Source organism: Watersipora subatra, chromosome 9, assembly GCF_963576615.1.
Source record: "Watersipora subatra chromosome 9, tzWatSuba1.1, whole genome shotgun sequence".
Lineage (NCBI taxonomy): Eukaryota > Metazoa > Bryozoa > Gymnolaemata > Cheilostomatida > Watersiporidae > Watersipora > Watersipora subatra.
Genome location: NC_088716.1, coordinates 50,670,973 through 50,948,189, shown reverse-complemented (window position 1 = coordinate 50,948,189; position 277,217 = coordinate 50,670,973). Strand labels below are relative to the sequence as shown.

General features: G+C 36.1%; 9 protein-coding genes and 1 pseudogene across 10 annotated transcripts; 4 read left to right on the top strand and 6 right to left on the bottom strand.

The window, feature by feature from the left end:
- The first annotated feature begins 22,733 nt into the window (after positions 1 to 22,733).
- Positions 22,734 to 27,608, top strand: LOC137404001 (cyclin-dependent kinase inhibitor 1B-like). Its single transcript, XM_068090157.1, has 3 exons — positions 22,734 to 23,223; positions 24,493 to 24,670; positions 26,990 to 27,608. Exons 1-2 carry the CDS (start codon positions 22,803 to 22,805, stop codon positions 24,642 to 24,644), a joined length of 573 nt encoding a protein of 190 aa, XP_067946258.1. The 5' UTR covers positions 22,734 to 22,802; the 3' UTR covers positions 24,645 to 24,670; positions 26,990 to 27,608.
- A 2,275-nt stretch (positions 27,609 to 29,883) lies between these two features.
- Positions 29,884 to 52,164, bottom strand: LOC137404074 (mitochondrial carrier homolog 2-like). Its single transcript, XM_068090231.1, has 11 exons — positions 51,954 to 52,164; positions 42,941 to 43,028; positions 42,496 to 42,602; positions 42,069 to 42,149; positions 41,787 to 41,844; positions 41,242 to 41,359; positions 39,748 to 39,856; positions 35,580 to 35,612; positions 34,002 to 34,069; positions 32,258 to 32,321; positions 29,884 to 30,367 (listed from the first exon to the last, which is right to left on the bottom strand). The coding sequence occupies exons 1-11, from the start codon at positions 52,098 to 52,100 to the stop codon at positions 30,305 to 30,307; spliced, it is 936 nt and encodes a 311-aa protein (XP_067946332.1). The 5' UTR covers positions 52,101 to 52,164; the 3' UTR covers positions 29,884 to 30,304.
- A 12,310-nt stretch (positions 52,165 to 64,474) lies between these two features.
- Positions 64,475 to 79,826, top strand: LOC137405446 (vigilin-like). The gene is made up of 21 exons (XM_068091711.1): positions 64,475 to 64,517; positions 65,236 to 65,305; positions 65,452 to 65,673; positions 68,477 to 68,701; positions 69,569 to 69,775; positions 70,405 to 70,638; positions 71,565 to 71,840; positions 71,976 to 72,143; positions 72,588 to 72,764; positions 73,787 to 74,005; positions 74,091 to 74,309; positions 74,457 to 74,603; positions 74,741 to 74,899; positions 74,992 to 75,126; positions 75,803 to 76,021; positions 76,220 to 76,381; positions 76,579 to 76,777; positions 76,893 to 77,062; positions 77,232 to 77,456; positions 77,660 to 77,878; positions 79,049 to 79,826. The coding sequence occupies exons 3-21, from the start codon at positions 65,482 to 65,484 to the stop codon at positions 79,259 to 79,261; spliced, it is 3,765 nt and encodes a 1,254-aa protein (XP_067947812.1). The 5' UTR covers positions 64,475 to 64,517; positions 65,236 to 65,305; positions 65,452 to 65,481; the 3' UTR covers positions 79,262 to 79,826.
- Positions 79,827 to 81,727: 1,901 nt separating this feature from the next.
- On the bottom strand, positions 81,728 to 90,179 carry LOC137404487 (renalase-like). The gene is made up of 7 exons (XM_068090710.1): positions 89,977 to 90,179; positions 87,209 to 87,323; positions 86,203 to 86,348; positions 85,110 to 85,271; positions 84,119 to 84,286; positions 83,223 to 83,398; positions 81,728 to 82,109 (listed from the first exon to the last, which is right to left on the bottom strand). The coding sequence occupies exons 1-7, from the start codon at positions 90,089 to 90,091 to the stop codon at positions 81,939 to 81,941; spliced, it is 1,053 nt and encodes a 350-aa protein (XP_067946811.1). The 5' UTR covers positions 90,092 to 90,179; the 3' UTR covers positions 81,728 to 81,938.
- Positions 90,180 to 93,377: 3,198 nt separating this feature from the next.
- On the bottom strand, positions 93,378 to 164,390 carry LOC137404705 (uncharacterized). Its single transcript, XM_068090939.1, has 23 exons — positions 164,271 to 164,390; positions 146,922 to 147,515; positions 146,098 to 146,346; positions 142,837 to 143,011; positions 138,438 to 138,665; positions 134,708 to 134,935; positions 131,600 to 131,737; positions 128,911 to 129,096; positions 126,352 to 126,633; positions 123,766 to 123,978; positions 119,993 to 120,216; positions 117,118 to 117,275; positions 115,285 to 115,406; positions 114,932 to 115,043; positions 112,053 to 112,274; positions 108,354 to 108,508; positions 104,332 to 104,447; positions 102,444 to 102,934; positions 101,868 to 101,992; positions 101,374 to 101,592; positions 97,841 to 98,075; positions 95,514 to 95,707; positions 93,378 to 94,313 (listed from the first exon to the last, which is right to left on the bottom strand). The coding sequence occupies exons 2-23, from the start codon at positions 147,501 to 147,503 to the stop codon at positions 94,222 to 94,224; spliced, it is 4,746 nt and encodes a 1,581-aa protein (XP_067947040.1). The 5' UTR covers positions 147,504 to 147,515; positions 164,271 to 164,390; the 3' UTR covers positions 93,378 to 94,221.
- Positions 164,391 to 170,511: 6,121 nt separating this feature from the next.
- Positions 170,512 to 223,296, top strand: LOC137403542 (2-oxoisovalerate dehydrogenase subunit beta, mitochondrial-like). Its single transcript, XM_068089485.1, has 9 exons — positions 170,512 to 170,682; positions 176,896 to 176,973; positions 178,072 to 178,274; positions 179,655 to 179,844; positions 183,665 to 183,802; positions 192,228 to 192,373; positions 200,383 to 200,469; positions 220,805 to 220,967; positions 222,800 to 223,296. The coding sequence occupies exons 1-8, from the start codon at positions 170,550 to 170,552 to the stop codon at positions 220,943 to 220,945; spliced, it is 1,116 nt and encodes a 371-aa protein (XP_067945586.1). The 5' UTR covers positions 170,512 to 170,549; the 3' UTR covers positions 220,946 to 220,967; positions 222,800 to 223,296.
- A 10,672-nt stretch (positions 223,297 to 233,968) lies between these two features.
- On the bottom strand, positions 233,969 to 236,014 carry LOC137403585 (terminal nucleotidyltransferase 5C-like). The gene is made up of 2 exons (XM_068089546.1): positions 235,805 to 236,014; positions 233,969 to 235,478 (listed from the first exon to the last, which is right to left on the bottom strand). Exons 1-2 carry the CDS (start codon positions 235,925 to 235,927, stop codon positions 234,420 to 234,422), a joined length of 1,182 nt encoding a protein of 393 aa, XP_067945647.1. The 5' UTR covers positions 235,928 to 236,014; the 3' UTR covers positions 233,969 to 234,419.
- A 395-nt stretch (positions 236,015 to 236,409) lies between these two features.
- On the top strand, positions 236,410 to 260,161 carry LOC137403584 (ubiquitin carboxyl-terminal hydrolase 45-like). Of its 2 annotated transcripts, none has more exons than XM_068089544.1 (17): positions 236,410 to 236,485; positions 236,768 to 236,983; positions 238,978 to 239,078; positions 239,850 to 239,939; positions 241,685 to 241,788; positions 243,322 to 243,529; positions 244,830 to 245,030; positions 245,714 to 245,941; positions 248,431 to 248,604; positions 249,086 to 249,262; positions 251,071 to 251,302; positions 253,095 to 253,141; positions 253,448 to 253,676; positions 256,219 to 256,400; positions 258,320 to 258,457; positions 259,609 to 259,700; positions 259,855 to 260,161. In XM_068089544.1, the coding sequence occupies exons 2-17, from the start codon at positions 236,863 to 236,865 to the stop codon at positions 260,009 to 260,011; spliced, it is 2,481 nt and encodes an 826-aa protein (XP_067945645.1). In that variant the 5' UTR covers positions 236,410 to 236,485; positions 236,768 to 236,862; the 3' UTR covers positions 260,012 to 260,161. The 2 variants fall into 2 exon arrangements, with proteins under 2 accessions (XP_067945645.1, XP_067945646.1); XM_068089545.1 differs by having other exon boundaries at positions 236,479 to 236,602.
- Positions 260,162 to 261,108: 947 nt separating this feature from the next.
- On the bottom strand, positions 261,109 to 269,817 carry LOC137404479 (nucleoporin Nup43-like). The gene is made up of 8 exons (XM_068090700.1): positions 269,686 to 269,817; positions 269,438 to 269,554; positions 268,272 to 268,401; positions 267,111 to 267,224; positions 265,362 to 265,497; positions 264,157 to 264,311; positions 263,598 to 263,702; positions 261,109 to 261,438 (listed from the first exon to the last, which is right to left on the bottom strand). The coding sequence occupies exons 1-8, from the start codon at positions 269,794 to 269,796 to the stop codon at positions 261,236 to 261,238; spliced, it is 1,071 nt and encodes a 356-aa protein (XP_067946801.1). The 5' UTR covers positions 269,797 to 269,817; the 3' UTR covers positions 261,109 to 261,235.
- Positions 269,818 to 275,586: 5,769 nt separating this feature from the next.
- The window catches only part of LOC137405181 (uncharacterized), a 2,455-nt pseudogene continuing 824 nt past the window's right edge, over positions 275,587 to 277,217 (bottom strand).

Sequence of the window (277,217 nt, the reverse complement as noted above, 5' to 3'; positions counted from 1 at the left end):
TTCATAAATCATCCATCAATTGCAATCAACAAGTGATTAATTTTCTGAATCCAATACAACCGGTGGTCTGCGGTTCTACACTCGAGTTCAAATTTCCCTCCACCAGTTGAAATGCGTTGAAGTAGCGTACTTGTGGGAAGTCACGGGCTGCCCCATCGATGTCACGCTATGTCACGCTATGTCACGAGGTGCTAAGGCTTTACAACGCTCTTATTTGTACTCTCAGTTTTATCACAAAATAACTATAACTGCCTCCATTGCGGCGGAATCCCTGGTCTCTCCTCCAATAGCGTCGTAAAGAAATGAGCTGCGTAAGCCATCTGCTCCCTGATTAGTATTGTTTTAGTTTGATTGGACGATGCAAGGGCAGCTGTCTTTTGTTAGTAACCGTTAGTAACCGTTACTCATTATTCTATCTCCTTGTTATGTGGCTCGTTGCTATGGATGTAGCCTTTCACACAAAGCAAACCTTTGTGTCAGATCAGAAAGTCTGATTTCGTCGATACCAACATTTTTCCGCGTTGACACAGATGATACAAAGATAAATAACAGTCAGATCTTAATATGGTTTGAGTTTTCGAACAAACTTACACGCCGTGATAGCTTCATGTATTTGAAGTCATGTGCTGCACACAAGCCAACAATCGTTAATTTGCTTTTGGCTGATGTCTTGTCCTTCACATGAATGAGCATATTGACTTATTGACGCTGCCGATAGCTACATGTACTACGCATGCAAATGTGTTTGTCAATCATTTGGTTATTAGCTCATGCTACATGTAGCTTGTTTTGTTTAGAAAAGGAAACCACATTTGATCTGATCAGTTGTTATATCCCGGCAGCTGTTTGTAAATTGAAAAAAATTAAAAAGCGCAGTTCAGTTGATTTTCTAAAATGTCTTTAGTCCAGCAGAATTAAGGGTTTTCTTAGAAAATAAATAACTAGCAAACAATAAATAACAAAATTTGTTGACTGACCTTGATTTGAGTGAAATCTGCTTGAGTATCTGCTAGTATACACATAGCCTCAGTTTATAAACAGGCATTGGGAGGGAGTAGGTATTGGCCTGACCTAAAGGAATGAGATGATATGAGATTCTCAAAAATGATAACATACATTTCTTACAAGCTATAAATTTTCGCCACTGAACTTAACAATAGGCTTATGTTTCTGTTCATTCCGAAGTTCTATGACACTAAGAAGCATATTTGTGAGCATTTTATAAGAGCTGTTTTAAGATGGATCCTTTATAACTAGCAACATGATCATTCACCACAGAAAAATTATCTGTTGAAACTGCTGGAAGAAATACCTAATAAATGTAAGAACAGGCATTACAGAAGATACATCCTTTGAAATAAAATTGAAACAATGTTTGTAGGACTTGAAAAGTCTCTACACGACTAGGTGTGATTCGATTAGTATGAGCTCCAAGTCAAGCATGCTCCGAGCTCCTCTTGATCATTAACATGCCATTGGGCAATTATATTAGTAATGAGTACAATTTTGCATTTAGGAAAGCTGTTAGTGCCAAAAAAGGTGATACTGGAGAGCCAATTATTTTTGCAACTGATAAAAATTCTAAAGATTGTTGAAAATAATCATAAACTCATTCGTTGACCAATATTCAGCCAGTGGAGACACTACTTACAAGCATCAACAGTTCACCGAGTTTTAAATTTTTTATTTAAAAAAAGAGGCTAGTGGCTGATTCTTTTTGTTTCAAGAACATGTACCGTAAGTCCTTATGCTCAAGCCGCGCGGCCTGTCGTTGGGCGCTGCTTCTGGTTCAAGGTCATAGGCCGCGGCTAAAGCCAAGTTTTTAAAACTTACGTGGAGCTCAGGGCGGCTTCTCGATAGATGCGGTCTCTGCTCAGTTCCGCGCTATAACCATAGAATCGCAGTCGTGAGACACTTTTATGTACGGGGTTTTGGCGACCTACTCGTTTATTTTCAAGGTCATGTTTATGGAATACTTTAGAATAAAGAAGAATTTATCACTCATGTTTAACTCACCACAGTCATAAGTAATTAACACCTTTTCATTCTTGACCGGCATCTTTCCATAAACGTGAAGCCCTCTAACAGTGCAATAAAAATCTAGCTGAGACATGGCAAATAAGTTATTGATGCAAGGGCTTAGGAATTTTAATCTGAACTTCGAGGTAGAAGAAAATTCTTTTCATGTGTACTGATGTAGCCTGGTTTCTTATTCAAGAGGACGGGGTATAGCGAAACCTGTCTTAACACTCTCGCTCTCGAAGGGGGTCAAGGACGACAAAACTTCAGTCGTTAGCCGCGGTCTGTGGGCATACGCGGCTTGTGGGAGGATTATTTTTTCTTTCGTGAGTCATCTGTTTTTGAGCACATGCCGCGCAGCTTGAGCATGAGGACTTACGGTAATTTTCATAAATAAGCTTCATTTTACTATTTTTACTTTCGATGAACACCATGATGGGTGATTGTCGTGTGTCCTAATACTGATGTAGTGACTATTGGTAAATAAAGGGCTTATAACTTTTATTTTAGTTTTACAAATTTTTATTGCACTTGGAACGAAAAAATATAAAGTGCTTTTAAATTTACTATTGAAAAGGTTGGCAGTTGCTCTATAGGGGCAGTTGTTTGACAGGGCAATTTTCTGGGGGTCAATTTTGCCAGGGCAGTTGCCCCAGAACCATGTAAAACAGAAAAAGAACGTTTTTGTACATAATCTTGACCTGAGGGGATTTGCAACTAGCCCACCCTTTAGGGCAGAGAACCTCTTCAATCCTATTTCTGTTTTTGATAACACTTAATGCAAACTATACACTGGATACAGCTGCTGAGAAGCTGCATGTAGTTATATGACTAAGTATCATGATACGAATTCATAGACAACTGCAAGCACTCCTCGCTGGGTGTTTTAGAGGCCCGGAAGTTATACCCTTCGATGAGACATCTACTTACTGTAAATCCTCTATTTGAATGCCATGGCGCTCTATTTCTTAACCCTTCTCCTTTAGTGACGGTCAAATAAAGGTGGCGTTCAAATAGAGGCTGGCGTTGTATTTTTCAAATAGCTCATCAGAATTTTGAGAAGATAGATATACCTAACCCTTTAATTGGCGAAGCGAATGCCACCTATATTATGCACTCTCCTTCGGGCTGAGCGGCATTAACCCTTTTAGATGTAATACGTCTGCTAACTTACCTCGAACTTGTCAAAGATCTCTAAATAAATAGCATTGAAAAGCCGAGAAATATCTCTACCAGTGTATATCTATTGCTTTCAATTAACCTGCGATGATATTATAGCCTGTGCCTTGCTTTGCAATTTGTTGAAGCTCTAAATTGTTGATTTCATTCTAAATTTGAAAGCATATTTTCATTTTATTACTATATTTAACAATGTTGTATAAAAGCTTATCGCACTCATTGATATGTTTGCTACAATTGATGGCAACTATTCATAGACAACTGCAAGCATTACTTGCCGGGTGTCTGAGAGGCCCCGAAGTTTATACCCCTCAATGAGAATCCTTCTTAGTTTGACCTATAATTGGCAACTTAAACTCTCCTTGGGCCGTTCAAATCGTAATAAGAAAGGTAAGAGCTTTGTTGGAAGTGTCACTTTTGATATGATGGCATTTTGATCCGTGGCATTAAACGTCTCCGGTTTGCAGAATAATTCCTCTAATATGACATCCATCAATGGGATTGGCACTCCCTGCATTATTGGAATAAATATGGAAGGCCTGTCAAAAGAAATATTCGAAACAGAGGCTTATAGCATCTGTTTCGAATAGTTAGTCTAGGAAATGATTACCTGTATGAATGAAAATATACCTTTGCCAGTATGCCACTTTTGTTAACACATGTAGACCTTCCTCTAACATAAGAAATGCAAGCTATAGAGATGTTTACAGTAGACGATCCTACTACGTAAATAGTCCATTCTGACAACGTTTACCATACAGCGATTTTACGTTATACAAAGAGTAACATACATGTAAATTTATGGTTTTATTTTTTAAATTCAAAAGTTTAAATAGATTTATTACCATTTCTGTAGCTACTAGCATTTTGGTTTCAACCACTGCTTAAAAATATGAACAAGATATCATTAGAATTCTTTCATTTCGTGTCAGGGGTATGTTTATGTTTCCAATTTAACCATATACAGTTTTTGAACCGTGTTACATATATTACTGTCACAAATAATTTTTTTCACATGTGATATTTTTTCGGAGACAAAATAATTTTAATATAGACTTGAATAGCCATAAAATTCCAAGTATTGAACACTTCTGCATTGAATTGGTAACATCGTAATCATTTTTAGCTTGGAAAATATAGTAGCCCTAATACAATGTTCATACGAAAAGTATTCGAATAGCACTTACACCTACATGATGTAAACGCCACACTATAAGTAGGGGTCAATGAATTTCCTTCGATGAAAAGACCTGAAGAAAATGTATGGAATCTGAAAGTGCCTTTACAAGACTTCTTTACCAATTTAAATATAAATAATTATACTTGCTGTGTTTGTAAACAAGGTGCATTCCGTAAATGATTGATTGACAGGATGCATCATGATTGGTGAGTTTGAGCAATATTAAGTTCTGGTTGGCTAGCTCAGTTCCAGTATTAAGCTACACAATCAAAAACAAATAGAAAGTGAGGGAGCCACCAGTTTCTCAGCATGTACCTTAATTCATATAATATTAATATTATTCAATTAGATGAATAACATCTGCTGATAGTTTAGGAATAAAGTGATTTTGGTTAACTAGTGAATAAACCTTGTTTTTTAATCCCACATTACCCAAACTGTAAAAATTAAGGTGGATGTTCAATGTTTCGCTTCATAATTTATAATATAAAAACCAAAAGTGCATTTTTATACTATTGTACTAGTTTTAGTTACGTGACATATATTGGCATATTTCCAGCTTGTCAGTTCTGGTGTGCTTAACACTAAACACTGGACGAGTATAACCGGAGTGACTCAAAACCTGGTCACGTGATTTCTTATATTTCTTAACAGTATTGGGTTATTAGTAATGGGTTATTGCAATATTGCTGTGATAGAATATAGCATTGTGGCCAGTGTCTAATACTAATCATGATACATGATTAAATGCAACTGGGCATGTGCAAGACATGTGACAAAAACAAAAAATTCCCCCGTCAAGTGACCAGGTTTTGAGCCACTCCAGTTATACTCGTCCCTAAACTTTAGACACTAAACAAAAATGGCTTCCATGTCACATGGCCAGCTGTGAACCAATCAAATTTTGTACTGCTGTGTAGACAACAAATTACTCTTTCTGGGCTAACTAAACGTTTTCTATCTAAATGCATATTTATGGTAAAGCAACTCTACAAACCTGTTGCTAGGTATTTTTCACATTAAGTACTGCGGGCTTGGAACTGTTTGAGTTTGATTGTCCGAGCTTCAAGGATGACTTTATTGATAGAGGACAGCGGCTAGATCTTTTGAGCTTGAAGCATTTCCCACAAAATGGTCTTATGACATCTCGTCAACAAATGAATGAGTCAATACCATACTTGCACCACAATTGATAATGCAATTATTTGTTTAGCCTTTGACATGCTTTATCTTTTGATAAAAAGGGTGTAACTTCCTTATTATATCGTACAGCTAAAAAGACAGACTGGACTCAATAACATAGTATTACAACAGATAAACCTTATATCCTGGTCCGTTGTTATTCTCCCTCCTTAGTTGGTAAAAGTACTAGTATATTCGTTCTTTGCTTGTTTCAAGGTTTTTGTTGATAAACTCTGGTAATGAAATTACGCAATTATGCATACTATTAACTACATATTTGCCTGCCACGCATCAACCAGTTACTCACTAAATGTGGTTTGTGGTCACTATTGATGAAATGAAATTTTCCGGTCGATTCACAGTATGCTTGCGGCTGAGTAAACTTCATTTGACCCCTAAATTGACTCAGCTAAACCATCAATAGCCATAGCCTATGTGGTAGAGCTCTATTAAATAGCATGATAAAACCAGATATGACTTCCCATGCTTAAGCAGATAACTCCTATAAATTATATAAAATAAAAACAACATAAATAAGGTAAATTGTCAAAAATTACGTTAAGTCCATAAATTAGAAGTGATCTAAAAATGTATTTGCAGTAGATGCTCCTACAACGTAAATAATCCATTCCAGGAATGTTTACGTTACAGGGGTTTTCTGTTAAACAAACCGTAAAATATGTCTAAATTGCCTAATCCGTTCCAAGATCTTCTCAAACTCCCCCTTTAGCTCTTTGAGGGAGGAAAGAGTTAGAGGTTGGATAAAAAATTGCTTTTAACGAGACTCCATCTCATGAAACTCAGTTTAGTAAGCCAACACTCTAACACCTGCACCAACCAACTGCCTTCTAATAATTGTGAATAAATTTGCAGTTAGTGATTCTCTGTATGTATTGACACACCTGACAATCTCTCGCAGCACCCTAGACTGCCAGGATACTAGTATATAATAGAGTTAACCCTATACTAGTAGGCCTATATAATAGAGTTAACCATATACTAGTATATATAATAGAGTTAACCATATACTAGTATATAATAGAGTTAACCCTATACTAGTATATAATAGAGTTAACCCTATACTAGTATATAATAGAGTTAACCATATACTAGTATATAATAGAGTTAACCATATACTAGTATATGATAGAGTTAACCATATACTAGTATATAGTAGAGTTAACCCTATACTAGTATATAATAGAGTTAACCATATACTAGTATATAATAGAGTTAACCATATACTAGTATATAATAGAGTTAACCATATATTAGTATATGATAGAGTTAACCATATACTAGTATATAATAGAGTTAACCCTATACTAGTATATAATAGAGTTAACCCTATACTAGTATATAATAGAGTTAACCATATACTAGTATATAGTAGAGTTAACCTTATACTAGTATATAATAGAGTTAACTATATACTAGTATATAATAGAGTTAACCATATACTAGTATATAATAGAGTTAACTATATACTAGTATATAATAGAGTTAACTATATACTAGTATATAATAGAGTTAACCCTATACTAGTATATAATAGAGTTAACTATATACTAGTATATAATAGAGTTAACCCTATACTAGTATATAATAGAGTTAACCCTATACTAGTATATAATAGAGTTAACCCTATACGTCATTATCTCTGAAGTGAGAAAGAAGGGAGAGGTGAGAAGAGATATTTTTAGCTTCAACTATGGGACCCTTGTTATTCAAATCAAATTTTAAAACTTGCACTGACTCGATGCCATACGTTGTTTAGCATTTCTTACGTAATATGAAGCAAAAATTTTACATAAATTCTTAAAATAGAATTTATGTAAAAGGATGTCCACATTATGGAGGTATCTACCGTACTTGTCTTTGTTACCTCACAAATCAATCAGGTTGCAAGAGGCAAAGTTAGCTGGGACTATCAATATTCTATAAACTGACAAGACCTAATTAACCAAGGCCTAATTAGACAAAGTCGGAAATACATGTAGATAAAACACCAAACCTTTTAGCACCGCTGACATGAGGTTATTTGCAGTGGCGATAATTTCTTATAAACTGACAGCATGAAATGCGTTTTTGGAAAGAAAAAGGATTGCTTGACTAGCTACAGGCTATAAAGACTCCGTCTGGTCATTTGTGCTGAGGAGGTTTGAACACACTTTATTATGGAGATCATTTTATTAGCCTGCTCTGTGGAAACTCTGTATAGAAACAGGCAGAAAGTCAGAAAATTATTACAAGAAACTTGAGATTTCATGTATTCATTGCTGTTTAAAAAAATCTTAGTCAAGAAAAAACCAACATGTGTAGATAAATTATGCAGAGAACCTACTCTCTTGACTATATCCCCTTGGTCTTATCGATTATTTAGCTAATAGTAAAGCTAGTCAAGGCCAATAGATTTTACTAGTCGTTCTACTACCATATTACTTGTGCAATCAGTCTGCGTTTATTCAAACCTGATTTGACCTAGTTTGCGTAACCTGGTATAACTGGTCTAGTTTAAATGCCTGAGGTTGACTAACCTATATTGAATTACATAGCTTGAGTGACCAAGTGCGGGATGACCTAATTTTAATGAGCTAGCTTATATGACATAGTTAAAAGAATTTACATGTAATATGATATTGTCAGATTCAATGACAAATGTTGAATGTCAGTTTGCCTAACTTAGTTCAGATGGCCTAGCCCTACGGCAACTGATACTAAGTATCTATATTAAGGAGGTGAAAGGTTGAAAACGGTGTCATAAACTAGTGTGAAAGCAAGCGTTATGTGAGTTTTTTGAATAAATAACGAAATTTAGCATCTACTAGTTGGACAACTACTAACAACCATTTCCCACTAGATGGAGTTACGGTATAAAACCAAAAAATATCCAAGTTGCCTAGCGTAAGGTTGATAAATAAATACTGTGTAGTCTAATAAAGAATGCTATAGTGAGTGTCTATTCAGTACAGTACAGTAGAAGTCCAAGATATGCTACAGTGAGTGTCTATTCAGTATGGTACGGTAGAAGTCCAAAATATGCTATAGTGAGTATCTATTCAGTAAAGTACAGTAGAAGCCCAATATATGCTATAGTGAGGGTCTATTCAGTACAGTACAGTAGAAGCCCAATATATGCTATAGTGAGTGTCTATTCAGTACAGTACAGTAGAAGTCCAAAATATGCTATAGTTCGTGTTTATTCAGTACAGTACAGTAGAAGCCCAATATATGCTATAGTGAGTGTCTATTCAGTACAGTACAGTAGAAGTCCAAAATATGCTATAGTGAGTGTTTATTCAGTACAGTACACTAGAAGCCCAATATATTCTATAGTGAGGCTCCGTTCAGTACAGTACAGTAGAAGCCCAAGATATGCTATAGTTCATGTCTATTCAGTATGGTACAGTAGAAGTCCAAGATATGCTATAGTGAGGCTCTATTCAGTACAGTACAGTAGAAGTCCAAGATATGCTATAGTTAGCGTCTATTCAGTACAGTACAGTAGAAGCCCAAGATATGCTATAGTTAGTGTCTATTCAGTACAGTACAGTAGAAGCCCAAGATATGCTATAGTGAGTGTCTATTCAGTACAGTACAGTAGAAGCCCAAGATATGCTATAGTTAGTGTCTATTCAGTATGGTACAGTAGGAGCCCAAGATATGGTGGTCTAAGACAGTGGTTTTTAACCATTTTGAGCCACGGAACACTTTTTACGTTTACAAAACCTTGAATAATATGACCATTCGGAGGTGTACCTCTACCTCCGTATAAAATGACACGGAAGGACACAGAATGACACATCTATACATATGGTTAATATGTCTTTTAATGTTTTGTGTGCTCACTTACTATGAAACCTGAGCCAGATTTAATGAATAAAACATCGATTCCTGTATGCTATCCATGCAGGAATGGTTAGGAAAACATGAGGCTCTTGGCAATCTTCTAAAGCAGTGGTTCTTAACCTTTTTCAGTGTATTTGCCACTTTGACAAACCACACTTCGAAATTTCACCCTCTCTAGCTGCCGAAAATTGTGTGTGGTATTTTTGCCACTCTCAGATTGCAGGAGGAGGCTTTTCAGATAGCATTTTGCCATACAGTCAAAATGAGTCAATTATTAATTGAACCGTGATAGAAATCATATTTTATGGATAGTTTGTCATGATATACTTTTTATTTATGGAAAAATAAAGTTCAAGATAAACACAACAATAGAGTAACTTAATTAGCAATAAGCTGCTTGATACATCATGAGGCTTGGTTTCCGTATTAATACAGTTGTACCCACGATAAAAGCATGTATCTGCACCATGCATTTGGTGAAAATACAGTGCAACAGCTATATCCTTGAAATGCGTGTAATCAATATTCTCAATCTGAAGCTAGAGAATTTCCCACCTCAAACCCTCAAATTTCCCACTGGTTTAGAGCCCCTGTTCTAAAGCATAACTTTGCCAATTTGAGAGAAAAAACCGCTTTGCGTGTGTCTTGAACTAACGACATTCGGAGTTGTGCACTGATGCTCAAACCGACTGCACTAAACAGCAACTTTCACGAGCTGCACAAACCGGTATTTCCTATGTTTTATGACAGAAAAAGTCAACTGATAGACAACAGTTAATATATATATATATATATATATATATATATATATATATATATATATATAAAAAATTGTTTCCTCACCCCGGATACCCCATATGGGTGGTAAATTCTGCTCTAACTCGGGTCTCCTACCAGAGACCTGGGAGTTTGAGCACTCGCCTCAAGATCTTAGCTGTTCCCAATAGCGCACTTTTCTGCAGCTCACCTGAGTTGATTGCTGTTGGTATTTGGGCAAGCCACATTTTATGCGCCGGTGTTATTGCGCCCAGTGCCCCAATGACTGCTGGGATTACAGTTGTTCTTACATTCCAGCATTTTTCAATTTCTTCTCCAAGAGGAAGATATTTCTCTACCTTTTCTTTTTCTTTGCTGGCTATATTGTAGTCATTGGGTACTGATATATCTATTATAGTAGCCCTCTTGTTCTCCTTGTCTACCACCACTATATCTGGTTGGTTTGCTAGGACATGCTTGTCAGTTCGGATTTTAGAAGTCCCAGAGGATCTTAGCCCGGTCATTTTCATTGACCTTACCAGGAGCTTCCCACCAGTGTTGTGGTTTATTAAGGCCATACTCATCACATAGACTTCTATACACAACACCTGCGACATGATTATGGCGCTCAGTGTATGCGTTCCATGCTAGCTGCTTGCATCCACTGATGATGTGTTGGATGGTCTCAGGTGCATCTTTGCACAGTCTGCATCTAGGATCATCTCTAGTGTGATAGATTTTCGTTTGGAGTTGCCTTGTTGGGAGCACTTGCTCCTGGGCTGCCATGATTAGCGACTCTGTATTGGCCGTTAGGTTTCCTTTGTTCAGCCACATATATGTCTGGTGAAGATCGCCAACCTTAGATATTTGTTGGTGGTAAGCACCATGAAGAGGTTTCGTGTGCCAGTCAATTTCCTCATCATCAGGGCGTAGGTCCGTTGTACGAGCAGCCGATTGAAATTCAGCTAGCAACTTATCTGAGATGGCCATGGAGGCTGCATATGCCTTGATGCTTTGCTCCTCCTCTTTCACTGTCTGCTGTACACTTTTGAGTCCCCTACCGCCATCTTTCCTATCAAGATACAATCTAGTAGTATCAGATTTTGGGTGGAGTGCTCCATGCATGGTCAGCAGTTTACGAGTTGCTATATCTGTTTCTTTGATGGCTTCCTCAGTCCACTTTATTATGCCTGCTGGATATCTTATTACTGGCAGTGCGTAGGTATTTATTGCCATGACTTGGTTCTTGGCATTGAGCTGGCTCCGTAAGACCTGCCGAAGGCGTTTCTTGTATTCGGTAATGGCTTTGTGACGTACCTCGGCTTCGTGGTTGATGTTGCTTTGCATAATCCCCAAGTACTTGTACCCTTCTTCTATATCTTTGATGGTATATATATATATATGTATATATACATATATGTATATATATATATATATATATATATATATATATATATATATATATATATATATATATATATATATATATATATAAATATCAGTGTTTGTTTGTCTGTCATTCGTGTGTTCAGTTATAGCAATAAAGTTTTAGGAATGACAAGACCTCTTTGTACTGGAATTGAATTCGAAAACCCAGTCCAGCAGACAGGCTTGCTACCCGCTACATGACAGGACCTACTTGCCATGCTAAAAAGTAATAATTGTGCACATACATATTATACCTGTTAATCTTTCATGGGGATTGGTTAAAATACCTACTCTTTATACTGCAGCTAGCATGTTTGAACTAATTTACTAAAAGAAAAATTTACAAAAAAAATGGTGTCCAGACTTCCTCAAAGTGCTATAAATATATGTATATATAACACAAACTTAATAGCACACACAGAAGTAAACAAACAACTTCATTTAAAAATTAGAATGGTGAATGTTGTAAATGTTGACTAAAAATAAAATTTCTGTACAAAAATGTCTTTATTACTCGTGAAATGACGAGCATTCAGCTAATTTTATACATGGATGAAGTTCGAAAGAAAAGTCAACCTTTGGTAGTCTTATTTAATTTTTGTAAAATTCTTATATTATGAATTTATTATTATTTATTCTATTTATTTAGCATTTGTTAATTGATCCCTCGTGGTACACGACTGTGCTGTGGCATACTGGTTGAAAATCCTTGACCTAGGATATGGTTTGTTCAGGTTGCGACGTGGAAGATGATGTTTTTCCAGTCTCTGCTGACGGTATTATTCTTGATTTATGTCGTATGTCATTAATTTTGATCTTAATCTACATGTATGACATATTATTTGACATGCTATTGGCCGAAATTCTTCCACAAGAAGGGAACTGAGAGATATCTGGGACGCTATTCGTTGTTTACAACTAGCTAGGTGAAAGATCAGCGGAGGGTTTGATATACCGTATGTTCTAAAAACCTCTATATTAGATCAAACGAAGTTTGATATAATCAAAATTTGTTAGCTATCAGTCTCAAAGTTACTAGTGATTGAAATGGTATAAAGAAAAAGATGGTTTCTATGAAAATGAAGCTGGAAACAATAAATAAACTTAAAAAGTGGGAAAACAGAACAAAACGCCATCAGCAGAAATAAGTAAAGACATCGGTTGTTTTGATAACCTTTATATATTTGTTGCACAAAAACACCCAGAAAAAATTTTCACAAGTAATCTTATGAACAGTGTTAATGAAATACAGGAATAATTTTATAAATATTTTGAGCAGTCGCCAGAAACCGGTTTGTTCGCATAGGTATTTCACCAACATAAAAGTTTCAGAAAGCATAGATGCTAAGAGACCCCGCCGTACAGCAATTTTACATTAGGATCCCAACCCTGGAGCAGATTATTGCCATATGTATGTGAAATAAAATGTGTATTTTCAATGACTACAATTTTACGGAATCTGTAGATCCACTAGAACCAGAAATATTAACTCTTTTAACTGTTCTGTGAATAAAAACTGATAAGAATAATAAAGATGTAAGAATTAGTTGTGGCATATTATCTTACATAAAAGTTTGGAGTTAGTGCAATGGAGAGTTTTCTTTCCTTGGCTGTCGCAATTGCCGCGGTAATAGTTGTATCGCAAGTCACATCTGTATACAGTCTTACTTGCCTCGACTGACTGCAAGAGAGAATATTCCTATAAGCCATTCTAAACTTGTGGTCTTTCAGTGTTTTTTTCAACAAGCCAAAAACGTAAGTTTTAGGGCACCCTGTTGTAGGACTGTTAACGTCAAGGGCAGCCATTCAATATATTGAGTCTCCAACTGATAGGACGAGAAACAGGCCCTGATATCAGATTATTATATTATTATATCTTTCTGACCAACTCAATGGTGGCATTTTGGAGTTAGTCTCTAATCTATATATTTACTAGATGAATGCCTGGCGTTGCTTGGGTATTAAAAACAGCTAATAATAAACAGTGGCAGGTATTGTTGTTGCCTGCCACTTGCCATTAGCCTGGCACATTGCCAATGACTACATTGAGTGAGCTGCTATTCATATCGCTAAACTTACTAACAAAAGCTGTGAGAGCAAGCTTTAGTGACGTTGCGTAACACAGAGCGCTATGCGTATTTTACCATATAAAAACTCATATCGCCTAATGAATCCATTGCGTTTAGCGTAGCTTAATTGGTTAGGTTATTGCCTGGTGAACAAGAGGTTTTGAGATCAAATCCAGCATGAGGCGGATGTTTCATTTCTAGATTTTAAAAGCTGCAACTGGACTGCCCGAATGATGGACTTTGAGATTTATATGTGTATAGATCTAGCTAAAGGTATAGAGAACATAGTAACAAGATATAAATTAAATTAACGTATTTCATCTTGGACTTATTTTCACGTTTACTTTTTAATCTTTACTATTACAATTATATTTAAAGCTTGAAAGCTTTATAACTTTTTAAAGGTTGGCTTGCAACAAAATTCACATTACAGTTATTTGGTATCAAAAGATTCACCATGTCTTACTCTGTTGTGTTGTAGGTGCCAAATATGTGGAAATGTGATTACAAGCTCTTAAAAGCTCAAAAACGAAAAGCCGCCGTAGATTGGAATCAGTTTATTTCTCCGACGTAGTCATTACAGTTTGGTTATTGTCTTGTCACGTGATGTTCTCACGTGAATAGAAAGGCCAATAAAAAGCTCAATATAAAACTTAACGTAGCACTAGTTTATGACAAACACTTCGGGTTTTACCAAAGACCCCGTATCACATATAGATGCTTGCTACTTTACAGTTTTGTTTCGGCTTGATCTAATCGTCCAGTCGTAATCTGATCATGTGACCCAAAACTTCGCAAATAATTTTTGCAACACTTTTTGATTATCACAGGTGACCAACAGGCTCATCTTGATTATCAAACAATGATATGTACTCCTTCGAGGTAAGGTTAAAAAATTAAATGAATTTTTACGGTAAGTTATAAAATATCACTGCTAAAAGGGACAGCATTACAATGACGGTAAAACAGACGCGTAAGAACAATAGACATAGTTTTATTGAATGCGTGAAGTATATTTGTGAAAATATTTCGACGAATAAGGTTGCATGAAAGTGTAAACAGAAACCATCTACTACAACTACGTCACATTTGAGCCATTTTGGAAAAAGAATCCAAACTACGGCAGTCTCGTGTGGCTGCAATTAACTGTTCGTTTTTTAGCTTTTAAGAGCTTGTAATCACATTCCCACATATTTGGCACCTACAATACAACAGAGTAAGACAAGGTGAATCTTTTGATATCAAATAACTGTAATGGGAATTTTGTTGCAAGTCAACCTTTAACGTTTTACTCACAACACTTTTGAGAAATTTCGGATGTAAGCTGGAAATTATGTCATAAGTTGAGACAAATATCTGTCAAAGATTCGCATGTCGAGGTTGAACTATACTTTGGTGTTAATCAACGCTTAGACTGATGCATCATGAATCTAACTGGAAAAGCTTGGCCTTCTGAAGTGCCATGGGCCAACAGGCAAATATAGCTATTTTACGTTTTAGCGAAATTGATAAGTAGAACATTGTTCAAGGACAATGGCTAATTGTTAACCACTCCCAGTTATTCCATCCATATTCCATACACCTCTAAGTCTCACAATCCAACTCGGAGCATGGAATCTTGTTTTGATAGGCCAAAATAGATGAGGAATAATTTTCTAGGCTAAGCAGTTCCATTCTCTCAGGTCACTCTTGTCATGCGGACTCATCGATGCCGACCTTAACCAGACAGGTCTCTCATTGGTCAGATTTGCCCAACTTCCTTCATTTCCATTTACACTAAGCTACCTATGAGTCAGGATAAATGTTTACGATACGTTTCCACATTTTTTTGAACGACTTTGTTCGAAACTGAAATATTTGGTTTCAAAACTCCATCTGGTTCGTGAAAACCAGCCTCGTAATCACCTATCTGCAGGCTATCAGATTGGAAATGACAGAAATCCCGGGCATTGCCAGGCTTACTGTAAACCCTAGTTCCTATATCGATTGCGAGACTCCGTCGGTAACTTGCGCAGCAAAACGCTTGTGACGCTAAGCTCGGCGGCATCTGTTCACATAGAAAGCTGCATCGCTAAACATAAACGCGTAATCAAATAAAATGTTCGCTCGCCATACCATTTCTATAATGGTGACCTTCACTTGTACAGTGCATTTCGGGAAGGTTTTGCCTGCGGTCTTTTGCGAAATTTAAGCAGCGCTAAACTATCCATCGTTTTTTGTATGTCATCAAGCCGTTTGCACATGCGCGCATTCACGAAAAAGCCGCCATACTTGTAGAAAACGATCGTTTTTCTTTTATTTAATAGTAATTTTTGTTGTTGTTTTGATACTATAATAAAAAATTGCAAACAAAAGCATCGGTTTCAAACATTTATTGCAAAACCTTTGTGTTTTTAACGATAAAATTGTCTATAAAGATGGCCGACAACGATGAAACGACGTCCCAAAAAACAAAGGATTTCGTTTCCGCTGGCAACTATCGACGGTCCTCGGCGGTACCCAGCGAGTAGGTTCCCATTTCACAGCTAATAGCCTGCGGTGCTGTCGCCGGTGCTTTGCGATGTATATGGGAACCAGGCTTTAGTCTTCACTAACTCAAGGCAGTGAAGAAGTTGCTTGAAATACAACATAATGATAAAAAATGGGCGGGCTCAGCAAAAGTGGGGGGCTCAGCAAAAGTGGGCGGGCTCAGCAAAAGTAAATTTGTTTTTCAACTTAGCTCAGCGCATCAAAAATAAATTATTTTTTTCAACAGTCAATAGAAATTTATTAAAATTGATTTTTATATAATATTAATGATTAAATGTGACAATTTTATGACGAGTCATTATGGAGATGCAATCGTATATGCAATGTCTTAACAGAAAAGGTTTGTTGCAAAACTGGTTTGACCTGCAAGGCTCTATGATTTACCTTACATCTGATTTACAAACTTTCTAGAAGCACTTCATATATGTGTGTTTGTTAAAAGTGACAAATTAAATCACGCAAGTGAGGAAATGAAATAGGAGCTCGATTAAAAACTCTTACTATAGTTTATCTTTAGTTGTGAAACTAATTAACAAGACTAGTTTATTGGGGCGGCTTTCACACCCACACAAATCATATCATGTTTGAGGGCACACTCACATTGCTCATAAGATCACAATCACAGTTGGTGCCAAGCTACAAAACAAAATAAAACAGACGCACATCTGTCTGATCAATTTTCCTACAGAGTAAAAAAGTAATTTTAAGCAGATGCAAAGCTAAATTAACCAACTAAGAAATCTGCAGAACAGATTTAGAGTAATCTGCAGAGGATATATGCTTTACAGGTCTTACTTGAATGGCAATAGAAGAAAAAGCTTGTGGTAAACCGATAGCCTGATTAGAATAGCCCAAGCACCCCTAACCAGTTCGTCGATAAGTTGCCACACCGCTCCCTATCAAGAGAACTGAAAAAATATACAGATTAAAAAAATTCATTACAACATGTGAGGTCATTTTAGTGGACATCATGGTTTGGTCCTCTGTATCATCTTTCCAAAATAGTTGATAGATTTAATTAAACTTTTGTTTGGTTGTTTTTATATGGAGAATTCTAATTCAAAGTTCTCCCTATTATTATCATCATCCTCATCATCATCATGTTCCGCCCGTATATTCGCTGTTGACCAAAGACCTCAGGATTTTCCTACCAATACAAGCTGTCTTCCGCTTCTCTTTTTTAGGTTGTTTTTTTCCAAAACTAGTTTACCTCTTTCCATACTTTGTTAGGCCTTCCACTTGTCCACTTTCCATATTTTGGTGTCCAATCTGTAATCTTGATGGTCCATCGGTTATCTTATCATTCTGCTATCATGCTCAAACCATACCCATTTCCTTTCTTTCACAGTATGAAGTGTGTCCTAAAGTGTCCTACATGTACGCTACCGTAGACACTCCTACAACGTAAACTTCCTATATCGTAAATTCCACAACATAAATAATTTGTGTAAAGTTTTTGCTTTGTATTACATAAGAAATTCCATATAACATAAAGAGTCAAGTCAATGTAAGTTCTCAAAATTGGTTTGAATAACAATAGTCCCATAGTTAGCATTAAAACTAGCCTTTTCTCTCTTGTCGCAGTTGGGAGAAAAACAATATACATGTACAATGTATAAGGTATATCTGTTATATATATCTGTTATGTTATATCTGTTATGTGCACCTTGCAGTGTAGTGGTCATGAGAGATCGTCATGTGTGTCGATAGAGCAAAGAGAATATGTAACAGCATGACTATTCAGAAACACCTAAACATTGACTTAAAATGACATTGACTGTGTGCGCTTCTTTTAACTTGAGGTAAAATTATTTTAATCATGAACTATTATAATAAAACAAGTGAAAATGATGAGAAAGAGAGAAAAGTTGTCGATACAAACCAGTAATACCACAGTTAGTGTACAATCATTAAATCAAAACACTAAGTTTAGTTTTTCCTATTGGAATGGTCAAAGGGAAGATCTTGGAACGAATTAGGCATGCTTGAATTACATGTACTTTACTCTTTGTATATAGTAAACTCCCTATAACGTAAACGTGCTCGAAAAGGAATATTTACAACGTAGGAGCGTCTACTGTATATTGTTCCTATATGTCCAATATATTTGCAAGAAGCAGCAGAGGTGATGTGATCACTTACATTACCTTTTCATGCGATCTTGCCTTTGGAGTGTTTACCATTGTTTCATGGCTCGCTGGGGAGGAGCCAGATCGGTACCAGCCACTGAATGCATCAGAGAAGCGAGTTTATTTGGAACACTCCTGGATTGAGCAACCACCTGGATCACACCCAATATAGGATAGCAATAGTGTGCAATTTCACATGAGAAAAGTAGTGTGTGCCTCTGCTCTTTAGTCGATTAGGTCGTGTTGTCGATGATCGTATGTCCGTATGTCCGCATGTCCGCTTGCAACCAATAATTGACACATCTAAAATATGATAGCTAATAGCGATACTACAAATATCAACTTCATGTTGTTATGATAGAAAGGAAGCTAAAAGTATCGAACTTGATTTTCACAATCAAAATGGCACTATGCCAGTCAGACAGTTAGCTTATGTTTTGTTAGTGACTCATGTCTTGTAACTAGAGTACGAAGTAATTGGGTTTCTAACAGTCCTTTATTATTTTGCCGTATGTTTCCTTGAGAAATTTGGTCTCTGTAGGTTTCAAAAAACAAAATACTGGTAATTATAAAAATGCAAAAATTTATCGCGTTTGCGCCTTTTGCCTCTGAGCACATGGCTAGGGTCAGTCATTACGAAAAATGTCAGCGCAAGCCTGTGATCTAAATACATATCACTTATGTTAATGTGGAGTAATCTAAACAGAATGTTTGCCCGGGAGCAGATGAACAGGTTAATAAAAGCATGAATTGATGTCAATATTGCGGATAGCCAACTATCCAATCGTCAACGTGTTATAACTGTTTCGTTCACTTGCACTGTAGCCATTTGTAAAAATTCTACTGGCAATACAATTAGGGTTCATAATTACTAGGTCTTACTTTTAATAATTTAATGAAAATAATAATAAATAAGAATTAATTAGAGTAACTTGAGCTAGTCTAAACTTTTTAGCTCTTTAGGCCTACTACAATAAAAGCAGCGACTGTCTCTCTGAAGTTACTGATAGGAAAAAATATTGTGTCATAATCTCTCACGCAATCATGATCTTCAAGCATGCTAGCTGAAGCGTGAAGCTTGCTACTTTAACCAATCAGCATTTAAGATTGTCAGGCACATAAGTATGTGCACAAGTATTTTATAGTAGTGCCAGTTAGACATTTAGGGCAGTGGATAGTACGCCTGTCTGCAGAACTGGAGATTCATAGTTCAATTCTAGAGCAAAGTGGATGTTTCGTTTCCATGACTTAATCGCTATGACTGGACACACAAACGGCGGACCAACAAACAACGAACACTGAGGTTTATAGATATGTAATATGGTGTAAGTTAGACATTGTATCGGTTTCGTTTTTTGCACATATGGATATTAATGCACAGTTCATGTGCAATTCACAATGAAGGTGAAAAAAATCATATTTTATCTTTTATCTATGTTTATAAATTTAAGTGTTTGTGTGTTTGTCTGTCTGTCTGTCGTATGCTCAGTTTATAGCGATTGGTTAAAATATGTACGCTTGAACTACTAGAAGCAAACCACTAGAAACAAAAACACGTGCCCAGACTTCTCCAAAAACGACGCTTGCAGACCGATGCACAGCGAGAGATCATCATGTGTAATAGTTATTTGCACACCTATTCTGAAAGGTAACAAGGTGGCTGCATAGTTTAATGGTAGTGAACTTTGCTTAACATCGGTGCACCCAAATGTATGGGTGTGATTCCCGTGGGGTGTGATGTTTTTTCTTAATGCCCAGAAGGATAGACGGACACAGCTTTTATTATAGTAAAGATTTAGACTAGCTTAAATTACTAAAATTCATCGAGCAAAGAAACTTAGCCAATGGCAACTACATTACCTGCCACTCTTTATAACTTATAAGCTATTCTAAATCCTGAGCAAATGGTTAGCGTAAGAAGTAAGAAATGTTTTTCAATAATCTGTTTTATCTGTGCCTTGAGCTTTCGAATATTGTAATTATGTATTGGCTGAACACTCACAAAAATAAACGAACACCATCCTTTAAAAGTTAGAATGGTAAGCGTTGTATATGTTGATTAAACATTAATTTTCTGTGCAAAAGGTTTTTATAACCCGTGTAGTGCCGAGCATTCATCCATTTTTAATAAAGAAGGGTTCAGTGAAGATCATGTGAAACTGATGGGGTTCAGTATGTCCAACAAGGTTAACAACTATTGCTCTCGAGTAAGCAGGTGCCTATATTAGCGTTTTTGAGTCAACTGCTTTGTGTTTTTTATCAGCTAATGATGTGACAAGGCGAGTTACAATTTACAAACAACCATTAGAATATTGTCAGACTTTCTCTTCCTAGACATCAAATATGGTCATGGCAGCTGTGTTTGAACAGTTCATAAATGCTTCATTATAGATTGTAGTTGATATGTGACGGTAAGAAAACGGAGGTATGGAGAGCTCATTGCTAAGGTATGGAGAGCTCATTGCTAAGGTATGAAGAGCTCATTGCTAAGGTATGGAGAGCTCATTGCTAAGGTATGAAGAGCTCATTGCTAAGGTATGGAGAGCTCATTGCTAAGGTATGAAGAGCTCATTGCTGAAATATGTACTATGGTCTCATTGTGCGGATGATGCCGATTTGGAGTTGTGCACACATTGAGTTACCGTGTATTAAGTATTTCAATAGACATTCACATGTTGTGGATTAACGTGAGCACTTTGCTAAAAGAGATAAGGATTTCTACGCCAGAGGTCATAACGGCACACTCCTGTCTCGCTTAGCAGCTCGCTTTCAAAGTAGTAACTACTGATATATGGAAAATGTTTAAAGCGGAATAGCTTGCACGGCATTCGCAAGTGACATTTCCATCTTTTGCAAGCATGAAACATTGATAAACATCTGTTGGTAACTTGCGGAGTGAAATTTGTCGAGTTTTTGCAATTTATACGATGCGGATGACGCAAACTTGTGAATAAACTGTGTATTAGAAACATAGTGATGAAAAACTCATAGATGAAGTGTGGGGAGCTCATTGCTGAGGTGTGAAGGGCTCAAGGCTGAAGTGTGGAAAGTTCAGAATTGAGGTATGGGAAAGCTAGAGCTAAGATATGGAGACAATCCAGATTAGAGTCCGTTATGTGCGAAGAAGTTTTTTTAAAAAACTGCTTTCTAATTAATATACAGACAGAGATGTTCTCTTTCGAATTTATGAATTCATTCAGTTAAATGTGCAGCCTACAAGTTATTCGCAATGATATAAATTTACTATAACAGCTGTTCCACCTACTGATGTTTCTAAAGATATAATGTTGGGTGTGATAAAGAAATAAAAAACATCCCAAATCTACTCATGTAACGAGGAAAATTGTATTTGTTTTTTGGAGTTTTCAGGCCTACTCAACATAATTTCAATTTTAAACTCAGTCAAAAGTTTTAATCAGTTTGGGTTGAGAGTAAAAATATTTGCATGTAAAACAAAAAGCTAGCAAACCCCTAAATATCTACTCATCTAACTGAATATTCACGGTTTTTTGATTAATACATCAACATTTGATGCACTTTTCAGTCAAAATGTTTTTACTGTCAAACTTGACACAAATATTGAAATATCATTTTGAGACTAGAGTATAAAAATTTGCATATATCACAGAAGCGTTTGGAAAGTCAGACAACGATTGAGCAACTAAAGGCAACCTACTGGTATAGCTAATAAAATTCTATTTTTTAAAAATAATAATTTAGGCTCATGTCCAAGTTTTACTAACCTTTCACTGGTAGCCACAATATAAAATGTTGAAGACCTTTGTTAGGGTTCACGGTTGTGTTATGTGGAAAAGACTGTAAAAGTAGCGACCCTACCCAAACCTTTACCTGCATACAGAACTCAGCCTAAGGCGCGGCGACAATCTAGGGCCTTCATGATATTAATAGTTTGCTTACTAATTGTATAGACAAATCCCGTCATTCACAATATTTTGCTAATTTAGTAAATCATCTCATATTTGGTGTGTAGGGTGGTGAATAACAGTGTAGTAAGTACCGGCACTATCAATATAAGATTGAAATTATCTAACTGACACCAGTTGCAACTTTCTGATTAGTTCAAAAACTTTTCTTGAATGTAAGAAAAGACGCTATCCTATTATTTCTGAGAGAGCCAGTTGGAAAGAGAGCTTAATGCATTGTTATTCTATTGTTTTCTGTCCAACAATATCAATGGCTGTATGGTTATACAACAAATCCAATAATCTAAACACATACTGTCGAAGAAATTGGATAGCGCGCTATCTTTGAAATGGGAGTGATAATGCCATCAGCGTCGAGTGAGAGACTCAAAAATAGACACGCCCCCAAACATTGATTGACCAATGAGATTAAATGTTCCTCATCTGTTATTAGGGCGCTTGGCCAAGAAATGCACTGGTTGCCAGCAGAAGAGGGCATAAGCTATTAGATCTCTTATCCGCATAGACGTAGCCGGTAGATTACTAGTTGTGAGGTACAATGCTGGATATACGAGCCATGGAAAACTGGAGACAAACAAATAAAATGGACATAAAACCGTCTGCTGGACTAAAAAAACGTCTGTTTGATGAAGAGCCAAAAACAGAAGATCATCTACAAAGTGACCTAAAAAAAGAAATGAAAGAAATACAGAAGGCTGATCGATTGCGTTGGAACTATGACTTCACACGCGACATCCCTTTGCCTGGTGGTAGATACAAGTGGGAACTTGGCGTAAACACTAGTACGCCAGAAAGCACTGGTTGTGAAGGTAGCGGATGTGAATCAATCGATAGAAGCAGCGAGTCAGAAAGCGACTGTTCTCTGAATTCACCAACATCATCCACCGCGAGTCCGCCTCTAAGAACCTATGTAACCAGCACAGTTTTTGATAGTCCAGCCACACAGAGACGCCTTCCAGGTTGGTATCTCATCGTATGTCATACAGCTTACTTCTGGATAGATGAACCGCGTTACATTGATCAGTTTTGCTTTCTTGGTGTGTTGGCATCAGTTTTTCTGAGAAATATTCTTATAAAGAAATTCTTCGTAAGAGATCGTTCGTTAGCTTTAACAAAAGCTTTGCTCGCTTACCTAATCACTGGTACTGTTTGCTAATGACTATGTAATTGACCACATTTAAATTTATTTGAATTTCCCACAAATCAGTATACTGTTTGCCAACTGTTATAACATTAGCAAAGGCTTGTTATCTTAGCAAATATTGTCACTTTTAACCGAGGCTATTGGCTCTGTGCCTACCCAAGCTACTCATTGTCACTCGAAACAATAGGGCCATATATGCCTTCGTGTGGGCGGCGAAACTCTTATTTGATGTTAAAAATTTTTGAAAATTCGGCTGCATTGTAATTAGCTTTTAAAAGTTGGAACCTTTAAAACCCATTTAAAACCTTAAATATTTTTTTCAATAAGCTTGTTACAAGTGATTTCATGTATTAAGATGAGTCTGAAGAGCATTACCTGTCAATCTAGCTATTTTGTTTGGTCTAGCAAGTTTTCTTTGCTTACCAATTTTTTAAGGCTTTCAATGCGTCTGTTCCATAGGCTCTCACATTGCAGTCAGCCAACTAGACTAATAGCTACACTCAAATATGTCTGTCTGGATGTTTCATTATGTAATTGACGAGCGACAGACTCGCGCAGGTGTCACTGACTGAGACCGACCATCAATATTACATAACCACATGTGCACAGTTGTAAATTCCTCTAGTTGCTGGCGACCAATTGGCATGGATGCGCTCAGATGTGGTGCATATATTTATGCAGTTTTACAATCCTTTTGGTATATTACCATTTTTTGTTTTGTGCACAAAAATATTAACGTTAGAACATTTCCTGTGGGCACTGTTGTTTTTCATAATATTGCAAAAAGCAGAAACCTGCTATGCTCATCTGCAAAAGTTGTTTTTGTAGGAATTACAGGAAGCGGATCCTTGCATCCGTTGTCACATTGATGGCTGTTTTCATTGTGGAAACCCTGACCGAAGCTTGGTATAGTTCAACTAACTGCTGCACTTACTAGGCTGTTATCAGATCAATATCAATATTGATTGCTGGCAGCTGGGATGGTTTTGAGCAGCTAGTGACACTCATAACTGCTAGCTGGTGCAGCTGCTTTATTACTTGTTCAGGTTTTCTATGTAGCTAATGGCAACTTTAATAATTTCAGAATTCTTCAGACAAATGAAACGGCGAGCTTCACCGTCAACCAGTATCAGTGGGTCCAAAACGAAGGAACCAAGGAAAAGTCAGGACCGAGATAACGACATTATTCCTCGATCTTTATTTAACTCAACTTCCCAACCCAATTGTGAGAAATGAAGGAATATCTGTGATAACAATGGAAGGTAATTTAATAGTCATGTTTCCTGTTTTAACCTTTCCGTTTTCATTAGAATAATTAGTTTTTGTTTCTAGGTTGCTTTTTGTACAGACAGCCATTCTGATGCAACGCTCTTTGAAATAGCTTTTAAAAAGGCAGTGAGTGATAACATAGCAAGAAAAATGTCCTGCATTTTATAGTCTACCTATATATATAAGCTGTATTTTATAATAGTTGATAAAAGGCGCCAAGTTAGCAAGGTGCGTTTACCGCTCACAACCAACCCTGCCGTTTGCTTGTCTCAATCTTCTATAAGCAGAACTCAGACAGGGAACACAATGTGTACCCATCCGAGCTCTGATATCTCTGACCCATATTACATACACTTGGATTCTATCACAAGTGGGCTGTCAGTTATAATTACGCTAACCCTAGATGAGACCTTGATAGTAGAATTGTTACCATAAAGCTATAGGACTGAACTAGTTGGTGAGATGCGTAGAGATAACGGCTTTCAGTGAAACCTTTCAGGCTATCAGTGAAACCTTGCGTTCTAATGCTAGAGTAGGTCAATGCTATGTGATCAGTGTATTCTCCTGTAGCCCTCTAAGGAACACCCCCCATTCGTATAGCTGCTACCGGTTAGCTAGTTGTACATACTTATGCTATACCCAGACCGGTTCAATCATTTTATCTGATTTAATTGCAAACAGCTAAATGTAACTGACTATTCATTTTCAGTGCCTTTGAAACTAATGGAAGAGCGGTTAGATTTTAATCTACCATACAACAGTGGCTGGTTGAGATACAATTCAACATCTGTCTGAATTTAAAAACTGAAAAGTAAAAACAGCATCTGCCTCTGTAGGCCTAATATAATTGTAGAGACCTTTGTGATGCACTGGATGGCACATATGTGCCAAATGCGGTGATTAGGGCTAATTCAAATAGCCCTCCCTCTCCATGGGAATCGAGCTCAAGCGTCTGTTTTGATTTGTGTTGCATCCTGACTCGTTGCACACGTTAGGCTAGCACTGGGTGCTTCCTCTACAAACAGAAGCCCCTAGACAAACTAGCCTTTTGTTTGAGTCCAACCGACTGGCTTCAATTATTTGAAATTGGAGGGGCCGTCTTTGTTAGATGCTTGTACATTTGAAATTGATGCGCGTTGGCTACACACAGAGGATATGCATACAGATCAATGTACGCTCACAGCCCGGCGTAATCCATTGAACTTCCTTTGTTCTAAGTTACCCAATTAGTTTGCGCTCTAAATAAATAATTTTGATTGGTTGATTTATTTTATTTGCTTTCAACCGATTCGACTAACAATGCTATATACGGCGTGTGTGATGCTGTCCAATCAGATAATTCCGCTTTCACTCATTGTGCCTTCAGCTGTAAATACCATGCTTGAACACGTTGAGGTAATATAGTACTGAAAATGATGCTTGGTTGCTGGCCAACAAGTACCTGTTCCAACATTTCTGTATTTGTAAATCAAAGCATACTTTCCCAGTAACTGACTTTCCACGATATGCGAATTATTTTGTAAAATTATTTCAAAACATTTTTTTTATAAAAACAAGCCACCGGATGACGTTTATTAGTATGATTTGAGCGAATATAATTCATACTATTTATTCATCGTATCTGACAAAAGAAATAATGGCCATATCCAATAAATTGACAAGCTGGTTTATGCTTCCATGCATTCCCAGGGTATAACATATTTATGTTCAAAAAGCAATCATCTTGATAGGCAATTGGCGTCATGCCAGTCATTCGTTGCCAAAAAGGCGGTCAAGCATTTAGTGGACCTTCATTTGTGAAAGATCAGACCACTTTACGCTCTGATGACCTGGCTTTGGCAGCCAGTGCTACTTGTCGTAGTGGGAGAATATTTAAGCTTCCATAACCAATCTTCTATCGTTTCTTTTTAAAATATTTGCTTTGAAATGTGTGGATAATTTAGGAGTGGTGGTTCCTGGAGTCATGCAATGTAAATATAACTGGTTTCTGACAGATGGCAAAGACTATTTATAAACTAGATGCGCAATTGAAGAATGTGTATGTATGTTAGCTGTGCCAGCAAATCATCTATTTAGCCTGCGAAGATTAGCCGTAATTCTAGGAGGATTAGGATAGAGTTTCCAGATAGGCATAAGAGTCATGTCAGAGTGATATAGATGAATTATCATGGTGGGAGTAGTCATCTGTTATAGCAGCTATCGCCGGCATAATTGTGATCAGAGCCGGGGAGTCATGAGAACCGTGCTGCGTTCATATTTAAGATAGGGTGTAAATATTATGATGATACGTTATAAAATGTTGTTTATTGCAGATGATGGCTGCGGGCAAAAAGTTAGCTGTGCACAGATAGATGTTGCCACCTTACTGCTGACAGTCTCAACAGCGAAATGACATAGATTCAGTCACTTTAGCTCAAAGCAAATATTTTGATGAGAGAAAGGCTTAGCTCTATGGCCGTGAGCTATGACCTAGTTAATGCTATATGATGCTCGCCTTTACAAAATTATTATTAATCTGAAATCTTATTTTGAGCAGTTCATAATACACAGAACTTGTCCAAGTCACTTTTGCTTGCCACCCTCCCCACCCACATCAACTATTTTTGATAAAATTGATCTCAGTAAAATTCTTTTGTCAAATTTTACCTAGTGAAACCGTAGAACTATTTATTGTAGATTTAATTTAAAGTTATTTAATACAAATACATGTATATCACTAATTCTTCTTGTACAAAAACTGCATGCTATTATTATAGGCTAGCTGAGCTACGCTGTTTTGCCTTTTTCTAAATGATGTTCTCATTATTGAGATCTTATCGTATGAAGTGTGATATTTTTTCCTCTGCTTGTATTTGCTTTTAAAGCACTCGGTTATAATTGTACTAGCTCTGCAGGAGCTTTAAAGAAAATATACATGTATGTGTCCCATTATACCCGTTCTTGAGTTTTCAGTTGTGTGTAAGTAAGTCTAATCTACCCGAATGTTTTTTTTGTTCAAAAGTTAATCTAACTAGCAAAGTAGAAATTGTCTTCTCATGATACAGGGTATGATAACAAGTTAACTCAGAGTTCCAGTCATTTGCAAAATTATGAAGCCGCCTCCAACATATTTACAATTTCAAGCTGTTGTTATTCAGCTTAGAATATAGCTACAGCCTACAGCAAATATATTAGTATCATTTTAATGCTGAGAATGTCCTCCATCTGATTATTTTACTTATTAACTTGCCAAAATAATAATTAAAACAATAGGCTGCCCTCTATTGTTTAATGCTTGCATTTATACAATCTACCAAATAATTATCAAAGGTGAAACACTCTTTGAACAAGTTGGTGGCCCTGAAAAAAGCTGTTGGCTGCATGAGTGTTCTTTATAGAAGACTTGAAGTGGTCTCTGTAGCTTGGTAGTCTCAGTACTACTTTTTATTCTCTATGACAAGACGTCAGCAGTTGGGTGTTGATGCAACCACTTTTTCAGGTTCTTTTCGCTCAATTACTCTGTGCCAAGCTCTCACAAGGCTTTCCATCAGCACTTTTTTAGTCTTGGGCTTAGTCTTGTTTAGTATAGCTGTTATGTGCTGTCACAGATTTCCAATGGGATTCAAATCTGGTCTCTGAGCTAACCATGGCAATGTGCTGACTCTCTCTTGCTGCATTCACTCTTTGACTTTCTTGGCACGGTGGCAGAGGGCATTGTAATCCTGGCACCACCAGTCAGTTGAACTGTCTGGTGGTTCAACTGACTGGTGGTTCCTTTACCAAACAATGCCCAACACTTGGTGACATCTTACTTTGCACGGTTTTGATATTTTCTCTGTTCATCATGCCAAGTACAAAGTCGAGCTGTCCAACCCCTAATGCTGTCATACAGCCCCAAACCATCACTGATACAAAATGCTTTACCGTGGAAGTAATACACTATGGCTTGAAAGCTTCCCCTGGTCTTCTTCCAGCATACTGCAAACCAGAGGGGTTAGTAAGACAAATGGTAGATTTATCGGAGAAAACCGCTCTCTTCTACTGGTCCACACTCCATGTCTTGTGCTGGCATGACCACTTTAATCGATTGCGCCGTTGTTTCTTTGTCACCAGTGGCTTCTTTTTTGCTTTGCATCCCTTCAACCTGGTAGCATTTAGGGGTCTTCTAACAGTAGATGGATGCATTTTAACATTGCTTGTGTCTTGCCAGTCTCTGATTAGTTCACTACTAGACTTTTTACGGTCTGTCAAGGAAAGCCGCACCAGAGTTCTGTCTTCTCTACAAATGCCCTTTTTGGACGACCAGAGCGTGGTTTATCTTCAGTACTGCCAATCTCGTTGAATCTCTGGATGACACCAGACAGTCCTTTTCTTGAACAACCAACTCTTTTGACAAATTCCCGCATAAAAATTTCTTCTTTATGAAGGAAGATAATGGTTGCTCACTGTTCTGCGGTAGTATTCATAGTGAGAATGTTACTAATAGAATATTCTGCAAAAAATGCACAGATTTTTAAAAATTCTTATTTTTATATCCTGATGTACACAAAAATTGCAAAACTTCAGATTCTGAAACAATAACTTTATGATATGGAATTATGATAATTACTTGTACTCATTTCCTATTATAATGGAATACAAAACTTATTTGAGTGAGAGTGTCATGTTCTTTGGGTTATAACACAAGTGGAGTAAAATTTGTAATTATGTTTCAAATGGCACCATCCTAAAGAGGAGACTGTGGATTAAAATGATACTTTTGCTTTGTTATATTTGAAATAATTCTTTTTATTCTATTTGGAATTGAACTTTGAGTTCATGTAAATTCACAGGGTGGCTCCATACTTTTGCACATGACTGTACTTATTCAAAGTTCATGAACCAAGCAAAGCTGCTTACATTGTGGTATAAATGCTACCTATATTTTATTCCAAAACATAGTGAGATTTTTTGTTACAATCACAGCACTACCAACAGCAATTAATTGAAGCTTTCTTACTTTTGATAACCTAAAAAACCTTAGAAAAGTAATGTTGAGTAACTTACAAAGAATGACTCATGCGTTTACACAAATTTAATTGATATGCATGTTATACTGTTTTGCTATAAAACATTTATCAATGAATAAACTGCTTCCTCGAATACTAGAAACCGACATCTTGAATAGCAAAATATAACGAATGAAACGTGCAAGACATCTTGCTCGTTAGAAGAAATGATGTAGCGATGCCAGGAGTAGGAGAGATTTATCAATTATCACTTCAAACTAAACAAAATAATATGAATTTTGACACATTTTCGAATTTGAAAATAACATGATTTGCATCTCTTTAGGTTTGCAGTCATGGCTAGAGTCTAAAACTAATGTTGAGCAAAGTGAATGCAAGAGGAAATAAATCCTATATATTTCTACACAATCGCAACACCATATCTTGCAAACAAATTATTTTGCTCTTCTTCATGCAGTGATACAGCTGGAAAAATGATGTCACCCAAATGACCAATGAGTACCTAATGTTATAACAGCGGATACGATGATCCATATGCGCAACAAGGGCTACATTTGTAGAGTTCGTAAAAATTGAGGCTATACTCAAATGAGGAATTGTAAGGATAGCTATGAATGACTAAGATTAGGAAAGAGTTGACTATTGATCTGGAACAGGGAGAAACTCTCTGTAAAATATGCTCTGCCCTCTCCTGAGCTGATTCTGTAATAGAAAAATAGAAACGTTTTAACTCAAACATTTAGCGATTAGTTTATATCGATGGTACCCACAAACGCACTACCAGAGTGTCAGCAAAAACATCAAAAGTGCAGCGCAACAACATTCAGCAGATATTTAGATTTCTTTTTTAAAATTGGCGTGACAAAAAATGAGACAAGTTAAGAATGATAATTAAGAACTTTAAAAGTTTGATTAAAACATTAAGAAAAATAATAGAACTTATGCAAAACAAACTGTTATTTTAAACCCAGGAGTTTAACAAATTGATTTGCTAAGAAAACTTGACTTCATATTCATTATACTTCTGTCCTAAGAATATATGAGAAAGGTAAATGAATTCAAACTAAATCTCGGCAGTTGCTGCGTTGATCTGCTCACCAATGCTATTGATGTGATTAGTTGAAAAACTTCCATCCCTCACATTTGCGAGCAATTCAAAGAACAAAAGGATAAATAAAGCAGTTTCAGAGGTAGCGAGCACTTTTCTTTGTTCCCTACCTGAGCAGGCGTTTAATCATCTTTTACTAGTAGAACCATTTCATACAAATGTGATTATTTTACTTTTGATTTTAAATTAGCAGTTTATCTGATAACATGCTCCGGTTTCAGCCATCGTCTGCGCTGGGTGGTACAAACATAGCCTTGATGCAGCACACCTTTTCTTTCCTATGCTGATATAGTGGGCGTGCAAACTTGAAACAGGTGTGCCTATGCATTAAGCCAACGATTATGGGACATGTGCACCATTGTTTCAATTAAGGCTAGTTTAACCGTAGAATAATTTTTTCATTAGCTGGTACTAACAGTCATCTGCTTATTTCTTTATGAAACCTTGTCTATGTGCATTATCGACAGGTCAAGCGATGAACTGTTAACACAGGTGTTCTGTGAATCAGTAATACGAGTTGCAATACTGATGAGATAGACTTTATAATACTTATACCAGCTGCGTCAGTTACCAAATATTGTAACTGTCTCTATTGTAATATTTTGCAAGTCAAAAAAGTTTATAGCTGCTCGTTGAGCATTAATTATATTAATTATATTATATTAATTATATGGCCACAGAAAGTAAAACACTAAAATAAATTTTTTATTCTACTTGAATATGAAAAGTCATGATTTTCAATGTTTGTTACTTAGGCTTATTGAGAACTATTGTGGACTATTATTGAGGACTATTGTGGACTATTATTGAGAACTATTGTGGACAATTATTGAGGACTATAGTGAACTATTATTGAGGGCTATTGTGGACTATTATTGAGGACTATTGTGGACTATTATTGAGAGCTATTGTGGACTATTATTGAGGACTATTATTGAGAACTATTGTGGACTATTATTGAGAACTATTGTGGACTATTATTGAGAACTATTGTGGACTATTATTGAGGACTATTGTGGACCATTATTGAGGACTATTGTGGACAATTATTGAGGACTATAGTGAACTATTATTGAGGGCTATTGTGGACTATTATTGAGGACTATTGTGGACTATTATTGAGAGCTATTGTGGACTATTATTGAGGACTATTATTGAGAACTATTGTGGACTACTATTGAGAACTATTGTGGACTATTATTGAGGACTATTGTGGACTATTATTGAGGACTATTGTGGACTATTATTGAGGACTATTGTGGACTATTATTGAGGACAATTGTGGACTAGTATTGAGGACTATTGTGGACTATTATTGAAAACTATTGTGGACTATTATTGAGGACTTTAGGGTAGACAGCTATAAAAACGTAACTTGCAAAATAAAAGCTGAAGAAGGCATAACTGAATTTATAGTCAATTATTTCTGTTGGCAAAAAATTAATAGAGAAACAGCAAACCAATTCTAAACAAACATTACTTACAGTTTTCTGCAGGTGAGTAAAACAGGAACTCCAGTTATCATACAGCGGAAGCCCGATATTCAGCCTGTTAGAAAGAATAGCACGACTCTAAATCATCACGTAGAGCAAGTAAAAACATATTAGCCCTTAGCAACACTTGGTAACCTTTTTCTGATACACATTTGTGAAGTTTATCAAATGTGTCCATGATCCACAATCTAACTAACGACATATTTATATTTGTTAGTAATGAGATTATTTCGAATACACTTGGTTTATCGTTGTATACCTTGACAGTATCAAAACATTATCTTACAGCCCGGCTTAAGAAACAAATTATTCAGAACCATCTATCTTGTAACTTGACACTCCAATTCACGACCTGTCCTATAGGGCTGTCAGGTAATATACCAAGATGATGAATAGAGCTCTAGGAATAAAAGGATAGGATGGTTAGAGTAATTGGAAGTCCTAAAGTAACAGAGATAATATCAGAACAGCTGAGACCTGACTATCCTTGTTTGATAAATTACTTTTCACCGAGGAGTTATTTTCAAGGAGTTATTTTCAAGGTGCCACGACCAGTTAGTTATGCAAAGCTTCATACATAAAAGATGTAATGCATTAATATATTAAAACTGTCATGAACAAGTTAACACACAGGTAGATCAATCTTGCTACCTAAAATCATGCTGCGAGTACCATGGACGTTTTAAAAATGAACTTACACAAACCTTTTGTACATTTTATCAGGAAGCATTAGTATTTTTTTATCATTTGCGATTGCTTTTGATGTTTGAGGTCTGACTGCAAGGATGTTTCAAGATTAAAATCGACAAAACTCAATCGACGTTAAAACGCTCAGAAGAAAAATGCGTGCGAAATGAAGTCAGTAGTTATTATCGTTGCTATAACTGATATCGGCTGTTGCGATCAAATTGCAGTGTTAATCATCTCTATTCTGACAGTCTCTTTACAACTATAGATGACATAATCGCACTTTTGATTGATCTGAGGGTTTTAATCACAATCAAGTTTTATCGATTTTAATCTTGAAACATCCTGGCAGTCAGATCACCTCAAACATCAAAAACTATCGCAAATGATAGAAAAATACCGATATTTTATGATAAAATCTACTAAACATTTGTGTAAGTTTATCTTTAACAGGTCTCTGATACAACAACTCCTGGAGTGATTTGTCAAAATATAATATTATCTATGAGGAATCATCATAACTCATTACAATGGCAACAATTTGCTGAGCGAGACTTAAGTTAATGAGTTGTTATTATGTCCCACGTTAACTAACATACAACCAGGTTTTAGAAGATACAAAAATTTTAAAAATAAAATTTAAAAGCGAAGATGTAACATCGCTGATTTTGTGTAAGAGGAGACAATCCCTGTGTTTCAGCATTTTGCAGGTATTGAGATGGATGGTGAAAGCTTCACTTAATTACATTGCGCTAATCGTGTAAGGTTTATACAGTAAACCTTAAACCAGAGATAAAATATATATATACAGCAGAGAACATTTTCTAGTGAAACAATATAAAAATGCTAATCACTTTGCCATACACTTTTAACAAGATGTTTAGACAGTATTCTGTTGCTTTTTTATTGAATATTTATGCTTTTGCTGCCAAATTAATTGAAAACGGAAAGACTATATGTATATGCTAAAAAAATTGACAGAGATTTTACATTTGTTTCTGAGTTTTGTAAGGAAACAACCAACAAAGTGATTGTAGTACTAACTCACCCTTTACACGAGGCGGCCATTACTGTGGAGGTGAGCTGGTATTTATACACTAGTCCGCAAACGTAAAACTACAAAAAAACACCAAAATGTCAAGTATAAAACATGATGTATATGATGCATAGAATATGGGAGTTGTTTGCTCACTGCAAGTAAAACCTAAACAACCAAAACTTTTGAATAAGTCATCACGAAATAATTGGAGAGGCCTAACATGATGGCGCCTTACAGTGCCTCGCGTTGCGTGTTCGCAACGCGGCAACTCGAGTTGTACAACTCGAGTTGCCGAGTTGTACAACTCGGCCTGGATTTTTGATGAACTCGAGTTGTGTTATACACAAAACTAACACGGGTTTGTAAAAAAAGCAAAGTGAGTAATTGGGGTGTCTCATTTACAGAACATTTACCGGAATTTAGTAATAATAATCTAAATATATAGACACATTTAAATTAAATATATTGGCGATATTTGTGCATATTTATTTCTATAAACATAAAAAGACAAAAAAATTTTTAGAATGTAAAAAGCAAACTAAAACACAATCTATGTGGGAGCCGGGCAACTTCTTTTTCAAATGAAAAAAAGAGTTATCTCTCTAGAACCTGACAAGAAACTGAATGAACACCGAAAATGAACATAGAAATTGTTTCAACGGCGTTTAATGATGCACCCAAATAAATTCCATATATAGAAAATATAGCTAGAAAAAATGAAATGATGAGATGTTCTCAAGCCGAGTTGTTGAACTCGAGTTGTGAACACGCAACGCGAGGCACTGTAAGGCGCCATACTCACATTCTACATTCTCCAAACACACATTTAGTCACTTGATGAACGACTTATAACTTTCACAAATCCCAAACATGTCATAAGATATCCGTGTCAAGTATCACCTCCGGTACCACACACTTTCCTCACCTCGCAGGCTTTCCATAAAGCAACAAAACAGAAAAGAACAAAAGATGAGAATCCAAATAACAAATATTGCAAGCGACTTACAGACATCGAAGGATTATTCTATGAACAAAACAACTGAATAAGAGATGGCAGCTTTTAATTGGTTGGAACAGAAAGCAACAGCCTGCTCTAGCAGCATAATTATGATGATGTAACTTGGTAATAAATAATGATTTTTGCTACTCCGATATAAATCTGTTGAGAACCAATGATTCATGTGATTTCTGCCCATGAGCAAAAATGGTGTTTTGAAAGCAGATAAGACATCAGCGGCAGCACTAAATTATATAATAATTAAAAAGCATAAATTGAATGTGACGAATGCTTAAGATAGTAAATATAGTATTGAAAGATCAAGTGATCAAATCATCAGTTTTAACTCATTTTTTATAACTATTTCATCCAATCGTTTCAGGAGTTGCAAGTTTATAAAGAATACCAACTGTTATACCAACTGCGGTAATTGTATTATATCGCAGCTGTAAAATGTAGAACATCTGGAAAAGAATAAAAGGATTAGAAAACCGTGTGTGATGAGTGAATATGCAAATATAAAATAAAGGAAAGTAATCTAGACAAAGCATGTGATTGTGGAGTAGAGAGGGAATAAATCCCACGCTTACCTGCACCATTGCATGGTAATTAGGACTGGCAATCTACAAAACAAGATCACGGTCATCATATTATCACAGTTCACTAAAATATTTTAATATACCATATATAGTAATATATTGTATATTGTAATGTATCGTATAATGTAATGTATTGTATATTGTAATATATTGTATATTGTAATGTATTGTATAATGTAATGTATTGTATATTGTAATATATTGTATATTGTAATGTATTGTAATGTATAATATATTGTATATTGTAATGTATTGTATATTGTAATATATTGTATATTGTAATATATTGTATATTGTAATGTATTGTATAATGTAATGTATTGTATATTGTAATGTATTGTATAATGTAATGTATTGTATATTGTAATGTATTGTATAATGTAATGTATTGTATAATGTAATATATTGTATATTGTAATGTATTGTATAATGTAATGTATTGTATATTGTAATGTATTGTATATTGTAATATATTGTAATATATTGTATATTGTAATGTATTGTATAATGTAATGTATTGTATATTGTAATATATTGTATATTGTAATGTATTGTATATTGTAATATATAGTATATTGTAATATATAGTATATTGTAATATATTGTATAATGTAATGTATTGTATAATGTAATGTATTGTATATTGTAATGTATTGTATATTGTAATATATAGTATATTGTAATATATAGTATATTGTAATATATTGTATAATGTAATGTATTGTATAATGTAATGTATTGTATATTGTAATGTATTGTATATTGTAATATATTGTATATTGTAATGTATTGTATAATGTAATGTATTGTATATTGTAATGTATTGTATATTGTAATGTATTGTATAATGTAATATATTGTATATTGTAATGTATTGTATAATGTAATGTATTGTATAATGTAATATATTGTATATTGTAATATATTGTATATTGTAATGTATTGTATAATGTAATGTATTGTATATTGTAATGTATTGTATAATGTAATTTATTGTATATTGTAATGTATTGTATATTGTAATGTATTGTATAATGTAATGTATTGTATATTGTAATGTATTGTATATTGTAATGTATTGTATAATGTAATGTATTGTATAATGTAATGTATTGTATAATGCAATGTATTGTATAATGTAATGTATTGTATAATGTAATATATTGTAATATATTGTATAATGTAATGTATTGTATAATGTAATGTATTGTATAATGTAATGTATTGTATATTGTATTTTAAAACTGATGTGATGAGAAAAACTGAGCCATGCTGTTCTAGCAGTTGGCCTCTTGCATATTCGGCTACCTAGCGGCCTATCGAGAACTGTCTATATGCTCGAACAGTGCGCCCTTGGGTTACAATGTCCCTATTATATGATTTTTTTCGCCTTACACAAAGTGCAACAGGATAGTTTTTTCGTCCTCGCCATATGAATCCTATTTCAACATACGAATTCAACAAACATTCCGCTTGAAATTCAAATTTGGCAGTCGGTGTGCTTATTATGTCAAAATAACAAAGAAGCCAATATGATGTTCGCTAAAAACCTTCTTACAACGCCTGAAAGAAATACGATGAATGATTTCTGGTAGTTTAGCATTCCTTGCATGACAAGTGGTAACATTTTCCCTTTGAGTTAGAGTTGCAATCCCTGCGAACCGAGGGTCACAGATTAGACAACTTCCCTTAGACTGCTAACAAAAACTCATTCCATTACGTATTAACTCATTCGCACCCGACGAATTTCTAGGCGATTAGCCCCAGATACCGCTAATTTTTCAGAAAATTGTCGTAATTCAAATTACCACTACAGGAGACAGACTTGAGATAATTTATTCAATTAAATTTTAAAAGAACCAGCCAAGTCTCCTCTTTCAAAATATATTACATTCATATAGACACCTTGTATCCCTTTTATGTAGATCCGTGCCTCAAAGAAGGTAGTTTCAAGAAATTTCCAATTTTGAAAAAACTGTCATTTGCTGAAACAAAGTTAGATTTGCACCATAAAAATTACAAAATATACAAAGTTTGACTGAAATTACTCATTTATTACAGACAATACATATTTATGATTATTATTTATACATATGCAGTTAGTCATGAACATGAAAATCATGAAACTCTAACTTCGAACTTTTCCACACGAGCATCATTCTTCAAAAAAAATCATAGCAAATCTATATGCCAATATAACTCAAATAAAACATCATGAAAATGTTTCAAATAATAAAAATATGTTTAATAACTCTGTTCTTGACTTTTCAGACTTCATAGACAGCTCTAAGAATCAATATGATCCTATCAAAACTGAAAGATAACGTTAGTCCGACTACGGCTGGCAGCGTGAAGAGTGCATTTTTATTCGAGCATAACGATTCAAATTGGCAAAATTAAAAGCTAATAAAACTTTGAAACACTAAAAATAATGTTTTGATTTGATTTATGCAGTCTTTCAATGTCTTACCACTTTTGAATCTGCATATTTAGTTCAGGAGTTGAAAAAAAATTATCACGAACGATAAAATTTCCAGTCGGCATGATGATTTCCGGTTTTGGTAGAAACTGTGATGGGTGTACTAATTTGGTTATAACTTTTGTCGGAGACGTCATAGAGGCATATTTTAAAGTTTGTCTGATTGGCCAGAAACTTTTCTTTCTAACTAATCAAAATTATTCTTTTATAATTAGAAAATAACGATGCAAAGAGTTGGCAAATTTCAGACGCGAGTTAACTCGCGTTGGGTGCATAGCAACGTTATGAATATGCGAGTTAACTCGCGCCTGGGTGCGAATGAGTTAAATTTATTTTCAAGTGTCGAGTAACATAAATAGCATCGATACGCTTTTGCCTCCTCTCTGTCCTACCCACTACATATACCAGCTCAAGTCATGTCACTCCAGAGGTTGCCTCCTCTCTGCCCTACCAACTACATATACCAGCTCAAGTCATGTCACTCCAGAGGTTGCCTCCTCTCTGCCCTACCCACTACATATACCAGCTCAAGTCATGTCACTCCAGAGGTTGCCTCCTCTCTGCCCTACCCACTACATATACCAGCTCAAGTCATGTCACTCCAGAGGTTGCCTCCTCTCTGCCCTACCAACTACATATACCAGCTCAAGTCATGTCACTCCAGAGGTTGCCTCCTCTCTGCCCTACCCACTACATATACCAGCTCAAGTCATGTCACTCCAGAGGTTGCCTCCTCTCTGTCCTACCCACTACATATACCAGCTCAAGTCATGTCACTCCAGAGGTTGCCTCCTCTCTGCCCTACCCACTACATATACCAGCTCAAGTCATGTCACTCTAGAGGTCCAGTAATAAAATTTTATTTTTCCTTTTGATAGCCATTAAAAGGCGAGAGGCTGCTTTTGAGAACATCATCGCTCGGCCTTTCTGGTCAAATTAGGTTGAAAAAGGTTTTAATGAGGTCGGCTAAGAATTATAGTAAAAACGAAGCGCGAAATCGATAAGTGATAAAATTTTAGTGATGAAAAAGTTGAACTTTAGTAAAATAGTAAAAGGTATGCACTAAAATAGAGTAAAAATATGCTTTAAAATAGATCTTCAAGTGTGTGTTTAGTAAGCTTATGCTTATTCAAAGTCATGTCTGTCTCGAAGGTAAAAACTCCCTATGGTACGTACTGCTGCTACTGCACATACAATTTGTACATTGTAATGTTACATTTTATTGCAGATCATAACCACTAAATACACTAAAGTTACTGTAGGTAACTATAGTTGACATACTAAGGTTAACATACTATTTTGTTACTAATTTTTAATATATACAGTACTTATATAAAATTTTGATGATTTTTCCCAAAGGATGTTTGCATTATAAATTTACAATGGTTTCTATACCGCTCTATATGACATTTTCATTATACTATGCCAACCCTGGAACGGATTAAAATCATATGGCTAGGGTGCACTGTATCTCAAATTTGTCTGGCATCTCAAGGGAAAAGTTTGCTGGGAATTTTGCTCATATCTCAAATTTCTCACATGTCGGGACACTCATGTTGAGGTATGACTGCACAGCCTTAAGGAACGACGTAATAACACTCACAAGGTCTTGACATGATAAAGTATTTCTGACCAACAGAACTGAGTCTATAGAGTGTATACATATCACAGACTACTCACCACAGTTTCATCCTCTATAGCATTTTCAACCAATCTGTAGACACCATAGACAATGGTTCCACTCATTGCAATGGTTCCGATCTCAGCAAACCATCTCGGAAGCAACCCTCTACATACCAACAACCGGATAACAATGGCTAGCCACATTTTTAACAGCCTCTTGGTACAAACATACGAGCAAAACATGGTTGTCATAGTTACATATTCGAGTATTTGAATATTGCTTTTCTAAATTAAAGTAAAACACTCTTATACTTTAGCCTTCCATTGTTTTCAAATCGAGCCATTGAATCAATTTTCCAACTTCTGCATAAGCCTATAAAACGCAATTCACAAGACTTCTAATTCACTATGTTACCACAATAATGTTAGCCCGCAATTTTGCGTCATCGTGGAAGATGACAGAAAATGAAAACAAGCAGGAATTCGCAAGTCAAGCGAATTTTGTTATTCATTTGTTATTCTTATCGAACGTTTCTTGCTTGCGAACGATGAAAACCATACTTGAGGGTGATGCGCAAGAAAATACCATGCAAGACATTTTCCACACGTTGTCATTCTTATATCAATTAGAGCAGTTCCAAATGCGCCGCCCTGGCCTCTACCATAGAAATCCTTCAATTGTTAACAAAGTGCCCGAGTTAATCTGCAGCATGCCAATGTCCTTTGAAACACTTATCGCAGAGTTAATCTGCAGCATGCCAATGTCCTTTGAAACACTGTCCTACCGCACTGTGACTCAATGTGTGCACAACTCCAAATGCGCATCATAGAAATGCATGATAAACGCTAGCCTGTCTTGACAAACTGTTGTTTTTGTGAAGTTGTCCCCCGTCGAGCGGAGCGAGCAAAACAACATCTTGTCACAATACGCACTGCGCCTGATGCATCAGCTGCACTGAAAGGGAGTTGTTCTCTTCCGTCTATGCGGCTTGGCTGCGATGTTATATCGGTCGCTCCATTGGTAATCATAACGGATTTAGCCCAAAAATTTATGTAGAAAAAAATAAGATAACAACGTTTAACCAGAGACCAGTCTTTGCGATAAACTTTAGTAGAACTTGAGAATAAAATAAACTAAAAATAAAATCAATAAGAACAAATAAAACTGACTGATACAAAAATAGAAATAAAATTGACTGAGCGCACAAATAACAAAATGTTTAGTTGCTGTTGTTGCCTAAGTTCTTAAGTTCTACGAAAGTTTATCGCAGAGACTGGTCTCTGGTTAAATATTTGTATCTTATTTTTTCTATATAAATTTTTGGGCTAAATCCGTAATGATTACCAATGGAGCAACCGACATAAAATCGCAGCCAAGCCACATAGACAGAAAAGAACAACTCCTTTTCAGAGCACCTGATGCATCAGGTGCAGTGGGTATTGTGACAAGCTGTTGTTTTGCTTGCTCCGCTCGACAACTTGGCAAAAACAACAGTTTGTCAAGACAGGCTAGATAAACGCATGAGTTGTGAAATAAAACTGCAGCCGTACCTGAAGAAACCAGATATGCCACCTTCGTTATATATTTCTTTGATGGTGCTGAAGAAACCATGGTAAGCAGTGTTTTTGTTAACGTCAGCGATAGAGCAAATCATCCTAACCATCACGACTGTAAAGACAATAGTAAATGAAGAAATGCTCTTATGCACATATGTAGAGCAGTAGACAGTGTCTCCATTGTCTTGTTATCAAAAAGAATCACAGCAGACTTTTACCAGCTGAGATGAGTAGAGAGTACAAACGAAGAAGCTCACAGCACTGTACGGCCATGAACAAATTATTTCCTAGACCTGAAAACCAATGCAAAAGCAATGTGTAAGGATATATTCGCCAGCAGTTTTTGCCGAAACATCTTTGAGCGCACGAATACGAATCAAAGAGATACCTTATTGTAAAAAATCAAGAAACGGTTATATGAACAGAGGACATAGAGATGAGCGATTCAAAAACAAGCAGTTGAGTTTTTTAACAAAAACAAAAATAATGTCATTTTGATAAGCGTTACCACTAGGGGGAATTGTGTGGGAATTCCTTACCATTTAGTGGCTGTGAGAGAACAACTCCGACTGATTTGTAGAGACAGTTAACAGCTATCTGAAATAGGAAAACAACATAACTGCTTGAGATTTTCTTAGCTCTCTGTATATAGTTGACATACTTTTAACACTGCAGCTATGCAATTATTCTCAGCACAACATCAATGAAGATATACAAGAACATAAAAAGCAATAACTTCAGAACTCAATTTTTCAATTGTTGAACATGACCACCGTTGTAAAACAGGAAAACAAATATGGAGATCATAAAGATATTGATACCTCATAAAATGTAGCCTTAATTCCTTTTCTGTGCATGGGCAGATCAGCGTCCACATCGTATGGAGCAATAGAACGTACAACCTGAAATATAATGCGACAAAATGGTGGAAACTTGAGCAATCTACAGCACTGGCAGAACAACAAAAAAATAACTTCAAGCAACTCTCATAAATAAATGAAAAAGATGGCAAAATAGATTGGTATGACTGACAAATTCCATTCCATGCTAAAAATTTTCTACAGCAAGTATACACTGTCAGTATACAAATGGATGTTTTAATATCTAGCGAAAACAAATCAAGCTTCAATTACCAAACTGTGAAACATACAGAGGGTACATTGATACAATGTTGAAGTGATTTCACTCATGAAGGAATAATGAAAAGTAATTTGAAATACGGTTTTAGGATTTATGATATCATCTCACCTTTTCTGCAGAGAATTCAGCTGACCGGCTAAGAACAACGTTTATTGCTTTGGCTGTGAAACCAGTGAACAGTGAAGTGATGCCATCTGAGCTACTCAAATTATACACTGCAAACAGCCAGAAGTGACATAGAGCAGACTTTTATACACAGAATATAAACAAATCAACAACTCTAACTGCTGCCAGTCTGTTGAACAATCTATAGGCTATACTCATCATGTACACACGCGGAGTTGATTCATGAACACTTATGCGAGTCAGTGAATGTACTGAGAATAATATATACAAACAGAAATTATGAGTATATACTTACGAGTATTTGTGTAAGTTTCTCGCAAGTATTAAAACTTACCTATAATTTAAAGTCTGTAAAAAGTGAGAAACTGATAAAATTCAACAATGAGAGGCCAAAAGTTGTGTTATATGGAAATAATGTAAAACTCACTATATCTGAATGTGTTTGGGTAATAAAGACAGCTTTTTCTCGTAATTAAGGAAATACCGAGTTCAGGCCCCACTGGCTCATAGCCAACCTGGAAAGATTCAAGGTCATATACAAATACCATAAAAAGGAAGACAGTGGTTATAATTGACACGAAACTCATGTTTATTTCATATTTTGCGGAAAATGTAGATAATTTTAACTGGAAACATTCTTCACGATTGATCTTGCATATGCATTGAGATCATGCACATTGGGATGTGTTGTGAGGAGTCGAAGGTTTCACTAAATAAAACGAAGCTGGATGCAATGCTACATGTGTGAAGTGTTGACCAAGTTACCTAACTAGCACTATAGCAGTAAAATTGCACTGACAGGTTTAGTGAGCAAATTACAGTATAATATTACAATTACGGTATATGCATCTTCGTGTAGAAATAAGTACAGTTTCTTCAATTGCAGAAGCTTAGTTATGCTAGATAACAAATTCTAATACCCAAAAACCATCTATTCTCTGACCAATGATATAATCACTGTACCATATGTAAGCATAGCCAGATAACCAAACGATTCCATATTTTAAGGGAGAAGAAGAGGATGTAGCAAAAAAAAACAATTCGAACTGTACCAGTTTTATCTAAAAGCCAGTATATCTAAAGCACAAAGTATGAATCTAGCAGTAACATGCTGTGCAAAAAACACTGCATTTTTGAATGACAAAAGCAAAAAAGGGGCTTCTATATACTGCGTTAAAATACAAAAAAGGGCCAAATCTAAACTACCTTCTACATAATTTATGGAGCTCTGTTTGCAGAGCTCAAACATTAAAGTTCTGAGTTATTGCAGTGGACCTAGATAAAAATTGTGTTTGAATACGGAGAATATCACAGTCGTAAAAGACTTGGGTAAATAAATAAAAATGAGAGGGTTAGTGAATCAGAAAGCAGCTCATAGATGGTCGTGATAAAAATTGATTATTGAGAGTTTCGTAAACTCGTGATACCTTGGAGCTTAACCACTTTAGAATTGAGATGGCTAACTTTTCTTTCAAGCTGAGGGTTTGTCCATAACACTAAGTTTCTGAGACTTATTTGGGTTCAATAGGTTGGCAGATCAAGCTTGTGACAAGCAAGGATGTTTGGTCAAACAAGGATCAATACCTCTGAAAGATGTCAGCAATAAGTTGATTGCAATACGAAATTTTCGATATATAGGACTACCCTTTTGAGACCACGCTTCCTGTTTACCTAAATGCCATTTTCTAGAGCAAGTAGGCTGAAGATTTTACATGATAGGCTTGGGACTATGATTATTTGAAATGAAGCTAGCAAAATAATAGCTATTTGGTAAAAGCTGGAGCGAAATAAATGCCTAAATAATTAATGTTCCATTTGACCATATGCAAGTATGATTAGTGTTTCCACTCAGGCAAAAAAAAAATTGCATAGAATGTTAAGTGACTATTCATAATAGTTTCTTCATGAGAATAGAAAGCAGGGAGATCAAAGGCACAATTTTTAGGATCAGATTTGCATGAAGTTGACTTAAGCGGTAAATGTTTGGATAGTAAGACACAACCTCTTCTGAAAATGGAATAATGTATAAATCTGATAATAAAGCTTCCAACATTTGCAATGTAGTTATTATATATATGTGATATATATATGATATATATGTGATAATATATAATATATATATAATATAGTTATTAGAGAACTCTGGTTGGGAATAAAATAAGACCGAGACTAATTGAAGGTGTACTTCATGTTTCATGAAACCGAAAATTCATCAAGAGGCAGAAAGAATAACAGAAACCTAGCTAATATTGAAAAAGTAACTAACACATGTGATAAAAATATAAAGGTGATTTAACAAAGAGCAACCAAAAGGAAAAAGGTAAAAGAAACCCTAGGATAGAATTCTTTTGCTACTGATAACACTTCGTAAAATTAGTGAAGCTAAAGGAGGAAGAGACAGAAGAAGCATGATGAATGGCTTAGATTGTTCACTGCATAGTGTGCGGCAGCAAACATGGTGCGATATAGCGATAGTAGCTTCGTACTGAAAAATCATGTAAACCAGACTAGCAAAATCTCTATATGTAAATAGTTCAGCGAGTTGGCATAAATAATAATTGAATGTCCTTTCAAAAAATTGTAATGGATCGCATTGGAGCGGCTAGAACTTCTAAAAGTAACTAAAAAGTTGCTTTGACAAGAAAAGCATTGACTCTTGATGAAAGGTTGCTTTGGAAAGTGGATGCAAAAAATATGGTGTTGACCTGTTGAGAAAGTTGCAGCAAAAAATCAAGTTGGTATTCATAATAAACATATGAAAACAAATTCATGGCCCGCACAGAATGTAAAAGCATTGAAAAAAATTAAAGTTGCTATATTGCAAAAGGGTGTGGAAACATAAGATCTAGTTGGTTTACTGTTAAAATTAAAAGGAAAACGGATATATAAATATATAAGATGAAAAGACTAGCGAGGTGAGAGGTGCTGGAACAGATGGTAGTATTAATCCTGCCGCCACATTGGTGCTTAGCGATACAAGTAAATTGGGTGGTGACCAGAACAGCCAGTGACAAATTCTTGCTATATCCTGTAGGCTAGCAGGTTGTAACAGCCAGTTGTAACGCAATTCCAGAAAGGAAATCCTATTTATATTCACGACATTACAAACTGAAGAGGTCGAGTACAAAAGGAGATATAGCCAGTTTTCCGTTTTGATGAGGAGTGCTTGGGAGAAGCTGGAGCAAATGCGACAATTAGATCTGGGACATCCCAAATCAGCACTTGCTTAAGACAAGCAACTTGCAGACTGATAATCAAGTAAGACCATACAGCCTCATATGGTGTCAGAATATACCGAACCTACAAGCATAATTGTGTAAAATGTTGCTGCTTGTGTAAGTTTTTCATAACACAGCATGTTCATAAAGCATAGATTCGCTGGAAGCGTTTGTGTTGAGGCATAAGGGTTGGAAACTTGGTGAGATATCGCAGGAAGAGTGTGAACTGATCTGTTTAAGCAATATTTAGCGGAATTTTGGCCACATTAACAGTTAGGGCTGAGAGTGAATTATTCTGTCATTTTTTTATATGTGGGTGTTGAGTAATTTGTTACCTGTTAATTACAATCCCTCGGATCTTCTTGATTGTGATTTTCTGTCAGTATAACATTTCAACGTGTTTGCTTGTGATGAAATCAAGCCTGAAAAGTTTGTCAAGCCCCTGGATTTTTTATCTGGCAACCTGGCCACTGCTTGTAAAGTTTTTAAAGAGCAATTTAATATATTTGTGATTGTGAAGAAATTAGGGCAACTCACTGTATACGAACAGATTAGTCACATGCTTATGCCCATGGGTAATGATACAATACCTGTATACAATCAGATCACCTTTGTGCCATCTGACGAGGACAAAAAAAATACCTTGGCCAGCTGCTTCAAATTTTTTGATGCCTACGTTAAGCATGCTAAAAATGTTATTTTTGAGTGCTCAGCATTTAATAAGATGGTGCAACAGCCTGGTCAATCTCTGCACCAGTTCATTGTAAAATTCCAGGTCCATAGTGAGAATTGCGACTACAGTGATATGCGAGATGACCTAGTAGAGGACAGAATTGTGGTAGGAATGCATTACATCGAGCTCCGCAAGTACCTGATTGACATGCCTGATCACACAAGGAAGTTACGCATTCAAAAAGCGAAGTAATATGCATCAAATCAAGGGCATGTAGCTGCGATAGCCCCTACTTATGGTGCGCTTGAACCCGGTAAAGAGGAGTATGCTCGAAGTGTGGATGCGGTACAACAGTATAATCCCAAATTTTCTAAACAAATGATGGACACATAGAGAAACAAGAGCAGTAATGCAAAGGACAAACCGTGCTTAAATTGTGGAAAATGGAAACATTTTGGTGGTCACTGCCCGGCGGAAAGTTCGAGCTGCAACAAATGCAAGAAGAAAGGCGACGGGCAAAAATCTGCAGAGAAGCAAAGCAAGTACTTGAATTGGAGGACTAGAAACTCCCCTGTCATACAGCCCACGAACAAAGTGATATTGGAAAAAAGAAAGGGTACTGATGGTTGAGAAATACAATATTAGCAGTCAAATGGCACTGCAGTGCAATAGGATAACAGCAATGGTAGCTGCAATGTACTGGGTGTTATTATGTACAACGAACAGCAATAATGAAAGGAAAAGATTATGTGTTTATATCTCTCCCCTGCAATAAGAGAAATGCAATATTAGAAGTAAAATGGCAAGCTGCTGTGTAATATACACATGCTGGGGGGGCTGTATATCATTGGTCATAGCAACCAATATATCAAGAAGTTGTGATATTTATTTAAACAGATTTTAGCTGGTTGTCATAGAAATAGATGTATATCTATAAGAAAATGTAGGCCTATTACTTAATTTTGCAAATATTAAAAATGGCTTGGCAGTACAGTGATATTGGGCACAGCCGCAGTATGATCAACAAAATCTTTAGAAAAATAATAACAGTGACATATTGCACACCATCGGTCAGTATATACTTCGATCTTTTAAATTCGAATGATTATTCTTATAACTAAATCTCATAATAATTTTATAAAATCAAATAATTATTCTTACAATTAAATATTGTAATAATCTTATAAGAATCATTAAAAAATATCATCAATCAAATAATCAAAAAATGTTCTCGTCATAAAGGGGCATTGTAGTTCGGCCCTAGCCTGTACATAAGTTGTAAAGAATTTCGGCTAACAATTTAAATAATTTAATGAAAGTTTCAGTGATTGGACAAAAAACATAAGCTGATAAACTGTGTACCACAATTTCGTACCTGTAAATCGGACTACACCTCAAACGGTCTATGTTTATTACAGAAACTTTCGGATAAATTCGATTACAAGTAAACAATGCCATAGACTGGTGAAATAAACATGGTGTTCTCGTGAAATGCGCACTGCTAAATAGTTCTACTATCTGTCGCGCGGCTTTATTGGCGTATCGTAGGCCGGTCTTAACTTTTATTAAACCAAGCTTTTCAAGCGTTTTGTGGCAACTTTCAGCCAAATTAATCTGTCTATTTGTGTATAATCCGATCAGATGGGCAAGTTTAAAGATACTGTCGACAATTTACAAAGACTTGGTAACATATTTAAATAGGCTTATATGTGTTTTGTATTGTTATTATACTTTAACGACTCCACAAAATGACGGTTAAATTTGTTGATGAGATCTCGAAACAAGGGTTTGCGACATTGTTGATGAATAATTTTCGTAAGTTGTGCGCACATGCATTTATCCTAAAAACTCTCAAACTTCGCTCCGCTAATTTGGTCGTGGAATAATGACGATGGAGTAGACAGTTTCTTCTTGAGGATTTCCTAATGACTAAGCCAGGTAAATCACGTTGACACCATCTCGGAGACCAAAAATGTCTAGTATGCAGAGTTACAGGTAAACTCTAAAGAAGAGAAATGTAAAATTGACTCTGGTGCTGCAGTCTCCGCCATACCAAATAGTGTCTCCGATGCCCTTGGTTTGAAACTGACATCTACGACTCGAGAGTCGCTCAGCGCTGGGAGCGCTAAGCTTACAGTAATTGGAGTGGCTATTGTAGAATTGTCTCATGAAGGACCATGTCTGTAAGAGATGGCATACGTTATGGAGGAGCTAGCCTAACCCCTGTTAGGCAAAGCAGCAATCAAACAGCTGGGCATTCTTAAAGGTTGACTTGCAACAAAATTCACATAACTGTTATTTCATATCAAAAGATTCACCATGTCTTACTCTGTTGTGTTGTAGGTGCAAAATATGTGGGAATGTGATTACAAGCTCTTAAAAGCTAAAAAACAAACAATTAATGGCAGCCACACGAGAACGCCGTAGTTGGGACTTTTTTCCAAAACGGCTCAAATGTGACGTAGTTGTGGGAGATGGTTTCTGTTTACACTTTCATGCAACTTTATTCATCAAAATATTTTTACAAATATACTTCACGCATTCAATAAAACCATGTTCTATTGTTCTTATGCGTCTGTTTTATCGTCATTGTAATGCTGTCACTTTTCGCACTGATATCTTATAACTTACCGTAATGATTAATTCAATTTTTTAACCTTACCTCAGAGGAGTACATATCATTGTCTGATAATCATGACGAGCCTGTTGGTCACCTTTGCGAAGTATTGGGTCACATGATCAGACTACGACTTGATGATTAGATCAAGCCGAAACAAAACTGTAAAGTAGCGAGCATCTATATTTGATACAGGGTCTTCGGTAAAACCCGAAGTGTTTGTCATAAACTAGTGCTACGATAAGTTACATTACGAGCTTTTTATTGGCCTTTCAATTCATGTGAGAACATCATGTGACAAGACAATAACCAAACTGTAATGACTACGTCAGAGAAATAAACTGATTCCAATCTAAGGCGGCTTTTCGTTTTTGGTTTTTATGAGCTTGTAATCACATTTCCACATATTTGGCACCTACAACACAACAGAGTAAGACATGGTGAATCTTTTGATATCAAATAACTATAATGTGAATTTTGTTGCAAGTCAACCTTTAAAGTATCTTAAGTCTCAGAGGTCTCCTCAACAGGTTGGAAAGAAGCTTCCGCCGTTGTTTTCAGGCTTAGGTACCATGAGATCCGAAGTTCATATTCAGCTGAAAGAACTCCTTTTGCTCAATCTACTCCCAGAAAAATAGCAGGTTCTGCTGGATATTCACAGTGGGCATCTGAGGGAGAACCGCTGCATTAGAAGAGCCAAGAGCGTGATTTGGTGGCCAGGGATGTTTCAGGACATCCGAGAAATGGTAAAGCGCTGCAACACATGCCCTTTCTTTAGAAAAGTACCCACTGAGCCATTGATTCCTACTCCCCTCCCAGAGACCATGGTGGCAGCTTGCAATGGATTTCGGCAATTTTGATGATAGAGGTGGTGAGCATCTAGTTATTAGTAACTATTATGGCCGGTTTATGGCCGCTAAAGAGTTCCTACGAGCCACCACTGCGAATCTGTGCAGAGCCATAGGTCATATGTACATTAGGTGTACCACACATCATTGTATCAAATAACGGTCCACAGTTCATTTCTGAAAACTTCGCACAACTCATGAAAAAATGGGATATTATTCATCGAATCAGTTCCCCTAGAAACCCTCAAGCAAATGGTCATGCAGAAAGAGGGGCGCAAACATCCAAAAAGCTTGTGGCGAGAAATGTTGAGATTGAATTTGATATCATGCGCTATAATAACAACCTTTTGCAGAATGGCTATACCCCTGCCCAGCTGCTCATGGGAAAAGGTATGAATTCAATGAGCTATCTCGTCAAAAGTCTGGTAGACGAAAAGAAGTTCCGCGCTTATGAAGTTGACTACAGAAGTAAGCAGACTCACCATTTCAATCAGTGGCACAGGGCAGTTGACCAGGGCCCAGTGCCTCCCGAAACTAGGCTAGTTCTCAATGACCCCTCAGCCAAATCTTTAAAGGCTGTTGTGATGGCGTCTTCAGGTAAAGAAATTGCATTGAAACAAACGCAGCTTCGATGACACTGATGATGGAGCCGTGCTGCACAGGAACAGAAAGCTAGTGCAGATCGATAATCCCGCTGAGCCGTCTTCATCTGAGCATGTGTCAAGAGAAGACTTCTCTCATCCCACACTGAACCTGAAGCAAGCGCCAGTTAGGTAACTACCATGCCTAGGAAAGAGAACTTCACAGAGACCGGACCTCAGCAGTCACTGGTGTCAGATACGCCTGCTTTTGCACCTCTACAGTTATAGACTCCCTGAGCGAGGAAGACTGTTAAGTGATCATCTCCCTCAGAAAGCGGTTGCTTTCCACCTGCACTGACTTTGGCACCCTCTCAAAAGTGCATGGAGGTCGGTGAATAAAGAGGTCTCAGCAGTCAGTCTCAGCCAACACTCGCCTCCCCTAGTACTCATCTTTAGAATGTACAAACCCAGGCTGGGAGAGTTGTAAAACTCCCAGAAAGGCTCGATCTATAATAAGTGTATTTGCTTGTTATGCCTTGTTTTGTAAATAATGTCCATGTGTCTACACTTACTGACTTTCGTGTTGTTAATATTATTATTCTACTAATTTAAAATTTCCGTCTCCTCTCCATGATGTGGGGACATCTATAAAGATTTGGATAAATCTTGGGAAGAAGGTGTAAGGGAATTCAGGACAAGAATTTCTATTTATATTCATGGCATCCTGGACTGAAGAGGTCAAAGACAAAAGGAGATATAACTAATTTTTCGGTTTAATGAGGAGTGCTTGGGAGAAGCTGGAGCAAATGCGACGATTAGATCTGGAACATCCTGAGTCGGCCCTTGCCTAAGACAAGCAACTTGCAGATTGATAACCATGTAAGACCATATAGCCTCATACCAGTGAAAAAAGAGGGGTCCCTGAAAAAAAAGGATGATGACATCAAATGATGGCTCACACGAAAGCGAACTAAAGCAAATTTATGTGCTAGAAAAAAGTGCCAAATGGCAATATAAATCGTTGAAGTGAAACAATTGGAAACTGCGGAAAAGTAAAGGTCCAGTATAGAACAACAAATCATTGAAATAATAATCTTTGGTTAAAAAGTGTTCTGACTGCTTAATTCATGCCGTACGTGAAGCTTGACGACGAGTAAAAATATGTAGTGATTTAAATGAGAATGAAAAAAAAAACAACGCAAAAGATGATAAAAATGTGATACAAATTTGAAAACCCTGCTGATCAATGTAGCCAAAGAAACACCCTGAGGCCTAGGAAGAAACCTCCCAGAAACGAAAGAAAACTTAAGCAAAAAGTCCATATAGTATGTTGCAGAAATGTATATTGTTGGTTGCGATAATAGTGCAACCGGCTGGTAGTTCATCTCGTGTTAAATATGTTTGGAGATTTTTACGATAGGCTTTGGCAGCACGAACACTATCTGTTTTAACGGCATTCAACAAATCCGGTAACAGTATTGAATATCAAGCGTTATACATTACCTGCATTAGCGTACGACTAACTGTAACCGGCTGCGCGACAAACGCAACAGCAACTGAGAAAAAACTTTTTGCTTCATTACCAGCAGCTGCTACATCTGAAGGAGACGGCCTACGACCAGTAACATCCTCGTTATCGGGAGACGCCATTTAATTTCAAAAGGTTGTCGGTCTTTGCAACCAATCCAAGGTCGTACAAAGTTCAAAACGACGGAGGTGGAAACTGTTCAAAGCATGAATAATAAAAGATATGACAATCAATCAGATTTAGTTCGTAACCTGTTATACTTCCGGTATAACAATAATTGTATTAGTCTCACTGTCAATGATATAGAAAAATATGATGTACAACAAAAATAATATAATGTTTATACAGTTTGTAAATATTGGTTTTATGTTTTAAACAAAAAATGAAACTGTTGAAGGGTTTTATCAACGAATATGCGGTACTCTCTCATCCCAGCTAATTGTTTTTTAAGAAACTTCACTATGTAATGTACGGGTATACATGTATGCGTAAATAGCGAGTTATGTGCTCTGAACCAATGCCGTGTAAGAGAAAGTTGCGCGACCAATAGAAATGTATATGGACTTTTAAAATTTCCAAACCAATAAGGTACACTCCTTATTTTTTATATAGTATGTAACGGAAAAATCCCAACATTAACAAATAGAAATAATTACTTTTTTACAGTAGCTCTAAAATTGATTGCTGGATTTTATACCCAGTGAAAGAAAGCAAATTCCCTACAAGACTGCTAATAATTTAAAAGGAAATGACTTTTTTAAAGCTCAAGTGAAAGCACAAGTTTTACCTAAACTAGCATATAGATTAAACCATATTAGGTTTTGTATTTTCACTCAGTTTCTGGTTTGCATTTTTAGAAAAATTATATGTTTTGATGCTTGTGTAAAAACCTTAGTGGCTGCTGCTAAACAGTAAACAGGTATAACAACATAGTAGCAGCAATACTAATTTAAATACTAGGTGTATGCCTTTCTGTAAACTATCTGACAAGCATGCAAGATACTATTTAGCTCAAGCAAGAGCGCAGTGGCAAGGGCAATAGCGTTGTCTCCAAAAATTTTTGAATGTAAATTGCAATGTGCTGCAATTACACAAAATACAAAAAATAGTGTCAGTTATCAGTTCTGGAAGAAAACAGGCGGACCTATTTTGCCAAAGAAACCAAACACTACTATGACCTATAATGACAACAATGTATGCAAAAAGGGAACTTAATGACCTATAATTCATCTTAGACACAACACACAGACCTGCCAAAAGATGTCAGATGCTTCCTGGACAGGAAAATCACTGTATCTCACCATAATGTATACATATATTTATATACTTATTCAGATTTAACACAACACATCCAAATATTGCATAAAAGTCGGAAGGAGAGACATGAGAGCGGAACAGCTATTCAATCATATAAAGACCTAAACTGAGTAGAAAAGAGCCTTCATGCGTACATCCCCGAGCTACAACGACAATATTGAGTATGTCACATAAAGAAGAATTGCATGGCTTGAGCTTACATTTTAATCCTTGTATTTTATGTTTTTTACTTTAGGTTGACTCTAAATTTTATGTTTTATGCTTTTTTATTTTATTGTACATTGGCAATGTCAAAGCAGTCCTCAGAAACTATCAAACTCATGAAAAACAGTCCTTTTAATTACGACTCCATGGGATTCCATTTAATCATGGAATTTCCCAAGGAGTTGGCTTCTAGCAGTATGCAGAGCCTTTAAAAAATAAGCTTTAATAATTTTTCACATCCAAAATAGTTTTTTATGAAATATGACATTTATAATAACAGAAAAAAAGGAGCAAAATACATACTACTTGATAATTTTTCTAGAATTTTAAAGCTAAAAACAAAAGAGATAGAGACGCTTTTATAAATTCCACACTCAAAAAATTGGTCAAGTTTTTCAAAATCATGGGCTTTCCCAAAAAGTGAGCTTATGCGCTCCACCACAGCTGATCTATTGCGATATGCCTAAAGAGCAATTGCACACAGTTTGCAAAATGCTGACAAGAAGCTAATTAAAAGTTGTTATTCTCAAATGGCGTGTATATAAGGAGCCTCTGAAAGTGATTAAATCAGAGCAGGCCAGAGAGGGTGGAGGGTGAAATTGTATAACTCTTTTACTGCTACTTTAACACAGGAGAAAAGGCTATTTGGTCGAGTACAACTATTATACTAATACGTTTATTAGGACAATATTTGATGGCTATCATTTTAGCGAAATATATATAATGTATGTAGTTAAATACTAGCTGTGCTACCCGGTGTTGTCCAGGTATTAACAATCAGCTTATAAACAATGAGAGTTGCCTGCCACTCGCTTATAGCCTGGCACATTGCCAATGGATAATTTAAGTAAGCTTACTAATAAGAGATACCGCTTCTCATGAAGTTACGCCATAATTTCGCGTCGTGACGGAGAACGGTAGCGTATTTACTCCCATATAGCAACATATACCGTCTAATGAATCCATTAAGCTTGTGTGGCTGACTTTGTAAGACATTGGTCTAGCCATACAGACCAATGCTTTACATACCGAAGGCTCCGAGATCAAATATTCCACGATACGGATTCTTTATTCCAAGATATTAATTATTAGCTATAGCTGGACAAACACACGGACTAACCAACGTTGAGAAATATATATATATATATGTATATATAGTTTATATTGCAAGCTAATTGGACAATTTTTCCTCATTCATTTTATGCCCAAATGAGGCTTATTATTGCTAAATATACATTATATCGAAGCCTGAAATAGGCCAGCCAATTGTTAATACGACAACGATGTTCGAGATTGCATATAAAATTTGAAATTGACGCCCAAGAGACGCTATATACCGGTAATAGAACAGTGTCTAACACTCATACTACAGAGGAACAAACTTTGGTGTACAAGCGAAGCAAGGCAACTACTGAACTGAGAGATTAGTATACAAACATTCAGGAGAAGACAACTCGTGTCAGAATTACAATTGGGGTATCTACCAGATCATACACAAATTCGCAAGACTGAAGTTGACAGTTGATCAACATAGAGAACATTTTATTTGCCGGGCAGGAAGAGCCACTTTTCCAGTTCGAAAAGTTTATTTTTACGTGAGAAATTCAGTCAGGAGTGCTACCTCACACAACATCACATGGAAAAATACAAAAACACGATTACATTTTTATAAATTCCATTTTATTAAATTTCAAACATTAATTTATAATTTAAACAAATCGTTATATAATTTATAAATACATTATAATATTTTATTTAAAAATATAATATTTAAAATTTTATTTATTTTTCTCACCTGACAAATATTGCTGCCAGCCACCATGTTACTAAATCAGGGTTGAGGCAATGATAAAACTGCAATTAAATTAATACTTGAATGGTAGTTGAAAATTGCATTAACTATTAAATTATTTAATTTCAGATTTGACAACTCGCATAAATAATTGAATTAACAAATTGTTTTCTTTTTAAATTTAATTAAACAATGAATTGACAAATTAATTTGTAAAATAATTGCATTAATAATTGAATTAAAAAAACAAATTCATATTCAAATTAAATGAACAAAGTAATTTTTAAAATAATTAAATTCATGATTAAATTAATTAATTAAATAACGATTAAACTTAATCATGCCCTAAATTATCAAATTCGCCTGTCAAATAAGCAGATTCATAATGGAATTAATGAGTCAACTTTTTTAAAGGCTGGATTACTCACTAAATCACTATTCACTAAACCTGTATTAATAAATGATTTAATAATTTATTTGCAGAAAAACTGCATTAATCATTAATTTTTGTGTTAACTTATCTAACAATATTGCATTAAATTAAATTGCTAATAAATAATTTGAAGATTAATTATTATTGCACTATGTATGAATTGACCACAACTCTAGTTGTTATATCTGTTGACTGTTCAGCAGCAGCGCCTAGGGTGTTTACACAGACATCAGAACATATAATTTTTTCAAAACCACAAACTAGAATTTATTGCTGACACAAAACCTATCAGAAATTGAGCTATAATTATATCCATTTAGGTAAGACTTGCACTTTGACTTGAGCTTTAGAAGGGTTATTTTCTCTCAAACTATAGAATAACATCATCTTGTAGAGAATTTTGTATACTTTCAAATGTTATATAATACAGCAATCAATTTTAAAACTACTAAAACTGGAAATTATTATTGTTTGGTAATGTTAGGGTTTCTCCATTAGAGATTGTATAAGATAGTGGACGGGCATGGTTGTTTGGAAACGAGCATATCTGTTTCCTGTTTTGTCGTGCAACTTTTTCCCACACGTCATTCAACTGAACCATTCATGCTTGTCGTTGAGGCATGCGTTGAATGTCATTATTGTTGGAATTCCATTGAGTCTATGCATTACTGTGCATATTTTATTCGTTTTAGCACTACATTAGCAACATTTCAGTGTATTTTGCTATTACAATAATTGATCTTGCTGAGAATAAAAAGTAAATTTTTTTGCCGATTTTTAAAATCCATGCCATTATCTAAATACATTGATCTTAGTATTTGTTCTTCGATTGTTGTTCGTGTGTCCAGTTATAGCGATAAGGTTTTTAGGAACAAAAGATCCAGTTCGCACTGGGTTTGAACTCAGAACCTTCATGTCTGCAAATAGACGAGCTAGGCTCCCAAGCCGAGCGGCTACATTGCAATACAAAGGAATTATTGTGGCCGTAGTCATTACATCGGTTAAAACACGCATGATTAAAGCGTTTCGGAAAATACTATTGTTAGTACTAGCACGGTTACTATATTACTAGAGATCATTCCGCGTAACATAACGATTATTAAGCTGGCTTCAGACACGGCTCTTATTTTAGTAAAAATTTAGACTAGCTAGAGTTATTAGCTGAAATTATTCAAAGACATTGGGTAATCATTTTATTACCCGTGCAATGCTGGGCATTCAGCTAGTATAGTCATATAGAATACATTTCTGTATTTGAATGCTGATTATGTTGATATGTCGCCATGTTTGTTTGGTTAGTACACCTGAATGATTTGTGTTAAATGGATACATGACAACAAAATACATAAACACTTGATAATGTCTTACTTTGTTGGAGTTGCCGATTTATACGGAAAACAATTGCTTTATATACTGTATACAATTTGATTATATGTTATTGCCCAGCACTCACAGGTCTAAAATTTGGCTGGGTATGTGCGGCGGCAGGCCTTGTCCTTCAATTCTTCCACCATCTAACCACCGTCATACCTTTTCACTAGTACGCAGTGGCCACACTGACATTTGTATTTAGTTTAGACAGAAAGACTAACTATTGGCTGTTGCTAGCTTCTTTTACTTTACTTGATGTGGTGCGTTATGTCATTACATTATGTCATCACACTAAGTGTTTGTTTCACCGTAGGTTCAAAAATATAAGAGTGTCTCTTGACACTCTTTGCTTTGAGTAGTCAGTAAGGGATCTATCAGGTTTTTCAATAGTGACAGCCTTAATGCTGCTGCCAAATATTTGTAGTAAATTGCAGGCAACACGATAATTTATCTAGATGGTCTTTTTCAGTGTTGAGCTTCGCTCCAAAGAGACTGTTCTTAATTTTAATTCTTAATTCCAAGTTTAATATGAAATTACTTTACAGATGTTATTCATTATACAGAAGACTGCATTACAACTTGTATGTAATTTACAAAAGATACCACCTTGTTTTATATCTTCTACCTTTTAGTTTATTTGTTTAGACAGTGGATATTCTCTCACTACCAGATATGTTAATCTTATGTTACTAACATTGTTGGATTTAAAGTACCAAATGGTTTAACTCCTTCATTCATCACTGACATGTTTCAATTCTCAAGTATCAATTATCTTTGATAGTCAGTGCAAACTATGTCCTCACTATATGCAAAAATATTATGAAAATCAACCGTGGCAGTGAAACATTCTGATCTGATAGTCATGAAAATACCAACAAAAGTACAGTATTCAGAACATGGATAAGCAAGCTCAGAGGTGTGACTGAGTTCAAATCATTTATACCACTGTTTCTGAATGAATCAGCTTTCTTGCCCTGTGAAGATCTATTTGAGGAGATCTAGGGTGATTACCAGCAACAAAAGACAGAGATGCCGACTGGATTTAGCATTGGTTGCTATACTATGTATGTACTATATACTATACTATGTATGGAGAGTTTTGTGAGTGTATTCAACAAATTGATGAAATGGTTGGCAGACGTTTACTTGTCTTACAAAGATTTATTGATACTGTTGGGCAGACTCACACCAATCCATCCACTGGGCAAATGTTCAGTCATTGACAGCGTACCAAGTACGAAAGTCCTTCTTATTTCACGAGCATTAAGTTCTAGACCCATCAACAAAATAAGAATTTCAGTGAAATAGCTACTAGATTTTCTTCAAGTGTGAGCCATAAATTTAACAATTCAGAACACTTTACCTGCTTTTTAAACCTTTGCAAATACTGCACATGCAAATACGTGTAAATGTCCTTCTACATGTGGCATCCTTTTATTGTACATGTGGAGATGCAATCCTGGAATCTGTGAGAGATGAACAAGAAATGAATGCAAAAAACTGACTGGGTGAGAATTAAAAAGCAAAGTTAAAACTTCTTAGTCCAATCAGTGTCAGGATAGCAAAATGATGGAAAACACTTATTAACAATTTTATATAAATAAATGATGATAAATGGTCAAATCTTATTTAATAGTTAGAGATTTGTTTAAAGATATTCTTCAGATACTCCATTTCTCTCGCTTAATTTAACCAGCTCATCTCAAGAGAAATTTATTATCAATATATTGTGTGCTCCCATTCAGACTCTAGTGATGAGACGGACAGTGTATTGCTACACAAATGCAGGCCACTGAAAACCGTGATCACTCTAGTGATGAGACGGACAGTGTATTGCTACCCAAATGCAGGCCACTGAAAACCGTGATCACTCTAGTGATGAGACGGACAGTGTATTGCTACACAAATGCAGGCCACTGAAAACCGTGATACAAGTGATACATATAGAGTAAGTGAACCTCTTACTCGAAGAAAGTTACTGGCTTCACTCAACCAACAATAAAATTGTTGCTCTTTGTGTTCCTTGCAGGTCATATTAGCAAGCATTGTCAAAACAAGAAAGTGAGAAATGCAACTGGGGTAATATTTATGTCTAACATTTGTCCTCAAACAACCTAGTAAGCGAGATGCTTCTGTTCTTACAGTACGTCTACATGAAATAAAGTCTAGTTGATAGTGGATGTCAGCGATCAGTAGTTACAAGTAATTTAGTACACAAGTTAGAATTGCCAATAATTGGTTGAACTATTGTTATATTTTTTGTAATTAGCATTTTTTCCGCAGTTATTTTAAGTTATACCATGAATCTTGTGTTAATTTGAACTTTCTGGCTCCTAGTAAACTCAGCAAGTTATGCTTAGCGCGCAACATTTTGAGTTTTTTGTAGTAAACGCTGGCTTTTCCAACCTGTTGAATTAATATTGGTAGATTTTCAGAATCAATACTGTTAAATGGTTCTGAAAGCATTGTTTTTATATGATTTCAAAGAACTAACTGTTTTGTCTTACAGCATCTTACATGTTTTGTTGGGTATAAATAGAGTACGTAATAAGTATTCAGTCAACATATGATCTGTGCATTCACTGGGTACAGAGCCTGTCAAGCAATGCAGTCGGCAGGTGTTATTGTGGCAGCTTTTATTTATCAACATTTGTAATGGTTTCACTGAGAAACCTTTCACACCGATTATAAAATACTTTTTGAAAGAATTACTTCTGACTTTTTGTTTAAATTGAGTGAAAGAATGATTACTTGTGATCAGATTTAAAGGCTAATCTCAAAACAGCTAAAGTGAGTTTCTGCTTTATTATCATTGTGAGAATGATACATGTCAGTTCTACGTGGTGCCTTGGTGAGGTGAATGTAAATGTAGTGAAGAAGCATTGTGAGAGTATGCAACTGCATTGCATGGTCGTGTCAGAGCTAGCACGTAACTGCAATATGATTCTTGAAAAAGATGAGCTTCTCCCTCTGGAGAATCTGCTATGACTATGTTGTTCTGGTACAACAGTTTACCAAAGACTCAACACAAATCTCAAACTCAACTACCGGTACATCCAATTCTAACAAAATGAGATGTATTGCTAAATCCTTACATGATTTGAGACCAAGAGTAAGTAAAATCAGGCAATCAAAAATGTACTATAGTTTGTTGAACAGGCAGGGTAACCGACTTACACTGTAGTTTCTCAGTTAGCGGTAAACATGGACAGCATGACTAGACACATGAGGATACCAAACTCTGTTGGCGACAGCAAGCAAAACACCAGCCAATAACAGTAGACTATAAGCTAAACTGTACTTCAAAAGTCGTCTATGTGCATAAAATTGAGGCAGACTAGAAATAAAAAGTAAAACTGATACTAATAGCCTCTCCCCGTCTCACAAAGTTGCAGTTTGTAAACTGTCTTGGCTAGTAAACTTTGTTTAGTAACTCTAGAGATTAGGGAGGGAAATATAGTTGAAAAAGAATCATTAAGCTGCTAAGCTAATCACTAAGCTAACTTCTTGTTTAAAAATACAAGTGTTATTGAGCAGTTGTCATTGATAGCCGTGCAATGTATGCAATGCAATGCATGCATTGTAATGCATGAAATGTAATGCATGCAATACAATGTAATGCGTGCAATACAATGTAATGCATGCAACACAATGTAATGCGTGCAATACAATGTAATGCATGCAATGTAATGCCATGCAAAGTTAGAGTTATCCAACAAACAAAAATTTACCCAAAACAAAATATAGTGCAGAGAAATTAATTTTGGCAGGAATAAAGTTTGTTGAGCAGTAACTTTCAAAAGCATTACCTTATTTTGCACATTCAGCTCTCTGTAATAGCAAACAGGTTATGAACCTAATCCTATGAAGAGAAGGCTTCTGTACAGACTATAACACATATTAAAAGGAGCTCAAAGAGACCTCTGCTTAGTGCCTGGAGGTTTTGCAGGTTAGTATGCACACGTAATTAGATTGAGAGTTCAATTTTAATGGCAATTGACCTCGAAGTAAATTTTTATCACAATTTGAAATTGCAGTAGAATATACAAAATCTCTACAGAATTTAATAAGTATTGATTGATGGAAACATAGAAATCAAGTGAGAAAAGTCATCCGTTATATAACAAAACTAAATGAATGCCCAACGTTGCACGAGCCATAAAAAAGTTTTGCTTAGAAAGTTTATTTTTATTCAACATATATGAAATTTACCACTTTAACTTTTAAATGAGGGTATTTGTTTATTTCCGTGTGTGTCCGGCCAATGAATAATTTAAATATTTGACAGCTCAAAGCATAACTAAAACAGATTGTTGAGAAAAAAAGAGTGCAACTCGCAGGGATCAAACCCATAAATCTGGCAGATGCACAGATGTGAAAACCGCACTACCAATAAACCATGCAGCCAACTTGTCACATCGTAAAATAATTGTACTTATAATTGTTATGCGTCATGATCTCTCACTTAATCATGATCTTCAAGTGTGCTAGCACTCACCAAACAGTTATGGCAAGTAGCCAACAGTATTGCGAGGTGGCTGCGTGACTTAATAGTTAGCATGACTGTATGCAACACCGAAGTTTCCGAATTCAAGGACGGTGTGAAGGTTTTTTGTTCAGTATTTCAAACACTATGACTGGACATAAGACAAACAAGCATCTTGATTCATATAACAAGATGTAATTCTCATCACACTATCACAACAGGAAATAATGGTTCTGTTAGTAAACACGAGTGTGTAAATGGTATGCTCAAGATTATGGTGCTTCTTGTATGCACTCTCATCTGTAATCCCTCTCAACTGTCTTGTACTGTCATTGTGTAGTGATCCCATGTTACTGCCTCTACAGGAAACCATGTGCGTTCAGAACCAGTGAGGAATTTTGTTATAGCTGTATATCTTGGCTGAACAAAATTTGGCTCTCCTCAGAAATATTCGCTTTTGAATATCTTCTGAGCTGAAATTAATCCCTTCTGTGGTAGTTGAATTTGAGCTATAGTGATTCACTTTTGAAAGCATATATCTTAGTTAGGAATTTTTCAATTTGACCTCTTATATTTCGCAATGGCCTTTTCACAGGTTTGATTGTCCAATATTAGTATTGATGTTATAGATTTTGAAAAAGCAAAATGTGACCGTAAATTGTTTTTGTTCTAGTTATAAATATATTTTTAACACAGATTTTAACGAGGCACTTCTAATCTATGCAAACCACAGAATTAGTAGTTTCAGGTAAGTAGTTGCTGCATGAGTCACCAAACTGGTTGAGCACTGCAATGTTTTAACATATGTTTAAGAAGCAAGTGTTTGCTGCTTTGAATAGTCAGTAGGGAATCTATCAGGTCTTTTAATAGCGACAACTTTCATCCTGCTGCCAAATATTTGTAGTAAATTGCAGGCAACACGATAATTTATCTAGATGGTCTTTTTCAGTGTTGAGCTTCGCTCCAAAGAGACTGTTCTTAATTTTAATTCTTAATTCCAAATTTAATATGAAATTACTTTACAGATGTTATTCATTTTACAGAAGACTGCATTACAACTTGTATGTAATTTACAAAAGATACCACCTTGTTTTATACGATCTACCTTTTAGTTTATTTGTTTAGACAGTGGATGCTTTTCTACTTCCAGATATGTTAAACTTATGTTACTAACATTGTTAGACTTAAAGTACTGAATGGTTTAACTCCTTCGTTCATCACTGACATGTTTCAATTCTCAAGTACCAGATATTCACTGAGTGATGATTTTATTTTGTACTTACTAAAAGATGCACTCAACAATTGTATTGCTGTCTTTTAATCTTTTGTCAAAAGAGATAAGATGCATAATTAAACCTACTAGTTTCATGTTATTCTAGTATTAATGTTTGACACCGCATGACAATACATTTCTTTTTATATTTTTGGCACCACATGTAAAACATCTTTTCTATGAAAATGATGGCTGATCAATGTTTATATTGCTCGGGCTAAAGTCTGTTCATATAGGCTGGAGTATACTGGCTGGAAAGTGTACTTATGTTAAAGCTTTTTCAACGTTTTGTTTGTCTTTTTGGATACAGCTGACAACTTGCGAGTAACGGCAGTAAAAATAATTACTCAAGAATTTATTACAGACTGCAGCAAGATGTTTCAGTTGTTGCATTTAGTCTTTGAATACGTGATTCTCAGTAGCATAATCTTTATAATGGACACCAGGATGCTTGCTGACGTTCATCATGCTTTGTAATATTCACGTTTTGCAAACACGAGCTTGATAAACAAAGCGATTGACTCACGAATGTTTTTAGAATGCTTGCAAAGACACAATTTTTTTGCATAGGTAGAAATTATCTTCTCCTAACTAAATCAAGCATTGTGTTCAACATTTATACCTAGCAAATACATAACTTCTATATGCATGTATGAGATGAGCTTTGACCATCTTAATTTAATTGACTGTGACAAGATTTCTAAACATGTTTCATTGTTGGTAAACTTGCCAAAAATATGATCCATTAATTTTACGCTTCAGCGGTTTTGAGTTGCTAATTGGTTTGTACCTAAGACGAGATGCAATGATGACTTGAAACAGCAAAAAGCATTGTACCACATTAGACGGAAATAATATCTTAAAATATTTTTGTAATCATGCTAAATAATACATATTTGCCATGGAAATAAATGAGTATTCTAATAATACTATACATTTAGTATCATTTACAGCGCAAGCTGATTGCAAAATCTTCAGATCCGGCAGTTGTAAAAAAAGAAGTGAATATTGTAAATATTTATTAGCTCAACAACAAAATATCTAATAGACTGTATTTATCATTCAATATTTGCGAACAAAATGGAGTTTGTTTCGAAGGCTTATAAACTCAACTAAACTTTCGCCACTGAATTAGGTATGTTGCGGTCTATTTATGTAAAAGTTGTCTTCTCCAGTCTTTCGCTGTAAAATTTTGGATTCGTGTGCCCTTGAGAAGTTTTAGCTCTGTATCGTTCCATAGAACCTTATCTTCGGTGACTAAATACCTTCGATTGCTAGTTTTGATTGAAATGCGAAAGGCTAGCTATCGACCCGAAATTATTTACTTTCGCCGTTTTAAGAGTTTTAAACTATTGTACCTTGTACATAGACTGATCTAAAACGTTCTAAAAAAGTGAAGGATAAGCTTCCGCATAAAAAGCTTTTACCTGAAATGATGACATTTAGGTAAATGTCTTTGTTTGCTAAATAATATTTAGAATATATTAATATTTACTATATTAATAAACAATTTAAGTTTATTTTGTTACATTATTTTGTTAACTAGTTGTCAGAAATCAAACATAATTTTTTTAATGGGCGTGTCGAAATGCTTGCCACGTTGGGCGGATTAACAAGTTTCAACGTACACATTTAACGCACATTAGTCGTCAACAAGATTCTTGTGAGTGGTCATCTATTTTACTACTTTATGACTCTTCCTAACTGAAAACTAAAGTGTTCAATTTACATATCATGCTTGTGACTAATTGGTTGCCTAATGTTTTATATTGTATATTTTGTTGATATATGACGTTGACGATTAGCTTAGAAGGAATTGTTAAGAATATCGCTTCATATCATTGAATGCCGAGCCAAAAGAATCCATTTGAACTTTTTTATAGACATCAACATAGCTCTATACATAACGGTTATTTGTTTTGTTGGATGCGCATTTTTTGATAAATTGTTGGTATGAGTGCAGTTTTAGGGTAGCTTACATGTAAGAGTTCTAACCATAGGATTACCCAAATATGGCCACAGTTTATTTTATTTTACCGCTAGTGTGATTGCCCGAAAAGTTAAAAATTGACAGATAATTCATGTTATCACTGTTATATACGTTAGAAGTTTCAATTCATCTTGCAGAACTGCTTCATTTTTTGTCTCGTATATGCTCTAAGGTAAACGTAGTCGTAGACTATTTATCGATGCAGCTTTTGAGGTTTGAACAAGAAAGAATGCACTTATTGTATCTAGATTTTAAGCAAAACGTTTTAAATAGGTGAAGATATATGTAAGTACAGTCTTAAGTTGTGTTGCAATTGTCAGTCATAAGATATGGTACCATACAAGTCAGATGGAGATTAGCTGTACACTTCATGGTTATTTATTTGTTACAGAAAGAATCACCACAGTGGCTTCCAAACAACATATCAAATCACCTTAGGACGGATTTCCGGACGCAGTTAAGTAAGTAGCATAAATTTTTTGGGCTAATCTAAGCCGAAAAATCATTACGATTGCAAAGTTATTGTAAAGTTTAGGCTAAACCTACTAATAACTAGAATAGCCATGCTTATGTGGCCTTACGTTAGTAACAAAATGGCTGTTTGCAGTTCTGTACGACTTGGAAACGTTAACCGACCATGAGTTCAGTATCAGATAACGGTACAATGGAGGGTTCGGAACAGTACGGCGATGCCTTTCCTACACTGCCCTCTCGCGGTAACCCAGTCAACACTCAAGTTAATGGACGGGCTGGTCCTGCGAGAAGCAAGAAGCCTGGGGCCAACCCCAGTCCTGCTGCTCCTCACATCAAAAGCTCTGTCGTGACTCAGGTAGAGCTTAACATTTCTAGTTTTTAGGATGTTTTAATAACATATGAATGTATATTCACATCAAAGGTTACCTGGCCCACAAGTTTTAATTGCACTTATAGCAGCTGATAACATAATAGATCGAGTTTTTGTGTACTTTTGACCAAATACCAGGTTTTATCAACATTTGCAGAATATTCACATAAACGGTTATGATGCTAGACAATTATATTTAAAACCAGTCACTTTTTGACAAAGATTATTGATCTGCAGTTTTTAATTATTCATGAAAGCAGATGAAGTGTTAATAGGTTTTAAACAATTGAATTCTGAGAATCACTAATTTGTACAGACAATTTTTTATATTTCCTAATTGTGTAAAGGAAGAATTTTTTAGCTATTGTACTCCCCAAGGTGTAAGCTCTTGCCGATTGGTGTAGATCAATAACTACCTCTCAAAAGCAAATGCCGGACATATAAAAGTGACACACGTTTATTTCAGTTGTTTGTATCGTATGCTCCGACCTCACTTTATAATTATCTATGAGGTTGGGCAACAATGACAACATGGTGACTAGACGGGAAAATGTGTAAGAATGGTGAAACAAGGGATTTTCCTCATTTTTGACCAATCATCGGCTTTTACATCATAATTCATAAGTTTGTGTTTTGCCGGAAAAATTACAGTTTCGTGTCACAGCTTTGCATTATGAGTTTATTTGTCTTTAGTACTGTTTTTAGTTCCAACATTAAAACAATTTCTGAATAGCGAATTATCATGATTATATTGGTAAATAGAGAATTTAAAATACTGCTAGTTAGCATTTAAACCATTTTCTTAACCCATTTGTTACCGAAGATGAGTGCATGTTTGTTACTGTTGTCTGCCGTCACGACTGCAGATTAATTAGATTTACTAGATTACACTTTAATAATATTTACTAAACACCGATTTGTTTGAAAGAATAAATGCTATATATCACTGCGCTAAATACTGGCTCTAATTTTAAGTGTCATAACTTGTTTATTCAGCGCCAATCGATATCATCATAGCAGAGAAGTCCTATTGTAAGTAGATGGCTAAACAGGTTTTTGGTTGAATGAAATTCTGGAATTTCTGTTGCATGAAATATTTTTCATACAAGTAATAACTGGGACTTGTTAAACATTTGTCTTAAAATCGCTCAGGGAGTTGTGACACACAACCGTTAGTGCTGTGAATGTTATTGCCAAATTGTTGTCCCAACCAAATGTGTAGAAATATTCTGGATGACAATGTTCGGTGTCGTATTTTTAATATACAGTGCAACCTCGGTTCTCGAACACAATCTGTTCCAGAAGGTTGGTCGAAAACCGAGTTGTTCGAGATCTGAAACAGGTTTTCTCATTAGAATTAATATGTATAAGTTTTAATCCGTTCCAAGTCGATTTAACAACCTCGGTAATTTATTTTTTAACATTTTACACCATAAACTGTACTTTATACTATAAATAAAAACAGGTAGATGTAGATCGTGTTTAACTTTAACAAAAGATTTTTTATCTATGAGGGTTAAAAAAGAAAACAAAAAGTAAACACTTTATATGTTTGCTCTTAGGACATCAAAAACATTAAAGGTTACGATACAATACAAAAAATCGCAGAAATTGATAATAAAACAGCAAAAAAATGCAACAGATCAGTTACATCAAAAATCGTGTGAAAGAAGAAAATAGAAACATCAATGGCCGGTTTACTTCAATCTTTGAAGATGAATCCTCCTCCAAAACAATTTAGAGTAATTCGACTGGAGGAGTTGTGTCCCTAGAAAATCTCTTCGGTAAAGGCGACGTCCTCCCAGATGGCTTCTTTTTGTAAAGAATTAATGTCGTGAAACTTCTCCCTTTTTTAGAACCTTCCGAAAGTGGCTCCTATCTACGTTAAACGTATAAACATGCTGTTTCCGGAACTGTTGCGAATGTTTAATTCAAATGCGCATGTTCCGGTTTGGTCAAGAACCGAATTTATGGTCGAAATCCGAGACAAACAAATCTCAAGTTTTTTGGTTGAAAACCGAGCTGGTCGAGAAGCGATGTGTTCGAGAACCGAGGTTGCACTGTAGCTTGAAAATTAAGCTTATGGCTCATTCCCGCAACTATAAAAATAATATGAATTCAAAAAATGAATGAATAAAAATTTTCAACTTGCTCCTTTATAAGGATATTGTAAACTGCAACGCTCCCATGGGTTACGTCATCCCTTGTTTTACAGATTTTTTGCCTTATGCTGTGGAACACGATGTTTTTCTGTCCTCTGGTTATGGCATTTTTCACTATACGATATCAACAAAAATGTCTCAAAATTCACATTTGGCGGTCGGTGTGCTGCAGACGTTAATATGTACAAAATGTACATGTATGTAAAATTTGGATGTTTTTACCAATAGTGTTTGCATTAAATAGTTACTATGGGTTTCTACACCCTCCTACACAACATTTTCACCCTACGAAGCCAACACTGGAACGAATTTATGTCGAATGGCGTGATCCGCTGTATTTAAAAAATTCAACAGTGCCGAAAACTTGTGTTGGGAACTGTAAGTTTGTTTGGGAGGCATTGACAAGTTGGTTTTTATGAGACACGAGTATAACCTGTGTTAAATGCTTCTACACCATTTTGGAAAGTTTGCATTTGTTTTTAACCGATATTCAGTGATTTTATATTTTCAAAGTATACGATTTTATCAACCGTTACTGATTAGCTGCACAGAAAAGTTGCAGAAAAGATTGTTGGTCAAGTCTTCGTTTTATTAAGTTTTATTAAGAGTTGTGCTATCTTTATTAGGTGTTCTACGTGCCACTGGAGGAGCGACGTTATAAGAACCTTGATCAACCCTTTAGTTCTGACAGGACTGCTCAGTCTCAGGCTTGCCAGCAGGTCTCTAAGCAGCACGGTGTTGATGTTGAGACAACCCTGGCCCGCGATCAATCCCTTACCGTTGTGTTGACAGGCAAAGCTGATGCAGTCATGAAGGCTAAGCGTGATGTCATAAATCGACTTCAAACTCAGGTTGGTGGCTCAACCGTTTTTTTTTCAATGGCTGAAGTAAAGGAATGCTGAACTGTCCGGCCTCTGAAGTTTATGGAATTTATCAAATTTGAAGATTTGCCTAATTTTGTTAATAACCGGTTATCATTTGTTCTTTCAGCCTAAACTCAATGTATGACATCTAAATCTTTCCAAATTCAATATATAATTTGATTAGTTTGATAATTGTAAACATTTGTTAGTGTTTACAGCATTTTTACCTTTTCTGGAAGCGATAAGTAAAATATTTGTTAATTGCGATGAAACATGGTTCATGTCATAGTATGGATCTGCATTAGCTATTTCGTAAATGACTTTTTAATAGCTTTAAAAAAATAACTGAAGAAAATATTACATATATCAAAATTATGTTGCCAACCTTCATACGACTTTGCATGAGTGCTAAAGTTATCACCTTGATGTTCATAAACGCACCGAATGACATTTTAGTTTTGATTCAAACGTGGTCTGGCACGCGTCCGGTAATCACTGCTATACATTTTATGAGGATTCATCTTATAAAAAAATTTTCTTTCATTCTCTGTGAATAACTCAACGACCGGTAAATTAGACGAGTTAATTCTTAGCGCATTCGGTCCTTTGAAATCCCTCAAAAATTCTCCTAAGTTGTCGGTGATGTCTTTGGTGTATCATTTCAGATGAACCCTTCAGTTGTTTTACTGTATGGCATGCTATATTGTCATCTATTTTTAGCGTATCAATCTATGCGTTCTCAGTGCTATAGTTACTATGCCTTTGAAAGATGTGTTGCCTACATCTGAACCTACATTTGCAATGATTGACTTGAATAACCTCTTGACACAGCATTCTCAACACAATGTTCTCTAGGCCCAAGTGACCATGAACATACCAAAGGAACACTACCGTTACATCCTCGGTGCCAAAGGTAAAAAATTGGCAGATCTGGAGTTGGAAACGGCTACTAAGATTCTCATTCCGAGGCAAGAGGATTCGAGTGAACAGATCAGGATAACTGGCAACAAAGAGGGTTTGGACAGAGCCATGCATGAAATCCAGCTTATTTCTGATGAGCAGGTTGGTGTATAGGTATTCTGCACGAGAGCTTCGCGATATGCCGATTTAATTGTTTGGTGTTGGTTTTTAAGGTGAGGATTTGAAAATCGTGACAATTGAAAGAGCTATCGCCACTATTGAAAGAGCTATTGCCAATCGTATAAACGATATAATCGGGCAATCGCAATTTATTTCACACCTGACAATTTTCAGAGAGCGATACTAGAACTAAAATGCACTAAACGTGTGCGTGGCCTTCCATGCACACGTTCATGAGATGTTTCAATTGTTTTATACACAAAACAGTTTCTCTTCAAATTGAAATCCACAAAAACCATTAACAAAAAGTTAAAGAGTATTTTTACATGAGAATAATATCACGATATATCGCGAATCGTTTATTTAAAATATCTAATTGTCTGGTGAGGTTTGGAAATTACAAAGTTCTACTCTGCGCATAAACATGGTCTTGTCAGTGTAGTCACTAAGCTGGACATTAGCGGGTCGTTCACCTTAACCTCCAGTGAACCTTCTCATCCAGCTTATCTTGTGTCCTCAGCTAATTCCTTATTATTCGCTTCATTCAACCTAAAATTATTTTGTTTTACAAGTTTTAATCACACTGTCTTCACCTCGAGTTCTCTTTTTAGGCCAAGTTGGCTTTTGAACGGCTGAGCATTCCCAAGATTTATCATCCATTTATTGCCGGCGCCAGCAACAGTCTGATGAAGCAGTTACAAGAGACTACGGGGGCCCGTATTAACATTCCTCCTCCGAGTGTGATGAAAGACGAGCTGACCGTTGCCGGTGAGAAGGAGGGTGTAAAAAAGGCTGTAGATGAGATCAACCGCATTTACAATGACAAGAGACAAAAGTGTCAGACGGTAAGTTTACCGTTTGTAGATATATGATTGTTGTGTTTGCTCTGTCTTCTCTTACTAAACTAATATCTTCAAAGTAGTTTCATGCAGTACGCATTACCAAAGTAATTACAGATGGTTTTATCGCAGCTATTTAAAGTTCATGTTTTGAATAGTGCGATGGTATCAGGTTGATATCAATACTTTAGAAGTTAAGATGTTGGTTGTAATCGTCTATCTGTAATCGTCTATCCACTGAGAGTTTTATTGTGCCAAGATAAGTACTTATCAGTATATATATTGCCAGAATTAAAATATGTGGGTTACCATGTTGCTGTATTTGAAACTTAGTCTAAAATGGCTGCCTGTTGAACTCGTAGAAGGGTAAGGGGCAATGTTGCAGTAGCGAGAGCCTGTGATTGGAATCATTCTTGTGAATGAACTTGACTCATCCAGATTTTGAGAAACAATAAATTAGTATAGTTGTTTGCTTTGTGAATCTAGTTTTCAATATAGGAGACTACCGGGGTTTGTATATGTTCAAATTGTTTTAATGTTCCCTCCCCTTTTCTCTCTGATTAAGTATAATACATGTGTACATGTGAGTTAAAATCTCGCATGATGGAGCGTATTGCAGTATAGCTGTATAGTATAGCTGATATAGCATCGATTTTAAACATACAATGTTCACTATAGAAAGATATGCTTGAAGAGTAGCTCGTTCAATATGAATTGGGCAAGTTTTTTGGTTTAACAAATTACTAGTTGAACGTGTCGCGCATATATTCTATCTTCCAGTCTCAATATACATTTATGGCTAGAATTGTATGATTAAATGGTCAAAATTGTCGGATAGTCTGAAGACCGATAGTTAAGCGGGCTACTAGCTGACTAGTTCCAATCGTGATTTTCTTTTCAGCTATGACTTTAGCTATGACATGTTATTGCAGGTGTCCGTTGAGGTAAACAAGAAACAGCATAAGTATGTGGTTGGCCCGAGGGGCCAGGGGCTGCATGAGATCCTCGGTGCGTACCAGACTAGTGTTGAAGTACCACCACTCGACTCCGACTCGTGTACAGTTACGTTGAGAGGAGAGCCAACCATGCTTGGTGCTGCCCTTAGCGCTGTTTATCAGAAGGCTAACAGCATCGTCTCTTTTGATGTAGATGCTCCTTCGTGGCTCCATCGTTTCATCATCGGCAAGCAGGGTGCCAATATTAAGAAGGTATTTGGACTGATTATTTCGCTGTTGCTAGTAAAAGAGCTGTGTCATGTGTGTAGTGCAGTAGTCCTCAGCTGTGTTATATTGGGAATTGTTTGTTTCCTTTTGGAGCAGCTCATTTGACTATGTCTCTTGCAGTTGATGTCAGAAGTGCCAAAGGTGCATATCGAGTTTGCTGATGGGGTGGACAAGATCTCTCTTGAGGGGCCTCCGGAGGAAGTGACTGTTGCGCAAAATGAGTTGGAAAAGATGGTTGCTGAACTGAAGAGAACTATGGACTTTGCAGAGATTACCATCAACAAAAAGGTCAGTAAACTTGTCAGGTATCAGCAGTTATCCTGACACCAGTTTTTGATTGACTTGCATCATTTATGCTTGGAGTAGCACAGGAAAGCAGTCTGTTGACAAGGAAGTGCCGTTTCATTTCAAGACAAGGAGTTGTCGACTCGCTTACGTAAATGCCTTGGTAATTGACTGCCTCTGCACTAGTCGAGACTAGCTGCACGGTGTGGTACCGCGCGGATGTTCCTCCATTTTCAACTTATTTCTGGTGTCTTGCACAGATTCCATCATGCATGTACAGCCTTTTGTTATAAGGCAATGTTTGGATTCCTTTTGGGTTGAATGAATTGCTAACAAAATTATCAGATTTGGTTACCTGGTAATCATAATCTGCTCTATCTTTCCATCTGGTTAGTGGTACTATTTGTTATATTACTATCACTGACCTTGTCTATTTGTCTTCTATAGTACTATCGGAATATCATTGGTAAGGCTGGCAGCAATCGACAGAGACTCATGCAGGAAACTAACACCAACATAAGAATCCCCGGTGAGGACGAGCCCAGTGATATTATCAGGATTGAAGGAGATCCGGCTGGTGTTAAGAAGGTCAAGGCTGAACTCTTGGAAATGGCTAAGAAAATGGTAAGCTAATCTGGTTGTTATTTAACATGTCAAACATTTACAGTAGATGGTCCTATAACGTATACCTTTTATAACGTAAGTTCCAGATAACAAAAGAATTTATGCGAAGTTTTTGCTTCCTACTACGTAAAAAATTCCATATAACGTAAAGTGCCAAGTCAGGCGAGATCTCAAATTCAATTTGAACATTAATTTATCTCGCCCCACCTGCAAAAGAAAAACTGACGTGCGTATAGCGTTATACTTATTATATACACTGTATATACAACTTTCGCAACCATCTAGTTCATCGTGATAGATCGCCAGATGCTTCGACAAAACAGAGAATAGGGTAGCTGCACATTGTTCATAAATACAAAGGAGATCGATTGGTGCAGGTGTTACAGCGTCGGTCCACCAATCCGAATGTCACGAAATGGAGTACCGTCGAAATTTCTCTTTTATTCTAACCTTGACCCCTGGTTGCAGATAGACGAAGAACAGATTGTACTGCTTTTTGTAAATATACAAAATATTTGTTAATAGTTTTGCTTTGCAGAGTACACTTTGCTAAAAATAAAATCTTTGTAAATAAACGTCAAAGATGTGCGTTCTCCATCAACTTATTGTAGATTTACCGCACACGTGGTCTATAAAACCAGTGAAATTGATCATAAAAAGGAAAAAAGTTGTCGATGCAAACAAATAATGCTGCAGTTATGGTACAGCCTACAAATTAAAAAAGTTAAGTCAAGTTTTCTTTTTGTAAGCCCAAAGGGTGAGTTTAAAAATATCTTGGAGCGGAATAAGCAATTTACATGTATTTTACTGTTCTTATAACGTAAAATCCCTATATCGTAAACGTTCCTGGAACGGATTATTTACGTTGTAGGAGCGCATCTGTACGGTTAAGGTGCAGTTTACGCCTGTACAGCCATTTTTATCATCGTCATGTCATTGTAAACCTTTGATTTCAACCATCCAGTATTGGGTTTGTTTATATCACTCACCTAATGTATTGAACGAGCATTATTTCTTTGCAGGACAATGAAAAGTCACGAGACATACTGATAGAGCAGCGCTTCCATAAGCAGCTCATTGGACAGCGAGGAGAGTCAATAAGGGAAGTGCGAGAGCGATTCAACCAGGTGCAGATTTCCTTCCCAGATTCAGGAACCAAGAGCGACATCGTGACACTCCGTGGACCGAAGAATGATGTGGATGAGTGCTTTCAGTACCTTTCGAAACTTTCTAAGGAAATGGTAGGTTTCTCATTTTTGTTTATTGATCTATGATTTTGATGACGTGAAATCGTGATTATAACTGTTCCTTCTTTTTCCTTATCAGTTGCTCAACAACCATGTGGGTGAGGTGAAGATATTCAAGGACTTCCACAAAAACATCATTGGTAAGGGAGGTGCAACGATAAAAAAGATCAGAGATGAGACAGACACGAAAATAGACCTGCCCAATCAGATGTCCAACTCGGACATGATCACTGTGACTGGTCGCAAGGAAAATGTTGCCAAGGCTGTTGCCATGATTGAGCAAATCCAGAAGGAATTGGTAATAATACGCGTTTTCATCCATTCTCATTTTTTAAACCGTGGCAACAGTCTGTTTGTTTCAAAACCTTTGCAACAATCTTTTCCGAACAAGTTGATTCCTAGACTCGTCTGCGCTTTCTTGTAATAAACTGATTTTAAATCGTAGGCGAACATTGCCGAAGAGTTTGTGACTATCCCGCACAAGCTTCATAATGCTGTCATTGGGGTGAAAGGCAAGTTCATCAAATCTATTATGGAGGAGTGCGGAGGGGTGCTCATTCGATTTCCCGCGGAGAATGTTGCAAGTGACAGGGTAAGCGTTCACACTAAATCTCATGTGTACAGCTTTATTTTTAGCAGTGATGTATTTGTTGTCCGCATCAGTCAGAGAACTAGTCATCTACTTCTGTCTAGTTTTTCTGTATAGCGGTTTATCATCCATAATCCCAGGTGGTTATACGGGGTCCAAAAGATGATGTTGAAAATGCTAAAAGGCAGTTGTTGGAGCTGGTGGAAGATCGTAAGATCAACAACTACACCGCTGAACTTAGAGCCAAGCCAGAGTTTCATAAGTTTCTCATTGGACGACACGGTGTCAATATTCGAAAGGTGAGGACAGGTGCTACATCCTTTTGAAATCAGTGTTGTCAGATTCCCTGCACTGTTGTTGATAGATACTGATTTACCTGGTCTGTTATTAGGTTAGAGACACTTATGGAGCGAGAGTTATCTTCCCAGCAGCTGCCGATGACCAACCTGACCTTATCGTGATTGTGGGAAAGCAAGAAAATGTGGAAAAAGCAAAAGCTCAACTTATGGACCAAATAAAAGAACTGGTGAGTGGCTGCAATACGTGAAACATGACGCTGTGTTTCCATGATTTGAGTAAGTTTGGAGTTGCCCGCTGCCCATCGACTCCCACCCTACCCCATTTCAATGATTTAGAGCTGCGCTATAGATCTTTCTAAGATTCGTGATATCCCTCAAACAAAACTTGTTCGAATAGACTCCTTTTGTGTCACAGTTCCTTTTTAATTTATGCGTAGTCAACTAGTTGTTCTAAAATCTGTTTAGTCAAAAAAATGTTTTGTCATCCTCGTACAAGCAACCCATCCTTGACGCGTTAATATAAAGGCACAAAGTCAAGCAGAAACAATAGTGAGTAGCAGTAGAACATTTTCATAGCAGAAACCCGCGTGGTTGCAAGTGGAAGTGTGCTGAAATTTTTTTACTTCCACTCGGAAGAGCCTTTATTCGTTCAAATCTATTAACAGAGAGTGTCTCATTTCTTTCCGTTTCGTTTATGTGTAAGTACACTCACAACGAATGCCGTCGCACCAATTTAGTAAAATAGAGTCGAATGCGTTGAGATTTTACTGTTTCTATGATGCGGAGTGGAAGCGACTTCAAAACCCATTTGAAGCATGGAAACAGTGTATGTTGAAGCAGTGAAAATTCGGTGCTTGTTTTTGTCAACTATCATAATTAATAATACTAAATGTCTCCTTGCAGGAAAAGATAGTGGAGGATACCGTGGATGTTCCTGTCAAGTGGCACAAGAACTTTGTGATGAGGCGTGGTGAGCTACTGACTCAGATAGCTGCCGACTATGGTGGAGTGAGCGTGAGTCTGCCTCGCAATGGTTCATCAAGTGAGACCGTGAAGCTGAGTGGTGCCAAAGACTGTGTTGCCGGAGCGAAACAGAGGATTCTTGATATCGTAGCCGATCTGGTAATATTGAATTAGCTTCAGTTTTTTGAAATCCTTGACTGATACGTGTAGAATCTTGACCCCTTGAATGTTGTTTAATGTTGTGTGGGGTTTACCTTGCAGAAAGCACAGGTGTCTGTGGAGTGTGTCATACCTCAGAACACCATAGGAGCATTATGGGGGCTAAAGGTGTTTAGTGTTGTGTGGTTTACCTTGCAGGAAGCACAGGTGTCTGTGGAGTGTGTCATACCTCAGAAACACCATAGGAGCATTATGGGGGCTAAAGGTGTTAACGTACAAGAGATCACGAAGCAGTTCAACGTTAACATCAAATTCCCTGAGAGAGCTAGGCAGGCGCCCACATCGCCCACAACCGAACAGGTTGGCTAAAATATCCTCGTCTGTTTGTGGCTATAATTATACAGCGCCTCTGAGTGTAACATAATTTTTAATTTTGATATTGAAATTTATGTTTGCATTTTTATTGCCTTTTACAGTTTGGTAAGTTGTATTTTAACCTCCGTATTTTAATACATGGTGCTTTGAGATGAGTTGTTTAGCTGCTGAAATTGCTATAGGCTGAAAATGGAGTCGGTGCAAAAGATGCGGGGGAAGAGGAGACAGCTGCCGAAGGTGCCGCTCCTCAAGACATCATCATGGTTAGCGGGAAAAAGGATGATGTTGAGGGGGCTTGTGAGGCTCTGCAGGCGTTGGTTCCCATCACCAAGGAGATGGACATCGCCTTCGAGTTTCACAGATTTATCATCGGTCAAAAAGGTTGGCTTTCACTCTGAGTCAGTCTCAATAGATGTAAATTCTACTGTGAGTCTTTTCTGGTTTTTTTTGCCGCTCATTGGGTTCTAACAGATAACGGATGGTGGGCTTCTTTTAGGCAAAGATATTCGGCAGATGATGGACCAATTTGATGTGAACATATCAATACCCCCATCAATGCAAGAGAGTAATACTGTTAAGGTGTCTGGAATCGAGGCTAAGGTTGATGAGGCCTTAGCAGCTTTGGAGGACAGAGTCGTTGAGCTCGAGAAAGAGAAGGAGGATAAGGTATGAGAGACATTAAATCTTTACAATATGCCCAGACCCATTAGAAGATTTGTTATCATTCATCAATTATTCAACATGGAATATTATTTGCGCTGCGTAGAGCAAACTCTACTTTAAATGTGACAAGTATTTGCAGGCTGTTGTATTTGCTGCAAACATTGTTTTACAGATGCTTAGGAGTTTCACTCTGGACGTGATGGTTGATGCCAAGTACCACCCTAAGATCATTGGGCGAGGAGGAGCTGTCATAAAGAAGCTCAGGAATGACTACCAGGATGTAAATATTCAGATGCCCAACAGGGACGCTGCTGAGCCAGAGAAAATAAGCATTACAGGATATGAGGCATCAGCTAATGCTGCCAAGGATGCTATTCTCAAAATCGTATCAGATCTGGTGAGCACTTTAAAAATTTGGGAATTCATTGGCTCATTCGTAATTGACTTAGATAGGAAATGATATCCACACTCTTTCAAGATTTATCCTTGTTGATCGATTTTATCTGTTTAAAGATGCGTTTTACTCTGCAACTAGTCTACTTGCTGTGTAGTAAAGTTTAAACAGTCTGAAATTACTTTTCTACTTGTGATATCTTGTAGGAGTCGCTGACAACTTTATGCATTGATATTGACCATCGCTGCCACAACCGCATTATTGGCTCCCGCGGATCTGCCATTCGCAAACTCATGGAGCAGTTTAAGGTGGATGTGCGCTTCCCGAGATCATCGGATGACAATAAAAATTTGGTGGAAATCACAGGTGCTGAGGATGATTGCTACGACTGCCAGGATGAGCTGCTAAACCTTGAGGAAGAATATGTAAGTTCACACACACACGTATATATATATACAGTATATATATATAAGTATGTATACACCTTGTTCATCTACATAGTGCAGTGATGATAATAGGGCAGACAATCTTATACCTACAGGATGACATTATTCGCGGAGTTAAATTTCCCGAGAATTGTCTTTTCATGCATATTCACGGACTAATTTATTCGCGGATAAAGACATTTGCGAACAAATTAATCTGTGAATGCGGCTAGCAATAGAGTAAAACCTTTACGCGCTTATACCGCGTGAATGGGTCTCTATTTAACTGGGAAGTTTATGTCGATCATGCTAAGCTTTAAATTTCTGGCTGCATCCAGAGGTTTTCATGAATATTCATTGATTTGGAGGCCTTTTGTGAACTAACAACTTATGAGTTATGAGTTTTTTCAACGTGAAGAACTGCAAAAGAGATTTTTGCGATGACGATGCCGTGCCAAATTCCGAATGACTTGTGACAGTCTTGAATAGTTTTGTAAAGAAGTGTGATACATTAGCAATGGGCTTCACTCAAAGCCCCGGCGATGATTTTAAGAGTTTGGAACTCAGCTATGTTCACTAACTCTGCCTAGCGGCTAGTTTTTAATTTAAGGTAGTAGCTATTCTCATGAGATACTGTCTTATTTATGTTTACCGTAAGATCTTATCTGTTGTGATTTACTGAAAAATATGTTGCCAAGCTGTAAACAAAGAGGTGAAAAGTTAGTGTTCAGGTTTTTATGTTGTTTAGCATGTTGCACTTTCCACTGACTGCGCTGTCCACCGCATATTGTGGATAAACGCAGGCTTTATTAAAAAATGAAGAGGTTTACACCAGACGTCATAGCGGCGCATTCTTATCTCGCTTAGAAGCTCGGTTTTTAAAAATAGGAATGACTTAAGTGTAGAAAATGTTAAGAATGGAATAGAGTGCGCGGCATTCCCTCTTGCATCATTCACAATTGCGGTTTCCATCTTCCGTAAAACATTTGATGGAAAATTTGTGAGAAAACTAATTTGACTTGAGGGTTTTTGCAGAGTCCATCGTGCAGATGACGCAAGCTTGCGAATTAACCGTGTCATGGATACATACCGCTTGTTTTACCTGTACATGTTCCAATGGGATTCTTAGGTGGCCTTTTCATACTGATAATTGCAAATATTTGGTGACAGATGCAGGATATTAATGAACGGGAGGAGATGAATCAGTTTGTGAAGCCATCCAGACAAGAAGAGAAAACGAAGAAGCCTGGTCCACAGAAAGGATTTGTAGTTTCGGGAGCGCCGTGGGACCCAAGCAGCAATGTAGATTTCCCAAGTATTGGTTCATCAGCAGCACCGGCAGCAAATGGTAGTAGATTTCCAGGAGCTTGGGGCAAGAAGTAAGGTGTATATAGGGAACGGAAGGTGTGTCTGCTTCTTTACTAAATTGTTCTCGTACATTGACAGTCATTACAATTTGATTACAAAAATTTCACTAAACAAATTGTTTTTGGTGCTTAGGCATATTATTGCCAAAATACCGACCAGTTTTTTCATTACATTCTGTTGGTAATAGCGTTGTGGGCCATGTTTGTTATTCTGATAACGGATTTGCTACGATACAGCTGTGTGTCAATTTCAACTATGCATTACTTTTTATTAAACTGTCGTTTGCATTCTTGCAACCACTTTTTACTTTTGAGTCTGCCAAAATCACTTGTATCATTGATTGTGTGAACAAGTTTTTCCATTTTTGTTTATGTGATGGTGAACCTCGTAAGTAAGCTTATTTATTATGTATAAAAACATATTTTGGTCTCAATATTTCTATGTGTCTGAATGTGCGTGGCATGAATATGCCCAATTTGCACTTTCGTAGTGTCACTATCTCAAGGCGGTGGTAATGTTCTCTACTTTTCTTTAATTTCTCAAGCGCATTTATTGGAATAAAAAATTACAATATTTAAAATTTGTCTTTGTGAGTTTACTTGGTAGCCTATGATTGCTCGTTGTTATTGTTTCACATGTTATTACTGTCCGGACAACATCTGTAATTGTGGCTTAACCTGTACAACCTTACAACTATCATAGCTAACAGAGCTGATTTTTTTTGCAAATTCCTGTGTATGCAGCCAAACCTTGAGCCATGATTGCTTTGAGATTTCCCAAATTTTTAAATCATTTGAAATTCCAGCCAATGTTTCATGCTACTTACGAAATATTAGGGGCAGTGTCAGCCGTTTCATAAGTGAAAGTAAATGGGTTCGTGAAAATTGAAACGGAAATTTAAGAACAAAAAAGTATTGGAGTAAAGTTGATTTAAATTTAGTTTAGTTGGTTTAAATTTTGACGTGTTGAAGGTAAATTAAGTTATGCCACATATCCATATCATCACTACCACTGATAAGTGTATGCTTCCATTTGTGCGTCTCTAATGTACATTAACGAAATCCTCTTCACCTAATTAATTCAACCTGTCAGTTATAACTTGGCTTTTTATGTCTCAATTCTCACACTGTTCTATATAATTCTTTTTGAGTGTGAAATTATTTTCAGTATTTCTTAAGTTATCGTACATTTTTGGGACTCTTGAATGAATTCCAGTGTATTCTTACAGGAATATTTTCTTTGCTTTATGCGTCTAATGGACGGTAATCTCCTTCAAGTATAGAGAAGGAATATATAATCTTCTAAGTACATCGCTTCAAAAATCATGCATTTATATCTTAACTGTACATCCTGTTAACTGGCTCACCTTATGTTGCTAATGAGTATTTACTACACAGCTATGTATCTATACATTGAAGTGTATATAACCATTGTCTGCGAGTTAACTGTTTTCATATTGATAAAGTTTATATATTACATGGTGTGTAACGTAAGACCGGAACACGATAACAGTGAACCTTGATCTTTGGTTCTGGTCTATTCGGAGATTGGCTTTACAGTTCATTTGTATAAGCATTGTGGTAATTTCTACTTAGATTTGTCAAGCTATATTGCCTGTGATCTGTATGAGCTTTTTGAGATTGCGATGTAAGTCGATTCAGCACGTGTGTTACTAGTCATACTCGTCTTGCATTTTTTGTGACAGGAAAGTCTGTCCCTGAAGTACATATATAAAGTTCAAACTTTTATGAATTAACTGACACGGAATAACAAAATCTGATGCATATATTATTAGGATCTCCATTATTAGGATTTAATATCTTTGGATATTAAAATATCCAAAAATCGGAACAGGATATCACCTCGCAAGTACACGATCAGATTTAGAAATTGCCATTTAAAATCCATACTCATGCAAATAATTCCTATTACATCCCCTATATTTATAAGAAGGCATATGCTGATGTGCATAAGAGAAGCTATTTGATAAATGCTAGCTGCTAGCCATCATGCATACACCAAGAAGCGGGCTAATCCTTACTCAGTTGACTAACACTGCTTAAACTCTAGCTGATAATCCCATAACAGACTTCAGTTGAATCTGTGTATTCACCTGCAACACAAGCGATAAGTTCGGTCTATGTAATTCATGTGTCCAATCGTTTTCCTTCATTTTTTACTGATACCAACATGATATTACATACATATACATGCTTTTGTTAAAACAAGAGCATTAAAGCCGCTTTAGAACGATTGGTGGCGGGAACTTACGACATCTTCAACCTTGTTGCAAATTTTTAAGCTTAGCCGCTTAGAAATGATGCATGGCTCATTGGAGTTTTCCATTTCAAAAACATGCAAAAACGGCTAATTTTGAATGTCAATTTTCATTAGAAGAATAAAAAAATTTTATTTACACGATATGCAAAGTTTATTAAATCTGTATTAAATTTTATCAGTTACTTTTAGCTATTGTTAAATCAACTGGACAAACTTGAACAACTTCCTGTAGTGTTTTGCTAATTGATAACGCTCTGACCCAGATAAAAACTTGTTTGGTTTAAAATCATGCAGAATTAACAACCTCAAAACATCCAATGGAGCCATGGCTGTTGGTATGGAAATCTTCACAGGCATGCAGAATGTATTTATTATTAAACTACAGAAAGTTTAAAAAGTCATCCTAAAAATATTATTGTCTCGTTGAACCCTGAAGCGAACTCTCAAGATAGGTCCAGGTTTTTAAAGCACTAGAAATACAACCATCAAGATTGGAGTGCGTAAAGCCATCACCACACAGCAATAGGTTAGAGGTACTTTTAGGGTTAAAGTAACCTGGCTCTCCGTGGATGGCATGATGTACCTAAAATATATATGAGCTGAATATTAGCTCTGTGGTGCATAAAAATGTCATAATCTGCATGTTGTCACAACATAACATACAGATAATACAGCAAATCAAAGTTTACAAATTAAGATTTGTCATTGAGCTCTACACAATGTCAACTGCATATAAATGTAATGTTGAAAAGTGATTTTAATCTAGGTAAGAGAAACGAGGAAAAAATTGCCATGAACTAAAATGTTTTTCTCTAAAACAATCACAGCCTAGTAAAACCAATACTTTCTCGTTTGCCGAAGCCAGCTCAAAATGCTTTTATGTAATGAAATTTAGTGAGTGCATTCGCACCACTTAACAAATACCTGTTGCACAGAGTTTATCTTCAGTATATCTTTACTATAGATATACTGAAGATATACTTTTCTGATAGATCTAGAAAAGTATATCTTTACTATAAAAAGAGCAATGATTGGCTGTCCATGCGTCTCTCTAAAGCCAGTTTTAGAAGTTAGGAAAAACATTGCTCCAACTCATGACATTCAAGTTGATAGACCAATACTCTAACACCTGCACCGATTGACCATGGTCGACTATGGTCATAGTCATAACAACATGTAGATGTATGAGTATGCTAACTGGCAGCAACTTATCTGAGCAGCCGATCATGTTATTGCCTAATAATAAATTGTAATTATTTTTGACAATCATTCTCGTAATAATAACAATGGTTGAACAATAGTTGCTAGCTATGATCAGGCAATGCATTTCTAGGAGCCATTAACTTTGCGAAAGACTAATGACAATCAATCGCATGACCTTTATGTTAGCCGGTTCCATGATTTTACTTAACGCATTAAAGTTCTGAATGTCGCTTGATATGACTGATTTGATGCTGACTTGCTGAATCAGCCACCAAATTTGAATAAAAAATACTAAAACTTCAAATGTTTCAACATGAATCACGGATGTATATATATATTTTGGCATTTGCAGACTGATGTGAAGTGATGCATGAAAACAATTAGCTATAGGTCCAATACCCTAGGCAATTTATGGCACAGAAAGGACAAATAAGAATACAGCTAAAAAATAACTAAACGTTATGAAATGAACATGAACAGCATTCACTCCAACCTGGGAATATCGCCACTTGTGACAGCGCAGCACCTTGCTTTCAGTTGGCAACCATGGTAACACCTGTTGGACATGGGTGAAGATATCTTCAATGAGCCCTGCATCTTCCTTATCTCTCTCCAAGTTTTTCAAGGCATATGGAACACCAGTGTGCACCAATAAAGTACTTGAAGTGGCTAAAACAGCAAGTGTGGCTTGACAATATTTAAAATATTTTCCAAGCACAAAAACTGTCAAACTGTCAAAGCTATCTGCATAGCAAGCTTTGAAGAATCTGTGAGCACCAAAACCATAGTAAGCATTTGAAAGTGAATATACCATTTCAATTGCGAACACCACCAAAGCTACGCAAGTCCAAGTAAAGTTAGCCTGACTTGACAAACTTGTTTTTGCGGAGTTGTCGCCTGTCAAGCGGAGCGAGCAACACAACAGCTTGTCACAATACGCACTGCACCTGATGCATCAGCTGCACTGAAAGGGAGTTGTTCTCTTCCGTCTATGCGGTTTGGCTGCGATGTTATGTCGGTCGCTCCATTGGTAATCTTAACGGATTTCGCCCAAAAATTTATGTAGAAAAAAATAAAAATATTTTGTCTTATTTTGTTCTACATAGATTTTTGGGCTAAATCCGCTATGATTAAAAGGAGTGACTGACATAACATCGCAGCCAAGCCGTATAGACGGAAGCGAACAACTCCCTTTCAGTGCAGCTGATGCATCGGGTGCAGTGCGTATTGTGACAAGCTGTTGTGTTGCTCGCTCCACTCGACGGGGGACAACTCCGTAAAGTAGTAAAGTTAACACATAGCTTAAAGAGTGGTACGAGCAGCAATAGTGGGAGATGAATGCGATCACAAGAACATGGAAGATAACGTGAAGACGAGCACTGCACTTACCCAGACCTCTCTTTTTGGAATCAATACAGATGAACCTGACACAAGGATTGTCAGTCACGTAGAGACCAGTCCAACTTACTGGGGGTGTGAAACCTGCAGGCAATTTGACGGCAAGAGCAAATCTGGAAGAGTAGGAGACGCCTTCTAGTAGAGATTTCTCAGTTGAATCTATTCAATAAACGCTCACGACCTTCAAAATTCACAGCTACAACTCAACTAGCTAGGTGAGTCTCCTTAACAACTGTTTTTACAGGGTTTTGTGGCAAGCTACATGAACCCATCAGATGAGGGTTGTCATGATAACCAGCTGAGATTCCCTGTGATAGCTTTATTAACGAGTTGCTTGATGATTTAGCCAGAATTTCTTTTAATATGAATAGATAACAATTTACATAAAAGTTGCCCATTCTTATATCGCTGCCTGCCTGTTTTAGCACTTATCTACAGGTGCCTATTGATTGTCGGGATGACTAGGTACTGATGAGTTTGATGTGAACACAACTACAATTTATTCTGTCAAACAAAGTTACTTAGACCATAGTAGCCAGTCTTGATAAGCACATTCATTGAAACCCTTAGCTATAACATCAGAGACCATGATACAAGTGCACTAACCTGCCCTAGTTATTTGCCCAATAAAAAAAAACTACCAAAAAAAACTTGGTAACAAGTTATCAGTGAACCAAGGAAGCCAAGGATTTTTCAATAAGTCAAATCGGCCTGCTGCTTTTGGATTTGCATTTCACCAAGTCTAAACCGCATCCTGTCAAAAGTATGAATAAAATATGAACTGTTATGAAGGGATTCCATGTAAACTGATTATGAGGCACTAGATCTCCTGCAAATAGCACAATTAACCTGATAGGAATTTAATAACTGTTTGGTGTCTAAATCAGGAGTTATCTAACCTTTCTATGAGACTTACACTCATGCATGACTTACAGCGGTGTGCATTTTTAACCACTGTTGTACTATTAAGTTATATGCATACCCAATAAGGAGTCGATACCAGATAGGGCGAGTATCTGTGGTGCAGGAATGGTTAGAATCACATAGTCAAAGAGGGCACTGTTACCAGTGTTAGCAGTAGCCATCAGCCCATTGCTGTCAAGTCTGATGCTGTCTAGCCTTGTCTTCACGCAGAGCTCTGCTCCTGTGGAATCACAATATACACCATCTAATATTCAATCACTTATTTGAATGTGCAGTATTGACCTAATGCACTGCGAGTTAAATGTAGGGTATCTCTACTAAAGATGTACTAAATATCAACTGCAGACCACTTCCAGAACCTTGCCTAATCCTTTTGGTCCTATTTGCGTCTCTCAGCCTAGCAGTAAGTACTACATAATCAAAAGCATAGCATATCCTAGTTTAGCCACAAAAACAGTCAATAAGAAACATACAACAATATCATATAAAATAAAGAGCATCATTGCACTATCCAAGCTCGTCTATCTATATATATATTTCTCAAAGTATGTCTGTGTGTATGTGTGTCCCTCCAGCTATAGCTATTATTAGAATAGCCTAGCTGGACAATGCTTACGCAGCGTAATGGCGTATGCCGTTAGAAGCCTAGCCTTACTGGAATTTTCCATCGGCAATGTGCCAGGCTAAGAGCTTGAAAGTTACAGTTGCTTGACAAAGTTTGTAAACCTTGACAGTTGTTTTTATTTTTCTCCTAATCTATTTCAACTACACAAAACACTTCTCTCCATAATATGTAGTTTGAAAGATAGAATGGCAAATGTTGTTATATGTTAAATACAAATCAATTTTCTGTCCAAAGACTTTTTTATTACCCGGGCAACGCCGGGTAGCGCAGCTAGTATACATATATGTATGAGATGCTACCAATTACATGGGCTCTACAGCATTATTATATCATTGAAGGATGTCATGAAATGATTAAGTAGAATACACTGCCTTATATCCCGTTCCACACACCCAACACAGGGCTATTAAAAACAAATCGTGCATCAAAATTATGTACCGAAACAATCTTCAATCCACAGTTTCACTCCAGCGATTCAACAACCTTCATAGAGGTAATTCAAGAATAGAAAGAGTTGTCTGCTTACCGGACTGTGCAACAAAATGTTTTGCTATGGCACTCAGTCCTTTGCTACTAATGTAGTGCTGAGTGGGTGAAGCATCAGGAAGGGCTCCCTCCACTTCTCCAGTCATTCTTGTAAGAACTGAAGACGACTTCAAGTCTTCATAAAAGCTTAAAACGAAAGCAGCGGAATGACTAGTTAAGTTGGAGTAATAAGTTTTCATCAGCACCAATGCACATCTCTATTTATAAAGTGTGTGTGTGTGTGTGTGTGTGTGTGTGGTGAGCGTTAGTCTGTATAAACACCATGCCTTCACATATTTCTGGCCGATTTCATCCAAAATTCACATGATATGCTCCGCGACTTCCGCGAGGTCACTAAAAATTAGTGGTGTTAAAACTCCATCTGGATCTCGAGAACTGGCTTCACACACACCCATTTGCGGGAGGAACTCATTGGAAATTAAATAAATCGTGGGCATGGCCGAGCGCACTGCTAGTATCACCTAATATAGCCAAAGAACCATATCAAGAGTTGGGAGATGTGCCAAGCACACATGGCATACAATAAGACACTGGTTCTTTTGGCAGAGCTTTATAAAGCATTGATGATGCAATGAACCTTAAAAACAGGACAGACTCATCCAAATTTATTAACTTAGCAGACACCCATCAGCTTACCATAACTCATGAGATATTCAGACAGCAAAGCGGATAAAATAAAAACAAAATTTCACTTCTTATCAATTCTTAAACTAGGCCTACTTTCTTTATAGTAGGCTGGAGTTATTCTGTAGATCAAAGTTTTAGCACTCTTCCACAGGTGCTTATCGAATGTCAGGATGACTATTTATTGATGTTTGATGTGAACACAGCTACAATTTATTCTCAGTCAAACAAAGTTACTACTGTGGAGATATAAGATTCAATAACACATAACTTGTATGTGTTGGTGTCTACATAATTGTATTGTCCTGTTACCCTTATTACAAAAAGTTTAAAAATAATCTCAGTGCATCGAACTCACGTACTCCGCATGAGCCTGCTGGTATTTTTCAACATTGCTGATATACTGAGCACCGATATCCAGAGAACAGGACTCGCCCAGGCTGTCAGCAGGAAACCTTGACGTAGCCATTCGCCCACCTACAATAAAGTGACCCTTAACAAATTAGTTTGGTTTTTTGAAATTTGTGTTTCAAATCGACTAACAAAACTCTGTTGTGAAAATACAATATAACAAGCATAAAACTTAATACATTTCAATTTGCATAGCATAACTTCAATTCTACTTATTATTTGTTGCAATAATTTCTCTTAGCTCGTATCTACATGCATAATAGTAATTTTCACACAGTCCCTGTTGAGATCTGGGCAAATATGAGCGCAGTGGATACTAGAATTTTTAATAATTCAATATTGTTAAAAACTAGGGCCTTCAGAGTACTAGACATTGGCTTAAAATTAAAAATTTGTTCATTGAGTAATATACCAACATCAGCCTACTTTCTTCTCCCTCTTTGACTAACTCTTTAACAGAAAATATTACCTTCTGTACTTCTGCCACAACTTGCTATTCTTACGGAATAACAAGTTATTACAGAAAAAATGTTTAGATCCCTTTTATTTAATTTATGTACAGCCTTTAATTTAGCACCTTTCCAATTTACATAATTAGCCTATAATACATATATACAATATAAATATTAGGCAAAAACCTATTATTAAGTCGAAGCTGTTGTGACACTTACCATCATTTATTTTTCCAATCTATAACTGTTGTACATTAAGACACCATAATACAGACATTCCTTCCTGCTTTTTATTGCTTTCTATGTATGTTGAACCTTTTTTTCTTGTGATAGTTCATAGAATTATGAGCTTGTTATGTGTTTTTAGAAGAATTTGGTTCCATACAGTTTTTCTGCATTCTTCTGAATTTGGTTTATTTTTAATAAGTTTTATTTTTAGTTAGTTTGAATCTTACTCTATTTTAGGCTATGTTCAGTTTGTGTGCTTTTTCTTAGGCAGTATCAACTAATTGATTATTATTGGTTGAGGTACTAGTAAAAGTGCTAAGTGATAATCAATTGACAATATTTGCCTCTAAAAATGCATGTTTATCTTTACAAGTACAGCACCTTAAATATGCAAACTAACAGCGTTCTGAAATGGTAATAATGGATGCAAAAGATCAAACATATCCAACGAATGTTACAACCATGGTAACCATGGTAACCATCGATGCTCTTTACCCAGTTTTATGTGAACCTGCCTGAGTAAGATGAACAAAAGGGAATGAGTAATATGAAACTTTTTATTTGTATAAATGTTTGGTATAGCATTTGGTATGTTGAAATATTTAGGCTATGATGTATTATTGGTGCAGAGCGAATTCGCTAGACAGGGCTCAGTTGTGAATATGCTGGGGATCTGAGAGGACAGTTTTATGTAGTTTTGTCTTGGTGGATGTGGAAAAATTATGTTATGCATAATTAATCTGTATTCACACACAACATCAATGTTGAATTTGCTTTGTCATTTCATTCTATTTTGACGATGTTCAGTTTATGTAATTTTGCTTCGTCATGGTAACTAATTTGATTATTATTGGTTCAAGTACTAGTGAAGGTGTTAAGCCATTAAAAGCAATACTGATATTTACCAGTAAAATGTACTTCTTTATTCTATAAGTACATCAATTAAAGTACACAACTAACAAAATTCTAAACAATAATATTAATGACAAAAAGTTAAAATAGCCAATAAAAGTTACACCCTTACTCAAACGGCCAACCATGTTTGCTTGCTCGGTTTGTACGGCTGCGAGTTTCAATAGTCAAACGAGAGTTATGGCAGTCCTTATGTATAGAGGTTCGGTAGTTGAGATAAGGAACTAGAAGTGAATCAGCTGATGATGGAGAAGGAGGCTCCATAGGTAGAGGGAAGAGATAGAGGCTCCAGAGGCAGAGGAAAGAGAGAGGGAGGCTCCAGAGGCAGAGGAACACGCCTCAGCAAGCAGAGAAGACCTTGAAAAGTAGAGATATATGGATCGACTTGGTAGATAAACAGACCCTGAGTCGTTGGAGCTGTTCTCTTTTATAGATGTCTCTGTTAGCTTGTGAGAAGGTGTTTAGGCGATCAGGTTCTGTTCTTTATGTTGCAGAGAGTTGGAAATTGAGTGAACTTGTCTTAAGTACGTTATGGGAGTGTAATGATTGAGAATGATGACTAACTCCAAGTGTCTTGGTCGATATATTTTAATGGTTTTCTGGCATGTCAATTGATGTCTCTTTCCTCATGGGCTACTTCCACAGGAGGTTTTTGAGCTGCTTGTTGATGTGACAAGTATAAGATGACTGTTTTTATTGCTCGCCCTCTAATGTATTAAGTGTCAATGTCATGTTCATTGGAATGCCGCATATGTCGCCGGTGTTTAGGGGGTGTTTAGTCGTTTATCCATTACGCTATCTGCTTTGGCTAATACTTCTATACATTAGTTTCCCAGCCAACTAGCGCAAAACGTTTTGGTTATGCAAATGTGTGTGTACATAATAAATGTATATAATTAATGGATTTTACATTAACAAACACGAGCGAAACAAAGAATGATGCAGTCGGAAAGGCTTTCAGAACTGCCCTTCATAACTGCACGTCCATTTCTCAGCCGTATTTTATAGTTTATGCTAAAAAGTATCACAACATCATGATGCAACTGTAAACAACAGTGCAATAAGCATAAGTGATACAGTACACAGTTAGCCTAATTACATGCATTTTGCGAATCTAAACAACTTACCACAACCGGCAGATTTCTCCCAAATAGTCAAAGCTATTTCACGAGAGCTGCATTTTTTGATAATGTGTGCAAGAGCAGACCCAGTACAACCTGCACCGATAATGAGAATTTTCATTTTAAAATGTTAGTTGTTTATCTTTTAATACGTTTATTGTGGCTTGAAAAATTATATAAAAACAGGCACTTTCGCTTCGATTGTAGCCTTCGTTAGAGCGTTATCGTAAAGATAAAATCCTCAGGCTGAAAGTTGTAAAACCATTCACATCGTATCTTACTCTGAGCACGTAGATTCTAAGCTATGACACCGTTTTCATGTGATTGGCCAATATATAAAAATGTAATTGTCTATTGGCTTACAACCCGAAGCACAAACTGTTGACAAAAGCAACAGATTAAGAGAAGTCAACTCCTCGCATAGATTTGTGTAAATGTGTGAGTAGAATTTACCTACCTATATAACAGCATACATGTAATTTTTTACAGGTTCTTTCTGCAATTACATCTAATGCCTATATAACTACTACACCTAAAAAGTTCAGTTTGCAGATAAAACTGATAAGATAACTAATAATATACAAATACCGCAGCAAAATGAAAAAATCAGTAACAACTTTCTATTTAATTTGATATTGTAAGAGTGGAAAACTGTAATTACACAGGTTATACTAGCTTTTTGAAATTAGTTTAAATCATGAGCGGCACTCACTGAATTAGCTATATATTCCTTGACATCCCGTATCTAAACCAACTTAAGGACCTTGAAAGGTTTGATAGAGTGTACAGGAATATACATGTAATTAGCACTTTCCATCTTGCGTTTTGCTCAGATTATATTGTCTTGCAAAAGGTTCATGCTTACCCACGGTACAACAAGTTTGAAGAAAGCCAATCGGCTTTTAGTAACCGTAGTGATTAATGAACCGGTATTGATCAGAGTGGTAGTATCACTACGAGCTCCTTAGATGCTTTACCTCTTTAGTTTCCTTTAAAAAGCCTGAAGTTAAACCTCGCAGAAAATACATTTTACAGCTACAATCTAGCAGTCTTGGCATGGAACACTCAGAAACTAATAATCCTTTTTTTAGGTAGATGTGAGATTGCTATGAAACCTCTAAGTGTTAGATGACCCAAGTGAGTAACTGCATTTAGTATAACCACTAAATAAAAACTACTTTTTATAAAACAAAATATTATTTCTACTGTTGAGTCCGTACAATACAATGATGAAACTTGGTGAATAAGCTACACTGTGTATGTCCATTACTCACTCAAGCACCAAACTCAGCCATTGTCGAGCAACCCTGGTTTTATGCGTTTTTTAAAGTAAAGCAACGATAAAAAATATTTTTCTTGATGATTACTTGAGTAATCTATTTCTATGTATAATTTCAATTTTTGCACTGGGTTTTTAAAATTTTAATGCTATATATGATCAGTCTAAGTATTTACTGCTTTGTTTGGGCTCTGAAAAAAAAGAAATAAAATACGATGCATTCTTTTCAAAATATTTGTTTCAAATAGGAGAATTCGGACACATGCAATGAATACTTTTACCAATTTATTTGGTAGAGTAAAGGTAGATATACAGGTTTTAACTTTATATAACTGTATTTAACAAATAAATTATATATCTAATGCAAAAAGTCAGCCTTGGATTGGCTAAATTCATAGCCACATCACATCTCAGTAACATTAACAGTACATTTCTTTTAAAGTAAAACTGCATTGAGTCTTGACAAAACGCCTAATAGCCAGCATATACAATAACAATGTTGGTCAAATGTGTGGAAGGATTAATATAAAAATCCTGCATAGGCTGCTCAGAATACGTATATTAATCCTTTCACACATCTGACAAACATCGTTTTCAATTTCGTGACTCTAACATACTACATCCACCATCATGTTTTAGTTTATGAACATCGTATTAATACAACCTTCAATTCACTATCTCAACTCCTTTGCAATATTATTAGATTATCAACTTTTAAAACACATTTGATCTGTTCAACTCCCTCAATCATTCCTGGTTTCGGTGTTTTCATTTTTTTCAGTAAGTAATGAAAAACATCCTTTTGTTGATTACTAAAGCCAATAAAAGTTATACAACACTCAGTTACAGAGAAAAACTGTAATATCTGGTGATTACAAAACTCCAATATACAATCTCTTTAATCCAAAACAAGCTTGGGATACAACTATTGACCTTTGATAAAATGGATAAAGGAATGGTACGGAGTAATCTACCTTCTATAGTTACAGAGATTCTACTGTGTTGAGGTCAGTCACAAAACTTATTCACAAGATATTACAATTTATTTAAACTTTTCACATGTAAACAAAAAGTCAACAGACGTTGACCATATCCACTACACTTTTCAATGTTTCTGTTTGTGTTGACAAAGACAACTTGGGATACACTGTACCGCACTTTCATTGCTGGAGAGCGTGTTTCTTTGTATCAATCAAGCCATTTAAAAACTACAAAGTGAGTTTCATGATTCATTATATTGGAATAACTTTGGAAATAGAACAGAAAAATACTAAAGCTTGCTCTGTAAAATCCAAACAAAATACATTAAAATACAGAAATCAGCAAAAGCAAACAACTTGAATCGTAACCTAAAATATGACTACATGTATTAGGATCATATATGATATCTAAATGTGTAACATAATCACTTCGGTTCATTTTTTTTTCTAATTCGATCAGTTTTAATTATTTCTAATTAACTGCCATAATAGTAAGAAATATAGCCAATATAATAGATGCAACAGACTCTATAAACAGCCTGCTGAGGAGATAATAACAGAAAGTTTTGATTATTTCTTACTAGCCAGAGACGGATATCTGAGCCAATCCCGTTCTACTTAAGTGAAATATAGCTTCAGCTATGTTCACCCTATCTTTTTGTAAATAAAACCTTCAAAGGCTAATTGGGTTTTCGACACGTCAAACACAACACGCCACATCAACAAATGATGAGCCTGTCACTTATGCTTTCATATACAGTACATGAATGACATGCCTAACCATTCAAATGTTTAGCCGTGTAAGCGTTATGAACGCCCAAGATAAGTGCAACAGACTGACAGATTTTACCAATCTGAGAGGTTTACAGCACATTTTGATTTTCAAAAGGACTCTACAAAAGAGACAACAGGAATGCTGTCCTGAACTGTGAAGATACCATGAAAGATAAGCACAGCTTTCAATAGTTTTGACAGCAATGAGGCATCATAAACAGCAACTGCTTAAATGAATGCTTGTCATTTCTACATTTCTTTGAATCAGCAGACTACTTGCTGCTGCATGAATGTAATTAATATGCATGACCTCAAAATTAAGAATACAATCAATCTCTTTGCGGATCTCATGCCAGACATGCCAACAAAAAACCCAAATGTGACATTATATAGTAGATGTCACTCCGGACATAACTAACAAAATCCAAAGATGACATTGTATAGCAGGTGTCACTCCAGACATAACCAACAAAACCCAAAGATGACATTGTATAGCAATTGAAAAATTAGTATTCTGAGGAAGTAGGAGCTATTTCTAAGCTCTATCAAAAACCTCACCAAATACTACCATAGCAACGCTAGATCACCAGAAACTCTTAGGACTCTAGAAGTTTAGGCCTTTTATATCTCTTAAAAAAAAACACAACTCCTATAAAAGACAACTCCCACGATTATGTGTTACATATTTAGTAACAAGTGTTTCGTAGCCTTAAGTTTTAGGTTGCCACTCATTTGCCCAACTGCCTATAAAGGTCTAGTTGAATTAGCAAGGAGGTTTAGGACAGTACACAAAACTGTATACATTATGCAGCAGAGGACATGTATGACTGCGGAGAAAATCAATTCTACAATAGTTCGAATCTGTCGTAGAAGTGACCACCACAGTAAAAGGCCTAGCGAACATGTTTAATATTTTTGTAAAGGCAGTTTTGAATTGCCAGAAACAGGCCACAGACATACAAGAGAGGACAACTACTCGTAGCCTCCACAGCAGGCAGACAACTTAATAGTTATTCAACCATTTTGGGCGACTAAAATGGTTTAATTGAAGTCCTCGGGATACCAGCATGATGCAATCTAATAAGACTTATTCAGTAATGACTAAACAATTAATAGTGAATGAGAAGACAATAACACTCATGACACACATCTCTGATGTGTATCATTGATATCCATCTATATCAATAATGGATATCAGGGGTTGGCAACAGTATACGCTTAAGATACGAGGTACTGAGAGCATCTTCTGAAGAACTCCTCGCTTTCCCTTTTGCTTTTAGAACAAACAGAGATCATCGAACAGCCAATCTCTACAAAAACGTAATTTAAACTTAGAGTGGGAAAAGGAGAGTTGAGTCTGTTACCTTATCTTATGTGATTTACTCTACCATTGAGGATGAACCTAAACAAGATTTGAGGAGATTTTTACCTGAAATTATCGGTATTTTTCTATTATTTGTAGTTGTCAGTGACGTTTGAGGTGATTTGACTGCCAGGATGTTACAAGATCGAAATCGACAAAGCTTGATCGCAGTTAAAGCGCTCTTAGTTGTTAATATTGTGACAGTTGATATCAGCTATTGAGTTCAAGTTCCAGCATTACATGTCTCTATTCTGTCAGTCTTTCTGCAACTACAGATGTGATAATTACACTTTCGTTTACACCTGAGTGTTTTAACCACGATCAAGTTTTATCAATTTTAATCTTGAAACATCCTGGTAATCAGATGACCTCAAACATCAAAAACAATCACAAATGATAGAAAAATACCGATATTTTCTGATAAAATCAACTTAAATTCAATGAAAGCTCATCTTCAAGGCTTCAATAGTAATGACCTGACAGCTTTGAGATTCCCTATGCATACTCTGCAAGGATACATGTGATAAAATATCTATTGTTAAATCAGAGTATACATATCGATAGCCGTGGAGTTATCTTCTACACGCCACTCTCAATGACATGTGATCAACATGATAATTACTTTAACCATTAGAAGATGACCAGCAAACGAATTGAATAATAACATTTTTACCATTAACCCAAAATGTTTGGTACATGTCAAGCGCTTCATTATCGTATTTTGCAAACATTAAATATTTAAAAAAATCTTGTGCAATGACTTAAAATGCTGCACCACCAGGCTATATTCATATCGACTGTCTATTAAGCCTGCTCAACTGGGTTTTCCCATAATAAAACATGTATGCCAAGCAAAGCAAAAACTCCCATAATACTTTTATGATTGTGAGATTTCCGTGAGTAAAATCTGAACACATCACGCGTACTGCACTTCTGGAATCTAAAAGCACCTTATTTCTCTAGACAGTTTTAATTTAACAAGAATGAATTTGGTTTAAAATAAATTTTTAATATCGCATAAAAATACTAAATGTTAACTTTTTAAAAGAACATTGTATACTTTTTCATATTGTTGACAAAGCCCAAAATTTGTGTACACACAAGTAAAGTCTTATATAGTAAAATGGTTATGAGGAATCTACCCCACCTGGCAGCTTGTTGTCCACAAACTCTACTCCATTCCCGTGTTTCTTGATCTCTGTAGTGAGAGTTCTGATTCTGAAGTCATTCGTCTCGCACAGATATACGGTATGCAGTCGTCTCTTCTCCTGCGATCTCGCAAAGTCAGACAGCGAATTCATGATAATGCTTGCTGACTCTTTGTCATTCACAAACTGCCTCCTGACAACAAAATATAAGTCTAAAGCAGTCTTGATAATATGAGTTTCATCTTGCAGCAAATATGCTGAAATATTCGCTGAGAAGACAACTCCAACATACCATGATAGTGTGAACCAGCCTAAGTCCTAATTACTGAATGACTAAAGAATATTTTTATTATCACATCTGGTATCGGCGGGGCTGGAGTGACTAATTTTAGTTGAATAGAATGACATAAAGCAGAGTATATGGATGCTTCCGTGCTACAGGGTACAGATGTTACAGGGTACAGATGTTACAGGGTACAGATGTTACAGGGTACAGATGTTACAGGGTACAGATGTTACAGGGTACATATGTTACAGGTCAGAAATACTTAGACAATGGTAGGGTAACAAGCTTTCACACCAGACAATAATATTCAACAGACCAAGCTCAGGTATACAACAAAGGATGATAATAACAATTGTACAGAGTTGATACCGTACGTAACATCCGCAGAGGTAAGTTGATACCGTACGTAACATCCGCAGAGGTAAGTTGATACCGTACGTAACATCCGCAGAGGTAAGTTGATACCGTACGTAACATCCGCAGAGGTAAGTTGATACCGTACGTAACATCCGCAGAGGTAAGTTGATACCGTACGTAACATCCGCAGAGGTAAGTTGATACCGTACGTAACATCCGCAGAGGTAAGTTGATACTGTACGTAACATCCGCAGAGGTAAGTTGATACCGTACGTAACATCCGCAGAGGTAAGTTGATACCGTACGTAACATCCGCAGAGGTAAGTTGATACCGTACGTAACATCCGCAGAGGTAAGTTGATACCGTACGTAACATCCGCAGAGGTAAGTTGATACCGTACGTAACACCAGCAGAAGTAAGTTGATACCGTACGTAACACCCGCAGAGGTAAGTTGATACCGTATGTAACACCCGCGGCCAAGAAATATAGAGTCAAACAGCTGCATGTACATATGAATCTAAGCCGTCTCAAAAAGTTCTTCATAGTTCAAAACATTCATATGTTAAAACAAATACATTCATAAGAATACACTGTATTTTAATTTATTCGTTCCATGGCTCAAAAACTTAACAATACATATTGCAAACAGGATTAAAACAAATGCATTGTGAGAATACTAAATGTGAAAAACTAAACTAAATCGTACATTAAGCCGATAGTAAGTTGAACTGATGGTATTGTCCAGAAGAGAAATAACAGAGTAGATTTAAACCGTTTTCGATATGCAATTTATTTTTAACTATAATAAGAGCCACGAGTAGGTTGAGATAAAAGATTGCTTCCGACGGGTTTCAAACTTATGACTTTCGCTCGGTGGACTGACGCTCTACCAACTGCACCAATCAAACGCTATCCAGCATTTCAGAATAATTATGTACATTGCTATTCTCTGTGCTTCATCATCACACCTGAGTATTTTTCACAGCATGCTAGACTGTCAGGGTACTACATGAGGTTTAAATTATTCATAATACCAGTTGAAATACTTTTTAACTTTTTGAACTCATTTGAATTTTGTAGTCATTGGGTGGAGCAGAATTTTAATGAAAAAAACATAAAAACAGGAGAGCTAGATTTTGATTGGCCAATCAAACATGAACAACAATAAAATGCTAGTCATGTACTTTTTGATGAACTTCTAAGTAAAAAAAAAAACAAATTCCGCAATAGATAAGAAGTCCAATACATATATGCGGCATGTAATATGAGAGCCATTGAGTAAATAAGGTGAATGTATTTACAATAATGTTTCTATTATAAGAAAAGCCTCATTTTTTTTAAAAATTCATGTAATTTCTATGGATGAATCATATAATTTTTCTTGGAAATTAAGGTGAGTCATGCAATATTTTTATAAATGGCCGACCAAAAAGCCGCTCCAGAATTGAACAGAGATCAGTTATCAAAGCTGAAAAGTTTGATAACTGTAGGACTTACAAGAGAATGGTAAATTTTCATTCAGAAGTTTTAGTCAAAAAATGTTTAAAAATGGGTAGAAATGTTTAGAGAAGGCAGGACAAGTTTTAATGATGAAGAAAGACCAGGTAGACCTGCTGATGTGAGAAGCTCTATTGAAGCAGTAAATGAGCTTGTAGATACATCGACCAGGCTTTAGACTTACATGTCACTCCCAAGCAGATTGGTCACAACTGAGCCAATACCGAGACTTTGGCAGCGTGTAAGAGCATTCCTGAAACCCCACCTCAAGGAGTCCTTATTAGAAGGGTCGATAACCACCACAAGGTAGTAGTGCCAGAGAATGGACTTAGTTTCAGAGCTCAATTCCTGACAAGTGCCTGGCATATCTAAGTGAGATGAATCATAGCGCTTGCGGAGCTTGTAAGATGCGTCTGAGTCTGTAAAAAAAAGAACACATTTGCGAGCTCTGAACAAAAAGGGTTTGGTTGTGTGTGGCTTCCAACCCTTACAGAGATGTTGCAGCAAATATTTGTGTGTGTCACAAGTAGGGTTTCATTTACACAATTTTACATACTTGTATTCTAAAATAGACAACATTGGGAGTAAATATTCAACTTTGATGAGCGACATTACTGTTTTAAAACAAGGTTTCCTTAAACATAATAGTAGTGCACAATTTGATTAAAATAGAAATTTAAAAAGTATAATAAGTTACAATTACGAGCAAGCCTCGGCATATGAATTTAATTTGTGTCCAGGTGAGATTCATATTATAAAATGTTAAATATTGGACTAAATATTCTCATAAGAATGCACTAATTCATTTCATTTGATCCTAGACCAAGAGCCTATGATGGCTCTTTAATAAATGGTTTGCACTAGCGTAAGTCTGGTTTCGCCCAAGATTTCTTCCATATTAAATCAGATAACACGCAGCGCGCGTGTAGATGTAGATGTTTAATGCAAATAACTACACTGCTTTTATGACAATAATAGATGAACCCACTCATTGAGGCCAATTGTCCATAATGCATGCGAAGGTGAATTCTTGAGTTTTTAATCTGATTGGTGTTTGATAGGCTGGTTCTCAGGAACAAGACTGAGTTTGAAAACCAAATATTTTTAGTAACCTGATGGAAGACATGAAGCATAGACATATGAGGTTTGGATTAAATCAACCAAAAATGTGAAAAATCACAGCGTACGCACATACACGCACACACAATGACAAAGCAAGATTTATTAGCTTATAAAAATAATTTAACTAGACAGCTATAAAACAAATGCATAATAGCAAGACGTAAAGAGAGATGTAAAAGACACATTAAAAAAGAGTAATCATTAAAAAGACATTTTATTGTTACTTTGCCTCAGAGATGGAAAAAAAGGCTTATGTTCGGGGGTAGGTTGGGGTGGTAGAGGGGTGATAATTAGAGATGCCCCGATTCTAATTTCACCAGCCGATTCAGATACCGATTCGATATACCGATTCTTATTGAAAAATAATCCGATTCAGATCTTTTGCGTTGCATTGATAATTGTTAATTTTATTATGCAAATACAAATATAATGCAAAGAAAATATAAATATTGATGTATTATTTGTTTGTATTTATGGAAAAAAGATATACATGTATATACATTCACATGCTGCCATACTGTGCTTCTAGTAACAAAACGGTGCTTGTTTCTTGAAAACTGCTATTAATAATGACAATTACTGTTTGTGGTACAGCTTTATCTGTGATATTGAAGTTTCTCTTCTACCGCTGAACGAACTGCTGCGCCTGTACCTGTTTAAAGCAAATAAATGTTTCGTTTAATTACCGTTAGTGATTCAATTATCTCAGTGAGGCGTTTTCATTTTGTATCGCTAACGATGTAGCCAGTCGTGTTGAAGAAAGACTCACTTGCCACAGATCATGGAGGACAGGCTAAATACCGATAAGCCACTCAGGTTATTTTATGCGATACAAACGATACATCATATCGTCAGGATCAAGAAAGAGATATATAACTTTACGCATCAACTGCTCAAATTACTTTCGTAATGCTAGTAAATAGAAACATTACACCGCATTCTGTATCTCTTCATTGTTCTTATGTTTGTGATTGGCTGCAATAAATCATATCACTGTAATTGGGAAATACCGCACTTTGTGATTACGTCCTGTCTAAAACCAAAAGATTCCTCAGCTGTGTGGATGTTTATTAGGCTATAGACATGAAATAAATTGTGTGATAGACTTGGAATTCATTAGGTAACAGTAAGGAACTTGCAGCTGATGATTTTTTATTAGTGTAGTAGGCTAAAATACGGTTTTCTGCTAAATAGCTGATCTGTAAAAAGTATCTGAAATTTCCGATTTTTTAAGAAAAGATTGGCCGATACCGATTCAGATACTTAACACCCATATCGGCACCGATACCGATATTAGAATCGGGGAAACTCTAGTGATAATGATATGCAGCATAAGCCATCCTACTAATTTAGTTTATACGTTTCACTACATTTAATCTTAAAATTTCACCTTCAGTCTCGCCAAATTTACCCATGCGATACTTTGCACAATGTATAGATGACAATGTGTAGATGACAATGTATAGATGAAAATGTATAGATGACAATGTGTAGATGACAATGTATAGATGACAATGTATAGATGACAATGTATAGATGACAATGTGTAGATGACAATGTATAGATGACAATGTATAGATGACAATGTATAGATGACAATGTATAAATGACAATGTGTAGATGACAATGTATAGATGACAATGTATAGATGACAATGTGTAGATGACAATGTATAGATGACAATGTATAGATGACAATGTGTAGATGACAATGTATGGATGACAATGTATAGATGACAATGTATAGATGACAATGTATAGATGACAATGTATAAATGACAATGTGTAGATGACAATGTATAGATGACAATGTATGGATGACAATGTGTAGATGACAATGGGTAGATGACAATGTATAGATTACAATGTATAGATGACAATGTATAGATAACAATGTGTAGATGACAATGCATAGATGACAATGTATAGATGACAATGTATAGATGACAATGTATAGATGACAATGTGTAGATGACAATGTATAGATGACAATGTATAGATGACAATGTATAGATAAAAATGTATAGATGACAATGTATGGATGACAATGTGTAGATGACAATGTGTAGATGACAATGTATAGATGACAATGTATAGATGACAATGTATAGATGACAATGTATAAATGACAATGTGTAGATGACAATGTATAGATGACAATGTATGGATGACAATGTGTAGATGACAATGTATAGATGACAATGTATAGATTACAATGTATAGATGACAATGTATAGATAACAATGTGTAGATGACAATGCATAGATGACAATGTATAGATGACAATGTATAGATGACAATGTATAGATGACAATGTATAGATGACAATGTATAGATGAAAATGTATAGATGACAATGTATGGATGACAATGTGTAGATGACAATGTGTAGATGACAATGTATAGATGACAATGTATAGATGACAATGTATAGATGACAATGTATAGATGACAATGTGTAGATGACAATGTATAGATGACAATGTATAGATGACAATGTATAGATGACAATGTATAGATGACAATGTATAGATGACAATGTATAGATGATAATGTATAGATAAAAATGTAGATGAGAAAAACGTAACAAAACAAACCCGCAGCTGCAAGCAAAGATCCGAGGTTAGACTGATTCATATAAAGGTCATTCTTGACAGCAATGATGATCGCGTCAGCCTTAATGCACTGTATGGTAGGTTTACACGCCTTCACACTTATACCGTGGACATTGTAGTCGAGTAATTCAACAGAGCTGTTCAACAGGAACCGTAGCTTTAGTTCCCTAGCAGCCTCGGTGAAATTTATCTCTGCAACTCCTGTCAAGTGGTTGAAAGTATTGAGCAAACTGGATTTCCAAGTTTTGTTACTTGGAAATGTAGCTTTTATGCCTTACCCATATCAAAGACAGACATAATGGAAATGAGCGATCACGCAACAGCTATTGAAATGATATTTTTATGACTGCAACAAGAGTATCAAACTACGATTCCAAAATCAAAATTTTGTTTACTAGGATTCTATAATTCATACAAACTCATAAAACGGCACATATGGGCTTATTTAATTAGAATACGCCGCCTTAACTAAGTACCTTGTCTAAATTGTCTAATCTGTTTGTCCAACTTCTTCATCTTTGCTAAAATGTCACTCTGTACTTTCTTAGCTTCCTCCTTTGTGTCAGCTTTGATTGTTATAGCTTTTGCTCTCTCATCCACGCTAAAAAAAGCATAACTTTGTACTTACTGTCATCCTCATAACTGTTTAGGATAGACACGGTTGTGCTGGTCTCATTACTCTTTAAAGGTTCTGCTGGGCCATGTTCAGGTGAGACAACTAAAATGATCTACTTTTTTAGACGCCGAAAAACTTATTGAACGAGTGATATGATTAGAAATGAACAAAAGAGATGCGAATAAAGGTAGTTGATTGCCGCGCCAAATCGCAGGTAGGTGCGCAGGTAGGTGCGCAAAACAATAAGTTCATAACCAATCTATCTATCTATATCTATCTATATCTATCTATACCTATCTATATCTATCTATATCTATCTATCTATCTATCTATATATATATATATATATATATATATATATATATATATATATATATAGATTGCACCTTCCAATTAACACTATTCAGAAAATTTCAGTTCAGTGTAAAAAACTTACTCAACGTAACAGTCCTTGATATCAGCCATATCTTCATAGAAATGACTGACATACTGAAAGACTATATACTGGTAGTTCTGCCCCAACTTGATCTCTTCTTCATATTGCTTCTCAGATCTGCGTCTGTTCCGACCATGGGCCTGACCTGGTAGATTGTGAGCCATGGCTCTGATGTTCATCAAAGGTTGAATTTCGGGTTGCGGTGCAAACCTCGGTGGATTTTTAGGCCTGGCTCCCAAATACTCACCAGCATCATCATCAGATTCTGATTCTGACTGAATGGTAAGGTTTCTCAATGGTTGAATTACTGCAGGAATCTCTGCAGCAGCCTTATCCTTCTTAGGTTTGCTTTTTTTTTTAGCTTTTGGTTTTTTTGGTGGTGCAGGTGCACCTTTTGAATCTCCTGCCTCTGGATTTTCTGAAGTACCTTTAGCCATGCTCAAAATCATGTCCAAGGTTTCCTCAGCTCCTTTCACAGTGACAATGGTGACCTAACAAATGTAATGGGTACCGCTCCAGCATAAGCTAACATTACTACATCTTAGAATCCATACCTCCTTTTAACCTTTCCACTGCCATAGTGATAAATACAGGGTTTCACCTGTTGCCTACTCATGCACATAAAAATAGTCATTTGTTGATGTGAAAATTTTATCGTGAAAATCTTTTCTACTTTAACAATCTTTGATTTGAAATGAGCAAAAATCAGAGCTTGGTGTGCATTTTTTACATTTATAAGGAACAAGAGTTAATGCAGCTGAATTACAAACAAATATTTGTCTAGTCTGCGGCGCACAGGCATTATTTCTGATGAAACATAAAAAATGTGCACCTGATTTAGAATTACTCTTCACTGTAATTCGAGTAAGAATCAACTGAAATACCAGCAAGAGTCTACTTGATGTATTCTACATTTTCTTCTTGGGTGGTCCTATGTTTAGGATGCCACATTCAGCTATGAGTCTTAGAAATACGAATTGTAAAAAATCATTTCCAGAAAACATTCAAAGCTTTCTAATTTATGTGGCTACAAGTGCTCAAAATCGTAACTTTTTTCAAGTATAAAGCTTCATAACGAACTAAACTAATACAGGTAAAACTATTTTAAACGTTTTCAAAAGCCTTTATTAATTTCGATGTTGAACTTCAACTATGACAAATTACTAAAAAATTTACTATATGTACGCACAGCAGCGAAAGAAGTAAGTTTACATACAAAGGTGATTTTACTTAGTAAAAAAGCTTTTGTAATGATTTCATTAAAAATCAGTACAAAAAACTTGCTATTTAAAACTTTATTTAAGTTGTTTAAAGCGATTCAAAATAAAACTAGATAAATTAACAGCTCCTAATATTATTTTACACCCAAGCCTGGTGTGTTACTTTTTGATCTCATATCAAAAGGAGACGTTGATCATATAAACAGTCCACTATTCTAGCTACAGTACACGGAAGGGTGACAATAACAAGGTACAGGAGTTGAGAATTATGCACTTGCCTCTCAAAATTAGCATGAACTTATACCGGTGACAGCGCAGTATACTTCCTGCAAAAAGATCTATAATGCTTTTTCTGCTACAGAAATGTCATACAATTAATTAAACACATAGTTCTAACATAAAAATAATCATACCAAACTAATATTACATTTAAAATTGCAACAGAAATAGCACCGACTCTACAAACTTTCATTTGGCCTTCAATGTTTAGTTTGACCAGGGAAATTATTACCGCTGTCACAGAGCTGTATCAATGGCAGCACAATTAAAATGCTCAGTAAATTTTTCCATCGGTCAGCAAGCATTATGGGCTTAATCGCCACACATATTCCTACGCAGCTACCAACAACCAATGTACATAAAACATCAAAAAATGGAGCAGGAATTACCTTTCCAGAGCCAGCAGGTGGCTCCGTTATAAGATAGGGCCAGCTTTTGATTTTGCTGTTTCTAAAGTGTCGCTCCACCATGGGCTTGGTGAACTGCGTCCACTCCTCGAGAGACTCTGCAGCAAGCATGAGCACATTTATTTAAAGCACAGGTGTCAAACACATGGCCCGCGGGCCACATGTGGCCCGCCACCTCATTTTATGTGGCCCGCGAGAGCTTAATTACTCATTCGCACGAGACTCATTCTCCTGTATTTAATAACGTTGCTAGGCACAACAACGCGAGTTATCTTGCCTCTGAAATTTATCTATTCCTTGTGTTGTTATTTTTACATTACATAAGAATAATTTTAATTAATCAGAAATTTTTTTCTGGCCAATCAAACAAACGTACATATATACCTCAATGATCTCTCTGGCAAAAGTTATAACTAAATTACTACGCCCATTGCGACATCTAACTGAACCGAAAATCGCTGTCACCTTAAAATTTATCGTTTGCGATCAATTTTTTTCAACTCCAGAAGTAAATGCAGATTCAGAAGGGGTAAGACAGTGAAAGACTGCATAAATCAAATTGAAACATTATTTTTAATGTTTCAAAGTTTTAACTAACTTTTAATTTTGTCAATTTGAATCGTTACACTCGAATAAAAATGCACTTTTTAGGCTGTCAACCGTAGTCAAACAAAAGTTATCATTCAATCTCGATAGGATCATATTCATTCTTAGAGCGGCCCCTGAAGTCTGAAAAGTCAAGAACAGAGTTACTCAACATAATGTTATTGTTTGAAACATGTTTATGACAGTTTATTTGAGTTATATTGGGATGTAGATTTGCTATGCTTTGAAGATAATACTCGCGAGGAAAAATTCGAAATTATAGTTTCGTGATTTTCATGTTCATGACTAACTGTACATGTATAAATAATATTCATAACTTTGTATTGTATGTATTAAATTACTAATTTTAGTCAAACACTGTATATTTTGTAATTTCTTTGGTACAAGTCTAACTTTGTTTCACCAAATAGCAAATAATTTTTTGATTTTTTGCTGCTTACATATTGATTTTGTGTTGCTGCTGTTGCAATTATTTAGTGTTTGCAGATTTAATGTGTGTATGCCAACAAATTCATGTTCTTAGCAGCTCACAATTTTTGATTTTACTGAAAGTATGCCCATGTTGATGGGTATTGTGTAACTTTTCTGATTTTTTTTTCGAAAACAAGTGTTCTGCATGTTTTGCTGTACAACTGTTCTGTTTGCAACTTTAAGTAATAAAGTCAGAGTTATTTAATATCAAAGACTAGTTTAAGTTATTTTATATTAATCGATTACATTTCATTACAATTATAAGTTACATCTGGCCCTTTGAGGATAGCCATTACGCTGATGTGGCCCTAGGTGAAAATGAGTTTGACACCCCTGATCTAAAGCATCAGGTCTGAAGGTGCAAGTGGTGTGTCATGAAGATGATAGTTTATGGTCAGCTATGTAAACTAGCAACTTGAGTGTAGAATAGCCAGAAACTATGATAATTCATAAATAAAACTAAAATCAACAGTGATGGGAAAGTTTTAAAAACTTTATCCTCACACCTAGGTTAGAATGACAGTATATGATATGGTGACATAAAGGTGAATAGATATATAGCTACATATAGCTACATGTGTAGCAGAGTATATAATCATATAGTTACATGTATGGCTGAGTTTATAGTCTGATAGTTACATGTACAACTAAGGATATACTAAGGAAAACAAGGGTACGAACATCTGCCAAGTCCATTACTTTATCATCTTTGTAACTTCATAAAATAACTGAGTTTATAGTTGTATAGCTACATGTATAACTGAGTTTATAGTCGTATAGCTACATGTATAACTGAGTTTATAGTCGTATAGCTACATGTATAACTAAGTTTATAGTTGTATAGTTAAATGTATAACTGAATTTATAGTTGTATAGCTACATGTATAACTGAGTTTATAGTCGTATAGCTACATGTATAACTGAGTTTATAGTCGTACAGCTACATGTATAACTGAATTTATAGTTGTATAGCTACATGTATCACTGAGTTTATAGTCGTATAGCTACATGTACAACTGAGTTTATAGTCGTATAGCTACATGTATCACCGAGTTTATAGTCGTATAGCTACATGTATAACTGAGTTTATAGTCGTACAGCTACATGTATAACTGAATTTATAGTTGTATAGCTACATGTATCACTGAGTTTATAGTCGTATAGCTACATGTATAACTGAGTTTATAGTCGTATAGCTACAGGTATAACTGAATTTATAGTTGTATAGCTACATGTATAACTGAGTTTATAGTCGTATAGCTACAAGGATAACTGAGTTTATAGTTGTATAGCTACAAGTACAACTGAGTTTATAGTTGTATAGCTACATGTATAACTGAGTTTATAGTTGTATAGCTACATGTATAACTGAGTTTATAGTCGTATAGCTACAAGGATAACTGAGTTTATAGTTGTATAGCTACAAGTACAACTGAGTTTATAGTTGTATAGCTACATGTATAACTGAGTTTATAGTTGTATAGCTACATGTATAACTGAGTTTATAGTTGTATAGCTACATGTATAACTGAGTTTATAGTCGTATAGCTACATGTATAACTGAGTTTATAGTCGTATAGCTACAAGTATAACTGAGTTTATAGTTGCATAGCTACATGTATAACTGAATTTATAGTTGTATAGCTACATGTATAACTGAGTTTATAGTTGTATAGCTACATGTATAACTGAGTTTATAGTCGTATAGCTACATGTATAACTGAGTTTATAGTTGTATAGCTACATGTATAACTGAGTTTATAGTTGTATAGCTACATGTGTAACTGAGTTTGTAGATTGAAAACGAGGGTACAAACATCTGCCAAGTCCATTACTTTATCTTCTTTGTAATTTCATAAAATAACCTTTTGACAGCTGCATTACTCTTTGCAATAAGTGTTTTGGTGCCACGTTTTTTCACTTAAAATGTGGCATTTTGTTTTGACTCTTGCTCTGTTATTACTTGTTCTATATAGCCTAAAGTAACAATATATAATTATAACCCTTTCAACGTATTAATATGACCAATAGTACCTGTCTTGGGTGACCTTATAGCAAACCAGTTAGCAAACCAAGCTCAGGTTCATAATGCAAACGTCCTAGCCGATTTATTTTGCTGTTAAAAATGCTAGAATAACATGAAAGCAGTTTGGAACAGCTAGAATAAATTAATGCAGAGTTATATAACAGAATATGAATGTAAAACAAACCGGAAGAGGAGCTCTGAAAAACATAAGGTCAACTAACAAATACATTTGCTGATACAAAATATAATTATCGATAACATAAACCTCCTAAATTTAATGACAATAAGTTCTCCAACAAAGAAAGGTTTTGAATTTAAACTAAAAGACACTGTAACAACATCAGACAGAAAACACCATTCAAAAGCGTAAGTCTTATTCGTAGAAGCGAATGGTTTTGAATCATTGACTTTTGCAAGACATAATTTGTTTTTATTGGTAGATCATCGATTACCAACAAATATAGCGTTTCATTTTAACATTTTATAGATGTATAGAGGTTGACAGTGTGATGGAGCTTGGGTTAAGGGAGTTGTCAAGTCATGATGAATATTTAAGAACCGTTTGCGGCATCGTGATGAAATACGTATTATTTTGCCATTATCTATTTCTTTTATCATTATAAATTAAATACTCGTCTTAACCGTTTAAAAGCGCTTCATAGACAGTCTAAATACATTTCTTATTTGAATATATAAGGTTTACAGGTATGTTGAAAATATACCACGCTCATTCACCATTAACAAATCATCTCATATATTCTGAATCGCTGCAGATTCGCGGAAATGCAAAAATGGCATTTTGATCATGTCGACGTTTGTGCAGAAATGCGAAAATGGCACCTACAGGGGTTAAATACGACTGAGAGAAATTTATGAGTGATACTGAGGTGTATGAACTGACCTATGCAAATATTCCTCACAATAATCTCCTTCCTAAGAACACTCTCTGCAAGATTGAGCTTCTCCTTGTAAGTAGACGTGAGAGCGACAAGTTTGTGGTTATCCTTGGTTACGCAAAAATATTGCACGTCCTCAAGTAGTTCCGTGTTCACATACCTGATAGGCAAAAGAAAAACTTATCATTCGTTCACGTATCTGATAGGTAGGAGAGAAGCCTTTATAAATTGTTCACAACCCAAATAGGTAAGAAAAAACCTGTATTGACTATCCCCGTACCTAGTAGATAAACGGAAACCTTTATAAACTGTTATAACACCTAACAGGTAGGAAAAACCTTTATCAATTGTGTACCTGATACACAGTCAAACCTCGCCTTACGGTAGCTTTTACCTACGTACAATATATCTTAAAACTTGAGCAAATATTTGTATCAATATTCAAAGTAACTTTTAACAGCCAACAGACATAATCTCTCAAAACATTATAGTGATGTAAAAGTAAAAAAGCAGATAAAAATTAAAAACGCAATGTGAATTGAGCTGAAATATGTAGATTAGGCAGTTTCAAACTACAACTAGAGTCACATAAAGTAGTCACACTGCACACTTCTACCAGCCAGTCTGCTCCCAAACCTACACAGTACCTAGTCTACCATATAAAAATCTATTTGAACGCCCCCTTAATTTGAAAACCACCATGTTTGACTGCCACTATAGGAGAAAGGTTGAAAAATAGAGCGGCACCCTTTAATTGAACACCAACTCTAATTGGCAGTCACTTTGACAATCTCTGATCTTTATGAACTCAAAATAATAAGTGATCAGTAGAAAAGTGTCCACATAAAAGTAGTAATAATGACTCACTTACATCAATAACAATTAATTCTTTCACTGTTTCTGTTTGTATCAAAGTCCATTTTCCAACTCGAAAGCTTTTCAACTTTTTCGTTAAAACTTTGAAGCGACACCATAGAAATAATTAATAACTGTATCATCCTAATAGTATTTCCTCGTTTAACGCGGTCTTGATACCTCGACGTATATGAAAAATGGTTGACAGTTGCGATGGAATCAGTACTACTAGTTTTAGGCTAAAAGTTGTGCATAGAGCGTATGTGGCTAAAGGTTTCTCACTATTTTCGCGAAAGGTTTTTTAAATACTAACGCGAAAAAGTTTTGCTCTACTAAAAAATTGTTTGAGAAGTAACATCGACTAGTTCAGCAGTGCAGAAGAACAGTCGAGGTCAGAAGACATTGTGGAAGGTATTGAACAGTCAGAATAACAACAAGCAACAATCAGAACGCAACTGGCCGAGCAAACACAGCAAATATTTTTGTTTCAAAAGTATTAATTTTCGTTTCTCCATGTATTATAATTATGGTTTGTTTAAGTCACTAGTTCTTGAATATACAGTGAAACATGGATAACTCGCCTCGGATATATCGAACACATGGTTAACTCGAATGGATTTGCTTGGTCTGTTCCCACGCAATGATAAATGGCTTTATATAACTCGACCTCGGCACCGTTAACTCGAATAGTTTTTTGCCGAATTCACAAATGTGGTTTCCGTTCAATTTATTTCGAAGGAGTTTCCACTAGTCGCGGAGCTGAGACTACTCTGCTTTCTTAACGAAAGCGCTTTTTATACGCGCAGTGTACATATAATTTCCCCCGTACCGTATAATGGAACCGAAAAATAAATCGTATAAAAATGATTAATAGGGTCGCTAAGACGTTCGCTTAGTTACGGCTAAGCTATAAATGTTAGAAAGTATTAGCGATAAAAATTTAATAAAGATAGACACAGCATGCAAAATACATATTGTAACAGTGCTTATATGCGGATACGTAAAGATAAAATGTCACAAATAGGCTCGTGGCTTGGCTTCCGCTACAACAGACACCCGCTTTACGATGGCATCACGCAAGCAAAGAAAAGCGTGGAAACCTTCTGACAAACTTAAAGTACTCGAGGAAATCGAAGCAGGACAAAAGCTATTAGCATTATCCAAAAGAGAAAATCTTCCAAAAAGTACAGTGTCAACATGGATTTAACAAAAAGAAAGAATAAGATCGTTATGTGACCAAAATTCATCAAGGCTAAGAGATCGTTCAACGTCGCACGATGATTTGGATGGTGTATTATCGACTTGGTTTAGACAAGTGCGTAGTGAAGGCATACCTATCGATGGGCCAATTTTGTTAGAAAAGGCTAACAAGTTTTTAAGGACTATAATAACTGTTTAAAATCTATTTCTACAATAAGTCACACTGTTGATCTTTGTCAAAAAATACCTTGTCACAGACTACACCCGATAAGTTTTTTAAATGAAACAACTGATCAGATGTAAAGCATGCTTTTTTGCATTGGTCATAAATGCTTACTTATGTCTAGTTTTAAAAATTATCAGAAAGAATTGATATTTTTTTATTGGGCTGAGATTTGTTTGCAGTTTTAGGTGATTTGACTGACAAGACGTTTTAAGATTAAAATTGGCACAATTGATCTCGAGTAAAACACTCAGAAGAAAAAATGTCTTCTGAGCGTTTTAACCGCGATTAGGTTTTGCCAATTTTAATCTGAAAAAGTTCTGGCAGTCACATCACCTAAAACAACACACAAATCTCAAGTGTATAAAAATATCTATACTTTCTGATAAATACTTTAAAACTCTACATCAGATGCCCTTTAACTTACAACAAACAACCTATACTTTAGTTTTATATATACAAGTAGTTTGTATATGTATCTACTGATAAATACATTCACTTGTGACTGTGCTCTGATAACTTGAACGCTCTGATAACTCAAACACTTTCACTCGGTCCCGTGAAGTTTGAGTTATCCATGTTTCACTGTATATACATTTGTAGCACTTGCTAGATTATTATTATTATATAACTTATAAATTTACAGATTTATAGCACATTATTTGATAGCACGATTGCCGTTATATGGATTGACACTCGTAACTCCTATTCTATTCCTAACAAAAAGCCAGTTTTGAAGCAAACTGTAGCAAACATATAAATGAGCTTTTATGCAACATTGTTAAATAAAATTATAAAATAAAAATATACCTTCAAATTTAGAATGAAATAAAAAATTGAAAGCTCAAACAAATTGTAAAGCAGGGCATAAGTTATAATATTACCGTAGGTTAATTGCAAACAATAGATATCAACTGGTAGCGATACTTCTAAGCTTCACAATGCATATTTATTTAGTGATCTTTGACAAATTAGAGGTAAGTTAACAGATTTCTTGCATCTAAAAGGGTTAATGCTAATCCATCTTAATGGGAGTGCTAAAAGTAGGAATCCTTCGCTTCACCCGTAAAAAAATTAAATTTATCTTCCTAAGATTCTGACGAGCTATTTGAAAAATACAACGCTAGCCTCTATTTAAACGTCACCTCAATTCGACCGCCCCTTTGGGGAAGGGTTGAAAAATAGAGCGCCATGGCTTTCAAATAGAGGTTTTCATAGAGGAATGTATTCTTGTACAATATTTGCTCCAACAGCTGACGGTTTTGACTAATTGGTCAATATTGAGGTATGACTACCCTGGTTAGTATTAGATCATGACCACCCAATAAAAAGGCAAAGTAATTTTACATGGAATTTCAACTACGCAACAAACATTGGTTTAAAAAGGTTGCTGTGATTGACCAATCATAGGCTGATATGAACATACGAGAAAGCTCGCGAAGTTCGGTTGTTGAGAAATTGCCATTGAGCCTCGGTTATAGTGATCCTTCGGTGCATCAGCTTATTCTTGTACTCTTTTACCAGAGCATTAAGTTGTTGCAGGTCATTGGTATCTCCCTTCATAGTCAAGGTAGCAAACTCCGAACCATTGTTAATGTTGAGTATTGAATTGGGAAACTCTTTCTGCAAGGTTGGGAGATAATTGTGCCTGCAGGAAAAAATTGACATTCACTCATCACTGGTATAGAGCCGAACTGCTCAAGTTGGAAAATAAACACAGAGAAACAGAGAACTTTTGGAAGATGCTGTCAAAAATGACAGTCGAGGCTGATGAAAAAAGCAGGCAGTGGCTGTAGCTGACAAGAAGTAGCACACTGTTGCCTTCACAACATTGAAAACTGGCCAATCCATCGCAACAGAGCGAAAAAACTATTGGTCAAAAGTGTAACGAAGTAACATATTTTAAAAACATGCATCATAAAGACGACAAGTGCTGACAGACAACATGCTTGGCAGACGACATGTGCGGGCAGACAACAAGTGCGGGCAGACAACAAGTGCGGGCAGATGACGTGTGTGGGCAGATGACGTGTGAGACCAGACGATGTATGTGGGTGAACGACATGTGCAAATGACAGGTGCGGGCAGATGACATGCATGCAGGCAGACGACAGGTGAAGGCGGGTGACATGCATGCAGGCAGACGACAGGTGCGGGCAGGTGACATGCATGCAGGCAGACGACAGGTGAAGGCGGGTGACATGCATGCAGGCAGACGACAGGTGCGGGCAGGTGACATGCATGCAGGCAGACGACAGGTGAAGGCGGGTGGCATGCATGCAGGCAGACAACAGGTGCGGGCAGGTGACATGCATGCAGGCAGACGACAGGTGAAGGCGGGTGACGTGTGATTCAGTTGGTTAAAGCATCAGTCTTTTAAGCCAAAAATAATAAAATAAATTTAAAACTGCCAACAGATGATTCAGGAACTGGTTGTGTGAAATAAATGAAAATCCCACTCCTCCCAACCACCTATGGTGCTGTAAAACTATTTAGACTCTGTCCAGTAGCCATTGTTGAGTCACATCGTCATCGGCAAATACACTTGATTAACAATTCAGCTCATGAAGATCACTGGAAAACTTATAAAAAACATTTGAAGAAAAGGCAAAATTTGTTACATAAAATCAAACTGAGTCTGAAAGCTGCAGTTAGAGAATCTGTTTGTGCTATTAAGTCACTCCATCTATGTTAAGTTGATGTTAGGATTCTGAGTTAGAATTAACATTATGCTTGATGTTAATCCTAACTCAGATGCAATTTCATCCCTCATCGGAAACTGTTACGCTACAAACTTCAGCTAAAAATCTTTTCTCATATTCGGCAACTTATGGTTGTCTCAGCTAAGCTATTTCCAGAACTGCTGCAAAATCTTTCTCATTCGGTACAGACAGGAACTATTGGCTTTTCTGTTTTTACACTATATGATATCTGTATGGGTTGGACTTCTTATACTTAAACCTTTGATCTGAAGACTCTGTAGTCAGTTAGGCTTGTCACTAGGTCAATTTGATTGACGTAGGTGTCAGTATGTGTCGCAATAAAGCCTCATGTTCAGTTAGAATTAATAACTGTGTTGCCAAAACGGTAATGGCTACATATTTCAAAAGAACTACGGTAATATCTATTTTGTCTTCCGAACCTGTTGCAAATCATGCTGTTAACAAATTTTTTGAGCTATGGCTCATATGAATTCATGATTTTTTTTGCAAAGATCCATTGCACCTTATATATGGCCTTCGGTTATGTTTGCTAACCTTGGACCAATTTCATGTGCTATGCCAGGCGAGTTATGCCACTTTCCGCTAATGGATTTTAGATGCCTGATCTAAGGTATCAGTCTTTCGTGCCATCCGAGCTTTTATGAAAGCGTAGTCATCACTGAAAAAGTTGATGACAGCGACGAGAATGGCTCTAATAATGATAAAAGGAACACGGGTCTACATGGTAAACTCATGGAAATATCTAACTCACTGAAGATTAACAGTTTATAAGAAATATGGACGAGGATCGAACTGAAAAATTTAGTCACTTTTCTGATTTTTTGTCTGTATTGTAATTGCAAAACGGTTTTGTTATTTTGTGTTAAAAGAGGGGTTCGAGTATGTCTCCGAAATTGGCCAACCGTAAACAAGGAATGAACTGAGAAAAAGTGAGTTTATCCTATATTGTATTTATGTATTCCAACTAAACAATGGTTTTGTATTTTGTTTGTTGGTCTACAGCTGATCAACATCGATAGTTTTTATCACTTACCTCAACCTAACTGGCACACATTTTGTTTTGCTTAACATAATAATAATGAATAATTATAATTAATAGAATTATTATAATATAATGCACCTCATAATCCAAAGCGCATTATATGTGGATAATGACAGGAATTGAAATAAAAATGGATAGTGTCTTGTAATCTGGTGCATCTTATAGCCGAAAAACTATGGTACATGTACGTCTATTCCAACACTTTAAAAGCTAACAGAAACCATTAATGCTAAGCATTACATCCTCCACATTGACGTTTCTTAAAACATTATGCAAGCAACTGGTACACTATTAATTGCAGCAAATCTAAAAATATGATAACTATACACTTTCAGCAACTTGCTATACCAGATTACATGAACTATAATGTGGTGAGCAGTTCGCAGGACTTGAGCATACCACTGTCCAAAAAGCAGGCCAAGGGAGACAACCAAAATAATCGTTTGGGGTCTGTACTAGTTAATGAAAGTAAGCATTTTGCTCAATTATCAAAGTAAATAATGGACAGTCATCTATTATTCACTAAAACACAATAAATACCTGAAAAATGATGCATCTTCGAGAGAAAAAGTGATACTCTCACTAGAAGTTTCTTTTTCAGGTGCCGAATTCGTTAACAGGTCTTCAAGTTTCTTCACATCTTCTGCTGAGCCTGTAAAGACCTCACAAATGCAACCAGCAATAAAAAATAAATGCAAAAACTTTTTATTAATACATCATTTCTAACTTCCCTTCTTAATGCAAAAAGTATTCTATTGTTGCAAAGTATCCATCGGTCAGCCCGTATTCAGCAGACGAGACGCGTGAAACCGTGGTCCTATTACGAATCCAGTAAGAATGCTCAATAATAAACCGTGCCTATGTAGGAAGATAAGTTCAAATTGTTCACTTACCGAGAGCACGAAGTCGCATGTTCTTTGGTCCTTCTGAGTTTTCTATAACAAACAGATTCGCCGGCTTCTGCTTTTTCATAGCAAACCAAGCAGACTTTCGAACAGTCGTTTCTTCCATGACTCTATGAAACACATGAATAACTGTAGTTCACATAATGCTTATATAACAACACTAGGCATTGTTTACTGGCACATTTGTACTTACACTACCGATACTTACACAATCTGATACTTACTAAAGCAAGACATGCAGAGAAACGTACACCACTAGAGATTTATCCAGCCTGATATGTTCACAGTCAGGTACGAAACATGGTATTTTAGCAGGTCAATAGTTTTGTAAGCAACCGACCAACATGTGTAGTCAAAGTAGCTGTGAGGTGGTGAACTTTAATTAAACTGATAGCATAGGTCAATCATTATATATTTGTACTAGCGGAATTCCCGGCGTTGCGCGAGTATTAAGACTGCTTATAAAACAGTAGCAGGTAATGTAGTGGCCTGCTACTTGCCATTAGCCTGGCACATTGCCAATGACTAATTTGAGTAAGCTAGTTATCTATAGCTCTTACTAGTAAAAACCGTGAGAGCAAGCATAGAATTATGTTGCGCTGTACTGGAGAGTGGTAGCGTATTTTCACCCATATAGTGACATATATCAACCAATGAATCCATCAACCTCGCGTGGCTTAATTGGTATGATATTTGCCTGGTGAACGGGAGGTTCCGATATCAAGTCTGCTGCGATACGAATTCTTTATTCCAATATTTTAATAGCAATAGTTGGACAAACCAAAGTACAGAATAACAGAATAACAGACACAAACTTTGAGATTTCTATATATAGATCCATAACCAAATACCAACTGAAATACAATTAGACTTCAACTCTGAGAATACTGAATATAATACATTTGATGGCGTGTGAAACTTTTACGAAATGAACGTTGCTACCCCACTGAGAGTCACTACTACACTGAGAGTCACTACTCCACTGAGAGTCACTACTCCACTGAGAGTCACTACTACACTGAGAGTCACTACTACACTGAGAGTCACTACTACACTGAGAGTCACTACTCCACTGAGAGTCACTACTCCACCGAGAGTCACTACTACAATGAGAGTCACTACTACACTGAGAGTCGCTACTACACTGAGATTCACTGCTACACTGAGAGTCACTGCTACACTGAGAGTCACTACTACACTGAGAGTCACTACTACACTGAGAGTCACTGCTACACTGAGAGTCACTGCTACACTGAGAGTCACTACTACACTGAGAGTCACTGCTACACTGAGAGTCACTACTACATTGAGAGCATCTAAACAAGAACATGCTCAAATAGCTTGGCAAGTCTAAAACCGTACCAAAAACCTTGCACTTGAGAGATCATCGCTGCCAATTTGACAGTCATCACCTGGCACAGACTCAGAAGCCGGATACGATTGATTAGAATGATAAGGCGAGTTTTGCTCCTACAGTTAAACCTCGGCTTCCGACCATAATCCAAAAAGATGGTTTTTCACAAGACCATAAAGATTGTGTGGAAAAAAAGCACTGCAGAAATATTTCTTGTCTTCTATTTTTACCAATTGTGACAAATATATACAGTATATATTTTATTACCCATATATATATTTATGTATATATATATTTATGTATATATATACTAAAACCTTCTCTTGGTCAAGAGTTGAATGTTTGTTCAAAATCTGAAGGGAAAATATATCAAATTTCTTGGTCAAAATCAGATTTGATTGAGACCAGAAACATGCAGAAACCGAGGTATGACCGTATTCACATCAGATTTTCATAAACTGTCTTACTTGAGTTCAGCAAGCAACTTGTGAAGAGAATCTTTCAAAGTTTTTGACCAGTTTTTCATGTGTGTTGCCACGTCGATAAGTGAAGAGTCCAGGCGTGACTTGTCATACCTGTATTCGTGTCGCACGTTGTGACAGAACACGCTGCAGCGGTCATAGAGCTGAAATACCAAACAATATCAATTCTAATGTAAATTACATTTAGTAAACACAAGCGCAGTAAAGTAAAGTGGCGGTATAAGCGGTAAAGTCTAGACTATACAATATATGAACGCATGTGAAACACGAGTATATCTGTGCAGAATGAGGGTGAGCAAGCCAAGGAACAGACAAAGATGCTAGCTAGTCAAATTAAAGAGCTAGAGTAGACTTAGGAGAGGTTGTATGTAAATAACAGCTAGTCATGATTGTGACTAATAATGTTAATAGCGATAACCTGTTGCTAGTTTCTCACATTAACCTTAACTCCCAAAGTTAACTGAACGTTAGCACTTAACTCTTAACAGTCTTACACTCTTCAGTAATGTAAACAATCTATGTATTTTGTTAACGTAAACTATCGGTTCACTTGCACTAAATACTAGTAAAGAATAGATCTGCGAACTTCTATCATTCTTAGTGGATAGTTATATTAGTACCTTACTAACGAGCAGACTCTTAAAACTTGGTGTAATCGACAACATTTCTTTTACCTCATTCTCAATATTTTTATTACTGGCCATTATTATTAAACTGTCTGTCATACTAACCATTCTCCTAGCTTATGAAATGCATTGTTAACAGCCTAGTTAAATGTGAAATGTATTGTTAACAGCCTAGTTAAATGTGAAATATATTGCTAACAGCCTAGTCAAATGTGAAATGTATTGCTAACCGCCTAGTTAAATGTGAAATGTATTGCTAACAGCCTAGTCAAATGTGAAATGTATTGCTAACAGCCTAGTTAAATGTGAAATGTATTGCTAACAGCCTAGTTAAATGTGAAATGTGTTGCTAACAGCCTAGTCAAATGTGAAATGTATTGTTAACAGCCTAGTTAAATGGTTGTAGTTCGGTTAAATGCTGAATCGATTAGAGCGCTAGGTGAAGGTAAATAGATACAGACAGCTCAAGTATTAATGTATATTACCTACTATTGACCAGACGCAGACCAGTCTAGTAGTAAATGCTACATGACATATTCAGCATAAACATATGCATAACTCATTACATGTACGTTCGCATAGGTTCGCAAGGGTAGTACAATATAATTACAGTATATAATCCAAAAATTAAAATAAATAACTAATCTAGATACACCAAGACTTCGGTTGAGCAAATTAATAAAAGGTTATAACTGCAGAGTACCATCTCCACTACTAGTATCAAAGGTTATAACTGCAGAGTACCATCTCCACTACTAGTATACAGTCATATAAATTTATATATAGTCAGCATATAAATTTGTTGACATAAAACTTGAGCAAATCTTTGTTTTGACGTATGAAGTTTTAGTATACGATTTCAAAAATTTATTAAAAATTAAAATTTTGTAAGCAATTGTAACAATCTGGCAAAATGAAAAGTAACATGTGAAAATAAAACATATATACTATATTAAGTTAATTTAGTATAAAAGTCATACCATGTGTTTTATCACTCCCTGTATTACTGAACCAAAGACTTGCTGAGCCTACACTTGCCCTCATGTGTCTCTATGGTGAAGTAACAATCAAAGCCACTTTTCACTGATTATTTCATCAATTTAAATGTCGTTCTCATTCCATAATTCAAGTTTTTCATTTATTTTTTTACATATTTTCATATCATGTACATGTTTTATTGCCTATGTAACTACCTAAAAGATTTATCACTGTTTTTTTTACTAAAACGAATAAAAAACAGTGTATTCTTACAAGAATATTTGCTCCACCATTAGACAGCAAATATCAGATCAAAGAATATCTAGTTGGGGTAAGCGACACTGCAGATTTCCACCACTCACCCTACTATCAAGCCTATACAGTCATACCTCAACATACGGGTCCCCAACGTACGAGAAAATGGTGATACGAGCAGAATTTCGAGCAAGTTTTTTCTTTGTTTCTTCGAGATAGTGATACATGATTGCATACAAGGAGATTCTCGATGGCCACTATATGGTCAAGTATGTGAGTGGCTTTTTTCACTCAGTCTTTCTCCTCGAATAAGTTTGAAAAAAGTTCTTAAAAGTTGGCTAAAAGTTGTAATGAAAGCGAGGCAAAAAGCGCAAAACCGGAAACAGATAATAAAAAATTAGGATGACAAAATGAAAGTGAGTTTAGTAAAAGATTAAGACCTAGCTTTACGCGTGTGTTTGAATGTTCGAGGTATGACTGTACATTGCACGGCCGATATTTCTGTTCATTTGCTTTTAAAGATGAACTTGCACAAAGTTTCAGTAGATTTTATCAGAAAGTATCAGTATTTTTCTATTATTTGCATTTGTTTTTGTTGAAAAGTTGAAACTCTTAAATGAAAAATACGTGCAAAACGACGTCAGTAGTTGTTATAGTTGTATAATTGATATCGGCTATTGTGTTCCAGTTGAAGCATTACGTGTCTCTATTCTGTCAGTCTCCTTGCAACTGTAGATGTTATAACCATACTTTTGCTTGATCTGAGCATTTTGACCAAGATCAACCGTTGTCGATTTCAATCTTGAAACATCCTAGTAGTCAAATCAGCTCAAACATTAAAAACAATCGCAGTTGGTAAAAAGCTACCAATACTTTCTAATAAAATCAACTGAAATGATGTGTATGTTCATATTAACATCGACACACGACGGATATACGCGTAGTTTGAACCAGCCTTTACTTTAATATGTACTCATAATTTATGCATTTTAATGATTTACCTTTAAAAGCTTTTTATGTTTTGAGAACTTCACAAACGCAACGTGATCCTCGCTAAAGCCCAGTGATTCAACAACTTCGCTGATGAGAAGACGATCTGGTTCTATGGCAGATAGCTTTTCGCTATACAAATGTGATGAAGCTAAAGCATCAACCACAGGTACTTCCATGCACATGCTACCAAAAGAGATGTCTTTGGGATTTCGGGCCAGAAACTCTACAGCGTCTGAAAGAAATGATACCAGTCACATATAACAGTTTTTAAACTAATTTAAAGATACTGCAAATTCTTAAATAATGCTACGGTATTTAAAAACAAATATATATATATATATATATAACACTTTACATCATATAGTGACCATAAATGGAGATTTATAGCGTCGGAAAAGAAAAAAAGGTAGTTATTAATTTTTTGGCACAAACAGCTTATTGTTAAGTTAGCTTGAAAAACAGTGGCAGGTAATGTAGTTGCCTTCCACTTGCCATTAGCCGGACAGATTGCTAATGACTAATTTGAGTAAGCTAGTATCCGTATTGCTAAACTTACTAATAAGAGCTGTGAGAGCAAGCTTTAGTGACATTGCATAACGCAGAGTGTTATGCGTATTTCAACCCTGATAACAACTACCCTAGGACACTTATATTTTGCTAGTATTTAGTTTCGTGAGTGCCATACAGAGTAAAATTTCGCTGCAACTTAATTTCGCAGCTCTGATGAGTGCGAAAATATAGTGATGTGAAAATAAATTCAGTGGAACAAACATAATTAAATTCATCAGGTCCAGTTCCCTGTTACGAAATTGTTTTCAATTTGCGACTAGTTTGTATTTGTAAACCGCAGGTAGAAATGTGTTGACGAGATCTATAATGCAATTTGATCGCTTGCTGCCATTTGTTTCTTGGACTATCAATGACGTCAAGGTCCCTCCCGCCGTGACTGATGCGATACCAATATGAGATCTCAAGTATTTATAGCACGCGGTGGCCATGGCTCCGGGTTGTTATTGTTTTTAGTTGGTAATAAAACTCATCACTACAATAATTATTATTCAATTTTATGACTTTCCCTACCGGACTTTCATCCTCATCAGTTACAAATTCAGTGACTAAACTAATATCATCATCTTCTTCATTTGTCTTGGCTTTTCCAAAAAAACCTGTTATTGTAATTTGCTTTGCCATGCTGCTCAATCGGTGTATTAGCTATAATGAGTTTAGCAGAAATTGCCCAATGAGCCAACCACACACGAAAAATGTCTGCATTTCTAATACGTATGACGATTTTATTGTGAATATTAATGACCAAAGCTATTTAATTTCGCGTTTTCGCTCGTTCGTTATGATAGTTTAGTTTCGCTCATGAAATTTTCGCGAAAGGATGACTCCGCGAAAACGCGAAAGTTAGATGAGGCGAATACATAAGTGTCCTAGGGTAACATCGCCCAATGTATCTATTGCATCTAGCGTAGCTTATTTGGTCAGGTAATTGCCTGGTGATTAGGAGGTTCCAAGATCAAATCCTCTGCGAAGCGGATTTCTCATTGCTAGATACCAATCGCTATAACTGGACAGAACAAATGACAGACGGTGACAAACTCTGAGATTTCTATATTTAGTGTACCCTTAGGATACGATTTTAATCCGTTCCAGAGTTGGCGTCATGTGGTGAACAAATAATGAAGTAATTATATAATGCGAACATCCCCTGGTAAAATCATCAAAATTTTGTGCAAGTACTGTCCGCATTAAAAATTAGTAGCTTACAGTAAGTTTGACAACCTATAGTAACTTTAGTATATTTAGGGTAGTTATTGGTTATGATCTGCATTAAAATGTAACGTTACAATGCGCTATGAGCAGTACTACGCATTGAAGAGAGTTCTTACCTTCAAGACAGACATACGCATAACATAAACTTTGAATTCACTTCAAATAGGTTTAGCTTAATAAACATGCAAAACTAAGTTTTTGTAGGAATTTTTAACTATTTTACTGGCTTTCAACTGTTTATCCCTAAAATCTACTGTAAATTTTAGTCGACCTGATTAAAAAATTTTTCAACCTAATTTGCTGAGAAAGCCTGAGAGATGCTATTCTCAAAAATGTTCTGTTTAATATGTAATGAAATAGATTGTTATTAGCAGGTTAAAAGAAGTTGTCTGACCACTGACTGACTTTTTGTTTGAGGGAGTTGCAACTCCAACATTTCTACTGGTTATAAATGGATAATATTACCATTTTCACATGAGAAATGCTGAAATGAGAGAAATCGGTCATCGTGTCTCTTTGATCCCAATCATCGTGTCTCTTTCAAACGTTGTGAGAATGTTTTCGGCAAACATCATTTCGGCGTTTATATTATTTTAATGTATGTAATAAGCACACTAACTTTGAACTTGGGTGAAATTTTTTTTAATTCGTATGGTGAAAAAAGATTTGTATGTCATAGTGAAAAATCATCGTGTTCCACTTTGTAAGGTGAAAAAGTCGTATATCAGGGTAATCGTATTCTGAGGGTGCACTATATAGATAACTACAGTATATAAAAAACCGCCATATATATATCGCCATGTCCTTATGGCATTCATCATCGACTTTATGCACAGTAAACCGATAGCATCGACGAAGCAACGCAGATAATACCAGTAAAGTGTTGACATACTGGTGAACATATTTATACTAACGGCGAATTATCAAGAAAGTTTGACAGCTGCAAACCATTCCGATAGTTTGCCAAGCATCAATGACAGTCTGTATAATCTGCATTGTTTTGGCGATGGTAATTCGCCGTCACAAATAGCGTAATCTATTTATTTCTGTTTATGATAGTTGCATTGGGACTAGTATTTAATTTGAGCACGTCGCAGCAGAGAGGTTCCTTCAAGAAAATTAAAAAGAAATGTGAGAACGCTACGTTGCGAAGTATTCGCTAATGCAAACACTAATAAGTTTGTGATAGTGTGAACTTTGCTATCACCGACGATCACCAAAGTATTGTGGTATCAACACGGAGATCCCATTTTTGTAATAGCTGTTACCAAAAGGGTGATAGGAAATCCTGATAGCAAACATGTAATAGCTATTACAAAAACAAGAATATGAACAGAATGCAATGGACTGTTGATTGAACAAGCTGTGTCTCTACAACCGTGATGGTGAGTGAATTTCCCAAAATATACTAACATTTGATGGTCATTTATGTTTCTGACGCAGAAAGACCAGAACGACAAGCAGTGGTTTTTAATAATGAATAAACTATAGTTAACTATTGTCTCTAAAGTGTCCAAAAGTCTAACAGGAGCTTTCGAACAACTTATATTCATAACCAAGTTACAAATAAAAAAAAGCTAAAAACAGTTATAAAAGTATTTTAAAACCTGAACCCTAAAATTGGGAAAAGTAAGGTGCATCAAAAAACAGAATATTAAATATTTACATTTCGTAGAAATGTAGCAGCAAAATCACTATAGCTAGAAGACAGACTAAAATTTGTTCTTGACACAATTCTTGAGAGTTGATATCTAGCATTTAACGAAATTATTAATACTGCGACTCACCTTTATTTACTGGCGACGATCACGCCACCATTGTGGCTGGTTCACACTAGATCAATGTGATATAGTGTGAGCCAGCCTTTATGTATCCCTTAAGATAACAACACCCAAAAAAGCTTAAAAAACCCTAAAAGATTGCGCTGGACATGAATAGAGCAGAAACATGCTAGACCAAAAGCATTTATTCAAGCACCCGACAAGAGCAGTTACTCACATACCTTTCTCACGAGTGAATTTCAAATTTAGGATTTTCTGATCAGTAAAGTCAATGCTGACATTTACATCACTGCTTTCCTTCCATTCATTTACTTTCTTCTGGTTAGTAACAGGAGAAATCTTTAAACGAGTGACAGGAGCAACCCGCCACGCCATCACACCATCTCCTATTTCCTTTCTTTTGAACCTCAGTGCTTCATATAGGTCAGCATAACCTGCAGCAAGCACCTGAATGCCAATGTCACTAAAATGGTGGGTTATCTGACATCTACAAAAGTCACTAAGAGTACCTCCCTTCCTTTTAATCTACCATAAAACCTCTATTTGAAAGAATAGCTCTCTATTTTTCAACCCTTCCCCTATAGTAGCATTTTATTAGAGGTGAGGTTCAAATATAGGGTGGCGCTGTATTTTTAGACTAGCTCCTCAAAATTTTGGGAAGATAAATTTAACCTTTTACGAGTGAAGCGATGCTAATGTTGCCTATATTTTGCACTCTCCTTCAAAAAATGACTGTCATTAATGCTGTCGGCCTAAGCGTTCTTTAATCATTTTTCACATACAGTGTACACTCAGGATAGGATTTTGATCCATTCCAGGGTTGGCATTGTAAGGTGAAAAAATCGTATGTGAGGGTATAGAAACCATAGTAATTATATGATGCAAACATTCCTGGTAAAAATCGTAAAAATTCTATATAAGTGGTGTACATATTAAAAACTAGTAACAAAATAGTATGTTAACCTTAGCAACTATAGTTACCTACAGTAACTTTCTTATATTTAGTGAATTTATAGGTTATGATCTGCATTAAAATGTAACATTATAATGTGCTATGAGTAGCACTACGTACCGTAGAAAGTTCTTACTTTCAAGATAGACGTACGTATAACAAAAACTTCAACATCACATCAAATAAGTTTAGCTTACTAAAAACACACACTTAAACTAAGTTCGAGTGGGGTATGTATTTTTAACTATTTTACTGAATTTCAACTTTTTATCACTAAAATTGTATCACTTATCAATTTCTGTCTTCACTTTCACTATAACTTTTAGCGGACCTGTTTAAAACATTTTTCAACCTAATTCAGCAAGAAAACCCGTACGACGCTGTTTTCGAAATGAACTTTTGTTAGCAGATTAATGAAAGTTGTCTGACCACTAAACCTTCTGAATGAAGAGATCGCAACTCAAACTTTGCTACTGGTTTTAAAAGGAAAATATTACCGTTTTACATGTAAACACGATAATTGCTGAATTGAGAGAAAGTGGTCATCGTGTCTCTTTTAGGCGTTGTGAAAATATTTTCAGCGAACAGCATTGTGGTGTCTTTGTTATTATGACATACATAATAAGCACAACGACTGCCAAATTTTAACTCAGATGAAAATTTTGTTGAATTCGTATGGTGAAAAAAGATTCATATGGTGAGGTAAAAAATCATCAAATTCTACTTCGTACGGTGAAACAAATCGTATATCAGGGTAATCGTACCCTGAGGGTGCACTGTACATCAAAGTATTAGTCCAAGTTAAACAAGGAACTACTTTGATAACAAAACATTAGTGGGATACAGTTATTAATTATTTTGATGGTATTACTTTCAAAGTTTTGAAGAAAAACCGTCAAAGCTTCGGAGTACGAAAACGGACATAATAATTTTTAGTGTTAAAGATGCTTTTAACGCTTTAAAGTTGGAATGTGCCATAACAAAGGCTGCTATTACGTCGCATGGCGTTCCTCAAGGTGATTCTTAACACGCATGCTGTTCCTGAGTCTTAACATTAATCGAAACACTTAAAGTCTCTAAGGTACGATTGTAAACCACATTATGGACGAATCTGAAGACACGGATCGGATTTCGGCCTTAGTGACTTGAAGACCTTACTGACTTTGAATCAGAGTGTTGTTATGATGATTGTAATGGTCGATCTTCTCAAATACACTGCAATTGAAATCATGGTGACCTATATTAATGCACTGGGTGTGAGCACTGATGCTACCTCTATTAAATTTGGAATGAAGTCTTCACCTCACTTCATTCAAGTACCGTAGAGGTCATAGTTAAACATGGACTTACACCAATTTTTTGAAATTTTCATCAACAGATTTTATCGGTATTTTCTATCGTTTGAGATTGTTTTTGATGTTTGAGGTGATCTGGTTGCCAGGATATTTTTAGATTAAAATCGATAAAACGTGATCACGTATAACGCTTAAAAGAAAAATATGTGTGAAATGATGTCCCTAGTTGCTATAGTTGCAATAGTTGATATCGGATATTGCGTTCCAGTTGAAGCGTTATGTATCTCTATTTTGTCTCTTTGCAACTATACATGTCATAGCCGCACCTTCGATTGATCTGAGCATTTTAATCGTGACCAAGTTTTATCGATTTTAATCTTAAAACATCCTGGCAATCTGATCACCTTCAACATCGAAACAATCTCAAACGATAGAAAATACTGATACTTTCTGATAAAATCTACAAAGATTTTGTGTAAGTTATACCTTTAATACTGAAGGCCAGCTATTATCTGATTGTGCTATGATAAAGCTCTATGGACTGAAGCTGTAGCAATCACCTGGTTCTCTTGTGTGGACCTCAGAAGCGAAAACAGCCAAAGCCTTTTGCTCATCCTTTGTGAAGTACAGTTGTTGAACGGTGTGTCTTGCATGGTTTGTGATGAAATATTGTAAGACGTCCTTGGAGAGGTTTTTGTTTCCCACTCCGGTAAGTAAAAGGAAATGCTTAGATACTTCGGTAAGAGGGGATATGGGTACATCAACCCGTATAGACGGGTAACCAACTACTCGATCATTCTTTGGCATCTTTATAGGAGAGAAATTCATCACCCTGTTGCACACTGTAAATTATAACAGAAAGTATATCGACCTCATAGATACATCAACATTAATAGATATTAATAAAATATTAAAATTACTAACGTCTCTTAATAAATCCTGTGTTGTGAGTCTGTCTGTTAGTCTGACACCTACCCTAGGACACTTTTATTTCGCTAGTATTTAGTTTCGTGGGTAGCACACAGAGTAAAATTTCGCTGCAACTTAATTTCGCGGCTCTGATGAGTGCGAAAATATAGTGATGTGAAAATAAATGCAGTGGAAAAAACAGATTACATTCCTCAGGTCCAGTTTGCTAATAAAAAAAAATTCAATTTGGGACTAGTTCGTATTTGTAAACCGCAGGTTGAAATGTGTGGGTGAGATCGATAATTCAATTTGATCACTTGCTGCCATTTGTTTCTTGGACTATCAACGACGTCTAGGTCCCTCCCGCCGTGACTTTCACACTCGAATCCCAAGAAGAAGAAAATAGATAGGTAACAACCAACTTCACAACCAAAACTGTATAACCCTTTCGCTGCCATAAACACATTTATGCGTTTTCTAGGGGCCACTGCCATAAACGCATATTTGGACTTTCTCAGCAATTGCGTGGTAACCTGATTTTATTATTCGTTGACAACATAACCCACGGTCTTTAAGAGTTTTATGAAATTGACTGTGTTGTCCGAAGATTTCTCTATAAAATCAGCCTAAAACAACGAAGCAATATCACACTTTTGTTTGAGAATTTCTAATCTAAAAACGAACATTTTTCTGTGAGTTCATTAACTACCGCGCGCGAGTCATAAAACAGGTAATTAGTTGTTGATGACATTATTGCTAATCAATATTTAGATTTTCGTGATTATACAGATAATTAAAGTAGCAGCACTGTCTTTAATGTGTCTGTTCACAACCAAAACTGTATAATGTGGTTGGACCTGGTGAGGGTTGATAATTTTTTTGGTTGGTAATAAAATTCATCATTACAATAATTATTCTTCAATTTTATGACTTCACCTACCAGACTTTTATCCTCATCAGTTACAAATTCAGTGACTAAACTGATATCATCTTAATTTGCTTTGCCATGCTGCTCAGTCGGTGTATTAGCTATGAGTTTACCAGAAGTTTCCCATTGAGCCCAACCACAGACGAAAATTGCCTGCATTTCTAATATGAAGATTTTATTGTGGATATCAATGAACAAAGCTATTTAATTTCGCGTTTTCGCTCGTTCGTTATGATAGTTTAGTTTCGCTCATGAAATTTTCGCGAGAGGATGACACCGCGAAAATGCGAAAGTTAGATGACGCGAATACATAAGTGTCCTAGGGTATCTCTGGCAAAACACATGCATGTGCAAACATTGTGAGTTCACTTTCCCATTATCTAATCTACAGATTCTGATACGAGGACACCTGCCACTGTTGTCATTGTTCTCTGACTGGTGATAGGAAACCCTGATAGCAAACATGTAATAACTACAAAAATGGGAATATGAACCGGATGCAATGGGCTGTTGATTGAACAACCTGTCTGTCTCTACAACCGTGATGGCGAGTGAATTTCCCAAAATATACTAACATTTGATGGCCATTTATGCTTCTGACGCAGAAAGACCAGAAAGATAAACTTATGGTGGTTTTTAATAATGAATATACAATAGTTAAACAACTCTAAAGTGTCCAAAACTCTAACAGAAGCTGTTGAACAATTTAGTTGGATTTATAACCAAGTTACAAATGAAAAAATTTAAAAACAGTTATAAAAGTATCTTGAAACCTGAAGCCTAAAATGAGGAAAAGTACGGTGCATCAAAAAAACAGAACATTAAATATTTACATGTACATATCGTAGAAATGTAGCAACAAAATCACTATAGCTAGAAGACAGACTAGAAGTTGTTCTTGAGATAACTCTTGAGAGTTGATATCTTGTTATCAACAACATTATTACTAGAAAACAACAACTACAAACTACAAACTATCAAACCCATACAAACATCACATAAAATAAGTAAGAATGGTCAAATTCCTTCCTATATATAAGAAAATCACACAAGTCCATGAATATTTAAGAGACCGATATGTGCTATCGTCACTTGTTTGCATGTCAACACACAGACTACAATGCTAAATGCTATTGGCTCTATTGTTTGTAGCTTGTCCATAGCAATGATTTATAGTAGAAGTCAAACAAGAGTGAGCAACTCCGAGTGTAATGTGGCTGACGCGGATCAACTGTGAGTGAAAAGCATACTTAGTAGAAAAGAATTTATGCGAAAACTTTACCTTCAGAGCTACTGTAGATCACAACTTTTTGAGAAGGAGAGTCCTCCTGACATTCAATGATTTTGGCAGAAGTGTCACCCCCACTGACATCTTTTAACTTGACAACTTGACGAAGCTCACGGTCACCTATGTTGCAGTCCACTTGTGTCAGCAATATCTTATAGCCATCCGGTACATTCAGGTCATCTACATGCAATATAAAAGCAAGTAATAAATATAACTAACTATGACTTTTGTTCTAGTAAGATGAGATAGTATATCTCTGGCATCACAGAAATGTTAAATGTGGCAGAGCAATAGCGCGGTTATGTAATCAACTATATTAAGCGGTATCAACAAATATATGTGATATAAAGTGGTGTGGAATGATACTTTGTCATAAAAAATGAGATGGGATATATTGTGCTAAATTGTTATTATAGAAATATAATAAGATGCATTGTAGCATAAAACTGTAAAATATGATATATAGTTTATATATAATATTTATATGTGACATGGGAAATTATATGAACAAATAAATGGGATATAAAGGAAAAGAAAAAGACATAACGTGAGATGTGAATTATTTTACAGTATTATCATCAAATCGTATGATGATCATAGGGTCATATAACATCATGTATATATATAATTTATATATAAATATATAATGTGATATATAAAGGGTAATAAACAAAAATCAGGTGACATGAGATGATTTATTTTGCAATAGATCTTGTATAGTATGATGCACAGTAATACACAGCCTCACATAATACTATACATACATATATACAATTTATATATAATATTAAAATTCAATATACAAAGTGATGTAAAAATTAGTGGTATAACATAACATGAACTTGTGAATTAAAAGGATTAGAGTGATTTAAAATGACAGTAAAAAGCACACAAAGCAATAGCAATTAACATTGAACAAAAGTAATATGTAAAAATGTATAAGAGTTGACATTAAGCATAAGCATAAATAAATTAATATAAGCATACAGTTGTAACTTATTTAAAATAACTGAATAGAGGTTTTTAAATCAAATCATAAATTTTTTTATACAATCTCATACTCATTACAACTGACAGTCATGTCATCTACTACTGACAGGTCATGAGTCATATATTACTACTGACAGGTCATGAGTCATATATTACTACTGACAGGTCATGAGTCATATATTACTACTGACAGGTCATGAGTCATATATTACTACTGACAGGTCATGAGTCATATATTACTACTGACAGGTCATGAGTCATATATTACTACTGACAGGTCATGAGTCATATATTACTACTGACAGGTCATGAGTCATATATTACTACTGACAGGTCATGAGTCATATATTACTACTGACAGGTCATGAGTCATATATTACTACTGACAGGTCATGAGTCATATATTACTACTGACAGGTCATGAGTCATATATTACTACTGACAGGTCATGAGTCATATATTACTACTGACAGGTCATGAGTCATATATTACTACTGACAGGTCATGAGTCATATATTACTACTGACAGGTCATGAGTCATATATTACTACTGACAGGTCATGAGTCATATATTACTACTGACAGGTCATGAGTCATATATTACCCGCATGCATTCCTTAAAGGTTGACTTGCAACAAAATTCACATAACAGTTATTTGGTATCAAAATATTCACCATGTCTTACTCTGTTGTGTTGTAGGTGCAAAATATGTGAAAATGTGATTACAAGCTCTTAAAAGCTCAAAAACGAACAGTTACCCTTTCCAAAACCCTTTCCAAAATGGCTCAAATGGGACGTAGTTGAACAGGATGGTTTCTGTTTACACTTTCATGCAACCGCATTCGTCAAATTTTTCACAAATATACTTCACGCATTCAATAAAACCATGTCTATTGTCCTTATGCGTCTGTTTCATCATCATTGTAATGCTGTCACTTTGAGCACTGATATCTCAAAACCAACTGTAAAAATTCGTTAAATTTTTTAACCTTAGCTCGAAGGAGTGCATATCATCCTCTGATAAACATGACGAGGCTGTTGGTCACCTGGGATAGTCGAAAAATGCTGCAGAAATTATTCGCGTTGTTGGCAGGAAGTATGGGTCACATGATCAGATTACAACTAAACGATTAGACCAAGCCGAAACAAAACCGTCAACTAGCGAGCATCTATATTTGATATGGGCTTTCCGGTAAAACCCTGAAGTGTTTGTCATAAACTAGCGCTACAAGACATTTTATATTGAGCCTTTTATTGGCCTTTTAATTCAGGTGAGAACATCACGTGTCAAAACAATAACCAAATCGTTTGAGTACGTCAGAGAAATAAATGGATTTCAATCTACAGCGGTTTGGTGATGGGGGCGATCAACTGTTCATTTTAGAGCTTTTAAAAGCTTGTAATCACACATCCACATATTTTGCACCTACAACACAGCAGAGTAAGACATGGTGAATCTTTTGATACCAAATAACTGTAATGTGAATTTTGTTGCAATTCAACCTTTAACAGCTTTCAACTATTGTAACACATCCTACATACTAGCATCTGAAAGCTATCGCAACCGACTGACACTTGTTCGAATTTGATTGTATTTAGAGAAAAAAGAGACGATAATAAATGGGCAAGAAAATGATACTTGAGGCTGTTGATGAAAAACAAAATCTGAGTGTAGATGTTCAACTCGCTTACCATTTGGTGGGTCATCGGACAGATCAAAGTCGATGAAGCTGTTTCTGATAACATGCATGCACTTGTTCTTAGGGTATGGATACAATGGGTAGATGGCAAGATTGTTCTCCCTCAGCGTTTCCATCCCCTCTAGCAAATCTGTAACAGTTTCGAGGTGAGTGTATATAGAGCCTTTAATTTCTTTGCTTTTGAGGATGACAATCTTTCCTATAATAAGACCTGTATCCAGCAATTCGTCCACATGTCTGGAGCCATGTTTAGATTTTAGGAAAAAATGCATTGCACGGGAATTACAGACTAAAAAGCTACCAGCTGCAACAATCAACCACCTTCCAAATAAACAATAAGAAGTACGTATAGCTAGTACACCTGACGATCTCTCACAGCGCAAGGCATTGCTAATATATTAGTAATAATAATAATAATAACAAAGTAAATCAGCAAGCCTTTGACGAAACAGTTGGTAAAAAAAAAAGAAGTGATCGTACTAACTTGTAGTGCAAGGCTGGAAATGGCATGAATTAACCAAGTTACATATATTGTGTTATATCATTTATGCATAGTAGCGTAGGATTGTATAATACTATATATAGGAATATATAGTTTATTTACATATATAATGTGATTTTATTTATATGTGACATAGGAAATTATATGAACAATTAAACTGTGGTACAAAGTTGAAAAAGTGATCTAATGTGCTATATTGTCACAAAATAGTATAATGTATAGTAGTACAAAATCACAAAACACGATAAATAGCAATATATATTTTTTAAATAAATATATATGTGATACATATAAAGATAAATAAACAAATCTTTATTATAATATGTGTGTTCGCCCAAAGCCCACAAATCAAACATTAAAAAAAATTGCTTTTATTGGGATTTGAACCCACAGCTTTCAGCTTGGAAGGCTGACACTCTCTTAACCTGCCTTGCCACATTTTGGAATAATTGTGCATATAGTTACTACACCTGATGATCTCTTACAGCGCATTAAACTGCTAGGGTACTAGTCACATATAAAATCAAGCGACATGAAGTGGCATATCTTTGCTATAGTACAGTAATACTTCAACTTAAGAGTGCTCCGACGTACGAGAAACTCGAGATACGAGCCAGCTTTTAAGCAAGTTTTAGCACTAACATACGAGCCATGTTTGAGATACGAGCACGTGAGTCAGTTGCCAAGTATGCCAGAGGTGTTTTATGAGAACAGCATCACTCTGTATTTTTCAACTGCTCAGGTTATACTTTAGTACCGGTTTTTTGTGCGCGATTTTCAGTGCAGAATTATGTGAATTAAAAGTACTGTGCGTAGACTGAAAGTTTGCCAGGAAAATGAAAGATGAAATGCAAAGAAAAAGCAAATGATAACAATTATTAAATGGAAAATTATTGAAAAATGTGCGAAGTGTGTATGCGTGATTGAGCTAGCTCAGCAATATAACAGAAATACATTCGCAATTATCAAACAGAAGGATTATATTCTGGGCATTTATTTAGTTCGCAAAAGGACTAACCATAGTTTCTAAACGGCGCAGCGATCTTCACGACCGCTGATGGGAGAGACTGCTCAGGCATTGGATAAAAGATCAACAATTGGCCGGTGACGGCATAACTGAACGATGATGCTATGTGAAAAGGCCGGTGCTATCTATCAAAACTATAAACATTCGGACAAGTTGGCTAGTGGTCGTACATTAACCGTTTGTGACGACACCTGTGTTCATCCTAATTGCAACACGTTGAAAGGGCGACAAAGGCAAACGTCCTTAGATAGGGTTATTTTAAAACGGCCGGCTAGTCGTGAAAGCGAAACAAACGAAAAATTAGCTAACCAGCGAGAAACTTCAAACTACCGTATGAACGCCGAAGAAATTTTAATTACGTCAAGTTAAAAATGAAAGTTTGCTTTTAGGTTTGCTTCTAAGTTTGTCTTTTAAGACTTTGATAAAATCCAAATTTATCAAAGTCAACTGTTGTAATGAAGGATAACTCTCTATAACTCCCTAGGATATCTCCCTCTCTGGCAAGTGCTAGCGTTAGCTGCTATTGTATGTATTTAATTTTACATTTTAATTAATCACATTTCCTTGCATTATATTTTATTTGTTGCTTTTTAAAAGCTTATGGTAAGTTAGGACAATAACCAACATGTTCTTTCTGTTACAATATCTTGTTTTGAGTGTTTTATTTGCATTTTTTAGAGTATGGAAACCAATCAATATATATTTAATTGTTCTATATATAAATTAATTGCACCAACATGCGAGTAAATTGACATACGAGCTCAGTCTCGGAACGCATTAAGCTCGTAAGTCGAAGTATGACTGTATTTTGTACGAAACATTAGTACACAGCCTCCCATAATATTATACATACATAGGGCCTATACAACTCATCACCTAAATTTTCAGTCATGAGCAATATTATGAATTTGCATCCTCAGGTTTAAAAAAAACTAAAACTAATTTATTTTAAATTGTATATTTGTATTCCATTTTACCATTAAACTCTTTGGATACTGTAGTTTCACAGATACAGTCATATCTCCACATACGAGCTTAATGCGCTCCAGAATTGATCTCGTATGTCAACATTCTCGCTTCTCAAATCAATATTTCCTATATAAAACAACTAACCAATTACAAATTAATCCGTTCTCCTCCTATAACCACGCTCATATTTAATTTTGTCTTGTATCTCAAGGCAAGAACTTGCCCAAAATTCTACTTGTATGTCGTGGTTCTTATATGTTTGGGCACTCGTATGTCGAGGTATGACTGCATCTCAACTACTAACAGTTAGCATTGTAGATGCTTAGAGTGACTCTTACCTTACTTCTGTCACCCATCAGGTAGAAAAGATGATGAACAATGATATCATACATTGAAGCAACAGGCTCGACTGTGAAATATGATTGGTCTAATGCCAACATTTTTATGAAAATGCCCAATCGCGTAGCTAAACAGCTAGTGATGCCAAGACACATAAAGAAAGACCTAAACAATACAAACATACGGACACCATGCAGATCAAGTAGCGAGTACACCGCCATATTCCAATAATGTATTAAAATAACAATTATCACTGAGCGTACCATTTTGGTCTAGATTCTCAAATGACATCACTATGACATCATCAGATTGCTTTGTGTCCTTGATATAGTCGCTTAGGTCAGGGTCGAACATTGTCTCAACAAGCTTCTCAGCTTCTTCATCGGAGAAGATAATGGCAGCGGAGAGCTCATCGATGTCTTCAAAGTCCAACTCGAGGTCGAGAAACTGGTTTTGAGGTTCAGCCACAAAAGCTTCCAGCTCATCGCAGTCTGGTCAGGAAGAAAATCACAAAACAGGCTTATTATTGAAAGAGACATGCTCTAGGCTCGCATCAAATGCGTGAGAGATAGAGTTGGTCTGCACGCTAGAGAGGACTCGCTTGATAATCTCAGCTTAGTTGTTTTCATCAAGTTTGCCTCCCGCTATGATTTTATTTCACAGATAGATGACTCTCAGTCTATTCAACACACTCCTCAGTTAATCATTTATTTTGCAACTTCTTTGGTTTTTTAAAGATAAACTTATACAGAATTTGGATAGTTTTTATCAGAAAGTACCAGTATTTTTCTATCATTTGCGATTGTTTTTAATGTTTGAGGTGATCTGATCGCTGTAATGTATTGATGCTTGTTTTTAATGGCGAAGCATCACTCGTTTGTCAGCACAATATGAATCAACCGTTTCGCAATCTTGTGCAGGAGTGTTTCTTTCTTACATCTCTAGTGTTGCAAAACTTGACATCTATTTCCAGATGTTTTGTTTTATGTGATTCATCTGATGAGTTTGTTGACAAGAGGTTCATGTGAAATGAAGCAGTATGGTTTAGCACAGCAAACAGTAAAGAGTAAATACTTTAAAATTGCCAAGATGTTGCAAGACAAAAAGCGACAAAACTTGATAGCGATTAAATCGAAAGTGCTATTATGACATCCATGATTGTGCAGAGACTGTCAGAATAGGAGTGTAATGCTGCACCTTGAACACAGCCAATATCAACTATCGGAGCAAAAACAACTAATGACTTCTCGCACAAATTTTACTTTGGAGCATTTTTATTGCGATCAAGTTTTATCAAGTTTAAACTAGAAACATCCTGGCAATCAGACCACCTCAAATATCAAAAGATAATTGCAAATGATAGAAACATACAAAGAATTTGTGATTAAATCTACAAAAAAAATTGTGTCAGTTCATCTTTAATGAAAAGATAAATTTCAAAGACACCCATTTTGGCGCAGCGCCGAACAGTACCCAAATGAATCAGTACACGTTTAACTTTGCTACTTGATCTACTTTGTACGGTGATATAAAAATACAAAAGTTAGAAATATCACTCACTAAAAGCTGAAATAGACTGCTGAGGCTCAATTGATGCCCAACACGAATGTCATGGCAACTCCACTGTTGTCTAGGAGACTATGTAATGAATTGGGCGTAAACCGAATTATGGCACAGAAATTAAAAATGCTAGAATCATAATTTTTTGTAATAGATGCAGGTGAATGCAATATGAACTGGCCTGCCAGTCCATGACCTAAGAAAAAAGGCTTTGTCTATAAAGACTGTTCTGTTCAATGTGTAGACTTCGTTTAATCCAGAGAATTCCAATTCATGTTCATCACCGAACCCCCATATGACTGATGAGGGCGACCTCACATCCCTGTACCCCCATATGACTGATGAGGGCGACCTCACCTCCCTGTATTCCCACATGACTGATGAGGGCGACCTCACCTCCCTGTACCCCCATATGACTGATGAGGGCGACCTCACCTCCCTGTACCCCCATATGACTGATGAGGGTGACCTCACCTTCCTGTACCCCCATATGACTGATGAGGGCGACCTCACCTCCCTGTACCCCCATATGACTGATGAGGGCGACCTCACCTCCCTGTACTCCCATATGACTGATAAGGGCGACCTCACCTTCCTGTACCCCCATATGACTGATGAGGGCGACCTCACCTCCCTATACCCCCATATAACTGATGAGGGCGACCTCACCTCCCTGTACCCCCATATGACTGATGAGGGTGACCTCACCTCCCTTGTTTTGAATTCAGTTTGAATTGAGCCTTTTTGTTTCAGAATACAGAAACAAAAAGGCTCAAAACATAAGAAAAAACAAACATATTCGAATTATATAAAAATAATATACACATTAAATTTTAAAGTCATTCTAAAAAGAGTGTAATGATGGCACACAACAACATAAAAAAACCAACTCACTTTATGATTTTTCACTTTTTTCCTGCCTCTTCTCTGCTATTATGATATTATTTCATAGAAATATGGCTCACTGTGGGCAAGTGAAATGCACTGATCTTTTCAGGATTTATGGCATTATGATATCTATTTTTAATTTATTGAAGATCTGAAAATCCCGATTCGCATCTATGGCAAGTTGTTGCGATGACAAATATACTTTCTTAGTCCTGGCGATTGATTCTTGCAGCCCGCGACCAACGGCTTGGACCCCTAACAGGGAAGCCCTGGCCTAATCCAACCGTAAGTTAGTCTAGGCCTATAGGCATCCCTTTGTCATAGAGAAGATTAAGAAGATGAATTTTCACCATTTCACTCACAACCAGAATAACTAATCGAAAGCTTCAATACACTTACAGTAGACGTAAAAGTGAGTAAACTTCTTGTTAACTGAATCCCCTAAATTTTAGGTTTTGATCTGAATTAATAGAACAAGAATTCTAATGAGTGCTCAATGGTGATTGCAAAAATATCATATCTGGGATCAGAACATTGGATTTATGCAAATATCATGAGTAAAACCATTGATCCCCTGAATAGGGTATAGCAAGGGTCCTACCACACAAAGACTGTGGCTGTGAGATGGTTGAACTCTACTGTTCAACCCTCTCACTGTCAAAGAGGAAACACATGCTTTAGCTTCTAGCTCGCTAGAAAACTCAGGTTGTTTTTAGTTCCTCTCAATGCCTCTCTCCTGAAGAGGCAGGGGCTGTCAGTTTGGTGGCTGACGGTTCGACCAATGGCACAAGTAGTACTATGTTAAATGTTACCAGAAGCAGATTGACTTCAATCCGACCTGACCCAGACATTCGGTGACATCCGGACATCATTCATTTGACACTCAGATGAATGATGACCTCCGATGTCGACGCTCCAATCGCCTGGGCAGAAATCCATGATAGGGCTACGGAGCGATCCAACGACACACTGATATGCAAGCAGACATCCTACTCTAATTACGGGGATTGCAGCGAGAGTGAGAGAAGACACATGCTAAAAATTGTTTTTCAAGTGAGAAATTTCATCATTAAATAATTAGCATAAAGCATAAGCCTGCGATACATAGTTCTGCTGCGCATACACTATCATCCTTCTCATTCATCTTCAGATGCAATAAAAAATGATTTTATATGCTCATGCCAAACCTAAAGTGTCTTCAAAGACTAGTATAAGCTTTTCAGACCAAAAAGTCATTCTATTTTGAGCTCCTTACATAGACAATTTAGTAGTTAATTTAGCAGTGATCAGTCATGGGTTTAAATTAAAACGTTAAAGCGTAAAATTAAAATCAAATCAAGATTTATGTTATATGAGCAGCCACAAGACCCAGTTTGGATGAAAAACTGGATATGGCTACCAGTAGTTGATATAGCTAAAAAAACAAACATCGTAAATACACTTCAGTTAAAGAAGGTTGAACCAAAGGAGCAAACTTCAAAGCGTGGAAAGGAAGCCATGAACTGAAGATAAGATAGTAAATCTAGTAACAAGTGTTCCACCTACCTATCTCGCTGTCAAAGATTGCTATGACTGATTGCTTGTCTGAGGCCACCACCATTCTAACAACTCGAGATTGACGACCAGCGCAGTATTCTAGAAAGTTCTTTAGAGCCAGTGGTTTATAATCAGAGTAACCATTTTTCACCTCGATGAGAATCGCTTTACTATCTGTCTCAGTTTCCGCGAACTCGAGCTCCTCAATCAGCTGCCTTTGAACTTCTACCGAGAGCTCTGAATCATGACAGCATCAAAAGTTAACAACTTATAACTAGAGTAAAGAAACATGATTAACAACTTATAACTAGAGTGAAATATTATTAACAACCGATAACTAGAGGGAAATATGATTAACAACCGATAACTAGAGGGAAATATAATTAACAAGTTATAGCTACAGTGAAATATAATTAAAAATTATAACTAGAGTGAAATATAATTAACAAGTTATAACTAGAGTAAAATATAATTAACAATTATAACTAGAGGGAAATATAATTAACAAGTTATAACTAGAGTGGAATATAATTAACAATTATATCTAGAGTGAAATATAATTAACAATTATAACTAGAGGGAAATATAATTAACAATTATAACTAGAGTGAAATATAATTAACAATTATAACTAGAGTGAAATATAATTAACAAGTTATAACTAGAGGGAAATATAATTAACAATTATAACTAGAGTGAAATATAATTAACAAGTTATAACTAGAGTGAAATATAATTAACAATTATAACTAGAGTGAAATATAATTAACAATTATAACTAGAGGGAAATATAATTAACAAGTTATAACTTGAGTGAAATATAATTAACAAGTTATAACTAGAGTGAAATATAATTAACAATTATAACTAGAGTGAAATATAATTAACAATTATAACTAGAGGGAAATATAATTAACAAGTTATAACTTGAGTAAAATATAATTAACAAGTTATAACTAGAGTGAAATATAATTAACAATTATAAATAGAGGGAAATATAATTAACAATTATAACTAGAGTGAAATATAATTAACAATTATAACTAGAGGGAAATATAATTAACAAGTTATAACTAGAGTGAAATATAATTAACAATTATAACTAGAGGGAAATATAATTAACAAGTTATAACTAGAGTGAAATATAATTAACAATTATAACTAGAGTGAAATATAATTAACAATTATAACTAGAGGGAAATATAATTGAATAATTATGAGAATGGATCAGCTACATGTATGTAATAAAGAACTTTAGGAAACTAGTTGGAAGGCAGGTTAGTCAGAAGCGTTACAAATGATGAATTTTCATGTAAGATAAAAGAGCTGCTTCACAATGAATTTTATGTTAAATTACACCATACTGAGTTACCCTGGTTGACAGCTTCAACATTTAGAGCCCAATTTACGTCGCCAGTTGACAACATTCTTCTTAAAAGATATTAAAAATAAATGCTGCATATCTAACTTGAAACCTATCCAATCAATTGTGAGAATGACGTTGTAATCTATTCAAGGGTAGAGTTGATGAATGATGGATAAACCAAACAGCTGAATGAACAATGAACTTCACGCTGTCCTATGACCTCTATAAAAAAACCCATTAAGGTAATAATAGTGTCTTGCGAGATTGTCAGATACAAACGGCTTCCTATGTATACATACATCTATATACATATACCAGTTGAATGCCCAGCGATGCCCGGGTAGTAAAAGTCTTTGCGTAGAAAATTTATTTATATTTAACATATAACAACAGTTTGCTATTTTAGCTTTCAAACTTCATATCATGAGAAAAGTGTTTTCTGCAGTTTAAATAAATTAAGAGAAAAAATAAAACAACAGTAAAGGTTTTCCAACTTTGTCAAACAATCGTAACTTTCAAACTTCCTATCATGAAGAAAATGTTTTGTGCAGGTCAAATAAATTAAGAAACAAAATAAAACAACTATAAAAGTGTTGAAATGTGAAATAATTATAACTATAGCTAATTACTAAACTATAATTATAGCTAAATTAAGTCTGTTTTGCTAGGATTACAATAAAAAATGATTTGGTAATGGTACAATACAAACTAAGAAAACAAATCAGAAATCCTGAATACGTTGAATTAATAATAACAATTTGTGCATAGAAGTGTATGTGTGTGTGTATAAAAAAGGTTACTGTTCCACCAGAAGCTATCCATGACAATTCTGTACATGACAATTCTCATTTTTACAAATGTAAAAATGAGATATCAGACTTTCTTTGTCTGACCAAACAGAGCGAGAATGTAGAGGAATATTAACATATTGTCAATATTAACAATATTAACAATATTAACATATTAACATATTCCTACTCGAGATAATACAATTGTCCACTTGAAAAGTATGAGCCTTGACGGCGATTTAGCAATTGAACCTTACGAAAAACCAGAAATAGAAGTTCACGGAAAAGCATCGTGTTACAATACTTATATGGTAAGAGCTATGATTGTAAGGGCCTTTGTAGACTCGTGGTTAGATAGCTATTAAAATCTTGGAATTAAAATACTGCATCCCGCTTGATGTGAACGCTGAATGTGAATGTACGATTATTGCGACCGCAAGTTTGCAATCCAAATGTCTAACCACCAGACAATGAAGGCCCTTACGATTCAAAGCCCTTACTATACACTTTATACACTCTTTTCCCAATTTCATACGCTAAATGACATAATACTTGAAACTCTATTAACTCTATGAAATACGATGAAGTTTCCAAGAGTTATTAATTGAAATTCTATTAGCTCTTTTAGCTCTATGAAACGCGATAATTTTTCGTGTTTTTGTGAACTTCTATTTCCAGTTTTGCGTAAGGTTCAATTGCTAAATCGCAGTCAAGGCCAATTCCAATCACGCCAACAACTAGGTTATCTCGAGTAAGAATAGCCTCTACATTCTCTCCGTTCGGTCAGACAAAGAAAGTCTGATATCTCATTTTTAGATTTGTACCAGTATCGAGAGGTACCAGTATTGTCGTATTCAAAGTTTTGATGGATAGCTTCTGCTGGATCAGTAACCTTTTTAATACACACTTTTATGCACGAGTTGTTATTATTAATTCAACATATTCAGGATTTTTATTTTGTTTTCTCAGTAAGTATTAATTGTATCATTACCAAATCATCTTTTATTGTAATTGTAACAAAACAGACTTACTTTAGCTATTACTTGCTAGTTATTTCACATATACATTTAAACACTTTTAGTTGTTTTTTTTTATTTGACCAGCACAAAACATTTTTCTCATGATATGAAGGTTAAAAGTTACAGTTGTTTGACAAAGTTTGAAAACCTTTACAGTTGCTTTTATGTTTTTCGCAATTTATTTAAACTGCACAACACTTTTCTCCTGATATGAAGTTTGAAAGTTAGAATGGTAACTGTTGTTATATGTTAAATAAAAATTTTTGGCAAAGACTTTAATTAACCGGGCAACTCCGAGCATTCATCTAGTATTATTATGATAATAAATTGCATTTAACCTAATTTGTTATACAGTTGAAAAAAATTTGAATATCAATACTTCAGCTTATTATATACAGAAGTAAAAGAAATACATCGTATAAAACCATCGAAAAACTAAATGTTAAATGTTAAAGCCTAAATATATGTCTAAACTAAAATAATAGAATGAAAACTAATAAATAGATGCTTTTGTTATTGTTTTTACCCCCGATACATGTGAAAGGAAAGATAGGCTCAGGAACACATAAGTTTGATGATAGGGTGAGGGACGGAGACACACGGCCTACCTTACTCTACTAAATATAGTCTCAATTAACTTAATTTCATAAAACTTCTATCAGCTTTTAATTTTTTAGACTTAAATTTTTACTCACAAAACTTTGATGATTCGAAAAATTTTCAACAACATGTATTGGAAATTACATTGTGGGTCAGAAGACTTGTATGTAGGGCTTATTGAAGTCGATGTTTGCGTGCATCATAGACAAAAACCAGAAAGCTTAACTTTCACAACGGAACAACTCACAAAGATCTCATATTGCGGTATGCAGTCTTCAATCTTTGGCAGGATAGTTAGCAGTAACATATTACCATGTTTTGACTGCAAGTTCGTATCTAAACTGTTACACAGATACTGTTACCATAGTACGCACAGGACAATAACAGCTACAAGGGTGCATCTAAACAGTTACACAGATGCTGTTGTGATAGTACGCACAGGACAATAACAGCTGCTAGTGTGCATCTAAACAGTTACACAGAAGCTGTTTTGGTAGTGCACACAGGACAATAACAATGGCCCTACTTAAACTTATAAAAAGGCTTGTTTGATGAATTTACAAAGATTTTGTAAATTATGCAAATATTTCACTAAGACATGATAAGAACTGCACGCATGCATGCTATGCACTGACCATCTTGTTCTAGGCCGATACTGCTTGTTGTGATCTCACTTCCCTGGTCAAGGTCAACTCTACTACGTTGTCGTCCCCTACTGCCTATCATAGAGTACTTTCCTCTAAGTTTACCTCGGCCACCTCTGAGGTTTCTGGAATAGTTGCCTCTACCACGCCGTCCCACTGTTGTACGCTAAAATAAAACGAAACCCTGACCACAGACAAACCTGTTACACTCGTTGAAGATTTCGTTTAAGGAAACGTGAGCGCATATCACTCATCTGTACTCGCGCTAGTTTCACCAAATGAATGCTGGCACGAAACTTACCAAGCATCGGGCTGGTTTATTAGTTAATCAATGGAAAAATTAGTCAGATGTACCCTGACTACAAAACAACCCAAGTTGAAAGGTTTATCAAAATTATGAGAAGCTCTGATCACAAAAATACTTCTGTAAAATTTAATATATAGAGAAAGTTTGTTGAAAAACTAAAGTTGGATGACAGCTGTAGGTCACTGTAATTTGCTCTTCTGCAATCCCAACAATTGATAAAATCTTTGTGATAATAAGAGCCCCGTCCGTCCTTTCATCTGTACGGAACCACGACTGAGGGCTGAGAAAAAGATGGTAGTGTAGATTCATAACCCTGACATCCGATGTGCCACCACCTATGCCAAACCTTCGCCTTAGAGTTTATGTGCACACATTGATGCTCTGCGGTTTATTGGCACAGCTGATGATCTTTCACAGCATACCGGATTGCCGAAATACTAAATAATATAAAACAACACAATCTATTTTATTCATTTGTAATTTTTTTGTTCATCTCATTGAGAGATAGGCGTGTTGAAATAGACTGACAACTGCACGATTGGTTACCAATAGAGAAGAGTCTATCAGGCTCACCTGCGACTTAGTAGTCGGTGAGTCTGAGTGACTGATCAAACCTACTAGCCGGCTACTTAGTAGCCGGCTAGTAGGTTTAAATTATTTTTCTTTTACATGATAAGATTACCTGTTCTGCCAAAAGGGCCAGTGAATATGATTATACCTTAAGAATAATTCTAGGGAACTCTTTGCACAAGCCATAGGTTCAGGACAACCAATCGTAAAGGGCTACATGATATTACAAGAGCTGAACAAGAGCTGAATACAGGTTTGCATGTACATGTTACTAGAAATAGTATATAAAAACCAAGATTTAAAAACTTGCAACTCGAAATACACATTTTCAATCATTCAAAATACCGTTATGTAACGGCGTGTTTTGTAATTTGTAAGCATCTAGCTGCAATTACCCACAAAAATTGTCAAGTCAAAAAATGTTGATTTCCAGGGAGCTGGCTTACCGCTAAATCAATTGACAAAGATTAAACACATATAAGTAATCGAATACCTTTTAAAGATTGTCAATGAGTTGATGTTATTCAATACTATAGCAAATATTTGTTTGCTATAGTATTGAATTTCACCAGCTGCCAGCCTTCAGATCTCCATGGCTTACGCTTGTCAAGCTTTTGTTTTACATGTAACTAGCAGTAAGTAAGCCCGCATATACCTGGTATTTTTTTAATTTTAAATCAGATGCCCATAAGTGGGTGTTTAAGATGCTAGTTTTCAGGAACCAGATGGAGTTTTGATACCAAATATTTTTGGCGACTTGGTGGAAGGGACGGAGCATATGCATGGGAAGTTTGGATAAAATCGGCAAACAGTTGTGGAAACGTGATAACGTGAACTTACAGACACACCCACACAGTGACAAGGTGGGATCTATTGATATAGACGTGAAAATGAATGAAATGTTATCAGGTACTGTGACACCATGGACTAAAGCTTAAACCCACCCTACAGTGCTTATCAGTTTGGTGTAATAACTGGTTGTCTAACTGGAGATCTTCTACACCCAGCCTTTACATGCATTGTTGAGTACAGATACACAAGCATGCCCAAATACATTCACACACGTTACTGCACACAGAGATCATACCCATGATTATGAAGTACCACTTTCGCTAAACAGCTTTGTATTGAATACTTGAAGGTTGACTTGCAACAAAATTCACATTACAGTTATATGATATCAAAAGATTCACCATGTCTTACTCTGCTGTGTTGTAGGTACAAAATGTGTGAAAATGTGATTACAAGCTCTTAAAAGCTCAAAAATGAACAGTTCATCGCAACCATCACAAAACCGCCGTAGATTAGAATCTCTTTCCAAAACGGGTCAAATGGGACGTAGTCGTACAAGATGGCTTCGGTTTACACTTTCACGCAACCTCATTCGTCGAAATATTTTCACAAATATACTTCACGCACTCAATAAAACCATGTCTATTGTTCTTACGCGTCTATTTTATCGCCATTGTAATGCTGTCACTTTCAGCACTGATATCTTATAACCTACAGTGAAAACTTTAACAAAAAGTTTAACATTAGCTCGAAGGAGAACATATCATTGTCTGATAAACATGACGAGCCTGTTGGTCACCTGTGATAATCGAAAAATGCTACAGAAATTAATCGGGAAGTATGGGTCACATGATCAGACTACGACTAGACGATTAAACCAAGCCGAAACAAAACTGTAAAGTAGCGAGCATCTATATTTGATATGGGGTCTTCGGTAAAACCCGAAGTGTTTGTCATAAACTAGTGTTACGAGAAGTTTTATATTGAGCCTTTTATTGGCCTTTCAATTTACGTGAGAACATCATGTGTCAAAACAATGACCAAATGTAATGACTACGTCAGAGAAATAAAATGATTCCGATCTATGGCGGTTTCGTGATGGCTGCGATCAACTGTTCGTTTTTGAGCTTTTATGAGCTTGTAATCACATTTCTACATATTTTGCACCTACAACACAGCAGAGTAAGACATGGTGAATCTTTTGATATCAAATAACTGTAATGTGAATTTTGTTGCAAGTCAACCTTTAACAAATGTGGAGAAATTCAGTAATAGAATTAACGAATAAAAAGAGGCATATATTTAGATACATAAAAATTGATATACGGAAGGTTTTTGCCATTCAAGCATGCCTACAGAAATCAAGTGTGATCACACAATTATTATCACAAGATCACATGATTATAATGATCATGTGATTCGTATAATTGTTGAACCAGTACCATTTATCTCAAATACTGATAGTTTTAGAAGTGAAAACTATATATAACACTACAAGCTGTCTGTTCAAAACATTGGCATCACCATAAAAACTCACTAGTTCACCAAATTTTTTAAAGTGAGACAAATTATTACTACTGTACCTCGGGTACCGCTCGCTCCTGTGGGCTTGGAGTCGACATGTTTCGATCAGTCTTTTCATTTTCTCTATCTTCTTCCACACTATGTGAATTTTGAGCCAAATATTCTTTAGCATTCCTGACATGATTTGTCATTTTAAGTGGTTTTGCTTTGGAGAACTTCGTAGAGGGTGCGCAGGCTTGATCATAGGTAGGAGGAGGTGAGTCCGTTTCTATATGTGTCTTTGGCTGCAATGCGTCACGTTTTCGAGCCTAAAAATATCCATCATTCAAAAGGTAGTCTCAACAAAACTAGAACCAGTTTACAGAAGAATAGACTGATGATTGCAAAGACTGAAAATAATTTATATATATATATATTTATGATATTTATATATATATATATTTATGATATATATATCTCAGTGTTTGTGTGTTGTTCAGCTGTCTAGTCACAGCGGTAAAGTTTTAGGAATGAAAAATCCTCTAGACACTAGATTTGAAATCAGAAACTCATGGTCTGCAAACCGGCGAACTAATCCATGACTCTGTCATTTCCATACTATGGAATAATAGGGCACATACTCACGCATTGCTTGCGAAAATACTAGCATGCTCGGAGTTCACGATTGTGTTATAAACCATTACGTGTTACGAAAATGCAAGCGTGCTTTAGACAAAGGGCACGGCTCTTATTATAGTAAGTTACTAGCTAAGTTACTCAAATTAATTGGACAATTATTTTATTACCTTATTTTATTACCATTCAGCTAATCATGCAAGTAAAGTGCAAACCTAAACAAAACAACATAAATGGTAACCTGTAGATATTCGTAAACAATGCTCACTCTAGGCTTGGATGTTGGTTTTGGATGGCGGGGTGACATGGGTGGAGTATGCTGCATCCCTTGGTTGAGGCCATGAGTCATGAGATTCGGAGGCATCATTTGGTGATTTGGAGGCATCATTTGGTGATTTAGAGGCATCATTTGGTGATTTTGAGGCATCATTTGGTGATTTTGAGGCATCATTTGCTGATTTTGAGGCATAATTTGCTGGTTTTGTGGCATCATTTGTTGATTTTGAGGCATTATTTGCTGGTTTTGAGGCATCATTTGCTGATTTTGTGGCATCATTTGTTGATTTTGAGGCATTATTTGCTGATTATGAGGCATCATTTGCTGATTTTGAGGCATCATTGGCGGATTTTGAGGCATCATTTGCGGATTTTGATGCATCATTTGCTGATTTTGAGGCATCATTTGCTGATTTTGAGGCATCGCTTGTTGAGCTGGAAACCCCATCCCTGGTGCATGTTGAAAATTAAGTGAAGGATAGGCTTGGGTTTGGTCATAGTATGGCTGTGAGGTATAACTAGGAGGAGGAGTCTGAGGTAAATCTCCTTGTCGATTGTTTCTTCTAGATGGCATGTTAGAACTTTACTAAAAATAATGAGAACTACAGCCAACTAAAACATGTTACTAATTGACATAAACTTGCATTAATGAGTAGTTTAAAAGAGTAGTTTAAAAGACATCTATCATACAAAATTACAAAAGTTGCATGCAATACCAATTGCCTCTAGGGTAAGGCCATTTTTGGCAGGGTTGTGACGCACGGGACATTTAAACGCTTCCTCGCATACTTCTCAGCTCAAACGCCAAATTCTGGTGTCATTCATACTGTTTTAGAAAACAATTGACATCAACTATCACTGAATGAGATTTCATCTTTGTCATGCAGTTCATTAACAAATTATGAACCATTAAAGGTGGTGTGACGCGCGGGACCATAATTTGGCATGAAAAACTACTCTTTGATCAATTGGACAAATCTTCTGAAATATTGGACTCATAACATTATTATTTGACGGGATCAAAACTCTATTGCCCTTCTATTAGGAATACATACCATTTTCTTTTCAGGCCAAAGTTTAATGATTCTGTAAGGTTTGAAAGAAGACTACCACCTGTGACGCGCGAGACTGTGAAGCGCGGAACAAAAATAACATTATGAAAAAAATTAAGCATTTTTCTGTTTTGTAGTTGTCATACCACAAATTTTTATGAGTTGCAGTTGTAACATTGAATATACTCGTGCTAAACCAACCAATAGTTTAAAATTGCTATATATTGTGTTTATTTTATTTAAATATAAAACACATATAACTTGAAGATTGTCAGACTTTCATGCAGTAAACTATTTTCTCTTAAAAACATGTTCTGCCATTATGATTGCCTCATTTGCTAGTACAAAGTGTCTCAGTGACCTGGTAGTTGATGTTTGAACAATAACTGGAAATACTTCAAGAAGAAAATTCCTGTGGGTGGTTCTTATGTCGTCGAAGTTTGGCCATGTGAACTGCTTGCTGCTTACGTGCATGGTGTATGCACTTTCTAGTGTAGCTACCTTCATTAGCTTCCCCTGTGAGAAATTCTCCAATGCTGACTTCGGAGGCATAGGCCACTGCGACCAGCGTTTGTGGTAAGAACTGAATCAATGTTTGTGAAGTATCTTCTGTGGTCACCTTTTGATGTGATGGCAAGATCGAATGCCATGAATTGGAGGCGCAGTGGACCAGCGTTCTTTGCAGATCCTTGCTGTTTTAGTGATCATATTTTTGAGATGTATAAAATCATCATTGGTTTCACTGATTTGAAGTTATTATTGTTGCAGCTTCTGCAAATTACTTTGCTGAGTTTACGACATACCATCCTCGATATACTGCCATTAGAACCTGTTGTTTGATGCTTTCCCCAACACCATCTACTCTACCTTTGCCATGCGATGTCTCAAAAAACTCCAGTCAGCTGGCATACCCATTTCTCCCTTATGGCCAATCAAATTTTGAACTGTGAACCGATTTTTGATTAGCGAAGCGGATCCATCACTTACATAATGAATGTTGCCAGTTACTAGTTTCTGCTTTCAGAAATTTCACAAGTTCTCTATTAAACGTGTAATCAGTATCCCTAGTGTGTTCTAGGCTATCACTAGCTATTGCACAGCATTTGTGGGCTAGGACTCCATCAGCTTATAATAAGTCATGACAGTGAATACTGTCACCCCTATTGGGGTGTAGTAGGTGCTTTGGATTTCGGTTGCTTGCTTACAGTTAAAGTTCTCACTGAAATCTTTGTGAATGATCACTTCCCCATTTTTTCAAATTCTGTTTGAGGTAACTGATTGATTTGTGTTGATGGTTGGAAGTGTACATATGAAGGTAAAGTGATGTCTGTTGGTATTTCAGCAGCACAAGCAAGTCAGACGATGGCATCAGATCTTCGAGCCTGTTAAGGAAGCCGTTTTCACCATCTCTCCACTGATAGAAATTCACATGTTCTTTAGTGCTAACAACCAAACTATCGATTGGATCGGCGCCACAAGAGTCACATTCCCTCTTTACACATGATTCATTTTCCATGTTACACACAGCTCTTTTCAGTAGCTCATGAACAGTAGTAGGAACTTCCAAAGAACAGACACTAGCCTGCCACAGTCCCAGTAGAGCTAATTCCGCATTTTCGCAGTATTTGCAAGCACAGACAATTTGATCATGTCTAGAAACTGGCTTGAAATTTACTGGGCCCAACTTTTTAAATTTACTAGGGCTCACCTTGACATCTAGATATTCCTTACTGAAAATCTCAAAGATGTCATTCAATGTGTAGTTAAGCAGGTGTTTCTGAAGCTTTCGTCGCTTGTGGACAGGAAGTGTGACATGATATTAACAGCAGTTTGGCCGTCATTAGAATACATGCCAGTTCAGAAAAAAGTCTTACCGTATCTAGAAGGGAAACCTACTTTTTTACTGACTGAAAATTCAATGCGTTGGTGAAAGAGAACTTTTGTGACCGTACTTTAAAAATACACATTTGGTTCAAAGATTACCTCATGATTTGCACACATGTTTTTGTGTGTATCAGAAGAGTAGGCTAATATTGACAAGCTCCAGATTCTGCGTTACAAAACATCGTAAAATAATTCTAATTCATTATTTTTCTCAAAGAAACTGGCTTTTAGACTTGGAATATCTAGCATTACTTTCACATGCCAGGGTACCAAAGAGAACTCCCAAACAAAGGCAAACATCACCATATTATTAAAAATGTCCCGCGCGTCACAAATACTTCCATGTACCTATAAAACAGAAACTTGCAGTATTTTCAGCAAATTGGCGAGTTTGGCTAAGCTATAGCAGCCCAAAATCGAATTTTAGATAAGAATTTTTCATCTCAGATAGCTTAGGAAGAACAGGCTGCAACTAAATGCACTAAAATTGTGACGCGCGGGACAAACTTATTTTTGCTCGCCTGAATTATAAGGAAAAATTTGCATTTGCTCGGAAAAAACACCTGGGCTAGAAAATCCACCCTTGTATTGATTATAAAATAGAAGCAAAATTTATTTCAGAATGAATTGCAAAGTTTGAGAGGATATGATCAGTTGTCCCGCGCATCACACACCTTAACAGTAAAAACCTACTTGCAGGCCCAATATCTTCATGAGAGATTTCATTATGAAAACTTTTGTGTTTCCACATGTCTGAACATGTTTACTCGCTAATTAACTAGAAATTATGGTTGCAAAAGGCAGAAAAAAAATTGCCTTTGTCTGTGAAACCATGCTTGGCCTTGCCCTCTAGTTAAACCACTTAGTCTCGAATGACGATAATGTGTCTGATGCGGAAATCAAATGCCTTCTTCTTTGTGACCTTTTCACTCAAAGAGGTAGGTGTATTATAGACAGTCAAAGAATTTCTAAGGCTTCATCATTAATTTGTGGATATTTGCTAGGTACAAAATGATTTGCATGCTACCCGCAATAGCGTAGAAGCAAAAAGAAATTGTAGCGATTAATATAGACAAGTTCAATTAGCAAAAGCAAAAAAAGACAGAAAATGACAATAGTCACTCCCGTAGGTGATGAAACCATTGCCTAGTCTGACGAATATTCGCCTAACAGTGCAGATATTTGCCAAAAGATAAAAAAGTACCCTGGCACAGAACTTTGACCATCTACTGTAAAAGAACTTTAATAAACAAAGGTTTCAGAAATGAAACTCAACAAATTCATTGCTAGCTGAAACGCACAGGAGAGTAATCAGCATTGAACTGGGCGGCAACAATTCAGAACTACTTTTAACAACAAAGTATATATATATAGCATTACATATCTATATATATATTTCTTAAAGTTGGTCGTATATATGTATGTGTGTATGTGTGTATGCGTGTGCACCTATGGCTATTAAAACCTTGAAAATGATATTCCACGTTCTGATGGCTTTGAACTCACTGAGACTGCTACCGCGATTTTTAGAATCCAAGCACTCTACCACTGAACCATACAAGACATAATGATCTAAGTGAAAGTGTTCGAGTTATCAGAGCATTCAAGGTATCAGAGCACTGTCACAAGTGCATGTATTTATCAATAGATACATGTACATATACAAACTACATGTATATATAAATCAAAAGCATAGATTGCTTGTTGCAAGTTAAAGGGTCCATCATGTGAAATTTAAAAAAAATTTATCAGAAACTATAGATTTTTTTCTATCACTCGAGATTTGTTTGTTGTTTTAGGTGATGTGACCGCCAAGACGTTCTCAGGTTAAAATTGGCAAAACTTGATCGCGGTTAAAACGCTCAGAAAAAGACATATTTTTCTCCTGAGCGTTTTAACCAAGATCAGTTTTGCTGATTTTACTTTAAGTTTATCCGAAGGTTACTACGCCTTTCCTTGCTTTCAAGGCCATCACAAAGCAGATGTTTGGTAAAATTTGATTTTTGCAAACCTTTAGAAGTCGTTAACAAAAATATTTGGCCAATGATGGTAATAATGACGCCTAAGAACTACTAAAAATTGATGTTTATCTCTATGATTTGAAATAAAGTGATATTCTAGAGTGACAGCAACCATCTCGGTAGCCGTTGGGCAAAAACCTGTTCAAGTTGATGATGTTAAATTCGAGTTATCTAAAGCAATTTATCATTGCGTGGGAACGGGTCTAACAAATTTGTTCAAGTTAACCATCTTTTCGAGCTATCCGAGGGCGACTTATCCGAGTTTGACTGTATATATATATACATAAATATATATATATGATATACATACATATATACATACATATACATATATATATACATATATATATATATATGATATACATACAAAGCAATAAACAGACTACAAATATCTTTGTAACCTGTGTTAAGTATATGCAATTAATTATGCACAGATGTGCAATGTATATTAATGACATCCTAACAAAAACATTGCAGGAAATTAAAAAAAATTACAATCTAATTTGTCACGGTTAGTACTATGCCACGGACATAACAATAGAGGTGCCATATCATACATATCTTGACAACATAGTACACAAGCAGCACAGGGAGAACCTAAAAATAGAGATTTGCTGACAGACTCAAGTCTGGCTGAATGCAGTTAATGATTGCGCAGTAAAGCACCTACAGTGCCTGGCATAATATCACACCAATCACATGATGTCAGATAACAGCCATTGTTCCAAAGCCAAATGAAGTGCTTGCAATTGTTCCAGAAGATAGAATAGTGGTAAATTATCACAGTGAGTGATCATACACGTGTAGATTGTATCAGATACGGAGCATTGCTGCTGAGTCATTATTAGCTGTGTTCATAAAATTTGTAAACAGTGTCAAGCTCTGAAGCATGGCTGGCATCATTGAGGACAGTGTGACAAATAGGCTCACGAACAAGCTGAATCTAGCCTCAAGCAATATAGTGGCTCTACTGTGAACAGTCAAATTCCAATTCTCCATTTATGAAGTGGCAAAGAATATTTCTAATATAGCATGCTATGAAAAGAAAATAGCAAACAATTTATTACTTAGAGGAAAAAGTATGTGCTGATATAATGACTCCTTTGTCTTTTGCTTTTATTTGAAAATGCTAGACAGTGTGATAAAATATTTCGATAGTCATTTTGAACCAATAAAATCTTATCACTGAGCATGTGAAATTTATTAATCCCATACCGGAAGTCAACCAGTCTATTCACCAGGTTATTGTGGCCACCCAAATAGATGCAAAAAGTTTCGACTACGGAAAACAGATCATTAGTGAGCTCATACAAATCTGCATTGCTGTTGGAGTGAGAAATAACAATATTTGGTATTAAATTGTCAATATAAATGACCTGAATCCCCATAAATGCATTCAGAGAGTAAAGCAAGTGTCATTCTATGAACAAACACGTCAAATGGTAGATTGAACTTGATGTTAGAGACTTGAACAAGCTCGGCAGTCTTAACGTAAGTAAACCCGCAAACAATGACAGCAAAACAAACATAAAGGATATTAAAATCTAAAACTAGACTGTAGATGCTCCTTCCAACACAGTGGGAAATGTTTTGCTAGTGAAGTAGAATGCTACACAAAAAATACATCCACATCAGCGGGATGTGGAAGTAAAGGCAGAAAGGTATGACAAGTATGAAGAAACTGAGGGCCTTACAGAGCAATGAGATGACCCTTTTTCAAAGACTCTATGACTAGATCAGGTTAATATGGCCAGTGAAGCATTGAAGGCATGGCGTATGAAACTAAAAACAGAAAAAAGTTATCAAGTTGATAGAGGTGTGTCAACTATGGCTACACTTGGGTCAGTTGCACGGTAGTCAAAGCTAAAAGTTTTACTTTAAAAACAAATGTGAAACGTGCAAGCAACTATATTTTGAAAAAACTTCAAAGACAAGGTTGGAACTGGGTGATAAATGATAACAAAACCTCTGTCTTAGTAAACTAATCACCAAGTGATTACAACTCCCGCAAGTTGTGATCAGGTTGAAAATGCGATTTCCGGATGGACTCTGGAAATTCTAAACCTTTTTCCAAGTGTGGATAGCATGCATAAGCAGATTATGCGAGACTGACTTCTAAGATTTACGTATTTGCTCAAGCAGTTTTTTGAGGACTTTCTGGATTGTGAAAAAAACCTCTGCTAGACAAGTTGCAGTAAACGAAAAAAGAACCTATTGATTATTGATCAGTAGTTTTGGTGGGGCCAAAAAAGAATAAAGCAATGAGAATATGAGTGAAATTTAACAAACTAGAGCAGAAAAGCATGAGTACCACCGACTCCCAATACACAACAAATCATCAGTAAATTAGGTAAAGTACAATTCTTTACAAAACTGCCAACACTGACTACTGACAGATGAGGTTACGTGATGAACCACAGAAGATAAACTTTCATTATTTCCGCAAATCGATAATACTTTGTAATATATGGCTATAATTTAGTATTAGTTCAGACTGAAAGTTTATCAGTATCTATGAGCTATACAAGTTTTTATATGGATAGGCGATTGGTATCTCAAACGGATAGAATTCCAGTCTATAGTGATAACGTTGAGATGCATAATGAGAAAGTTAGGAAAGTATTGGTGAAACGTGAAGCAACAGGGCTTACCATAAAAAAATTGAATTTGCATGTAGGCTTACTGAGGTGAGATTTGCAGATTATCTCATCAATATCACAGTAGTCAAACAAAAAAGATGAACAAAACATGACATTGCCATGACAACCAACCACAAACAGCAATGAAACTTTTTTTAACTCGTCAACTTCCTTGAAAGTTTTTTTTGATGAATTGGCTCAAACAATGGTGAAACCCGATGTCATTGGGAGACCCTGATTGGTATCGACCATCTCAACTCCAAAAAGAACTTAATTAGATGAAAGAGATGGTTAAGGTCTCTGACATCAGCATCCTTTGATTACAATACTGACACTATGATTCTTACTGATGCCTTGTTTTTTAATCAAGGAGTGGCCAAATTGATAAAGGATGAGAAACATTGGATGCCAATCGCATGTGCTTCAAAATGAATGTCTCCTACAAAGCAATGCTATGTTCATAGAAATACAGGCCATGCGATACACTGAGTGTGCAATTCTAACATTCTAAAGCTAGTTGGCTGGAAGACACTTTGTTGCAAATAGTGATCACTGGGTAACAACGAGTTAACCATCTTACCTCTGAAAACCCAGTGATTTAGATTAAAGATGCTGACCTTAACATGCATTGTTCAATGCACTTTTTATTTTTTGCATTTTCTATATATCAGGGATTACGTGTTTGTCACAATTTCCATTTCCATAACATTTCCATAATTCATTTTCATATTATTTCCATTTCCATAACATTTCCATAATCTATTTCCATATTATTTCCATTTCCATAACATTTCCATAATTCATTTCCATATGATTTCCATTTCCATAATTTATTTCTATATTATTTCCATTTCCATAACATTTCCATAATTTATTTCCATATTATTTCCATTTCCATAACATTTCCATAATTCATTTCCATAGTTTTTTCCATTTCCATAACATTTCCATAATTCATTTCCATTTCCATAACATTTCCATAATTTATTTCCATATTATTTCCATTTCCATAATATTTCCATAATTCCTTTCCATATTATTTCCATTTCCATAACATTTCCATAATTCATTTCCATATTTTTTCCATTTCCATAAAATTTCCATAATTCATTTCCATATTTTTTCCATTTCCATAACATTTCCATATTTCTAAAATGAAATTTCCATATCCATTTCCATAAAAATTATGGAAATATTTATGTTTATGGAAATGGAAAAGTAAACATTTCCATAATATGTTTAGCGATCCCTGGTGTGTACGTATGTGTGCGCGCTTGCGTGTCAAATGAGCGTGTGTGTGTGTGCAATCGTCAACTCTTCCCGAATATGTGATTAATTTATACATAATATGAATATGATATTTGCTTGCTAATATACTTTATTTAGGGTCCAGGCAACATCAAAACTGTATGCTACCATTGCCTATAACTAAGCCAGAGACGATTTGAGATGTTTTGAGAGTTTCTTTCAGACTCCCTTAATAGTTTCTGTAATACCACTGATGTTAGCTGGGTTTGTGTGTTACCATTGTCTGTACATGTAGCCAAGTCCAGAGACAATTTGAGTTAATTTCTTCCAGACCACTTTAATAGTTTCTGTAATACCACGGATGTTAGCTGGGTTTGTGTGTTACCATTGTCTATACATGTAGCCGAGCAAGAGACAATTTGAGTTAGTTTCTTCCAGACCCCTTTAATAGTTTCTGTAATACCACTGATGTTAGCTGTTTGTGTATTACCATTGTCTATTCATGTAGCCTAGTCTATACAATATAACTCCCCTCTGTTTATATCTTGGATTACGTGTATGTTACAATTTCCATAATTCAATTCTATATTATTTCCATTTCCATAAAATTTCCATAATTCATTTCCATAATTTTTATATTATTTCCATTTCCATACTCTTTCCATAATTTATTTCCATATTATTTCTATTTCCATAATATTTCCATAATTCATTTCCATTTCCATAATTCATTTCTATATTTTTTTCCATTTCCATAACATTTCCATAATTTATTTCCATATTATTTCCATTTTCATAACATTTCCATAATTCATTTCCATAGTTTTTTCCATTTCCATAACATTTCCATAATTTATTTCCATATTATTTCCATTTCCATAACATTTCCATAATTCATTTCCATATTTTTTCCATTTCCATAAAATTTCCATAATTCATTTCCATTTCCATAACATTTCCATATTTTTAAAATAAAATTTCCATATCCATTTCCATAAAATTATGGAAATATTTATGTTTATGGAAATGGATATGGAAAAGTAAACATTTCCATAATATGTTTAGCGATCCCTGCTATATATACAATTTAAACTCATATAACAAGATGCTACAGGCTGTAGGGCTGTAGTTTCAAATGTAACTAAGCTTGCTGTTGAGTGAAAAGATTAAAAAGGAAATTTTATTATGTCGACCATACCATGATGTTGACTATGTCATGAACATAATACTTGTGGTGACATTACCGACACGGCTCGGTGACTCAGTACATATTTTGAGCAATGAGAACTAGAGATTTAGGGATTGGCTGACAAACTTGAGCCTGGCTAAATGTGACAAATTACAGTATATCTGCATGCTGATACGTTGTCACAAGCGTATAAACCAAAATGGTATGTCTCTGAATTGGAAGCTGATGACTGTATGGTCATCTCCTCTGTGGCAATCATAGATTCAAAGCTTCTCCAGTTACATTGTGCAACTGCGGATGATGTCTGCAGAAAGGTGGAAAAGCTATGTCATGCTGAGTGGCCCAAGTCTGAGTCAATGGTTGATTCTCAAGTTCATCTATACTTCTCAGATGAGATTGTGTGTGATGGAGAGATAGTAGACAGAACTCGTCCTATCTTTCCCAAAAAACTTTAGGAACACTATTTGGAGTTGTTATACCAATGCCATCTTGCTATTGAACTAACCATAAGGAACGCCTGCAAGATCATATTTGAGCCAAACATGTCACTCGAAATTGAGTTGTATATTCAAAACAGTCAGTCTAGTCAAACAATAAAAACTATCATTCAAAACCACCCGTTAAGGTCTACATTGTGTCCAGTTAACCATCTGCAATCATTGCTACAGATTTGTTTCCATGGCGCAGCAAATTATATATGATCACTATGGACTCTTTCTGCCTGGATTGAAGTGGCTCTTTTTCCTAACATCGACTGCTGTAATCAACAAACTGAAGGCTCATTTTGGTATGTTTGACAATGACCCCAGTATTCATCTAAAGAGTTCAAACAGTTTACACTCAATTGGGACTTTGAACACATACAGGTGCTCCAAAACATGGTCAAGCTAATGGACTTGCTGAAAGAGCAGTTCATACCGTGAATATGGCAACAACCAAAAACTTATTTGAATGGAGATTTATACATGGTTTAACTCAACCCGTGGAACATGCCAAAGAATAAGTTTGGTTCTCCAACACGGAACAACTCAAGTAGGAGAGCTCAACTTCCTCTTCTGATACACAGACAGCTTTTGGCTTCAGCTGTTTTAGAGAATAAAAAGTACAGAACTCTCTACTTGAGCAGCGCACCAAAGCCCCAGCATACGCTAATAAGGAAAGAGAGACTCTTGTCTCGTTAGAGGCTAGAGATACTGTGAGAGTGTAGGCAGATAAAGGCGATGGCGTTCAAGCAAAGATAGCATCTTGAGGCAGAATGGATAGCTCATACATAATCCGGACACCTGACAGAAAATGTGTGAGAAGACCCCATGAACGACGCCTGCAGGCACCACAGGCAGAAATGCTCTTTTCAGTGCCAAAAACACACTCTGCAATGATACAACCTTTGACTAACCTGAAACCATCTGTATCACACCCACCTTGTATGATGGGACTTGCAGGTCCAGGCTACGTTGACATCTGAGGTCATGGCAGTTATGATAAGTTGATAAAGCTAAGGGATAGAGTAAAGAAGCTAGTATGTAAGCAAGTGAAAGAGAAGATACAATACTTCTTCATGATTGTAAATGTGGGTATGTCCATTTATACAACAACCACATCATCAGTTCACTTGCAACTGCTTTATCACAAACGTTTTAAAACCCCGATAACGTCCCCTTTTATTCCCTGTCGTAGGGATCTACCTACCCCAGCCAAGGCAGCTACAAACCCATTTGTCTCATGTGTTGAAGCATACTATAATTCTGTGATAAACGAATAGCTGAAAATTAAAGTTCAATCAAATCAATAACAATTAGCATAAACATCATTCAAATAGTGGTACCAAAATAAGATACAGACATATATAACGCTTAATAATAAATTCATTGCAGATAGCTGATATGATACTATAATTACATGTATATCTGATATCCCTTGTTGTATGGAGTATTTTAGCAAAATCAGCCACCTAAAGGGATCAACATAAACCACAGGAGATACACGCAATCCTGCAACGAACAAACTGCTGAGCGTCTCTATCTACAGATGCCATGACTCTGGTTTGACTGTCAAAACTAGTAGGCGTACGGGACTGAGCAAAAGAACATGGATGACCATTCACATGAAGGTGTAACAGTTATTAGCTAGTGTTAACCTTTTGTCATAAGAATTGTTTCCGAATTTTGTTAATTGTGTAATTTAATTGTTAGACATAGAAATAAGGATGTATCTGTTACTGATAAAAATTACACTTGCAGTCGTACGGTACCAAGCAACGATAAAAGACAACCATTCGAATAAGGGTGTAAACTTTACTGGCTATTTTAACCTTTTGTGATTAATATTATTGTTTAGAATTTTGTTACTTGTGTGTTTTAATTGCTTGACTTAGAGAATAAAGAAATATATTTCACTGGTAAATATCAGTATTGTTGTATTTTGTGTTAGTTGTTTTCTCCTGCATACATATTTTATTGTGTTAGTTGTCTGCTCATGCATAACCTAAGTTCTCAGCATTATGATATAACCTGGTTTCTTGAGGGTTTAATAAAGTTCCCTTCCAGTTGAACTTGCATCAGAATCTGACAGTAATAATTTGTCTGAAAAATAATCCTGGTATAATCCTAAATATTAATGGCTTTAATACTCACATCTGACAAATTAAACATGGTGGCAGCGGTGTGAATGAACATTTGTGTAAGATGGAGGGCATATCACCACCACAACAGCTGGATTTAAGGGCAAATGACCTTGCAGGAGAATGGCGTCGCTGGGTACGTTCTTTCAGTGACTATTTACTTGCTATCGATCTAGTAGGAACAAGTGGAGCTAATGAAAGGAGAAAATTAGCTCTATTTAGACATGTTGGTGGTGAAGATGTGAGAGAGCTGTATAGCCAAATGGAGTTCGTAGGCACTGACAATGAAGGAAATCCAGAAGAGATTGCTGAAGGTGCAACAGGCAGGAAAATAGATGATGTCCTGAAGCGGTTTCGAGAATATTGTAACCCAAGATCTGGTGTTATAGTAAGCCGGTATACTTTTCATAACTGCTCACAAAGTGGAGAACCCGTGGATGTGTACTTAATGAAACTCAGGCGCGCAGCTGAGAGCTGTGAGTTTGGCAATCAACGAGATTCTCTAATCAGAGATAAACTACTTTTTGGACTAGATGATCATAAACTCAGGGATAAAATGATGTGTGAACCAGATGAACGTTTAACTCTTGATTATGTTATAAAGGCTCTACGAATTGCCGAGGTTTCTAAGAATGCACAGAACTCCAGTGAAAAGCCCACAGAGGTGAGTTTTGTCACATCCCACAAGAATGGTTCCAAATTAGAAAATGATAAACCAAAGATTTCATGTAACAAATGTAGTCGACGGCATGTTCGAAATCGATGTCCTGCTTTCGGAACAACTTGTCGAAAATGTAAACGGAAAAATCACTGGGAGTCAGTATGTACCAATGAGGTTACTCAAGCCGTAAGCGAGTTACAGGTTGCTGATAATAATGAAGCTAATTCTGACGAAGTGTTTCTTGGCGAAATATTTGACATAGACAGCGTAGGTCTAGAGGCCGGTTCATGGTATTCCAACGTGAGGGTTGACACTGACATTAAAAAGAATCAATTGATGAGATTCAAATTGGACACTGGTGCGGCCCTGAGCGTTTGTGGTCCTCAACATTGCGTAGGAACTCAATACCCATCTACAAAGAAGCTGTATGGACCAGGTCGTACACTTCTCAATTGCATTGGCGTCATTTCTGGTAAACTTACTGCGGGTCGGGAGAAAATAACAGAAGACATATATGTCATAGAAAACCAAAACACCCCGTTATTGAGTAGAAAAGCATGTGAAAGCCTCAAGTTTGTCACCGTTGACAAAAGCAGGTGCGAAATCTGGTCTATACGCGTCAGTGATAGTTTGTTCAAAGGACTAGGTAAGCTTGATACAGAATATTCCATTACCTTGGATGAAAACGCAAAGCCGTTTGCATTGCATGTTCCACGCCCGATTCCATTCCCGCTTCGACAGAAAGCTAATATTGCACTTGAGAAAATGGTTGAAGACGGGGTAATTGTAGCCATAGAAGAACCAACGCAGTGGGTGGCACCAATGGTGGTAGTGCCGAAACCTGGGCAAGACAAGGTCAGGATTTGTACTGATTTCACAGAACTCAATAAATATGTACTCAGAGAAGTTCACCCTATGGCCACAGTAGAGGAAAGCCTGGCATCCATAAGAGGTGGCAAAGTGTTCTCAAAAATCGATGCCAATAGCGGTTTCTGGCAGATTCCGTTGTCAGATGAATCCAGTAAGTTGACTACTTTCCTTACGCATCGTGGCCGATATCGATATTTAAGACTCCCACAAGGACTAAACAGTGCCCCAGAGATCTTTCAAGCTGAAATGAACAGGATTTTGGGGGATCTTGAGGGTCTTATAGTACACATGGACGATATACTAGTGGTTGGACAATCTACAGAACAACACGATTCAAGACTCAGCGTAGTATTAAGGCGACTCGAACAAGCTGGAATGACTTTGAACAAGTCCAAATGCCAGTTTGGGGTATCTAAAGTGCAGTTTCTAGGATATGTCATTGACCAGTTTGGAATCCACACAGGACCAAGAGTGCAAGGCATCTTGGAGTTTCCTACTCCTGCTAATGTAACCGGAGTAAGGAGTTTTCTCGGATTAGCTAATCAATACGCGCGGTTTTCTCCTCAGCTGGCTGATGTTACCAAACCTTTGAGAGATTTACTTCGCAAAGATGTGGACTGGATTTGGGGTTACGGTCAGCAGGAAGCCTTCCAGAAGGTGAAAGAGATATTTGCCAATCCACCGGTACTGGCGACATATGATCCTACCAGAGAGACTATAATCACAACAGATGCTAGTAATCAAGGATTGGGAGCCACCTTAAGTCAGGTGCAACCAGATGGCACTCGAAGACTAGTCGCTGCAGCGAGCCGCTCTCTAAGCGATACAGAACAACGGTATGCGGCTATTGAAAAAGAGGCTTTAGGAGTCTGCTGGGCTCTAGAAAAATTCTCCCAGTACATTCTAGGGATGAAGAAAGTTTTGATTGAAACAGATCGCAAGCCGTTAATCACACTGTTCGGAAATCTATTCCTAGACCGGCTACCCGCAAGAATTCAAGGTTTTAAGCTCAGGCTACAGAGATTCGATTATAGAATTACACACATCAGTGGGAAAGACAATATCGCGGCTGATGCCCTATCGCGGAATACATCTACCAAACCTGACGAGGCAGATGCTCAACGGGTGGAAGAAGTTGAGACAGTAGTAAATGGTGGTGTGAGGTTAAATGGCTTAGATACCAGGTTGGAACAAATGAAAATAGACCAAAGAAACGATGAAACCCTAAGCAAAGTGCTTCAGTTTGTCAGTGAAGGTTGGCCAGCATATTTATCATCCACGGACACTCTCATGCAGCCTTATTTCGAACGAAAAGCTTTTCTCTGCATCAACAAAGGGTTTCTGATGATGGGAAATCGACTGGTGATACCGCTAAATCAAAGAAGTAAAGTATTAGAGGATATACACAGGGGTCACCTGGGAGTAACCAAATGTCAGACTCGTGCGAGAAATAGTTTGTGGTGGCCGTGCATGTCCAAAGCTATCGAGACAATGGTTGGCCAATGCCAGATCTGCCAAAAAGACTCTAATACTTCATTTGAAACTCTGAGACCTACAGCCACCCCGGATCGCCCCTGGAAAGTCGTTGGTTCGGACTTATTCCATTTTCAGGGTCAGACATACTTATTAGTTGTGGACTATTATTCCCGATTTCCTGAGATCGCATTGCTGGGTAAGGATAGCACATCTAAGAATGTGATAAATCACATGAGAAGCATTTTCTCGCGACATGGGATACCAGAATGCGTCATTTCCGACAACGGTCCCCAATACTCTGCACAGGACTTTGTGGAATTTGCAGAGACATATGGATTCACTCAGGTCACAAGCAGCCCTCATTACCCGAGAGGGAATGGCGCTGCCGAAAGGGCAGTGCAGACTATTAAGAAAATGCTAACAAAAGAAAAGGATCCTTATCTGGCCCTTCTGGCATTCCGGACATCCCCTCAACTGGGATTATACTCTCCCGCTGAGTTACTGATGGGCAGAGTACTAAGAACCACTGTAACATGTCATCCTGATGCACTGATACCCAAACTACCAGATCACGAGCAATTTAAAAAGAAAAATGACTCGTACAAAGATCAAATGAAAATCAATCATGACAGTAATACTCGCGTAAAAGATTTACGACCGCTAGAGAAAAACAGTGCAGTCTATATACGAGATAACCATCGTGACGGTGTTATAGAAAATCGACCGAATGTAAACAATCGAGCTGTACAAATCACTTGTGATAATGGCAGAATCGTGACACGTAATCGGTCCGCAGTTGTACCTACTCAGCCAGCTACTCCAGCTCCAAATACACTCACCACTCGCTCAGGGCGAACCGTTAAGCCCCCTTCGTACCTTACTGACTACGAGTTGTGAATCCCAACGTACATTGTAAGGTTGCCTGTTAATTAGTATTATACTCATGGACAATATAATTCAGTATAATCACGTTTCTAATATTTTGTGAAAATTAGTTTTATTAACCAACATCATTACATGCTTTGTAATCTAGAAAAGGGATGTTGTATTTTGTGTTAGTTGTTTTCTCCTGCATACATATTTTATTGTGTTAGTTGTCTGCTCATGCATAACCTAAGTTCTCAGCATTATGATATAACCTGGTTTCTTGAGGGTTTAATAAAGTTCCTTCCAGTTGAACTTGCATCAGAATCTGACAGTAATAATTTGTCTGAAAAATAATCCTGGTATAATCCTAAATATTAATGGCTTTAATACTCACATCTGACAAATTAAACAAGTATTGCTTACAATAGCTTAACACCTTCATTGGTACCTGAACCAGTAATGATCAATTTAGTTCTCACAAGCTAAGCAAAAGTGCACAAACTGAACATAATTAAAATAGCATAAAATGACAAAGCAAATTCAACACTGATGCTGACACTGATAACCCCATGAAACTTTAAAGTGCTTTATACCAGGGTTTATGTCGAGATCCGTATTGAACAGTGGCACTGCTTTACAATAGTCTTTTCACTGCATGCAATTGAAAGATGAACTTGAAAAATTACCAAATAACCTTTGAACAAACAAGCTTTAGTATTAGTAAAATATTATTGAAACAGACTAAACCAAAACGACCTCGTATCATGCTAAACGGAAACTCTCAACTAGTAACTACTAATTAATGCAAACATACAGTGAGGCATCCAATGATTATACTGCTGGAAATCTCGATTATCGATGAATATTTGATTTTCGTTCAATTTGCGTAGGTTGTTTGTTGCGAGCACCCAGCCTAGCAGCTAGTCCCAGTTCCTTCTGCGCTGTGTGTCGCACAAAAAATTAACAAGTTATCGCAACGGGGAAGTCCCGGTTTCGCAAGATCGAAGAGCTATATAACTAGCAACAAGGCGAACTACAACAAAAGTATAACAGGGATAGCCTGTGATTATTATTACAAGTGCAGTATTACTAACAGCCAATATCGTCAAGTCTAAAAATCTAGTCATATCACGAAAACCATCGTATTTGCGAACCAACCATGGCTCCGAAATCATATCAGTTAATTAAGTTAGTTAAGTTAGTAATATTTTATGTTGTTGATAAAAAAATAACAAAAACCTTTATCTGCATGCATTAAATCAAATAAAACGGACAATGTAAAAGTATCCTGAATATTAGATAGCAGAGAACAGTTCATGTTTAGTTTGAGATTATTTGTGTAGAACTGAAAGAGAATTTACATGAGAGGATGACTTCAAATAATTTATGCAGGATAACTTATATACATGTATAAATAAATTGATTGATACTATATACAAGTGTTCATGTCTTAAGACTAGATTCTCTATGAGTATTGATTGTGGCAAAATCGATTGCTAATTAATAATTGGATGACCATCATATGGTCTGTATCTTCTGTCCGTGTGAGTATCATCGATGTTCACTTTTATGGTCTATCTGCAGTGGGTTAATTATATTTTTAATTGAAATTTCTATGTTTTCATATATAAATTCTAGCAGATGTTGACAGTTGTGAGAGTTGAGAAATTTTTTTTTAATTAGTGTAATTGCGGCATCTGCATAGGTAATGGTCTACTGTTTCGTCCTCATTCAGGCATGGGCATGTTGGTGCAAATGTTAAATTGAGTTTGTATAGGTGATATTGTAAGGTTGTGTGGCCTGTGAAGAGCCCAGTTAAAATTGATATTTCTTTCCTTGGTCATATAAATAGAATAAGGTTTTTCTACAGATGTTCTGTGTCTAGGTCCTTTAATAAACCAGTGGAGCAGAGTCCTATGATCAGATGAGATCACCATCGGCGTTGCCAACCAATATTTAGTTGTTTTCGAATAGTGCATTTTCTAAAATGACTTGCTGACATATCTGCTATAGTTGTGTTTCTACTGTTAGACTTACAATGTGAGAATGTATCTTCTTTTGAAAATTGCTTTTTGTAGATAACAAAGTTTTTGCAAAATAACTGTCCTATTGCCATTCTACAGTATGTGTATATGTCTCTGAAGCTTAGAGGCTCAGCTGTAGATATGCTTGTGATATGGTGGAGTGCTTCCGTCGAGGGGTTAGTCTTTATTCCTAGTATGTTTTTTTCAAACAGCTATGGAAAGAGATGTCAGCTTTTTGATTCCATATAAAACTATTGTAAAACACTGGGTAATATGGTTGATTCTAGTATCTTTTTAAAATAGTATAATGGCATGATATTAAAAATCATTGATGTTTTTTATGATGTTACTTCATTATTTTTGATTTTGAAACAAATATGATACATCCATATTTATTCAAGGCTCGCTAAAGTATTTTAAAATTAGCCAAAATAGGGGTAACCGAACATATTGTGAGCTTAAAATCGTGACTAGTTAAAACATCGAAAAACTTTGACTGATATTTTGTAAACAATAACTCACAATTCTTTTTATACATATTCTTATGACTAGTCGAAACCACAATTCTTTGAGCCGTAGTCAAATATGCCCGTACGTTACAAGAAAACTGATTCTTCAAACTGACCGGAAATTTGTTGGTTTTACATAAAAGACAATGTAACAGCATGGTGTTAAAAGATTGTTTCATCTGAATGTGACTCGACAAGACCTTTAAACTTGAACTGAATATTTTGTTTGTTTGAATAAGTTTACGAATTGGAAGGCTCAAAATTGAACGATTGCCACTGTAGCTCCAAAAGATTCCTAGTAGAAGAAAGGACAACTCTCTCTTCTCAGCTTGTTTTACCATCTTACCTATCTTTTACTTTGCTGAGAGTTGCAACCAACTCACAGCTCTTTGCTGAAGCCAACAGAGTGTGCTGTACCTAATGCCACATGGAAAAAAACTACTTGTTGGATCCTACAAAAAAGAGCCAAGACCAACTTGTTGTCTCTCATCTTTTTGCTAAAATGATGTCTTTATTTGAATCCGCTGGCCTTTGCTATGATTTGCTAATTTATTATTGTTTCTTTTACTACACTGAAAAATAAGCAAATTTTTTAGGTAAACAAAATAGTTTGTTGAAGCTTCTGGGGAGAGCAAAGCACTAACTGAACTCTCAAAACAATTTTGGTAACATTTGGGTATGTTAAGTAGGTAAAATTTAGCTTGATAGAAAATGTTTGAACTACCCAATCACAAAGCTCTGCTGACAGTCAATTGGAGACAACTTCTCATTACATGAAATTGTTAACTTGAGCTATACAATAAAGTTGGCAACGAGAATAATAAGTCTATGAAAAGCTACCTATCAATGCAAGATCAATCCCATTTTAGGACACCTGTGAGTCATGTCTACAATGAAATAAAAATGAAAAGCATGGATCAAGTTTTGAAGGAAAATGTAAGCAAACATGGGAACTAATTACAGTCAAAGCCTTAATTAGCAGACGAACTATCTGCTAACCTAATGTGAGTTGCACTTGGCACCCCTACACCAATCTACTAGATGATTCTCACATCTTGACTTTAACATGAAATTTTTTGGCTCTGCAAGCAGGAAGTCTTCACTTAATTTAAATTATCTTTGACTTATTGACACAAAAAATTGAACGACTGCAAAATTTTTAGAATGAATGAGTTCATCTGGACTGTGGTTTTAAAGTGAATGCTTTTATTGGAGCTTAGATTAACGATAGACAAATATATTTATGGTTTATCAGAGGCATACAGAATGCAATCTATTCGTTTGTCTATATATCTGAGTAGGCTGAGTAGTCAGACTAGCTAAGTAGTATTTTAGTTTGTCTGTTGCGGAATAATGTTTAGTTTGGAAATACCTGAGGGTGCCTTTAAGCAACCTTACAAACTGCATTTGATGTGGAGCACTCTTTGCCTACGTTCTTATTGGTTAGTTTTTATTCCGCCCCACATATGAGGATTGTAAAACTCACTCATCTTGTTCTTGCATGAGACGTGCAACTTTTACAAGTCTGTTAGGATTCAACCTATTCATTCTGTTGATCTTCTAACTCATTTTGACATGATTTTTTTTTACACTCGTCTCGACAATGTTTTGTCATTATATATTGGCATTTGGTTTTATATTGTATATCGTTCTCAGTGATTTTAAGGTACTATGTGTAATTTAGGAAGAATTATGTTGTACACAATTAATCTGCATCCACACATACATCAGTGCTGAATTTGCTCTGTCATCTTATGCTATTTTATTATTATATTATACTATATTTATTTTGTGCGCATTTGCTTAGCTTGTGTGAAACAATTTGATTTTTACTGGCTCAGACATTATTGAAACTTATTAACTACTGCTAAGCTATTTTAAGCCGTAGTGCAATACCAATATTTACCAGTAATAGATACTTTTTATTGTCTGTAAGTCCAACAATTAAAATACACCACTAATAAAATTACCGAGAAGAAAAAAAGCCTCAATCTAGGCCTTACCTGTCTTACTAATCTTGAGATTTTTAACCTCTACAGCTCTCTGCTGCTGGTCTACAGATTTTTTTGTTTGTTAATTTTATTTTATTGACAAAAGTACATAATAGTTAGAAATACAAGCAAATATGGTGTAATGAGGACCCACATTCTCAGTAGCATAGCTAATCATGGTGCTGCGCCATGGTTAGAAGTTAGTTAATTAATTATATGAGAATTTAAGACACAGTGACTACTCGAGTGCATCAAGGAGGTGTTGCTTGAGGCTTTAAAACTGCCTATTTGTCGGAGGTTAGTTGACAAGGAGTTCCATACTAGCGACACCTGAAACATGTCTCGCCTATGACCCTATGCAGAGGAAGAAAGTGAAGTGGTAGAGCCATCAAGGAACGACGTGTGTTATATGTAACCAATGGATTAGTGCTTTTAAAAATATGGAAGGCTGAGAAAGATATGAAATATGTAAAGTGTATGAATGGGTAGAATCCTAGATTTTTTAAATAATGAAACTGATTGGGAATGTCGCTTTTTTGTGATAAATGATGCAAAGAAAAAGCTTTTGTATCGCAAAAATTTTGTTTAGATAGATTTTTAGTGGATCACCCAAACTTCTAAGTAATAAACTTATTAACTGTTAATTAATGTATTGTAAAGCAAAAGTTAAAGAAAGTTAGAGGTAGCACAGAAGAAGCCTGATAGATAAGTCATAAGCTACATATTAACTGCTTTTGCAGATTTCCATGCAGATTGATTGACGAAATTAAAGAGCTGTCAATTAAAACTCTTAAAAATCTAATATTGTCCTAAAATCCTATATCTTAAAATCCTCCTGAAATCTAATATTTTCAATTGAGAGTTTTGATTTTTAAACTAATATTTTCATTACAAATTGTTATGTAGGTGTGTTGCGCCTCTTTCAACATTGCAGTAAACATCTTATTTATATCTTCAACTTTCATTAGCTCATAGTACTGGCCAGTCGTCTTTTTGATTCTTGGTCATCAGGTTACTTTTCACACATCACTAACTATGCGATAGCAGTCATCATCTAATCGATTAGCAATATGTTAGGTCTCAAGTTGAGTACGTAGATGTATTGCGCCTCTTATGCCTCCGAGTTCTGTGACAGTTCTTTCAATTAATCAACCAACAGCTATGGAGCTTTTATCATTAGTCAATTGCCATTAAGGCATTTCACTAAACATTTCACTTCACATTTCATTAAAAAGCTGTTATTTTTAATATCAGCTTTTGGGCAGTGCAGATGAAATTCTCTCTTTTCAATTGTATTGGAGTCTGTTTTTGTTTGACTAAATTTAGGTATTTTAATGATATAAAAAGCTTTTTTCAGCCACACGTAACATTGCACTCTGGACTACTACACAAACAAATTCCATCAAAATTTTGTAAGACAAAAATGTATGTTGATTGTTGTTGCTTCTGTGTCAGTAACACTGCCAACCTTCCAAATACAATGTATTTCCATTAAATGATTTAACAATATGGAGAAGTTTAGGGTTTACTTGTGCTTGCTTCAACTACTACGTGCTATATTTAATCAATTCTTGATTGATGAATACGCAGAGTCTTCAACTAGTGATATTTGCAGTGTTTTTACTAGTAAACATTGGCATAAAATGGATATCGTATTAAATAAAGTATTGCAGGAGTTGTCTTTTCATTTTGCAAAAATGGCATAGAACAATAGTCACACAAGGCTAACATAGGTAGAAGCAGATGTAACAGATCTGTAACTCTGGGTAGCTACAATTAGCATAAGATAAAAACTTTTCACCACATCCAGATCTGTGTATTAATTTGAAATTACATGTTGTGTTGTAAATTTGTTATAAAGATTGGATAATACAAAAATATTGTAGTACATTACGCTATCTGATTTTATTTTTAAAGTGGTCACTTCAATCAGTAACCTAGTAGCTTACTCTGCAAACCATCATTCCCTTAATTGAATTAGGCAAGACCAGCATTCGTTTCAAACCAGCGAGGATTGTGCTTAGTTAAATGCAACTGAGCCAATGTCAACATGTAGGTTAAAAGTGTCAGATGAATATTTTATGCAAAACAGCAGTGCTCATATTTTGCCAAAAAATATGAGCCAATATTTAGTACGATACTACTTTAGATGGCAAGAAGCTGCCTTTGATCAAGTCTACTAAACATGGACTTGATCAAAGGCAGATAAAGAAGAAAAGTAAGTTCCAGGAAAGTTGATTAGATCATAGCCTACATTATTTATAAAGTGATGACAATTATGGTAAACTATTTTCCATTGAATTAAATTAATAAAGCTAACACATACAATAATAGACCTATAACAATCCCAGTCTAAAAATATAGAACATTTAAGCAGTTTTGAGGCACTTTGCTGCCAATCTAAAAAATGTATGCAGATAGTTAAATCTCGTAGAAGTTGTTTCTTCATTTTAGGACTACACAACTCCGCATCGATTCCGCTAAAAAGAAAATCAGCCTTAGCCGCTGTGTTAAAATCTGGTTCCGGCGACAGTTTCGATGCAATGGGTTTTTAGTCTTCTAAATAATAATGATGACGGCTATCACTTCTCGATATTTACATAAACTTGGGAAAGTTTCTATTAGGATAGCCACATCTGCACGCCAAACAAGACTTGTATCACATTTTAAATTTTACCCAGATTCTGCACCGTCCGAGCTAGGTAATCTATGTATCAGACAATCACAAACGTTAGTGGCGTGTTTTACCATGCCGTATCGAGCAAAATTGCTGTGATATTGTAACTTAATAAAGTTTTCAATTTAATGATTTTTCATACATTTGACTAAAGTACTTATTAAGCTAGCGAAGAGGTTGTCAAACGTCTGAATAAAATCTACGACCAAGATTTTATTACTGCATGAGTTGATCTATCTATCCAATCTGACGATCATTTAACCCTATTGGCTTAAGACTATAGGAACGAATAAGTATTACCGTGAATGCATGGATTTGTGATGAGTTTATCCAGTTATGCAATCTGCAGTTACTGTAATCAATTGGGTTACGCTAAATGCTAATAAAGCCTTACCAAAGCTAGCCTGCAGAGGAAGAGCAAGTATATGGGCAACTTGGAAGATGGGCCATAACGTGTGTATTGTTTTGGTCGATACTTATCTTAAGAGGATGGATGCTTTGGATTTTATACATTAACTGTATTTATAAAATACTAACGCCATGTTGGTTAAACCGGAAACTCTCGAGCCGAGTTCCCATACAACAGTTTAAATACCAAAACCACACATACACATACAATAGCAGATGTATATTGTAAGTTCTGAATCTTGGTCTACTAATCTTACTAAATGCCTCTCAATTTCAGCTCTGTTGTGATACTCTCCTTTATTGATCAAGCATACGTAGCTCCCTGACTCCAGCAACACATTGCTCCTAGCATAACTCATCAACAGCAAAACTAGCTACGAAAACCACAGCATAATTGCTTTATAATAACATGCCATAACATACCTTAGGCAAGACTAACTAATGACGAAAACATATCGTGATTACTTTAATAGATAATGGAGTGTGAGTCAGCGCTAAAACAATTCTAAGTGACAATCCTAGCGACAGACCTAATCCTACTAGCATATGATAGGTATTCCAATTCACATATATATACAACATCTTCCCTTCTAAGATGGAGTTCTAATTTAAATTTGATTGTCTCATCAGATTAGAATTAGATTAGAAGTTAAACTAGTTGATTGATCATATTGGAAATTGTCCTCCAAGTATCATCTGTGGGTAAAGCATCACTCTAGAAGTCGGTGTAATAGTCTTTCAGCTTCATTGGTAATCTTCTGGCCCTTACTGGCCTATCCACCCCTTTGCACCAGACACCTGGCTGGCTGGAGTAGCCTGACATTGACCGGTGCCCTTCGCGCACAGAGTATCTGGTGCTGTCTAAGACTGGCTGGAGTGACCTGACATTGGCCTGTGCCCTCTGCACCACTGGCCACCACAGGCGTCTCTTGATCTTTGATCTTCACCAAAGCGCTTCTGTTCTTTCTGACAGTACCTTGTCAGTTTATACAACCAGTGAACGTAGGCCTGCTGACTGCATGACCACACCTTCCCGGTCCATATCCCTCACTACCACTTTTGCTCCTGGGTCCAGAGTAGGCAACTGGGACACTCTGTGTCGTTCATCATAGTTCTTTTTAGTCCTAAAGTTGATGTGACTTTTTTTTTCTTTTATATCTGCTCTGTGAACAAGTCTATGTGTTAAAGTTCCTCGAAAGCTGAACAATGTAGTTTGCAGCATCCTTCCCATAAGTAAAACAAGTAGTATATAACCATTCTCTAGAGGTGTAGCCCAGTAGTCATTGCTCTTTTCCCACAACCTCTTAATAGTGCCCACCGCACGGTCCGCCTCTCCATTAGCTCCGGGATAGCGTGGGGAGCTGGTTACGTGTGTAAATTTATATGAGACAGCAAATTCCTGAAACTCTTGATGCAAACTGAGATCCGTTGTCCGAGAGAACTTGGTCAGGTATGCCATGAATACTAAAGACAGACTTCATGGCATTTATAATACTCGCTCTGGTTGCTAACGAACTGAGCTGTCGAACCTCAATCCACCTGCTATAGAAGTCTACTAGCAACAGATAATGTTTATTTTTGAACTCGAATAAATCTGCCCCTAATCTCTGCCTTGCTCAGTCAGGCAGTGTAGAAGTACCGAGTGGCTCAGCAGGGGTTGGTGAGTTATTCTTGCATAGTTCGCACTGTTGGACCATGCTTTTGATTTGGATCATCATAGAATGCCACCAGACAGCACTCCTGGCACGTTTTTGACATTTTACAATGCCTTGGTGTGTCTGGTAAATCTGATCTTGTACCTTTAGTTGTAGAACCATAGGAACCACTACTCTGTTTTCATATAATAAAAGTCCTCCAACACATGAAAAATGGCTTTGTTTATCTCAGTAAGGATGGATTACCCTGTTTGAATCTGACTTGTAAGCTGGCCATCTATCCCATCAATAGTATGTAACCTGTTGACAGATAGCGTCATTCTCTTGTGCTTCCTGGATCTCAGGAACTAATTGTCTTTGTGAAAGTGAGTCGTCGATTCTGGCTGTACTAGTTTCTAGCTCATCAACTAGTAGCGAGTCCTCTAATGTGTAGTGTCGGAACTCTAATGGGTTTCCTAGAGAGTACATCAGCTATATTGTTGCGACATCCTTAGATATACACTATCATGGGAGCGTATCTCATGAGTCATAGACGCATCCTAAGGATTCGAGCTGGGACTCGATCCAAGTCTTTACACATCAGAATGGTGACCAAAGGACGATGATCTGTCTCTATTTTGAACGTCATTCCTCTAACATATTGGTCAAATCTTTTACATGCCCTGACAACTCCTAATGCTTTTTTTTCTTTGACTGCGTAGTTCTTCTCCGTCTGTGTGAGAGATCTGCAGGCATAGGTTACAAACTTTCTTGTTCCATCTTTTTGTATTTAGAACATTGTGGCTCCTAAACCCTCAATGCTAGCATCAGTTGCTATAGTAGTCTCAAGCTTGGAGTTATAATGAGCCATAGTTTGTGCCGACATCAGTGATTCCTTAATTTTCTTGAAAGCCGACTCCTGCGGTTTATCCCATAGCCATTCTCTCTGCTCTTTTAGAAGCTCACTCATAGGTGCATTAATAGTAGCCAGCTGCGGAATGAATCTAGCCATCTGGTTTAGCATTCCATTCAACCTTCTTAGCTCAGTCTTATTATCAGGTAAAGGAAAGTTTTTCACTGCCTGTACCTTAGCTGGATCTGGTTTCACTCCCCAGCATCTATGACATAACCCAAGATGTTTGGTGTAGGTGCTCTAAACTGACACTTACTGAAGTGTGATTCCTGACTCCTATAGCGTTTCTAACACTGTGAAAAGCTCTGTCATGACTTTCCAAGTCTTCACTATGAATGAGGATGTCATCCATGTGACAAGTCACTCCTGGTTGCTCAGATAACAACCTGCTCATAGCTTTCTCGAATATCTCGGGAGCACTAGATATGCCAAAAGGTAGACGATTAAAACAAAATCTACCAAATAGTGTATAAGAAAGTTGTAAGTTTCCTGGATTTTTCTTCAAGACTTATCTGCCAAATGCCGCTGTTGGCGTCAAGCCTTGAAAATATTCTGCTGTTTCTTAGTTGACTTAAACTTTCATCTACTGTAGCCACAGGGTGAACCTCTCTTCTTACTGCGTTGTTTAGTCCTATTAGGTCTACGCACAGTCTAACATCTCCTGAAGGCTTAAGCACAGTCACTAAACCAATACACCATTCCGTAGCCTCTGTGACTGGTGATATAACTTCTTGGTCAACCATCCTGTCGATTTGTTCCTTGGCTTTGTCTCTCAACGGATGTGGTATACTTCTTGTTGTGTATATGCATGTATGCTTAGCATCATTTTTCAATGAAATCTGATATAATTGCTTTTCAAGAGCTCTAGACCTGTGAACAACTTAGGAAACTTAGCCACAATCTCATCTTTGTGAGAAGCCATCTTGCTTTCATCTATGTGGCAAGTAAAAAGACGTAGTGCTAGACAAGCTGACCTACTAAGCAAAGAAGTTGGTTGATCTTTAACAACATGAGCTACCTCTGTATGCTCTCTTCCCTTGTAAGAAAGTACAGCCTCAAAAGTGCCTAAAACTTCAATTTGTTTTTGGCCTGGACCATGAAGCTCGATTACTGGCTTCGAGAGATCGACATTATTAAGCCAAAGTTCCAAATGACTAATAACTGTCCCATCTGCCCCCCTTGGTATCTAATTTGAAGGTAGTCTGACAGCCATTTACATCGACCTTCGCTTTCCACGCCGCCACCTCATTTATTATGAGTTGACCAGTGAAAAACTAGTCTTGGCCATTTGTTGAAGCATTTACTTGATGAGTAGCTTTACTCCGACAAAAGTTTGCCCAATTCCCTGTCTTTTGACATATTTTACAAGTTGAATTTAGTGCTGGGCATTTCAGTTTCATATGTGGTTCCTTGCCATATCTTGTGCATTGCTGTTGCTGCTGGCTTTTATGTTGTTTTTTATCTGTTGAAGATTGTGGAGTATGCTTGGCCGTGGCTCCTTTGCTCAAGCTTTTCTTGGCCTGCTGTACAGCATTAATTGATTTAACACTGGCCCCCATAGACTTCATCGCTGTAGACATAACTTCTTGGCTCCTACACAGTCTAACTGCAATAGCTAAGGTTAATATGTTGCCTTGTGAAATTAACTATTTCCTTAGGTCATATTCTCTTATTCCTCTCACAATTCTGTCACGAATCATTTTATCTAGTAGTGTCTCACCGTCTCCGCTATCTCTTTTAAAGTTACTATAACCACCTCTTCCTGCTAATGTTATGATGTCAGCATAAAAGACGTCAAATGATTCACCAGGCAGTTGATTTCTTGTGTTAAAGTTGTACCATTTGTGAATGCCATTTTGCTCCCCCACACAATATTGTTCTAGAATGTCAAGTATTGAGGCACAGCTCTGATTGGTGGCATATGCTGCAGATGATTCTACCACTTTTGTAGCTTCTGGCCCAGCAGTGTATAACAATAACGCTTGCTAACACTCTTCATCTTCTTTTGCAAGTCTAGTGAGTACAAAATATGTGCGCCGCCTACTTTTGAAAACTCAAAAATTAGCCTCTCTGTTATCATCTAATACTAATGAAGCAGGAAGGTTTATCTTGGGTGAATGTCTATCATTGTTATGAACAACGATTGATGGAGTTACAGGCTCATCAACCTCTGTGTCAACCATAACACAAATTTATCCGTTGCCACCATGTATTGTTTTGGTCAATACTTATCTTAAGAGGATGAATGCTTTGGATTTTACACGATAACAATATTTATGAAATACTAAAGCCACGTTGGTTAAACCGGAAACTCGAGCCGAGTTCTCATACAACAGTGTAAATACCAAAACCAGTGTGCACACATACAAGAGCAGATGTATATATACAACAACGTGTTCTTATACAAGCATCTGCAACCTAGGTTTTTGGGGAGAGAATTAACGAAGAACTGAAAGCTAAATTGGACTACTTTCCCAGCACTAGACTTGAAGCATCACATATGTATGTCTATGGTATAGACTTCATGAGGATTTCCTTTTAAAGTCTGTTTTCATTTTCAGACTGTCCTCACAACTCGCCCCACAAAATAATTCTGCTTCTTGCTTAAGCAAGTGATTACATCGCTGCAACTCGTACACGCTGATCATGCCTCAAGATTTTTTATAAAGACAAGTTGTCAGCCTAATAAACATTGTTTAATACTTTTTTCTTAATTGATATTTCATATAGTATGTAGCATTAGGTTCTACACAGCAATTTTTTCATTAAAGTATTCATTTATCAATCACTCAGACTTAAACTTATTATATTTTATACCCATCAACAATCTTGCTTAGAACCTTTTGCTAGGAATAAACCTCTTTAATCACTGTCCGTGTTTTATCATAGTTTTACACTATGGATTCAGATTATGCTTCATCTATTCATTAGCCTAAGTACCTGCTTGCAGCTTTTGAATACCAACTAGTTTATCGTCCGTCCCGATTGTACTGCTCATCAGTCAGCCATAGGAGACCTTGTCAAATCAATACCTACATGTGGTCTTGTTTTAAACGTATATTTAGAGCACCTTAGTATGATGTTGTTAGTATTCATTCTCAAATTAACACCCATCTATCTATATCAAATTTCAAATGTATTTCTTCCTATCTGAATCTCATAAATAGTTGCTATTCATAACTTTCCTAAGTATTTTTCAAGCCATGCAGATCCATTTGCATTATCCACCCCTTTTGCTTCTCTTGATGCCGCTTGAAGTTGACTAGTTCGAAATATTCCACAGGAAACACAGAAAAACGCAACCTATTCCAGTCCATCACGGATGCACTTGATACAACACTAGATGAAGATCCCGGAGCCAGTGAGTTCCCATATAGTAGCTCTTTACAGCTTTTTATTTATTGTAAATATAAGGATGCCATCTGTGTGCAATTTACTGTTGGGGGCTAAAACAATTTATCAACATTTTTCTGCCACTTTTGTGTTTTCGAGTTGAGTTAATAGATTAATACAAGGCTCACCCTTCCAGTATTCTAGAAAAAAAAATTGCGCATTAATATTTACTTGCTCCAATACTTTCGTTAAAAACTGGTAACATCATTTTTATTGCACTAAAAAAACTGGCTGTTACCGAGGTAAATATTCTGTAACTTATACTGTAAAGGCCATCAAGTAGAGGCCTTCTTACACAATATTTTACTGATCAACTTTTTATTGATTATTTTAGTTGAGATAGAACTCATTTGTTATGTAAAATATTTCTCTCACGAGTTTGTGTTTAATGAGCAACCATAGTCTTGTGGTCTAAACAGCCTGACTTGTGAGCAGCCAGCTGGGGCTCTATACCAGAAAAACCACTTGTAGTGACAAAAAGGGGGCCAGACCTTAAACTGTCAAATCTCTACCAAATTCACTCATGCAGATCAGTCTTTACTTTGACAGACATTCACTTAACTCGGTTTAGTAAGAAAAAACTTTCATCAATTTAACAATCTATAAATCTGGTCTAGAGCATCCAAGTGCTATTTCAATAGAAATTTTCTTTCTTTTCTGATTAGTTGAGGAATACTACTTGCCTCGTGTAACTATCTATAGGTTTATCGGTTTACATATTTTACATCCTAAACTTGCAAAGATCAAGTTGCTACTTTTAACAAAGTCGAATTCTTCCGAAATTCTGTATGCTTGAATTTCACCCACAAGTTTGCCTCAAGTTTACTATATAGTTCTACTTTTATGTATACTCTCCAACATTCCCTGCTATATTACAATGAGAGAGCTGGACTTTTTTCTTCAGTCATGTGATGAACTCACCTGCTACCTTCTGTCATATGATGAGCTCACCTGCTACCTTGTGTCACGTAATTAGCTCACCTGCTACATTCTGTCATGTAATTAGCTCACCTGCAACATTTTGTTCTGTGTTAGTGAATAGTCAATTAGAATATTGTCGTTTTAGTTGTGTTTGGAGAAGATGTAGCCTTTGGGGGAGTGTTCCGCTGTACGGTTGGGTTAGGAGCCAAACATGGATATCACAGGGTGTTTAACACACCTCTAAGTGAACAAGGAATTGCTGCGTTCGGCATCGGAGCAGCAGCAGTTGGTGTTACTGCAATTGCTGAAATACAGTTTGCTGACTACATATTCCCCGCCTTTGATCAGGTACTGTAAGGGTTAGCCTTTGATCAGGTAAGGCTAGGGTTAGTCTCGGATCAGGTAAGGATAGGGTTAGCCTTTGATCAGGTAAGGATAGGGTTAGCCTTTGATCAGGTAAGGATAGGGTTAGCCTTTGATCAGGTAAGGATAGGGTTAGCCTTTGATCAGGTGAAGATAGGGTTAGCCTTCGATCAGGTAAGGAAAGGGTTAGCCTTTGATCAGGTAAGGATAGGGTTAGCCTCTGATCAGGTAAGGATAGGGTTAGCCTTTGATCAGGTAAGGATAGGGTTAGCGTTTGATCAGGTAAGGATAGGGTTAGCCTTTGATCAGGTAAGGATAGGGTTAGCCTTTGATCAGGTAAGGATAGGGTTAGCGTTTGATCAGGTAAGGATAGGGTTAGCCTTTGATCAGGTAAGGATAGGGTTAGCCTTTGGTCAGGTAAGGATAGGGTTAGCCTTTGATCAGGTAAGGATAGGGTTAGCCTTTGATCAGGTAAGGATAGGGTTAGCCTTTGATCAGGTGAAGATAGGGTTAGCCTTCGATCAGGTAAGGAAAGGGTTAGCCTTTGATCAGGTAAGGATAGGGTTAGCCTTTGATCAGGTAAGGATAGGGTTAGCCTTTGATCAGGTAAGGATAGGGTTAGCGTTTGATCAGGTAAGGAAAGAGTTAGCCTTTGGTCAGGTAAGGATAGGGTTAGCCTTTGGTCAGGTAAGGATAGGGTTAGCCTTTGGTCAGGTAAGGATAGGGTTAGCCTTTGATCAGGTGAGGATAGGGTTAGCCTTCGATCAAGTAAGGATAGAGTTAGCAGGAAGCCATCAGCTTTTGTCACAGTTGTCTGAGATTCATACAGTGGACCATGAATGTAAGCAAGTCATGAACACGGTATCACTAAATGTGTGCTTGCACTATGTAATTTGGAGATTTCATTTTCAGTCCAATTTTGTAAGACTGCAAGTCTCAACAATTTGCCATTTTCACTAGCGGTTTGTAATCCCTGAGACCATTATTTCTAGTGTTGGCTAATGAAAACAATGTGAAGGCGTTGAAAGTAATAATCATATTTAAAAATAAACTGTTAGCAAGACAAAATATGGGTGATCAACAATGGTGGTTCATTAGTCCTAATAAACAAACAATAGATGTCTAAGTGTGCAGTAAAAAGACGGCCCAACCTTAGTGATCTCATGACAACTCAGTTCAACTGAGCACAGATGGGTTACTAGCTATTATCAACAGGAAAAGTCAATGCAATTTGTGATTTACTGTCTACATGTACAATTTATGTCATAATTTGATACTGGTTATGTTAGTTTCAATTTACGTTTTCTCTATTATAAAGGTTTTCTCTAATATATAATAAAATATATATAATATAATGACTTGTAGCTGGTGAATGAGGCTGCAAAGTTTAGATATAGGAGTGGTAATCTATTTGAGTGCGGAGGGCTGACAGTACGAGCCCCTTGCGGAGCAGTTGGCCATGGCTCGCTCTATCACTCTCAGAGTGTGGAAGCTTTCTTTGCTCATGCGGCCGGTTTGAAGGTGGTTGTACCTCGTGGACCCATTCAGGCGAAAGGTGAGTAAAAGTTACTCTAGATCACTGTTGTCTATGCTTGTAGTGCTTTTATGGGTCAACCAATCTTTTACTTATGTACTGTATATACATATATATATATATATATACAATACAGTAGACGCTCCTATAACGTATACCTCCTATAACGTAAATTTCAGAAATGTAAAAAATTTATGTGAAGTTTTTGCTTCCTCCTGCGTAAAAAATTCTATATAACCTAGTGTCAAGTCGGACAAGTTTTCAAAGTCCACTTGAATGTTAGTTTTATTTCGCCGCACTTGTAGAAGAAAAAACACTGTGTCTTTATCGTTATATATATTATAAAATTTTTGCGACATTCTAGTTCGTTGTAATGGACTGTTAAATGTATCGACAAAAAGGCGAATAGGCTAGCTGTGCAATTGTTCATGGATACAAAGGTGATCGATTTGTGCTGGTGTTACAGCGTTGGTCTATCAGTCGTAAGGTGTGAGCACACTAAAAGCGAATTGAGTAGAGCTGTAGCGGCTGAGGCGTCAAACGAATGTCACCTCTAAGCACACTTGGTGCGATATCATTCGCGTCCATCAGAGCGAATTTATGCGGAGTGATATAATGAAGTGATGTTATTAGTGATGTAGTGATAGGGATGTTATTTGCATTAATTTAAATTTGAATTAAAATATAATAATTAATATTATGATTTATTTACTTACCAGCTAGCTTTAACTCTTTTGCAATTTCTCGCCAGTTATTCCTTTTGATATTTTATGTTTTATAATTTTGGTGTCTTTGATTATAGAAGCATGGCCTCTCTCTTACTAGCGCAATGAGTCGCTCTTCCAAAACTGATCACGCTACTATTATTAATTAATCAATTTATTATTATTAATACACTAGTTTTTAATACGCACACGCTTGCAGTTTTCGCAGTCTATAACCTTGGAACAGCCAATAGTGTGCAAGAGGCCGCGCTCAAAATCAAACATGTGTGAATGCTCTGAAAACGCCACAATCTTGTGCTTGCCGCTTTGTCGCATCGCTTCACTTCCGTATCACATTCGCTCTAGTGTGCGCACACCTTTAATGTCACGAGTTGGAGTATTGTCGAAAATTATCTTTATCCTAACATTGACCCCTGGATAGTGATAGACGACGAACAGGCAGAACCATTTTTTATAGTAAAAAGATGTTGTTTTGTTTTATTGTAGACGTACAAAATATTTGTTATAAGCTTTACTTTGCAGAATAGACATTGCTGTTTAGAAAAATAAGCAAATCGTTGTAAGATAAATGTCAAAAACGTTCAGTCCCTATCAAGTTGTTGTATATTTACCGCAATCATGGTCTATATAACCAGTGAGATTGATCATAAAAAGGAAAGAAAAGTTGTTGATGCAGACCAATAATGGTATAACGGTACAGCCTACAAATTTAAAGAATTAAGTAAAGTTCTTTCTTTTTGTATGACCAAAGGGGTGTGTTTGGAGAAATCTTCGAACGGAGTAGGCAATATACATGTACTTTACTGTTTTTATAACGTAAAATCCCTTTAATGTAAATGTTCCTGGAACGGATTATTTATGTTATAGGAGCGTCTACTGTACATACAATATACTGTATATATTGTTATAGTTATATAAAGTGGACTGGAAGCAATAACTATCTGCAGAAAGCCGCGACAATCTACTAATCAACACTTTCCTTTACTAACCTCAAATCAATCATGTACACCTTAAAAATCTGTGAAATGTCTATATTCTTTATACACCCGGTAAGTCTAGCTTATCTTGTTGAAAACTCTTTGAGACAGAATATCGTAATACAATTTATACTACAGTCATACTTCAACTTACGAGCTTAATGCGTTCCGAGACTAAGCTCGTATGTCAATTTACTCGCATGTTGGTGCAATTCATTTATATATAGAACAATTAAATATATATTGATTGGTTTCCATACTCTAAAAAAAGCAAATAAAACACTCAAAACAAGATATTATAACAGAAAGAACATGTTGGTTATTGTCCTTACGTAGTACATGCTTTTAAAAAGCAACAAATAAAAAACAATGCAAGGAAATGTGATTAATTAAAATGTAAAATTAAATACATACAATAGCAGTTAACGCTCGCATTTGCCAGGGAGGGAAATATAAGTTATCCTTCGTTACAACAGGTGACTTTGGTAAATTTGGATTTTATCAAAGTGTTAAAAGACAAACTTACAAGCAAACCAAAAAGCAAACTCTCATTTTCAACTAAACGTAATTAAAGTTTCTTCGGCGTTCATAGTTTGAAATTTCTCGCTGGTTAGCGAGAAATTTTTCCTTTTTTTTCGCTTTCACGACTAGCCGGCCGTTTTAAGATAAACCTATCTAAGGACGTTTGCCTTTGTCGTCCTTGCAACATGTTGCGATTAGGACGAACACAAGTGTCGCCACAAATGGTTAACGCACGACCACTAGCCAACTTGTCCGAATGTCTATTAAACAGTTTGGATAGATTGCACCGGCCTTTTCACATAGCATCGTTTCAGTTACGCTGTCACCGGCCAATTGTTTGTCCAATGCCATCAGCGGCCGTGAAGATCGCTGCACCGTTTAGAAACTATGGTTAGTCCTTTTGCGAACTAAATGCCCTGAATATAATCCTTCTGTTTGATAATTATGAATGTATTTCTGTCATATTGCCGAGCTAGCTGAATCACGCATACACATTTCGCATATTTTTCAACATTTTTCCGTTTAATATCGACTGTTATCATTTGCTTTTTCTTTGTAATATCTTTCATTTTACTGGCAAACTTTCGGTCCACGCACAGTACTTTTAATTCACATAATTCTGCACAGAAAATCGTGCACAAAAACACGGTACAACAGTATAACCCCTGAGCAGTTGAAAAATACATAGTGATGCTGTTCTCATAAAACACCTCCGGCATACTTGGCAACTGACTCAAGTGCTCGTATCTCAAACATGGCTCATATGTTAGTGCTAAAACTTGCTTGAAAGCTGGCTCGTATCTCAAGTTTCTCGTACGTTGGAGCACTCGTAAGTTGAAGTATTACTGTATATATTAATACTTACAAATAGCACAGCATTTAATTCACTGTTCTTCCTTTAGGTAACAAGATAAAGCGTGCATCTGTGATTTGCTAGATTGGCAAACACCGATTTAACTGCTTTCTTTTCTCAACACTTGTCATAGCATTGAGAGTAATGTTTCTATGCTATGTACATTACATGTGACTGCTGTCAGTGGTGGTTACCAACCTTCCTCACTTTCACTATGTAAATAGACAGTTTTCATCACCCTCTTGAAGATTAACAATTTTACTAGATTCTATTAAAAGTATTGCTTTTTTTTATTATTCGTGATTGTTTTTGATGTTTGAGGTGATTCGACTGTCAGGATGTTTCAAGATTAAAATCAACAAAACTCGATTGCAGTTGAAACCTTCAGAAGAAATTTTTTTTTGAACTGAAGTCACTAGTTGTTATAGTTGTTATAGTTGATATCAGCTAGTGCGTTCAAGTTACAGCGTTATGCTTTCTATTCTGTCGGTCTCTATACAACTGTAGACTTCTTAATTGCATTTTCATTCGATTTGAACATTTTAACCGTGATCAAGTTTTGTCGATTTTAATCTTGAAGCATCCTGGCAATCAGATCACCTCAAACATTAAAAAACAATCGCAAATGGTAACATAACACCGAAAATTTTTGATAAAATGTACTAAAAGGTTGCGCAAGTTCGCTACAGTCTCTAGAAGAGTGCTAGTGACTGCAGTGAATAGTGTGTCTGTCCTGCAATGTGCCGGTGCATTTCTTGTTGCAGGTCTGCTGAGGGCGTGCATTAAAGATCCCAATCCCTGTCTGTTCTTTGAACCCAAGGTACTATATAGGTCAGCTGTCGAGCAGGTGCCCATCGCAGACTACACACTACCACTGGGCCAGGCAGAAGTTGTTCGACCAGGTACTATGAACTCTGAATACTCACCAAGTTGATGCTGTAATAATAATAGAAATATTTAGTTAGAGTTGCTGTTGGATAGCTTTTGAGTTGGTCAAGAAAGTACTAAAGAGGTCAGATGTAGATATTTATCTTTGGCCTTGGAAAGACTAGAGATATATATTTTTGTGTCCCATATATTTTCGAAATATTCCGTGATTTTATGTTTGGAACTATGCAATCATAACCACCTAATCATAATGACAATGTAATCATTACACACTAATTTGAATTTTTAATTAAAAAAACATAAACGTAGTTGTAAAGACTAAACAACAAAAAGTTAGCCAACTTCTACTTACTGCTAGGGTGCGGCAGCTATTGTACAGCTATCGTAACGGTTGTTCCAACTCAAGTGGAGATAATCAGTGTAGGCAAAAGTAGCTATGTGACGCATCACCATTACCGAGGCTTATTACACAACAACATTAAAACTATTTAGTTAACTAAAATCAAAAAGTTATATGTATTGGTAAAAACATTTAGTATCAGTAGAGTATCAGTAAATGACCAAACCATAGATTAATAGGTAAAGATCACTTTATTGATTTGTAGTTGTCTTCTCTACTATAATTAAGTATTCACACACAACTCCAATTTTTACAGACTGCTCTCAGTTCATGTCAAGGTTTTATGCCTTTATGAATGTACAAGAGCGATGCTATGAACACGGCTCTCATATCACCTTTTAGTTTACATATTCTACTAGTATATATTTTGCAGCTAATTGTTTCAGATATTCAGATGTTATGAAATTTATATTTTTTAACCTTTGACCTTTACCTGCACTTTCACCAAATTCTTTTTTGTGTGGAAGCCATTAAACTATAATTTTTAACTTGTGCAAGTCAACACAAAGAAAAACGCTATTTAAAATTGAGTAAGCGTACGAACCAGATGAATCATAAAGGGGAACAAGTGTTTCAACATGTTTCCAAGAAGTCGGCACCACATGAAATGTCTTGGAGTCACATCTATCTCGTATATTTAATCTGGTATAATCCTCTAGTATTGCACTACATGAAAAAGCATAAAACCTTATAATCGTTGTTGTGTTTGCATACGTGTGGGTTGTCAACAGCCATTTGACAATGAGCTCAAAGTTCGGTTAAAACAGCCGAAACATATTTCGTGCGGCATTGCTTGCCTGTAGATTTTCTTACTATTTATAAGTCCTTTACACTGTTTACTGTTTACATCCCAAAACTAACTTAATCCAGCAGAAAAAATGTTCAGTCTGTTTTTTAAGCCAATATATATTGCAATAACCAGGCATACACACATTTTGCTTTTAAAGAACTTTAGTGTAGTGTGACAACTCCGTGTTCAAAGCATTCAGTTGATGATTTTTTTCATGGAATATTAAAAGCTTTGCTCTGTATGGATAATGATAGCTTAATAAGGCAGGAAACATAGAATATGAGACGAAATAAAATGAGTACGAAGATGTCGATGTAGACAGTCATGCGTAAGTCATGATCAAATGGAGCATGGACTCAACATTGCTCCTTTTGATAAGATATTATAAGTTCGTGTGAACACGCCATCAGGCTTTAGAAGTGCGTCACTCAGAGGAATAAATTTTTCTTTAAACCCATTATTGAGGAAACATGTGTTTTTGTCACTTATAAAGCTCAAGTATTGGCTGGAAATGCACCTGGAGGAAGCTATTGAGCCAATTTTAACCCTTATAATATTTATGAAGAAACAAATATGTTTAATATTTGCATCTTTGGCCTATTATAAATTTCGCCATCGTTGCCTAAGAGGCAATAATAATGCTTACCTTAGGTTTGTTGACCTCAGGCTCTGGCTATAGCCACTAGTTTCCAGGACAAGATCCTGTATATTTTCGGTGCTATTATGGTTATTTGAGCAAATAGTTCATACGTTGAGACTCCGGGAGAGCCCTGCAGCTGTCATCCAATATTGAAGTTTCTTGTTATGATGATCAGTATGATGAAGTGGGCTTACTCTTACTGATACCCTACTCATCGGCAAGGAGTTTGTGCCAACATTTGCGGTTTTCAATTTGCTGTAACATTTGCATATTACAGCTGTCCCCATGTATCGGCCTCGCGCTCTCTTCTGGATAATACCCAGGGGTGATAACCAGGTATAATCTGTACTGGACTAGGTTCTGAAGCACTAGATTTCATTGTTTACTTAGTAGATGTACGTCATTCAAGATAAAAGTAATAACCATTACATACACTAAGACACAAACATTGATAATAGATAGCAGGTACTTTTCACCAGCTACTAGCATGAGCCAGTCTTCATTCTACAAGCTGCAACATTGCTCAGCGTTCCATCTTGGCATTGCTCTTCCAACCGCTACACTAGAAATTTACCTATGATTAAATTTTTTTATCGCGATGTAGATTCTACTTTTTAGAGGATATGATACATTGAAAAGGTCGAATTACAATTAATTCTGGTATTGTTATATTGATGGATTGAATGAGACAGACAAGCAATTGATATGCTACCAAATGAATACGTTTGGGTTTACGGAAATGTGAGAGGTTTCCTATGTAAATGGAATTATTGTTGCTTTTTATTACGTTGGTATAGGCCCAATCTACAATTTTTTTAATATCAAATACCTTATTCTGTCAAATGGTTTTTTAGAACAATTACTTTAAGCAGTGCTCTTTTTTTCTAAATACAAAGAGTTGTTAGCACATGGGTGACTGCGAATGCTCAACGATACTAATTTTTTTATTGCACAAACGTCGCTGTGTTGCATAAGTCAGCTTTTAAACTCTATGTAAATGTAGTATGCATATCAGCAGTATCCTTATCCTTAGTGAGAAGTACATTTGTTTTTCATCGTTCACCCGTTTTGAAAGCTACATTGTAAAAACGCAGCATTCATTGAAGCAACTATTCTTTATTCCAGGCTATGGATGTAGCTGTTTCAATCTTTTTCATTTTTAGAAATGTTTATTAGGCTTTTCATATTTCTTCAAGGCTAGATCACAGAGCTGATCGGAAGGCCTTTGGAATGCCATTATATAGATTTATCGTATCGATAGTCTAATTTAAGGAGAATTGATACGCCGGACGGACGTTTTTTCAGCGAGGCAACACTTCCCAAAAACTGACAAGGCATTACGCTTCAAATGAAATTATTTGAATAACTCAATTGCCTCTTTCTCTGAGCAACACGCTTGAAATAGAATATGGTCGTTCTTTGCTTACCACAAAGCGCCTCGACATGTCAGTCAAGTGCCATCATTGCCTTTCCAATAATTTAAGGCTTTCAGCCTGAAATGTTACTTGTGTTCAACAATTAATTAGATTTTTTTAATTGCTTCGCTTATAAAAAACATGTGGTTTAATCTATCCAATCAAGGCCGAGTAACTTTTAAAATGTCCCATATATGATCTCTGTTGGCTTATGGTGTGGTGATCTCTGGTTTATGCAGGAATATTTTCTCTATTGTGATGAGTTGGATAAAAAAGGATCTATAGGACTGTAGTAAAAATTATACTGCATTATATCATATTTGTGAAGGAATCTTCTCAGAACGCCACTAGATGAGATCGGTCTTTTGCTTTGCTAAACTAGGGTGTAGGAAGGTATAGAGCCCTTTCACAGAGCATTATGTTCACTTACTGAATGCACTGCACTACGCAAATCCTGACCCACTGTTGAAAAAAATGCTGTTATTTAAATTTGAAAATTTTCACCAGAGAATTAATTTTCTGGTGAAACAAAAAGATGTCTTATATTTTTACACACAACTCTTTTCACGTTGGAATCTTGCTGTAGAACTGCTCAGAACTTTGGCCTGCTGTGCTAATGGTTTGATAACTGCTTAAAACTGTCTGTTTTAATGGAAAAAATAAATCTTTATGACACAGTTTTTTTGCATCTCGCTAGTCATTACTTATGTTTGACACCAGTTTGATAGCGATTATGGATTATTGAATGGTTGAATGACATGCGCTAAAAGACATCAACAGTGCGGAACGGTAGGACATTGTAAAGCATGTCCGCAGTTTGAGTATTATAATTAACTTGTGATTCAGAAGGTGATGGCTCGTGCAATTTTGTACCAGCCGGCACTTTAAAAGTAAAACTATCTTTTTGGCATTACTTGTTTATAGTTACAACACATTTGAGTTATATACACAGAATGCACTACGGAGTTCTCCGGTGGTAGCGAACAATAAATCATCACTGCGGCTGTGAAATATTGTTTGATTTATTACCTGAAACAATCTCAATCATCTGCAGACTTATCTCTCATCTAGAGAAGTGAGTTAATGACTGAACACAGTTGAAGATGCAGATCTTCAACTGTGTTCATCATGCGGATCATCAACAACTCACATGGTCATTATGAAGCAAATTTACAAGCAGTTGCACGAATAGCCATTTTAGGACAAGTCTAAGTTGGTGTGCATTAACCATAACCATGTACATGCTCATCGAATTGATGAAGGCATCTATTGACAAGGCACTCTCAGGCCTAGGCTAACTACCGCTTTCGTGGCTTCATAACTAATTTCAACAAGCATAGAAGGCATGAGCCACTAGTAAATTTTAAACTAGCTACATGAAAGACATTGAGCGAGTTGTTGCAAGCTGATATATCTTAGCTTTTCTTTTTATCACTTGCATAGTTTCGCAATGTTTGCTAATTTTTTCGGTGAGCAAAATTTTGATCTTTTTATTTTGATATAAGCTAGGATTACGATTGAAAATGGTACGAGATGGTAGACGGAACTGCCTTGTAAATTAAAGAGTAATGTTATATATGTGAAGCAGCCCACTGTTGATACCCCAGAAACATTCCAAATAACTTTTCTCGCATGGCATGCCCAGTGGTTATCGCCAGTCAATATGTATCATATCTATAACTTGCGTGTATATATCGTACCTTTACCATATACTAAGTAAAATATCATTTACAGACATCTACATGCACCATATCTTTTACAGTCTGATTTCAGATGAAATCTCTCTTATTCTACAAGGTCTAAATACGTGAAAATATTGTATGCAGTATCCAACTAACTAGTGTTTGTTTGCACACTCATTTATGAAGTTCCACATATATACAGTTTTGTTACATAGGGCACGTTGGGTGCGCCAAATTTGAAAACACCATTGAACGTCTCGTGTCATGTTAAAAAAAACAATTTTGAGCATGCTTCTAGGTTTTCTGGCTCTCTGGGACACGATAAAAAGAGTATGTGGGTCACTACGTATGAGTATACAAAATCATGGGTACTTACTCTTTAGTTCATAAGGTAATTTAATTGAACGTCACCAGTTTTTGTTCATTGTCACAATAGACCAGATTTCCGTAACTGAAAGAACTAGTAACAATAACCAAGCTGTGTTATTGTGATTGAAACCCAGCTATGGAGTATCGTCCCACAGTGACTCAGCTTTATTAAAATCGGGCCACTATTAAAATTTAATAGTGGCCCGAGCCATCTAAGATTTACTTAATTCGTGAGACGACTCATAAGCCTTTCTGGTAAAAACAGCAATAAGCGTGTGGAAATATATTTTTATACTCTATTATTGGTTGGTATACATAGAAAACATGTTGCGAACCACAGTGAACGATCAATGGCATAATGACTTTAATGTGAATGATGCGATGTAATGCTTGACTTGTTCTACCAAAAAATGCAACATAAATCGTATTAATATTTCCTGTAAAATGTCATTTTATCTTTTGGATCAGGTGCAATAAGTAAACTAAGTTGACCGTATAAACACGGAATCAGTAAACATGAACATACATGTAGTTCTTGATACACCTAAGTACTATAGTACCTATAGTCCTATAGTACCTATAGCACCTATAGTACCTATAGTCCTATAGTACCTATAGCACTTATAGTACCTATAGCACTTATAGTACCTATAGTACCTATAGCACTTAAGCTCAACGATTATTTGAAGCACATATATCGACTAGCCAAATCTTAGATGTAGCATCGCTTCATGGAAATGTTCTATATTTTGCAGTAACTTTTGTAGTAGTAATAATAGTGTGTTGACTAACATTTTTTCTGCTGGTGTAAGCTAGTTTTTGAGTGTTTTCGATTTCGCAGAACCAGTATGAGAATCTATAGGCAAGCGATGAATGTCACATGGAATATATTTCACCAATGGTGAAAAAAGCAATATATTGTCACGGATTCGTTGTCGTGAATCGTCATCGGACCTAGGCGTAATAAAGCCTTTGTCTAGATTTGAAGTATTTTTTTACGCCTGGTCTAGACGTTGTTAGTCTAATGTTGCTAGTCCTTTTTATTATTTTTTGAAAAGTAAGAAAAATTCGGTAATGCCTAAAAATCTCATAATCATTTGAGTGCGATTTCTAAAAAATTGTGGTAAAAACATCAGGATTTCAAATTGCTTAGCAATTACCTCAAATCTGAGCGTATTACATTACGCCTAGATTCGAAGTCTTCCTGTGCATTATGCACTGAAAAATGTGATCCTGAGTTCACTGTTGATTGCTGTTGCAAACCTTCACATATGCAAACATGACAATATATATATATATGGCAGCATCAGAGGATTATGCCAGCATAAATATACTAGATATCTAGGATTCATAGGCATTTCATGTGGAGCCAACTTCTTGGAAAAATGTTGAGACACTTTTCCGTTATGATTCATCTGTTTATGTAACTTCTTTACATTTAGCCATCATAACTCTCAAAAGAACAGCCATTTTTAACTATAATAAGAGCCATGTCCGTCCTGTCGTCCATCTGTCTGAACGTCACTGAAGTCACTGCTGGAGGTTGAAAACAAAGATTGCATAGTGCAGGATTCCAACCTGTGGTATTCAACCACCCATTAGCATTGCAGAATAATTGTATGTACGGTTATTACACCTGGTGATCTCATACAGAGCGTCAGACTGCCAGGGTACTAGTAGTAATAAGTATTTAATGTTCACATTTAATATCAGCTCGCATAAATGTCCACAAATTCACTAAGTGCAAGTCTATATCTGTAAATATATATCTGCATAGCTGACAGGTGCACACACCTTTACTTACATTTTGTCTCGCGAGCTTTTATTTAGGTTAAAATATCGGTCATAGAATGGGGTACGCGATATGCATTTGTTTGGTACTACATGCATTCAGGAGTTTGGAGATATTCTTTTTATGCTGCATTCAGCGATTTGTGACTGACACGGTAATTTCTCTGTTGATGACCGGCAAACGAATCCAATAAAATCTTTCTAGGATATATCTATGTTAAAATCTAGCAAATAACAAAGGCATTCGTTTTTGTGACAATTGGTTGGTTTTTTAGGGTAATTGCATAAAAAGCTTTATAAAGATATTGGTCCATGACTTAATGATTCAACGCTATGCATGAGCTTATCCACTGTCAGTAGACCTTACCCGGCTCGGTTGTCGTGTACCTTCATGACCACAACCAAGGCAACAAGCACCGTAATTTTAAAACTGAGAAATATGCGATCGGAATCCCAATGTCTTACATTCTTTTACATGAACTGACCACCGAGTTCATCAGGCTCGTCATCTACCAGTGTGTTTGCAAGCGTGCGCGCGTGTTTGCAAGCGTGCGTGTTTGCAAGCGTGCGTGCTTGTGAATGCATTATATGGTAGCTGTAGCTTATTTCGCTTAGATTTATAGCCCATCACATTTGGTGGATATTCTAAAAGATTGATCTGGCTAAATACTGAAATTGCTATATTTGCAACAAATGCTATTTTTATCACTACATGTATATCCAACGGCTCTTCATCAGGTTTATTCTTTGTATATAGCTCTGTAATGTCTCATTCCATGCATTCATAAACGCCTAGGCAACAACTATAACTGCTGAAGGAATGGGCTGCAAAATTCAAAAATTGTATCTTTATATTTCGTTATTTTATTTTTCATTCGTATTTTTTATTTAACCATTTGTGTACTTGAAATTTTTAATCATTCTATTCACTGCTTTGTGATGCTATCGTTGCACGTTGCCAACCACTATATTGATGTTACAGAGCCAACTTTCCTTTAAGACCAATGTCCTCTTGACAGCATTGACCTTTAAAATTGTATCACAACAATCACATCTCCTAATGGCTTTTGAAAACTAGTCTGTTATTTAGTCACTTGCTATATTTTTACTAAGAGTTATATGTTGATCAGCATTTTAGCGATCAAGTTCGTGCGATGAACTCTGTCTCTTCTTTGTTAACTCCTGGCTACTCTCTAAGGCAGTGATGATTGCTTCCAATGGCACTACCAGAGACTTTTCCAAATGTCTAAATGTCTGGTTATTTTTTTAAAATTAAAAGTTCATTTTTAATTAAATCTTGCGGAAAGATTGGTAGTGTCTAAATGATAAACAATGGAGACGGAATGTTTCAGGCAAGGATGTGACACTGATAGGCTATGGTACTCAGTTACACGTGCTGCAGGAAGTGGCAGAAATGGCAGAAGAACAACTCAATGTGTCGTGCGAAGTTATTGATTTGCAAACCATAGTACCCTGGGACGAAGAAACCATTTATCAAGTAAGCGTGTATCAGTCGTTTGAGTGTTATTATTTATTTGAGTTTTATAATTACGACATTACGCAGATGTTTTTCCTGTTGAAACACTTGAAATGAAGGCTATTAGTAATAGACTCGAATGACTTTGCACATTTAACAGGCCTTTTGATTGGCATTGTTTTTGTTTTTGCCAATCAACTCGCTTTGTTACATGACAGATATGCATCGTGTCGCTTGGTGATACCCAATTTACACGATACTTCTCCATAAGAATTACGTTGAGCAGTCATGAAAAATTTACCACAGCTTTCAGAGAGAGCAGAGGTCACGGATTCTAACGTAAAACTGTGCTAGACGTTTTGCTTGTACGACTGGATATTCAAATAGAGTTTTCTCATCGTGTCATCATTGTTTTCAGGCTCTATGGGATATAGTTAGGTCTTAATAGAAACAATCAGAAAATGGTTTAGATTTTCCGATCAACTGCCAACCATGTTTCAATATTTTATTAATTTATCTAACCTCGATGTACATTACACGTACAAAGAAATATATTACCTAGCCTATCTTTCGGAATCTTTCAAAAGAAATTTTTCAAGTCATCAAGATTTTGGACTGTAAATGTTATAATTTTTTTGCTTTTTTGACAGAAGTAAATTTAAGCATAATAGTTGAAAGTTTATTTCACGGTCTAATTTGCATTAATCGGTGTAAATAAAATGGATATCTATCAATGTTCAAAACCAAAGATAGTAAAACCACGATGTCTTGCCATTGACGATATTTAGCTTGAGGTCTGTTTAATGAATATTAGAATAGAGCTACTCACTATACATGTAAATGTTGGGAAAGAGAAAGGTCAAACATCAACTGTTAACTTAAAAGAGCAGCCTGGGTTAATGTCACATTCCTGAAAGTCACATTTCCTGCCCATCTGTTCACATTTTAAATACTGGTGCCAAAGCAAGAATAAGTACTTCATATTTACTGATACGGCGAATGAATAACTGCCCTACACTTAGGAGTTGTCCCTCCATTTTGGCTATGAATTATGGTACCACAATATCAGAACATGTCTCGCTCTTTAGATTATGTACGAGAGAACTTGGAAAATCTGAACGGTGATGCAATTCAAAACTGCAGAAAAAATAAAAACAATCTGTGTTTACCTTCTGGAGGATTGTCACCCACTGGCCGTGAATTGCGCGTACCTGCTTTAGAGGAATAGTACATTATCATTGTTATTTGTACACTGTCAGTTGTGTTTCAGCTATGCTCAATTACAAGGCATTCTTAAGAAAGGTGATGGAGATTTATATGTGAAAATTTAAAATGAATCGTTGAAACTTATTAATAGGCAATTTTGTTTACACATACTTTCTCTCCCTATAAGTTCCACTTTCCTATATATTATTGTTCTGTATTAATTTACTGTTTGTGACATACCAAAAAGCTGCAAAAAGATTTCCTGTAATACATTGATAATTGGAATGTTAGTTAAATAAATTATGCATTGTATCGCTTTAACCGGTTCTGTACGCGAACGAACCTCCTTGCGAATTTGCTGCATTCTCATCCTGACAGGAATTGTTTAAACATTCTCAGCATTCAGCCAATAAAGCTTTCACGTAATGTTTAACTTCTAATGAGAAGGCATGAATAACTACTGCCTGACTTGTAAATGCTGTTCTACCCTGGTATTTCCTGTTATATACGGAACCTCCACAACTCTACAATTTATGCAAGCAGACATGTACAGCAGCACTACTTTGTCTGATTCATTGACTTGTACCCATTTGAAATTTGTATTCACGCTTTACTCCAAAAATGTTCTTATGCCGCTACAAGAAGTGTACTAATATAGCATATGTATCCATTGTATGGATGACGCTGATTTGGAAAAGTGCGCCTCATTGAGTTGCCGCGCAACGTGTTGCAATGGACATTCTCACATTTTGGATTAACGCGAGCGCTTTGTTAAAAATGATGAGTTTACGCCATAGACCATAGCGGTGCACTCTTGTCTGCTCAAATCCAAATTGGAATGACTGAAGTGTGAAGAGTGTTTAAAATGGACTAGCTTGTGCGGCATTTTATCGCTCATAATGTAAAAGTGTTGTTTCTATCTTTTGCAAGCATGAAACATTCGATAAAAATTTGCGAGCAGCAAAGCTCGTCTGACTCGGCGGGTTTTCGCCGTTTTCATCTTGCGGACAAAGCAAACGTGAGAATTAACAGCCTCACAGAAACATAATGAGGGTTAAATGGGATGAGGACGTAGCGCATAGCGCATAGCATGTACTGTAGTATGACTATACTTATGGGTTCAGCCTATAAATATATATATACAGTCAAACATGGATAACTCGCCCTCGGATAACTCGAGCCCATGGTTAGCTCGAACGGTTTTTTGATCCATTCCCACGTAATGATAAATTGCTTTAGATAACTCGACCTCAACTTCGTTAACTCGAACAGTTTGTGCCCAACGGCTACTGAAACGGTTGTTATCGCTTTAGAAAATCACTTTATTCCAAGCCATAGAGGTAAACCTCAACTTTTCGTAGTTCATAGGCGTCGTTATTACCATCATCGGCAAAATATTTTTGTCAACGACATTTTTAAATGTTTGGTGAAATTTGATTTTCACTAAACATCCGCTTAGTGAGGGCTCTTTGGAAGCAAGGAAAAATGAGGTAACCTTCGCATAAACTTCAAGAAAAATTGGCAAAATTGATCTTGGTTAAAACGCTCAAAAGAAAAAGAAGTCTTTTCTTCTGAGCATTTCAACAGCGATCAAGTTTTGCCAATTTTAATCTAAAAAACGTCCTGGCAATAACATCACCTCAAACAACGAACCAATCTCAAGTGATAGAAAAATCTCTATACTTTTTGATGAAAATTTTTTAAACTTCACATTAGAAGCATTTAATTTGAAACAAGCCATTTATGCTTTTGATTTATATTATAGTTTGTACATGTACATGTATCTACCAATAAATAAATACATGGACTTGTGACAGTGCTCTGATAACTCGAACACTCTGATAATTCGAACACTTGCTCGGTCCCGTGAAGTTCAAGTTATCCATGTTTGACTGTATATCATATAGTTTATATACCATGTAGTTTATATACCGTATAGTTTATTTTAAAGTTGATCTGAAATCAGAGCACCGCACCAGGATGGATGACTAACACCATAAATATATAGTCAAACATGGATAACTCAAATTTCACGGGATCGAGCACCGTGAAATCCCAAGCACAGGATTTGACCTAAACACACTGTGTTTAGGTCAAACGATGAATAGTTTTTTTAGCTAAGACAACGTATACGTTTAATTACAACAATTTTTAAGACGCTTTAAACATTCAACATTCCGACGTTGATTCAACACGGAATCAACGTCGGAAAACTATTCATCACGGGCTAGCCGGGTCACGCACTCAAGGATTTTTGTCACGCACATACAAAACAAAAACAACATGTTGTTTTTGTTTTGTATATGCGTGGCGAAAATCCTTGCGCGCGTGACCCGGCTAGCCGGTGCTATTCATCGTATAGCAGTATAAATCTAATTTCACCAAACCTTTAGAAAAGTCGTTGACAAAAATATTTTGCCGATGGTGGTAATAACGACGCTTATGAATTACGAAAAGATGAGGTTTACCTCTATGGCTTTGAATAAAGTGATTTTCTAAAGCGATAACAACCGCTTCGGTAGCCGTTGGGCAAAAAAATAGTTCGAATTAACAGTGTTGAGTTCGAGTTATCTATAGCAATTTATCATTACGTGGGAACGAACCAAAGAAACCGTTCGAATTAACCATGTGTTCGAGCTATCCGTGGGCGAGTTATCCATGTTTGACTGTATTTCACATGCTCTTTATCGTTCCTTGCAGCCAGAGCTGCTGCCATTACTATGTTTCCATGCCGAGCGTGACTCGCGCCATACGAATTTGGAGTTGTGCACACGTGGCGTTACCAGGCGAATTGAGTGTTTCTATGGACATCCGTGTGATGCGGATTGACTCCGGTGCTTTGTTGAAAAAAGTAAAGCATTTACACTATAAATTAATAAGTTACGCTTAGCGACGCACATCTTAGCGACACAAACACGTGAAACTCGAGCGAGGAAGGACGACGGAAGTATCGAGAATGTTTAATATTGAAAATCTGGCGAGATATTTTAATGCGCTTCATTCGCAAGTGCGGTTTCCATGATTCGCAAGCATGTGATGGATTCAATTATGTTTTGCGAATCGCAAAACTCGCTTAGCTTGCGGATTTATGTCGTTTCCATGATACGGATAACTTGCGGATTGGCTCAATTTTGCGAATCACGCGCGTCATGGAAACAGTGCATAATGGTTATGGCCATAACAACGATATAGCTCTTGTTATGTGATCAGTAGAGAATAACGGAAGTTGCTATCCTAATTCCTAGTTCACGCGAGAATGGATCTCCTAAAAACTTGACTTAGGATGAAATGAAACATTAGTTTTTGTTTTATCGGTCAAATCTCACCAAATTTTCTCTACCATTTTGCCCTACTCATCGATTCAGCCAATAGTAACTCAAGCTATATTCTGCGTAAGCCTGAGCATCATTACTTGCTCAGCATGTGATCGACCAATAGTTTGATGTAGTCTCAATCAATAGGAAGGTGGCAAAAGCTAATAGAGTTCATGAAACCTGACATTGCTTGATCGCCACAAAACCTTTACAGATTCATTGTTTTTACCCAAACAATCTACATTACAAAGTTTAGTATAATGAAGTATCGTATTCTATACTGACGACATAACAGCAGCTATATCATGCATGTCTTCGTTTCAGGTGCACCCTGTAAGCATTACAGCATTAAATATCTTGCCGCATGGGTTAGACTTAGAGGTAGGGTCGACATATGGGGAGTTTAGACTCAATCATTGAATAAGTTTGGTTATGTTTTTGTGATGCCTGGGTTTGGGTGCAAAATTGTAAATTGTACCTACATTCAATTGTAGAAGCACCGTTTACAATAGATATATATTATTAACAAATAAGCCTGAATCGATATCACTTGCTTATAAGTGATGATAGCTGACTGCTGACTGCCAAAGCACAAATGTTTTTCATGAATGCTACAAATATTATTATTGGATTCGTTCACCAAATGTCCTCTATAGAGTAATTACTGTGTCTAGTTAAAAGAAGCGTGTAGAGGACAACTCCAAGTTTTTGGGTTCAACTTCAATGACAGACTGGTTTCATGCATTTCTACAAAAGGTATGTATAGGGAATTCATCAGCATCCTTAGTTTTGCCAAGCCAGCCGATGGTTATGCTCGCATGATATTGTGAACAGTTGGTAGGCAGCTGCATCAAGGTAACATTTAACTCTGCCATGCCTCTTATCTAGTGTCATGTTTGAAGTAAATTCTTTCAATTTCAATACAATTGAATACCTATAAACCTGCCCGCAGTGTTGGAGTAACTGTAAACACAGACACTCAATGCAATCCATAAAGAACCTGCGACACTAGTTAATTGGTCAATAATATGTTGACGTAACGTAAGGCTAAATACCAAAGTTGACCTTTTCAAACATTCAAATAAAATATTATAGTGTTGGTATCGCTGCTCAATAAAGTTTATTTTAAGAATGTATCACACAAACCATTTTTCTATACTAATTTTTATAGAGCATTTTCTTTATAGAGCATGCTCAGGCTACATTCTTATACGTGGTTTAACAAACCAGTCATCATGATCCAGGCAGTTTTATTGACATGCCCAGACGTGTGCCATTAACATAAATTCATGCTTGTCCCATTCTCTACCCGCATTTAGTTTTGTACTAATATAGTACATCTGTTGTTCGATGCTCGTCTCTGAGGGAGTGAGCAGTTTATGTTAGATATTTTATTGCTGAACTTTCAGGCATTGAATTTGTGGAATAGTTGATTTAATAGATGGTTTCAAGTAGCTCTCCTTGTTACCTGACAGTACTGTGCTACTCTATCTGTTTATCAGTTCCTCGCAGTGTGTTGTGTATTTGTTGATTAAAAGTTGGTAAATAAATTATGCTTCTGTTGCGTTTGAAAGCTTCATAAATTTTGTTATGGGTTTGCTTGGAATTCCTGGTTTATCTTTTTAAAGACTGAAATGGTTTTTACCTGTTTAACGATATTTTATGCCCGCTTTATTTCTTCTCTCGATGCAAGTATCAGCATTGCTAGTCTTAAAAACTATTAAGACTTGCTTGACTTGGTACGAATTGAAATAATATTCTAGCTTGGTTTTACCATGGAACTTTCAACCTGTGTTCAATGCCTAGAAAGAATTTGGCATGACCAAAGGCTATTTATAGCTCTCAGATGGCTGTGTTTGGAGGTTTATCAGTTGTTTACAATATTAGACGATTCATTGACATACATTATTATTGGGCGCTGGTTAAAATCTAGATTATTCTAGAAAGGACTGGTCAGTCACAGACATTGACAAATCCATTTTTTAATTATCTGCATGTAACTTCATACAGCCTATGTAATCTCGATCAAACCATTCGTTCATTTGGTATTGCTTCAGTATTACCAATGTTTTATAGTTTATATATGTTTGCGCTTGAGAAGCTCTCTTGTTATTGCTTTCATCGTCCGATGCACAGTTGACATGTAGGAGTAACGCTGATTGCGTCATGCTATGCTCCTCGAGGCAAAGGATGGCAACAACAAACAGTTTATTTCCAGTGTCGTTCCATGCTAACATGCTGTTGCGCAACACCTGACTATTTCAAAGGTGTAATCAAATCTAGCCTCCGTATTAATCTAAGCCTCCGCAGTTCTCAGTTCAGTCCTTTAAGGTCTATGGTTTTGATTTAGTATTATTTACTGTTGCTCAATTAGAGCGTCACGATATGGCGATTTACTTGTTTAGTGGCGATGTTTAAGGTAGATGATATGAAACTCGATTCGAAACTCGTTACCATTTTAAGAGATATAGCCAATCGCATAAATGATATAGTCGTCTAATGGTGATTTATCTCCAGAGTGAGCGATACTGGAACACACAGGTGTTCTAGTCTTATGATAAACTCATTCCATAGCGTTCCATACACACGGGCATTCATGAAATAAATGTTTCTAATTATCATGAACACGAAATAGTCTCTTTGTACGTAAAAATATACAAAAAAATATTAACAAAAATTTACAAGTTTTTTACATAATAATATTGCGATATATTCCAAATCATCTATTTACAATATCAAATTGTCTGACGACTTTTGGAAATCATTAAAGGTTGACTTGCAACAAAATTCACATTACAGTTATTTGGTATAAAAAGATTCACCATGTCTTACTCTGTTGTGTTGTAGGTGCAAAATATGTGGAAATGTGATTACAAGCTCTTAAAAGCTCAAAAACGAAAAGCCGCTTGGAATCTCTTTATTTCGATGACGTAGCCACGAAATTTGGTTATCGTCTTGTCACGTTGTTCTCACGTGAATTGACAGGCCAATACAAAGCTCAATATAATGCGATTAACTGTTCGTTTTTGAGCTTTTAAGAGCTTGTAATCACATTTCCACATATTTGGCACCTACAACACAACAGAGTGAGACCTGGTGAATCTTTTTATACCAAATAACTGTAATGTGAATTTTGTTGCAAGTCAACCTTTAAGCTCCGTGCTCAATCGGAGGGTATTAGAACCAATCGAAATCTACGCTAAACTGCTTTTCCAACGTAAGATGTAGAAAATCTCTTTCAAACTGAACATTTTGAACGAGCATGTAATTTGTGGAAGTCTGAATACAATGTTAGCAAGTGGCTGCAAGTACTTGAAATGACAGCCATTGCAGCGTGGTAAGATAACAGCTCAAGTGTCACTGAAGTGAGCCAAAGTAACTTCTAATGATATCGTCGATGGCATGTAACAACCATGTGTAGATGACGTATAGCACATTTGATGTTTTATGCATGCTTGCCTTTCATTTGCCTATCTTCTGCAAGATCAGACAATTTGTGCTGTTTTTCAGAGTGTCATCAAAACTGGCCGTTGTCTGGTATCGCATGAAGCTCCCATAAGCAGTGGTTTTGGAGCCGAGCTCGCTGCTTCAATACAGGTAATACAAGTTAGCCCAAAAACTAAGAGAACGAAATGCATAGTTCAAGCAAGTTACAGTAATCCTTTGTTATAGCTGGTATCCATTCTATTAATCTTCTTCACCTGTGTTCATTCTCAGCATCATACCATCAGGGTTTAATATCTGTAAACCATGCATTCTAGGGTCACCGAACACGCATATATCACAATCAATTAACGTGGTTAACTACATTTATCAGCTAATAGCAGTGATGAACTTAGGTTACAAAATCCGATATTGCGTAACTATCAGCATGCATATCCTCCATGCTTTATCCACACATTTCTTGATTGGCAACACCAGCATAACATATTACGCATCCTACGACATTAAGGCTAATACATGTTTGCTTCTGGCTAAAAAGTATTCATGCTCAGTCAGGGATGACATGCCGCTCTCATGGGATCTAAAGCATTTTGACTAAGACCAGGGGTCTCTTTGTTTACGCGTTGCTGACTTTGACCTTGTACACTTGATTAGGAGTTGTCATTTCCTTGTTGTTTCATCTACTCAAATCTGGTTATGTCTATCGTTATAGGGTCAAAATCCATCATGTTGTAATGCAGTACTTTCACTGATATTGTGTTAGCTTGTATCTTTGTAGTGCATTACAAAATAACAATCCAAAACTAGTGACAATGTTTTATTATAATTTTAATGCTCAAGTCGCAACCTTTTACAATATTCCCTACAACTATTCCTACATCAAATGACTTAACAAACTTTCGTTAAAATGCATAGTGTATTTATTATGGCTGCCATGTTACAGCATCTTAGCAAATTCATAAACCGACAATCCGTCATCTGTCAATCCGCCATTGAACTGCTTTCATGGAGGTATCAAATCGAAAGTGCATCCTGCTTAAAGCGAGCACTACCAAGGCTTTTTGTAACCATTTCTAGATCTGTGACACCAGTTTAGACAGGCATGTATCTTCATTACATATGTTTTTAGACAGTATGTTTCTATGCAAACATGTCGCACAATTAGTTCTAACGGGAACTTGACAATGATCATTTAGATTCCTTGGTATCTTCTTTACATCAACCTAGAATATACAAGGTAGTTATCTGTGCGCATCCGTGTTATACTTGAATCAGTGATAGATTTTGGTTCGAGTTTGAGTATTTTTTAAAAGATTGGAATAATCTGTATTTTAGCCAAATAGTTTACTCTTACTGAGAGTTAGAATGTTTGCAAAGTTTTGAAGCGATATTACCTGCGGCTTTACATACTCGACAGAAGTTTCACTTGTCAATCTCTCATTGATGTTTGACTAAATAGAAATAAAACAGCGTAATGATTTGAAGTTTTTGTTGAAACAGATGTATATTTTAAGACCATTTTTATTGTTAATTTAAGATTTAATAAACTTTTATATTGTTTGGTTATGCCTGAGCTTTAAACCTGTAATGATGATTTTATATAAGAAATGTTCACATGAGTACAATTGTAAGTGATGAGTTCACATGAGTACAATTGTGAGTACAATTGTAAGTGATGCATTAATGATTTTTTTTTTAAACTTGTCAAGCCCTAACGATTTCTGTTGCCCATTCATGTCTAACCATTTATGGCTGACATGTTTGAATTTTTAGGCCATCGTGAGATCTGTGCAAATGATCCAAATCTTTTTTTACCGCTCCGAGGGTTTTAGTGAAGGTTCTATATTCTCGTGACGGGTGGAAGTGATAAATCGTTAGCTCTTTCCTTATCGAGGAAATCAACATTACCTTATTTATGATAACAAACAGTTATGTTTGTCCTTCCGCAGTGGATGTATTTTTAGTATTCATCATATTAGATGCTGATGAAGATTGATTATTGTTCACATGCTGAGTACTGATGATTGTTATTGGTACATGAGATATTTGAAGGTAAAACACTCCATGCGTGTCTCAATAGCTGCTCTCAAATTAATATGTTATTGGACAAATTAGACTTTTCGTAATATTTTTGTGTAATTTTGAACTAAGACTATGTTTTGTTAGTATTTTGATGTTACAAAAATAGTTTAAAAGATTTGTGATATTTGCGAAGTATCGACTGTGAATAGCTGAGATGCTAGATATTTATACCCAAATCGCTCAGTTTTTGGGCTAGTTCATGTAAGAATGGCCAGCTCAAAATTGTCATTCATGAAAGCAGAGCAAGCATCGAAAGGCTTTTAAAAGCTCCTAGTTGAGAATAGCTCATTTTTATTGATACTGTTTTAAATTTTTATTTTGTGTTAAAGTGGGATTTAGTACGAACGCATTCCTCAGTGAGTTGCGTGAGTTGATTGGTGTAATTTTATAACTGCCACTTAAGAAACTCATACCGAATGTACAAGTATGACACAGACCAGTTTCGTCATGTGTATAATTTCCCTTGACCTTACCTCATGAGACGGTAAACTGTTCACCAGACTCTTATATATAGACTGATATCTTACAAGCTTCTAACAAGTCTTAATAGGAATCGTCTTATTTTAACTGTGAATGTTTAGAGCTAGGTATATTAATAAGTCTAGTCGTGTGAATACGTAATGATGCGTTATCATATAGTACATAAGCTTATTGGCTAGTGCATAGCATTGAAATCTGTAATTCATACGTTTGCTTTGCCAAAAAATGACCCTATCATATCAAAGCTAAGAGCTTGCCTCTTCAAGTGGTAGACTAGGTTGCGGTTTATTAAAAGCACTGATGAGAAATGAAATAATATGATTATATTGTTATAAATAGATAAAATTTTAAAATGCTACTCATTAACCTTTAATATTTTTCATTAGACATGTTCACCCCTAGCAATGCTGACACTCGTGAAACTGTCAGCGTCTGCTGGTCATTGTGCTGGTACAGCAGATACTACAGATGCCACTATGACCACTCTTTCTGCTGTCTGCCTCATATATATCGAGTATTGCTCCGCTCCGTAAAGCCTGGTTCCCATATCGATTGCTAGACTCCGGCGGTAACTTGCGCAGCAAAATGCGTGCGACGCTAGGCTCGGCGGCATATGTTCACATAAAAGCTGCATCGCTAAACATAATCGCGTAATCAAATAAAATGTTCGCTCGCCATGCCGTTTCTATAATGGTGACCTTCACCCGTACAGTGCATTTCGGGAAGGTTTTGCCTGCAGCCTTTTGCGAAATTTGAACAGCGCTAAACTGGTGCGTTGCCGCCGGCAACTACTGGCAGTCCTCGGCGGTACCTGGCGCGTAGGTTCCCATTTCATTGCTACTAGCCTGTGGTGCTTTCGCCGGTGCTTTGCGATGTATATGGGAACCAGGCTTTATACACTCTGACAATCACATCCCTCTGTAATAAATGATTATTAGTTACATGGTTCATGTATAACGCTGTTTCTAAACTCGTTGCTATGCAGTTGACCTGCAACTGCTCAGAAAATTACTACTTCATCACTCATCTTCCATATCGCTGTTAGAAATAATCATACTTTATACCATCACTTTTACCTCTCAATCATTTGCAAGCAGTACATGTAAAGTTTTTGAAAGAAAATGTACTTTTAGTTAGTAAAGTGGGTGATTTGGGGGTTGACTTAAAATGTTTCCTTGCAAACTCGCATTTCCTTTTTTTTCCAGTCAAAGAATTTTTTTTGACTGGAAAATCATATCCGTGTATGATAGTCGCTGCGGAACTAGTTTTTTGATTCCAGCACGTGAAAAAAAAGGTTTCTTCGCACAAATTTAAAAAGATAAATGAAAACACTACATCACAAAGTATTTGCTGATGCAAACGTGGAATGGTTTGTGATAGTGTGAACATTATTATCATCGGCAACCGCCGAAGTATTGTGGCATCAACGCCGAAATACAGCGATATAGTGTGAACCAGCCTTTAGTTCAGTGAATGAGCAGCAGCATTCAGTCTACTTCTCCCTGCACCGAATCTTATACATGGAAAGAGTTTATTTTTAACAGCTGCCAACATTTTTATTCTTCTTGAAGAACAATTTCAGGTTATTAGATTGCTTTGATGTTGCCTTTGGAGTCTGTTCAATAAGCCTTGTTAGCTGCCTTATAAAATGTTATGTGAAGTTACTCTCCCATCAACCGTAACAGGTGATTAAGACTGAGCGTGAGGGTTGCCCATGAGCACGTCTAGTGACTCCAGCTTGTTGTTGATGTCAGTTATTTCCGTCACCCGCATGCTAGAGATATCATATCTCATCGACGCCATGTATTGTCTCTTCATCCGCTGTTGACGTAGATCAGCATAATTGGATTTTCCACGTTTATCCGCTAGATGTTTGACTGCAAGCGCTCGCAGCATTTGCGCAATAAAGCTGCCACGGGACAGTTAGCTCTTGACAATATTGTTGATGTAGGCATGGGTACTCGTACTCGTATTCTATTTAAAATACTACAGGGATGGTTGCTCGGGCTGTCTGTACATTGTTTTGATAGTGCCCTCTTGCGTAACATGCTACAAAGTAGAATTGCGCTGACTGCCTGTTGACAGCAGGCCATCCAGCTGAGGCAAATGGCCGTACACAGGTCCTTCTACAGACGGCTCTGTATTCATCCTGCCAATTCATGATTTTCATGGTAGGTATGCATAGGCTGTTGACAGCAGTAACTATATTTAGAAATCTATCTCCGTGTCATTTATCAAAGCTGATGGTTGCTCACTCCTACCCTCCCACTCTCATAGCCTTTTAATCCGCTATTTCTCTGGCAGCTCACTTCCGCTGCCTCCTGGTAATATGACAACATAGTGATGTAGAGTAAGCAAGTGAGACAGGCTTTGGTAAACTGGCCTATATTGGCCCGTCTGAGCCCAGCTAGGTTGTAAGTGAATGAATGAAACTGGTACCACCGGACTTCCTCTTCCTTTCCACTTCCTTTCCATCGTTCTTAAACTCATGCTTATGACTGTTATTTATTCAATTCGCCACAGGAGAACGAGGCTCTGGGCTGGAGGAGGGGGGTGTGAGAAAGGGTGGGAGAAGAGAGGAGGAAAGGGGAAGGGGGAAGAGTTGGGGATAGGGTAGGATTGAAGAGAGGATGGCGGGGAAGATTGTTGTTTGTTATTATTATTGTTATACAAATACTCGCATCGATGTATATGCTAATATGAGTAAGTCATGATATTCTAATGAATAAGCGAGAAATATTGTGTAATTCTTCTGAAAGTATTAACAATATTATACAAACAGTTGCATGCGTATTACACAGCTCTGCACAAAAGGAACTATCATTAACACTTGCACATGCCTGTGATGAAAGTCACTAATTGTACAGTATGTTATGGTATATTGTAGGCCAGTGTTCTTGAAATAAAAACATAATGTGCCGTCATTGGGTTATTAAAAATATAAGTTGAACTTCCGTTCTAGGTCGCTAAACATGAAAGAATATGCTATTCGGAGAAATCATTGTAACGAAACAGCGTTACTCGAAGACTACGTTATGATAAAAACTTTCTCGCAAATGTTTCAGTGTGTCTATCCATTAATTGATCTCATGTGATGCAGATATCACATAAGTACATTCCTTAAATGTACTTGACTTAATCCCACTTATCATGTTACATGCCTAATTTGTATTTTAGTAGAGATATAAATAGCTGCATACATGAGAGGGGATAAAATTTGTTATTACAGAAAGAAAAAACTTTGGCTAATGAGTTTCACAAAGATAAAATGCATAGACAAAAATAAAGTGCTAATCAGTAGTAACGGCAGACAACTAATAAAAGTTCATAGCAGTAAATTTATGTAAAAGGTTACAATACAAGTATAAAAATTGTGAATCCCCAAACAGTTTTTTAGGTTCAGCCTGTATTCAGCTTTCATTTTATCAATATCAATTGAAAAAAATTAGGTGAAAAATTTGTCTTACCAGTGAAATAAATATATTCTTTGCAGTGTCTGTGTATGTTCAAGGAGCTTTATAGAGATAAACAACCAAGAACCAAAAGTTATCAATAGCGATTGCAAAGAACTACCAATATTCGTTCTCCCAAATTTTTGAGTACATTTACAAAAATACCAAGAACGTTGTAAATCAAAAAAGTTTAATTGTTTTATAAAAACCATAAAACTGACAAGTACGAAAAATATTTAATAGGAGTAAACGTCTATTTGAGGTAGTTGAGCATGTTTTAAAATCTATATAAAAATCTGAATGGCAAAATTTGGTGTTTTAATCCAATGCTAAACAAAATCATTAGAATTCAACATAGAATTACTGTGGATTATTATTTTCGGTTGAGGGTAAATTTTAATCTACTTTAGAAACTTTTTTGTTAAATGTAATATTTTTTAAGTCCACTTATGCTTTTGGTAAGCCTTATGGCAACTTTAGGTCAGCAGTGTGCATGCCAATATTCTAGTAATTTGGCTCAGATTCTTGAAAAGCTATACGACATGAAGACACAGATTTATCTCTATTTATAATTCTCTTAAAGGCTTTAGTTGGCCTTTGATGTACCTTTTGGTAGCATTGCAATGTTAGCAACCAAGCGCGAAAACCCGGTATATAGACAATCTTTTCTAGTACAATGACTATATGTTTTTATAGAGATCTTTGGGCATTACAATTATCATGCATATTGAATATTAAAAACGTTAGTAACGATTTGTTTGTAAGTGCGACTAGGGAATACAAAAGCACTCTTCCGCTGTCACATAACATGATTGGACGCGCTGTCTCCCTGGTCTCCAGCTGAGTCATAGTTTGTAAAATGTTACATGGCATGAAGCCACTATTCAAGCTCAATGCTGTTTTTTGTCTTAACCATTAGGTACTGCAGATTGATAGACTCTAGTTGGTTTTCCTCATTATAACAATGTCAAACTTTTCACTTTTCAGTCATGGTTTGGTTTTGAAAATGATATCCTAATGAGCGATATCCCTTATATCCTGGAGAGTGATATTCCTTAAATCTTGAAGAGCGATATCCCTTATATCCTGGAGAGTGATATTCCTTATATCCTAGAGTCCTAGAGAGCGATATTCCTTATATCCTAGAGAGTGATATTCCTTAAATCCTAAAAAGCGATATCCCTCATATCCTAAAGAGCGATTTCCCTTATATCCTAATGAGTGATATCCCTTATATCCTAAAGAGCTATATCCCTTATATCCTCAAGAGTGATATCCCTTATATCCTAAAGAGCGATATCCCTTATATCCTAAAGAACGATATCCCTTATATCCTAAAGAGTGATATCCCTTATATCCTAATGAGCGATATCCCTTATATTCTAAAGAGCGATATCCCTTACATCCTAAAGAGTGATATTCCTTAAATCCTAAAGAGCGATATCCCTTATATCCTAATGAGTGATATCCCTTATATCCTAAAGAGCGATATCCCTTATATCCTAAAGAGCGATATCCCTTATATCCTAAAGAGTGATATCCCTTATATCCTAAAGAGCGATACTCCTTATATCCTGAAGAGCGGTTGTGTTTTTTTTTCCTGGTTTACATGATTCTGGAATGCAGGAAGCACGTTCCTAGGCCGAAAGCTCTTCTGTGACGATGGGAACCATCTTTCTTTAAAGAACCTCATATCACCCGCGTACATGGCTAAAGTCGAACTCTGGTAATCTTCAAGTTAGTGAAGTTATTAGATAGAAAGTTTGATTTGTTTATTATATCTAGTAGATTTTTACCCTGCGGCGCGCACGTCAAGTGAGTGGCCACATTTCTTGCATGATGTAGGAGTTGTACTCTACCGTTAAAGGATATAATTTAATATTAACTAATACAGAGCTTAAAAGATTGATAGCTTTGTCATTATACTCTATTAAATAAGTGCTATAGTACGTTCGTGTTTGTACTTGGTAGCTGGCATGAAGTTGTTGGCTGAAGTCCAAGTTTCGTAGTATCCGAGACGTTCAAACTCCGACATTCCCCTTTATCTGAATTCAAAATGACTATGTAATTACAAGTAAAGATATTTGTTTTATTGTATTTGCAATGAGAATGATACGAATTACGTGAGTTAGCGCTATCAGCCCGAAATAACTATCATCTTTCAACCCCTTCAAAACAGCCACATGGATCTCTTTTTACCAGTTCTGATATTTGGGAAAGCCAAGCTTTGGTTTTTGCTTACATTATTCTTGTAGAGCCAAGAAACAGTTTACATGTTGATATTATGTAATAATAATAAGGTAATAGTTGAGAGTTTAAGTGAGTCTATTTCCTGTTTATCAAACAAAAAATTAGTCATTTAAATATTGCTTATGCTTTACAGCAGACGCTCCTGTAATGTAAACCTTCTATAGCGTAAATTTCAGTAAAAGTATTTTAAATTCATGTAAAGTTTTTGCTTCATTCTGAGTAAGAAATCAATATAATGTTAAGCGTCAAGTGTGTCCGAGTTCTCAAATTTATATATGAGTAATGACAGTCCATAGCCTTAAAATTATTGTTTTTCTTTTGTTTTATTTCAGGTGAATGCAATATTTTTTCTTTTTTTTCCATGCAGCAAAGACCTTCCTACAAAGAAAAAAAGATACAAAAAATACTTAAATTGATATTGAAGGTGTTCGCTCTCTTTAACTTAACATAAACTTATCATAATCACGAACTCTAAACTATGTGGAAGTGATAAAAAAAGAGAGATGAGTTGTCGATGTAAACCAATAATACCACAGTTCTGCACAGTCATCAAACTAAAAAGTCAAGTTTAGTTTTCTTATATATGAAAGAATTTCATAGATATTTGAAATTTGTCTGCGTGAAAGCTTTAAAAAAGCAACTAATTTTAGGTCCAATAATTTTATGTATAATTACATATAAAAGTTTTTAACATTATTCATAATCCTAACTCATCGCAATAAATATTCGGTTTTAATAGATTTGTGTCTAGCCAATTTTCATTGTGCCTTTCTTTGAACACAAAACATTCATAACGGCAGCTTAAAAAGATAACAATAGTTACTATTAATAACAATAGTTACTGTTAATAACAATAGTTGCTGTTAATAACAATAGTTACTATTAATAACAATAATTACTGTTAATAACATTACTGAACGAAGCTACCAAGTGCAAATTTTGAACAATGTTCTTTAGTGCGTAACGTCTAGACATAACTACATCTAAAAAAAATCAAGTTTTTGTTCAAGATTACCTGTTACTAAAATTTTTACCATAGTTCAACAAGTAACAAACAGTTTTTGTAGTTACAGAGATCTAGTAAGCTGGTATAAAATTTCAACAATTCCAAGTGCTTTTGATAAAAGGATTTCTAACTAAAAATGATCGTAGTTACATCAAACCACAAACCACACTTGCTAGGTGTCGGAGTGTTTCATGATTGGCTATCGTAATGGAATAATCGCCTTGAATTGACAAGCAAATCAAATTTTGATAAACTTTTTGGCATGTTTCTTATCAACTGGTAATAAGAAATTCTTTTTAATGATTGGCTGATTTAGCTTTTAGCTAAATCATTCTGATTGTCAGCTAGCACATATGGTGTAAGCTGTGAACACCAACATTTGTCGAAAGAAAAGCCCTATTTTCTAGCAACAAAGGAGTTAAATACCATATAATCATCATGTTTGTTTCTAATAAACAAAAAGCCATTGAGAAATGATTTTTAATCTGGATATTTGCCGTAAAGGCTAGTTCACACTATATCGCCATATCTCGGCCTTGATGCCACAATACTTAGGAGATCGTCGATAATAACAATGTTCTCACTATCACAAACCCATCCGTGTTTGCATCAGCATATACTCCCCGGCATAATGTTCTTATTTTTTTAAATATTTCTCGAAGGAACCTTTTTGTTTTCGCATGTTTTAATCAAATACTAGTTCGTCGCAACCATCATAAACAGAAATAAATGGATTATACTCTCCGCAGCAGCGAATCACCATTGCCAAAATGATACACATCGTACAGGCTCTCATTGATGCTCATCGAACTATCGGATTACATCAGCTGCAAACTTTCAGGATGTAACCGTATTGCTTCATCGATGCTATCGTTTTACGGTGCACATAGTCGATGATGAACGTCGAAAGCACAACTCTGACAAACGATTATGTAGTGTGATCCAGCCTTTAAAGCCACATGTGTGTATAGGTTTAGTTGGGAGCCTGCATTACCATAATATCTTGTTATAAATATAACATTGATTGATTGCATTGAGTGAGGTTAAACATCTATCAAATGCAGTCTTTATGTGATATATTTGGTATTTTGTATATTTGGGATGTATATTATTTAGTAGAATTGTAGTAAGACACTCGAGCAGATTTCATGGCTGTGCGAGTAGCTCTGTAAATACTATGTGTTTTTCTGCGGTACAGACAGTTGCCTTTTCAACAGTATGTGAAGTAATGAAATATACATAAATAGAAACATTAGCCAATACTGAATATTAAAAACGTGATGCCTATTAATGGTATTCCTTTAAAATTGACAAATCGAAGTTCATTAAACGGCACAAGCATGATAATTCTTGCACCCACAAAGATCACATGAGACCCGATATAAAAAACCAGGAAGATTTGCATTTTTTAGCAATTTCTGAATGCATAATCTTCTTTGATAGTTTTTTGTTCATTTCCATATTCTTACTCAACTGTTTCAAACAACAGCTTCCAAGATGACCAAGACAAAGCTGAAATAATCAGAATGTAAAATTGTGAAAAGTGTATTTAGACAAGTTGTTGCATTGAAATGTTTACATCTAAATTTTCAAATAATTATGCCCATGCTGTTTTATTTAAACGTGAGATTCTTCGTATTAATGCAACCAACAGAAATTAATCTTTCATGTCAACTAAGATTTTAATGGCACAAATTAATTAGATCAAATATGGACGACTATGAAGGGTAATGAACTTTTAAACCTTTGCTCATCTTTTTTAACAGCGGTTATTGAATATGATCGGAAAAATGTGGATATAAATGTCAGAAAAGTTTTGCGGAAAACCACCTATTGTCTGCTTAAGGAATGAAGATTAAAAAATAAGGAACCATACTAAACGCCGTTAACCTTTGACTCACAAATGAGCCATAACTCACAATATGTCAAAATGAAATTAACAAATTCAGGAAGCCATTTAAAGTAGATTTTTAACAATGAAATAGAAATAAAAAGAAACTGAAAGATTAGGTTTTAGACAGACATCTTGACACTGATAGGCTGGCTGTATAGATACCATCTTCTCTCCGATGTTTAATCTTGAAGCTCTAAAGCTGTGAGATAGGAGATAGCGTTTCCTTCAGTTGGTTTCTTATGACATTTTCTTGAAACTAGTTAAAACTACAGTAGAATTTCCTATAACGTATACCTCCTATAACGTATACCTCCTATAACGTGTACCTCCTATAACGTATACCTCCTATAACGTATACCTCCTATAACGTATACCTTCTATAACGTGTACCTTTTATAACTTATACCTCCTATAACATATACCTCCTATAACATACACCACCTATAACTTTACCTCCTATAACGTGTACCTCCTATAACGTGTACCTTTTATAACGTATACCTCCTATAACATATACCTCCTATAACGTACACTTCTTATAACACATACCTCCTATAACGTATACCTCCTATAACGTATACCTTTTATAACGTAAATTCCGGATCTTTAGCTTGTAGAATTTATATGAAGTTTTTGCCTTGTACTATGTAAAAAATTTCACATAACGTAGTGTCATCCGGGGAGAGTTCTCAAATTCGATTTTAATGGTAACCTATCTCACCGCACTTGTGAGAGAAAAATCGATGTGTCTATAGCGTTAGGCCTATATCTATTATATTTATAAAACTTTATACAACAAAACAGAGAATAGGTAGCTGCGTAATTGTCAATAATACTTGAAGGCAATCGATTGGTGCAGGTGTTACAGCATTGGTCTATCAATCTGAATGTCACGAATTGGAGTATCGTGGAAAGTTATCTTTTATCCTAACCTTGACCTCTGGATGCAGTTAGACGATGAACAAATAAACCCGCTCTTTGTATAGTAACAATATTTTTTGTTTTGCTCTATTGTAGACGAATATGATATTTGTTATTTTCCTTGTTTTCCTTTGCAGAATAGACTTTGCTGTTTAGAAAAAATAAGCAAATTGTTGTAAATGAACGTCAAATATGTCTGCTCCCTATCAACTTATTGTAAACTTTCCGCAGTAATGGTCTATGAAACCAGTGAAATTGATCAGAAAAAAAAGAAAAGTTGTCGATGCAAACCTATAATTTTTAATAACAGTTACGGTTGGCCCACGAATTAAAAAGTTAAGTTTAGTTTTTCCTTTTTGTATGACGAAAGGGGTGAGTTTGGAAAGAACTTGGAACTGAATAGGTAATTTATATGTATTTTACTGTTCGTGTAATGTAAATTCTCTATAACGTTGTAGTAGCGCCTACTGTAATATAATCACGCAATTTGAAGATAGCCGTGGTATTCTGCTGAAAATATGAATAATTTTTGTCATTACCAGCTCATCAGTTCTCAAGTCCCATAAGATGCTGCTCATTCCACTTTAATTTTTAGAGAATTCCATTGTCACCAAAAGTATGGCGGTCATCTTAACCAGGAAAGCTTTATAATATGTTTGATATTTGTAGTTTATGGTCTTACTGTAGTCAGGTTTGATGGTGACCGTTTGATGGCAACCAGAAGCTAAAGCAGTTAGTTTTGTTATTGCAAATAACTATGTTAAAGAGAAAAACTAAAGAAGGAAATATAAAATCATTGATTTAGTTGTAATGAAAAATAAATTTCTGAAATTTTTCAAAGTTTAATACAACTGTTATCACATATTGAAACACTTTCACTAAGTGAAAGAAAAATAAAAAAACATGCGAAGCATTTTTTATGATTACATCTAAAATTTATTTATAGCTAAAGTATATGTTTGCTTGGCTCAGCATCTATACACTCCATTACTGAAGTCCTGGCTATATACACCGACAAAGTGCATTGTTGCTGTAGCCAATGAGTTGACAATGCGTCGGCTATACGTTGTTGACCAGTCGTTTCGCCAAGGAACATGTCGGTCTATTTTGGTAAAGTTAAATCGATTCAACTGAGCTTTACTGAAATAGTTTATTGTAATGGTCTCGATTAAATTTTATTTGTTTCCATTGTTGCGTCCAAGATAGGTTTTTAAAAAATGATGACAGCTGCAGTGCTTAACACAAATATGTGAAATAGCTACTTGTACATGGAGAAGTTTATTCTTATTTGTAACAGCAATATGGGAGCTACAATTGCAGATTGAAATGTCCTATGAAACGTTACAGATAATTCTTGGGGTAATTAAACGTGTTAATATCCTTCTTATAGTTTAAAGATAAACTTACACATAATTTGAGTATATTTTATCAGAAATTATTGTTATTTTTTATTATTTGCGATTGCTTTTGATGTTTGAGGTGATCTGATTGCCAAGATGTTTCAAGGTTAAAATTAACAAAACTTGATTGCGGTTAAAATCCTCTGAGGAAAACGTGTGCGAAATGACATCACTAGTTGTTATTGTTAATATCAGCTGTTTCGTTCAAATTGCAGCGTTACGGGTCTCTATTCTGTCAGTCTCTTTGCAACTATAGATGTCATAATTGCATTTCCGTTTGGTCTGAGTATTTTAACCGCGACAAAGTTTCATCGATTTTAATCCTGAAACATCCTGATAGTCAGCCCACCTCAATCATAAAAAACACCCACAAATGATCAAAAAATAGCAGAAATCGTTGCTAGAATTTACGAAATTGTTGTGTAAGCTCACCTTGAATGCATGTCATGAACTAGAGTATTTCTATACCTGGCTGTTTTCATCGTTAACGGGTAGCGTGTAACATTGTTCCTATAAACTAAGAATTTTGTTAGCAAGTTATCTTTTGCAAGTGAATGTGGAATGTCTGCTTCACTCACCAGGCACTTCATACATAAACCGCAAATCACTATTCCTGGCAAATGCTCTTAAGCTTTCATTGTTGTTATAGATAAAAATATTATTTTTTGTACAAAAAAGGAGCTTACAATATACAATTTAGATTGTCCTGCAGATTGCATGGCACATTTCTGATCTCATGAAAATAGCATTTGCCATCAATTTGTGCTGCGCTGCATGACAGTAGATCCTTGGCCAACGAGGTGAAAGGTGTATCAATATCAAGTCCAATTTTATCTATGAAATTCAGGTTTTCAACTCGAATCAAACCTCTGAACCTACTCACCACCGAGTCTACACTATTGTACACATATCGCTATCACTACCTCCACCTCTGAACCTACTCACCACTGAGTCTACACTCCTGTACATGTGTCTCTATCACTACCTACACCTCTGAACCTACTCACCACTGAGTCTACACTCCTGTACATGTGTCTCTATCACTACCTACACCTCTGAACCTACTCACCACTGAGTCTACACTCCTGTACACATGTCTCTATCACTACCTACATCTCTGAACCTACTCACCCATGAGTCTACACTCCTGTACACATATCTCTATCACTACCTACACCTCTGAACCTACTCACCACTGAGTCTATACTCCTGTACACGTGTCTCTATCACTACCTACACCTCTGAACCTACTCACCACTGAGTCTACACTCCTGTACATGTGTCTCTATCACTACCTACACCACTGAGCCTACTCACCACTGAGTCTACACTCCTGTACATGTGTCTCTATCACTACCTACACCTCTGAGCCTACTCACCACTGAGTCTACACTCCTGTACACTTGTTTCTATCACTACCTCCACCTCTGAACCTACTCACCACTGAGTCTACACTCCTGTACATGTGTCTCTATCACTACCTACACCTCTGAACCTACTCACCACCGAGTCTACACTCCTGTACACATATCTCTATCACTACCTACACCTCTTAACCTACTCACCACTGAGTCTACACTCCTGTACACATGTCTCTATCACTACCTACATCTCTGAACCTACTCACCCATGGGTCTACACTCCTGTACACATATCTCTATCACTATCTACACCTCTGAACCTACTCACCACTGAGTCTATACTCCTGTACACGTGTCTCTATCACTACCTACACCTCTGAACCTACTCACCACTGAGTCTATACTCCTGTACACGTGTCTCTATCACAACCTACACCTCTGAACCTACTCACCACTGAGTCTACACTCCTGTACATGTGTCTCTATCACTATCTACATCTCTGAACCTACTCACCACTGAGTCTATACTCCTGTACACGTGTCTCTATCACTATCTACACCTCTGAACCTACTCACCACTGAGGCTACACTCCTGTACATGTGTCTCTATCACTATCTACATCTCTGAACCTAAACTCACCTTTTAAACTAATAATAAAAAGTTCTCTTTGATTATTACTTTGTTTCTTTTGATTTTCTACATGTAGTTAAATTTTTTACGTTGTATGTTTTATATAGCATTTTATAGGCCTCATGACTTTGTCGAATCAGTAATTGCAATTTATCTGCAGCCTTCATAACAAATTGCGGTGCATAATTATGAAAATAGTTCCTTCAACATGTGGCAATTTTAATATAAGAAGATTTTGGACAAATGATTTGGACCAACTTCATATCCTAGAGGTTTGACTGTATCTTACAGTTCTTATTAATTAGCTTCCGGCTTGTTATGATCTCTAGTTTTCAAACGACGATGTTACATTGAGGATCTGTTTCATCTACACATAAGGGAGTTTGTCATGACACTCCAGATTGTTGAAGACTCAAGTTGATTAATACACGATCACTACATTTTGTTTGCGAGACCATAATTCCCTCACATTTTAACAAACTCTTCTGTAGAAGAGTTGCATCAGTTACGTCAGCTTTCTCTCATAAAATAGGCCGATTCATATGACGCAATCCTGAGACTCAACCCATTTTATAAGCAATGGATTGGCTTAGCTTAGACCAGCACGTGAGCGTGAAAATTGGCTAGGTAGTGTGACGCACGATCACTAGCTGACCTTGCATAGCTGCGAGGAAACTTGGTGGAAGAGCCAAGGGCGCATGACAACATTCGTTGTTTATCACAAGGATGTAAGATTACAAGCATCAGCTTATCCATACTTGACTGGTGTGTAGAGATACTGTACATCCTTTATACGCTACCCACTGGTAAGGGAGCAGCGGATAAAAGGGAACTTACCTAAAGAATTAGAGTAGCATTCAGTTGATCTGAATGCTACAACAACTTTTCATGCTTTGAATAGGTTCGGAGTTGCCCGCTGTCGACGAATTCGCGCCGGCGTATTGAATGATTCGGAGTTGCCTTCATATAGACTTTTCCAAGATTCATGATGTATCCCTCAAAACAAAACTTGTTAAACTCTCATTCTCTTAGCGAATGCTAAATTTATGGGTCACCTATCCTAGCTCTTTACTAACCCTTTTTAAATGTGTTTCTGTAAATTGCAGGTCCTCTTATCATTTTAATTGTTGATTGAAATGCAGAGAAATTGATTCAAAAATTCTCCACGATTAACTTCTTACGTATGTACAACACTTTAAATGTTTCTTGATTTTATGAAAAGAGTTTTAATTGCAACCGACTTATTGACATTGGAATTAAATCTGGGACTTCTACCAGTTATTAACGATGAATCCAAAAATTCTATTCAATATAAAAGAAAATATGTCTAAAACTTTAAAAAACTCGTTTCATAAAATTCTAGGGTTGTGGCCAAAATTCTAGCTTGCTAAATTAAATAAACGACCGCGTGCAGCAAAACTTTTATAAAAAAACTTTGAACATCGCTATTTCACTATATACAGTCTAACCTCGGTTTTATGCCACAATCCGGTTCAGCCAACTTGTTTTACGCTGTTATGTGGGCTATGTGCTGTTTTATGAACTCACAAAGACACTGTCCATGTCACATATTTGATTCACAAAAAATTGATACATAAGAAAATTAATTAAAAGAAAGCTGTGAACCGACATTTTTAGCAAAGAGGAATACAAATACGATCGGTATAACTATGTCAATATAATTTGAAAGATCGGTCTTGCCCAGAAATTATCACTCTTGGAAGACAGTCGGTGTTGAAAGATTGACCCAATAATGCTGAGAAGTAGCCAGTGTCACAAAGCAATAAATATGACTGACAATTCGTAGGCACACGAAATCTAGTCATCTATTGTTACTAGTGACCTTGACACATCTCTCGCGTTGCCAGTACATTCAGCTAAACACAGCATACGCCTAAAATGTCGTAGATCGGATTAAAATATATTAATTTTGTAAAGTGTCATGAATCAGCTGACAACTTTACATGTACTAAAGCTGACCTTTTAAAAGAGCTATCCAATTATGGTCTTATATTGTGGCTACTAAACAGGTATGTTTGCTGCCTTAAAAATTTTGTAGTCGTGTCATATACAAATTTCTCTGCAGCAAAAGATCCTTGTCTTATCCTCACACATCGTTTCGTCATACTACATAACACTAGTTGTTAACCTTGAAAAATTTTCAGGCAGCTTACATATACAGCGTAATCGTTTTTTGTTTTGCCGTTGATGTTTAATCTTGTAGCTAAGGCACTTTATGTTTCTATCGATCAGATGTTATGTGAGCAAATATTTGTTGACCATAGCCATTTATTCGCTGTACAAGTTTACTTTAGCTGTGTCCAGGGGGCTACACGCAATCAGAACACTTTCTAAATGATAAGAGCTGTAAACATTTTAATAATAATAATAATGAGTGGCCTAGAAAATTCATACGATTATCTTAACACCTTTGCATGTGAAAAATATAACATCCTGGATTTCATTCCAATCACTATCTTCAGCTAGAGTTGTTAGTAGTTTGACTGAAAAGGCATGTACTAGTACCCGAGATGGTAAGACTAAGAACAGGTGGGCAAGCTTGCGTTATTGTTGCACTGCCAGCTCAGCTGGGACAGACCAAACTGTCTGAGTCACTGAGTGTGCTATTTGAGGGAGATGCCACTTCGCTAACCTCTGATCGGAAGTGTCACTAAACTGCTGCTCCATTAGCAAAACAAAGGTGACACACATACTACTCTTGGGTTTTTAAGGCAGTATCAGCAATCGCTGAGTGCCATTTGTATTCGTAATTCTGATCGAAAGACCGAATTTTCGGTATCTAAAAGTTTTAGTCAAATATTCATGCTACTCTATTACGACAGAAGAAAGTTAAGGTATCTACCAGCAGCACCAAGCATTTATAATCAGACAGGCTCCATGTCCTCCAGACGACTTGCAGAAAATGTATTAGCCACTCATCCCTTAAGATTTCTCCAGTTAGTGGCTCTGCTAGGAATCTACTAGTTAGAGGGGCTGTGAGCATTTATTCTTTAGAAAACTGGTATATATGAATCATATACCTGTTCATGGGATTAAACTGAAGTTGTACTGAATCGGTTGTGAGAACTTCCTCATTGACTCAATCCTTCACAACTCACATCTTGATATACCAAAAACCGCTAAACTCCACGCCATTTTTTGCGTTGTAGTTTAGGTTTCCATGGGTTTAAGGAGATTAATAAAGTTTTAAATCGAAGTTACATAACCGATCTACATTCCCTTTCCAAAATAACTGCTAAAGCAGGGTTTAGCTGCTTTAGCAAATACATAATCATGACTCGTTGAGAACCTTTTAGTTTACTGCGAATAGTCAGTCTCCTTAGACAGAAGTGCTAGAGGTGTCTTTGTAGTTCAGAATTTCTAGAAGATCAAATCTATTAGGCATATTTTAAACTAATGCATTATCTGTATTTCCTGCAAGTTGTTCGACCCCGCAAGGGGTTAAGTTTATAAGGAGGTGTTACAAGTTTTCTCTCAGCTCAATGGCAATTCTGATTACAAACGGTCACTGATTAAAAGACTGATTATCAGGCCACAGATGGTAATATGTGACTATATGATTCTAGCTGCGTATGAAAACTCATCTCTATTTTCAGACATCTTTAGCAAATCCTGTTTTTTGGTTTTTTATGAAGGTAGGGTAAACATATGTAGGCATTCTTGTGGGTGATTCTACACTTTCAGATGCCCTGCATAGACAGTCGACAGCAAATGTTGCTAAGTGCTGTTGAGATCACATCTTGCAGGTAATAATCGCTGGGTTGGGTTGATTTGTTGCAGATGAGTAACCGATTAAAATAATGTGGGCAAGTGAGATTTTTAAGAACCGTGACTGCAAAATTCCATCCCCAACTTATCTACTTTAGAAAAACACCCTTTAGAATCCAAACTACCTCATAGCTGTAGTTATTATCTTAGCGCTGCCGAGGAGTGACTGTGATTCAAGCTGTACAAATCTGTTTTACTTCAGTTACTGCCAAGTAAAGCATATAACACAGGAGCATACAATCCTTGTGGTTAGTAGTTGGGTGATTAGACTTATGAGTTTACTCTGGATCTTAAAAGAAATATGACACAGTTAGTGGATGTACAAGAATTGTGCCCTCTTTCAATTATTTCTCCTGCAACCTCTTCGATTAGAATTTCTTTTCCATTTTTTTTTCTTATTGGCTGAAGCATCATAATGGCTTCAGCAAGTTTCTAACCCAAAGATGTAGGAACATGTTGAAATTGTCTTGACTGAAAAACTCTATCCTTTACCTCCAGTGTTAGCGTATAAAGTCACCATCCATAATACAGATTTGAAGCACAGAAGATCAATAAATGAGAAGATCGATACAACTATAGCCCTAAAGCCATCAGTCAGCAAAGATTGACAGAAAGTAGAGTTACACTTGTAGTTTGATACATTTTGAAAGACTCTTGAGTCTTAACATTGAATTTGTCAAGACCATATCGCGTATGGAACAACTTTCACTCCAAAAGATCGACTAGATTATGCCAAAAAGTAGCCATAACGTCACAAAGAAATAAATATGGCAGATAATACACGAGCACCTGAGACTTTGTCATTTATTGTTGCTACCGATCATGACCGATCACTTGCGAGACTACCACAGTTACTACTTCGAAATTCCGCAATTTACAGAATAAAAAGTCATCAATTAGATTAAGAGTAGATCGGTTTATGAAGTTTTTTGGTCTATGTAATAAAAATTGCGACTCTATATTTTACCAATATTGACTTTTCAGTCATAAACTGTGGCCACTAGATACTTTGCAGTTTCCAAATATTTTACGTGTCGTACAAACATTTCTACAAACATACCTTGAGATGTTATATTAAAAAGATATGGTGACTACTGTAACAATAGATCTTACATGGGCTTTTATAATAATATGTGTTTTAAGCGCTGGGATCAGTCTTATCACGTTGTCCACAGCTGAATCTCTCTGTCTGCATTTGAGTCCTGTAAAATTTCTGCTACAGGCTGAGTGCTTCCTTAACCTCGAGGCACCTGTGTCACGTGTCTGCGGGCCAGACATTCCCTTTCCCCATGTATATGAGCAGTTTGTTATCCCTGACAAGTGGCGATGTTTGGCAGCCATCAAGAAGCTGGTCAACTATTAAATGTCTGAATGCCTTTTCACAGGTAAGTGACTAGCTAGAGAGGAACATGTCTAGGATGTCTGTCCAAATCTATGTCTTCAACAATGCAACTTCGTAAAATTGGTGTTGACAATATATGCTAGCGCTCCAGCTTCCATTGTTCAGAGTAGTTAGCCCGTTTTTGGTTACTTCAAACATCTAATTGGTTGATACTTTTAATAATCCTTAGTTAGGAGATAAACTAACAAGGAAACCGCTAGGTTGGCATTTGGGGTAGAGGATTGCAGAGGATTTAGCAAAGCCTCTCCCATAGCGCATATATCAGACGTGAATTGCCCGCTTATCATACAAAGAGTTGGATTATTGCTTATTTATGGTTTAGCCATGCTGCAGTTATCTGTTCAATATTCAATTTACATCAGTTAATATTACAAACTTTGAACATTGCTTGCACGTTACTGCCACTCCCTATGCACCAACATGGGTGCCATAGATTTCTAGGGTGGCTTGCATATTTGTACGTAGATCTTAACTCACAAAAATGTTGTATTGAGCGGTATGTATTGAAAATAGTTCAGTGATGTATAAACTTTGAATTTCCTTGCCTCGACGGTGGGCCTACGTTCATAGGAGTTATAATTCCTTCAGGCAAGCAGACTTCCATGCAGTCAGAGAAGGTTGTACGTGTGTGACCGAATTTCATCATTTCTAGATGGTCAGTCACTGTAACGAAACCAAAGTAGGCTATAGCCTGGTTCCCATATACGCCTCAAACACCAGTGGCAGGATTGCAGGGCTATCTGCAGTGAAATCGGAACCCACGGTGGCGGTCAATGCAATAGTTTACGCATTGTTACGCGGTCAATGCAATGCGCTGTTCATCTTTCGCAAGGAGCCGCAGGCAAAACATTCCTGAAATGCATTGTACAGGTGAAGGTCAACACTTTTGAAATGACATGGAGAGCGGCCATTTTTATGTGATAATCAGCGATACGATTTTATGTGAACATAAACCGCTGAGCCTATCGCTGCAAGTGTTTTGTTGCGAGATATTACCGCGGGGTCTCGCAGCCGATATGGGAAACAGGCTCAATGGGCTAGTAAACATTCACTCTTACGCCCCCAAATTTCAACTTGTTATGCTTGGATAAGGTTTTTAATTTATCATCTCAGCTTTTCATTTTCAAATGGTTCATATCTAAAAATAGTCAATTCACGCATTTGGTTTTCAACCAAAACTATGTTAAATTAAGCTATGTTTTAACAAACTGGTAGCAATCATTTACATAAATTACACATCATCTAGAAGGTTCTACTGTTCTAAAGATAAACCCACAAAACTTTGGTTTATTCTATCAGAAAACATTGGTATTTTTCTATCATTTGCGATTGTTTTTTATGTTTGAGGTGATCTAATTGCCAGGATATTTCAAGATTAAAATCGATCAAACTTGATCATGGTTAAAACTTTTCTCCAATGGTTAGCATAGCATTGTTGTCGGTTTGTGCAACTTCACACAGATCGGTACTTGCTTTGAACAGTGATTACATCGGAAATTACACAACTAACATCTCTTCTTTTTTAACATTCAACTCAACTTTCAGTTACATTAAATTTGCTGTGACCTTTTCTTCATCAGAAATGTAAAGCTATTCCCTCCTCATTTTTAAGTTGATGCGCTGTCACTGGGAAGGCGTTTTAGTAGCACACTGTTCTACATTTATGTAGTTCAAATGAGCTCGCACGCACCCAATGCATTTACGTATTCATGTAAGGCGTGTTGTCATGCCAGCAGATTCTAAGCTGTAGGGCTCAGCGTTAACCTCTGTTAATCTCTGGATTGTCTACAGATAATGCTTTTCTTTAATTTTTAGCTGGATTAATGAATCTCCACACGACTACTCATTCATATGACCCAGCCTCATACAGGGTTCATCTATCAATATAATTCGCTGCATTCGTACTACGCAGTGTCTTCCCATTACGGTGTGGTTGGAATGCAGTGACGTGATGCCATTTGCAGGCCATAGTTCATGCGTACGCACAACACCTTCATCAGATATATAATCCGTTAGGAATATCTCTCATGGCTTCTGTTAACCTTTCCGCGGTACTTACGCGGTGTTTTCTGTGTCAGCTAATATCTCATCATTCAGCTAATATAGACTTTCTTTTTTGTTGTTTGCTTTTGTGCTTTCTTTATATTCTGGCACTATTTATTGCGTATTTTATATTTCAGATGGTTGCTGTTTCAGTTTTTCAAACAAATGCATAATTTACAAATAATTGATCTATTGATATGTATTGATGAAGAGGTGGGTGATGACCAAGTTTCGGATCATGTATCGGATGGAACCTGCTAAGATTCTTGGTACATGTAGTGTGTTTAACCTATATGAGTTAGCATTAGCATTAGCTCACATGCTCAAACAACAAGTCTTAGATTTTGAATGACTTCAGGCTAGTTGAGGGTCAAGGACAGTTTCTTACAAATTTAACTAACCTAGTACCTTGTTCGTCATGATTTTTCAATTATTCCGGCACAGACTAGCTTATAAATTGCCTGGAGCAATGTGACAACTTCATTTGTGACATGTTATTTTTAGCTTCAATCTACAGCAGAAATAGGAAATATCTTATAATTAGTATAATTAATGATATAAAAACTGATAATTGCAACATCATCGATAAATCAGTATTTTTAGTATATTATTATAAGGTTGATAATGGTTAATAGTTTAAAAACTATCAAAGTTGTTTGTGTAACAACTTTCCTAGAAGAACCAAGCTGCTTTTTCTACGCTAACCCAAACATTAATACAAAACTAAATTTGTGGAAACTTGTTGCATCATATCAACTATAATAGTTAGTATATATATATATATATATATATATATATATATATATATATATATATATATATATACAAATCTCAGTGTCCATCTGTCTGTCCGCAGGTCCAGTTATAGGGATATAGTTTTAGGAATGAAGAATCAGCTCCGTACTGGATTTGAACTTTTGAAAAAATGCATGCCCATACGTGAAGAAAAATTCCTAAAATCACATGGCCGACAAGACTATTGCAATCGGTATAGATCTGTAGTAGGCAGGTATGGTTAACTTACACATAACCAAACACAGTAAACAGAATTTAACACAGTGCACAAAAATAAACTAAACACCTTCATTGAAAAGTTAGAATGGTAGATATTGAACAAAAATAAATTTTTCGCGCAAAAACTTTAATTACCTGTGCAATGCTGGGCATTCATCTAGTCTCTATATATAAATCTCAGTGTTTGTCTGTCTGTCTGCCCGAGTGTCCAGTTATAGCGGTAATGTTTTAGGATTAAAAATTTCCCTTTGCACAGAATTTGAACTCGGTCATCCAAGTCAGCAGGCAGATGTTCGATCTTCCAAGTCAAGTGGCTACATTGTTATACAAAGGAATAATTGTTACCATTTTCGTTACACCTGTCAATCTTTCATAACTTCACTTTTAATACTTCAGCTAGCGTTATGCGTGAAGCCATACAAAAAAAATATGTGTCCATGCGTGAAAGAAAAACCTAACTCACATGACAAACACAACTATTGCACTCAGTATAAAGCTGTAGTAGGCACTGCAGCCAGTACAGTATGGATTACGTGGAAATAAACACGGTACACAGAAATAAACAAACACCTTCATTTAAAAGTTAGAATGGTAAATATATATATATGTTGTATATGTTGATTAAAAGTAACTTTTTTGTGCTAAAACCTTTGTATTACTCGTGCCACGCCGGGCATTCAGCTAGTATTAAATACATGTATTACACGCTATATTCTTCATCCAAGCTAGCCTGTTATTGTAAACAGATGAATCGACGTGATGGTGACGCTGAGGCCATTGCTACTAGGCACAGTCTGAGCAGCAGCATCTAGTAGTTCCTTGACCTAATCATTTATTAAAAATATCTTAAATAGTGTTGTGGATCAACACTAATAAATGTTAAGCAAGCGCAATGAATGGCATAGAGTTAGCTTCATCATTAAGCATCGTAAGTCGATGGGCTGTAACTTGTCTCTTATCGTAATGGCTTGGCACGGTGATGTTCCATTTATTTTGTTTACTGGATGTTCAATCGTAGTTCACACTTTCTTTTCATAAGGGTGCAAAATAGTGGTACATTTGTTCTGACATCAACCAAATGGTCAGCCAACTACAGGAATGTTACCCCATAAATGTTTTCTGACATAATTGGCACAAACTTCACTCGCTTTCCAGTAAGCCATGTAACAGCAGTCTACATCAGCTGTTGAACTGGAATAAGTTTTGTTTTTCCCTGTTGTCAGTCGGCAATCGTTGACGTGAAGCATGAAAGATACAATAAGAAACAAGTGAACAATAAGGCACATATCTATACACGTATACATATAGAATAGCGTTTTGCATCTTAGTTTATCTATATAAATGTGAGTGCCTGTCCAGGTATAGCGATAAACTTTTAGTAAAGAAAATCCGTTTAATCGAGGATTTGAACTCGCAACATTCAAGTCACAAGTCAACAAACGAGCTCGTGTAACCATTAGACTAAGGCAGTCTCGGCGTCATCTGTAAATAAGTAATTACAACTGCAGGTGACAGACTAAATACCGATATGTACTTTTTTATTACTAATAATACCTTTTGTGCTTGTTCTCCTTTTGGAATTTTTTAATAGCAATATCCAAATTCATCAACTATATTTTTAATTTGTAATTTTAAAATTTGACCTTTCAATTTCAAATGTGTGGGTATACTCTTATTTCCCGTTTCTCTTAAGGGCGGAGAGCTAAATTTACAAAGATGAAGTAATCTTGTGTCCTACACCACTATGATTTTTGTACCAGTCTCGAGAACTACTAGTATCGTCCGTCAAAACTTTGAATACAAGCTTCTGCTGCAACAGTAACCTTTCTTATACAACCACTTCTATGTAGTCATTGTTATTATTAATTCAACATATTCATGATTTTTATTTGGTTTTTTTTCACTTTGTATTAATTGTATCAGTATTAAATAATTTTTTTATTGTAATCATTGTAGCAAAACGGATTATCTAGCCATTACCTCCTAATTATTTCATAATTTAAACGCCTTTACAGTTGTTTTATTTTTCACTCAATTTATTCAAACTGCTCAAAACACCTCATGATATGAAGTTTAATAGTTAGAACGGTAAATGTTGAAAAAAAATGAATTTTTTTGTGCAGACTTTTTTATTACCCGAACAACGCTAAGCATTCATCTAATCTACATATATAAACTAGATGAATGCCCAGCATTGCAGGATAATAAAAAAGTTTTTGTACAGAAAATTTACTTTTAATCAGCAAAAACATTTACTATTCTAACTTTTAAATGAAGGTGTTTGTTTATTTATGTGTGCTGAGTTTATTTCTGTTTACTGTGTTTAGTTGTGCGTAAGTCGTATCGTACCTGCTTACTACAGATCTATGCCGATTGCAATAGTCTTGTTGGCTATATGAGTTTAAACATTTTTTTTCACGTATTTATCTTCATGCATTTATCTTCTGGTATGGCTTCACACATAACGCAAGCTGCAGTGTTTAACATGAAGCCATGAAGGATTGGCGTGTGTTCCAAGTATGGGCCCAATTTATTCCATGGTATAGCCAGTTGGACAGTGTATTGGACTAATGGGTGCCCGCAGAACTGGAAGATGGGAGTTCAAATCCAGTTCACAGCGGATTTCTCATTCTTGAAACTTTATCGGAAGTACATAAAGATAAATATTGAGATTTATACATGTACTGGTTGTGCTACCCGGTGTTGCCCGGGTAATAAAAAAGTCTTTGGACAGAAAATTGATTTGTATTTAACATATAACAACATTTGCCATTCTAACTTTCAAACTACATATCATGAGAAAAGTGTTCTGTGTAATTGAAATAAATTAAAAGAGAAAATAAAAACAACTGTAAAGGTTTTAAACTTTGTCAAACAACTTCTAAACTTCATATCATGAGGGAAATGTTTCGTGCAGGTCAAATAAATTGAAAAAAGAAAACGATTATACAAAGATTTAGATGTAAATGTGAAATAATTAGCAAGTAATCACTAAATTAAGTTGGTTTTGCTACGATTACAATAAAAGAAGATTCGGTAATGATACAATCAATATGAACTGAGGAAACAAAATAAAAATCCTGAATATGTAAAATTAATAATAACAATTCTTGCATAGAAATGTGTGTGTATAAAAAAGTTTACTGTCTCACCAGAAGCTATCCTTCAAAACTTTGAATACGGAGACAATATAATTGTCAGCGAGAAGAATCGGCCTTGACCCCAGATATAGTAATCGAACCTTACAAAAACTATTTCTTAACAAAGGCATCGTGACGCGTGACCGCACTGGTAAAATAATCAGCGTGCTCTATAGCCGGAATGACCGATCCACAGACATACTTTGAGAAATATATATATTGATTTTAGTGTTTGTCTTTTTGTTAAATTTAGTGTCTAGTTATAGCAATTGAAATCTAGCAGTGAAAAGTCCGCACAGCACTGGATTTGGTCTCGAGCCCTCCAGATCTAGAGGTGAACGTAACCATTAAAGGTTGATTCGCAATAAAATTCTCATTACAATTGTTTGGTATCAAAAGATTCACCATGTCTTACTCTGTTGTGTTGTAGGTGCAAAATATGTGGGAATACGATTACAACCTCTTAAAAGCTAAACAACGAACAGTTAATCGCATCCATCACGAAAACACCATAGATTAGAATCCCTTTCCAAAACGGCTCAAATTGGACGTAATTGAACAAGATGGTTTCTGTTTACACTTTCATGCAACCTCATTCGTCGAAATGTTTTCACAAATATACTTCACACATTCAATAAAACCATGTCTATTGTCCTTGCGCGTCTATTTCATCATCATTGTAATGCTGTAACTTTGAGCACTGATACCGCAAAAACAACCGTAAAAATTCGTTTATTTTCTTAACCTTAGCTCGAAGGAGTTCATATCATCCTCTGATGAACATGACGAGCGTGTTGGTCACCTGTGATAGTCGAAAAATGCTGCAAAAATTGTTCGTGCTATTTCGCAGGAAGTACGGGTCACATGATCAGATAACGATTAGATGATTAGACCAGGCTGACACGAAACTGTAAAGTAGCGAGCATCTACCCTAGGACACTTATGTATTCGCCTCATCTAACTTTCGCGTTTTCGCGGAGTCATCCTTTCGCAAAAATTTAATGTGCGAAACTCAACTATCACAACGAATGAGCGAAAACGCGAAATTAAATAGCTTTGTTCATTGATAGACTCAGGCCTGTATTCACTGGTTGCAAGTTGGGGCGGCCAATGTTAGGCGACTAGTTATGAACACCTAGGGTGTGGAGGGGGCGGTGTAAGCCCCCAACAAGTTTATCTCATGTAGGGCCTCAGCCAGGCCTCTCGTGTGAAGTTTTAAAAATTTTTATCGGAAAGTATCAACATTTGAGCTGCGAAATTAAGTTGCTGCGAAATTTTACTCGGTATGCTACTCACGAAACTGAATACTAGCGAAATATAAGTGTCCTAGGGTATATTTGGTACGGGCTTTCTGGTAGAACCCGACGTGTTTGTCATAAACTAGTGTTACGAGACGTTTTATATTGAGCCTTTTATTGGCCTTTCATTTCACGTGATAACATCACGTGTTAAAACAATAACCAGCATGTTTGAGTACAAATAACTAACACTGTTGACCATTACAAGTAACGATTGTTAAGCTGGCCCAAAACGTGGGTATTGTTTTGGTAAAGATTTTAGTAAAGATCTAGCTTTCCAGGTAAGTTACTCAAGTCCATTAGGTAATTATTCTATTACCCATGCAACGTCTATATATACTATATATATATATATTATATATATTGTATATATAATATATAGTATATACTATATATATATATACATATATATAATATATATATTATATATATACTATATATATATATTATATATAATTCTCCAAGTTGGTTGTCGTCTGTTGTGTTCAGTGTGTGTCCAGATATAGCGATTGAAATCTAGTAATGGAAAATCTGTATCGCAGATGATTTGATCTCGGAACCTCCTGTTCACTAGGTGACCAGCTAACCCATTAAGCTACACGGGATGCAATAGATGCAATTGGTGATATGAGTCATTATCAGGGTTAATGGGTTAAAATACGCACAGTACTCTGCATAACGAGCAACGTCACTAAAGCTTGCTCCCACAGTTCTTATTAGTAAGTTTAGCAATATGGATACTAGCTTACTCAAATTAGCCAATGGCAACTACATTATCTGCCACTGTTCATACGCTGTTTTTTAATACCCGTGTGATACATATTTGGCTGGTCTTATATAAATCTCAGAGTTTGTCTGTCGTCTGTCCGGTTATAGCAATAAAGTTTTGCTATACTATGGCATAATAGGGCACATACTTATGCATAGCTTGCGAAAATACTAGCACGATTCAAGTTCATGATTGCGTTATAGACCATTACGAGTAACGTAACAAGCTAGCATCAGACATGACACGGCTCTTATTATAGTAAGTTACTTGCTTTACTAGCTAAGTCACTCAAGTTCGTTAGGTGGTTATTCTATTACTTGTACAATACTGGGCCTTCATCTAGTCACAGTGTATACATACATACATGTATATACATATATGAATACTCTTAGGATTAACCTCATTCAATAAGAATTTTTACAGTATTCTCGACAATCAACAGTTTGAAGGAGAAAAAAATCATAACATCTATTAAATCACTAAAATCCTAAAAAGATTTGAGTGATTTCAAATAAAAGCAGATGTTTTTGAAAAATACTTAGAACATAGCCAGCTACATGGGTAAGTAGCTTTTTAGGGGGCTTTTGTAGCGTCACTCATAAGTCAAATATTAATCCTTCATTTTTTCGTGACGTCATTCTATCGTTGTCTGCCATCTTTATGGACAACTTTTATCGTTAAAAACCAAAAGGGTCTGCAATTAATTATTACAAACAATGCTTTTGTTTACCAATTTTTATTGTAGTATTAAAACAACACCGAAAAATACTATTAATCAAGAGAAAGACGATCGTTTTCTACAAATATGGCGGCTTTTTCGTGGACGAGCGCATGTGCGAACAGGGTGATAACGTCAAAAAAAACGATAGATAGTAGTAGTTACCGAACTGAATTATGTCATTCAATAATTTAAACACGAGTTCAATATATTTACATCCACCCGGCATATCTAGACTGCCTCTTGGTCTGGTATTCAGTGACTTGTGAAGAATCCTTTGGTTCAGATAACAAGAACTCCTTTACCAAATTCAAATACATGTACTATGTTCACCATCATTGGCTGTTGTACAAATTATTCGTGTATTTTTATAAATATTTCTTGTTTAAGAAGAAAATGATACCTTACCAAAAAGTTGTGTTGTCTTTGTCCTATATCCTTGAAGAACAAGAATATCTTTGAGTTCTAATAAGCAACAGCAAGCGCTGACATGCAAATTCATATAAAATGATTGCATCGGTTTTTTATATAACAACATTAGGCCGAACAAACTCTTTAAGGTTCAAAAGTGAAGGGTTCCAGGGTAACTTCAAGTTTGCCAATAAGGCTAGAGTGCAGGGTATCATTAGTTTATACGCAAAACTTGAAGCAGAGCCAAGTTTCCACTCTAGAGATAAAGTGATCACTTCGGCAAGCAAAATTTTTGTTGGTATTTTAATATGCAAATTAGCGAGTTTTGATAGATCGTTTATAAAATTAAAATTTTGTATCGACTATCGAGCCTTCTCTATTCTCACTATGCTGGCGTGTTAAATGTTTAACTGGCTGCGACTAATTTCACTACTATTCATCTGGTACTGTTTACATTCCAACTCGCTCTTGGTGTATAAACATTCATTAACCAATCGGTTTTATATCACAGCCACGGTAGTAGGACAAATTACGCACTAGCCAATTAGGCAACTACATACAGACAAGTTGTGGGTCTATACTGTTACAGTAGGTAGCAAGAGCAAGGTGATGCTTATAGTAAGCAGGAAGGAACGTTGTGTCATACGCAAAGTCTCAACTACTAATGACTTTTTCTGTTGATCGCGTCCTTTCATACAGAAAATTATGATTGACTGTCTGCATGGCAATGATAAAAGTGAATGCGGCATCTTTAAAAATGGCTGATGACTCCCATAAAGCAGTTTTTGCTCTACAAGCATAGCAGATTATTCTGAGTTCCTCAGATGTTTCGCTACTTTAATTATCGCTCAATTCCTCGTGTGAACAACCTTCAGGCATGGTCAGAATAATGGTGAAAGATCTTTTTTCCCAGTGTGTTTGTATCAAAAACTTGCCGCTCTTTCTTTCATAGGAGACCAGAGGCTTTTACCAGTGTTCATGCAGACTTATATGGCTGCCTGTCAAGCATCCTCCATTTTAAACCATTTTGAGGGCTGTTACAGAGTTTAAGTCCCTTATAACTGCATATCTAACCAGTAAATTTGTATGTCTTAACTGTCACTCTGTGATAACCATTTACTATCTCGGTTTGACTAACTCGTGTTAACTAATGAATGAGGCACGCAGTCGACTTCATCATTCAATCTCTGTTGTTGAAATAACTTTCAGACAAGATTTTAAAATGTTTCTGAAACTATAAGATAATAGTGCAGTTATTTAACTAAATTGCTACAACCTGTATAGAAGTTTGCAACAAAGTCTTATGCAGGGCGTGAGCGTACAGTACACATGTGGGAGTGAACTTTTCCTTGTCAAAAAAGTTACTAATGAATGGCTTGAAAGGACAAGCTCTCATTAAAATCCACCCACTGTAATCTCTTTACGCAACCAATATGCAAAATAAGTTATTTCTGGCAACTCAATCATATCTCAATCTTTGCTTTTTTATTAAATATAATTTGTAGTACCCCCTTATTTTAACTTCTTTATATTTCACAGAAAATAGTGGCGTGCTGGCTTTTTCATTAATGAGGTACTGTAGTTTTCTATAAAAACTCCTATATCTCTTTACTGGTCAAGCTGGTGGTTTTTTTTTAAATTTACAGCAGCTGTTGAGACATCAATATTATTTTCTATTAAAACTGGTAATGGAGGGTGCATCTGCTAACACCCATGTTGACATGGCGAATTCAAGTAACAGCAATAAAATTTAATTAGATTTTCTCCCACAGTCTAATTATTTAGGTTCCTTGTGTCAACTTCAGACAAGTCACATTTGACTTAATAGGTAGATTCTTCTCCGCCGTTCACATGACACCCTTCAAAAGGGAGTTCCTACAAAAAATTTGCGAATCTCTTTGCGCAGTTTCTAAACAGGTAACAAATTACTCATATTGGCATAGGAAAATCAGGTGGGAATCAAATTTTTATTGTCAAAAAATTGGCAACAGCTTCAAAGATAAGCTTTTTGTTCAATCAATCAACCAGCTTGTGATCTTATTTACAAACTAAATAGACAACTTGTTTTTATCATGTTTAGTTGTTACGCTCAGCTTCCCTAGGAAACTCTTATAAAGCTGTGTTTTTTTATTAATTATACTGTGCCTCCATTTTGCCATAACTTCTAAATTGCCTACATTTCTAGTCTGGTTCACTTGGAAGCTTTGTAACTCCACCCGCTTTTTGCCATTGTTCACAGGTAAATATCTTTATTCATCATATGTCTTTTACGCCAATGTCGACACGCGAACAAGCTTGTCAGTTTTGCCTATGACCGGCGAACCATGTGAGCCAGGCTTCATTTGTATATTACTGCTCAGATAATATTTCATGTGATTGAGCTGATGACTTCAAAAGAGATCACAGTTTCATGCTGCCTCGGATAGGCTTGCATATTATTACATACATGTATATGCTAGTGTTGAGCACTATGACTGATATCAAATATTCTGAGACATCGTATTTTGATAACCAATCAATTCTCTTTGACATCTTATCTTATTCCAGTATATTCAACCAGCTTTTCCTGTCTCTCAAACCACGACTATCGTTGCCATAGCTGAGACTACCTTGTGCTGTTGTTGTGGAAATCATCAACACCCTAGCTGGTTTGATGTTTTGATTTTATTAAGTAGTAAAAACAGCTCTATGGCTCACTAAGTTCACTTTTTTCATGCTGTTGCCAAAGCAAAGGTTGATAAACAGACTCCTGTTAGGCATTGATTGTCTTCGATTGTATTGCTTGTTGCTAGATTCAATGACAATTTAGGAAAATAGAGAGACTTAAGAAGAACTATCTAAAGACACTCAAACAACTGTTAAGATGGCAAATTGATTATTTCTTATATCTAGACACAGCTAGAGTTTGTGAGACAGTGTGTTCTGAATAGCGATGCAGAGCCTACATCTATTACCGAGCCTTTGTAGGTCTATTCTATGTTTCATCGGCGTTGTTACTGAGATATGACTTTAAAGATTCATAGATGAACTGATGACCTGTATACATGTGCTCAACCCAATATTCATGTTTGGCAATTGAAAATGCTACCAAGCTGTCTTTTTAAAACCATACAATACAAGACCTCAGAGTCGCTACAGACAGATATCATTGCAGCATTTTGTGGTGCCAACACTGCAACCATAGATACTAACTGCTCTTTCCATTTGCAAACAAATTTGATACTCCCATTCTATTGTGTATTGCAACACTGGACAGATTATTTCCATTTATTGTGACTAATGAGCCAGATCATGTAGATTCACTTTGTCGGTATATGGACCACTATAATGCCACCATCACCTAATCGGGGTGAAAACGTATTAAGCCTAGCCATACACCTATTAACTATAGTTAATATAGTTGATAATTAGTATAGTTAATAGGTCTATGGGCCTCGCACAGTCAACACATTTACATCTTAATTTTAATTTGAGTTAACTACTGCAATGATGAAGAGGTGAATTAACTACGCAAAGGCATTTTCTGTAAATTACGAATGCCAGCATTTAAGCCAGTGTATAACGTAGTATTACACATATATATGCAAAAAGTAGAGGTTCCTGAGTTTTTATTTATCTTTCAGTTGATTAGTGATTTGCACGATATAAAAGTAAATAACTGTAATGGGCTGTACTATTAGTCCAACAGATACATATATACAATATTAATTGCAACACGACATAATGTCCATAATTGTAGTATGAAAAATGAGATGCATAATTCGCTATTTTATAGACAAATTTGATACACATAAAAAAATATTGGTCCAATACCGAGACAGTAACAATCTGAATCGTCTCATCTATATATACATAACTGAGCAATAAAGTAATAGACAAATTGGTAATAGAACTGTGAATATGGTCAGCATCAGTAACTAGGCTAACCTGACAAATGATTGCTTGAAAATATTATATAAAGCTATTGACGTTAGAAATATCTAAGGAATTGGTCATCCCTTATACATGAAATAGAGTTTTTTAAGGATTTTGACTAGAATCACTAGTACACATGTTGGACACATGTAAAACCTGAGTAAAGAGCGACCGCTTGCTGTACTGGAAAATAACTGGGGGAATAAATGTAGTCCTCATAGGTAGCAGCAGCATGTTTTTCACCATTCCAACAGTCTGGCCGAAAATGATGCCAGTTAAGTGCACGTATGTGGTCGTTGCGGACATTCATAATGAGATGTAAAGCTTCTCTTCGTTCATGGCTCATCAAACAAACAGTACTTGTGTTGACCACAGTGTACAGTTTGTCAAGATAGCATACCATTAATTGGAGATCGCCACCAAAATGATTGATAAGATATGAATTGAGTTTTTGTAATTGCGAAGTTGGATCGGAGTAGTCAATGAAGAAGCGAGAACACATCAGTCTTTCTATTGTCTCCGTTTCTGCGAGGCTACAGCCAGGTTTGAAACCTCTTGCCAACAGTTCACAGTATTTCAGCAACCCACCTCCACGGATTTCCTGCGGGGCCCGCGTGTGTATAAGGCGGTTGTTCAAGTGAGATAATGCTTCCTGGTAGTCGCCCCAAACACTTTCAATAGTAATGGTCGGATAAAAGTCCTCGCTCATCTCTGTTGATGAGAGCTCGTAAAATTGCATGAGGCTATCAAGAACAATTTGAAATGAGTCCACGCTGAACTGGTATTTCCGTTTCATTTTAACTACGAACTTGAACTCTAAATTCATGCCACGATTATTTGACAGGGTTACAAGAGTCCATTTGTCACCATTGTCTTGCCAAACTTTTGTCATTTTACTCACATACCCATCTGCCAATGCTACATTGGTCAGTCTGTCTCGAATAATGCCATCTGGAAAATATTCCAAGAGACATTCCATAACATAATCTCTGATACAGAGTAACTTTTCCTCGCTTTTGCTATCCAAGGAAAATATTAGATCGATATCATTGTAAGTAAGAGGATTGGTTTTTGCGTCTCCAACAATGTAGCTGGCCGTAGAGCCATTAAGCCGAACATCTTTGATGATGACACCATTCTTTTCTAGCTTGCTATACACTTTCTGCACCAAATCCTGCATCCGTACCTAAACACAAAAAAATGAACAATGACTTCAGTGCGACTTGAAGCGAAATAGGACGATGCCGAATACAGAATTCGAAACATATGGCGCACCATTTATATATGTATCTGTTGTAAAACATTCGCCAACTAATCAAGAAACCGGTGGGGTAAGGTTATTGCACCCGCAGCTAACACTGCGGAGTTAGCTGTTAAGGCTTTTTATAAACTCCATTGCAACTTACCAACTAGAATAAGTTGCATGTACTCTATAGCAAACCACCATCATCGCTGTCTTAATAAATTTCACACAAACGAACAAACCCGTTTCCACATATGCACTAAACCAACCTCCAGCGTGGGAAAGTTTCCTCTTCCGTGAAGCTCCATCGGCATTTGGTAAACTTTATTCAGTTTCAGAACTTGGTGATATTGCAACGTTTCTTGGGCTTGAGTGTTATTAACAGTCTCCATTATCAAAGAAAAATTTAGTAATTCAATGAAAAGTATCAAGCTACTACTATAAAACCGATTGGTAAAGATACGTCCTGCGCCTCACGATTCAATGAGTGCACTGGAGAGAATTAGAAAAACCCTGACTGTGCATGCTGAAATTTGAGTTATTTCGCGGCTGTCACTGTAAATTGATATTTACTGTTAAATCTAAAAATATTTTTAATTTACTAAAACTGAGTTATGATATATTAATTATTTAATTATTATCTATATTGAAGTATTAAGTATGTGCTTTTATTTGACTAATTTTACGCAAATTAATTATAAATTTCTTTCGCGGATGCACATATCTAGCAGTTTCCAGAAGATCGTCTGTTAGAAATTGTCTTCTTGTTCCTATAAACTGGGTCAATAACCAAAGTGCTACGCTCAGCAACGCGGGAGGATTGCAAACTCGTACCGCAGTATTAAAAATTTGAAAGTTAGTCTAATCGCGAAGTCAGCAGGTTTAGGAAGGTCAAATCCTAACAGGAAACCAATGTTGCTCGGTGGATCGCGGATATTGCATAGAAGAATGTAATATCTCCTTGCATATTATAAAACTTCTTTATTTTCATACAAGAAACTTTTGAGCTTGTAGTCGCTAATATTATACACCAGATAATAAAGTAGCGCACTTAAGTTGACTTGCAAGTACTTTAATAATCGTAAAACTATTGCAATTCTTCTCAAAATGTCTATAACTCAAAATGTGTATAAGTATCAGTCGTTAACTATTACATTTCTTGCAGAAAGAGAATGCCGTGCCGCTTGTAATACTTTTGTTATATATATTTTTTTCATTTCATCATTTTTTAGGTAAAACTTTCTCAGACACAATATCACTCTCTATTCTAAAGAAAAAAGTAAAATCATGGTACTGATTTTATGCTGAGTATCTATGAGGATAAGAGATGAGAGTTATTGAAGCACAGTGCCCATTCTCAGATGTTGCCATGGCAAGGAATAAGCGTAAGGCTGGCAAAAAAACTTCTCGACAACATAATGCTTATAATTCAGATGACAAAGACTCAGGTGATTTAATTGTCAAAGCTAAATGTCAATACTAGCGTTTACTACATAATACTAGCCATGAGCCGATTGCGGTTTGGGTAAAAATTTTTACCACAGGTGTGTATAACATTTGAATATTTAATGTTTTCATTATCGAGTAACAGTAACACAACTAGTTAAACAATTTTGTATGGAGTCACCGAAAAACCTACTGTGTTCATTTGGAGGCTCAATTACGGACTAAGGCCTGTTATTAGTGATAGATGAATCTGTGGAAATGTATTTCAGGCAAGATTAGGAATGTATGGTTTTGTTTCTCTATTTTTCCAATAACGAAGCCTCTGATTTTTAGTGACCTCCTATAATGAAAGGTGACCCATTAGGCCAAGCCATAAAATAATTTTTGGCTATAACTATTCACAACATGTTGAATTTTGTAAAAAACAATGATTATAAATATTCATTGGCAGTGATTTTCTAGTACATGCTAAAGTCAGTATAGCAGTTCCTGAGTGGGAGAGGAGCTAAAAAATATTTAGAAGTAGGACAATATGGAGGATAGTAAATCAACCACATATACTATACATTATATACTATTATATTATACATTATATACTATTTACCATTGTCCGACGAACACCACATTTATATGCAAACTAGGAACTATGGATTTATTTACAAAAGTTTTGAGTAAGTATATTTTTACTTAAGCTTCCAGATTTATTATGCCATACTTTAAACACAATGTTGGCCTGAAATTTTAATCATGGATACCAAAATTGAACATTTGGCGAGTATTAGTAACTTTATTTATGTTTAAGGCCAATTTCATAGAGCTATTCAGTTGAATATAATCAATAATCAAGTTCAATTCTCTATAGTTGATCCCATTATTTGAAAAGAAAACTTGATGTTTGTTGCCGCAATTATAAATAATATATTTGAACATTCTTCATGAAAATAAGCCATAGCTTTTCGTAAGTATACTTGCTTAGTGCTCTTTGGAGCTTTACCAAATGCAAAATTTTCCATAACAGGTGCGCTTAGACTAAACCATTAGGTCATATAAACAACAAAACAGTCCTACTGCATAATTGTTTGTAATAAGTTTCATTATTGTAATTGAAAAAAATGACACATTTACATCATACCTATGTCAAAAAATTCTAAACTCATTTTTCAATCATGTTGCTAGAAAAACAATATTTCGTGGAGTCAAGACTCTATAGTTGTTTATATCTGAGTGATGAAAATCTGCAGTTAATGATATTCTTTAGTGTGGTAAAGTTTTTTGAAGTTGGAAATTTATTTTTGAAAATATGAGCCAATGCTCAATGAGGCTCGTTATGATACTAAAACTAGGATGAGAGCACTTCTAATTTCGCTCTTGCAATTTTTTAGTTTGCGCACAGAATGCGAACATTTTAATGAACACAAAAAACTGACGAAACCTAATTACCACTCTTTGAACTCTGTCATAATGATTAGACGCAGAGTATTTTTCTACTACAAATATGGGAAAGTGTTCACATAATCTTTTGACAATTTCTTACGCCGAATCCATTGGGAAAACTTGCCATTGTGTCTCTTAATATGCACCTTTTTGGATGCGACAGCACTCAACACTCTTGGTAAATTTGGTACATGTATGTGCTTTTTTCAAGGCTATTTTAAATGATACATTTTTTCACAGTTGAATGTAAAGTGATCTTGTTTGGTGCATAAGTGTATAACCCTTGATCGACATTTCTCTTTTTAATTACTGAAAAGTTAGCTCAACATTTGATCTTGTGAAAAAAGGTCATAATTATAACAATAATTATAATGCTTGTCCTTTTCAATAATAGATCAGACTGAACTTGGGGACATTTTCATGTTTGCAGCTTAAGAAAAATGATAGCTTAAGCATTTTGGATTAATACATAGTACATACTGGGTATTATACTGTGTAATTGTGATTTTACCTGAAACTTGCTACCTTCGGTCAACTCGTATTACTATTTATTTGTTTCCAGATTCTGGAGCGAGAAACAAGCGTTGCACTCATATACAAAAATCTGTCAATATCTCTGCAGTTCGTAAAGCTGTGAAAGCCTGTTCTACTATACAATGTGCTGTAAGTTTATCAGATTGCTTTCGATGCAAAGGTACAGTTTCAGGGAGGGGGCACACTCACTTTGTTTATGGGGCACTCTCACTTTGTCTATGCAACCCTGAAGCTGTTTCATTAACACTTGGAAGTCCGAGCTTGAGGTAATTCAGGGAGTTGTTTCCCCACCTGATCCTACGCCTGAGTAAGCTCTTCTTTGTAGTTTTGTTGTTTAGTTGACTTTGGTTTTTGGTCGATTTGTACATCGTAGGCTTTCGGTATAATTCCAAAGTTTCAAGTCGATTGGCATATTAGTTCTTGAGATTTTGCCGAAATAACCACGGCATTTTTAACAGACCGAAAAATGAATAATGGCTGTCGGCAGAATATTAAAGGGTTTTGCGCTATTCCAACTGCTTTCACAGTTGATGGAAGTTTGTTAATATGGTCTAGGATCAGGGGACTTGCTTGTGTATACAAGATCAGGCTCCAAATTGTTGAATGGTGACAATATTTATCAACACTTGATGAACTCAGGCGCAGAATTTATTATGTAGCTAGTGTTATTGTTATTGTAATATGAAGTGTGTTCATATTGTGAAGTATATTTTATTCCCCATGATTATTTTGATTTTTTTGAGTGTTTTACTATGTGTACAGATTATTCCTGTTAGATGTGTTTGTTTGCGTTAAGTGGTTGTTGCTGGTTTTTATTACTGTGTTTGTCAGCAACAGCAGGATTAGCAACAGCAGGATTGTCATGCAAAGAAATGTTTACTAGTTTATTCCGGATTGTAGGGATGTGTAAATGAAGAGATTGTTACAGAAGACATTCATACTCTTTCTATTGATACATCCATTTGGGTTTGTCTGCAATGTGGATATCAGGTGTGTTCTTAGTGTCTTCCACTTTCAACGGCTAACAGATTAGCAAACATTTTAAAATAACAGACTTCATAATGTTACAATCCATAAGCACGTGTCTGTCTACTCGCAGTGATAATGTCACTAGAAATTATGTAGTTGTGACTGTTCAGTATACGGAAGTTAGCTCGTGTCGAAAGTTAGCTCGTGTCGAAAGTTAGCTCGTGTCGAAAGTTAGCTCGTGTCGAAAGTTAGCTCGTGTCGAAAGTTAGCTCGTGTCGAAAGTTAGCTCGTGTCGGAAGTTAGCTCGTGTCGAAAGTTAGCTCGTGTCGGAAGTTAGCTCGTGTCGAAAGTTAGCTCGTGTCGAAAGTTAGCTCGTGTCGGAAGTTAGCTCGTGTCGGAAGTTAGCTCGTGTCGGAAGTTAGCTCGTGTCGGAAGTTAGCTCGTGTCTGTAAATTCTACAGCTTTTTCAAGCTGATTCGGTGCCATAGCAATGGTTAATCTAAAAGCTAACAATAAGTATTTTAGCTTTTGTGGCTATGGCTAATCATGTCTAGATTTAGTAAGTCGTAACAGCTGAGAAATTGTAGTTTGTTTCACTTCTCATTGAAAAGTTTCATAAAGACAAATTTCAACATGACCATGCAGATTACAAATATATGGAATTGTTCTATTTTGCAGCAAGCAATGGGCAACATTATGCAAATTTGGTTCTATCACTTGCTCTATGATTTTGAGCTAATTGAGGCTGAAGGGCTCACTTACCATTGACATCTATGTTAAATTAGAAGCAAAATATTGCCTGCGTATCGATGGGTTGCAAATCTATTTGGTACTATCATAATGACTCCTGTTTAGGTTTATTTGGTGCTGCTGCTCACTAAATGCATAGTTTTTATTGATAGTGTGCCAAGAATTTTTTACATTAAATTACCGCATCGCAAGTTTTACTCAAAGCATGATTATTGAACAATTGACCTAGTCAGAACTGATGTGCAGTCTGTGTGCTATTTATCTTGTGCAGCTATAAAACAAATGCTAAAATGTTTGTCGTGCAAACCTAAAGGCCTGAAATTGGCCACTCGTCGTCAATGCAGATCGTGTACGTTATTGGATATAATACCGATGCATTCATGATTAAAAATGATTGATTTATATAGTCACTAGCTTAGATATGAACTGTTATGAAACACTTAAGAAGGTTCTTTTGGTAATTAAATCTGTTAAAGAGTCTCTTTTTCTATAGGTTGATTTATAACATAAACTTCAAGCATTTTTGCATTTAGCAGTTTTTATAGTTGAAATGTGGAATTTCTTTTCCTTTGAGCAAAATATAGCAAAGTAGCAATATAATAAGCAAAATAGCACAATATAATAGCAAAATAATATAGCAAAGCAAATAGCTGTTTACACAGTTCAGTTCACAACGCTATTGCTATTGGTTGACGATCTATTTTGCAATACAAATACTCTGAAAATGTTTCAACAATTATGCTGGGAAGTCCTAAAGCCAGTTCGTTAATATATTTTTCGATGCAACATAATTTGAACATATCATTTACTAGCGTTGGCTTCTGTAGCCGCAACGGATATGCACATGATTTGATAAAGTTGCAATTTGTCATTGTGATTAGCCAGGCCTTGAATGTAGCCCTGTAAATGCAGATGAAGCTTGTTTTGACTGCTAGAGTGAGCGCCAAGTTGGAGTTGGGCGCTAAAGGGCTGATCCATAAATGTTATGCGGCAAAAAAGATGCAAATTTGTTGTAGGGTTGTGGCCGGTCGAGCAAGCACCAACATGGACTTAAGCACTGGAGGCAGCCACGCTCCGATTCGCACCATATTGTACTGAACACCACCACAGAGATGATCTGGTGAGGAAGTCGAGTTTTTAGTTGGTTTAAGGAGCGCCTTGCTTTTATAGCGCAATCATTCGTTTTTTCTAGTCAACCTAATTGATCAACTTACATGTACTATTGTTCAAGAACCTGATCGTCTTGAATATTTGGGCTATCTTATTTTACAATGGTTGATGACAATGAATTCAGATTGAAGCATTTTAGATTTTTCCATCAGTAATCAAAACACTGTAAACTAACATCCTCCATAAACCTGATTGTCCTTAGACTTGACTATCAATGTTGCCACATAGAATGTGTATGTACCCCTATCATAAGTCTATGCATAGTAGTATTAGGGTTGGAATTTTTCCGGGAATTGGGAAAATTTTTTCGGAACATTGTGAAAATTGGTATTTATTGGTAAAAATACCTAAGGTAAAGTGTAAATTGTATTTTTATAGGAAAAGCATGGCAAATTTCAAAGTTTTACTCACCAAATATGGGTTTGTGTCGCTCATCAAACTTTCACAAAATTAAACTGTAAACAATGAATTAGTTGATGCACTTTTGTCAGCTCTATTGTACCAATTAGCACAAGTTTCACAACTTAGAATAACCAAAAGACCTAAACTCATACTGCACCCCGAAGTTTGGCTCATCCAATCAATCTAAACGACAAAGATTGGATATATTTTTGTAACGATTAGCCTGTATTTTGCTAAAAAATTTCACTCGATTCAACTATTGGTTGAAAAGAATTTTACTCTAAAAATACTTCTACAAACTAACAAATTTAATGCTCACACTAAGTCTAGCCATGATCTGTGGTAAAGTGATCTTTCGCCAATAGTTGCTATTTGCTAACAACAGACAATAACTTCATAGGGTAATGTCCATAATTAGTTATTCCATTGTTTAATTACAAGCATATACAACTTGGCTATAACTTGGGAAGAGAACGACATCCGTGTCCCCATTTGCTTGGAATTGCATATTGTCTCACTCTTGCTTGAGGGCCATATATTGAGACTTAACTCGATTTGAGATTTCTTTGAGTATTATTACTATGGCTAGTGGAACTGTGGAAGACCACCAGATGGCTAAAATGCTTTCAGCATTCTTACTTTCAGTGTTGATAGTTTAGTTAGACCATAAAAAGACAGCAAAAAGCATGATAGTTTGAATTTATTGCTCGATTTCAACTTTTCATATTTTCCCCATTTATTTCGGAGTATTTACAGCGGATGGTGAAAACCGTATTTTTCCCAGTGGTATTTACTGTCTCGGAAAAATCTTTGCAACCCTGATAATTATTTGTGTAGCTGTAAAACTGTAACTCAGCACTTATGCTTGTTTACTGCATTATGTTTGCAATAAATTCAAATACTCTTGCATGAGGTTCAATGGTTGTATGTTGAGCTATGTTTGTGCAGTTTTAAGGTTAAATAGGCAGTTTCTTTTTTATTTGGTAAGGCTTGCTACGAAGCCTATATGTCTTATTGAGGTATATACATGTATGTGTGTGCATATCTAGTGATCTTGTGCTCATGGCGACATTTATAACAGGTGCTACGAGTGTGACGATGAGCTAACCGGCAGCAATAACCGTGTCCTAAAAGATGCCGTTACTTTTGTCATGAAAAACCTTGGCTCATCTCGACAGTCACATCAAGCTCGTCTCAACTCGGCAGAGAATGGTGTAGATACAGCAGTACCCGTGAGCCTTGCTTGTCGGGGTAGTGGTGCAATCAGCAAGTCTGGCCCCAAGTTAAAGGTAACTTTTGAAGCCAGTAATTTCTATCTGCTTGTTTATGCACTCCTGAAATCGTGTCGGCACACTTTGTAACCCTTTATGAAGTAAATTGATTAATATTTCATGTTGAAAATTGAAATATCTCTTAAATTCACGGTAGATAAACCCTAACAGGTCTGGGATGTTATTGTTATGATATAGCAGGTATTGCTGACCATTTCATTTACTGCATAGTTTAGGGTAAAAATCTTGCTCTTGGATAAGGAATTTTAAATTGTTACCTTGAATAGTTATAATTGTTATAAACGTTAGCTTTGATACTTGGAAATTTACAAACCAGAATGACCCAAAGTATATTTTTATTTACGTAATAGGAAAATATAAGGTGTGCATTCATTAATCAATATTAAAATGCACTTTTGTCTTCACACTTGCACGAATGAATATAAACCATAATTGGATCACCAATAGATTTATAGAATTGGTTTTAAGCTTCTCTTCAGCAATAGATGTTCATATGCCAATGCACTGTAAAAAGTGATTACTCACTCAACCCTACTTTTAGTCTACTTAAAAGTTGGCTGCATTGAAATGTTGCCTTAGGTTACCTTAGCAACTTTAAGGGTTGTATTTTAAAGGCTTTTTTCAACAAAACTTTCACTCTTTGTACTTTATAACTGTTTAATGATTTTTCGTGTCTGCGAAAATTTAATTTTAAAATTTTGTATTTGGAAAAATAGCTGTTTGTGTATGATTTGAGAGGTCAATTATCTAGTTCTCTATGAAATCCAGACTTGGCAGACAACGTTGGCAGATTGTCTGCCAGTATACCAGTATATGTTCTGGCAGCAGTGACAGCTCTCATGTGGGAAGGCTTACTCACAGGTATTGAAGATGGTACCCGTACCCGCAGATATACTTATTGGTGTATTATTGCTCTAGTCCATTACTTCTAGGTGATATCCAGGGCTTAGTTTAGCGTGGTTTCATTTGATTCATACTAACCATTGAGTGGTTAAAACCAGTGGGGAGTATTGCAGGGTGTGTTGATGAAGGCATGCATTAAGTCCTAAATGAAATCGTGCAAGGTTAAGGCTAAAACTGATGATATAGTTTGATTCTATTTCACTTTTTTTTTAATAATTAGAAGTAATTGCTATGTAATTGATTCTACCTGGTAATTCAGGCATTTCATATCTCACAGCAGACCTATATGGCTCAGCATGCTCTACAAAAAATTTCTGCGAGACCTGTACATCCCATTTATATTCGCGGTGGTTGTATGCGTCTCCATGAATAAAAATAAGCAATTTTTTTACAGGGTCTCTCTAATTTAGGCAATACCTGCTTCTTCAATGCAGTCATCCAAAGTCTCTCTCAGGTCTCAGAGCTTAATCATCTACTCAATGACATTAAACATAATGAGCGGATGCTCAATCTACCAGGTTATACTACGAGTCTGCAGTCTCTAGGAAGTGACTATGATGATAGTGATACAGACGACTCCAGACCCTCTCACCTGGTGTGTAGCCAAAGATTTCTATTTATTCATATATTGATAATATAGCTCACAAGACTTAACTGATGGTTGGACCTTAGTGTGGCTCCGCACAAAAGCAAATCTACTTGTAATCAAAAGGTTTACCGTACTTTTCGGACTAAACCGCACCCCTATGTAAGCCGCATCTGCTTTATTTTCCAAAAAACGATAATAAAACAATACATAGGCCGCATCTTTGTATAGGCTGCAGAACTCAGGACGGTTCTTTCTAACGCGGCGCCAACTTTGCTGTTTAAAACGGAACAGTGCCTAACGGCGCTGTTTCGTATTAACCGGCGCTTTTTAACCTAGTGCCTAATGGAACAGTACCGTTAGGCATTGTTTCGTATTTTCTTTCACTGCTAGAGGCACACTAACCGGAGATTCTGGTTAATGCGCCCTAGCGGTGAAAGAAAAAGCCGCAACAGCCGCACCCTTACATAAGCCGCATGGCTCAAATCGTCAGAAAAAAGTAGCGGCTAATAGTCCGAAAAGTACGGTAGTTGTTAAATATAAATTTAGTTTTGTTACAGATGTGTTAATAATAGCTGGGCATGAGAGTGCTAACTTGAAAGTATTGCTTGTGGAACTTTATTTAAGTTTGTTTAAAATTTTAAATAGAATATTTGAGCCGGTACTTGATAGAGTTGCTGTGATGCCTGCAGGCACCTATAAGCATACAGTTGGGAAAGGACAGCATGAATTTGACTGATGCACTGGTCAAGCTGTTCAAGGACATGATACCGGATGATGGACCGAGGAAACCGCTCAACCCCCGCGGTCTCTTCGACCAAATATGCAAAAAGGTACCGAGATTTAAAGGCTACCAGCAACAAGACAGCCATGAACTTCTTCGGAATTTGCTTGATGCTCTCAAGACTGAAGAACTCATGGTGAGTTGGCGCAAGTGGCCTGCAAAGTGCATCATAGAAATTGCTGTATTTGCTGTCAGTTCATGAGACTTCATGACCTGCTTTGATGCCCAAAAAATAATGATAAGAATTGGACCATTATGATATTACACATCGTCAAATATTTTGAATTTTCCAACTGTCTGTCGTTCTAAGTTGGTGATATACGTAATGACCGTAAGTCATAACAAAATGTCAGTGTTATTCGTAAAACATGTTTTGGTTCACCGTATTCTTCACTCTATTAAGTCGAACAATACAACTCCTTTTATAGACAAATATTTGATGCCAATCTGTAATTTTTTGAACTGTCATGTAGAATAACTCAAACAATGACAGAACTCTGGCTGGCACAGTTGCAAGTTTTATAGGAAGTCAGCTGGCCTTGATAACAGTTTGTAATTTCTATTGTAACTATCATAGGTTTGAAGATGGATATAAAACACACAATGAGGATCGAAAAATATGTTGACTTCTTTATCTAGGACCTAGTATTATAATCCAAATGTATAATCATTCAGTAAGATGGCTCTTTCGACAAGTAAATTTCAGCACTCAGTGGATTAAAGGAGTTGTGACAGTGGAGCAAGTTTATGCGTTTTATGTTAATGGTTAATGTTTATGTTAATGGTTAATGTTTATGTTAATGGTTAATGTTTATGTTAATAGTTAATGTTAATGGTTAATGTTTATGTTAATAGTTAATGTTAATAGTTAATGTTAATGGTTAATGTTTATGGTTAATGTTAATGGTTAATAGTTAACGACAATCATTGTCATTGCAGCTGTGCAACTGACTACTACTTTTGCTAACCAAATTGAATTTATGCCATGTTCATGCAGTTTATGCACAATTCGTTACTATGATGCAGTTTCCTTTTATTAAAAAATTGGTAGAAAATTGCTTATGACAGTTTAACATTAGTCACAAAATCCTATCCAACTTAATTTTAGAAGTTCTCTTTGCTCAGGAATTCAAGCTTGTTGCATATCGCTGCCTGTCATTGAGAGCAGCATCTGATCGCTTGTTGCAGTAGGTTGAAATTCAGCTAAACTTTTTACTTGCCAATTTTTGGTTTTATGTTTATCAAAAAGCAGTAACGATGTGCTAAGAAAATATAGATTACATGAATTGATAAAAACTATACATGCTGTTATATGGTTTTTCCATCCAACGGCTTTATTCAGTTTGACTGATCCTACTGCCTATATCAATGCATTGAGCATCTCCGTTCATCTTGTGTAGTTCTATGTACTTGTGGACTTGATTGTGTTTTACGAATGTGTGTAATGAACCTGCTGAGTTAGTTTGCATTCTTTACTTGATCTATTTGCTCTACTCGCTGCTATGGCCTATTGGTCTAGGGCTTATGACTTGTAAATCACAAGTCTGTTGTGATTTACTGAAGGGATATGCTGAAAAATGAAGAAACTTTGTCTCACCTCCTTCGAATTAGGAGGATTTTAGGTAAAGCAGTAACTTCTGGTGCTAATCTTATAAAACTCATTCATAAGGAGAGACTAACATCAATACATAAAACTCAAGACTTTGGCTCACCGTTTGTATATGACTGCACTGGGTCGTAATGATACTACTACTACTATGATTACTATCTGACAAAGATAAAAGAGACCTGATACAAGGCTTAATAAATTATTACAGTAGTTATTTCTGCATGTTGAATTTTATGTTTAAACCAATTATGGCCTTGTGTCTATCAGGAAGTTCTTTCTGTGATGGCATTTGCATTGCTTTTGCCTTTGAGTTTTATTTGCTTACTCCGCGATAGCTTGTGGGTAACGCGTATATTACACAATATTGGCAATTTTTATGTTTTAGTGTAGCTAAAATCGAAAGGTTTCCCATTTTTATTTTTATAATATTTAAACATATTTGATAAAAATAAAAATTCAAGTATTAAACTCTACCAAGTTTCAAGCTTTTACAGTAGGAATATAACGTTGTTTGTATTGATAATCAGCCACGTGTAATGGAATTAAAGTTTTTTTAGCCATGCATGTATATAGCATAAGCTGAAATGTTCTTCAGATGTTCGAAAAACAGAAAACAGTGCAGTAATAATACCTCGTTGGAACATTAACTCTCTTAGTCAACGGAGTAGATAATCAGCTTTGTAACCATAGCGACAAAACTTCACATTTACCATTGACTTGTATTACATACATGTAAGTGCGCACAAATGAGCTGAATTATTATATACATTGTTCCATGAGTAAATTACTTTTGATTAAAGTGGTCTTCTCTCAACAATTTTAGCAAAATACCCTGACCAGGCTGCTCCCGCACCTACTTCAATACCTTATCTTGCTCTTTGTGAGGTCAATGGTGTCACAATATTACAGCTAGGAATGTTGAACACTAGAACTGACATTCATATGGATGAAAGCAAGATGTAATTTTACCCTAGTGTACTTCCTGATTCACAGCGAGCGATCCTATGCTATTTTAGAGAGTCAAGTCTGGAATAAAAGCTAAGTTCAACTGGAAGAACTTGGATGATAGTGAAAGAAACCGCGTGATGCCTGAGGTTAGGTGTTATGGTCAGCAGGCCAAGCATACCTCAGTTGACTCGCTGTTTGGAGGCTATTTGCTCAGTACGGTGTTATGCAGTGACTGCGGAAAGGTAAGATAGTTCTATGGTAGGAGACTTCAATGGTAGGAGACTTCAATGGTAGGATAGTTCTATAGTAGGATAGTTCTATGGTAGGATAGTTCTATGGTAGGATAGTTTTACGGTAGGATAGTTCTATGGTAGGATAATTCTATGGTAGGATAGTTCTATGGTAGGATTGTTCTATGGTAGGATAGTTCTATGTTTCTTATAAACTTGTTATGGCTTTTTAATTAGTTTATCAGATCATGCAATAGATCATAGTCATATGGTGCGAGTCTGTTGGACATAGTTCAATTCATTCAACTAACAATTTAGGAACAACTCTTCTTGGATGGTTGCCAGTCTGTATTTTTATTTTTGTAACATCTGGTATTTGTCTTATTGAATGTTTATATAATTAAAAATGTGGTGACTTGGGATAAAATTTACATTTTTTTACACTTTTTATCTAACAACTTTCCATTTGCTATAATTTCTGTATCGCTCACAGGCCTCTCAGATATTTGAACCATTCCTTGATCTCTCACTACCTGTCTATGAAGAAAGGTCGAAACACGCCTCCAGACGTGGAAGCAAGTCAATGGTGGAGGATGCAGTATTTACTGAAGAAAGCAAGGAGCCCAGCAAATATCAGCAAAAAAAAGCGGCGAAGAATGCTCGGAAAAGTGTAGGTTTAATTTTAGTATTTACCGGCTATTTTTATTGCTGGTTTTTTAGAATTATACTCATCACCAACTTTACAAGAATTTAAATGAATGAGTAGTTCTTTTTGCACTAACCACCCTTTTTCTATGCCCTTTTTTGCCTTTATCTTCCCAGTTGTGTTGATTACATAGACATACAAATGTAGATGCTGAACACCAGAATGTACAGATTACGGATTACAATTACAGCACGGGAGGCATCATATTTATTAACTTGCAATTTTATTTGAAGATGCTGACTGCAGTCAACTCGATTGCTTTTGAAAGTGCAGATTAATTTGAACAAATCCTTCCCCTGTTGTGATTAAGTTTGCAGTTAATACTTGATTAGCATAAGTAGGTGCTCTATAAAAGTCATGCAAAGTTAATAGCAGCATCATTCTACTTTTGTCTATTTGCTCTAAACAAACCTCACAAATCTTCTTTGATCTGCGCTTTGAAAAAATCTCGCATACTGAGTTACTTATGTTTCACACTTGCTCTTCATACTGTCTTTTCATTCCTTCGGTCGTTAACAATTTCAAGCATTAGTGTCTAGGTTGAGATTAAGAAGTCAGTGTGTAATGTATAACAACTTCATACTTGTAGGAGAAGTATAATAATCTGTAGAAGCATATTATAACATGAAACTGTGATTGGCTATATATATGCTTTCTTGGAGATAAAGATACAAGCTGATATGGTATCCACTTTCACCAACAGTATATGAATAGTTGTGATTCGAAATTTACACTAGACTATGGCCTAAGTATGTAGGTGAATTTCCAAAAAAAAATATTTTGATGCCTTTTTAGTTTTTGAACAAGCCAAGTTAGTATTAGAAGTTGTCTTCTCCACACACAAGATTACATTGATGAGCATTGTTGCCTATCAGCAGGAGTCATATTATCTCGCTATTTCAGTGTTGTGATATTCAGCACACTGTAAAGCTATTCACTGCTCAGTTTTGCTCTAATCAACTATAATAAAAACTAATATATAACAAGAATATAATATCAACTTGTACTCTTATAAAAATAGAGTACGCATAAATTTCCATTTTTGTTTTAGTCGTAGTAGATACACGAAAACAACCAAATCTTTCGCTAGTTTCACTTGTAGGAGTTACTGTCTAGGCATAATTGAAAATTTGCTATTAACAACACTTACATGTAAATTTGCCTTCACTCGAATGGCTGACTAAGGAAGGCAAAATCTACAACTGGTTTTGAAACAAGTTACAAAATAAAAAGTTATTATTATTAGAATTTTTTTAAATCCTTTGCCATAATTTTTTTAATAAACAGAGACTATCAGTAGAGTATTAGTTTTCCAGCACCATCTATTCATAGACGATGCTGGTGGATGGTAGATAGGCCTGTGGAGAGGGGATTATTGTTGATAACTTCATTCAGCATTATTGTAAAAAACATCAATATTAATGCAGGCCTCTCATTGTCTTAGAGTCGACCGCATCTGGATACCCAAGGTTTGATTTTTGATCATGACATTGCGTAGTACAAGATCAAATTTGGCTACAAATATATCGTTCTTATACTTTTAGACATTTCACAGAACTAAGGGTGACAAGTAATTTAACAACAATGAAAACTTAAACCCTACGTACTTGTGAATGGCTAATGATTAACTTGCTACCGTATTATGGATAAAGTTTTCTGATATTGAACGACCCATGTACCTCGATTTACTGACCTCGATCTGCGTGCTCAATTAGAACATCAATGAATTGTTGTATTATTTTTGTAACAGAGTATTCAAAAACTCTTTGTAGAAAAAAGGAAAAAATAAGCAAAGGACCAAATCGGCTACAATAGATGAAGATCCAGATTCACCTGTTGAAACTGTCATCTCTTCTGACACCACAGTCCCAGTTCATAGCAACTCAACCCTAGATACAGAGATAGCGACTGCTGATGATACGCATCTGGTCTCTGATAGCCTTCCGTCCTCACGGTCGCTTACCCCTAAGTCTGAGCTCGGCTATCACAACAGTGATTCTGAAGGTACAGGCCTTACTTAGTGCTTTTGTCTTTACCTCTTTATCCATATATTAGTTGACTATCCATTTAGTGTTTGTAGGTATCAAACTTAAACCTGCAGGGTACTGGTAATGGGTCTACATTGACCTCAATGTATACGAAGAGCTTTACGCATATTGGCTGTTAAACCATAATTGCCACGTACAGTTTTTATTGTATTTTCTAGGTAAATCAGACACGCCGATTCCGATTTTGTATTCAAAATAAAGATTGGTCCACTAACCTTCAAAGTCATTAAGGCTTTTTTAAAGCGTTTCAATATCCGTCTCGAAAACAACACAATCGGCATTACAAGCTCCGCCCATAAATATGTGACAAAACCTAGCTTTTTTAGCAACGGAAGTTAGGGATGTTTAGTCTGATTTAGAATAATAGAGATGGGTGTCTTAAAACCCATTATCTAAATCCAGCCTGTAAAATAATCTCAGTCTTTTATGAAAGGTGAATAAACTATTTAAAATTGCTCGTAGCTTGTTACATTGATGTTTAAGTAGGCTGAACGCTGAGAAAAATGAGCTCAAAAAGCGCGGTTTTATCACAAGCTAGCGTTGTTATCGCCCTTTTTTGAACTCATTTTTAAATTTTTAAATATGCATTGTTAAATAGTTTATCTACCTTTCAGAAAAGACTCAGATTATTTTTAAAGCTGAGTTTAGATAATAATGGATTTTAAAACACCCATCTCTATTATTCTAAATCGGTCTAAACATCCCTACTTAACTTCCGTTCCTAAAAAGCTAGGTTAGGTCACGTATTTATGGGCGGAGCTTGTTTTGCCGATCGTGTTGTTTTCGAGACCGATATTAAAGCGCTGTAAAAAGCCTTCATTATTCTAAAAGTTAGTGGACCAATCTTTATTCTGAGTACAAAATCGGAATCAGCGTGTCTGATTTACCTAGAACATACAATAAAAGTTGTACGTGACAGTTATGGTTTAAGTACAATGATAGCGAGGCTCATGCGGGGACAGACTCTGGCTGTAGCTACATAAAATGACTGCAGTGTAGTGTGTACATTGATTGTATCTGTCCTAAGCTAGACGAATACGATGGGGTAACTTTAAAAAGTGTCCCCAACCTTGAAGCAAAATCTTTGTGATGAAAAAATATAAAAATGCTAAAAAATAGCTCACATACCATCCATGTATATATGATTCGATAACTGTAGCAATTTTGTACTATGCATTACTGCATCTGTTATGCGTAGTGAAACTATTATATATGTTCGAGGGTTATTTTCATCCTTATTAACATGTGTTGATGTGAACCCAACACGCATTAGAGTGCATTATTTTTGTGTGAAACTTGGTTTTAGTATATATATTTGATTTAAACAATACATTAATAACAAAATTGTTCATGTCATTCCATCGTGTCACCAATATTAAAAATTTTTGTTTGGCTGGTACATGTAATAATTACTCGTGCTACCGTCTCTTCGTCTCACTATACTTATGTTGCTGCAGTTCTCCTCGATATCACAAAGCCATACATGTACAGCATCTCAATTTAAAAATCTTCATATCATACATGTAGGTAGCTTGCTTTTAATGATGTTTTTAGAATTTGTTGTTAGTTGTTACTGATTTCTTTCTAATGGCTGTTGATGTAAAACCTAACTCATCAAATTGTATAAATATTACAGTTATCCATTGAGTGTTGCTTCACAGGATTGAATGACATAAACTTTGCTGTACTATCAGTCCTGCTCTCAATATTCCCTGTCCTTAGCTAACAACAGTTAAATATCCTTTTAGACTCGACGGAAACTTCAGGAAATGGCCTGGCCGCTTCTTTAGAGAAGGTTTGTTTGTTATTGTTGTACTGTGTTATAGATAGGTGAGGCAGTGTTTGATTATACCTGGTACAGGCCCATGGCATTATGAGGTGCCGCATCCTGCTATGCAGGCTTATGCAGGTGTGCGATTGATGTGAATCGCGATAGTTATGAACTCCACCACTCAACTAAATACTGTGCCCACTCCACAAGAGCATTGTCCTGCACAATCATGCAAGGGTGCAGCACCTCCCGTGCCAAACATACGACATTGGTCTGAACCAGGCATCAGTAATTATGTTTGGAGGTTCAATCGCGCAATGTTATCCATAGTTGACTCTAATGGACACAAAGGGAGATCGGCCGAGTTCTGCAAGGATTCATCACACTGTTGACTTGTCATTAAGACCCCTAGCTGAGAAAGTAGACTGTGCTCCCCAGGTCTGCAGTATTTTATCTTCACTCGGACAGTTTACACACCCCGAGCTGCTCACTGGGCCTAACAAGTTTGCTTGCTCCTTCTGTAACCGGCGTGCGAAGAGAAAAGCTTCATCTTTGAATGGTTGGTAGCTGATTTTTCCTCTAGCTATATTGGATATCTATTGCTTTCTGTCTCTCATATCTCTAGCTATATTGGATATCTATTGCTTTCTGTCTCTCATATCTCTAGCTATATTGGATATCTATTGCTTTCTGTCTCTCATATCCCTAGCTATATTGGATATCTATTGCTTTCTGTCTCTCATATCCCTAGCTGTATTGGATATCTATTGCTTTCTGTCTCTCATATCCCTAGCTGTATTGGATATCTATTGCATTCTGTTTCTCACTGCCAACAACCTCATTTTTGCCATGAAAAGTACTTTAATTTGTGACCGCTGAAGTCTATTTTGAACAGCAACTGCAATTTCTCATGGTGAAGCTTGCAAATTGAAACAAGCATTCAAGAGTTTTTGAGTAGCTGTTTGGTAAGTTGTTGGGGCTTCCTACACCGTTCTTGACTTTCGCTTAGAATTTTTTGGAAATACTGAAAAGTACATAATTAATCGCAATGCAAGTAAACCTTCATATGTTTAATAAGAAATTTTTGGCGGATGTAAGTCAATTTGTTATAATAACTACAGTTGACCACAGTTCCAATGAAGTTAACTGGAGTAATAATAACTCCAGTTAACTTCATCGGACTTAACATTCCTGAACTTACAACATCTCGGATCTGAACAATTGTCCTATCCGACGGTGTCTGTCGGAAGAATGACAACATTGACCGATAGATGCCTCTTGTGGCAGACGACACAAGCAATGCATGCACCTGAGAGAAGATTGTACTGTAAAATTCATTTGTTATTATTACTGCTCTTAGCCCTTTAAGGGCAAATTTATTTTCAGTTTTCCCTTCCTTGCGCAAATTAATTCCGAAAACATTATTGATGTTTCACGTTCACTATTATGGTCACAACACAAAAACCTTTTGTTTAATCTTGATGGCCCCATACTAAAAAGTGATCGATAGAAAATTCTCCGCGAAAGAACTCAATGACTTGATTACATTCACTAATTCTTTCATTGTTGTCGTAGTTCCAGCTGTTTTAGTGACCAATGTGCCTGAGAAGATTGATCGTCAGAATAATCAGAACTGCAGTGATTTGCAAACATGAAGGTCTAAACCCTATCTATTGTCTTCAGACTCATCCATTAGCTGTTTTACTACCAGATCTGAAGACTTTAAAATGACTAGATGAGCTATTAGAATGCTCTTTAGGAGCAGCGAACTAGCATAAAGAGCCGCTATTGTTACGCCGTATCGGAGTCTGTTTTCTAATACAAAGTTTTTCTGTTTTTTCTCAACTTCCAAAGCATCACGATAAAAATAAGTAGTAATTCCATCTGATACTTCAACGTATATGACAAGTCGTCTTAAAGATTGCTGACCACAGTGACATTAATGTCGCTCTGCCCACGAGAAAGTGCAAAATATAGGCGACATAAATATCGCTACGCCTATCGAAGGGTTAACGTTATACTGTAGCCTATTGCAGGATAACTATATTTTACTCTCATGTATACTGTATATACATATTGTAGCCTAGGAGTGTACAAGACAATATAAACTGTTTAATATACAGCACTGTACAGTACTTAATTTTCTATATCCGAACTTTTTCAATGTCTGTACATGGCTCTGTCTGCACCAGTACGAACAAATGAAGGTCGACTGTATAATATTAAAATCTCAGTTACTTCTCGAGAGATTAGTGAATGTATGTTCCATTACATATACATTAGCTATTGGATGTTTATTTAAAACAATAAAATAGTTACTCTATTTATGCTTTAATACTGTAGCTTTTTCACAAATCTATCAGCAAGGTAATGTAATGGCTCGATAAGGTATCATACGTGGTTTTATAACTTCTTTAATGAAAGTAGAATATAAAAGAGGACTTAGCTAGCCGCATGCTGATTTGACTGGTAACTAAAATATCATAAGGAGGACACTTGGATAACTATCCAAACACTGAAGTTGTTAAACTTATCGAAATTATTTTTTTGAAAGCCACGTTAGCCAAAAGGGAATAGGCCAAACTTGTTAGAAGGCAAATAGTTAGCCATGTTTTCTTACCATTTTTATTCTAATCGTGGTAACGACTCTGAGTGAAGGATTTGCCAGTTTGCCCTTTACACCCTGGTGTTATGAGTCACCGGAGCCAATATTGACACTGCCAGTGGCTCCTCGCTACTACCTCTGCAATATTGACACCTGCCAGTGGCTCCTTGCTACTACCTCTGCAATATTGACACCTGTCAGTGGCTCGTTGCTACTACCTCTTTGGTTGGCTCAATTATAAGTAACAATGACACAAGTGCTTTAACTATGTTTAACTCTTTACAATACAGTCATCTACTGATTAATAACTCAGGGTGAAAAAACGTGAAATATGCCTTGCCTTTCCAACATTTCTATAGGTAAAACAAATTATGTTAATTGTTTATCAGCATGATCATGCTTTGCTGGTAACAGCTATAAATGTCACAACTACATTAATTCAATAATACTGCATTTTTTACATAGAGCTCAGTAATAGAGTTATTCTTGTGCATAGAAAAAGCCAAGGTCGTTTACACAAATGCGAGAAAACAGCTGATTATCTACAGCCCACCAGCAATTCTCACTCTTCATCTCAAGAGGTTTCAGCAAAATGGATACTCTTTCAGCAAAGTCAACCGTCATGTGGAGTTCAGCATTAGCCTTGATTTGGCTCCATACTGCTCCTCACTCTCTCAGGTACCCTAAAATCTCCATTATCTGACCATCTATAGTGTGAAAAAAAAATCTGACAATTCTTGTCACATAGTTTTGTCACATGGTATGCATCTTTGAACCTAACAAAATATGGTACACGTCTGCAGAACTAGAGTGTCTTATAACGAACCACAACCTTAATTGCATTTCTAAGGTGACTTTTTAAGTCCTGCAGTTTTAGCAAGTTTAGTGATGATCATTTGTGGGCGTTAAGTTTATTTGGTAGTGATGGATTTAATTTTCTAGTTAAGTATTTATTTCCTTTTCAGCAGTTAAAATTATTAAATAAACGATGATTGATAATTTTTATGTTGTTAATGTGAAGAGAATTTAAAAAAAGCAATGGATGCATGTAGTGTAACCTTAGTTCCATTCATGCAATTGCAATAGAATTGGTAGTCGGCACTCAAATATTTACAGATCATTTGTAGGAAGCAAGTACGACAAATTTTCAATTTTCGTTATTTGAGGCCTTTGAAGCATTCATAATAATGTATCTGTAGCTGGATTTAAAATTTTATTCTAGCCAACATGAGCAAATACAAAATAAAATATATGCCCATAGAGCCGCGTAGGACTAGACTTTTATCGCAATAGCCGATGTGAATACGAGATATATTGACAGGTTGTATCACGCGTTACATCATTTTGGGCAAGTCTGGGCATGTTTTTTTGGCCTGAGCGTTTTTACCGGGATCAGATTTTTTCGGTTTTAATCTTCAAATATCTTAGCAATGAGATCGCATAACACAACAAACAACATATTAACTGATGGACAAAAAAATGATTTTAAGATCAACTCAAATTTGACGCAACCACATCTTTAACGTCATTGCTGAAGTCTATTAGAACTCGTTTATCAGAAGATCATGATCAGCTTAAACTATACGATAACCAATCAGATGATGAGTAAATAACAACATAGGTTGAAAACCTATATTCGATTTTTGTCACATGGTTTTTAACTGATATCAGAGCATGGTTGAGATCTAGAACTGCGCTAGTCATGTGCTGAGGTTACATTAATGTTTAGCACATCATTATATGCATTGAGAGGCTCTGGTTTTCTAGCCATTCGCTTTGAAACAGAATTCTGTTTTTGTTGCAATAATCAGATAAATTATGGAATTCCTCGAATCTGTAAGTGTATTAACTTCAGATAATAGGCCCATTCCCAGTTACTGTGTGACTCTGAAGTCCACAAACATTACATATTCCAAATCTAAGCCCCAATTATCAGACAAATAAACAGTCCATGTTCTGTTGTCAATTTTTTTAACGGAAAAACAGCTTTGTTAAATTCTGTTTATTAATAAACAGGGGTGATGGCATCGAAGTTTACTCACTGCCAGTTAAACCATTTTCCGTCTGATGTCCCTATAAAATATTGATCGATAAACGTCAAACTTCTTGCACTAAATAAAATGCAGACACATTGCTAGTGAAATGCTTTTGTTAAGCATTGTTACTTAATTCAAACCTATTGAGCCTTGTTAAGATAGTAGATAAACATGCAATGTTACTGCAACATTTGAAGCTTTGCAAGAGTTGTAAAACAAATAAGATTGTTTTATTATTTTTTATTAAAGTACAGTTATATCCTAAAAACAAAAAAAGTAAAAGTTTCCATTTGCAGCTGCTTTAAACACGCATAGCTAGCTTTATCAGTTCACCGTTTAGGTCAAGGCCTACTTGAGCATGAATCACTGGATTAGGTCAAGGCCTACTTGAGCATGAATCACTGGATTAGGTCAAGGCCTACCTACTTGAGCATGAATCACTAAATGAAAGTTACGGCTTGACAAACATTACAATAATTACCTATCACATTTCTTTAAGAGCTGTGAAGCCAACTCTGATCTTCATAGCGACAAACATTGAAATATCTTACACTCTTGCAGGGAATTGATGCAGGTCAGATGTCTGTTAAATACTTACTCTTTGCTGTGGTGGAACACAGTGGTCGGTTGAATAGCGGACACTATACAGCATACGTGCGACAGAGAACCTCTCCAATGCTGCACAAGACCATGTTACAGGTATGACTCGATTCTCAAATCCTCTGCTGACATTAGCAGTAATAGAGTGTCGATTAAATATATTTTGGTTATGCTATTTCGAATGCGTTAATCGTGGAGCTCCTTTGATCACCTAAGGCAGGGTTTCCCAATTAGTTTCGCTGGTTTCCCCCCTTTCCAGACTACAAAAACTCTATTCCTCCTATTTTTAAAGGTTTCGTTTTGCTTTCATTCTGCATACTTTTTCATTCCACAGCACCAAATATTAAGTATCACAGCATTTAGTAGTTTAACTATCTTTATAGTCTGGTCTGCATCTTATCGGTGAAAAGGAAGTGAAAAATCCATTAAGTTATAGAAAATATGATGCAACTATAAATCACAAGATAGTACACAATGTATTTATTAACAACAAACAACAATATGCAGCATGTAACTATTATGCGCAGCTTTGCAAATACAATGTATCAGCAAAAATTTATAAAGGCCGGAATTCCCCCCTAAAAATGAAAATTTCCCCCCTTTGGGGGAATTCCCGACCATTTGGGAACCGCTGACCTAAGGATTCAGTGGTATTGTGAGAGCTTACAGTGGATGTGTTTCTTTACCATTGTTTTGCAAGCTAGTGTAACCTTGCTACGACTAATGAACATATTTACTTATTTACTGTCTGAAACTTAGTGATAACTTACTCGCAAAAGGTATCTACAGAAAATTTTATTATTTTACAATATTAATTGTATATAAAACATATTTTGCTTGTTCGAGTACAGCTTTATTCCAATAATAAGTACAGTAAAGGCCAAAGAGATGCCGCTAGTAAGGTCAAACATGAGAATAAGTGTATCGGTTATTCGGTACCTCTTTACGTTATGTGCACTCAATTACTAATCTTAACACGATAAATAGATAAACATCTAGCTCCAATTCGTAGCAGTCATCTTTTCTTGTGTATTCATAATACTGCTACTGAATAGAATATCAGTATTGCACAAACTATTTGGGATAGTTTTCCCCAAAGGCGCATCTTACTATTTTATTTTTCACCTATCCTATATTACACCATGTCAGGTCACCAGTATGTGAGATTAAATAATTTTAATCACGTTGCATAATTAAGAGTGAGAATTATCTGACCTTCCATGTTACATACTCATTACTGTTCGTTTCAGAAACCACTGTACGGCTCGAAGCCACTGTCTGTGTTACTGGAGAGAATGTCTGTTTTACAAAACCAAATGGAAGCTAGAGAAAGTGCTGACAGGTAAATAGGCCATTATAACTGTTCATCTTCCACAGAGTTCCATGAGCCAACAAGGAACATACTTTATTAATAATAACCTAATCTTGTACTGTACATGGTATTGCATGCGCATTAACTTTTTCTTATGGTTTCTTTAGCGATTCATTTATTACAGATGTGACATAGATGGAGCAGCTGCTATCAATACAGAGCAGGAAGTGCTCAACCATTCCCGTTGGTATCACATATCAGACACGCATGTCAAGGAGGTAACAGAGTCTATGGTCCTCCACTCACAGGCATATCTTTTGTTTTATGAGAGGATTAGGTGATGCTATGTAATGTTCCTAGCTAATTTTGGCATATGTCCTTATAGAGTGACTTTTCTAAACTATGTCAATTGACATGATCCACAAATGTCTATATTTTTATTGAGCCTATTTGGTTTATTTGACAGTGAATATACTATTCCAATTTCGCTAGCGGTGTTTTCTTCTGCCATTTACTTCACAGCATGTTTGATTCATTAGAGGGGTGGTGTGGTTATTTACACAACATATCGTAAAACCTCTATTTGAGCTGCAAAATTTAATTAAACGCCACCTCTAATGACATTAATTATGTCTTCATGAACCCATAATAAAAAGTGATCAATAGAAAATTACCCACAAAATGGTACTAGTAATAACTAACTTGCATCAATAATCAATTCTTTCATTGCTGTTGTCAAAGTTGGCATGGTTTTAGTGATGATTTGCCGATTTTAGTATCGATGATCATAATCATCATAGCTATACTCTGATTCAAAGTCACTAAGGTGGTTTATGACCTGACCCGAATACTTTACAATGATTCAATCATCGATGAGAATATTATTTGGTAATAGTGTATGATGTAACAGTTGCCATTGTTACAGCATATTGAAATCTGTTTTCTAGCTCCAAACTTTTTCTATCAAAATAAGTAATAATTGTATCAGTCTAACAAGTTTTAATGAAAGGAGTCTAAAAAATTTTAATTTCCTCATTTGACTTGGTCGGATACTTTAACGTATATAACAAGCCGTTTAGCAAAAATGCTGATGGCATTAATGTCCTTTTTGCTGTGTGAGAGAACAAAATGTAGGTGAGATTAACATCGCTTCACCCGCAAAAGGGTTAAACGTATTCTTCCAAAATTCTGACCAGCCAGTCGAAAAATAAAGCGCCACGCTATTTGACCGTCACCTCTAATACAACATCACTATAGTGGAATGGCTAAAAAAATACAGCGCCATGGCGCTCAAATAAGGTTTTATGACATGTTGCTTATGAGACGTAATGTGTAGTTCATTAAACAGGATGTGTAGTTTGTTAGACATGCCCGACAGCTGTCAATATTTAGCATCGACAATGAGAATTTAGCATTTAACGTCAAGACTAGGCTATAGGCTTAAAGCAAAATAAGCAAGTGTGTTTGTTAGGTACATAGAAGTTAACTATTGTCATAATATGGCTAATGTGTAACCATTATAAAAGCAGCAGGATGTGGCTGAAAAGATACTTGGATACAAAATGCTACACTATGAGATTATTAAATATACATATAGCACCATTATCTGTTCCACAGACCAGTGTATTATTACTTACATCCAAAGAGTTAACTTCAAAGTTGCTCATAATACTAGCCTGAGGTGTAGCACTGGAGAGCTCTATGACTTCTATCCTGTGTTTAGCTGCATCAGCCAAAAACCAAGCACTTGGACCATCGATGTCTCCACCTGTAAAACAAATATCATTTCAAGTTTGTACAATGATAAGTTTGTTCACCAAAGAAACTAAAACCAATTTTAACCACGACACTAGTTAATCCTTGAGATGAGACCACTTTAACATTTTCGGTTATAATTTCACGTAATATTGTCCCCTTTACCATTTTAGAAAATATTGTGGTGACCTAATTTTATCAACCAATTCGTGAAAGGCATGCTTTGGAGAATTATTATCATTAAACGTTGTGAGCTTCATTGTTTGAAAGCAAAAAATCTTGCTGAATAAAGTCAACGAGGATTTCTAACTTATGCTATCATAGCTAGACACCGTCAAACCTTGACTTACCATCACCTTTATAAGCATGTTTTATGACTGACACCCTAAAATTTCAGCCAACATTTGTTTCAAAATATGACGTAATTTCAACATACAACATATGACGTTTCTAAAAAATACTGCCATCTTGTAAATGTGTACATGTACTCATATATGCAGTTCTTCAGTTTGGATCTGGATTGCACAAATCATACTTGATATCTTCCTTTTTTAACTATAAAATCTTGGACTCAAAGAAGACTTGTGTGGCCAGATGTAGTTTGCAGAATGCTTTCCTTAGAACTCGAACAATAAAAAATAGTAAACTTGAGCCAACATCTTGGGATCAATCCTTAAAAGAATTCAACAAGCATACTAGTAGTTTACATGAAGAAAGTGATGTATAGAAACACAAACTGAAAAAGGATGAAAGCGAAAAGGCTGACCTTGATAATTAATGCTATATTAAATATCAAATAGAAAAATATAAGTATATTATAATTTATTAAGTTCATTCAGTCGAAGTTACACTAGCTCCCTATCTTCATTATGAACAATCCTTACCAAAGCTCACTTCCTGTATCGCCAAAACTACTACAATGAACCTTTCTGGTCTTTAACATAACAGCGATGTAACACGAAGCCTCCTTTTTATTGATCAGTTTTTAATCACTTGATTTTCAACATATAACTTGGCTTTTAGCATTCACTTTTTTCATAGTTTTGCATAATAAATTTGTTTTAGTGCTATATATACATGTCCAGTATATATATAAGTACCTCAAGTATCTTTCATGTTTTTTGGGCTGTACAACAATTAAGCCAAATCTGATGTATTCTTACATAAATCTTTGCTTACTTTGGCCTGTACATACAAAGCAAATATCAAAACAGTTTAACTTTGTAAGTCGAGGTTTCACTGTCGATGTTTCACTAGGCACTACCTCTACCAGATCAATCAAAAAGTAAGCGATTTGTATAGTTAAGATTACACATCAAACACCCTAGGTAGTTCCTGGTGAACTCTTTGCCATAAGTTTACAACTGTGAGATTTTTATTTATTAAAAAATCTCGAAGGCCTTTCATGAGAGAAGAAGAGAACTCCAACATTCGGACACTCTTCTAAACTCATTTTCATGTGCCACATTTTATCCAGAGTATCTACTACAAGCAAACTATAAATCAAAGAAAATTTCAATGAATATTACTCCCTAAAAGCCTGTTATAAGAATCTTGGAAAAACTAGAAACCTATGAAGCCTTAATTCAGCATTTGTATGAATAATTAATATAATTATTTCATGATTAAAGATTGCTATTAATTTTGACACATTCTAAAAATGGCCTCTAAACTCATTAAACGTATATACAAGTTTTAAAATGTTTAGATGCATTTTATTAATAGTATAAACTTAGTTGAACAAGTTATCTTTAGTTGGCCATTAAATAACCACCTATTATTTAATTCTATTTATTTAGTTTGCTTTTAATTCTTGTTGATCTAAATTAGATTAGAGTCGCTCATTATCAAGAAATCTTGCCTAGTTCATTCATAAGCACTCGCTGTATTACGCATGGCCATTAGTAACAGAAGATAACTTAAAGTCATCAACTGGAAATCTACATACTGTTTAAAGGTATAAATATTGAACTGAACATCTGCAATAGCGTTGTAGTTATGCCTAAATTTCCTACAACTGGCCTAAAATAAATTTTTAAAGGGTTCGTTGCGGTTACACCGGGCAACGTTTTGAGTACTCCAGGTAACCATATGGCTACATCACATAATGGCAGACTTATCCCAGGTGTGTAAACTGCGCAGTTAGGGAGGGACTCCTCTTATAGCGCTCACCTGGCCTCATTGACCTTCGGCCTCCATTCCACTGCCACACTGAACCGTCAGCAGCAGAAGAGAATAAGCTGTCAGGTGATCTGGGATGGAACTTTATATCTGTGACTGCAAATGAATAATTAAATTTTAGGCAGGGAAACAGTGTGAAGAGGCCACCACTAGTTGATTGATTTCAAGGAGCTAAAGTTTCCGGTTACGCAAACGTCAAGATTGACAGGATACAGTAATGTTTGCTTTCCACGTTTAACTTTTTCATAAGTTTAAGTCAACTTGCAAAGCAAATAAAGAAATAATCATGAACAGGTACTTGAAATGTAAATGTGGTGTGCAGCCAACTATCTCAATATTTTCTACTAGTAATGATTGCAAAAGATGAAAAAAGTCAATTTTCTTCCATTTAATATAAAACACAGCTGAAATTGTAAAATAATTAAAAATCTCATAAACCATTTTGCAGGCACAACGCATTTGATGAGCATTTGTTAAATCTAATGGGATGCACTCTATATGAAAAAACTACCGAATCGTTCAAAAATTATCGAGCAAGAAATAAACCCACTCGAGCTTCCTTGGTGACCTTCCAGGACTGTAACAGGAACTTTGTCCTGTCTAAGATCATAAATCCCCAGCATTCCATTGTAACTTCCTGTTGCAACCAAATGATGTTGTGATGGATGCTTCTCTAGACAGTTGAGAGCATTAATTTCTCCTGAACTACAATTAGTTCACATATGCCTAGTGAGCCTAAGCCACACCTACGAAATATGCCTAAACCACACCTACGAAATATGCCTAAGCCACACCTACCAAATATGCCCAAGCCACACCTACGAAATATGCCTAAACCACACCTACAAAATATGCCCAAGCCGCGCCTACGAAATATGCCTAAACCACACCTACGAAATATACCTAAGCCACACTTACCAAATATACGTAAGCCACCCATATTCAACATGCCTAAGCCACACCTGCGAAATGTGCCTAAGCCATGCTAATGAAATATACCTAAGCCACGCCTACCAAATATACTTAAGCCACACCTACCTAACATGCCTAAGCCACGCCTACCTAAAGGTACACTAAAGAAATGTCAAGACAAAAGTTTTTTACTATGCTTGATTTCTGTTTTTTTATTGAGTTGTACAAGCTTGGAGCTTCAGTTCAAAAGGATTTGTGTTATGTTACCTTCAGTTGATTGAACGTTGTTAATATTGTATAGGATCATGGGGATTGTTTGTGGATACAAGTGTTGTTAATATTGTATAGGATCATGGGGATTGTTTGTGGATACAAGTGTTGTTAATATTGTATAGGATCATGGGGATTGTTTGTGGATACAAGTGTTGTTAATATTGTATAGGATCATGGGGATTGTTTGTGGATACAAGTGTTGTTAATATTGTATAGGATCATGGGGATTGTTTGTGGATACAAGTGTTGTTAATATTGTATAGGATCATGGGGATTGTTTGTGGATACAAGTTTGTGCTTCAAAGTGTTAAAATTGGAAAAAAATTGTGCACTATCTGCGCGAAAGTTGATTTGCATTGTTACTGGATGCTTTAAAAAAACCATTTGTGTTTCGTAAAGATGACCGCTGAGCTGTATGAGATGGAAAGTTTAGCAAAAACACTATTATAAAATCATATGATATTTGCAGAATCATAAGGAATTGGCTTTATGCTACATCTGACTAAAAGCTATTTAGTCGAGCATACATTAAGTTTTTCTAGTATGTGAAGATCATCATCAAACACTCACAGCACAAAGGTCTGTATCGGTCGAGCTTCGTTCTGTCGAATATCAAATACTTTCAGCTGTCCGCATGTATTCACGACTGCCACGCATTGCTGTGTCACCCAAAGAATTGATGTAAGGCTCGTGCTGTCACAGTCCACTAAAACATTCATTTATGCATGTTAATATGATCATCATCATCTGAGTAAAAATAATTAAAAATACCTATGATCTAGGAATCGGCATACAAAGCGAAAGTGATATGAAAAGGAGATACTGTAAAACATGTAATTGAATGCCACTTTTATTTGACCGCACCTATGGGAAAACGATTGAAAAATAGAGTGCCAAGGCGTTTAAATAGAGGTTTTACGGTAGCTAAAGCCATGAAAGAGAAGAGCAGCTGAACTCCAAGTTATTACTTGCAAGAAAAGAATCAAGTCAGTGAGAACTAAAGTCATAAAATTAGCCTAATATCATTGTTAATCATAAATAAACATTTAACCAGTTTTTGGCATGCATATAAACTATTTTATCACAGTCATGGTCTGAAAATAAGAGATGCAGAGTTGTCCGACCATGGATCAGTATGTCGATTATTTTTTTGTCCCATTAGTTTGTTAAGTCTATGTAGAGCTTATAATTAGATAGATTGCTAAGTTGGGCTTTGAGAATAACTACAAGTACTAGAATACTATAATATGGTAGCTATAGTATGTATAAGGAGTAGAGATGCCCCGATTCTAATTTCACCAGCCGATTCAGATACGGATTCGATATACCGATTCTTATTGAAAAATAATCCGATTTAGATTCTTTTGTGTTGCATAGATTATTGGTAATTTTATTATGCAAATATAAATATAATGCAAAGAAAATATAAATATTTATGTATTTATTTGTTTGTATTTATGAAAAAAAGATATACATGTATATATATTCACATACTGACACACCGTGCATCTAATAACAAAACAGTCCATGTTTCTCGATATACATGAATGTTATTAATAATGGTAATTACTGTTAGTGGCACAGCTTTCTCTGTGATAATGAAGTCTCTCTTCTACTGCTGAATGAACTGCTGCGCCTGTACAAGTTTAGAGCAAATAAATGCATCTTTAATTACCGTTAGTGATTCAATTATCTCAGTGAGATGTCTTTATCTTCTATCACTATCGATGTAGCTAGTCGTACTGAAAAAGGACTCGCTTGCTACAGATGATGGAGGACAGGCTAAATGCCGATGAGCCACAGAGGTTATTTTATGCGATACAAACGATACATCATATCGTCAGGATCAAGAGAGAGATAAATAACTTTATGCATCGACTGCTCAAATTACTTTCGCAATGCTAGTAAATAGAAACATTACACCGTATTCTTGTTTCTCATTATGGTTCTATTGTTTGTGATTGGCTGCAATAAATCATATCGCTGTAATTGGGAGATACCGCACTTTGTGATTGCGTCCTGACTAAAGCTAAAAGATTGCTCAGCTGTGTGGATGTTTATTAGGCTATAGACATGAAATAGATTGCGTGACAGGCCAGGAATTCATTAGGTAAAAATAAGGAACTTGCAGCTGATTATTTTTTATTAAAGTAGCAGGCTAAATTATGGTTTTCTGTTAAATAATTGATATGGAAAAAGTATCTGAAGCTTCCAATATTTTAAGAAAAGATCGGCCGATACCGATTCAGATACTAAACACCCATATCAGCACCGATACCGATTTTAGAATCGGGGCAACTCTAATAAGAAGGCACTTACCAAGAGATCTGATGGGAGCAGGTTTTGTTGTATCCAGAATATGTATAGTACCATCCTCCCCGCATGTTGCTATATTATCCTCAATGGCTAAGTCTGTACACGGACTCGCATTTCCTACAACGTATGGGATGTTAAAGGTCTTTTGAAATGATGTCAGCATGGGAAGATAGAATGACAGCGCCTATTTCCTATTTGGATACATAAACAGTTATACATACATGTAAGTAGGGTGTAAGTTATACATACCTGTAAGTATGGTGTAAGTTATACGTACATGTAAGTAAGGTGTAAGTTATACTTACATGTAAGTATGGTGCTCACTTCATAACTAAAATATCTAAACCTTGCTTTAGTACTAGAGGCTCTCAGCTATATAGTAAACGTTCCTACAACCTAAATAATCCGTTCCAGGAACATTATTATAACATATTAGAATTTCTATTTTATACAAAGCGTAAAATACATGTAAATAGGTTAATCTGTTCGACGATCCACTCATCCCTCTGGCCCTTCGAAATAAAAAGAAATTAATCTAATTTAATTTAAAAGCTGTAGAGTTACTGTAGCATTACTAGTTTGGGGTGACAGCTTTTCTCTTTTTCTTATCACTTACACTCGGTTTAGGGTTCATGGTAACAGTAATTTTATGTTTAGATAAGGGGAGCGCACGCCTCCAATGCCAATTTAAATCAATTTTTTTCACAACAATGTCTTTGCAGCAAGAAAAAGAAAAAAGATTTTACATGCCTAAAATAAAACAAAAAAGAAACTTTTCAGGTTAACTATGCGACTCTCAATATTCAAATCGAATTTGAGAACTAGCACACACTTGGCGCTTTACATTACCTTGATTTTCTTACATAATATGATGCAAAAAACTACATAAATTCATTACGTTCCGTGGCATTTACGAAGAGGGGGTTTAAGTTATAGAAGCGTATGCTCTATAGCTGTGTAGAACTGTGTGAAACCTTGGCTTACAGGCTGAACTGCGGTACAACACATGAGGTAACAACCCAGCCATTGATATATCGACTCTATGAAGTCAGCACACTAGTTATAAAGTCAGCACACTAATTTATAAAGTCAGCACACACCCACGAACATCCTGACCTCCACCTGATACACACAAGCCCACTTAAACTAGAAAGACGAACATACCGGACTTGAAAATATGAAGTGACTCCCAGCAATGTAGAGAATTCAACCGAGAATCTGCTGCGAGTTTGTCCATCTTGTAAAGACTGACATGACCTTTAGAACTTGAGGCAGCAGCCAAACCTTTGTTGTACTAGAATAACCAAAGTTTTCTCTTATTAAACCATAATTGCCACGAACATCTTTCATTGTTTGTTCTTAGGTAAATCAGACCTGCTAATTCCGATTTTGTACTCAAAATAAAGATTGGTCCAATAACTTTCAAAGCCATTTTTGTTTTTGAAGGCTTTTTTACAGTGATTCAATATCAGTGTTGCAATCAACACAAAAAGCCTGGACCATAAATACGTGGCATAGCCTAGTTTTTTAGGGACGGAAGTTGGGGATGTTTAGTCCGACCTAGAATTATAGAGATTAGTGTCTTAAAACCTATTATTCTCTAAATTCAGCCTTCAAAATAATCTCAGTCTTTTCTGAAAGGTAGATAAGCTATTTAACATTGCTTTTAGCTTGTTACAGGATGTTTAATAGGCTGATCAACCAAAAAAACGAGCTCAAGAAGCGCGATAACATCGCTAGCTTGTGATAAAATCACACTACTAACATAACCACACTGACAACAGCCAATAGTATAGCATCTGTGTAAGTCATATAAAGGTATGAAAGACGAGAGAACAGTGCAAGTCATATATTGACACAATTGTATATTATTGTGTAAGTCACATAAAGAGAGAGCAGTGTAAGTCATATACTGACTCAGTTGTATATTTTTGTGAAAGTCATATCAAGAGAGGGTAGTATAAGTCATATACTGACTCAGTTGTATATTATTGTGTACGTCATATAAAGAGAGGGCAGTGTAAGTCATATAACTGACTCAGTTGTATATTATTGTGTAAGTCACATAAAGAGAGGGCAGTGTCGATTCCAACTAGCCAAAACCAAGCTATACACTAATAAATACCCCTATCAAAATTTCATCTTTTTTTGCTGGAAAAGAACCATTAATGCCATTCACTTGAGATTTGTTCGGTATTTAGTTAAATTTATCAAAAACTGATTAAAAAAAGATGAGAAATTTAATATAATCCAGAAACATCCATACTAAATAGAAACAAGGCTTGTAACCAAAGTAGAGCCTCGTCACAACTTCGACACAATTATCTTACATCCAGCCCTGTTACATCTCCGCGATGTGGGATTTTAGAAAGGTTATCGATGACAGACATTGCTTCTCCATCCTCATCTTCTTGGGAATTGATTGACCAAAAATCTACGCTGTTACTCTGAAATAACACAAAATCTATAGACCCAATGGAGACCTTATAAAACACAGGCTTTAAAACGTTAATTCAACGCAAAGAAATTCAAAACGGGTCCAGAAATCTGACAAGCCTACAGATGCCATTGTACTTACATGCGCATCATATGTGCCTGACAGAAAAGTTGTTGCCTCAATAGATGCATCGGTGAATTTGACTCTGCTGATCTTATCGCCTACAAACTTTGACTCAAACTCCTCCGACATGTTTGATACTCCGAACCTTGAAATATACCAAACAGGACTCCTATATTCTTATAATAGATTTAAATCTTTGTCAAAATAAACTAAAAAATGCATACAATCAGAAATAATGTTGCAACATCTATCTCTTTACCATAAAAAATTGGTTAAATAGTTATGAAACTGAAATCTGAGCGTGTACAAAAATATAAAACTGAGAGACTTTGAGAGACCTTTTCTACTGAGTACCTGTAAAAACAGCATATTGTTTAAAAACTCCTAATGCAATTTTATTAATGAAAGATGTCAATGCTTTCAATATTGATCATTTAGTTTAATCAAGCCAGTCATAGAACATATACCGTGCCGAGATACAACTACTAACTATGCAGTCAGAACTCTACATATGCAGTTATTTTATTCAGTTATCTAATTTGTATGTAAAAACTATATAAGAATATTCCTATAACAATACGCTATAATTCGCTCCACAGCTTAAAGGCCTATAATTTACATGAAACATAAATGTATTATGCAACATTACACAAAAATATAAACGTTAAAAAGCTAGATGCAAAAAACTACTATATACGTAAAAAAACTAACGTACTAATCAACAAAAACTGGTTTCCATGGTTACATTAGTTTGACTTTGTAAGTGTAGACTTAGCTGTGTAGTTCAGAAGCAAAAGTAGTGAGAAATAATAACATAAAATTTTGTTGAGTGTAGAAAATAAAAGCACGAAGACAGAGTCAAAAGAGGCTGACAAGAATTTTTGTGGTAGATTAAGGTTTTGAAACTTATGGAAATTTTTTATGTACAGCTGGATGATGGAAATGAGCAATATTATGAAATGATTTTGATATTAATATAAATTTTAAGTATAAAGTATGTACTGATATATTCTGCAAAAAATATGATCCATATTCCATACCAATTTGCTACCAAGCACAGCTGAATGTGTATAGTGCTAATGGAATTACAGATCCCATTAATTGGTCATACTAGCTTTAGTGGCATTCAGCCTTAATTTCCTGTGCTGAGGCGGCAATACCCCATGTTAGATATACATGCTCTGAAAAACCTCATACTATTGTTAGTTATGTAACAAATTAAAATGACTTAAAAAAAATATAGAGCCATAAAATCCGCTGAACTGAGTATCTCAATATGTTACAAAAGCTATAATATCTTAAAAAATGAAATGGAGCAAATAAAATGATAGCCTGATTAAATGTTTAAACATTTCTATACAAGCGATAATTTATAAATTTTTATACAAGCAATATTGTGATTTTTTACTGATAATAAAATTACTTAATCTATGTTTTAGATTGAAAGTTGATTAATTTATTCAAAATTCAATGAGCCCATTTTTAAGACGACTAATTTACAAAACACATTCACTTTTTAACATTAGCCACTTCAGTTACACGTGAGGTAATTCTTCAAGGATTCTTTCATTTAGAGCTCTAACTAGTTGTATTAGTTGTTCAGTCACATCCAGTAGAGCAATTGTCTCTTTTAAAAGCTCATGACAACTAGTTGTATTAGTTGTTCAGTCACATCCAGAGCAATTGTCTCTTTTAAAAGCTCATGACAACTAGAAAAGCCAATTGAAAACTTAATTGCAATTTTTGCAACAAATTCATGTTTTACAGAGGAAACCTGCTGATACACATTGAAAGATAAATTTAGTAACCTTTTAAATATGTAGCGGGGACGTTATTTAGCCATGCACGCTTTGTTGATTGAACACCAAACTCATTTTCGACATTAGTAGTCCATAATAATACTTGCTCAAGGACCTCACCTTCTATAAGTTTTCAAACTTTAGTCTTATTGTTACTTTTTCTGCTACTGGAAGTTTTCCAAATGTTGAGTTGTTCTACATTATGATACTCTTTTATAAGGTCTTTTATTGTAAAAGAAGCAACATAAAGCTGCTAAACTTCTTTTTAAGCTAAATTATTTGAATGGAGAATTTATAGAGAACTAAAACATCTAGAATATTGGTGGTATGACTTAATGAGACACTTATCAGCATACGAATGAAAGATTTTCCTAGGTTCAAAGCTTCATTGGGCCTATAAGGTGCCTTACTGCAGAGTGACTGTATCGACATGTAGGGCCTACTTTAAGTAGAAATGCATGGGTTGACAATAATGCATAACTATGTAGAAGACTTTCGTGAGTATTAACTAGTGCTGGGCACGAGTACTTCTTGGGCAACGGGTTTAGACCCGCCCCCTTCTGTTCGGGTTTTTCGAGTATCGGGTAGCTAGTAGTGCTAGGCTCGGGTATTTTTTTGCCTACGGGTTTTTCGGGTATCGGGTTTGTTGATATGGATTTTGTTTAAATTTTCTAAACAGATATATTTTCAAATTTACAAAGCAATTCTTTTTTTTCAATTTATTGATCATTTTCCACAGTTTTTATCGACTGACATTCGTACTCGCAGCGTTAACAGGCGGATTGTTAAACAGTCAAGATAGTCTGGGGCCACAGGGAATTTTCGTGTCAACAGGTGGCAGAAGATAGGGTCTATGGTAGCTTAATACTTAAGCATGTTCTATGGACCTCTCTGATTTTTTGTAGATGGTGCTCCAAATCTCATAAAAAACTTTACATTATCGGCTTTTTCCGTTAGTAAGGCTTGTTGGCTTAGTAAAACTTGGTTATAATGAATTATGTAATCCATAATAGCTAGCTGTGGTAATCAATTTAAACAGTTACTAAATTTCCACTGCTACTACCAAAGCTGATGGCAGTTTCTAACAAGGCGATAGCAGAAACAGACTAAGGACCTGTGTGTTATCGGTGAAAGCAAACACGCGCCGTATTAAAAAAGGCATAGATTTGTTTACGAAGCCGATTTGGCTAATTGCGCAAACAAAATTTGATTTAAGTATTTCTTCTCACCTTTTAATGACAAGTAATCACTGCTTGACTACAATATCTCCGGTAGGTATGGTAAATAAGGTATGAGATGCTTTATTCTATCTATTAAATTAAAGACTCGTTATACCCCATTGTCGTGCCTCCTTAGCAAAAATGACACAGAAATGCCCTGTGGGCCCAGACTAAGGGCACAGGGTGCAATAGACCGAGTTTTTGTTCACATTACTTGACGGATCCGTGTACCAAAACCCGAACTCGAAAGTCAAAACTCGAACCCGAAGGACCAGAATACCCGAAATCTCTATTATCCGATACTCGAGAGAAGATAAACCCGCGAGTTCAACGAGTATTACTACCCGTGCCCAGCACTAGTATTAATAAAGTTAAGCTAACTACTGCTACTAGTCAGGGGTAAGTTAGTTCTGGGTATAGTTAAAAATCTCATCAATACTAACATTTACAATAGAACCCAGTGTCACACCAGAACTACAAACGACCTTGTTTTACTTCGAATTGCACCTTGAGTATAATCTTTTGCACATGCAGACTTTTTACGCCAAATATAAAGGCAGTGAACATGGAGCAATAACTTTGCATATTCTGAAAGCTTAGTCATGTTTCTTGTTCTGTTTCCACTAGATATGACTAAGAACGGAGAGTTAATAAACTTTCTACAGGACCAACGCAGCAGTCCGCTGGGCGTCGGAACCATAACCCATAACGAGACCACCTGAGCGAGAAGAGCAGACCTCCTGGAGGAGGCCTAAGAGGCACTCGCTCAGATGACCAGGGGTCGGCGACGGCGCCCTGTGGCTACTGTGTGAGGAGACATCGACGAGGGAGAGACCATTGCCCCGCTTTTGGAAACCTCTGCCAGAAATGCGAGGTCAATGTCAAATAGTATAGACTTATTGAGTAGTGCTTGAAATAATGTATTTATTGTGTGTTGTTCAGTCTGAGAGTTAACACATAACTGAGGCAAAACGACAGAATGGCTTAGATAGCTATAAAATTAACATTAAGCTGTTTATGCCTACAGTGCTGTGACTTTCATAAAAAGCTTTAAAGCCTTGAAATCATATAATTGCAGTTACATGCAAATATCCTACATGACTAATAAGACTACATGTCATCATAATTTTCCCAAAGAAAACAACAAGAGATATGTTCAGAATTACAGCATGTATACCTCAAACTGCTATTAGATTTGAAAGAAAGAGTAACCATACATTAAAACCACAAGAAGCATATAATGAATATGTGTACAGTTTGTGAAGAAGTAATGTAATATAATAAAGCATCCTTAATGCGAACCATAGCTAATGTTAAGTGCCTTGACCATATCGTATTGGTGGTTTCGATACCCTGCCAGACCTAGTCACAGTGACATTTGCATTGTGTGTAATTTGTGCCGCACTGGTTGGTACAGTCTCACTTGAATTGGTGGTGGCTGTTGGAGCACTACTTGCTGGTCTATAAAATTCGTGGTTCAGGCCAGAATTTTCACTAGCTCTAGGCATTGAGCGTACATCATAGCGAAGCAAGTTTTGTTTTCTTGCTCTGAGGAATGACTGATTTTTTCTAACCACCTTTCCCCCTTCCAGCTCGACATGAAAACTGTGAGGTGTCCCAGCATGGCCAATGACTTTTGCTGGAAGCCATTGCCTATGACCCACTCTGAACCATACATGTTCCCCATCACTAAACATAGCAATTGTTTTATCGCTAGCTTTACCAAAAACATCTTGACCCTGGCGCTTCCTTAAAAGGATATCAATGTTCTTTGCATTTAGATTTTTATAGCGCAGCTGCTCAGTGCAAAAGTGTAATTTGTTTCGTAAATTCCTAGACTGCCACAGCACAGCTGGGGTGGGCAGCCCATCACCTAAGGGTGTTGAACAGATGGTCATTAAAACGTCTAACAATGTCGGGCCTGTTTCAAAAGCTTTTCTGAGGCTATTCTTTATGGTTTGGTTCATGCGCTCTGCTAGCCCACTAGCCCTTGAAAAGTAGGGGCTGCTGGTAATGTGTTTGATATCATTTTCTTCAACAAAACACCTAAACTTGTAGGAACTGTATTGCGGTGCATTATCACTCAGCAGGATCTCAGGCTTACCAAAGTTTGCAATTGGCGCTGCAATAGTTCGATCACAGTTCTAGAATTTGAATTTTTGAGCTCGTAACAATCTGGCCATTTTGAGTATCTATCCACAGTTACCAGGTATTCTTTGCCATTTAGATTGAAAATGTCTGTGGCCACATACTGCATTGGGTATTCAGGCACTTCAAAAGGCTCAGCTGTCGGTAGTGATTTGGCTCGGCTATGCTCTTGGCAGCTAAAGCATGAATCAACCATGTCTTTTACATGTGCGAGGTAGCCAGGCCAATAGACTGAATTCTTTGCACACTCAATACACTTAACAGTGCCCAGATGCCCAATGTGCAGGATGTCAAGAATTTCTTTCCGCATTCCTGCAGGAATAACTATTTGGTTGTTGTGTAATATCAAGCCATTGTTACATGTGAGCTCGTTTTTCAGATTCCAAAATGGTTTGACTCCATCTAGGCAAAACCTCCGATGTGCTGGCCACCCCTTTGTAATATATGATTTGAGAACCTCCATAGAAGGGTCCTTGCTGGTGATATCTACCAGTCTATCTCTGAAAAACACATTTGGCAAAATTCCATATATGACAGCTTGTATTTGCTCATTGTTTCTCAAATCATAGATTTCAGAATTTTCACCTACCCTGTTCAAGTATGCCCTGCTAAATGTGTCTGCCAAAATCAACGATTTGCCTGGCATGTAGACTAATTCAAAGTCATAAAGTTGCATGCGTAATCTCATTCGCAGTAACCATGCTGTTAAGTCATTCAGGCCTTTCCTCATGATACCCAAAAGTGGCATATGATCAGTTTGCACTGTCACTGCCTGCCCATACACATACTGGTGAAATCGCTGAAGGCCAAATTGTACAGCCAAAAACTCTTTCTATTTGGGCATAAGCCTTCTGTGTGTCAGTAAGTGCACAACTAGCAAACTCTATTGGCTGTCCCTCCAGCAGAATTACTGCACCCACACCATTTTGGCTACTATCAACCGAAACAGTCACTGGTTTCTCCGGGTCAAACATTCTCAAAGCTGGCCCTTTTGATATTACTGACTTTATGCACTCATAAGCTTGTTTATGAACCTCTGACCACTCCCACACAGAATTCTTTTTAGTGAGCTTCCGGAGTGGAGTAGTCAAAGTAGCTAAATTATCACAAAATTTTGAAAGGTAAGTGACCATTCCTAAAAACCGCCGAACATCTTCTTTGCAAACTGGGTCGGGCATAGCAACTATGGCCTCTACTTTTGCAGGATCTGCTTTTATAACCCCATTGCCTAATATATGGCCCAGGTATTTTAGTTCAGTGCGTTCAAAGAAACATTTGGACAAGTTCAACTTCAGATTGACAGCCTTGCATCGCTCAAGCACTGCAGCCAGAAGTTTGTCATGTTTAGATTTAGTAGGAGCATGCACAAGCAAGTCATCGACATACACCTCAACACCCTCAATGTCACCAAACAACTCACTCACTGTTCAATGAAAAACCTCAGGCGCAGAGCTAATGCCATAGGGAAGCCTCAAAAATCTATATCGGCCAAAAGGTGTGGCAAAAGTGGTTAGCATGCTACTACTATGGTCAAGCTCAAGCTGCAAAAACCCTGATGTGCAGTCCAAACTGGTAGACTCGAGATTTTGACAGTTTAGCAAATATCTCCGTGACTGTCGGCAAAGCAAAATGTTCTCTACGAATGCATTTGTTTAGCTCTGAAGGGTCTAAACAAACTCGAAGAGAGCCATTTGGTTTAAGGACATTGACAATTGGATGGACCCAGTCGGTGGACACCCTCACTTTAGCTATAGTACCATTGTCTTTCATCTCAAAAAGAGTACACTTGAGTTGCTCTCTGAGCCTGAATGGCACGCGCCTAGCAGATTGTACAACAGGCTTACAATTATCTTTCAGTCTCAAAGCGTGTTTACTAGGCAATTTTCCTATCCCAACAAAAACGCTGGGATACTGTGATGCAATGCTATTTGTAATACTATCAGCTGTGCACACCAGACCCAATGTTTTGCTACTAGGCAAACCCCACAGAGCTACCTGTCCATGGTCTGTCACCACAAAAACATGTGCTGAAAAAACATTACGATATTCAATAGACAGTGATACTACCCCTAGTACATGCAATTTATGTCCGCTAAAAGACAAAAGTGATTGGCTATGTTTTCTCAGTTGAAGCTTTGAGCTTTGACCTTGTAAGGAATAATAAACAGACTTTGGCATGACATTACATGAAGCCCCTGTATCAACTTTAAGCTGTATTAGTCGATTTTCACACTTAACGTCAATAAACCATTCCTTACCAGTTATGTCTCTAGTGTTGATTGTGTACGCAGCATTGTCATCAGCAATAATCACCTCATTAGCCCTGGCTATAGGTTTAATGTCAGCATTGCAGGCCTTGGAATTTGCATAGTGACCAATTTTT

Bases quoted from the DNA above. Each gene is read 5' to 3' on its own strand.
- LOC137404001 (XM_068090157.1), top strand. From the start codon at position 22,803: ATGCTGGATATACGAGCCATGGAAAACTGGAGACAAACAAATAAAATG. The intron at 23,224-24,492 runs GTTGGTATCTCA...TAATAATTTCAG, and splicing joins CACACAGAGACGCCTTCCAG to AATTCTTCAGACAAATGAAA.
- LOC137404074 (XM_068090231.1), bottom strand. From the start codon at position 52,100: ATGGCGTCTCCCGATAACGAGGATGTTACTGGTCGTAGGCCGTCTCCT. The intron at 41,845-42,068 runs GTATCAATATCT...TTCCTATTTCAG, and splicing joins TTAAGGCTACATTTTATGAG to ATAGCTGTTAACTGTCTCTA. The intron at 34,070-35,579 runs GTAAGCGTGGGA...GTTTTTTTGTAG, and splicing joins ATTACCATGCAATGGTGCAG to TTTTACGTTTGCGGACTAGT.
- LOC137405446 (XM_068091711.1), top strand. From the start codon at position 65,482: ATGAGTTCAGTATCAGATAACGGTACAATGGAGGGTTCGGAACAGTAC. The intron at 68,702-69,568 runs GTTGGTGGCTCA...AATGTTCTCTAG, and splicing joins TAAATCGACTTCAAACTCAG to GCCCAAGTGACCATGAACAT. The intron at 76,382-76,578 runs GTTGGCTAAAAT...AAATTGCTATAG, and splicing joins CATCGCCCACAACCGAACAG to GCTGAAAATGGAGTCGGTGC.
- LOC137404487 (XM_068090710.1), bottom strand. From the start codon at position 90,091: ATGAAAATTCTCATTATCGGTGCAGGTTGTACTGGGTCTGCTCTTGCA. The intron at 86,349-87,208 runs GTACGTGAGTTC...TTTCGTTTTAAG, and splicing joins TACCAGCAGGCTCATGCGGA to CTTTTATGAAGACTTGAAGT. The intron at 82,110-83,222 runs GTTGGAGTGAAT...TATATATTTTAG, and splicing joins ACAAGTGGCGATATTCCCAG to GTACATCATGCCATCCACGG.
- LOC137404705 (XM_068090939.1), bottom strand. From the start codon at position 147,503: ATGCCATCTAGAAGAAACAATCGACAAGGAGATTTACCTCAGACTCCT. The intron at 143,012-146,097 runs GTACAGTAGTAA...GTTTTATTTTAG, and splicing joins AGGAGCGAGCGGTACCCGAG to CGTACAACAGTGGGACGGCG. The intron at 138,666-142,836 runs GTCAGTGCATAG...GTCATGATTCAG, and splicing joins TATCGGCCTAGAACAAGATG to AGCTCTCGGTAGAAGTTCAA.
- LOC137403542 (XM_068089485.1), top strand. From the start codon at position 170,550: ATGATGACGGCTATCACTTCTCGATATTTACATAAACTTGGGAAAGTT. The intron at 179,845-183,664 runs GTGAGTAAAAGT...TTCTTGTTGCAG, and splicing joins TGGACCCATTCAGGCGAAAG to GTCTGCTGAGGGCGTGCATT. The intron at 192,374-200,382 runs GTAAGCGTGTAT...GCTGTTTTTCAG, and splicing joins ACGAAGAAACCATTTATCAA to AGTGTCATCAAAACTGGCCG.
- LOC137403585 (XM_068089546.1), bottom strand. From the start codon at position 235,927: ATGGAGACTGTTAATAACACTCAAGCCCAAGAAACGTTGCAATATCAC. The intron at 235,479-235,804 runs GTTGGTTTAGTG...TTTTGTGTTTAG, and splicing joins GAAACTTTCCCACGCTGGAG to GTACGGATGCAGGATTTGGT.
- LOC137403584 (XM_068089544.1), top strand. From the start codon at position 236,863: ATGAGAGTTATTGAAGCACAGTGCCCATTCTCAGATGTTGCCATGGCA. The intron at 245,942-248,430 runs GTGAGTTGGCGC...ATGCTATTTTAG, and splicing joins TCAAGACTGAAGAACTCATG to AGAGTCAAGTCTGGAATAAA. The intron at 258,458-259,608 runs GTATGACTCGAT...TGTTCGTTTCAG, and splicing joins TGCACAAGACCATGTTACAG to AAACCACTGTACGGCTCGAA.
- LOC137404479 (XM_068090700.1), bottom strand. From the start codon at position 269,796: ATGTCGGAGGAGTTTGAGTCAAAGTTTGTAGGCGATAAGATCAGCAGA. The intron at 267,225-268,271 runs GTATGTTCGTCT...CATACGTTGTAG, and splicing joins ACTTCATATTTTCAAGTCCG to GAAATGCGAGTCCGTGTACA. The intron at 264,312-265,361 runs GTGAGTGTTTGA...AACTAATTGTAG, and splicing joins CCGATACAGACCTTTGTGCT to TTCAGGAGAAATTAATGCTC.